This window comes from Vipera berus (assembly GCF_964194415.1).
Source record: "Vipera berus genome assembly, chromosome: 1".
NCBI classification, from domain to species: Eukaryota; Metazoa; Chordata; class Lepidosauria; order Squamata; family Viperidae; genus Vipera; species Vipera berus.
The window spans coordinates 23,720,687-23,934,816 of record NC_138202.1 but is presented as its reverse complement, the minus strand read 5'-3'; the positions used below and the strand labels follow the sequence as shown (position 1 = coordinate 23,934,816).

Here is a 214,130-nt window from a genome sequence, read left to right as displayed (position 1 = left end):
AATCACGCAAATCTTTATTACCACCTGGGACAGCCAATGGCTCCTAACAGAGGCGATTAAAACCATCCTAGGGCCGCGTTGGCAGGACAGGTTGAGTAAAGCTGCATTAAATGAGTTGTACAAAACTGTCGCGAGAGAGCGATGGCAGCTTCCCGCATCCGCGCACGAGGCAGCGGCAGACAGCCGCCCTCCTTCCATCACGCAGGCGCGTCACCAGGAGCAAAAGGAAGACAAGCGCGTTCCCTCGAGTACTCCGACACGCCCCTTCCTCTCGTCAACACACCCCCCCCTTCGGGACCTGGGGGTTCGGCCACGCCCCCTCCGCCCGTGACCCGAGCAGGGGCGGATCCTTCGTTACACCACACCCAGGGGTCGGCAACCTCGGCTCTTTTATGACTCGTGGACTTCAACTCCCAGAATTCCTGAGCCAGCTATGCTGGCTCAGGAATTCTGTGAGTTGAAGTCCACGAGTCATAAAAGAGCCGAGGTTGCCGACCCCTGCACCACACCCATTCCTATTACGCCCCGTTCCGGCGCCACGCCCTCGGCTTCCCCACCCATTCCGACTGCCCTCGGCAGCAAGCGGCGGTTGGAGAAAGCCCAGGAGGATAGCTGGTGGGGGGGTGGAGAGGAGAAGGGAAAGGGAAAGGAAGGCGTCGAGCGGTGCGCGCGTGCGACGGCGTCCGCGAGAGGAGCCCGGAGTGACCGCCCGACCGCCTGCCTGCCTTTTGAGTGGGGGGGGGGGAGGGGTAGCCTACGAACAGCATGGCGGCTGGGCGCGAGCCCCCGCCGCCGCCTCCTCCTCCTCCTCCTCGTCGTCATCTCCCTCGGTTCCCTGCCAGCCCCTCGGCCGCCGCCGCTCGAGCGTCGAGGCCCACCGACCTCCTTCTCCCTCTGCCCCACTGACTGTCAGAAGAGGGGGGGAAAAAAAAGAAGGTACAGGGAAGGAAGGAAGGAAGCAAAGAAGCCTCGCCCTACCCGGCCCATCCCGGCCATGGAGCTCGCCAAGCCGGTTTTCCCCGCGCTGCCGCAGCCCAAAGAGGACTCCGAGGTGAGCCAGCCGTTCGCCGAGCCGGCGGCACCTTTGGAGCGCAGCCGTCGCCCCTCGGGGAACCTCGCTGCGATCCCACCCACCCCGCCACCAGCCGGACTGGAAACTGGGCAAGGCGCTCTCCCGTTTTTGCTCGCCCGCCCGCCCCATTTAAAGCCAAACGCGCACAGGTGTTCCACTTGCCAAGCAGGTGGTGGTGGTGGTGGTGGGAAGCGGACTCACGTTGTAATCGCTGTGCCGCGTTAAATAAACATTTGCCTCGCGGGTTACAAGGTTTGTTTGGGGAGCCCGCCCTCCTTCCTTTTTGCTGTCCTGTGTCAGGGACAACAAGGAGGAGTGACAGGAAGGGAGCGCTCGGTCCAAGGTCTGTTATTCCTGCCTGGCTTCGTGTGTTTTTCCGTTGCATGTTTCTCAACGTAACAGACTAGACTAGAGGTGGAGTGTCTTATTTTAGCCTTTCCGCGTGCATGAATAGAAGAATCACATCGATGCCCTGTAGTATCTTCTAGGAACTCAACACACCCATTTTACTAGACACTACCATCTAGAGTTGTTCTGTGAGAAAACCCATATTATTAGGGAATTTGCTCAAAGCATTTGGGGGGTGGGTGGGTGTTTGTCATTATGCAGGTATCCTCCAGGCATCTCTTTTAATATCTTCTGACACTATAGAATGATCCAGTTGTGCCCCCAAATCTATTTTAATTAATCTGTTGAAAATTGACACGACAGTTTCTTGCCTCTTTGAGATGGGAAACATGCCAGAATTGTATTATAAAAAATCAGAAATGGAACTTAGCAGAAAGAACAACTTCTTGACACCATTAATACCTGTGACATAGCTCATTTTATTTTATATTCTTGCACTGCATTCTACTGTCCTTGCTCTTCCTAAAATATGAAGTATGTCTGCTAGTCATTCTTGGGACATGCTTGAGTATCTTACATTGCTCCTGCTTATATTTCTGTGCTTCCCTTTATATCCCTGTATATATTGAATGCTATCACAGCAGGGGGTAGCACAGCAGTCTGACTAATCTTGAAGAAGCTGTGAACTTTAATCACTTTATATATTGTTAACTACTTAACTTTCAGACTCAGGGAGCTGGAATAGCATAAGCTGTATTTGTCTTGCAGATAAGATCGGTGCACCTATTCATTTCCTTTAAGATTGTTTTTGAAAAGCATAATTTTGTAACCTTTGTACAAAAAAAATAAAAAAGACTATAATTGTATAGATGATTACACAAACTTTAATTAATAGAGCTGTGGGGACTAAATCTTCATAAATTTACATTTTAAAAAATATAGAATATTGCAATCGCTGATCAGAATTATAGTGAAAAAGCTGTATTGGTCCATAGGAAGGGAGGAAAAAACATCCAAATATAGATTGTTAATCCTTTATTATTGGGACCAGTCAGAATTGTTTTACAGACCATTTAAAGGTGAAGAACTTGGAACTTGTGTGCTCTTTTCTGCTATTTTGAGTGGTTCTAATTATGATATTGTCCAACTGTGTATTTTGGGTAAATGTTATAATAGCCAAGAGGCTTAGTTTTCAATTAAGTCAAATTTAACAAGCAAGGAGGAAATGCAGTTGAACTCAGTGAAATTGGCAGAAATAGGCCTGACTGCTTTATCCCTCTACCTTTAATTTTAATTTTTAATTTAGAAGCAGCCTGCTAAAAAAAATGATGATGCATATGGTTCTGGAAGAGGAGGTCCAAAATGGCAGTTGGTTAGAACAGGGCTTTTCAACCAGTGGTACGGGTACCACCTGTGGTACATTGGCACCTGGCAGGTGGTATGCGACCATACTAGAAAAGTGGTAGCGGGGGAGGGGTATGAGCTGAACCGGTGGCAGCACTGCACAAGCCTGAGCGAGAGATGGCTGGAGCTACAGGGCTGTCAGGGCTCAAGGGAAGCGCCAGGATCAGCGCCAGGCTCCAGCTGAAGCTCAGCACTGATCCTGGTGCTTCTGCTGAGCCCTGAAGAAGCACCAATCAGCTGGAAAGCAGCACTGATCCTGGCACTTCACTGAGCCTAGAAGAAGCACCAATCAGCTGGAATGTTGCAGCATCTCCAGGGTCTTGTGATTTACATTCAGATGCTTGGCAACTGATTCATATTTATGACGGTCACAGTGTCCCAGGGTGATGTGAAGTGACCAAAACCTTCTGCAACCACCCAGCAGAGGGGGGGGAATAAAAACCAAACACTACCCCACCCTACCCCTGTCTCTGATCCTCAACAGAAATGCTCACAACAATGAAAACCTCGGACAGGAGGAAGAGCGCTGCCGGGCAGGCAGGCAGGTGTCTTGCTCGGCTGTGGCTTGGGGGACACTTTTTTCAGTGCCATTGTAACTTTGAAGTGAGTGACTAAGAGAACTGTTGTAAGTCGAGGACTACCTGTACTTCATCACTTTTTTCCTTTTTTTTTATGGTCATCAAGTTTTTGACACCTTGCTAGGCGACTGGTGGTACTCGGATGTTGCCATATCCTAAAAGTGGTACAATGAGTGAAAAGGTTGAAAAGCCCTGGGTTAGAAGATTGAATATGCATGGCAGTTTTACTTTTTTTTTAAATGGAGCCAGTTTTCTATATGTTGGTATGATTGTTCATCTGATAGCTCCAATAGACTATATCTAGTCCAAATATTGGACTAGATATTTATGAACCAGGTCAGCAAGGGATTTTGGAACAGTAGAAGGAAAACAGTTAGAAGGTACTAACTTACCAATATTGGCAGTTCATACACTATATCTAATGTAAATCCATAATTAACATTTTCTCTATATTAGATGAAAGCCTAATGTATATTTGCAATGGGAAATATGATTTTTCAACACCCCCCCATTGAAACCTATATGAGAAAGCTTATTTTTACTACTTTAGTGAATAATAACTTTTGAGAAGAAGCAACAAACATTGGACTTGCCACAAAGTCCATTATTGTCTGAAATTAAGGCATTAACTTAGATCTAATTTCCTCTGTTAAATGGTGTTCTCACAAGAAGCCCATATTTGTTATTAAAGGCAGATTTCTGTTCCTATTTTTATCAGTGATACCGTTTAATCAATATAATGCCACTTATACTCCAGTCTAGCTTCTTTCAACACCGTGGTACAGCTGAGTTCCAGATATTGAAAACACTATGGATAAGGTTTATTATTTCTGTTTCAAGCTCAAAATACTGTACTTGCAGAATGGTCAGCATTGGAACACTATGAGTAAGGTCAGAATTGTTGCAAACTAAAAATGGCCTTTTAAGTTTAGAGCATTTCAGATTTGAAACATTTTGTACTAGGGAAAATGTCAGTGATTTGTTGTTTTCAAATAGATGTATGTTTCTACCGAATTGTGGAAATCTGTTTTAGAGACGATTAGTATCCAATAAGAGTGAGGCAAATTAGAGTGTGCATCTCAAACCAATTGTCAGGATAAAAATATCTTATTATAAATTGGTTGTGTTTTTGCAAGAAACAAGTAATATTGAGGGATCCAAATTAAGGCTTTTGTCTATGTTGCTTCTGATTAATCTGATTCTCTTCTTGATACTCTAGGATATTTAGCTTGTCTGGAAGACATTTGATTTCCCATTTCTTTGTCTGAATTTCTCACTCTAGGAGGAAGGACATATGTCATTTTCTTCATAATTCATATTCCAGCCAGCTCTGGCAAAGTAATTGTTATAGTGGATATGACAGTCTGCATTCTCTGCTGCTGCTTTTTAATGATTGTATTTTATCAGCTTAGCTGTGTATTTAAATGCATTCTGCTTGTGTATGAAATAAATGCTCAGCAAGATTATGTTTTACATGTTCATCTCTGTTATTAGTAAAGCATATAATTTGCTGTTTGCTATCTTATATTAAGCATTTCAAAATATTTATATTTCAATACTGCTCTCCACTGTAATGACAGATAATCTTAAGATTTATTTACTTATTAATTTTTTGTGCAGTTTTGTTCACTAAAAGTAATAGATGAACTATTATAGAGTGTTGTGTGCTTTTTATTAGCACATATATTCCAGGTAATCTGTTTTTGTTTTTGTTTTATTATATATTGGCCAGACATTTGCGGTTTTGGGGGAATCAATGCTCTTTTTCAATTGCTACCTGCTTTATAGTATTTAATTCAATGCTTACATGCTGTTCTAGTGTAGAATCACTATATTAGCCTTCATTGAGCACGTATATGGGCAGCAAATTGATGTACAAGGTGAACTAATTCAAAATGAGGAAAAAGTTCCTATACGTCAGAAACTTTTGTTAGTTTTGTTTTAACATTATTTAATTGATGACTTAAGAAATTGATTATTTAAGCTAGGGAGACAGTAACTGGATTTAAACATTGCACTAAAATGGGTGGCTTATTTCTAGCTTGTATTACATGTTGATGTTGAGACTTATAAAATGAAGTTTACTTAATTTGTTAATATGGTTTTAGCTAATTATGATAAAGTGGTGCTTAATAATCATGTGCCGTCAGCCTATTATTAGTAATATCTCACTCTTGGTCCTGACTTTCAGAGAAAGTCATTAGATAGTGGGAGATGTGACTGATTATATTAGAAATTAAAATTCTGGAAATCTTTCAATTAACATAGACTTAACATTGCATTTCCTCCTTAAAACATTTTCCATGGTTATTTACACATTTCTTTTCTTCCCATAATAGTTCTGAACCACTAATATTTCTCCAGGTTTTTTACAAATTGGTAATTGTACATAACCATGTTGAAGTTCAGCTGGCATTCAGTGTCCAGGTTGTATTTTGCTTCATGGACAAATGAAAAATCTCACTTTGGGTGAGCTTAGGAATTCATATGCCATTATAGTCCTCATAAATGTATAAAAATATTTTCCAGGATAACTTTAGTAAACGTATTTTCTAGGATAACTTTAGTAATGAAAAATTACAAGATCAAACCTATAGCTTTGTTAGCTTGTTTAACCTGTCATTTTCATCTTGCATTTTTTCCAGAACCTCACTATTTTGACTGGTCTTATATTCAAATGAGAAAATGTGTTTTATTTCTTCCACTTAGGATTGGACATATCCAATGAGAAGAGAGATGCAGGTATGGAAGTTTTATTTACTATGTATTTGGGTTGCTGCAGGGCTTTAGCAGCTTCCTGAAAACGTATGCTGACATCTGACATTAGGCGCTGAAAAAAATTGATGCAGAAAATTCATTTCACGTTTTTTATATATTTGTTATAGATTGCAAACCATAAATAAATTAGGGGGAACAGCCCAGCAACACTAAGGAAGGATGGTTGCTAAAAAGGGTCTGGGAAATTGTCCTAAAAAGTAGCCTTTTTATTATCTACTTATTAGATTTGTAACCAAGGAGGTTGGGGCAGCAAGGGATTGCAATATATTATTATGCTTTTGAAAGATTCTCATTTGAAAGAGAATCTATAGACCCTAGACCCAGACCTGGCCTTTTCTTCTGACCTCTTCAGATAGTTGCTACTGTCCGCTATTCCAATAATCACTACCTCCGCCAGTCCTGAGTATTATACATTCTGTACACATTTCTGTCATTCTGTTCTCTGAATTCAGAGGAGGGGAATATATCTAGATATTCAAGCCTTGTGGAGCAACAAAATATTAAGAATGAATTCTCATTACTACAGCTATTTCTCAGAAGTGAAGCTATCATAATTTTAAAAAACCTGTTCAAGAATTCTAGTCAAGTGATAGGTGAGGTTTTAGTTAAAATCTTAAGACTATTCCTTTGAACCCATAGTTTTTTATTTCCATGCCCATTTCATAATAGGCAAGTTGAATAAGATACCTAACTGCTACCAGAAACTAAATGAAAAGCAAAGATAAAGTCTAAAGTCTAATTGGTACACACATCCCCAATTTCCCATCATAGGCAAAATATCCATGTGTAATGTGTACCATACATTCATGCTGGCAAATAACCAAACAGATATACACAAATAAGCACAAAAGTTGTATCACACCCAAAAAGAATATATTCTGCTCATGCACATTTTTTAAAAAATGGGCAAATGTATTTAACTTTGGCATTTAATTTTCATTAAATTAGCCTTTCAGAAAATCTGTAATCCCTGGGATGCTTTGTGCCCACCCTCTAAATTGGTATTTTTTAACCTTAGCAACTTGGAAGATGTGTAAACTTCAACCCCCAGAATTTCTCAGCCAGCATAGCTGGGAGTTGAGGTCCATACATCTTCAAACTGTCAAGTTTGAGAAATGCTGCTCTTTTGGTTAGTTGGACACAATTCTGGATAAAGCTCAGGGTACTCTTAACTTTTTTTTTAATGAAATATAGTTTTCCAGACCACACTCCACTCTTAGCATGAAAGTTTCACTGTTAATATTTTTGTACCTTAAAAAAAAGCTAAAGAGCCTAGTTGGCACTTAAGGAGACATAGGAATCATAACACAGCAATATGCATTGTCTAGAATTGTTTTGCCTTTAACCATTGCATGGCAGGCAGAAATTCATTTTCTTACTAAAAGATGCCATGAAGAAAAGCTTGGCCTATTGAATTACCACCCATCAGGTAGGCAGGAGCATCACCAGAAAACATGTTTTAAGAAATGGTTCTACAAAACAGTATAGAAGAAGTGTATTCATCTTGGTTATAAATTACCAAGTTCAGAGGAAAATAAGGTGATATTGATAAGAACAGGGAAAATAAAAGTGAAAATTGGGTTGGCTTAAACACGTAATGAAAATTGGGACTGAAAAATTCAGTTTTATTATATATATATATATATATATATATATATATATATATATATATATATATATATATATATATATATATATATATATATATATATATATATATATATATATATATATATATATATATATATATATATATATATATATATATATATATATATATATATATACATACACATACACACACACACACACACACACAGTCTGGAATAACTTGAGAGAGGTGTATATTTTTCTCCCTTCAAATCTTTGAAGGTTTTGAATTTCTTCTGTAGATTACAGGATTAGTACAGAATGAGTTTGAAGAGGAAAAGAAGCACAATGTATTACTGTATAGCACAGAGGCAAACAGTTCTTGGCATTTTAGTTGGGGTTGCAATCATACTTATTCATGTTCGTTTTTCTTTTTCCAAGAAAAAGCACCAAGTAACTTCCTAGCAAAAATGGCAAATTCATAAAATTTATAAAACAATTATTGTACTCTACCTGAGTACATTAAGATTTTAGATTTAGATTTTATTAGATTTATATACCGCCCTTTCCCGAAGGACTCAGGGCGGTTTACAGGGCATATTAAAATCACATCAATATAAAATACAAAGTTAAAAGAGAATTAAAAGATTAAATTATCCCTGAAAATAAAACCCCAGTTAAAATTCTCAGCCTGGGTCAGAGAGCTCAAAGAGCCAAGTCTTCAGGTCCCGGCGGAATGAGCGCAGGTCAGGGGCAGTCCTGATCCATGGGCAGCTGGTTCCAGAGGGCAGGCGCACCCACAGAGAAGGCCCTCTCCCTGGGTGTTATCCGGCGGCAATCTTTTACCGGCGGCACCCTGAGAAGACCCTCCCTCTGCGAGCGCACTGGACGAAGGGAACTTGATGCTGGCAGCAGGTGTTCCCTCAAATATCCCGGACCCTCGCCATTTAGGGCTTTATAGGTCATCACCAGCACTTTGAATCTCACCCGGAGAGCAACCGGAAGCCAATGAAGCTCACGGAGTAGAGATGTTACAAGCTTGATCAAACATGAGATTGTTATTTGAATTCTGGCATGGCCTTTGGCCACGGAGATCAAGAAGTTTCTCCTGTGATTTAACATGTACTTAGGATATGCAGTATTCTCTTGTAGCCCTGTGCTGATTTACAAGAAAATAAACCTGGCCTACTGGCTTGTGTTTTTCTCAAGTGTATTTTAATAGGGCCAGAAGTAATTTAAGATTAATCTTCATATTGCAATAATATAATTCTTATTATACATTAGTGTTGTGCCTTGTAATTTTTGTATGCGTGTTTGTTTTCTTCCCATCCTCTTACCCACTGTTCTTTATTTTATTTTATTTTATTTTTTTAGGAAATTTTACCTGGCTTATTCTTAGGCCCATACTCTTCAGCTATGAAAAGTAAGGTAGGTTGTCTGCAACCTTTTTACACGGAGCAATTTATGTGTAAATTATCTAGATCACGGGAGTCAAACTCGCCGCATCACGTGACATGTCACGACGTATCTCAACTTTTTTCACATTGCTGGAGCTGGGGTGGGCGCAGCCTCCACATGATGCAAACAGCCCACCGGCCAGCAGTTTGACACCCGTGATCTAGATGCTTTCTTTAGGACATGTTCCTTTCCCCGCTTCATTGTGAATTTTTGTCATGCATTGAATTAAGGCTTTTTTGACCTTGTATGTACCTTAATTGTTAGAAAATATATTTACCATGCTGTTCCTTATACCTTTTAAATATTGTTGTAGCATTTTAATTTTTTGCTAGGTATCTCTGATTTCTGCCTGGGGAAAGGGGTATAGGAAACATTTCAATAAAAATAAAAACATTACTGCAGCATTGATTGACCTTTGAGATATTTATACTTTCTGCAGATGCACTATTTCATTATAGAACAGTCAGAAGACTGAAAATCCTTCTAATGTTCATGTATGTTATAGGCTGTTCATGGTTTTTTTAAGATAAGATAATTTTTATTGTCATTTTTTACTGTGGGGACAATGGCACACATCAAAATGAAATTTAGTTGCCCGCTCTCAAAGTGAAACACATACATGACATACACCTAAAACATACTACATACAACATATGTATAGACCCACACCCCTACATATACATAACAATAAAATATTAAATACTGTCCATCTTGAATATATAACAGAAGGAGGAAGCCCGAGCTTATTAAATTTATTTTAGGCAAAGCGTCTAATCAGTTGGGCTGTTATAGAGATGCTGAATATTTTCAGCCAGGACATATATTTTTTGGGGGAGGGAGAAATATTCTATATTGCTATTTTAGTGTAATCATTTTATTTATTTTTATTTATTTTTTTAAATTTTTTGGTCATCTCATATATAACTATTAATTACTTAACTATTAGCTACTAAAATGCAGTTCTATTGTTTTAAAGTTTCTTTCTGGGTTGGTATCAACCATACGTTGAATTTTTTTATTTGTTCATAATTTCATTTTGTAGCTACCTACACTTCAGAAACATGGGATCACTCATGTAATATGCATAAGACAAAACATTGAAGCGAACTTTATTAAACCAAACTTCCAGCAGTTATTTAGGTAAGAAAATCTTAAATAAATTATGCTTTGAAGACAGTGATCTTTTGTACAAAATATACTTTTTAGGATAGTATATATACCATATCATTTATATACTCTTGTAAGTGTCTTCATAGTTCACAGTAACTGACAAGCATGTTATATGCCAGTAGATAAAAGTACTGGAAAGAGATGTGTAAGTATCTCTGTTTTCTTCCTTCCCTAAGATGAGAATAATACAGAGAGGAAAAATGAAATAAAATCTTGAAATGTAGTAAATGTTGTGGTAATGTACTTCAAGTTCTATCAAATATGTCAAAAATTTTGATTTTTTTACAGTATAAATTTCTAGTTCTCATAATTCCAAAAAGGTATCCAGGTGACTTATTAGTCTATATTCCAAATGTTCAGATGTTTCATATGAAGTGAGTAGGCCAGTTGTATTTCCAGTATCATTTTGTATCTCTAGGGCAGTGCCCCCCCCCAATCTTTTGGGCACCAGGGACCGGTTTTGTGGAGAGAGGTTTTTTTTTGTGGATTGAAGGGGATGGTTTCGCATGTTGCCTGCATCCTGTGGATGGGGCTTTAATTGTTTGTGTGGCCTGGTTTCTGGCATACCGCAGCCCAGTGCCGGTCCGCAGACTGGGGGTTGGGGACCCCTGCTCTAGGGCTTTTGATTTCAGATACAGTCATTGGAACACAGCTGTCAAACTTACAAAACTACTTTTGGTTACAGCCATCTTTCTTCGTTTTTCGGTTTGCCACAGCTATGTGGGGAGGGAAGATACATTCTTCTAGTTCACTCGTAACAATAACTTTCTTGTGGGAACCAAGGTCAAATCGCTCAAGTGTTTGGTGACTAGAATTACCATTAGAGAGCCTGCCAAAGGTGTTAATTGGAGAATGTGATTTATTACATATTTAGTGGGTGGGGAGTTCAACTTACTTTGTAACCTTTGGGGGGGGGACTTCCAGTCTTGTTTTCATCTTTGTTCGTGCTGATATTATGTAGCCATTAGAATTGTTCTTTGAGGAAAGCAATTGCCTCAGTGTTCTTATTTCTACTGGTCTCATCTATCGGAACCATGACAACAGCTTTATAAGTGAACGTGAGACACCTGTCCTTTCTTTAGTACTTGATACACAGAATTTTGCTAACTTCCTAAATCAGTTGGGCTTCAGTTACTATTCAGTTGCTTAACTCAAATATTAACTACAGATTTGTGTTAGTAGTTTAATAAGAAATTTCATTTAGTAATATATAAATATCATTACACATGATAGAATTAATGATAACTCTTTTACTTCATAAATAACATTCTATAATGCTTTCTGCATTTTTTGCAAACTTGAAGCAGGAAACTCCATCATCATCATCATCATCATCATCAAGTTGGAAGGGACCTTGGAGGTCATCTAGTCCAACCGCATGCTCAGTTAGGAAACCCTATATCATTTCAGACAAATAGGATTTCTAATAACTTTTTCTTTTGCTAGAGGCTTTGAACAATTTAAACTACTAGTTTTATTGCTGGACCAAATGTGCTATGTTGCATTTGTATGTGGCAAATAGTTCAACATAAATACCTGATTTATAATAATTCAGACTACAGGTCATCCTCAACTTACAGCAGTTCATTTAATGAGTATTCGAAGTTACCACAACACTGGAAAAAGTGTCTTATTACCCTTGTTCACACTTACAACCACTACAGCATCCTCATGATCACATGATCAAAATTCAATTGCTTGGCAACTGACTCATATTTACGACAGTTGCTGTGTCCTGGGTCATGTGATCACTTTTTGAAACCTGACAAGCAAAGTTGATGGAGGAAGCCAGATTCACTTAATAAATGTATTACTAATTTAACAACTGCAGTGATTCACTTAACAACTGTGGCAAGAAAGTTCATAAAATGGGCCAAAACTCATTTAACAACTGTCTCACTTTACAACAGAAATTTTGGGCTCAATTGTGATCGTAGGTTGAGGACTTCCTATATTTATCTTTCTGCTTCCATGTTATCTATTGGCTGACACTAATTCCTCAAGATTTCAGGGAAAATTTTACCAAAGACTATTTGGGAGTGGTAGGAATAAAACGTGGAGAGTTGTTTTGAAAAAATATAGAATCAAAGAAACATTATTAATCCTTGTTGCACCGTGACTTTTCTTCTGAAATTATCATTTAATTTTATTTCGCCCTCTAGAATACTTAGGTGTGTTTCAGCAGTGGCAGTCTAAAGAGTGTAATCTCTGAGAATAAACCAGTCTCTCAATGAGCTCCATGATTTAATGTTTTATGGCCATTCAACACTCTAGAAAATGAATGGTCCTGCCTATGTATTTAACACACTTATTTTAATTGTAGGTATTTGGTCTTGGATATTGCTGATAATCCCATTGAAAATATAATAAGATTTTTCCCAATGGTAAGTGTCCATCATTATGAGTTAAATTATTTCATAAGCATATATTTTAGAACTGAATGGGGGTAATGCTAAAGGAGTGAAGAAGTAACTAATTGAAATAATTCAGGTAAATAAACTTTATCTTTGATTAGAGTAGCAATGACCAACCATATTACATGAAACACTGTAATGCATTGATAAGCATGGCATATTGTGACTCATAATACATCCTCTTCTTGGTAAACATGGGTTTTGTTCTCCATTCTGCAATTTACATTACAGAGCAAATGGAGAAAACATTACCTTTTCTTTTTTAAAATAAATATGTTATTGATTTTCTAATTTTACAATCATGAGTACTTAATAAACAACATATTGTCTGGGTCCATTGGTAATTCAGTGGTACATATTTTCTCAGTCTAGTTCCAATACTACATCATCCAGTGCTTCCTTGGTCTTCTCTTCTTCTGGTGGTATGCATTTTCCACACTGGGCAAATACAATTCTTGCTACTATTAATACACATACAATTAAATATAGACATCTTCATCACATTTTTCTGGTATTATAGATAATATAGTTAGTGTCGGTTTATAATATCTTTTCTAACCAGAACATATCTCAATTTTATTTGCACTTAAAATCCATTTGTTTAATCAATATCCTGTTTTTCCCGCTTTTTTAAAATTTTAATTTCCATCAATGTTCAAAATATCTCTTATCACTTATAATTTTCTCATAATAAATTATATTTGGGTAACCAAAAGCTTTCCTTGTTCAAAACCTTTTAAAATTTTCATATTTCCCATCTCATAACAAAGTATAATATTCTAGTTACAAATCCTATCCTTCTAATTATAATAATACTTTTATTTCTAACAGTTACCTATTTTTTTAATCATATTCAAACATCTAATAGTATAATATGCCATATAATAGGTCAAAACCTCTATTTTCTTCAGTCTTACTCTAGCTTTCTTCCTTTGCCAAATAACTTTCCATGTCAGTATATTTGAATCATCAAGTAATTCTTCCTCTGTTTTTGTATATATTATTTGGAATGAGGAAGAGAATTTGATTAAAGTATTTTTTGGAAGAACGCTCAACCCCATTTATATTCATTAAACAGCCTCCATCCTTCTTCAGTTTTTCTTTTCATTTCTTGTTTGTCAATATTCAGCACTTCTCCTAACAACTCTATCATCCACTCGATCAGTTCTTCTTCCTTATCCTCAAATGTGTTCTGAGATCTTGACAAGTAAGATATCTTCCATTTCCAGTGTTGTCATTGCATCTTCTAATTTTTCATTTGTCTGAATCTGTTAATTCCTTCCTTTAGGTCCTCCATCTTTGGATCTGTTTGTTCTAATTTTCCTTCTGTTTTCTGGGTTACTATTTCCTTCTTTGTAGTCATTGTCTGGATTTGTAAGTTTAGGTTAGAAAATTGTTCTTTTATCTCATTTGTCTTATTTTGAGTTTCATAAAATAAAACAATTGCCTCTTGGATTGATTTCAACATAGAATTTCTTTCTAAGATTCATTGACATTTTCTTGCTGGTATATCAAGCTGGGGGCTTTGGAGACAACTTAAAGATGGGTTTTTTTACCATTCCAGTGTGGAATCCCCATTTTGTTTTTGTATATAGTCTTTATAGTCCATTAGAGTCCCCAACACAGATAAGCAGCCCAAGAGGTGTTTTTTTTTTCCTTTTCCCAGCTGCAGTCTGTAAAAGTGAAAGTTTCCAGGAACAAAAAAAAGTACCTTATCTAAGTCTGGGATTCAAGCCAAGTTTCCTTTAAGCATAATAAATTGTAGTACCGTGATTTTCCACTAGATGTCGTTGACACCATCTTCCAGCTTTCCAAATCCAAGCCTATTTTACAGATTTTCAAATATCTTTTCTAAAAAAAAAGTCTCAAAGGTACTTTTAGCCCCCAAATTTCAAAACTACATATCTGTATTAATTTCAAACTGATCTTGTAGTTTTCTCTATTTTCCCCCAAAGCAATTAATTTGCCGCTTTTCTTTTTCTGAGGGAGAGGGGCAAAAACTTCTTTCCCTCTCTCATCATGAAGGATTCTTAGCTTTGGGCATTCTTTTTTCCAGGAAAGTAGTATTAAGGCCATCCACGTTGCTCAAAAATTGCTAGTTAGTGCTTATCTTCGGTTGTCAGCAGCTTCTGACTGGCCGTACGAATGTAGCCAGTTTTTCCCCTGCTGGTTTAGAGGGCTTCCTCCTTCATCGCCTCTCCGGGGCGATTTTTGACCCTTTTTAGGGTCCCCAGCAGGGTGAAACCTAACGTGGAAGAGGGAGCCACGTCTTCCTGTGTCCGTTCAGTGATATAATGGATGTTTATTGTGCACTTTTTATTTCCATTTTGGCTTCTCCCTAATGGACGGACATTGTTCTGGAGCAAGCAGATCAGAAATTTTTAAAATGGAAGCAGGGGATTTTAATATGCATTAAGCATATTAGAAAGTTAATCTACCTATTTTCCCTTAAATTCATGCTGAAAACTGGTAGAGAGTCATTACCAACGTTATTGAGCAGTTGTCCTCTGAATTTTGCTATTGGCATGATCCAGTAGAGGATGATTCCAGAGGCTGTAAAAATTTCAAAATGCTGCCCTCTATTGCAGTAATTGTAGTTCTCTATAAATTTTAAAACCTGAGAAGTTTTTATGATTTACTGTGAATCGGATTATGATTGAAAGTAATCATTTTAAAGCATTTTGATAAATCATAATATAAACATTTTTATATTATATGCCCTGTCAAGAATCATCTTAAATATAATATAAAGAAGATAGGCAATTGCTAACATTACATTATTTTTGTAAATAATGCATTATGGTTTGTAAATAATGTGAACTTTTTGTGCAGAAATTACTTAAATTATATAATATAGTCAAACTGATTGGTTCTATCAATGTAAGCATATTTAATAAACTGGAAAGGAATGGTATTTTTTTTCTTTAGACTAAGGAGTTTATTGATGGGAGTTTACAAACTGGAGGTATGTATCTTAAATTGTTTGCCTGAAAATTGGACAAATTGTAGCTTCTTTTCAAATTAATTATATTGAGATACAAACTATGAGATAAAAATACTTTGTCATAGAATGGCCATTATTATTTATAGGCTTGTATCAAGTTTTTCTTGATACAACTTTCAACTTTGATAACTTTCTGATACCTAGGTTTTTTTTACAAATCAAAAACTTTAGGGAACAAATTGTTTCTTGCCATTATGTAAGGGCGCATAAACTTTTACTGTCAAGAGGCCTTAGAGCAAAGAGGCGCAGTACATGAACTACACACACACACACACACACACACACACACACACACACACACACACACACCCTGTCCATTTGTAACCCCATGGTATTGTTGAATGTTAGTGACACAATGGATGCTTTGTGGTAACACAGTCTGTTCCCCTCTCCCCCTGCCCTTTATGTTTGTGCATGGATGTTTTCTTGGGTGGCATGTCTCCAATTTCTATCTTGATGTTAGGTTAGATGGCACAATATTACAGTCTTTCAAAGATGATATGTTTCTGTAAAGATAGGAATATGACCTAATGTTCTTATTTCCATTTTTAACCTGCCCTTCCCACACTAAAATTGACAGCCTTGCCCTTTTCAATGGTGTCACGGGATGCTCTCTTCCAGTTCTCTAGAAAGACTGAGTTGCTTTCTCTGGTGATTTAATATTTGCCAATCTTTGCCTTAGAGGCTAATTTGAACAGATGACTACATGACAGAATTCTATAGCCTTCCTTTACCAAAGAAAATGAAGCTTCTTATCCTAGAAGTCTGCATCTAGCTTAAATTTTATATATTATTACTGATATTTAGTCAATCTTGGTTTGTGATTTAGATCAGGGTTTTTCAAATTGTGTCCGTGGTATCCTTTAAGAATGTGATGGGGGTTTCCTGGAAGACTAAGGGTGGAGCAAGATCATTGGAATGTAGCCGGGATGTCCATAGCAATTTTTCAAAACATGGTGAAATGAACTGAGCTTGTTTTCCCATGAAAAAAACATGCAATTTTGCAGATCAGATTTCTGGTTTTTTTAATGAACAGATTCTGTCTCTGAAAATGTTCATTGATCCCTGATTTAATTTATATAGTATGTTTTATCGCCTGATCCACAAGATAGCTTATAATATTGTGTTTATGTATGTTCGCACAATCAGAATATAGAGCAACAGTTGGAAGGGACTTTGGAGGTCTTCTAGTGGTCCAAACCCAGTTCAAGCAGGAGAGACTATACCATTTCAGACAAGTGGCTGTCCAGTTTCTTCTTAAAACCTTCCAGTGTTAGTTTTCTGTATCCAAGCAGAGGCCATGTTTATGCTTCCCTTCTACTCTGCAGCTCCAGGGCAAGTGGCAGTTGGAAGCAAGTGTTCATTTTGTCACAAAAAGGGCAAATAAATACCTTGCTACTATTTCACAAATAGATGGGCCAAGATTTCCCATTTGCCATGCTAATCTTACTGAGGGATGGGGGTTGCATTTTCCAAGAATTCTTCAATATTATGTTTAACCTTAATAAACCCCCTTGTGAATCTTGCAGATAAGTGATAGTATGTGCTGTAATGTAAATAATATAATACAAGAGGAGGAAATGCTATATAGCCAGTATAAAGTAACTCTCTTCATTCTCAGGAAAAGTTCTTGTGCATGGGAACGCAGGGATTTCTAGAAGGTAACAAAAATTCACATTTAAAAAAATCATTGATGAGGCATGACCAACATATCTTACCTTGTTTATTTGTCTGCTTTCAGTGCTGCCTTAGTTATTGCATATATTATGGAAACATTTGGTGTGAAGTACAGGTAAGAACATTTACTAAATAGCCTATTGTATTTTGGGATAGGGGAATTTTAAAAGAATTAGATGTCTTTAAAGCAAATTCCTGGATTCTTCACAGAAATTATTCCCTTGTTTTGAATTCATCTTTTGTGAATTTGTTTAAACCATGTTTGTTTAATACCACCAATATTGACCCAGATTGTTGGGGGCAATAAGCTGACTTTGTAATAATGCCGCTTGGGGTGTGTGTGAAAGCCCTAATAAGCAGGCATATACATAGAATGAAGGCTACTGCTAAGCTTGTAAGCCGCCCTGAGTCTTCGGAGAAGGGCGGGATATAAATGGAATTAAAATAAAATAAATAAAAAATAAATATTGCTTTTAAATGTCACATACCACATATAAACAAATAATATTAAGCACAGAACAACATGCTATTTACTTATATCTGGCATGTTACATTTAAAAACAGCATACTTGCCTATGTCATTATATTAGGTATTATTAAGAATTTCACATGCAACTTCTTTCTAAAAATATTTTGGAAGTATGAGTTTGATACATTTTGAACACATTCCTTATTGCATATCTAGGCTTGGCTAACACTAGCACAGAGATTCTAATAAATTATTATAAGGTACAACAATGGAGATAAGAACAAACAGCAAATAAAACAAATAAAAATAAAGGAAAATATTAAGAAAGTAAATCAGAAACCAAAACAAATGGACATGAATGGATAATCTTTTTTCTAGGGATGCATTTACGTATGTGCAAGAAAGAAGGTTTTGTATTAATCCCAATGCTGGATTTGTTCATCAACTTCAGGTAAATTCTTTTTCTGTCCATTGATAATGAAGATTTTATTACTAATTCTCTAGGTAGTGATACCTTATTGTCTGAAATGCATTGATGTTCTGATTTGAAAAATACTCAACTTTTCTGGATGTTGGTTATATTTTCCAGTATAGTGGGTTATTTTTTTTAAAAAAATATTTACTTGGACATTGAAATTTTGGGTTTTTTAATGTGAATTTGAAATTTAATATACTGAAATGTTTGAAAATGTGAGTGGATAAGCTTAGCCAAATATGTAAACTAGAAACTTAAATATTAAAAGGAGTTTTATGATTGTTAATAGAATTTCTAAAATATATGGCAGAGGTAGTTCAGATTCTGGAATAACCACCTATGAGCTGTCATCTTCCATGGCCACAGGAGATCTTTAAACTACAACTTTCATTCTTTCACATCCCGTGTTCAAATACTGATTCAGATTCAGATAGCATACAGTTGCAAGAAAAAAGTATGTGAACCCTTTGGGATTACGTGGAGTTTTGCATGAATTGGCCATAAAATGCGCTCTAAACGTCATGTAAGTCACAACAATAGAAAAACACAGTCTGCTTAAAATAATACTACACAAACATTAGCTGTTGTCATGTTTTAGTTGAACATAAGATGGAAACATTCACAGTGCAGGGTGGAAAAAGTATTTGAACCTTTGGACTTAATAACTGTTTGACCCTCCTTTGACAGCAATAACCTCAACCAAACGTTCCCTGTAGTTGCAGATCAGACCTGCACAACGATATCGAGTAATTTTGGACCACTCCTCTTCACAAAACTGTTTCAGTGTAGCAATATTCTTGGGATGTCTGGTGTGAATCGCTCTCTTAAGGTCATGCCACAGCATTTCAATCGGGTTGAGGTCAAGACTCTGACTGGGCCACTCCAGAAGGCGTATTCTGTTTTGTTGAAGCCATTGTTTTGTTGAATTACTTGTATGCTTTGGGTCATTGTCCTGTTGCATCACCCATCCTCTGGAGCTTCAGTTGGTGGACAGATGGTCGTACATTTTCCTACAAAATGTCCTAATAAACTCTGGAATTCATTTTCCCATCAATGACAACAATCCGTCCAGGCCCTGAGGCAGCAAAGCAGCCCCAAACCATGATGCTCCCTCCACCATGTTTTACAGTGGGGATGAGGTTTTGATGTTGGTGTGCTGTGTCTTTTTTTCTCCACACATAGTGTTGTGTGTTTTTCCCAAACAACTCAATTTTGGTTTCATCTGTCCACAGTATATTTTGCCAGTAGTGCTGTGGAACATCCAGGTGCTCTTTTGCAAACTTCAAACGTGCTGCAATATTGTTTTTGGACAGCAATAGCTTCCTCCATGGTGTCCTCCCATGTACTCCATTCTTGTTTAATGTTTTCCTTATTGTAGATGTGTCAACAAAAATGTTAGCATGTGCCAGAGATTTCTGTAGGTCTTTAGCTGACACTCTAGGATTCTTCTTTACCTCATTAAGCATTATGCGCTGTGCTCTTGCAGTCATTTTTACAGGACGACCACGCCTAGGGAGAGTAGCAACAGTGCTAAACTTTCTCCATTTGTAGACAGTCTGTCTTACCGTGGACACATGAACATCAAGGCTTTTGGAGATACTTTTGTAACCCTTTCCAGCTTCATGCAAGTCAACAATTCTTGATCGTAGGTCTTCTGAGAGCTCTTTTCTGCAAGGCATGGTTCACATCAGACAGTGCTTCTTGAGACCAGTAAACCCAAAACAGGTGTGTATTTTAAAGGGCAGGACAGCTGTCAGCAACACATCCAATATCATCACACTGATTGGAGTCAAGGTTGGCTCACTCCTGGCTCCAATTAGCTCTTGGAGAAGTCATTAGGCTAGGGGTTCGCATACTTTTTCCACCCTGCACTGTGAATGTTTACGTTATGTTCAATTAAAACATGACAACAGCTAATGTTTGTGTAGTATTATTTTAAGCAGACTGTGTTTTTCTATTGTTGTGACTTACATGACGTTTAGAGTGCATTTTATGGCCAATTCATGCAAAACTCCACGTAATCCCAAAGGGTTCACATACTTTTTTTTGCAACTGTATTGTGTTTGCTTGAGCTGTGTGTTATTTATGTATGTGCAATCAGCTTCTACTTGCCTGCTTGTTCTCCTTTCATTGAAATATTCCAGTAGAGATACAGGAGGTCAAGTCTTCCTCCAGAGAAGAAGCTACAGTGATTTTTTCCCCTAAATCTAGATTTAATTTAATCAAGTGGAAATAAATTGCTTCTTATCTCCCTTCTCTCATCCAAATCTGTTTATTTAAGTTTCCCTGACTTGTAATATTTATATGCTCTTGTTGGTTTTTCCATTGGTTGCGTTTTGTCTTAGGATCTTGACACAGAGGGATTTCTGCAAGTTTTATATAATTCTTCAGGTCTTCTTGTTTTAGGAATATGAAGCCATCTATCTAGCAAAGTTAACTATCCAGATGATGTCACCTCGGCAGCTGGAGCGATCACTCTCAGTTACTACAGGTGTGATCTTAATACAGGTGTATAACTATACCTATAACTTTTTTCATGTAGGCTGTATGTATGAGGGAAGAGGTGGTGCCTCCTTCCTTGATCAAGACAGTAGTCTGTTCCCTCAATAAAACAATTCTTAATCTTGCTAACTGTTAACTTTAACTGTCAACACATTGCATTGTAAGCTGCCAAGAGTCACTTTAGATATTGAGATGGGTAGCATACAATAAAATTAAGAAATTAAAATAAACATTCCCTTTCTAGGGAGAATGGTTGGACTACACTTATCATTAGATGAATTAGTTTATCTGGACCTTTCTTTCCTTGGCTTTGGAACTGAGGGTGGACTGAAACTACGTTGTTCGCTCTTGTTGGTGACAATTGGCAGGATTAGGATGACTATGATTCCTCTGATTGTGCTGGACTTTTCAGCGTCCTGTGATACCAATGGCCCATGGTATTTGGGGTTGGGAGTGAGAGAATGCTGTCTTTCTGAGTGGTCATCTCCAATAAGCAGTGATGAGTGGGGCTTCACTGAGTCCCCGAAGGGCTCTGTTATGCCTCCTATTTAACATTTACATGAAGCATCTAGGAGAGGTCATATGCTGGCATAAGGTGAGGTATCATTGATATACTGATGATACTTCATTATAGAGAGATCCAGTTTGGTGTAGATGATTGCCAAGAAACCAGGAAACAATGAGTTCCAGTCCCAGCTTAGGCATGAATGCCAGCTGGCTGATTTTGGGCCAGTCACTGTTTCTCAGCCCAACTCATCTCAAGAGTTGTTGTGAAAATGAGGAGGAAGGAGTATTACGTTTGCTGCCTTATTTATAAAGTAATAAAGGTTGGATAAAAAAAATCTAATAAATGAAAATGAAGTGGTAAATGAAGCTTATCTTCACTCTAAGCCAGATGATGACCAAATGCCTAAAGACTGTTATATACGGATGAGAAGAAAAAAGCTTAGACTGAATTCTACTAAAACACATGGCAGCAGACTTTGAAGCAAATGGAGTCCACATACCAACCTCTAGATAGGCTTGCATTTTCCCAGACAAAGCTGGCCTGCAAGTTGAAGGTCTTTGCACGATGCTGGTTGCTACAAAGGAAAAATGGAAGCCACAGCAAAGGTTGGCTTTGCAGTTACATATTATCTGCCAGTTTTAGTGTTTCCTGGATCAGGAGGCACTTGTCACCACACGCTGGATTATTGCAATGCATTTTACATGGGGCTGTCCTTGGAAGACCATCCAAAAGCTTTAACACATGTAACAAGCACAATCTGGGTAGTTACGGACATGTGGAGATTCAGCTCTGTAATATTACTATGGGCAGTCCTTGCTTACCAATCCTCACTCAGCATATAAAGTTTAATGGTGCTAAAGAAATACGTATGACCAGTTTGTATTATGTGATTCATAATACACATATTACGCAGTGACAACTGCTCACCCATACAGTGATATGATTGCCATTGTGACCTTCTCCACTGGTTTGTCATAAGGCAAGTAAATGGAGAAGCTGGCAAGTCCCATAATTTGCAAGTCCCATAAGTCTTTTCTGCCAATTTTCCTCCCAAGGAGTACCTGGGCAGCAGAGTGAGTGCAGGTCCCTGACAGGCAGACAACTGCCTACCTGGCTGTACTCATGCCAGGATATACTTTCCAGCCTTCCTGCATTCACGCCATCCAGCCTCCAGCCTTCCTGTATGTACTCAAGCCATGCCATCTATTCTTGGCCTTCCTATACTTGCACTGCACTGTCCACCTCAGCCTTCCTGTGCTTGCGTCATAGCCTTCCCCACTCTTATGCCAGCTTGCTTGTGAGCCACCTAAGGAAAGGTTTGTCGTGACTGGGACTTGCAGTTTCCAGCTGGCTTCCCCGTTGATTTTGTTTGTTGGAGGCCAGTCAGAAGTTGCAAGTCTGGTTACGTGAGCTCTTACTTGAAGATCTGTGGTAGTCATTTAACAATGGCAACAGGGACTATTGGGACTGCCATTGCTAAGCAATGTGGTCATATATTAATAACCTATATGGTATAGATTCTCCTGCTCGAGCAGGTGGCTGGATTAGAAGACCTCTAAGGTCCCTTCCAGCTCCTATCCTATCCTATCCTATCCTATCCTATCCAGTGCATTGCGATGGAAATTCTGGTCCCAATTACAGTGGCTGCCAGTTAACTCCTGGATGCATGTCACCTTTATAAATCTTCATGCTTGGATATCACCATGATTATCTTCTTGAGATTGACTCTGCCCGTCCCATTATATATATATATATTAATATTGTAGACCATTCAGTTTCTTCAGAAATGGGGCAGCATGTGAGTTTATAACTTCCACCACAAACAGATTTTGTTTTAAAGTAAATAAGTAAAACAGCAAAGGAAAAAAAGGAAAATAAAGAAAAAAGTGGTTATGATATGAATTAAGGTAACACTTCACTAGGGAGACTTTATGATTGAGGTTCAGAGAAGTCGGGAGGGAAATGACTTTCAAAGGAGAGGTGTGTGTTAGATGTAAAATGAATTTTGCAATGTAGAATATCTGTTTTTAAACTATTTCAACTACTATGTATGCTTAATATATTATATAAAATTGCTTCACATTTTAAGAATGAATTCTGAAGGAATTTTTAGTCTGCCAGATAAAATACTTAAAATTTCTGATTCTTATCAAGCTATTTTTTTCCCCCTAGAATACATTTTTCTTGCTGCCTAATCTTGAATTTTATTGCCTGCTTCATAGGAAGTCTGAAACGAACACATGAGGAGGAGGAAGAAAGCAGCATACAGGCAGCAGCTCCAAATGGTTGACAGCTGAAGATACCTGGACTTGATTGTTGGGAATTTTATAGTGGCTTCTAATCCTGGAAAGATGAACAACCAGATACAAATTTAAAAATGGAAGATTCTAACTTCCTTATGCAAACCTGTTCCTTCAGTAGCATACAAGGCAACATTTTTAAGGTATTAGATTCCTCAATTGACTGTAAGGCACTGATTTTTCTTTTTTTTTACACTTTATAGTTTTATCCTTACCCCAAAGTTTTGGACTTGCAAAGAGGTATTATTGCAATAATGCACTTTTCATACTTGAAATTTATTTGTATTGATAAAATTATTACTTAAGCAAATCGTGTTGGGAGATTATTATTTATATCATTTTGTGTAATTTATAAGAAGAGTAAAAAGAAAAAAAATAACCGTGAGTTGTATTTTCCATTTTCCAAGTTTAAGCTACAGGAAGAAAATAGATTAAACTACTGTGATTATCTTGAAATAATAATGGTAGGGATCATTATCACTGATACATTAAAATAGAAAATTAATATTTTCTTTCAAATAAAAAGGTTTTTTGTCTTTTAAGTTTTTAAGAAGAGACTAGACAATCATTTGCCTGAAATGGTATAGGGTTTCCTGCCTGCCTGAGCAGGGGGTTGGACTAGAAGACCTCCAAGGTCCCTTCCAACTCTATTACTACTACTACTGCTACTGCTGCTACTACTACTACATTTGGCTTCCAGGCAAGGGTCCATTGTAAGACCATTTTTCTAGTAGGAATCGACAAAATAGATTCAAGCAGGCAAATAACGATATATGATAATTGACCCTTCAGTTATCAATATCTTGTTTTCCAGTATGTCGTTCTGTTTTTCATCCCTAATATCATCTCAGGGTCATTATCTTGCTGCCAATGAAGTATCCTTCAAACTCTCTTGATAAATGCCAAACTGCATTTGAAAGCAGTGGGCTTTTAGAAAAAATGTCCAGTGTCTGTAATTTACACTTTAATCCCATACAACCTTCAAGGAGATCAGTGGGGCATATATCTATATTCATTCAGTCCAAACTGAAATCTTCAGATGGTTTGTTTGAAGTTTAAAAAAGGCTAGTATTGTTTTCCCTTTTAGTAAATGTTTAGTAAATGAGTTGCAGAAGTTTGTAATTCATTTACTAAATTTACATTTTCTTTCATTACCCAAAACCACTTATCAGAAAGTCTTATTTAAACAATGATTATTCTGCTTAGGATGGAGATGGCAAAAGAATTGATGGACTTGCATCATTGATGGAATATGTACTTATTCATCCAGTACTAGCAGAATTTAGAAAAACATGGAAGAGCTGTAAAAATAATCTTTGCAGAAAATCCTTACATCTAATTAAACAGCACTTATAGACTCTCCCAAATAAATTGATATTTTTGGCAGGTGGGAATATATAGATTCACGTGTATCCTCTTCTCCTTTGATATGTGAAACTGAATCAGCAATTTTCAAAGGGAATGATTCAGCAAGACAATGAACTTATGTTTAAGTGTACAATTCAATAATGCTTCTTTTAGTTTGAGAAGTAATCTAATATTCAGTATCCAATGATACTTGTTTAAAACAGATGCACTTTAATAACATTTCCCAAATTATAAGGTATAAAATATCTGGCAACAAGAAGAAAACCAATACATCAAAACAATCACAAACCCCATTTATTTAGGTTTTACAATAATTTTTTAAAATATTGAATAAATATTCAAATATCTTCAAAGAGTACCTTAAAATATGAGATGGAATGACTATCCCTACTTTCTGTAGCCATCTGTGATTCAATTTTTGAAGCTAATCATTGTAGAACACTTGTACCACATAATTTCATTTATAATGCCCATTATAGTTATTTCCTTCAAAATTACAGGGAAATGGGGAGTTATTTTTGTTACCATCCAATAATATACAGGGGGTGCTAAAAGTGCTACTTTTCTGGCCTTTCCTTCAGAAGTGCTCATTGTTCAAATAGAATTTTGCATTTTTAGAAGACTTTTAGGGGCATATGGATGCTTTGTACTTTAGGAATTGTCTTTAAAAACTGCACAAATGGGCCCCACTTTTGACATAGCCCTGATTACTTTTAGAGCAGCGGTTCCCAACCTGTGGGCTGTGGCCCAGTGGCCAATAGGCCACAGACCAGTACCAGGAATGGCTGGCGAGTGCATGCACGTGTGCTAGTGGGCCCGTTTGCACATGTGCGTGGGCGCTAGCTCTGCTGCCATGACTGTTTTGCACATGTGTATGTGCACATTTCCTTGCTCCTCCCTTTCCTTCTGGGCCGCCAACCCGGAAAGTTTGGGGAAGTCTGTTTTAGAGGGTGGATGAGCGAACATGGTATGTGTATAATGAAACAAAGTGCTAAATTATTTCTTCTGAAAACAAATGAAAGCATGATGAAAAGTCAGACTTTTGTAGGATCTACTGAGTACATTAACAGACACCAATTACACTTAATGGCAAATAAGATTTTAAGCACAAAACACCTCTGAAACATATTTTACAGAAACTATATATTTAAAAATTGATAGATTTTGCATATCCCAAATTTTGCTTCAATTTGTGAAATGGTTCTATACAGGCTTTTCGGAAACAGTACTGACTGGGGAATGGTAAAACCTTTGGTTTAACATATCTAAAGGGCACCAAATTGTAAAAGGTGAAGATGAGGTATTTCAGTATATCAGCCCAAGCATAGAATGCCACTTGTAATAATTTCTCTTCACTGTGAGTGCAATAGAACCAATAAAACCAAGCTACACATCTATATTAGGAATTATCCATTTTGAAGTGCATTAAAGGTCAACATAAAAAGGAAAACCTGTTTTTTCTTTGTGACAAAAAATTACAAAAACATTCTCAACTACTCGCTGTTTAGCTGCCAACAAAAAGCAGCACATTACAGGAAAATGCAGGGCAAGGAAACAAAACCCATCAAATTAAAATTTATTTTGGGCTAGAAACCATCCTTACCTTGCAAAGATGGCTCATGTCCTAGCTATCAAAAACAATGTACAAGCTGAATAGGAAACTTCTTAGGTTACCTTGGTAACAAGGAAACCTAAAATCAAAGTCTGTAGCATAGTCTCATATCCATTATTTATTTGCAGGGAATTTGCTTTCTGTAAAGAGAAGTCAGTAGTACAAGCTCCTCCACCAATAGTTGATTAAGAGATGACAGCAGGAAATTCTTTAATTGAAGAACCTTTGGCACATATAGTTTTCTTCAGATACTGAGTATCCAAACTTTGTATAGAAAGCTACATTTTTTGGCATGCACTCTAGAGTAATTTTGTAGCAATTTAGTCTCTTGCTTAGCAATGTAAGAGTTGACATCAATCTTTAAAAGAGAAAACAAAAATAAGATTAAGTTTGCAGGATGTGAGGACAACTATTTAAGACTGCACTATAATGGGGCATACCTGTATTTATATCCACTACTACTATCAAATTATAGCCCCAATGACACTGCTGGGGCCAAACTGGCTATCACCCTTAAAATATTAAAAGATTTTTTTAAAAAAACAACCACTGGAAATCTATGCATTAGCTGCCAATGCATTGGAAATAATACTTTTTGGGCCCTACATGCTTCCTTTCAAAAATATATTAGGAAAATGCGGCTTATTTTTAGCCATCAGAATAGCGTGTAGCAAACTTCAGATGACAGGAAACTTGGTTCCCCAAAGGGAAGCAACTGGATAGAATGAAACTAGTTTTGAATTATCTGCGAAGTGCTACCTATGTGCCAGGTGACCACCAGCAGTGTTAATGAAAGAGAAGTTTGGCATACAGAATGTTTGCTCACAGAATTTTGTTAGCATTTAGACATCCTTTAATAGTTCCTCAATTATAAGTGATCACAATTATGAATAATTACTTACAGTTTTCCAAGCTGTTTTCCTCTGCAATCTCCACTTACAACAACATCTTCTATTCTGCCCCTCTGGAAATAAGTTAATACTATTTAAAAAGGTCAAGTTCCAGAATGTATTCAGAATGTGTACTTTTTCTTCTTTGTACATACCTTTGCGCATGAGTGAGTGAACTTATGTTCTATGATTAAGGTTGCGGTAGCTACAATCTCTCCTAGTTTAGTGTCTTCCACAACTGTAACATAGTAGTCCCCAGAACTCCGCATGTGTTCGAAATTCTCTGTGGAAATGTGGGCAGGAATACGAATACTATTGATAATGGATTCAACAGTTCCTCAGTATCAGGCTTTCTTGCAGCTCTGTCATGTTTGCTAGCTCAGGATGCACTGCACCTGAACTGGGACAAGCAGATGAATAGGACTGTGAGAGGATTCTATGGGAAAGGCAAGCATGTGCATTGACAGTGTGGTCAAACTGGCAGACTGCCTACAAACTATGTAATTACTTCAGTTGCTATCTAGGTTAGAGCTATGGAGCTATGAGCCAATTGATCCCTCACTTTCACAATCCACCTGCAACACAGAGAATAAAAAATGGGTCATTTTTTTAGGGGTGGGTTCTGGGCAAAATAGGTGTTTTATCCTCTTCCAACCCATGACCAAAGTACAGGAAGCTTTTAAGTGGTAATGTAAATTATTTTCCCAAACTTTTAAAACTGGAATCTTATCATGAAGAGATTCTGCCACTGAACCTGACTTTCCTTTTCCATTTTTCCAAACAACAAAAAAATTAGAGATACTCACCAAGAAATTGCTGGGAGCTAACAATTCCAGTTTCAGTCAGTTGACCTAGAACTTTCAAAAAGCCTATAAAAATGTTTTCATATTTTAGAATGTTCTTAGACAAAGCCATCAATACAGCAGAGTGAAAATAAAACTCTACAAATAATATAATAGAGCCAACACCATGACATAAAATAAACAATAAATCTCATGAAAATAAAGATGCTGAGAGTACACTTAAAAACTTCAGTTCAAAAATGCATCCAAATTCTACAACAGTAGTGTTTGTGGCCTCTACGCTTCATGGTTCTTATTATTATTGGAAGGGACCTTGGAGGTCTTCTAGTCCAACCCCCTGCTTAGGCAGGAAACCCTATACCATTTCAGACAAATGGTTGTCCAGTCTCTTCTTAAAAACTTCCAGTGTTGGAGCATTCACAACTTCTGGAGATAAGGTTGTTCCAGTAATTAATGGTTCTAACTGTCAGGAAATTTCTCCTTACTTCTAGGTTGCTTCTCTCTTTGATTAGTTTCCATCTGTTGCTTCTTGTCCTGCCTTCAGGTGCTTTGGAGAATAGCTTGACTCCCTTTTCTTTGTGGCAGCCCCTCAGATATTGGAACACTGCTATCATGTCACCCCTCGTCCTTCTCTTTATTAAAGTAAAAGGTAAAGGTTCCCCCGCACATGCGTGCTAGTCGTTTCCAACTCTAGGGGCCGGTGCTCATCTCCGTTTCAAAGCCGAAGAGCCAGCACTTGTCCGAGGACATCTCCGTGGTCATGTGACCGGCATGACTAGACGCCAAAGGCGCACGGAAGGCTGTTACCTTCCCACCGTAGTGGTCCCTATTTTTCTACTTGCATTTTTACGTGCTTTCGAACTGCTAGGTTGGCAGAAGCTGGCACGAGTAACAGGCGCTCACTCTGTTACGCGGCACTTGGGATTCGATCCGCCAAACTGCCGACCTTCTGATCGACAAGCTCAGCATCCTAACCCACTGAGCCACCGTGTCCCTTACATACCCAATTCCAACAACCATTCTTTATATGTTTTAGCCTCCAGTTCCCTAATCATCTTTGTTGCTCATCTCTGTTCTCTTTCTAGAGTCTCAACATCTTTTTTACATCATGGTGACCAAACCTGGATGCAGTATTCCAAGTGTGGCCTTACCAAGGCATTATAAAGTGATATTAATACTTCACATTATCTTGATTCTTTCCCTCTGTTAATGCAACCTAGCACTGTGTTTGCTTTTGTGGCAGCTGTAGCACACTGCTGGCTCATATTTAAATGATTGTCCACTAGGAGTCCAAGATCCCTCCCTTAAGAATGATATCAACATATTATAGAAGGAATTAGGAATATGCAATTGTAAGAAAACCAGAATATTCAGATTCTGTTATATCTTTTAAGCTGAATGGGGACCACAGGTTCGTAAAAAGTGTTTTTTTTATGCTACATATTCTCATCTTCAAAAGGTTATTGTTCTCCACTCAAAAGTCATTATCATCTGAATTGTTTTTGAATTTTCTCTGGATGAAGAGAACAAGTGCCTTGAAGCATATTCTCTACTATGCTAATGGAACCTAAAAATTATAAGTTTTATGTTAGTAAACATGCAATTTGACCCAATCGTTCCCATTTAATTCAATTATGAAACATAGTTCAAAATAAATAAATACCTCTGTTGATATCAGTACTGCAAAGAGGTCTTAAAACGAGACCATCCCCTGGATCCTCAGGAGAAATAGAAGGAGAAAATGTCACAGTATTTAGGGTCCAATCAAGTTCTTCAAGGAGGTGAGGATCATACATTGGTGTGCTCTCGAGTTTTTTTATTGCAGCAGGCATCATGGCAACTGAAATTGAAGCAAGAACCATGGAAAGTGAATTACATCTTAACTCACATATTTGCCAATATTATAAAATTGAATGGGAAAAGGGATTCCTATCATTTAATTTATACATTCTTTTTAAAATTAAAATATTAAACTATGATGCATTCCACCTGATACAATAAAAATCAGATTACAGTAATTTAAGGTTGGACGAGGATGGCTATGATGCAAAAGAAAGTAAATAGTGCAATATTTACTTTGTCATTAGATGTATTTGTTCAACTAAAAATATATCAGATTCTCGGGTTTAAACATTCCAAACATAGTATAATTTATATATATTTCTCCCTGAACCAAAATATTTTATACAGAAGGGACATACTGTAATATATGAAATATTTTTTGAACAGCAAGGACTTTGCACAATACAAATTATATTTAATATCTACTATCTAGTCAGACACAGGTAATATTAAACTGAGAGCCATTTTGGTGTAGCAATTTAAGACACCAAGCTAGATTCTCAAGAGACTTGGGTTCTGATTTCTACTCCTAGCATTGGCACAAAACCAGCTGAGTGATGTTGGGCCAGTCACTCATTCAGCTCTGGTAAGAAGGCAAGGGCAAACAACTTCCAAAGATCTTGCCAAGAAAGTTGCACTTACCAAGAGTCAAGAATGATTTGCAAGCATTTAAAGAGTGGGGGAATGCACTTTTTTTCTTCACCTATTTGGGAATAAACCTCTCTGAACCAATCAGGATTTACTTCTACCCAAGAATACATGGTCAGTCTTTCCAATCCAACAGGATGTTGAAAAGAGAAATTAGGACTATCCACCTCTGTAAACAGTCTAGGTAGGACAACATTTGCCTTGGTAAGAAAGACTGAATTGAAAAAGAGGTCCATGGGAGAAAAAGAAATAAAAATAATAACACCCCAATGTAGCCCTATGGGACGCAATAGCTCAGTGCAGTGCCACCACCTCCATTCTAAAGTATTCATCACGTGAAATAATATCTCGGGAGAAAATTCACGTTCATGCAAACATGTTCAACAATATCTTCATGTAAATGTTAGAAAATGATGCAAATTGCAACAATTATTTTTAATGGCCACAGGATTGGATATTTTTGTTAAAATAATGAAAATGTCATGCCATAAGGCATACCCTTTTTGTAAGCGTGCATGATGTCAAGGATACAAAAGCAAAGTGTTTATGTCATGAGGCTCCTTTCATCATTTACTATGATTGCCACCAGAAGTATCTCCAATTGTCCAGGCTTTTTCAAAAACTACCGATTTTGACTGTTGCCTGGGGATGAAATCTGAAATAAAAGTTATCCTTTGCATTTGAAGATCACCGATTGGAAGGACTTTTTATGGTTGAGAGGATGGTGAAGTAGATAAGATGACCGACAGTCCTCCTTTAATCACCACAGGTGAAACACAAAAGGCTTGATATTCAGACTTCAAACTGAACTTGAATCTAAGAACCAAGAACTGCTCATTCTTAGCAACTCTTTAATCTTATGTACAATAAGGCAGAGGGATTGAGAGAGGGTCTGCTACAATCCACAGGCATCTAGCCAACTACAGAATGGAGAACACAAATGTAGTTCCAGAAGACTACAAGCAAGACCAGATGGTCCATGAATGAACAGCTTCTCTTAATTACAGAATGCCACATGCAAAGACCAGGATTGAAAAACCACAAAAGCAGTTTCTTTGCCAGTTAGTTACTCCATTTCCATGCAGCCTTTGAAACCAAGTACTCTTTTATTGTGTCATGGAAGAAATACATATATGTAGGAATTTTATTTTTAAATCTCTAATCTGAAAGAAATTTTGAGGATATTGGCCATTTTCTTTCAATGTTTATTTATTAAATTGATATGCCACCCATCTCATTCTGAGAAGCCAGAGAAGATAAAAAATGATCCTATTAACACTTTTATTGCAGGACATGGAAGCATCTCTGGGGTCTTTGGTGCTCTGAGCTTGGTTCCACCAAGGAACCACTAAGACCACTCCCTCCAATACTGACAGGGCAATCCACTAGGACAGGGGTGTCAAACTCAATTTCACTGAGGGCCGCATCAGCATTGCGGTTGCCCTCAGGGGGCTGGGTGGGTATGGCCAGGGTGGGCGTGGCCTACTGGGTGGGCATGGCTACAGTGCATATGGCCTACTGGGTGGGCGTGGCCAGCTCTATATCATTTGCATCAAGGGTGCCTATGGGGGCCCAGGCAGGAGTGGGACAGATCTGGGGGTCTCTGGCAGAAGGAGGGTCTCTGGGCCAGGGCCAAGGCAGTGGGGGCCGTTCCCTCACTGTTTCCAGGATGCCTTCGCGGGCCACATGAAACCACTTCGTGGGCCGGATCCGGCCCCCAGGCCTTGTGTTTGACATGTCTGCACTAGGAGATATAAAAAAGAGCAAAATCCACTCTTATTAGCACCGATGAGGTTACCTAATTTGGTAATGAAACGTCTGCAAGAAAACAACCAAGCTCAGCGAGCACCAAAGTCCCCCCAGTTCAATCCTGAGCTACAAAATATAATCTGTGCATCTGGTGTGCACAAGCAAGGGAAAAAGGTGGAGAAAGTAAACAAGGAAATGGACTGCTACAATTCTGCATTCTTATCTGCCAATTACTTGAGAGTTAACCGGTGATGTAAAAACTAATTATAAACGATAGAGAAAACTTGCTTTTCCTAGGCTCACATTATGTACCCTCTAGCACAGGGGTCTTCAAACTTGGCCCTTTTATGACTTGTGGACTTCAACTCCCAGAATTCCTCAGCCAGCTTTGCTGGCTGAGGAATTCTGGGAGTTGAAGTCCACAAGTCATAAAAGGGCCAAGTTTGAAGACCCCTGCTCTAGCATTACAGATAGACAGATAGAGGTGAACATTTAAAAGTCCGGCTGCCCTTAGATTCTTAAACCTCTGTGAAAAGAGAGGGAGAAAGCAACTAGCGACGCAGGCCATTATAGCTTTTAAGGATACTTTAAATATTAGCCTGCCAGGCTCCACTAGGATGGCTCCCAGGAATGCGGGGGAGGGGGCGGAGGTCGGGGATCCCAGGCAACCGAGAGCGGCCTCTCGGCTCCAAGGACCACCCGGGAGGCTAGAGACCCTTTTGGGACTCCCCCTCGCCGAAGCTCCGCTCCGACCGCGGAGGAGTTCCGGAGGAGCCGGGGGTTCTTGTGACTTAAACCGCGGCGCTCGCCTGGCCGTTCAGCGGAAACTTTCTCCCTCACCCAATCAGGAGGAACGACGCGAGGCGCCAGTGAGGACAAGGGCAGACCCGAGGAAAGGGAGACGCTCTGCACGTGGGCAGAGGCGCTCTTGTTACCCGGCGAGCGCAGCTTCCGTCGGGGAAGCAGACGACGGGGCTAAGGAGGGTCGCCCGCGAGAGCTTCCCTCTTTTTTCCCGCGTCACCATCTCCTCCAAATCACCGCCCGCGCGCGCGCGCGCCCGCCCGTCAATCACTCACCCCCCTAACGGACTCCTTCGCTCGCGCTTCTCCTCCGTCGCGCGCACTCCACGCTACCGGCTTCTAGGTTAAGCTCCGGCTAACCCTGGCAGCGCGCAGGCGCAATTCAACCGACGTGGCAAATCCGGGAGGGCGGTGCGAGGGTCCTCCTCCTTTCAGACCCAAAAGTGATGAGAGTGGCCAATCGGAAACTTCCATCGTTGCGCCGCCTCATCTCGTACCCTCGCGAGGTGGGGAAGGGCTGATATGCCCGTCCGCCCGGAGGCGCGCATGCGTAACATTGTTTTGACGCTTGGCACGGTGCTTCTCCGTTGGTTGGCTTTCTCCCGTTCGTGAAGGTGAATTTTTCTAAACCTCCCTCCGCTCCCTCCGCCGTCCTAATCACTGTTTTGGAGAGTTTCGGGGCTTATTTTGCCTTCATGTAAAGCAGGGGTCTTCAAACTTGGCCCTTTTATGACTTGTGGACTTCAATTCCCAGAATTCCTCAGCCAGCTTTGCTGGCTGAGGAATTCTGGGAGTTGAAGTCCACAAGTCATAAAAGGGCCAAGTTTGAAGACCCCTGATGTAAAGTGATCTCAGGAAATACCGTTTGCCATAGTGGTGCGGACTCTTGAGGGTGCAGCATTTCTCCCCCCCCATTCAGTCGTTTCCGATCCTCTGGGACTTCCTGCAGTTTTCTTAGCAAAGTTTTCCTTAGCCTCTTTACATTATATCATTAAATGGTTTGAGCGGGCTAATTTACGCCGAAGTTAAGGTTATAATATTATTGGACTTCAATTCCCATAATTCCTGTTTAGCGTTGTCGTGGTTCACTCAGGCAAGGAATTCTGGGCGTTGTAGGCCTGGTCAGGGGGAGGAGGAAATAAAAAATATCAATGGCCACTAGATGGCACCACGGAGCCAGAGTTCGCTGTATTCCTTGCTTTGCATTTGTAGTGGTTACCCGGATATTTGCACCCCAGATTTGTTATACTATGGTATGATGAATGCAGTTGTGTATCTGCACAGTTTGTGCTACTAGATTCATGGGATGTGCGCAATTTAGGAGAACTTTTCCCCCTCCAACTAGGTGGCATTCTGTTATTCTCATCCCAGATGACTGTTTTCCACTGGATCGTGATGGCAAGCAACATAAGAAATTGGCCTGTATAATTTACCATAACTGTCAGGCAACAGATCTCTTTTATAACCAGGTGCCAGATTGCTTTATTGGATTATTAAGCAAAGCCATCGTTGCTTTAATATTTAGATGGAGGATGATCTAGAAATCCCAGGTTGGAAATCCAGAGGCTGAAAGGAAAGCAATAGCAAATCACTTCTGTAAGGCTGCCAAGACAGATACAGAGTTGCAGTCATAGCATTTATGTTTCTTTTTTACTCAGATCTCAAGGCCATCGTAATGTAAACTACTGATCATTATTATTGTTATTTATCTTCATGATTGTTGATATGTTAACTTGCCACAGTCCAGAGTTACATGTGAGATGGGTGTCCATATAAAATGTTCAAATAAATAAAATGTATAAATCAAGCTGAAGCTGAGTACCACAGCATCTTTACCTTCTTATTATTTTAATCTGAAATAAGCATATAACCTACCTGTGAGCTACAGTTCCTTATCCCAGCTGGCATACAGAGGCGTGAATAAATGTAGGCAACAGCTTAGTAGTTCCACGATGGATTTCTTCTTTAGATCCTTTCTGTGTCTTTCGTCTTGTACTATTCCTCCAGTCTCATGAGTCACCTATTACTATGGAAATATCCAAAATGATTCAGCTTTTGATGCAGACAATCCATCAGTGTAATCCAAATATTTTTGGACTAGGCACACCCAAAAGATCCCTGCTCTTTCTTCCACAGTGTTCAAATATAATTTGTAAACTCTATGGAAACAGTAAACTGTTGTTATGTTGTTAGCTGCAAAGTCGTGTCCAACCCATCGCGACCCTATGGACAACGTTCCTCCAGGCCTTCCTGTCCTCTACCATCTTCTGGAGTCCATTTAAGCTCACGCCTACTGCTTCAGTGACTCCATCCAGCCACCTCATTCTCTGTCGTCCCCTTCTTCTCTTTCCCTCAATCTTTCCCAGCATTAGGCTCTTCTCCAGTGAGTCCTTCCTTCTCATTAGGTGGCCAAAGTATTTGAGTTTTAGCTTCAGGATCTGGCCTTCTAAAGAGCAGTCAGGGTTGATCTCCTCTAGGACTGACCGGTTTGATCGCCTTGCAGTCCAAGGGACTCGCAGGAGTCGTTCTCCAGCACCATAGTTCAAAGGCCTCAATTCTTTGGCGCTCAGCCTTTCTTATGGTCCAACTTTCACTGCCATACATTGCAACTGGAAAGACCATAGCCTTGGCTATACGCACTTTGATTGACAGGGTGATGTCTCTGCTTTTTAGTGTGCTGTCTAGATTTGCCATGGCTTTCCTCCCCAGGAGTAAGGGTCTTTTAATTTCTTGGCTGCAGTCCCCATCTGCAGTGATCTTGGAGCCCAGGAAAATAAAATCTGTCACTACCTCCATTTCTTCCCCATCTATTTGCCAGGAATTGAGAGGGCCGGATGCCATGATCTTGGTTTTCTTAATGTTAAGAACAGTAAACTAGCCTTCCTATATTTGATACTTTCCAGTTACATTGGACTACATTTCCTATCATTTTCAGTCTCCATGAGCTTTTATTCCATGCATTATCAAACAGGACCCTGTAAAGGATGAAACTCATTAGTGGAAGGCAAGGATTGAAGGATACAATATATTCCAAAGGGAAACACACCAGAGGCCAGCAGAGCAGAAGTGACCTTAATTTCCTGGCAATCGGGAATGGCTTGCCTCCAGAAGTTCTGGGGGTTCCATCAGGTCTGTTCTGTTCTGTTCTGTTCTGTTCTGTTTTATTTTCTATATTATTCTGTCCTGTCCTGTCCTACCCTACCCTATCCTATTTTCTTGATGGAAATCCATTAATTTGAGCATGAGGGCACAGTTGAGATTATTTGGATAAGAATATAAGAAAGAAAAGGGAAAATATTGTGAATAGAGTGAGCCTTGGTGGAGCAGTGGGCTAATGCCTCCTTAAGTAACACCAGCTGCCTGCAATTAGTGCAGGTTCGAGTCCCACCAGGCTCAAGGTTGACTCAGCCTTCCATCCTTCCGAGGTAGGTAAAATGAGGACCCAGATTGTTGGGGGCAATAAGCTGACTTTGTAATAATGCCGCTTGGGGTGTGTGTGTGAAAGCCCTAATAAGCAGGCATATACATAGAATGAAGGCTACTGCTAAGCTTGTAAGCCGCCCTGAGTCTTCGGAGAAGGGCGGGATATAAATGGAATAAAAATAAAAAATAAATAAATATGGGGAAAGGGGTTGCTATAGATTACCAAATTAGACAGAAGGTCTCCTGGGCCATATTACAGAACATTTGTGGAGGACAAACAAAAGTGATAATGGGAGATTCAGACGTTGTTAGGAAAAGTCAAGATGGCAAGGTTTCCAAAATCTCTTGCTGATCATGCTGATAGTTTCATTTTCTAGAAAGCTGAAAAGCAATGGATTCAATTCAAACCAATAGGGAAGAGTTGATTGAAGAAATAAAGACAGTTGCAATCTTGGGGGAAGTGATTGTATTATTATGGAGTTTAGAATACTGAAAGAGAAATTAGAGCATAGTCATATACACAATCTAGGTTTCAGGACATCCAATTTCAAACTTAAAAGAAATCCTAAGAGGATCCCATGGACCAAAATCTATATTGTGACATCAGATTTTTTATGAAACTCGCCCCATTTTGTAAGAGGGAAAAAGTGACACTCATACAATATATTTATCTTTTGCTATGGATACTGATTTCCGGAGTGCAGATTCTGTGTGACATTTTCCCACAACTTAATGTTTTGCAGATTTTTGGAATTAAAATTTCCATCAGCCTCATTAAGTATGACCGCCCCATTGTGGGGATTAATAATAATTATGATTTCAAAAGCTAGGGTAAAGAAAGCCTACATCTTTGTATCATGTTTTAATTTTCAAATGTACATTCCCTCCAGAGGGAAATATTTGTAAGTGCCTTTGAAAATTCTCCATAGAAATCACATGTGCTGGTTGGTTTGTTTCAGATGGAATTTTCATCCATTTTTTGGAATAGCTGACATTTTAAAACATACGCCTGTTTTGAAGAATGTCTTAATAGGAAGATCTCCACCCCTAATTCATCCCGGTTAAATTTCTCTTAAGTTTAAGGATAGATGTTTTGTAATAGGGGCTTTGTAAAAGGACCTTATCGAAAGAAATGCAGGGTGGAGTCACAGAAACATACATTTCTAAAGTTCCTTAGTTAGTAGGTATTTAGTACAATGTTTCCCAATCTTGGCAATTTCCAACTGTGTGGACTTCAAATCCCAGAATTCCACAGCCAATATGGCCCTCATTGAGAATTCTTGAAATTGATTGACATACTTGGAAGTTGCCATACCAGTAGGTTTGGTCCAAGCCAGAAAAGCCATCACTGAAACACCTTTGTTATTTCTATCGAAAGCCTAATAGCTGGAAGAATGATGAGCATTTAGTTCTTAATTTTTACACAATTATATTGTAAATGTCAAATATTGATCAAGTTCAAATATCGTGCTGGACCTGGCATTTTTACATGATACGGTAAATCATATGGTTTCTTTGGTGGTGATGTGCAGTCCTGTGTGAAGTTGGCCACTATGCTTTGTAAATACAGTAATTCAAAATGGAATTTGACTTGCCTAACTTTTTCTCAAGACAAAATCCCCTTAGGAATGAATAAACTTTCTGACCCTACTAGAGTGGGATTGGGGAAGCAAAGGGGTGAGGGGAAGCAGGAAATACCATGAGATTCCATAAGGGAAGAATTTGAGATAAGCTTAAACTACACTGCCTTTATGGTCCAGGCATCCGTTGCTACATTTATCATTCCTTGAATATCAAATATAAATGAAAAGGCAAAAACTATTTTTTTTCTTGTTTTATATCTTGCATCACTTGAAGCAGCTAAAGGAAAACTTTCCACTACAGATGAATCTTAGTTTAACAGGAAAATCAGTGGGGAGATAAAGGAAAAGGTCGTTTTGAAAGAAAGCATATTTAATTGACAAGTTATCTGTCTATAACTCTGGGACAAGAAATATTATTAACTAACCACTGCTATTTATGATCATGAATCCTTGTTGTTAGCTGCGAAGTCGTGTCCGACCCATTGCGACCCTATGGACAACGTTCCTCCAGGCCTTCCTGTCCTCTACCATCTTCTGGAGTCCATTTAAGCTCACGCCTACTGCTTCAGTGACTCCATCCAGCCACCTCATTCTCTGTCGTCCCCTTCTTCTCTTTCCCTCAATCTTTCCCAGCATTAGGCTCTTCTCCAGTGAGTCCTTCCTTCTCATTAGGTGGCCAAAGTATTTGAGTTTTAGCTTCAGGATCTGGCCTTCTAAAGAGCAGTCAGGGTTGATCAGGACTGACCAGTTTGATCGCCTTGCAGTCCAAGGGACTCGCAGGAGTCTTCTCCAGCACCACAGTTCAAAGGCCTCAATTCTTTGACGCTCAGCCTTTTTTATGGTCCAACTTTCACTGCCATACATTGCAACGGGGAAGACCATGGCCTTGACTATACGCATGAATCCTGGGAACTAGCTAATTACTGCATCAAAGGATTATCCCTGGAAGGCTGCATTGTTCCTCTGAGGGGAAAAGCCTTAGGTATCCCTATGATATATCCAGGATATGAGGTGCCTATGATAGTGACACAAGCAGAAACATCCCAGAGTACAAAATCCTGTTTAGATGGAGAAAGAATTTTATGTTCTCAAAAAAACAATTACAGTATGGTTTTGAATGCTGGGGGGAAATTTACATTTCCAATTAGAAGTTTCCCAATTCCACACAATAAGTAACAACTGTTCAATTGCTCCATTATAAACAGATACCCAGAATGAAACACGAATGGAAGACCTCAAAAATAGCTCACTGGGATAATAACTCGTTACTCACTGCAGACTTGCTTCATTGCGGTTTGTTCAATATGTTACAAGTAGATGGATTCATAGAAGGGATTATAATAAAATAAAGCAAATTGTGTTAAAGTTTAGTGTGTTGAATGAACTTCCCATTTCAAAGCATTTAGGGACCAAAATTCATAAATGAATTTTCTTTTATCCCAATTTGATTTTTTTCATCTCCTCTACTCCAGTATTTCTCAATTAGAAAAATTGTATTTATGCAACTAAATGAGATGGTGCCGTTAATATTATGGTGATAATAGCCATCTGACATTCTGCAGCACTCTACGAGTGCTGGGATTATTGTTTCCAAAATTTGGTAATTCTGAAAGTTGTAGTCCTCACTACAACTAGAGGGATTGAGAGAGGGATGTTTCATTGATCACTTCTGACAAGAAACACACAGTATGCTCAGAGTAGCCGAATTGTCAATAAATGCACAGCTAGCTTAAAAAGCAATTCTTTGAGGCTCCATCTAAATTTTTTTAACAACACTAAGTGAAGTTAATATAGTGGGATTTACTTTTAAGTAGACCCATTTAAAATAGCATGCTGCATCAGGAATAACTAAATAGGTTAATTGTGCCAGTACACTGCTTGTATCTCCCAAGGCAGCAGCAACAAGGCTTGCGAGGGAATCTCCAGATTATAGATCCTGCCTCGCATAGAACATGACAAGCATTTTGGGAGAGTAACATTGGTATTTGGCTTTGACATGCAGGCCAAAATGTTCCAGATTTGATCATCCTTGTCTTTATCGTTAGTAAAGAAAGCTATACGTGATGTGAATACATTTAAAGTGGTAACCTAGCTTACTTAAAGAAAAAGTAACAGTCATGTGTGATGTGCAAGATATGATAACCAGCCTTGCGACTCTGCTAGAAAGAGGTCAACCACTGGGGAACACAATTTATGCTGCTGTACTTTTCAGCCAGCATAAAGATTGAAGGAATACAATCATAAAAAACACTGAATATCTTCTGTCCATATCAGTCTTGAGTTTTGTCAGCAGAAGTTCTTTCTGACTTTTTCATGCTCTACAATCCAGACAGATGTCTGCTTTCAAGAAAAGAGAGGACAACACAATCTCATCCTCTCTTGTCCATTCTCGGTACCCAGAAGTTGCCTCATGAACCAGTCTCAAATCTTCTTTGACCCCCAAAGTGGTTCTATCAAAGGAACTTACTTGGTCAGAATGTTTCCATTTTTAATCCTAAAGGATATTCTACAGGAAGCATACATATGTGAACAACAGTCCCACTCCCATTTATTATCAACATCTCACATTCCAAGATATGGTATCTCTGGACAAGAATGGAATGTTGACATTATTTCTGGTGCAATTCTTGTAAATTACAGTCATGCCTTCCAATTAAGAACAGGGATGGGGAAGGTCTACCAATACAGCTAAATGCTGAAGAATGATGGCCTGGAATCCAGCAACATCTGGAGGGCCACTGCTTCTCTTCCCCTGATTTAGAAAGTGGCATGTTTCCTGTAGTTATGCTATCTCATGCCAAAGGAAAGGAAGTAACTTAATTCTTGTTGAGATAAAAGAAGTCTGCCATCTTCCCTTCCATTTGCTTAATAATTCTTGATCAATTAATAGAGACACATTCAGTGAGCACTTGAAATATGTGCCTGGTATTAATTTAAAGCTATACTTTCTGGAACCATATTCCAGAAAGTTTAGTTGTGGTACAGTATTGCTTTACATGCTTACGTGCTTAACATTTAGTTACCAAAGAAAGGGGAGATCAGGAAATCATTATGTGAAAACAACTTTTACATATCTAAGAAAAAAAGTATATTTGTATGGAGAATTGTTAAAGAATACCAAATACTGACTAAATTAATTTCTGTTTTAGGTGATAAGATGTTTCTTAGTGCAATTTTGCTGCAATTTTCCTAGTGCCAATTTTACTGCAACAAAGTAGCAATATGGTAGCAATATAATGTGTGTGTGTGTGTGTGTGTGTGTGTGTGTGTGTGTGTGTGTGTGTGTGTGTGTGTAAGTTTTTTTGGTCAGACCGGTTTGATCGATGCACCTTTAGGTTTTTGAACTTGCTATATTGCAGTTCTATTATTTCGAGCTTCTTTGCTCTCATCAGCTAGCCATATATTTCTTAGTTCTAGATTGCTTCTCTGCTTCATTACTTTCCATCTATTGCTTCTTGTCCTGCCTTCTGGGGCTTTGCACAATAGGCTGACACCCTCTTCTTTGTGTGATAGCCCTTTAAATATTCGAACACTGCTATCATGTCACCCACAATTCTCCTTTTCATTAAACTAGACATAACCAATTCTTGCAACCATTCTTTATATGTTTTAGCCACCAGTCCCCTAATTGTCTTTGTTGCTTTTCTCTACATTCTTTCCAGAGTCTCAACATCTTTTTTGTATCGTGTTGACCAAAACTGGACGCAATATTCCAAGTGTGGTTTTACCAAGGCTTTATAAAGTGATACTAACACTTCATGTGATCTTGATTCTATCCTTCTGTTAATGCAGCCTAGGACTGCATTGGCTTTTCTGGCAGCTGCAGTACACTGCTGACTCATATTTAAGTGATTGTCCACTAGGACAGAGGTCCCCAACCTTTCCAGGTTGCGGAAACAAACAGGGTTGCTAACGCATGCGGTGACACTAGCGCCAGTGTGACTGTTCACACACTGGCCAGCCATTCCTGCAGCCCAGTGGCCAATAGGCCACAGACTGGTAGTGGGCTGCAGCCCAAAGTTTGGGGACCCCTGCATTAGGACTCCAAGGTTCCATTGAAAAGAATTAATTTAGACGCATACCAGACAAAGAGAAAGTATCTTTTGGAACACCCATTCTTATTCTGAAATTTCTCTTAGGGGCAATTAGTCTTCCGGCACTTACTTTGTGATGAGTGGCCGAGGGACACAGGTGTGAAGATCCTGCCGTTCCAGGCAAAGTCCCTCTCTGGCTCTCCCTCACACACACACAAACACACACACACAGAGTCCACCCACCCCTTTCATTCCCCAGGGAAATCTCAGGTACACAGTTCTTGGATCAGGGTGATGGTGGTGGGAATCATTGGTACAACTTCTGACACTATGGAGGACCTCTTGAGAAACAGCTGGATGATCCCTACCCTGGAAACATTCAGAGAATCTGTCCACATCTGGTGGAGAAAGTTCAGGAAGCCTTTGTGCTCAGCTGTAGTGAGGAAGAAGAGGAAGAAGCAAGGAAGAGAAGAGAAGGACGCACCCTACACTTAGACTTGACATTTTGCATGGAAAAAAATGAGCTTCACTCTGAAGGCCCTCCCGCTAAGGATCTGGTGACTTCATTTCTGATACTTCTTTGAAACTTTGCCTGCGTGCACCAGGGTTCTCCAAACTTGGCAACTTTAAGACTTGAGGAATTCTGGAAATTGAAGTTCACGAGTCTTAAGTCGGGAGAAGGGCGGTATAGAAATTAAATTATTATTATTATTATTATTATTATTATTATTATTATTATTATTATTATTATTATTATTATTATTATTATTATTATTATTAAAATTGCAAACCTTTGGAAACCCCTGGTCTACATCATTTTCATGACAAAAAAACCCCAGTAGTGATGTTTTATATTTTTTTCTTCTATATCTTTTAACTCAGGTGCTTTATACATGTTTGCAGAATGCATTTCTTTGGATTTCTGAGAGGAATGGATATATTTGACACACAACATCACACTTCTTCCCTTTGTATTTATTCCGTTGTTTTTGAACAAGTAGTATCATTTAGTTGCTAAATTCCAATCCCGGGTGTGATCCCACCAAGTCTCTGTTGATGTTAAATTATATTTGCTCTTCTGAATGTAGAGATCAAGCTCATCTTTTCATGATTTCATTCAGTTTTGCATTAGAATGGCAGTCAGAACAGAGAAGCAAGCATTTCCACAATCAGAGAATGAAGCAGCTTTCTATATTCTGCCCTCTTGTGGTCATCTGGATTTTGGCAGCTCAGTTCGGTTGCACTACCATTAATTAGAACAGGGCTTTTCAACCAGTGGTACGGGTACCACCTGTGGTACATTGGCACCTGGGAGGTAGTACGTGACCATCCTAGAAAAGTGGTAGCGGGGGATGGGAATGAGCTGAACCGGTGGTAGCACCGCACAAGCCTAAGCGAGAGACAGTTGGAGCTGCAGGGCTGTCAGGGCTCAGCGGAAGCGTCAGGATCAGTGCCAGGCTCCAGCTGGAGCTCAGCACTGATCCTGGTGCTTCTGAGCCCAGAAGAAGCACCAATCAGCTGGAATGTTGCAGCATCTCCAGGGTCTTGTGATTTACATTCAGATGCTTGGCAACTGATTTATATTTATGATGGTCACAGTGTCCCAGAGTCATGTGAAGTGACCAAAACCTGCTGTAACCACCCAGCAAGGGGGGGGGGAAATAAAAACCAAACACCCACCCCACCCCACCCACACTGCCAATCCTCCACAGAAATGCTCACAACAATGAAAACCTCGGATAGGACGAAGAGCGCTGCCGGGCGGGCAGGCAGTTGTCTTGCTCAGCTGTGGCTTGGGCCCTTTTTTCAGTGTAACTTCAAACAGTCACTAGGTGAAGTGTTGTAAGTCAAGGACTACCCATACATCATCACTTTTTTCCTTTTTTTTTTTTTGGTCATCAAGTTTTTGACGCCTTGCTAGGCGACTGGTGGTACTCAGATGTTGCCATATCCTAAAAGTGGTACAATGGGTGAAAAGGTTGAAAAGCCCTGAATTAGAATATACATAGATAATGAAGGCCATGAAATACACAAGTCATCTGTCTGTGAATACATTGAACTCAGGGCTTCTTTTGTCATAGAACGCCCAGAATGGAGTCCCGGCACCTTTTTTGGATGGAACCTTGTAGGGTACGCAATGCGGATTGTATGATGTGTGTGAGTTGTGGCACCTTTTTTATCATTAAAAAAAAAAGCACTGAACTTACTTGGAAATAAACTCTTTTGCTCAGCAAAATTCATTTCTGAGCAGACATTCAGGGAATTGCTTTGTGTGGCTAGGTCTCTGGCAACCCCCAGCAGTTTTCTTGTGTCCATTTTGGGTTCAAAACCCCATCTGTATTTTTGGTTCACAAGCATATGGATAATATTTGAAACAACTGCAAGAAAAAAAAATTACAGCACTTCTGCCCGGTAACTTCTCATTTCTGAGCCATCAACTTACACTAGAAATTGAAACAACCATGGGCATTTTCCCTTGTTCCTCTTGCTATACAAATGCTTCCTTAAAGAGGGGCATATGGAATGAGTACATAAACATCTCGGACTGGTGAGTTGGAGGAGCATCTGTCTGGAAATACTTTTCTTTTTTTTCCTTTTTTTTTTAAAAAAAAAAGTCCAATTAAGACTATGTATCATTTTTAGGAAACTGACCTCCAATTTATTCGGTCTTTCAAGGCAAGGAAGCTTTTGCCATTTCTCCACTGAGGTTTCCATAAACACACAACATATTCATTTTTGCAGTTTTCAAAGTAACAATTTTCTAGTAAGCTTCAATCAGATGCTAACTATATATATAAAAAAACAGGAAACAACCCTCCCCCATCCAGTTGTCTTCTGACAAAGATGAGCTGATCAAGATGTTTATTCTTGAGTTGAGGGTTACGAGGGCTTTGCCTTTCTCATTATCCAGGATCTTTAATTAGAGTCCCTCTCCCAGCAAACGGTCAAATCTGCTTCCTCTGCGATGAAAACAGCCAATGAAAAGGAGAATTAGCAGAATACTCTGCATTGGCTAAATTTGGAAAAGGCAAATTCTGGGCTATGCTCCATTTTCTTTCAAAGAGTTATTTGGGCTATCCACAATTTTAAAAATGCTGGGATGTTGCAATATCACCTTCATTCAGGACAGAGAAGAACGATTTATTTCCAATTGTGGCATATCTTATTGTTTTTCGGTTCCCGATGTGGTTAAATAAAAGTAGATGCTGCCATCGTTTAGGGGATGAGATGACCAACAGGACAGGCTCCACCTGGCTGCTTCCCATATTCTTTGCCAAAGAAGGAAAAACCTTTGAAATGCAGCACAGTCCATTCTAGACTAAGAGGTTCTGAGCAGGGTTTCTGCCTCTTCCAAAAAACCCGGACTACAACCGCAGGTATACACACACACACACACACACACACACACACACACACACACACAGACACACACAGACAGACACACACACACACACATATATATGTTAAGTGTTTGTTAAGTATTTAGAATACCTTGCTAGGCCCCAAACACGGGGCAAATCTTATTTCCTGTTTCAGCCTAACCCAAGGCCATCATTCTAAATACTTAACAAACACTTAACACATATCTCCCTTGCTTCTCAGCTAACAAAGCGAGAAAGAGCCTGTGGCCTAAGGATTAGAACAATTGTCCAAGGACGTCTCTGTGATCATGTGGCTGGCATGACTAGATGCCAAAGGCGCATGGAACGCTGTTACCTTCCCACCGTAGTGGTCCCTATTTTTCTACTTGCATTTTTATGTGCTTTCGAACTGCTAGGTTGGCAGAAGCTGGGACGAGTAACAGGCGCTCAACTCTGTTACGTGGCACTCGGGATTCGACCCGCCAAACTGCCGACATTCTGATCGACAAGCTCAGCATCCTAACCCACTGAGCCACGGCATCCCTATTCGAGTATTAACATCATCTTAGTTTTTGGGGGACCAGCCCCATTGTTTAGCACAACCGTAAAACATGGGGGGAAAAACAGCAGTAGAGAAACACAGTAACTAACAGAAGAGAATATTTGTAGCTCAGGGTTGAACTGTGGGGTCCTTAGTGCTCTCTGAGCTTTGCAGTTTTCTTGCAGAGATTTCATTAGCAAACTAGGTAGCAACATCAGTGCACAGATGATGCAGAGGTGTATTGATGATGTTATTAGTTTGTTAATGAAACATCTGCAAAAAACCCACCAAGCTCAGAGAGCATGAAGGACTCCAACAAAAGCACAGTGTTAACAATAACACTAGTTAAAATAGTTGATAGCTAACAGCAAGGCAGTTTCTGTATGTACTAGATTTTTTTGTATAGAACACCTGATCCTAAAAGGGACACCGGCATGTAACTCCCTGGAGTCTCAGAGTGTTGAAGTTGCAGTTTCTGGAGGATAGCAGATTGGGGAAAGGAGTTATTTCACCCTCAACACAACTGGAGAGAATTGAGTTAAGAAAGAGAAAAAAAAATTTAAGTGAAAGGGTTGCTTTGCCAGCACTGAATAGAGATTAGTTTTGCCTGGTCTCTTAAAATATGCCAATCTATGCATTATTTGCTTGGTAAATTTAACACACATGGGGAGTATAGGAAAAACAACATCAAAAATAGCTATTTCCCCATCACCCCACCCACCTTTATGCAGGACCAATGAGTCAGTCTCATGAAGCTACTGGTCAGTCTGCCATAAAAGTCCAATGAGTCATGCCACCAAAAAAATAAAAATAAAACAGTTGGCGCTCATATGGTTTTCATATGTGCTGTTTGAACTTTTTCTAGTTTTAGATCAGACATCTTCAGCTGTTGCTCAGAATAACAGTTTTGGTCTGTTTTTGTTTTTTTTCTTTTAAAAAACGTAAAACATAAGCTGTTCCATTTCCACAAGAAGAGGTTAATCATAGCAGATGTCAGATTCAGGTAAATATCCATCATTTAAACTTGTGTCAGTCTCACCTCCTGTTCAGAAAAAAAAATGCTGAGAACTGGATTAAGGGAGAGCAGTTTTGAACCTTCTTCACCAAATAATGGTCTGGCTGGCCAGAGGTTATGCTAACTATGATCCAGTATATACCTAGTGGGCACTAGACTAGAGAAATCTCTGGGAAAGTTGTTTCCACATCTGCATCACAGCCTCTGAACTTTAAAGCAACGGTTCTATGTTTCTGTTCTTAGTTAAGCTTAGAGGCACACTTTGTTCTTCTGTTGAAAGAAAAAGAAAGCAATTGTAACAACAACTAAAATATATCTGAATGCAAGAGTCTTTTTGGCAGAGGTTAATAAGCTTTTTCAGCATGATGGTGCAATACTGATGCAAATTTACACATCCCTCTCACCAACACCCTCCCCCGCTCACAACCACCCTGCCATTGTTTCCATTTTAATAGGGTATAAACCCCATCTCCCCACTTCCCACAAGCCACATAAAAGTGAGGAACATACATGACAAACCTAAGTGGCCAAGCATTTATCCCTCCTGAAAAAAGGGGGAGAGATAGATAGAACTGTGTTAATTTCATGCCTAAATCAAGTCTGGGCTTTAAAGAACCAGGATAGGAAATGTATGGTTTTGAACTTTGATGTTTGAGACGATTCCTGAGAATATCTTGGATAGCCATGAAAACAAATAAATGGATCACTGAACAAATCAACCCAGATGTCTATGGAGATTCTCAGTCAACCAGGTCATGGCTGTCCCAAAGATGCTTTTTCACTTGACCAGCTGCCTGCAAGGAATATAAATCCTTTCATTCCCCACCATCCATTCAGAGCTGAAGAAGCTTCATGGATGAGAAGTGAAAGAAAAACAAGAAAGTTCAGTTGCCTCCTGAAAAAGCACCTCTGGGAAAATCAACCCAGAGTTCCAATTCAAAGCAGAAATGACCAAGCAGAGATTATTATATTTTGGGCAAATCACGTGAAGATCTAGCTGTGAAAGACGGTAGGAAAGAGAAGGGTGACCAAGAAGCAAGATGAATCCTGGAGTATCAGTAGATCCACCCCAATCTGGAAAATTTCCTTAATACTGATGGTGAGGGCACTGCTGGAAAGACAACCCTTAATGTGTGTTTATGTTGTGTGGCATCATTTCAAAATCAGAATGTTTTCAAACTGCCACTTTATGAAACTTCAGTGCAGTCTCTTGCTTCAAAGGAGACTCCCAAAAGCATCACCCATAAGCTATCTGAACGTCACAATGTCCTCAGCTTCCTCAAAACTCAAGTTCTTGCAAGACCTACTTATTACAGCTTTGCATCCCAGCTGGAGTTTCTGAAAAGTCCCTGCTGGAGTGCAAATGCTCAAACTCTGCTTCAGGGATAGGCAGTGGAGTAAAAGGAAGGAGGACCAAGCAGTGAATTTTCTCTGAATCTTCCCACAGCCGATCTTCCTGCTCTTTTCAGCAGATGGAAACAGATGATTTTCTCTTGGGGGGTCCATAGATGGCAGTAAAGAGTTACCGCCAACCCTTCTAAGGTAAATCTCAGCACAATGGGAAAAAGATGATTTATGGTATCTTATTACCATCTATGCCAGGGTTAGGCAACCTTGGCTCTTTTATGACTCATGGACTTCAACTTCCAGAATTCCTGAGCCAGCCATGCTGGCTCAGGAATTCTGGGAGTTGAAGTCCATGAGTCATAAAAGAGCCGAGGTTGTCTACCCCTGATCTAGGCCAATTGGTTGTTCCTAGTCCACTGATGGTGAACCTAAGACTAGTGTGTCAAAGGTGACACACTATGATGTTTTGGGGAACATGCCAGTGTTCACCTACACCAGACAACTATTCTCAAAAGCATACTTTGTTGTCGGATGATTTTCAGAGGTTGCGCAAGAATGGGGTGTACTGTCATGCCACCTCTGAAAGTTGTGAGAGGCCTGTGCTCTCATGCAGGCCCCCACCCCCCCAGAGCCTTTTCAAATCGCATGAGAATGGAACACACTTTTGCGCAGTTTTCATAGGCTGCAGAAGCCGTGGAAGAGCATTCTCCAAAGTTGCTCTGAGAACAAAGGCCTCGTGGAACCTGGAGCAGCCTTGGGTAGGCCGCAGGGCTGTCAGCAGAAAGTGCACACCCTGTGAAGACAAGCAGAACATGGCAGATCCTGGGGAGCGTCAGCTCCAGGGGCAATTGCACTATTCCCCAGGCCTCCTGCTCCTTGGGAATTGGCGTGAAACAGCCTTTTTCAGTAGCAATGGTGGCACTAGGGCTGAAGTCTAGGCCTGGGGCTTTATTTCAGGCCCAGCCTTAGAGCCTCCTCTGGGGAGCCACTGTTCAGGGTGGCCTAGATGAGGGGGGTGGTGGTGAGGGGAAGATAATCGTTTCTCTTTTGTTCAAGGTGTGTGTATGAGACACACGTACAACAGCAGAATCAAGTTAAGCATTTTCCAAATCTTCGACGTGCCAAGCCAAAAAGGGTTGCCATCACTGCCCCAGTCAGAAGACCTGCTTCCGAGTGCATCCAGGTGGAGTGTGCAATGAAATTCTCATTCTTGCAAAGTTGTTGCAGTATGTTTCTCTACTAGCCTCCTTCACGTCCCTCCCATTAGCCAGATCCTTGTTTTGATTCCATTCAATGAGTATCTGTGCTTCAGCACCTCTTCCCACTGCGACCAAGAGCCCCCTTCTCAATATTATCAAAGTATTCACCTTGTTCGAACATGGCCACTGCAGGTGGTAGACGTGGTATGCTTCCCAGGAATCCCATCTATCACAGACACTGTAAAATTGTAACCTTGAACTGATAAAGCCAATAGAAGGGTTGTGGAGGGTCAGGGCCAAGATCTGGCTAGTGTAGCATTCTGTTTCCACAATGTCCAATAAACTGCCCATTATAACAGATTTAAATTGCAACTGAAGGATTTGTATTTAAGTGAAATCTAGGTAGTTGTACTGATTTTTAACTGTAAGATATTTAAGAAGAGGCATGACAGCCACCTCTCATGGGTGGCTAAACTGGTTTTTCTAAACATCGCAGAAGGCTGGACCAGATGGTCCTTATGGTCCCTTTCCATTTCTATGAACCCAAAATGTAAAGTTCCTTCTCATAATCCCTCCCTAGTAATCGTCATTGATACATAGGCTGCCTCAGATTGTAACAGAACTACTGTAGTAGCCATTGATATTCTGAAGCAAGTAGAATCCACCTGTATATTAGAAGCCATAACTACCATCTATGTTTGCAGATGCCATAATTTATTTGTTCTATATCTCTCACTATTTGTTTTTAGCAGTTGATGCCAGATTCTTCTTTTAAGAGAAGGAGAAAAAAATTGTTGTCCCATTCCAATTACTTGACACTTTTGGATGCTTCTTTATGGCTTCATCTGACTACTTACACCTTTAGAGCTGCAGGAGGCTCTTTCAAGAGGCACCGGTCCCATACACAAAAGCCAGAAACATTTTGTGCATTATTTTTCATAAAAACATTTCACAAATGAGTGTGGTCAGGAAGCCTGGAGCATCAGTAGATCCACTCCACTGCAACGTTCATTGATAGAGCCTTGGTGGAGCAGTGGGCTAATGCCTCCTTAAGTAACACCAGCTGCCTGCAATTAGTGCAGGTTCGCATCCCACCAGGCTCAAGGTTGACTCAGCCTTCCATCCTTCCGAGGTAGGTAAAATGAGGACCCAGATTGTTGGGGGCAATAAGCTGACTTTGTAATAATGCCGCTTGGGGTGTGTGTGAAAGCCCTAATAAGCAGGCATATACATAGAATGAAGGCTACTGCTAAGCTTGTAAGCCGCCCTGAGTCTTCAGAGAAGGGCGGGATATAAATGGAATTAAAATAAATAAAAATAAAATAAATTAGGTTACCAATACACCTTTTATTTTCCTGATGGAAAGGTAGTGGTTAAATTGAATCAGTACAAACCTGAACTGGAGATGGAGGCCTATGGAGATTCTCAGTCTTTCAGGTCATGGTTGTCCCAAAGGTGTTTTTTTTCCCCAAAAGGCAGCTGGACTGTCTTGTTTTTGCTTGAAGATGTTCCGCTTCTCATTCAAGAAGCTTCTTCAGTGAACTGAAGAAGCTTCTTGTATGAGAAGCAAAACATCTTCAAGGAAAAACAAAGAAGTCCAGTTGCCTTTTGAAAAAGCATATTTGGGTCTAGATGAAAGCCTTCACACAGGTATTGTGCCACATCAGTTGTAACAAAATGGAAGAGACACACACTTTCTAAACTAAGGAGCCCAGGTTACATGACACATTTACTCACGTTTAACAACTATAATTTATTTTACTCAACTATTTTCTGGATTCAAATGACATACCGAGCCACAAATTAACTCCATCAGCTGGGTTAATACATACCAAGCTAAATGAATTTGGCTAATTAATGTTCATTGCATGGGGCAAAATCAGCCACTTTTACTAACAAGGCAGACAAATAATTTTTCACCTGATAATCAGTATAGAGACAGCCAATTCTGTTATTGTTTATCTGAACTATGGTTTATGGTGAGAATAATGAAATTTCTTTGGTTTGCATGTATCCTGAGCCAAAAAAGTAGTCAACCACATTTTGGCCTGGTGTATTATGTGAATCTGCATGTCCTTAACATCTGGCTCTATGTGTATTTGATCCTATTAGAGTTATTGTCTCTTCAACCTCTGCCTGCAGTTTCTTATGTAGTGAACACAGCGAGGAACTATCCTGTTTTGGTTAGCAGCATTGTTTAATTCAGGGATGTCAAACTCGCTGTGTCACGTGATGTGTCGTGACGTATCGTGACTCTTTTCCCCTTGCCAGAGCTGGGCTGGGCATGGCTTCCATGTGACGGATCCGGCCCGTGGGCTGGCAGTTTGACACCCCTGGCTTAATTACTCAGCTAGTCATTTCATTGGAAACTGCTGATCTGATGGCCTATACAAAGATCAAGGTAATACACCAGCACAGTAAAAGGAAGGCTGTTGAAACAGCTGAAGTCAATGCTGGGAATTAGATACAAGAAGGAAAACAGGTCAGCCAAAGGCCATGGGAAGGAGGACAAGGCTTTTAAGAAACAATAATCTTGGTTCCAGCGGACAGCAAAGAATGCATGAAAAGGATTACCTCATCTCCCACTCCAAACACACATATATTTGCTTTTAGAAAACTAAGATTGTTTATTCTACCAAGCATTCAAGGTGTGCTCCACGGCTCCCTTACCCTAAACCTAAATGTGTCCACCCACAGGGAACAAGGGACACAACATTTAGAAAGCTGCTGGACATCCTTGACTTTGGTGATAATTCTGGGGATTAGAGGAACAGAAAGAAAGTTTTGTTTAATCAGATCAAATGCTTATTTGGTTGCACATCCTGTTTCTCACAGTGGTCAACTAGATGCTTCTGGAAGTTAACAAGCAGGATGGGAATGCAGCTCTACATCCTCCTGCTTCTGTCCTCCAGTGACTGGAATTCAGATAAATACTGGCCATATTCATGGTCAGCTTAATCATGATTTATTACTAACTAGATTTCAGCTTTTAAAGGAAGCCGATTTCATGCTGCACAGAAAGCAAGAAAGCATAACTGGTGCCCTTTGTATCAATGCAGTTCCTCATAGGACTGGTTGACTTAATTTAGCTTTCCTTTGTTATACAGGAATTTCCATGAAAATAATTGTTGGAGATGGGTACCATTTTCATGCAATAGCTTCAAAAGAAGAACGAGTGGATATGCTTTCATGAAACTTTACCTCAAACATGATGCTTTCACGTAGAGAATTCTAGAACATCTGAACGCAACCTTTGTTTTTAATGTCAATCCCCCTCTTACTGGTTATCTTGTCACATCCTTTTAGAACAGTGCTTCTCAAGCTCAGCAACATTAAACATTAACAGTATTCCCCAGCCAATTCCAATTCTGGGAGTTGAAGATCACACAACCTAAAATTGCTGAGACTGAGAAACACTGTTTTAGAATTATTTTAATCATACTTAAAAACTGAACGTGAAATTGATTTTTGTGTGTTGTGTCATTCACAGTCATCTGAGCAATGCTAAGAGTAAAAAAAATAAAATAAAGTACTGACAGCAGCTTCCAGTGATCCATTATTCACCCAATTCTGTATGGAGGAGATATACCTTACTCTTTTCAACAATCTCCCCATAAATAAATTCTGGCATTTAGTAATTTTAAAAACAACCAATTAGGCTGAAATTGGTAATTCATTTCTCCTAACAGATCTTTTGCAAGATTATAATGGAGTATGATGCAAAAAAAACCCCAAGATAAAAGTTTCACATAATTTTTCAGTTATTGTTATACTACACTTTTACTCAGGACTTCCAGATTAATAAGAGACAGACCTTGTTTGTTTGGTAAACTACATACCATGTCACACAGGAAAAAAATCCTTTAGTAGAACTGATTTCTATTAAATAGCTCTTTGATTTCATTACTCTTGCAAATCAAGGCTGCAGAGACAATGTTTAGCCCTAAACATTTATAGTCTGGTTTGCAGAACAGGTCAACTTATCTCCCAAATATAATTACCATTGACTTTGGACCATTTATGACTGACTAAAGCAAGCAAATCTTATTATGGCTAAAAGATTATGATTTTATTAAGGAAATGCAGCAGAAACTATTTTTTTGTGAAATGAATGAATGAAAGTGTGTGTCTCTCTGTGTATAGTAACTTATTTATTCCTGGATTTTTTTTGGAATGCAAAACCTACTAAAATGCTGATCTGCTGGAAAGAAGTTGTGGTTTTCAGAACTTGTTTTTCCCTTCCCAGAATTACATCCAAGGAAAAGAAGGCCCTTGAATCTATTTGGATTTGGCTTGGGATGAATGGGAAGGAGAACAAGTTTGCATTTTGTCAAGGTCTATGTGACTTTCCTGTGATAGAATATATTTTATATTAAATAAATTAAAGAATGGGCTTCCTCACAGCAGATTTTTATCAAGGTAAGCATTTCTTTTCTGAATCCAGACTGTTGCTGAATATTCATAATGGACAAATGGTAATCCTGATTATCATTGCCTGGTTAAATTATTCCACAGTGGAGCAAGATTAATGTCTTCCCCATTAATGTCTCCCCAGTTCACCTGTCTGAATGTGTGCGTCTGTGTCTCACAGTCTAACCCTCCACTACTTATGAAATTCCTGAGGCTCCTAGATCTTTCTACAGAGAACATGTGACCCTCCAACCTTAGCCTCTAATTCCTACCCTTCCCTGCCTTAGTGTATGAATGCTATGCCAAGCACGAGTTAATATCTTAATAATGCCACATTCAATTCTAGCATTCCACATATACCAGCTGAATTCATATGAACAATACGTTGGTGAATTTTTATTGACTGCAACAAAAAAACTGAAACAAAGACTAAGTGTTAAATAAAAGATCCAACCTTTATTTAAAATACAATGCATTTGTACATACGGTATGTCTTGGAGTACTGAAGACAACACTGGGGGATCCCTGGGGGGTATCGTTAATCTTAAAGTGAGACACACACCCTTCCCCAGACTTAGGCAACAAAGTAAATTGTTGTTAAGGGCTTTGTGGCACAGCTGTAACAAAATCAGGAACTTAACTTACATTAAAAATATATTGTAAGGCCAATATAGTTGATACTATTGCGATTCCTCCTACTTTGGCTTGTGAGGCTAGCTTTAAAAGAAAAACCTGTACACATTTATAAAATTTGTGTTTTTCTTTTTACATTAGTTACATAAAACAAAACAAAAAAATCTTATACTTCATAGACCTTTACTTCATATCATCATGAAAAGTTTTTGCATATCATCTTAGGTAAAGAGTGGCTATGCTGGTGAATACTAAAGGTGTTTTTAATACAATATAGTGTTAAAAAATACAGAGGACAAGAAAGAGCACAGAAATGATTATCAAAGGGAAAAACAGATCCATTTTAGAACCACATTTGCCAGTATTTATCAAGGCCACTCAGGCTAGTTTTCACAAAAACCTTCAGGCTCCTGTAACAGACCCAATTATGTCTTAAGAACTCAAGTTGGTGCTTCCAGATGTCTTGGACATCAACTCCCAATACCCAAATCAGAATGCTTGGATTTCTGGTACAGAACATCTGAGGAACAGCAACATGAGAAAGGCTAATGTAGTGTTAAAAAAATACGGGATAAAGGACACAGTCCACCAAGCACCATGATGCGCAGGAGAGCTCAGGCACAAACCCCACTAAAATGTATGGGGAAGAAGGGAAGGAAGAGGGAGAGAAAAAGAGAGAGGGGGGAAAGAAAGAAAGAAAGAAAGAAAGAAAGAAAGAAAGAAAGAAAGAAAGAAAGAAAGAAAGAAAGAAAGAGAAAGAAAGAAGAAAGAAAACCTTCCTGAATTGCACTCCAAAAATTCTGCCTTAAAACATAGGAAGGAAGAACACATAATGTCAATTTTACAATATATATATAAAACCTCATAAAACATGCATTAAACATGATAAATACACTTCATATAGATTAGGCCCTGGTATCTAAATAGTTAAATGGCTTTAGAGTTTTAATTTTGTTTTAAAAACGATTTGGTTAGCTTACATTTGTCAGAAATTAACCTGATCAGCCCCTCATTTTGCTGAGAGAGGGGAAAGAGGCACAAACTTAGGTATGGCATGAGCTGTGTTTTGGTTTTGCGTAGCAGATTAACGGAAGCGCTATTTAGCGCAGGTAAAAAATTATCTGCTAATGCAAGTTTCCATATTAAAAAAGAAAAGATACACTTCAAGCTTAATTTGATTAAGCAGCGTATTTCCAAGAACAGCTTTTGAGTTAAATATTAATATCACCATTTAGTTTATGTCAGTAGAACAGGCAGTCTCATCCAACTCACACCCAGCCGCTGGTCAGCTTGTAGAACATCTCTTCATCTAAGCTTTCGTTCTGATCTTTTGCACGTGTTGACAGGAAAATGTAGCCACCGATAAACTCATGCACCACTTTGCAATCCACTTCGGTGCAGATGAAAGATACTCGGACATCATCTGCAAATTCTACAGTCACCTAGAAGTGCAAGAAATCCAGCAAATGTTTTATAAAGCTTCATACTTTCGCTAAGCTCAGATTGAGATAAGAATAAATGTACAATAAATATAAACTCAAAGCAAATTTTGTGGCTGTTATTCCATTCTGTTCTTGCCTAACTTGAGGAAGCAGAGTAGGGTTGGTGTGTGGAACTATCAACATCTGCCAAGACATTTGAACTATGAAATTACAGTTAATATTAATTCACGTCCATTGTATATAAATCAGATCAGGGCCCTGAACGATGAATGAAAGTGGGTGCTAACAAAGCTTGCTCAGTTTGAATGCCTTGGCAAATTGGGGTGTGAGGGTGCTGCTGTATAAAAAGAGGCATGTCCACAGAAGATTGAGATGTAAAACCTGAAAGGGGACCTTATTGTCTTCTGATGACCAGAGCAAGAATAAAAGTTAAGAAAGTTTAACAGCAGGGGAAACTGCAGCCAGTGAAATCTAGCAGTCAAAAAGAAAATCCCTGCTTTGAAACCGACTTTTAAGTCCAGCCACTTCTTTGAGTCTCCTGTTTTAATACATTAGTGAGATACGTTAAATGGTATGTTCAACATTTGAAATGCTAAATGCTGTTATGTTATATAGCTGAACTTAGTCCCCTGCATTCCACAAGCTACTGTAAATTATAGGATCGGACCGATTTCGCTGAGAGGCAGAGAAATGCCTGACTATATCTCTTCTTATGATTTTGAGGAGCTTTATATTTCATTATCCAGCTTCCTTATCAAGGGAACACCACATCCTTCGACAAGACACAAACTGATTAAATGATCAGATCATCAGCTACTAACTTCTCTTTTCAGCGAGTCACATGAATTCTTCCATCTACCCAGTTCTGGATTTCCAAAATGTTACATAAGAGTGTGATATAAGGTCTTCCTCTACTTAGAACAACACTGCTTTTTTGTGAGTTGAGAAAGATTGGGATGTTATGCTTTTCTTCCCATTTCTTAATCATGAAACAAAGGCCCACAGTCAGCTTCATAATTAAGAGGGGTTACTAACAGATAAGAGGTTGTTTTGGCTTTTCCCCCCCCAAAAACAAAAATCAAAAACAATTAAAAAAACAAAAACCAAATACCCAAGAAATAAAAGTAAAGACACCACCAAAGCCTGAAAGAAGAAATACAATCTCATACCTTAAAACAACCTCAACCAAAAATTTCAGTTAACTGAAACTGAGAATAACTCAGATTTCAGCATGCCTAGAAAACCTGGTGGGAATGGTCTTGCTTACCATTTTGATTTCCCAATTCACATTCCACTGCTTCATGTTGCTGAACCGCCATGTCTTGATGGCATCACTGGTGCCAGCATCCATCCTTATTAGCCGGTTGTAGGCAATTCCAATAAGTTCTTCCTTCTTACCCCCTTGGAACCTGCATTTTTTTGCATGTTAGAAGGAACATTTTCAGCAATGTTTTACTCAGGGTCCCCAAACGATAAGGCCATTCAAGAATAATTGACCTTCTGAGACATTATTTCCTTGGGTGTGCGTTCACATGACCTTGCATGATTGTAACAGGGATAAGCCTTAAGCAAACTTCCTACTTGCCTTTTATTATTCAGTTTTCATACAACTAGTTCTACCTTGCTTCTGCGTTAATGTTAACAGGACTTATCAATCAGCCTCATACAGAGGTATTAAGGAATCCTCGCTTTATAGTATGTCAAACCAAGATGTTTGTTTTTTTTTTAAAGTATTTTCTGTCAGGCCCAGATATAAGAAGTAAGCTCCTGTGTGCTTAGACACTTGGGGAATTTTTAAACCTTTGAATTTAGATCTTGCATATACTAGCTATCTCAGAAAGCCATGTTTGCATTTGAAAACTAGCTCTCTATAAGATTATTCAGATCATGTACTATATTGCTTTTTATTTTAGTAATTCTTGTAATAAGCCATTTATGAATTATTTTTAGTTTTTTTAAGAAGATAAAAATGTAATGTTTTCCCCCTGTATTCAAATTCGAGTAGGAAGGTACCCTTTATTTGCTGTGCAAAATTCAATACCTATGCACTCAGTTCAATTCTTGGGTTAGCCGTCATAACTCAAGGAGTCTCAGCCTTTAGCAATTCCCCCCACACACAAAAAATGATAGCACAGACATTGACACATGGAATTTTGGCTGGACATTTATGTAACCACAGACCTTGCAATAAAGTGTGTAATGCCGAATTCTGGTAAGGACTGCCAAGCTTGAATAAACCTCATTTTGGCTTCAATGAGGCTCATCTGAGCGACATTCTGATGGGCCTCTAAGATCCGGGCAGTGATCTGTAAGGGTGACACAGAAACGCTTGAGGCAACTGATCTGAAGTTCAGATACAATTTATAAAGAATGGGAAGGGAGGCAGAATGAAGGGAAAGTAGTACCAAGAGGAAGACAAAAGAAATGAGGAAGAAGAGGTGATTCAATTACTAATCAGTCTCCCTCCCCCACCTAACTGTAATCTGTGAAACACCTTTTCTATATTCTGTTAACTGTTATTTTAATACTAACTGGAGAACATTTTCTTCTACATGTGCAATTCCTAAAGCTGGGGCTTATCTCATGTTTCTTAAAAACGGGGTGTTCAGAGGAATAGAAAGTACATCGATCTATCATGTGAAATGGGAGGAAGAGGCTTCATGGGATAGATGGAGAACTATCCAGGATTAGGCAAGTTCAGCTTCTCTTCCTTCTAGTGAAGAATTGGCCTTAACGTACAAAGATACTAGAGTAGACTACAAAGATCAGGTATTTGTAGGGTTAGAACTACAAAAAGGGCACGGTAGTTAAAAAATAAATAATGCATTCCCTATAGCAAGGAAAACAACACATCTTTTTACAACAAAAGTGGCAAGAATTTGGCTCTCTGAATGTTATTTAAAATATCAGGAAAACAAATTATTTTGTCCCCACTTGAATTCAGAAGAAATAACTGTGTGCATGCACATATGTGTTTCGGGTTTCAAACAGAAACCTTGGGCAAATGTACTCATATGCTGTTCCCTTCCCTTTTCCCTATAACTGTGTTTGCATCATACTCTGAATCACAAATAGCCAGATACTGTAATCTAGCATGTGGTTAATCATGCAAACCAAGAAAATTAGACATTGGGCAACTCATGATTATGAGTTCATTGAAAATGTAGCATGTGCCAAAACAGTCTTTGATTCTTCCTCCTGTCCATTCCTTTTTATCCTTTCTGTCCTGATCCATAAAAAGCCAACCATGTCAACATCAGCCCCCAGACAAATGCAAAACGCATTGGAAGAACATGTTTGTTCTGATAGATAGATAAATGGGTCAGTGGGTATGCACAGAAAGAAGAAAAAATCTCATTTTCATCCTGACTCTACTCTTCGTTTGTTCAAAAGGGTATTAATGTACTGAATAAGTTTTCACTCACCTACAAAAAATAGCAAAAAATGTTCTAAAAATTATGACCTGGCAAAGAACCTTCCTTTCCAGCAATAATTATTACAGAAGTTGGGTCTGGATGCTTTGCTCAAAACTGGGCTTTCAGTCCTGAGGAATCTGGAATTTGTTCATTGTCTGCCTCCTGCCTTCTTGGATCCAAGTAGGAAAAGGCTGATTTCATCTTCTCTAATTAGAACTCTTCTTACTCTAACTCTCTCCTGCCATCTGCATCTCTGGTTACCATAAAGCGAGATACAGATGGGCACCCATTTACCACATGATGTTCTACTATGGCTGCACATGTTTGATTCCTAACCTCAAATGTGTTAATTTTTCTCTCTGTGATGATTTTACTCTTTTTTTTTTAAAAAAGAAAAGTCTATAAATGGATAATTTATTTATTTCTCATTGAGTCCATCACCTAGGTTGAGGTTTTAAAATTTAATGTAGATTAAAAATGGTAAAAGCACAGAAGAAACCACGGGAGATATATATGCAATGTATTGCAGAAATAGAAATGGCTGCAAATTAAAGTTAGCTCCTTTTAGGTCTTCTGAACTTAAAACAGTTGCAGCACGAAAACTGTCTGCTTTTCATTGAACTGCTCAGCTAGAATATAAAAATACAGCGGCCCCTTTCCATCTGTCTAAAGTTCTGTCTAGTTGACTACCTGTTCTCAACCAACCAGATTAGTGTAAATGATTCACATAAGGAGGATATGATAGCCATAAATCTGTTCTTCACCTGGGATTACTTAGAACTATGCTACCGCTGACTTGAACAGAATTTGTTTGTCAGATAGCACTTATTTACGGTTAATAATTTTATGCCCATTATCACATCTTTCACTAGGATTTCTTAAAGTTAATAATGTAATTTGTGAAGAAATTTATGCCAGGGTGCAGAAAGAAGTTGAGTCAAGAAGGCAACAAAACAAAAGGGGCATCACATAAAAAACGTAGCTCGCTTCTGTCCCAGAAGAGAAGATTAGTAGAATTGTTCAAGGAAACCAGATAATTCCATTAAGTCTTATTTATAACATTATGCCCAATATTACTCCAAAATACTTAGAGCTTAATACATATTTTGTCTCTTGATATGCATCTCTACAAGGTTATATTAATAAAACAGCAAAGTCTTCATGCTTGTTTATTTTAGGTTTACTGTCACTTACCAAGTCTCTTATATAGCCTGGCTGCAGAGGACAAATGCGAAGAAAAGAAAAGAAAGCAGAGAAAAAAAAAAGCAATCAGAAAAATGGCATTAAAGCAAAGGAAGGAAAATGTGCAAATTATCAACAGTGAAACCATTTTTTTAAAAAAATCCCCAAACTTTCATGGGGAGAAAAAGTAGCAAGAAATGAATATGAAAATGGAAAAACATGTGGGGGAGGGGGAAGCAAAAAGAAGCATAGCAAGATGCTAATTCCAGGTATGCTTCCCTAACTCAATTTTCTCCGGGACCAGTGTTTCTCAACCTTGGCTACTTGAAGATGGGTGGACTCTAACTCCCAGAATTCCCCAGCTAGCTGGGCTGGCTGGGGAATTCTGGGAATTGAAGTCCACCCAATCTTCAAGTGGCCAAGGTTGAGAAATGGCGCTCCAGACAATTTGAACTACATTTCTCATAATTTCCAGACAGCGTGATTATGATGGTTCTTGAAGGTAAGAAATGTTGCCTAAAACATCTACTGTAGATGCCACAAAATTGGGGAAGCTGCCCTAGAGCAGTGATGGCGAACCTTTTAGAGACTGAGTGCCCAAACCACAACCCAAAACCCACTTATTTATCACAAAGTGCCAGAGCCGCCTCAGCATTGTGGTGCCTTCGGGGAGGGGCACGGGGGTGTGGCCCACTGGGTGGGCATGGCTGCAGTTGTCACGGCAGACTGGGTGGCGTGGCTGGAGTGGGCATGGCCACCTCGATGTTGCTCATGGGGGGGGATGCCTGTAGGGGCCGGGCAGGGTTGGGGGAGATCCAGGGGGTCTCTGGCGGGTGGGGTGGTGGGCAGGAGGCCCAGCATAGATGGGGGGGAGGCACACAATCCTAGCTGGGCCTGGGGGGTGGGCATGGCGCCGATGGGGATCTGGCTTTCCTTGCTTGGGGTGGCCTTTGGCTTGTTGGACGTGGGCATGCTCTACCACCTCTACTCGAGCTTGCTAGCTGGCTGCTTCGCCTCCTTTGTGTTGGGTAGGGCTGCTGCTCCGGGTGGCGGCCTAATGGACCTGCGCAAGCTGCTGGCAGTGGTGGCGCGCGTGCCCACAGAGAGGGCTCTGAGTGCTGCCCCTGGCACGCGTGCCATAGGTTCACCACCACTGCCCTAGAGCATGTGAAACAATCTGAGTCTCTCTCCATGTAAAACTGACAGCCTCTTAGTGCTTATCCTGGTTAACTTTACTGTTCAAATTGAAGTACAAAAATAAGCTAGCATGCATGGACTGCCCTCAAATCAGAAGAAAATAAATTTGAATTGTATTTCCTATCGGTTATTTCCTGATTTAATATAACATATGTTTCTGGATGAACCAAAATTCAGACCAAAAAAAAAATCATAATCAAAGCACAACCTCTAAGCATTTCCAGATAGTAGCCATGCAGGTCTGTTGCAGGAAGAGACGCTGAACGTTTTGTAGCACTGGGCTACAGAGCCTGTTAACATTTATATAAAGCGCCATGTACAATATATTGGTGGTATTATGCCCAAAAAAGAGGGAGGGTGAATAACAAAAGTTGTGAAGAGACGTACTTTCTTTATGGACAGTAACCTCCCAAATGGATTGAAATTGGGACATCAGAGTGAAATTGAATGCAAACAATTATGTTAAAGTTTAAATTTATGTAAGAATCACTACATTTATTACAGGTAGTCCTTGACTTATAATCATTCGCTTAAGCACTGAAAAAAATTACTTATGACTGTTTTTTACACTTACAACTGTTGTAGCATAACTGTAGTCATGTGATCAAAATTCGGGTGCTTAGCAACAGGCATGTATTTAAGATTGTTGCGCTGTCCCAGAGTCATGCGATCACCATTTGTAACCTTCCCAGCCGGCTTCCGACAAGCCAAGCCAATGGGGGGGAAAGTAGAGTGCTTAATGACCTTGTAATTCACTTAAAAACCCCAGGGATTCAGTTAACAACTGTGGCAAGAAAGGTCATAAAACAGGGCAAAACTCACTTAACAAATGTCTCGCTTAGCAACAGAAATTTGGGGCTCGGTTGTGATCATGGGTTGAGGATTACCTGTATTCAGATTGCAATAGACACAGTAGAGTGGTTTCTTGGCTCAGAATAGGCCAGAGCACATAAAAAGGGGGCTCATCTTTTATTGGTCCCTCTGTTTTTACATCAATGGACTGATAGTCTGGGAGCAGCGACATTGTCTCCTGCTTCTGAATGTTCCCTGCATTCTACAAATTCCACAAAAGCAAATTTCCTTCATACCATCACACCGCCCCCATGCCACGTGCCTGTGCAGGAATAATGCTGCCTTGGCACAACCTCCCGGTTTTTCTTAAAAAAGGTAAATAAACACTTCATATTAAATACCCACGCACATGCACATACGCAAAAAGTGCCTGCGTAATTGCCGTGGTAATGAACACATATCTTAGTATGTGAATCAGATTGATCCTTATAAGGGAACAAACACACCATAACAATCAGTAAAATCATTTTGACCACACAGTTAACGTAAGAAATGAAATGTATTGTAGTCAAGACAATATTGTTGGCAATATTGTATTCAAGAAAACAACATGGTGATTTTTCAGAAGATTATTACAAACTCAGCTGAATTAAACCCAACCCACTTATTCCCCTAGGTTTTTTGTTTTAATGCCTAGATCTATTGGTGTAACATTTAATTACATTTTTACTTTTGGCCAGATGGTTCCATTTCTTTTTTTAAAATGCAAGCACTGCATTGCATACTGATATGAGAATTTCATGTCATAAATAAAACACGTAACTGTTCTTAAAATAACTTCAGTCAGCAAGTTAGCAATCAGGTCATAAAGAAGTCTGGGAGAAAAAGAATCCTAAGGAGAACTATTCACTTTATTCTTCAAATAATTGATCCAAGATCAAAGTTCACATTTGACACAACCTTTTCAGGCCTCAGAAGTCCTGCCTGCTCTCCAAATCTCTTACAAGATTGACAAATCTTGTAGCTGAAGATACTTGTATAATCTCAGGATGAGACTGTGCGGCCTCACGTGATGTTGTCATTTAATGGTGCTTAATGTCCCTCTCTGAGGCAAATGGGCATTCAAAAATGTGAAAAATAAAGTAACTGGATACTCCACTACTGAACCGTGATACAAACAAAGCTGCTCACAATGAGTTATTCCACAAGTAGGAAAGTGCTGGAGAAGAAAGATTCCTTGAAATTTCATCAACAAATTTGTATTTGGAAGAGCAAAGGGAAAAAACCCTGTAGTCAAATATATTTGCTGATTTTTCATTTCAACTACCTTTCATTGATTCCCCCGCCCCCAAAACACTGATATTTACCAATTGTGTAAAGTATAATTCTCACACCTGGAACATATGTGGAGTTTCAAATATAGCAGGAAAGTCACCTAACAAATGACAATTTTGTGTTTCATGTTAAAGAACCCTGAAGGACTGTTTTGTACTGTATATGGAATTGTTTGGTGAATCAGCTTGAACCAAAAAAGGAGGACTGTTGTGAGGATCAGAGCAGAATTGTTCAGAATTTTTTCAGACCGGATGAAAAATAAATTACAAGTAAGTAGGTTTTGGTTGAACATCAGGTAGCATTTCCTAACAGTAGGAAGCATTCAACAATGGACAGACTGTATAAGGAGATGATGGGTTCTCCTTTGTTGGGGGCCTTTAAACAGAGGCTGGATGGGGGTCTTGTCAGGGATGCTGTGAATTCCTCTGCTCCAAAGGGACTGGAACAGGTTATCTCCAAGATAGCTTGTAGCCCAGTGTTTCTCAGACTCAGCAACTTTAAGATATATGGGCTTCAACTCCCCAGAATGCTGGCTGGGGAATTCTGGGAATTGAAGTCCATACATCTTAAAAGTTGCTGAGGTTTAGAAACACTCTTCTAACCCATTCTATGTTTCTGTTAAGATTGAAAATTCAGCCAAATTAATGAGCTTGAATTTAATATATGACTAAGAGTTACTAGGAAATGCAAAGCATACTAGCAAAGCAATATTTTTCAAATATACAGTGTTAAATAAAACTCTCCAGGCCTCCAGACAAACTTCCAAGCCCATCCTCCCATCCCAACATTACTCATCAGTTAAAGAATCTGTATTCTGTATTCAAGGGAGCAGGCCCTCTCCGCTTCCTATGGCTTGCAAATAACAGGTCACTCTCAGGAGAAAAATGAAGCAGTGGCAGCTTGGGACAATCACTTAGTGATAGAGCAGTAACAGCAAGTCATTTCAGTTTTAGGAACAACAGATTTGGATTGTAAAACTCCAGGTGATTACTAGATGTCAGGAAAGAGTTGAAATTGCTTGCATCTTCTTGCTACAAAATTGGCTGCTCTGCTCCCCGAAGCCTTTTTTTTTTGCCTAATGCTCCATCCTGTTTCATCATAACTAATATGGGTGCAATGAGCAATGGGTCCATGACTAGATGATACCGTGTTTCCCTGAAAATAAGACCCGGTCTTATATTTTTTTGGCACCAAAAAAATGCATTAGGGTTTATTTTCGGGGAATGTCTTATTTTTTTTTAGGGTGGAGCTGCCCCATGCACCCTGCACCCGCTTACTTCAGGGTGTTCTGTTCCAGCCTACGACTGGCCCTGTTTGTGTGTCAGGGACAACCCCTTTTTCCTTTTTACAGTCAATAGGCTGGAAAAACCCAACCCAAATTTATTTACAGTTCAAACAAAAAAGCAACAGAATATTTCCTTCAATAAATGAATCAAAATATCAAACAAGAGTCAACAAACAAGTGTTAAACAAAAGTAGCAAGAACAAACCAGGATTCTCTTAGAATGTCTGCAAAATCAGGCTAGGGCTTATTTTCAGGCTAGGGCTTATTTTCGGGAAAACCTGGTAGTTAAAAACCAACAAATACCAGACCGAGGGTGCAACCAGGGTCCCGAGGTGCCCTCTACCTGACTCGATCCTATTCAATACCACAGTAGAAAAATCAATGTAAATAGTGCCTGAACTTACAGTAGCCCATCAAGGATTCTTACCCCGATAGGATTATAAAAATTCTAAAACAGCAAGGAAATAATCGATAATCATTGCATAATGGTTGTAACATGAATTCATAGCTCAAAACTCTGAGCTATGATGTCATTTTGACAGCATTCATTTCATTCTTTTAATATATTTACTAGCTATTTATTAAGGCCATGCTCTTTTAAAAGGACTTACCATATGAAAACAATACATAGTTTCAGAAATTAAAATGCATCTTTTTAAAAATCAACCATAATTAAAGTTTTAAGGATACAAAAGGAAAGGCCAGAATTGTGTTTCTACCAAAACGAAGAGCTAACAAATTTGGTTTTTTTTTTAAAGTCTTCTCAGAAGTGTCCTGAAATGGAGAAATCCCCTTAGATATGGTTCAGTTCTGGAATTTGTCAATAAGAGAATATCTTCAGAATGTGATCTTAAAGCACTAATGATTCACAAATTCTTAACATAATTTGGGGCAAAATTTAAAGACCAAAACCAATACTTTCAATTGAATTCCAAAATGTACTGACAGCCAATTAGTATAATTATGTTCCAGCAAAAATGTAAGACATTCCATAACAAATGAAGATTTCAAGCCATATCCAAAGGTATCCCAAACCAGATCACATTATAATAGTCAGAAGATAACTAGGGTGGATGGATCAGTAGTTCCCAGCTGTAATACAAACCAAACCTTGGACCCTTGATTACTGCTGTCATCTTGCATTTCCAGACAATGGTAAAACTAGAAAGATTCACAGGTGAAGGATCTGAATCTTCAAAGTGAGTGCAAATTCTTTTCAATACCTAGACCTTGCTTTATCTGCATAAGACTTTTTCTCCCCCATTTATCCACAAGGCCTCTGTATCCCTGCACATTCAAGTTTCAAATAAAAGGTTCAGTAAAAGATAATCCCAAATGAGTACCTGCTTGTTCTTATACTTCTTCAGGTATCTTGGAGAAACCAAACACTCTGGATTAATGTCTGTTGTGATCTGCTCAGTAATTATTTGTGGATCTGGGTTCAGATGCTGCATTTTCAGAAAAGACAAGATGTTCTGGACTTCCAAATTATATGAACTGTCTGCCATGGTTTTCCCCTTGGAGGCTAGCCGACATGCTGCCATCCAGTGTGCATACTGTTTTTCCTGCAGTGTAAAAGAAAAAGTAGCACTTGTTATGATGGACTGTTGTCATGTTATTGTCTTCAAGGATACTGGGAAACTCCAGTCCCAAACATGTTAGAAGATGCACAGCCCAATCTTAGACACAGAGTACATGTGTCATATAAGTGACTATAAGATAAAGCATTCATTTGTTTATATAGGTATTTTCAGATCATGTTTCAAAACTGTTGCACTTAAATATTGATTCTAGTTAATGTAAACACCAAATTTATGCATCTTTTCAACCTTGATTTTAATTAGTACCGCAAATTTGGTATGCATATGAGCTTAGACTCATACGATAAAATTCATGGTTCATAGGCATCATGGGCACAAATTACAGTTCAATGTGAACATTTTGTATTCTTTGCACAATATTCTTTCAAAAAGTGAAAACTACTAGAGCATTACAAAACTGAAACAATATGTTGCACCATATAATCATAAAAACATTCAAACCCCACCAGTCCGCTCTGTAATCCCAGTCCTCTACTTCTGCTTTCCGCTGTGGACTTTTGTTGGGGACAACATGGGGATACACGGAGTATTACTGTAGATCACAGGGTCTTTCATGGCATACAATGCTGGTTGTCACCTTTCAATTTTATATGCTTTGAGTCCAGGATTACGTATTTTCCAACACGACCTTCTGGAGGAGGCTGATCTAAATTCTTCTTTACTCTCACCTTCAGTGGGTGTGTATGTATATCAGGGCCACTGGGGTCAAAGAATGACATGCAAATGTTCATTTAATGATAATTGCCTTTTGGAATGAAAGCAAGGGGTATCCTTTCTTTTTGCAGGCAAGCTGCTTTTGAGCAGATGACCATGACCAAAAAGGCCACACTTCTCCTTTCCTCCTGGGAGATCAGGACTTGTCTGAGCCTGCATGTATTAGGCAGGTAGATTCCACCTGGAACTGATGGCTTTGAAGGTAACAATGGCCTAAACCCAGGGTAGGCAACCTTGGCTCTTTTATGACTCGTGGACTTCAACTCCCAGAATTCCTGAGCCAGCATGGCTCAGCTTGGAAACCTCTCCCTTTTCCCTCAGCGTGGCTGGCTCAGGAATTCTGGGAGTTGAAGTCCACGAGTCATAAAAGAGCCGAGGTTGCCTACCCTTAACCTAAACCATGAAGAACTTTGTAGATGATGATCAACACCTTGAATTTTGCCAGGAAGCAAAGTGGCAACCAGTGCAGCCTTCTGCAATGTAGAGGTCACTCTGCTGTACCAGTTAGTCCTGGTAAGCCGGGCAAAATTAAAAAGGAAACAATATATCTGTGAGTCACTACAGTGTCCAGGAAAGGTCATAGTTGGCAGATCAGACAACAGTGACTAGAGCCTTCACCTGCTGATAGAAAAAAATATGGTGAGTCCAGAAGGACATCCAGACTGCATACTTGCTCCTTTAAGAAGGTGCCATCTTACCTCAAGCTGAAATCTGAACTGCCTGGAAAAGATTGCAGAAACTGTGGCTCCATCTATCTGGGGTTCAGTTGGAGCCTGTTCCATCCAATCTCTCATAGCCTCCAGCCCTAGGACAAGATGGCTACTGCATCTCTTTGCAGGGATATAGTAAACAATTGGATATCATCATCTTACCGATGATACTTCGCCCTAAATTGCTTCATATTAAGATTAAGAAGAATTAAGGTGAGTTTGCTATTAAGGAAAGCAACCTATTTTATTACTGGCCCTGCTTATATTCTTCTTAACCATAATATTCCATACAAGGCTAGTTTCAGATATCTTTGGATCCCAGGAAATAATTGATGCACACTTCAGTTCTTGCTGTACAATCAGCGACAACCAATTGACTTGGTTGGCATTTCATATAAGCTTACATTATCACAACGGAGCCAAATTTCATTCATGCCTTCAGCAACAGGAATCAGAAGCTTTATGTTAAATTTCTGGCCAGATATGTTGACATCAGGAGTCACCTCACATCCTATAAGAAAAGATGATGTTATATATTTCATAAATATGAGGATGGGACAAAGGCACATATGGTTAGATTTGAGGCTATTTCTCTTTTTAGACTTGGATATTTTCCCACCATTTCATTTTAACTAAGAAAAAAAATATAGCTATTAATTTAGTGCTTTATTTTAATTTAAAAAAACCATTATCAAATCTCCATTGCCTGAATACACAATTTTGTGTTTATCTGTTCAATCAAATTTACAGTATGTAGCTGCCCATTTGACAAGCGACTCTTAATGTTTAGTGAATGAATTGCTCCAAATTGATCATTTGAAAACTTTTTATAATCCAAATCTATATTTACCCATTACAGTATCAATTTTTTTCCTTGATCAGCACAGACATTCACCAAAATCTAAGCACTCAGAAATTCGTTAAGATATTTGTTCTCTTCTCCTGTGAAGCAACACAGTATGGAAGATTTTCTATAATCTCACCGTAACATGGGAATTACATAAAAATCTCTCGATTGGAAACATTAGCTTTGTAACAGACTGAAGAGCCCCCAAAGAGGTTCCTGATACCAAATATGCTATAGGACTGGGTGTTTATCAGTCTGATCTGTATTCATTTGACTGCTGTCTTAAGTGTTACATAAATGTTATATTGATCATAAATTCTTTATATGCGTGGATGTGTGCCACTGAAATCCAAAGCACCTGCAAAGAAATTTGAATTCTTTGTGCAAGAGTTTCATATAAGCAAAATCCCTGGGTAGGGATATTATCTAGCTGATTAGTCCTGTTCACAAGAACCAGTTATTAAACTGTCACCTTCATTACCATTAAGCTAGAAATTCATATTTTTCCTGCTCAAGAGAAGCTGGCTTATCTGGCCAGAGAGGTCTAAGCTTGGCATAGCAGGACCATGCTTGCATTTTTGAAGCAGCCAGCTTGTCTAGGCAGAGGAGGCCTCTCTTATTTTGGTCTCTACCACTTTTTGGGTAAAGCATCTTTGGGACAACCCTGCCCTGCCTGGATGATTGGGAATCTCCATAGACTTTATGCCCTGATTATTAATTATTTAACATGTTAATATACCAATAATAAATTGTTGTTGGAACCAGGAGCTGCCAAATCTAAACAGTACCCCATCACAGATAACTATATATGGGAAGATAAAATTATTGTTTCACTTGAGGTATTTGTCTACTAAATTTGGGAAATTAAACCAAATGTAAGACAGCACTTTTGAGGGCTACTTAATGGTCATCAGTCAAAGGAAATTAATGGATAATGGAGACACAATGTTCAGAACAGTGATGTAAGATTTTTTTTTATGCAACCTTCCATAAAGGACAATGATATTTTTTAAAAAATAACTCATTTTCTTGGAAACAATTTCAGCTTTATTTCAGCTCTCCCAGCAGAATTCTTTTCAAATTCCATCATCAACAGTTTTGTTAAAAAGCTCCGAAAAAGGTATTCCATGCTTCTTTTTCTCCAGTTCATAGTTATAGTCTGAAGTCATCTGGCAGTCTTTCTGTTTCTGCCTTGAAGGCTTTAAAAGCGAATGTCAGTAGTGCCTATTGCACAATCCATTAAACTGGAATAGCTTATTGTGGAATACAAACAGAGCTGGTAGCCAGAGGAATGTCCTATGCAGCATAAATTCCTTGTCCCCATCAGAATAAAGTTGTGTTGGCACGTGTGTGTGTGCTCAGCACACTAATGCAGAGGGAGGAAAATATATTTTAAAAGGATGTTCTATTGGGTGATAAAACATTCCTAATTTTTGAGCTAAAGTCGTTTATTTGGTTCTCACTTTTTTATTTGTACTTTATACAGTATGTTACATTGAACAAATATAGACATTATGCAATTTGGCAACATTTTGCTGAATCAAAGAATTCTGCAACTAGTTTTGCCATTAAACCATCAGCAGACCTCTTTGGGGGGGGGCGTTTATGCTTGTGGAAGAAACTACAGCAAGGGAGTGATTGATGCAAAGTCATCCTGGGGTATTGCCATGTAAGAAAATATTTACATCTTATCGTAAGGTCAAAGGAATGTCAAAATAAGCAAATTTAAACTACAGCTCAATCGTGGAGAGATGAAAAGATCACCAAAACTGCATTTGTTCTGTTACCTCTCAAATTCATCTGATGAGCTGGGGTCCCGTTAGATTCTTCTTTACTTTTGAAACAGGAGATGGATGTGTCTTTGAAGGTACACCAATACTGCTTATAACCCTTCAGCGTTAGCTTCTTTGGCCTGTAAAGTAGCAGACTATTACTACCACTGATAACATAACTGAATGAAATGGGGGTACATTCGCAGCAGCCTCTCATCTCCTGCTCTCACACAAACTTGTGGGTCTTCTGAATGCTGCTGAATCACAACTCTTAGTTGCCCAGTTAATATGGTCAAAGATGGGGGATGCTGCTGGGAACTTAGTCTTTAGCAAAATCAGAAGGCTCACAGGTTCTCTATTTAGCTCAAAGTGATTTATACAAGCTGGTTCCTTCAACCCCACGTAGAGCAAATTACAGTTCAGTCTCAAGGTGAAAAGTGCACCAGAGATTATTGCTAGTATATCTTATTACGGAAATTGGCCACAAGTGGTATACCAGCCCAAAGTGGTAAAGGTTCCCAGGGTCACTGCTTCTGCTCCATTTAAAAGATTTCACTCTATCAAAAACGGTGTGATTTTGTTAAACAAGAGATCAAGTTAGGAGGCTGTCTGTATAAAGAAGGAGACGACATTCTTCATGGGAATAACAATAATATCATACAAGACTCTGCAAAGTGCAGGTTGCTTACAATTATTGATTCTCTATGCAACACACAGCTACAGCAAAATTGACTTGCATATTACAGGCTGATTTTTCTTCACCTTGTATGAGTTAATATCTGAGCTTTCAAACCCCAACAGCAGCATTTTAGCAAAATAACAGTGTCCCCAATGCATTCTAGAATGCTATTGCAGATGTACAGGAAATCCTTGACAGATAAAAGCAGTATGAAAATATTTTCTGGAGGACAGGAAGTTTGCAAAATGTAATTGTTTGTAAGAAAAATAGACTTATTTTGTGCCTCGATATGTGATTTATACAGGGATTTTCCTCTGAACCAGAATTTTAGGCTGCTTTCTCTTTCACAACTAACACAAGTTCTTTGGTACAGAGGAATCATCTCTACAAAAGTCCACTGAGATAAGTACAGAGGACAATTTGCCACAACATTAAGCAATTAGAAATCAAATCATTACTCAAGCCCAACATTCAAAGTGCCTTAAAATAAGATCTATCTTAAAACTGCAGCTCTAAGAAGTGATAGATTATGTAATGGAGTTATCAAAAGGAAGTACCACCTACTAACACATGGGAGAGCAAGTCTATCTTCCCCACTTAAAGAAAACGGAAGGGAGAAAGAATTGCCTATATAGTAGCAAATACAAGACTGACAAAGCTCTTTTGGAGTTCTTCTCAAAAGTACCTATATTTTCTATGCTATTTCCTTTCAACTGTTCTTCCTGTCCATTTTGCAAAATTCAACATGTCTTTGTGCCAGTTCCAAAATTCATCTCATATCCTTAGTATGGTGGGGGTATTCATTTGTAACAGACAGCTAAGCCTGCCAAAATATTAACCCAAATCCAGACACAACTGTTTCTAGTTTCCGCATGTCCAGATCCAAGATAATATTCTTATTTTTTTTCCTCATGAAAAGTCTTATTTAAAAGGAAAAACAAACCTGACAAAAGAGCAGCACAGCTACTGTAAAAGGTGTCTTTTCTGCCAGTGTAAACAGAATAGATTAACTGTAATCTTATTTATTATCTATCTACATGCTCATGAAGTAAAAGAAAGATGCTTGAATAATACTTCAAACTATGCAGCAACATCCCTGTTTCTCAGACAGGGGTGTCCAACGTTGGCAAGTTGAGTTGGACTTCAACTGATAGAATTCTAGTCAGCATGTTCTCCAGCACAGAGAAAATGTCAGCCCCAACCACTGACTTTAGGAATTGGAAAAAAAAAACATTCACTCCTTATTGACCAAAGGATCAGGAGATGACATGCAGGAATCAGGTAAATCACAAATGATTGCATTTTTATATTTTCCAGTTATTTGATTACCTGAAGTAAAATTCCTAACAATATAAATTAAATCAACATGCAGAGGTTAAGTCTAGACATTATAGAGAAGCAGCACAGTTTCTGCAGCACAGTTACTCTTCGGACTTCATATATTTTCAGATTAAGCCCTGCAATTTAAGAAAAACTCTAGAAAGGACTGGTAAAATTTTAAAGTGTCTAAAAAAATTCTAAGAAAGCATGCTCCAAGTTTCAAAATGAAAGTGATTATTTATTTATTTATTTATTTTATTTTAATTCCATTTATATCCCGCCCTTCTCCGAAGACTCAGGGCGGCTTACAAGCTTAGCAGTAGCCTTCATTCTATGTATATGCCTGCTTATGAACCTAAATCAGTGTTTTTCAACTTGGGAATTTTAGGATGTGTGGACTTCAATTCCCAGAACTCTCTAGCCACACATTTTAAAGTTGTCAAGATTGAGGAACCTTGTTCTAGAGCAGGGGTAGGCAACCTTGGCTCTTTTATGACTCGTGGACTTCAACTCCCAGAATTCCTGAGTATAGCTGGCTCAGGAATTCTGGGAGTTGAAGTCCACGAGTCATAAAAGAGCCAAGGTTGCCTACCCCTGCTCTAAACACTAAGAGAGATGCATTTATTATAACCTGTTTATTTGTTATAAAGCTTATTGATTTGTGCTGTTTCTTCCAGATTTTTAGATTTTTAGTACTTACTTGAACACTTTAATGTAGTCTGCTAGCTCCGGGATGGAAGTGATGTCACCCTGCAAATAAGACAGCTGCTGTTATATTTTATCTGCCAGGTTCTGAAATTGCTTCTTGAAAGAGAATGCTGAGAAACAAACAATTTGGAAGCACTGATTTAGCTGATTAAATGGATACACAGTTCCGTCACAAAAAAAGCAATGTTCTTGGTTGAGGAGGAAGAAGACTTAATTAAAAAGAATTATAGGAATAAATCTAGATTTTTAGAAAATCATATTATCTGGAAAAGATAAAGCATTTGTTTTTCTAAACCAGTTTAAAGATGGAAGAAAGATTCCTCAACTTTCTTCTATGGCTGACCTTCATTTTTACTATCTAGGTTTTGATTATCATTTCTGCACAGAGAATCTGTGTTCAAGATTCTGAGGTGCATTTTAAGACACTGCTCACTTAAAAGATATGTGGATAAAGAATCACAGCCACCATCATTACTTCAAGAGATGAAACAGCAACATTATCATGCTGTTGTGAGCTACATGTAAGATTGTTTATAATGTGGAATCAGTCATTAAAAGAATCTGGCCTATCATTCACAATTTATTCACTGAAAAATAAATCATTTTTTCTCCCAGTTAATTATATATAAATCTGCAACTAATTCTTAATGTATCCTAATTACACGTGCTCTAAAGTAGGAATGCAGTAACTTTACTCTAGCCTGGCCTCTGATCTTGAGTTTTGTTTTGTACTACATTTTTCAAGATCTAGAAATATGGATTTATACTTTGGAACAATTTTAACGTAGGTCAGATGTTCCAAATCTGGAGTCACGAGTGCAGCACTTATTGCAAAACTGCAGCCCTGGACACCTGTCAAAATTATCAGCCCTTCCTCCTGGATAATTAAGCTTTTATCTCACATGGATACCAAGCATCCTTTAACAGAAACAGCCACTTTGCTCTCCTTGCCTTGAAGGCTCTTGGGATTTATGTGAGCCCATTAACATTCTTCAGAGGAAAAAGAGAGTGAAAATGAAAGCAGCTTCGATCTGTCTCTCTCTTTTTTTCTGGACAGGTGAGCATGTTTCCAAACTGGGCTTTATTTTCTATGAAAAATGATGGATGAACGCTTAATTTCCTATGAAAAATGAGGCCCGTTTAGATGATCTCATGAGACGAACAGTTAGGACCTATGGAAGATCTACATGACCATCCTTAAGATCCTAGGCAATAGGATGACAACCTGAAACTTATATTCTTATATTTACATTTATAATTGTTCTTCTTAAAAGAACTGAACTGGTTTATCTAAATACATCACTAGATAAAAGGAGCAGGATGTCAAATTCCCTCATGTCATCTAGGTATAATCTAGATCACAGGTCTGCAACCCGCGGCTCCGGAGCCGCATGCGCCTCTTTCAGCCGTCTCCTGCGGCTCCCAGTCCTCTGCCATGTGCAGTTCAAAAAAAAAAGTGGGACTAAAAAAGTTCAACCAATCAATTCAAATATGTAGGGTAAGTGCATATCTCGCCTTAGCTCCACTCTTCAGTCAAACCCTGTTCTGCGCATGTGCGCATGTACGCGCATGTGCACACATTTTTTGTGGCTCCCAGTTTTTCCTTTTGTGAGGGAACCGGTTCCGAGTGGCTCTTTCACTGTTTCAGGTTGCTGACCCCTGATCTAGATGATGACTATAATTTACTCATTTTATTTTTTTATTTTTCTTTCTTGGAGTCTCTTTAAAAGAACCTTCAGTATCTTCCACTGATTCTCTCTCTACCTTCCCTTCCAACCTCGGACAAGCACAAATTCTGCTATAGTCTCCTCAGCAAAAGGTTTTAAATTGCTAAAAATAAATGTGGAAAAGGAAAGGAGCCTGCATTAGAATAGGAAAATACAGCAGGTTAACAAAATCAAAACCTGTTTTAATCTGAAGCTTCATGGACATAATTTTCTCAGCACAATTTAGACAGATGGCATCTTTTACCAGAACTTGTGTGCAGACTCCACTGCCCATTTACAGATGTCCTGGAAGGTTGTTTACAGATTTTAGAAAACACATCAACGGTATCCCCCTTTCATCTTAGATTAGCAGTTGTGCATAAAAAAGTTCAAGAGAATGGGGTTCTCATGGGGGGTGGGGGTGGAAGCTGCAGCTCCAAAGGAAAAAAGAAACAAATGACCTGTGAACAGTCCAAGAGAGTCCACAAGGACGTGCCTGGCAAAAATACCCTAAAATTCTTTGGCAGAGCTGATTTAGCATAAGTGTCCTTAAAAGACAAATTCTGAAACTGAACTATATAAACGAACTCCAAAAGATGTACGTTTTGGCACCAAATCTCCATTTCATCCTAAATGTTTACTAAACAACATAATCCTCAATTAGAAAAGCCTTCTCACAAATCCTATTGAAATTAATGGACCTATGCAAATCAAGGCTAGTACACAGTTCTCAGTGACTACAGCAATACTTGGACAGGGCAGATTCTAAGGGGGCACATCTCAGCTTACCTGCTTTGCCAGAAAATATCTTCCAAGAAAGAGAAGGGGTTAAGTGAGAATCAATCCAGTGCTTTAGCCAAGAAATCCCACAGCATTAATATTCCGCACTAATATTTCAGGTAGGCATGCAAAGTGGAGCATTCTATAGCATCTCTAGGCCAGAGGCTCACTCTCTGAATTACTATGAGAACTTTCTAGTGGAACATGACCATCTGCTTTCTGTCAGTTCACTTACTCTATTGAAGATTCCCAATGATTTTGTGCCGTACAGTTAGTCCTCGACTTACAATCGCAATTCAGCCCAGAATAATGGTCATAAGCTGTTGAGGTTTTAAGTTGAGGCAACACGTGACCAGATTTGAAATTACAACTGTTTTTTCCCAACGGTTGTAAACACAGCAGTCATTAAGCAAAACCATTTTCCCCAATGGCTGTTTTTTCACTAGAAATTTTTTGCAAATCGTAGCAATGTGACAAAGGGATGCTTCAAATGGCTGTAAAGATGAGCTGTTTGCCAAACACCCAAAATGTGATCATGTGACCAGGTATATGTGATGAGGAGGTATGTATGTATGGCCATCTAACTCCAAAAACGAGTCATAAGCATCTCTGGGGAGGTTAATCGTAACTTTGACTAGTCATAAGTTGAGGACTACCTATAGCTTACCAACTCAGTATGGAATAGGCAATGAAAAGGACTAGCAGGATATTACCTAATCCAGTTAAAGTTGCTCCAGACCTTGCTCTGGATTCTGTGAAACCTATTTTTTAGATTATGAACCGAGTTCTTCTCAAACTGCCTGTGTATGACCAGCAGCTTGACTGCTTCTCTTGTGTCCAGACTATTAGTCTCACACTCTTGAGAAAGAAAACATTAAGCTCTTACTTCTCAGTTCTTACCAGAATTGTGGAGGTCTTCCCACCTTCCAGAGTAATCTCCAAATCAGAAAGGGCAGCATCAACTTCATCAACTTCTTTGTCACTGTTATTCAAGTGATTTTCAGATGACATGATCGACAACTTATTAATGTGGTACTGAAATAAAGCAATTGAAAATTAACAGTGCTGTATGTATGTATGCATGTATGAATGTACAGTATCTATAATCCTCTTATCTGCTCAAAGGCTGATGATAATACAATATAGGCTTCATAGCACTTGGTATCATATCTAATCAAAACTGAATGACAGCCACAAGACACATGTGGGACATGTTTTGTGAATTAACTCAACTAATTCTTAATGTAGAATTCATTTTACAAATAAAGGTCAATGTTTCTCATTCAGTAGTAATCATGATTAGGTTCATATACCTTAGTTATCCCTTTTCACTTGTATAAGAAGCATTTAGGACAGCACTCCCCAACCTTTCCAGCTTGGCAGAATGGCGGGGTGGGTGGGTGGGAGAGGGGATGGCTCTGTGCAAGCGGCTAGTGTGTGCACACAGTCGCACACCGCTTGCACAACCCGGTTTGTACAATATAGTGGGCCACAGCCCAGGGGTTTACAACAAAAATGGACCTCATAATTTTCTTTATGTGAAAGGATTGATTCCATGGTGAATAGTTTCTTCACTTAGCACACTACAACAAGTATAAAATTTTGTAGAAGAATATTCCCAACGTGTATCTCCCTTTACTTCTATTTTTTTCAAATGACAATTTTAAATGTTTCTATACCTATATTAACCGGGAAAGAACGTTACATGATATAAAGCCCTCCCATTTCTCATACTAGGTTAATTCTGTTTTCACTGATGCTTCAGTATCAATTAATGAAATTGGATATAACAAGCAGTTGCTTAACTGTTAACTATGATTTGTTTAAGTGGCTGCTAAGCATTTCTACACATGGTAAAATATTAGGAGACTGAAAGTGGCTTTGACATCAAAACTTAATTTAGTTCTAGATTATAGTTAACTATAGTTATAGTTAATGTTCTGGCCTCAAAAGATTATGTCGTACCTAGAGAGTTCTAATAATACATTGAGATTTTGAGTTCCTAGGCCCTATGTATAATACACCATAAATGAGTTTCAATGTGAGACACTTTAAACTGCTAGTATAGAAAGGGATTTCTTTAGAAGAGAAAAAGAAAGTACAGAGAAAAGTACATTAAATGGGTTTATAAATTTGTTTGCCAAATGAGCTGCAGACTGAGAACATAAAGGAAGGGGCAAAGATATTTTTGGGAAACCCAGGAATTATCACCAGCTGTCTGAGAGGCTCAGTGCCAGAATCCTGTGGTTCAGTAACCTAATGTACTTGTCGTTTGCTTAAAAGCTAATAAAAAGATACAAACATGTTTGTGAAAAAAGAACCCAAATTCCTTTGCATGAGACATTAAAAGGAGGCAAATCTATTTTAGATTCCCAAAAAAGGTTCAAGCAAACCTTACAGAAAACAGAGCAATATTTGTTGGGACAAAATGTTCTAACTCAAAAAAAGAATACATGCAATATATGAAATTTAGTACATCAAGGATTTCCGCGTTTGCTTAAGGATTGTTTGAAAGGCAAAATCCAAGTGTTTTAAAGAGCTCTGGGTCTTCAGGGCCCACACTTACCTGCAGTGCTGCAAACATCATCATTTCCTCTTCTGTGCACTCGATTTCTTCCAAAAGAATAGCCCATTTTGATTGTTCATATAGCTGATTTATTCTGATTGCATCATACTATGGAGGCATAACCAAATCATCGATTCAAAACCCAGCTTATGGACAGTATGCAGTTTTTATAACCAGAAATCCCCCCCCAAAAAATCAATAAACCTTTTACAAAATTTTCATTTTTGCTTGCTGATCAAATGCTGTGCCATTCTGAAACACAACAGACCGTTTAAGGTCAGAAGATGCGTGCTCCAACAGAAGATTTCCTTCCCTCTGCTATAATTTAAATAAGCTATCTATTCCTAATATGCTGAAATTATCTCTCTCCCAATCTTCTTTTACCTAGTTGATGCAAAATTAATCTTTCCTTAATGCTGCCTTTCAAATGGTACTCCCAACTTTTAGGATGGGGTAGTCTCTCATCCAAATAAGGGTTGCACTCGGTGGGATTCAAATATGTGAACAACCGGTTCTCTGTGTGGATGCCGTTTCCGGAAGTCCATTCTGGGCCTGGGCAACAAAAAATTAGCTACCGGTTCTGCCGAACTGGTGTGAACCAGCTGAATCCCACCACTTGTTGCACTCTCCCTGAAGGAGCACACTGTGGAGCTTTGCCACACACACTCTTAAATGTGTGTTTGTCATTCAAGGCCTCAGTGAAATGCATTAATGCATGCCCAGTCTGAGACTTATAACCCTTCAAGGCACAGAAACACCTAATCACAATAATCCATAACAGATGTCATCTTCTTTAGATTACCACAACACATTCTGCACAAAATTGCCCTTGGAAGATCTTAGGAGTACAATTAGTACAGAATACATCAGCAAAACACATTCAGAATAGACTTTTTAAAAAAAACCCACAAATTTAGTTTTGAAATAATTGTTCTTGCTGCCTGCCTACAGGTCAATTCAAGGTTTTACTAATAACATTTAAAGCTCTTACCAGTTTGGTATCCCATTACTTGAAGATTATTCCCAAGCATGTACCTACCCATGACACATGCCTTATTAATAGAAATTCTGGTCTCAGCTATGGTCATAAATTGAGGACTACCTGTGTTACATGGAGATGTGGAAGAGGGCCTTGCTGTGGCTTTGGAATATCCTAATCCTGGAAGCCACAATATTATTAAAAATATGGATCTTTGATATCAAATAAAATCATAGCTTTTAAAATACGATTTGGAAATTAGCGTTAGCATACTGATCATGATTTTGTCCCTTAAATACTCTGCTACGTTATTCTGTTATTATTAAAATATTTGCTTCACTGGCCTTTATCTTGCTTTTTATGGGTTATAAGCCAACAACTTCCTAGCAGTTTGGTAAAAAATTCTATACTGATCACCGTATGCGGCCAGGTCACTAACCCATGTACATGCACTGAAAATCCTGACTATATGATAGTTAACATAACTGTATACCTTAGGATTCAAATCAAAGAAGCTGTAATATTTGAACCGCAGTAGTAAAGCTTCATTTTCTTTCACATCTTGTTCCATAAGTGATCTTGAAGAATCTAGCCATCTTCCAAAAGAGGGGAAAAAAACAACTAGCTCAGTCATTACAAAGCTATGTTTTCACACAAACAAGCTCCAAAACTAATATTTTTAAACCTACCCCTGGTTGATCTTGGCTTTATCCAGAAGTGATTGTGGCTTATACATTTTGGCTAAGATTTCTGGGGAGGTGATTGGCTGGCTGACGGCAAGTATACCTGGATTTCCTTCTGATAAAGCACTGTCTCCAAACCAAGCTGAAGTTGGTGATAAAGGACTTCCATCATGAGAATCATAAGTTGGTGTCATGGTTTTGCTATAAAGCCCTGGACTTGAATATACATTCCCTAAATTGGAGAAAGACAGGAAGAATCAAATTAGTATTCCATACTTAAGTCCACTGAATTCAGAAAAAAACAACAATGCCAGTAACTCCAGAACTTTTTTTTTTACTGAATGATGCAGAAATAAGCAGGGATTTCTATGCTGCATGTCAGTTATACATGAACATGTGAGCATGAGGTCCATATGGTGTCCAGGAGGTTGAATTAAAACGGTGACCACATGATGTTTTGGAAGGTGTTACAGAAAGATGGAATAGTCAGCTATGTGATTAAGATATTAAAAAATTATGTATGTGATAGACAAAATCCCACCCATTCTGGGGTTGGTTTTTTTTTGTAATAAGAGAACCTAGGTCAGGGGTAGGCAACCTTGGCTCTTTTATGACTCATGGACTTCAACTCCCAGAATTCCTAAGTCAGCATAGCTGACTCAGGAATTCTGGGAGTTGAAGTCTATGAGTCATAAAAGAGCCAAGGTTGCCTACCCCGACCTAGGTCATTTAGTGAAGCTGAATGGTAGGATATTCAGGACAACAAAGAAGTTCTCCAAAATTTAATTTAGAAAGCTACAATTAGAAGATGCTTTTTAGATGGCTTTAAAACAAGGCTGTACTTTGATTCTTATTAGTGGCTGTGGGCCCTCAAAATTCAGGACAGATGATAAATGTTGTAAATTCAGTGACTGCTCTGGAAAGGTACCCTTGTCTCAAATATAGAGTAGTCAGGCTCCAACTCTTCTCGCCTTTAGGAAAGCCATTAAGACTTGGCTCTTCCCTCCGGCACTCGTGGCCAATTGAGTGAGGATCCCCTTTTGGTTGTTTTGTTATGTACTTGGCTCTCCATTTTATATTTATATATTGCATTTATTTATTGCTATATATGCTGTTTTTCTTTTTTTTGAATTGGGCAGCTTATAAATCTAAACAAAACAAATGGATTATAGAGCTGTTCGTGGTTATTATTTCTCAGACACTTGCATTATATAAAATGTCAAAAACCAATGCGATCCTCAGTACTTATCATTGAGAAACACGGAAGGAGATAATGTTATTGCTACCTGCTGTAGATTTAGGTGTTGTGGAAAAAGAACGTGGGGGTTAACATCAGAGCTTTCCTTATAAAATGATGGAAGTCTCTAGGCTCTATTTTCAGTTAAGCAGCATTTTTCCAGTCCAAATAGGCAGATCCGTAACTTTACTTCCTAGCTGCACAATATATATGAATAGTTTGTATTTCTAATACTGTTTCTGATGGAATGTTGAAATACTATGTTATTTCAATAGCACTCGATATATATTGTTTTCCCAATCAGAAAAAAATCCATAACCTAAATCAACTATTTTATAACGAGTACCTAGAGACATTGTGGGACACCATACGGTCAAAATATAACCAAGAAGTTCTTTGGTTTTCAGATTCATATAGTTCAGAGGAACAGGAAGCAGAAAAGACAGGAGAGAAAAGTCCTATCCATACGAGGCTCACCTTTTACTGGGCCAATGTAAAGAACATCAGAGCCTATAAGAAGGAAAGAAAGGAAAATAGAAGACAGTAAGGTGAAGGCAGTGAAAGGAAAAGAATAAGAACAATAAGGATGAAAAATAGGCAAAGTAGAGTAGTAAGACATTCAAGGATGCAATCAAGAAAACTATGACTTCAAGTTGAGATATTTTACATTTTTTAAATTTTCAGGTGGCAAGAAATAAATTTAATAGAGAGAAGAAAATTAATTTCTATGTTTTTGTGCGAGATTTGGACATGATAAAAACTAAGCACATGAAAAGACAAAAACAAAAGCCACTACATAACACGAAAAGGAAATATTACAGTTGGAGCATGAACATTCTACTAGTTCAGGAAAGGTATTTGAAAAAGTCCTGAAAGTAGTAATTTTCCTTTTCTGTATTCCTGAAATACACAGAAACAGGCTGCTTGCTTTTAGCATAGGTGTGTGGTTTCAAAACTAACACTTCTTAAAATAGTTCAGAACAACTGTACATTTCAATACAGCAGGAATTAAGCTAACATGAATTGCTATTTGCTGTCTCTACATCAGCTTGAACAGAGAACCTATTTAAACCGTATGGTAAATAAAGCCATTATTTTTAACAAAAAGTCCAGATAGGTAGGTGGCTGGGTCGGTGGATAGGGGATGGATGGATGGATGGATAGACAGACAGACAGACAGAGAGGAGGGAATGAAGGAGGGTGGGAGAGAATACCATAGGATATGATAATGAATGGGCTGCCAAATCCAATTAAAATCCATCTAAATTCTGAGCATCCATATTTGTTTTAGACAATATTCTGACCACATCATCATACTGTTATTTTAAGGTAAACTTATGATAAATGTTCAAACAAAAAGAAATGAATCTAGAGAAAGGCCAATTTTGCCTTACACTTACTGGTTAATTAAGGTTGTAGTTGGAAAGAAAAGGCAATATAAATGTTCTATTCCACATGAAATACTACATAGCATCATTTCTATAAAGACCTTCACTCTATAATATCAACACTGGATTAATCTAACATTAAACTTATGACTATCAGAAAACATCCTCATAAAATAATTATCTTATGAAACAATTATATCTGAGGATTCATTCACAATTTAGTTTTAGATGACCTATAACAAATAACAGGGAGAATTATTTAGAAACAAATGTTGAAATTGACTTTAAGAATCAACAGCTGAACTATTTTGGGAAAATATACTTTTGATGCTTAAACAGGCTGCCACATAAATTTGTTGAATAAGCAAACAAAATTTCATCCAAATATGCAAAATATTTTATAATTAGTCACTTATCGCTAAAATGTAAATAATAAATTCAAGATAGGGAATATGAGCGAAAAAAGGGAAAGATACAGATTGATTTATCTAGGTAATTATGTATACACAAATTGTATTATCAGTAAATGAAACTATATTCTGAACATAAGGAACATTTTTCTTGATTTTAGTTATCAAAGCAGTGTAAACAGACACAGAATATACCCACAGGCGTAAATGACATTACTGGTTAATTCTGGTTAACAAATTAAGAAACCCCAACTATTTATTATTCTGCAAAAGTTTATTTTTATAAAATATTATCTTCATTGTATCAAATCTTGCAGGAAAAAGGAATGAGCAGGCAGATGCTAACTTCAATGTTTAGTTGCATCCTTCTTGCAAACTATTCAACTTAATACATTCTACTTCATTTACCGAAAATGAATCACACAATTCATTTGCATAGGTAATGTTAAGATGCTATAGGCTCCTGTGCCTTTCTGTTTATAAATGTTAGCTGAACAGTTCCTCTCCCTTTATCTGGCTCAAGTCCAAAGGTTTTATACCAGGGAAATCTTTTTCTACTATGTTGCACAGCAGTTGATGCAATAGGTCTGATTACAGACAAGAGGGGAAAAAATCATTTTGTCCATTGTTTTCATCTGCTGCATATTTTCTCTTAATAGCTTGTGGGACAGTCAAATTACGCTTTTCTTCCAACTCCTAGTTACCTGTAAATAGATGCTTACTTAAACATTCCCAACTTAAGAGTTACTCATTAGACCAGACAGATAATATGACAGTAAAGAAAGCAAGGGGCTTATTAATATCTTTCTGCATGCCCAATAATCTTCCTGGACTGCTGAACTTAAGTTTATCTTTCACTATATGACTGTGTTAAGACCGGCCATTGTCACTAGGCTAGCTATTCCATGAGAAAGGAAGACTCTACGATAGCCATTTGCATCACATTGTCTATATTTGTTGTTCAACAGAGTATTAGGTTTCCCTGGCTTTGTAATAAATAGAAAATCTTTTATCTTGCTAATGAAGAATTTTTAATAATCCAGATTCTTAAACCAACTAGTGAAACAAGACAGACTATATATATATATATATTACAAAACCTCAGTAAAAGCTCTAGAGCAGACATGTCAAACCCACGATGTTATGTGACATTGTGCAACGTATCGGGACGGTTTTGCCATTGCCAGCAATGGGGTGGGCAGCGGGCTGGTAGTTTGACACCCGTGCTCTAGAAAGTTAACAGAAATAACCATGTCACCATGGATTTCTTTTTCTCCCATTTTTAAGCTAAAGAAAAATAAATGCTCTTCCAGCCACCTCAGGAAAATTATAGATATTCATATGTTCTTCTGCTCTGGGTGCAGAAAAGATGGAAAGAGGTATGCAATTTTGGATAGCAAAACAACCTTTTCTCCTCCTTTAAGATTTATATCAGTTATTCAAGCAAAACCACACAGAATTCCTCTTTAGCCCTCCTTGCTCAACATGTGAGGTCTGAGAATGAAGAGATGGGTATGCACAAAGGTCATTGTGGTTGGGGGTCACATTTAATCCTACTCTCTTCCCCACCACATCTTTGGAACCTCTTGCTTTCTCTTAAATATCCAAGGAGGGATCTAGTCTGGTTCTTTGCTGAAACAAAATAATTTTATTCCTATTTAGCACACCCAGGTTAACTCATAATGAAACCATACAAGTATTAAACACATCAAATGTAAGCATATTTCAAAATAATATAACTGACTTGGAAAAAATAAGCCTCAATTTGCTTCACGCTTTTTAACAGCAAAAGCAAAAAGCCCTGTTACAAAACAACAGGTTAACTTATTTACTGTCCAGTTCTTTGAAAGAATGCCAAGAGTAAGAAAAAGTGGAATTCAAAGAGGATCTGCAGATTTGCTCTCTTGTTGAGAGCTGAATGAGTGCTGAATCAGTCACTGAACAACAGCCATATATAAAAACCCGCATGTTGAAATAAAGGGGAGGAAAGGGTAGAGCCTTGAGCAGCTAGATCCTTGCAAGGACTGTAGATATGAGGTTGAGCAACCCTGGTCCACTCTTTATCTGTGTACTTAAAACGCTTTTTATCATTAAGAAGGTCAAAGAATCTCAAGCATTAGCATGCAATCTAGTGGAACCAGGCAAGCACATAAGAGAACCTATTAGTTGGCATTCAAAACATTTGATGTCTATATTCTAAAGCAGAATAGACAAAATGCTTTAGAATTCTTGTGTGGGCAGCAAGGATATGGTCAGAATCCATGACTACTTAACTAATTTGTAATGGAGTGAATAATTCAAAATCTAATTCCCACTGCTATCATTTTTCAACTCAAAACAAACAAACAAACAAACAAATTGTCTACACATGGCTTTTCTCCGTCTAGATTGAGGGCTATTTTTTTTCTCCACTAACCTCCCAAAGCTAAATAAATAAATACAGAAATTGTGCATACAGTATAACTAGGAAAGAGATTAGTCACAAATTAATGTTTAATAATTTGCATTGACTAAAAATAGCTGAGAAATATCCTTGTGGATCTGTGGAATATTAAAGACAACCCAAACCACTGACCATAAGCTCTAAAGAAATCTCTCCCACACACAGAGACAGATCGGCCTCTTAATTCACTAGCAATAAGGACTGAAAGCAATAATGCGGACTGGGTGATAGCTGAAGTACATGAGTGGAAACTCTTGCAATGATCAAAACAAGCATTGATTGTGGCTTCCTTGATGAAAAGAAGCAACAAACAGTATATAATATACCTTTTTGCCTTCGCTACCTTCGTACCAAAGGTTTGCGTTGCTTTTTTGTTCTGTGTAGAATCTCCAAGATATCAGAAGGGACAAGCAACTGAAAGTCAAATAGATTCACCTTGGACTTACAGGTTAATAACACAGCTTGCTTATTTATTTATTTGTTTGTTTGCTTGTTTGTTTGTTCATTCATTTCCCTTTATTATTTTTACAAATAACTCAAGATGGTGAACATCTACAACACACCTTCCTCCTCCTATTGCCTTCATAATTACCCTGTGAGATGAGTTAGGCTGAGAGAGACAGCATATAGGGAGAAAGGCAGCCTTCCTCTCTCCCGTGTGTCTCTCTCAGCCCAATTCATGTTTCATTACCCAACTGGATAGCATCCTCAATGCAGGGAGTGTGGGTCCTGCGTTAGCTTGCCCTGCCAGTTTTGGTGCAGATACAGTTTCCTCCTTGGTGGTTCCTTGATTATTGTTTTTTGCTTGATTGTTTATCTGGTGCTGATTCCTGCTTATCTGATTATAGGCTGCTGGAATACTTCCTAGGTCCGTGGTGGCACCTATGGGACGGGTGCCACAGGTGGCATGCAGAGCCCTCTCTGTGGACACGTGCGCCATCCCCCAGTCCTAGGCCTTCAAGCTGGGTTTTATAAAACCTTTTTGCTTTAGGCTTCCTCCGCCTTGTGCAAAAAAAGAAGAAAGGTTCAATCAATCAATCAATTTCAACTTCTCGCGGGGAAAAAAAGATCTCGCAAAGTTGGAATTGATTGATTGAACTTTTTAGTCCCACCCAGTCTGCCGTTACCGCTGCAGCCATGCCCACCCAATGGGCCACGCCCACCCGGCACCCGACAATACCTAAGTGGGTTTTGGGTTGCAGTTTGGGCACTCGGTCTCTAAAAGGTTTGCCATCACTGTCCTAGGTATTTTATTGTCTGTTTTGGATGTTGTGTGAATATAGTTTATCTCTGTGACTGTATTGAGGGCTTCCAGGAATTCCTGTCCTTTCATGAGTAAACTACTTCATGATTAGGAGAGCAGATCAAATGCTTCTTCATAGGTGGGAAGGGTTATCCCTAGCATAACAAAGATTTATATTGAAGAAACTCTTTTCTGATCCAGGAGATCTATACTATACACCAGACACTATAAGATAAATCTAAAACATTTTATTTCTGGGAAAGATGAAGGCCTCAGATGCATCTGGGTGACATTAATTCATTAATTTCAATTATGTCTTCGGCCTGGATTTTGTTAAGATTATTTGGTTGCCTTAACAGATAACTTATGTCAAATTGGATGGAAAGAGCATGGCCTACTAATCTTCTTGAAATTCTTAATGATTTTTGATAATATTGAGCATTCAGCATTTTTCTGGATTCTTTGGTGACACTAGTCCTTGGGACACAATTTTGCAGGATTCTGGCCCTTCCTGGCTATGTCCAGAAGGTAGTACCGGCAGACTATTTTTTCACACTTAGGTGACTGACCAATGGAAACCCACAGGGTTAAATCTGTTCAACATCTACATGAGACTGAGGAATAATATAATTTGGAACTTTTGAATCTGATGACCCTCCCTCTCACTGCATATAAATGTGGTTTTGCAGTTACCTGGCTATAATGCCATCTCTGATTCTATATTTAATACAAAACAGAAAGAGGTTAAGGAACAGAGGTAGTCCCCGAGTTACGAATTTAATGCAGCCTGCCCATTCCATTCATAACTCGAAAACCCGTAGGACTGAATCTTGTACCTTGAGCGAGATTACTCCCTTGCTCGTTAAGTGAACATAAGATATCTCAGGGTGGGGAAGGCCATGGAGGGCCTAGTGATGGAACAGGCCCCCAAGGCTTCCCTGACCCACTAAGATACTTCATGCTTCCCCCTTCCTTAATGCCGCACTGGACTCACCTTGAAAAGATCCATCTCCTCTCTGTTGCGGTTCCTGCTGCTGCCTGGATCTGAGGCTTTTGCATGCCCCCAGAGGCTGGATCTGGGCATCAGAGGCCTTTTCCAGGCTGCTGCCACCCGGATCTGAGGCCAGGGGATGCTTCCGCAGCCCGCCGGATGCCCACTTCCGGGCGACAGCAGCCTGGAGAAGACCTCTGATGCCCAGATTGGGCTTCCGGAGGGCCGCAGAAGCATCCCCCGGCTTTGGTTCCATTCTCTGTTGCACAGAACAGAGTACCATGAGATCACGCAAGATCAGTAGTGTGAGGTCTCGCCCCACTGATCTTGCGTGCTCTTGCATTACTTTAGGCCTCCATTCTATGCGAACGCACCAAAGGCCTGGAGCAGCCAAAGAAAGAAAAGGATCTCGATCTTCACAGGGTGAGTATTGAAGTCCTAGTGCCTAGGGCAGGGGTAGGCAACCTTGGCTCTTTTATGACTCGTGAACTTCAACTCCCAGAATTGGAGTTGGCTGGCTCAGGAATTCTGGGAGTTGAAGTCCACGAGTCATAAAAGAGCCAAGGTTGCCTACCCCTGCCCTAGGGAGACCTGGGGCGGAGGTGGGGAGGGACGGAATAACCTGGGTGAATGTTGCAGTGCCACTGCGGTTGCTCATAAAGGTGGACGACTGCTGCGGTGTCGCAATATTCGTAATTTTGGGATTTGTTCAGAAGCACTAGGGGACGCTTATTGTGTAACTTTGAATGTTTGCTAAGGGAACACTTGCAACTCAGGGATTACCTGTAACTGCAAAGAAATTCCTTTATACAAGTAACTGCAGTATTTCCCGGTTTGGACATTCACACTGGAGGAAAAGGGAATCTTGCCCACAATTTTAACATATCTGGGAGAGGATAGAGAAAAAAGACTCAAACAAGACTAAGCTTATAATTACTGACTCTTTTCACTTTACAGCAAAACAGCTGTGTTGGGAAAACAGAAACGGTCTTCAACTTTTATTTTTTTTGGTGGCTTAGATAAATACGGACTTGAGGTAAATTAACTGGGCAAAGCACCCACTCATCTATTAATCTTAAATCACTGATAGAGAAGTAAAAGAACTCAACCAAAACATGACTCCCTTCAATTCATGTTAACATCATTACAGTCCCCTCTCAAACTGTTATTTCATTTTTCTTGAAATCCTTTCTTGCATAAATTGGGAACTTCAATTACATATCCACAGATAGAAATCTGAAAACACCGAGTGACTGATGGTAATTATACAAATCTCTTCCAACGATTTCAATGGACTGATGTTCTAGAAAGCAGATTTAGAATTCTAGTCTCAAGCATCTGATTATCCAGTAAAGCAGCAAGAAAAGTTACATTTGACATGAAGTCATTTGCTGGCACATAACATCTCCGGTTGCCATTTAAAAAGAGGAGGCTGGCATTTTAAGTAGGAGACAGGAAAGATGTTTGGGCATTAAATTTCCACTCAGGTTTGCTTTAGTAAAATGATCTGTTACATTTCTCCGCAGGGGTTCCTGGGACTGGCATTGCCAGACTTCAGAAAAATATCAGTAGTTCCTGCTGACAACAGAAATACAAAGAGCTGTTTCTTCAAACCAGTATCATACAGTAAACTATATTAGATGGAATTTTTTGCAGGCCCAGTGTATATGTAGAGGTTTTCAAAGAACTCTAAATCAATATCTGGTGGAATTGCTTAAAGCAGATGGCTATAGTTTTAATGATTGTTATCTGATGATTTAAAAGATACAATTGTTGTACCAATGCACAACAGACAACATTGTCTTGTCCACAGAGCAGTATATTACAACTGATATAGTGTTGATGGCACTCAAGGCTCTGAATAGCATGTACACTGGGTATGTTTGTGACCTACTCCAATAGTCTGAAGTTGGTAACTTAGTGCTTATCATGCCCTCCCTCCATAAAGAATTTCAACCCTGCATCTTAAAAAGCATTTTCTATGTAGGTTCCTCCAAGTATGGAATTTGTTCCCTTCATATTTCAATCTATTTTACTCCATATATGAAAATCTCCGACAATTTTCTCTATTTTCCAGGGGTTCATTTATGCAAGCTTAAATTCCTTCTCAGTCTGTTTTGGAAACATATTCAGTGCAGCAGCATCTCAGTGCAAGGTTCAGTCGCAACTGTTCTTAAAATATTTGGAAATCCTACAACTGCCCAACTTTGCTTAAATTCAACATTCTATTTAATTTCTTTTTTATAAGCAGGTCACAGAGCAAATAACACAGCGTCATTCCATAATTAAAGAAGCAAAGAACAACAGTATTTCTGAAATGTGAAAAACAAGTGTATACTTTGTTGTTAAGTAACAAACAAGGATAAAACTGAAAATTTTGAAACTTTCTGTGATCTACCTGGGAGTAAAAGAGAATAGAGTATAAGCTAGCAGTAGAGAAGTAGTAGACGTATAAGCTAGCACTTCAGCAAACTCAAGTACTACCCACTCAGTACAAAATAATAAACAAACTGGCAAGGAACAAGCTAAAATATATGCACAAAAGTGCCTCAAATTCATCATAAAGCTCAAGACAATTGTGGTAGTACATGCTAAATTACTACACAGGTTAGGCTCAATACTGAAAACACTATCTGAACAGGGCTACTGCCTTTGCAGAACTGAGTAAGTGGATATTAAACACTGTAATTACTAAATATTAAGCTCTCCAATGCATACTAAGGTTGAAATGTCATTTCTCTCAAAGCCATCAAGGAAACATATGTGACTAAACAAAATTACCACTAGTAAATGGGAAATCCTCTAAGGCTTTTCCATGATATTCTGCTATTTGGGGGGGGGGGTTCCTACCTGATCCAGGTGTGATTAGTGGTCCTTCCAGCTCAAGTGTTTCATCCTCATACTGGTCATCCAGCTTTTTCTTTTTCTTTTTGGTTGAATCACGGGACTTTCTTAAAAGAGAGAGTTCTTCTGGATGTCTGATGTCTGTGGAGGTGGAATAAAAAATTACATTATAAAAAAGAAAACGTTTTTAACCTTTTTGATATTTTAACAAATATAAAAATGGTATGAATCCCATAATACTGCAACACAATGGTACCCCAATGCTTTGTTTATAAAGCTCAAATAATAATAATTAAATAGTATACATCACACCATTTGTAGAAAAGAATAAAATATAATTTGAATGGTGCAATGACCTCGAAAGATCTTTTTAGCTGAGTGAATTCTTATTTCCCCATATAGCTGGCTTAGATCTGCTTCTGCAGATTAGAATATCCTCCGAAACAGATTTTATAACAAGTAATGGACAGAATAGATCAGGGAAGCTCTACTAGGAAACAGATGAACTATTTTGGACATGGGTCAAAAAACAATGGGGGACAATCTTCTGACACAATACTACTTCATCAGAAACGATCCACAATACAGTAACAATAGCTATACCATGCTCACTGCACAATTAGGCTCTGGTCTCAGAGAAAGATACCAGGATTTATAAGTTTCCCTATTTGTGATTAGTATTTTAAAACCTCCTCTGAATATCAGTGGTTACATAAACAAAAGGACAGACCAGCAATATTTTTCTCCAGTAATTAACATTATTTTGCTATTTCAAATTTAGTGAATAAACCTTTCTATCTAAAAATACTCTGAAACAATTCATAATGACAAACTATTACTGATAGACTTCTTAAACTTTTGAAGAGAGGCCAAGATACATTATTATGGAATCAGGACAACTGTAAATATTGCGAAAACTGTTTTTCAACTGTATTAGTATCTGACTGAAAGATAACTTTTCATCAAGTCAAAATACGTTATCAATGCTTCATTAACATTTAAAACCCAGCAACCTTATGGAATTATATATGAAGCATTCAAATATTCATTATTGTGGAAATAATTTAAAAGAGAAAATGTATCAGCAGGATGGATATATATATATTTGTGTAAATTACTAACAAAGAATTAAAGGAGACTGAGATGCATTTCTGACTCTTTAGTCTTCATCAGTCAGCCATACCCTTCTGAGATTCGAACCTGGGCTGATTGCACATTAGGCAGTGTATTTACCTTTTGAGCCACAGGATCTCTCTCGCTCTGTTAGCTTTCTGCAAGGGGAGATCTATGTCAAATGTTAACTATTTAGATTACCTTGCTAGGCCCCAAACATGGGGCAAATCTTTATTTCCTGTTTTCAGCCTATCTTGAAGGCCATCAAACAGGCTGTAGTCACACCGGACAGTTCATATATTTGTGTAAATTACTAACAAAGAATTAAAGGAGACTGAGATGCATTTCTGACTCTTTAGTCTTCATCAGTCAGCCATACCCTTCTGAGATTCGAACCTGGGCTGATTGCACATTAGGCAGTGTATTTACCTTTTGAGCCACAGGATCTCTCTCGCTCTGTTAGCTTTCTGCAAGGGGAGATATATGTCAAATGTTAACTATTCTGAGGCTGCAGACATAAACTAACCTTGGTTGAACTCATAAACTAAGCAGAGTCTCTCCAGTAAATACTTTGATGTGAAATATCCGGGAATTTAATGCCTATTAGTAGTTAGACTGGGAAGTCCCAAAAACTCTCTGGAATCTTACTATGGCAAACCATTCCTGTAATGCTATAAAGAATATGGCATGAATGCAGTTACCGGATCTCAATCTGTAAGCGTTATCATCATCTTTTTTATTTAGATTTCACTAACATTTAATAGCGAATGTTAATTTCTAGGGCAAGAAAGTAAGTAAATATTACAGTTACAGGCTGAAGTTTTAAAGAAGTGACAAAACCCAAACAGAGGTTTTGTAAGGACACCATTATGATTTGGAGCTAAGGGGTGGGAATTATCCTTTCTGTACAAAGTTAGAGATTGGACTTTCAAAAATTGCTTCCATGTTTGTTCAAAGATTCTTCGGATATATCCAATTAAAAACTGTTTCTTGAAGAACCCATGCTATGGAAATGGTTGGGCCACTTAATTACTAGTTATTTAAGCTAACTATGTAATTTAGATGTCAAATGCTGGGTATGATTCATTGCTTTCATAGTTGGCTTTAAGTGGATACATTTGAATGAACGCTATTGGAGGTGGACAATTTTATTTTAATCCAGAAGAATCTGTTTTTATTCAAGATGCGGAAGTGTTTTCCTCTTATAGTGAAAATATAATACATGCTACTTGGCATACTTTCAATTCTGAGAGGCAGAAGATAGCAACATGCTGTGGTGGCAATACTAAAACTAAATGCAAAATAATCTAGAATGCAAAATCTAAGTTCTGTTTGTAAACCATGTAAGTTCCACACCTCTGATCCTATGTCAATGTGATTCCAATGTGTTTCATCCTTTAAAACTAGTTCTTTATCCTTTAAAGCCACCTGGGAAACACCCCAAAAGTGAAGGCAGAGCATTTGCAATACTTTCTTTTTTGTTAACAAAGTATCTTGGGAACGATTATGCTGCAGCCACCCCTCTGTTAGGAGCATAACATAGGAAGTAGCAATTTTCTCTGTTCTAGCATTCTACAATTTCCCCCGTATTTACCTCATAGGACTAATAGGTTCATGGAGAAGAATCTCGTGTTTTTTTGTACTGTACACCATATATCTATTAATAAGCAGCTATTTCACTGTAATTTTAATAGAACTGCCATTCTGAATATGAAGCATCAGAATACATTAACTACTTATAGGTCTCTGAGATCCAGCACAATGAGACGGAGCTCAATAATATTAATGTTTCTGACAATCTGAAGTCTTATCTATTGTGTCATACCCATTTTTCCTGCTAGCCTCACCTAGTATCAATTTCAACTTCACCTAGCTTCAACTACAACATATTTTATATAAGACTCGGTCTTATATTTTTTTTTTGCCTCCAAAAGAGGCACCAGGTGTTATTTTGGGGGATGTCTTACCAGAGGACCACCACAGCCAGGTCTCCCAGGCCCCGACACTGTTGTACCGCTGCTTGACTTCTTCTTCTGTGGCTGCTTGCAACCAGACGCCACGTGGCGCATTGTGCTGGTGCTGCCGCTTGTGGCCGGATGCCACGTGGCGCATCGTGACAGTGCCGCCGCTCACGGCAGGAGGTTACCTGGTGCATTGTGCCAGTGCTGCTGCTTGTGGCAGGACACCACGTGGTGTACCACACTTGTGCCGCCACTCACAGCACCAGCACGATGCACCATGTGGCATCCAGCTGCAAAAGAAGTCAGGCATCAGCGTGACAGGCGTCAGGGTGTGGGAGGCCTGACTACGGTGGTCCTAAGGTAAATGTGTGCAGGGCATGTGGGGCAGCTCTACCCCCCACCCAGTTTGATTTTTACACGTGTGCCTCACCCATTCTACAACCACAGTGGGCCAAGGTGGCCGGGGTCTTAACTAGGGCTTATTTTGGGGGTAGGGCTTATATTAGGCGCATCTGTAAAAAATCAAGGTACAGCATATTTGGGGGGGAAACACGGTATAACATATTACTCCTGACCCAAACGAACAATCCACAGATTAATGTCCTCAAGAAGCTTAAATAAAGCACTGAAGTTATATCTTTCACCTTCCCTCTTTTACAAAGAAGAATTAGTTAACCATGATCCACTCTCGGTTTGATAATTCCTTGCTTGAATGCTACATATGAAACAGAAATCACGACTGGCTGTATTTCTCAAATGTGGTTAGTATAGTTTTTATTTATGTATTAAACTTACATGCCAACCCTCTTGCTTAGAGGCACCTCTAGGAAGCTTACAATCGATAAAAGCAACAAGATAAAACAATAAAACTTTCAAAACAGTAAATACTGACACTAAAATTCACTTAAAATTAACAAAGATGGCAAGGAAGGGAATAGGATGCATGCAGGAAGGAAGTAGGGTCTAATCCTAATTACCTCCAGTCGGACACCCCCCACCAAGATCAAATAAAATAAAATAAAATTTTAAACATTCATATAGCTAGCCATCTTATAACCAATTCTGGGCAGCTCCCAATCAAAAGCATATTTTGACAGATATAGAACATTGCATAAAAGAGAGTTCTCTGTAACTCAGGAAATCCCAATTAGAAAAAAGAAAAGGGGCATTTACTTAGTTTTATGCCAATGCGCTGTTTTCCTACACTGAAGTGCACAGATCTCTTACAGTACACTTCTGTTAAGCATGATCGTCTTTGGTACTATTTATGCCAAATAATTTATCTTAGAAACGAACAGTAGGAACTCATTACAGTTCATAATTCGATCACATAGGCATACTACATTTTGCATTAAGAGGCAGTAGGAAAAAGGCTGCCTCTGTTAAATATTGGTGGGAGTTTGTAACGTTGAATTTTCTCAGCAGACTGTTCTCCTATGTGTATGAATACCATTTATTGTTTCTTGCCCTTTTAGTTAGGGTGGAAGAGCTTTTATGTTGAAGCCAAGCTCCTGAAGGGAGTCTTCTGCTGCCTGGATGCTGCCAAGACCCACCCGATTGACCATGTCAAGAATGGCACCATTACAATGGTCCTATTTGTCTGGTACAAAACATCTGTAAGATGCCAATGTAAAACTCTAAAATATAAAGGCAGGCTATATAGGAATATGTTAAAGAAAAACATCGTCAATACAGTGTACTTTTCATTTTAACCGTCATGCACCAATGTATAAATGTTCTGCCAGAGAGAGAGGGCATTCAATTCCTAAAAAATTCCTGATTTGAAATAATATGATTTAAGGCAAAAGGTGTAATGCAAACATCATGTAGAATTGGATTCAAAAGGCAATTCTGACTCGGACAAGTAAGAAGAAAAACACCAGACAATAATTATTCCATGTAATCTATTTGAATAAAAAGGCACAAACAAGCTGATATTCAATATAAAGTGGTCACCCAAAATCCATTTATCTTTGTATGTATTTTTTAATTCATTTTATAGATACTACAGCAAATTATGTTGATTGATACTAACTGCCATTATAACCAAATCGAAGAATAAAGATATTTAGAACTGGAAGCAAAGAAATAAAAGTCAGTAAGAGAACTCTCTCTTTCTCTCTCTCTCTCTCTCTCTCTCTCTCTCTCTCTCTCTCTGTGTGAGAGAGAGAGAGAGAGGGGGGGAAAAAAATAATTAGGACAGCTTTTTCCACCAATGTGCTAGTTATCATTAACTTGCATTCTAAAAAGTAAACTAAATCCATTCTACTTAACTGTTCTTTTAAGAACAAAATACATTTGCAAACCACAAAGCCTTACAGATTAACCAGGATTCTTTGCTTGATCCTTTCAAGCAGAAGTGGGCAAACTTTTTTTTTCTCTCCAGATTGGCATTCTCTCAGTTAGACTTTAGGTCAACCTAAAGTGACATGGATGAAATAAGTGGCAAATGGGAACAGAATGTAACTGTACACCTTTAAAATAAAAATAAATGCAATCAATCAATAGCTAAAACTTGGCAAACAGAAGCTTTATATGCCATTTTCTAGGGCAAAGCAGAAAAATATTTTATTTCTTTTTCTTGTAAGGAAAGTCAGCTGGCTATTATTGCAAATTGGAGTTGCACAGGAATTGTGAAAGGGTTACATGTGTTACATTCCAGGTTTAAGGCGAGTAAACATATGTCGTAAAGCTTTTAAGGAGGTATTGGCATGCTCTTTTGCAGAGGTCTTCCCTGGACCTCAGCCCTAGAAGCCCTACAAGCAACTTAATCTCTAGGTCTCATTCAGTCGGGATTCAGACTGGGACAGAAATGGAATGGATTTGGTTGTCCTGGTAGATGACCTCTACTAGAACCTGGAGTGTGTCTTTTCTGGTATTTCTTGACTCACAGTAATATTAGACACTCTTGAACAAGGTATCCTTTGGGATCAACGCCAAAAAGGCAGTGATTCTGTTTCTATTTGATCAAGCAATTCCACTTGGGAAGAGGAGTAATCAACATGGCAGGCATTCCTATGAGAAATTTGGCAGGTCTTGACTTTCTGAATATTTACATGAATCCACTAGAAGATGTCATCCATCTGTTTGGGCCAAGATACCATCAATTATGCAAATGCTTGTAAACGGCTGGGCTAATCTAGAGCTGCTGCTGAAATTTAAGCTATGGAAATTGGTTAGGATAAAACAAGCCGAAATGAAAATATTTTTCCTAAATCTATCTGATTCTATTGGTACACAGATTATTAATAGATGAGGCACTATTCCCTTGGAAGAGCATTCAGCAACTTGAGTATCCTCCAAGATTCATAGTGATTGTCGTCTAAGCATGTGGAGACTGTCAACAGGGGCCTACACTTCGTTTTAGCTAATATGCCTATTATGACCATAACTGAGATCAGAGAATCTGGCAATGGCAATTCACACCCTTATTATCAAGGGCACTCCTCTGAGTAGGAAAGGTAATCTATTTCCAACATCAGAAAGATGAGATCAGTGGGGTCCTGAAGGCAGTGTTTGTCATCTATGATAACATTTTATGGAACAGCCTCTCTCTGTCCAGCCTGGACTAACAAATTTTAGTATAATACTGCAAAGCAGCAAAAATTTAGCTATCCATGTGGCCTTTAGTACTTAACAAGTCCTTATACTAATGGTGGCTACACTTGGTATATTTGTGTGTTGCATTTTTCCTGCAAACAAACGAATAAAGTAAATATAAGAGGTTTTAATTTGAGGCCTTAGGGACAGGATGACTATAGATCCCCTTTTGTTATGGCTGATTTATAGTTGTTTTGCTCTTATGAATGGCTATGTTCTTTTTTACATATTTTATCCATATTTTAAACCAACCGGACTCATGAAAGTGTTAAGGCTTGTGTATAAATATATAAAGCAATGATGTTACAATGATAATTTGAACCATTGATACCATAAATATATTTAAAGAAGTTAACATGCTTGCTTGTGTCAGGGTTCCAAAAGAGATTCTGTGTACCCTGAGCATCTTCATTTCATTGCCTGTAACATCCCTCCCTCCCTATGAAATTCACTTGTAGTAATTGCCTCAAACTTCAATGTTCTTTGGAAGGAGAGATACTGAAACTGAAGCTCAAATACCTTGGCCACCAAATGATAAGACAGGACTCATGGGGAGTGGGGGGGGGGCTTGGTCTGATAAACATTCTTCAGTCTTTTTTATGGCAATGTCATCAATGAAGTTATTGCTTTACCCAAGAAACTATTGTCAAGATCAACTCTTAAATGAGATAGGTGTGCATTCTGAGCAAGGTCTGGAATGTTTATGTTGGACATCTCAGCTCTTTCCCATTTGATAGTTTTGAGAATCTTCTATTGATAATAATTCTGCTGATTTGCTTATATTTTAGTTTGTTTAAAAACACTGCAATAACAGCAATTCTATTCTAAATATCTTCTGATAATCATAAACCCACCCACCCCCGCAAATTGCATTCTTCACAGCTGTTATCCTGCATCAACATTTTGAAGGTCCACAGTACTCTGTTTTTTACCCTAATCAACTACCAGCTCAGATCCTATTATTTTTTTTCTTGCAATATACAAAAAAAGTGAATATCATGGAACTGCATTTGCCATCTGAACAAATGGAAACTGTCACTTATAATGCAGCCACATTACAAAATATTGTTTGTATTAGAACTGGAAAGAATTTTATATTTTAGTATTATATATAAGTCACAGGAAGCAAGTACTTAGAGATTTATGAATTTAGCCCTATGTTTAAAAAATTTATTTGACTAAGGGAAGCTTTTTCATTCAAGCTGAAACAGCACACTAGTTTTTCCTCCCTCTCCAGGGGAGGGTCTGTTACACTGCCAGTAAATTTTCAGGAAGCAGAGCTAACTGGATTTGTCCCAACATACTGAAAATATCAAACTGTAAGGAAAAGAGGAGAGATATTTTCCAATGAAATTGCTTCTTTGCCAAAACAGTCTTCCAAATGGTCCATATAAGAAAGCTATCTGCATAGTATAGGAATTTTAAAACAGCATTTATTTAAAAATAACTGAAAGTCACATGGAAAATATTCAGGTTGAGAGATTAGTTACTGAAAAATAGAAAGGTCAGAGCAATTTTCTAACACAGAATTGGTATGTGCTGTTTTAAATATATTAATTTATTGCTTGTACATTCAAGTTTTTCATTATGACAATATGGTTATTATTAATGTATGACCTCAAAAAAATACAAAATAAAGAATTTCATGCAAAATGTTTCCTGGAACTACATTATTTCATAAAATTGTTACCGTATTAATACTTAAAGTATGTCAAAGTGGAATGGTTATAATAAGTCAGACCTATTTTTTCCCCCAGTTGACTGTCCTTCTGGCCCCACAAGAACCTTTTATAAACAGGGCTTTTCAACCTTTCACTCACTGTACCACTTTTAGGATATGGCAACATCCGAGTACCACCAGTCGCCTAGCAAGGTGTCAAAAACTTGATGACCAAAAAAAGGAAAAAAGTGATGAAGTACAGGTAGTCCTCAACTTACAACAGTTCGCTTAGTGACTGTTTGAAGTTACAAAGGCATTGAAAAAAGTGCCCCCCAAGCCAAAGCCGAGCAAGACACCTGCCTGCCCCCCCCCCCCCGGCGGCGCTCTTCCTCCTGTCTGAGGTTTTCATTGTTGTGAGCATATCTGTTGAGGACTGGCAGCCGGGGTGGGATGGGGGGGTGGTGTTTGGTTTTTATTCACCCCCCCCCTGCTGGGTGGTTGCAGCAGGTTTTGGTCACTTCACATGACCCTGGGACACTGTGACCGTACATTCCAGCTGATCGGCGCTTCTTCTGGGCTCAGCAGAAGCACCAGGATCGGTGCAAAGCTCCAGCTGAAGCCTGGTGCTGATCCTGGTGCTTCCACTGAGCCTTGACAGCCCCGAAGAAGCGCCGATCAGCTGGAAAGCGGCACTGATCCTGGCGCTTCCACTGAACTCTGACAGCCCTGCAGCTCCAGCCGTCTCTTGCTCAGGCTTTTGTGGTGCTGCCACCTGTTCAGCTCATTCCCCTCCCCCGCTACCACTTTTCTAGGATGGTCGCGTACCACCTGCCAGGTGCCAATGTACCACAGGTGGTACCCGTACCACTGGTTGAAAAGCCCTGTTTTATAAGTAGAAGACTCCTTTGTTAAAGGGAAAAGAAAGATTATGCAGCTATATCTGAGGTACAAGTGATAATTTCTGAATTCATATCTTTGGGTTTATTGTATACACAGAGCCTTATTTGGAACTTTCCTGAGAGTATAGATTTTGAGCAAAGTCTCTCACTTCCTAGATATCCCAGAAGTGGTTTCTAATAATCTCAGTTTCAGCTTTGTGTCAGTTTCTGACACAATGAGTTGGTATGACTGATAGAACTGATGTCACCTGATACCAAATAAAGATGGAAAGGCAGGCGGTGTAAATTCATAGAGCAGCACTATGAATTTTTCACTCTAGTCTCTCATTGTCACATGTGGGAAAGACATCAATGGGCTGACTGAAGAAGGACAGTGTTTATAAAATGACAGAAAAGGGAACCTCACTACTAAATGCTTCAAACTTCTGGAATGGAGATCCATGTTTAGCAATAAATAAATGTTAGAAGACTGAGCCTAGACAGCTGTTTAAAAAACTTTGGTAGTGCAACGTTATGAAGAAAAACTGCTCAGGTCAGTACTGCCCTCATAGAATTACCTCCCATATGCAGTAGACACAGTTATTTGGCCCTTAGACCTTATAGTGACCAGAATACATTTTGAAAAAACATTTGAGGTGACAGCCCTGAAATTTTAGCTGGACCTTTTTAGAATAACTACAGGCAATCCTTGAATTACGACCAAATTCCCGTTGTTAAGTGAAACATTTGTTAAGTGAGTTTTGCTCCATTTTACAACCTTTCTTGCCAGTTGCTAAGTGAATCACTGCAGCTGATAAGTTAGTAACCTGGTTGTTAACTGAATCTGGCTTCCCCGTTGACTTTGCTTATCAGAAGTTGTAAAAGGTGATCACATGACCTTGGGACACAGCAACGGTCATTAATATGAACCAGCTGCCAAGCATCTGCAAGTTTGATCATACGATCATGGGAATGAAGCAAAGGTCATAAATATGAACCAGCTGCCAAGCATCTGCAAGTTTGATCATACGATCATGGGAATGCAGCAAAGGTCATAACAGTGGAAAACGGTCTTAAGTCACATTTTTTCAGTGCCATTGTCACTTGGAACAGTCACTTAAAGGAACTGTTGTAAGTTGAAGACTTACCGGTATGTCTTTTGAGCTGTACAGAACAACAGAAAATATATTGGTAACTATTAGATAGTATAAGATTAAGTACAAAGTAGCTTTAAAACACCATGAACCAAGTAAGAATCAGTTTCACTTGGCAGAAAAGCCGATGTTTTTACTGAAGAATGACTTTATCACAATTTTATAGCCAAGCAAGACGGAACTATACACCGGGCACACAGATCACTAGGACAACATGCCAATATGGTGGCTACCAATATTATAGTTTTTTTGACAAATGAAGAGAAGCAATGATCATGATTCTGAATAGACTAGCCCAGGGGTCGGCAACCTCGGCTCTTTTATGACTCGTGGACTTCAACTCCCAGAATTCCTGAGCCAGCATAGCTGGCTCAGGAATTCTGGGAGTTGAAGTCCACGAGTCATAAAAGAGCCGAGGTTGCCAACCCCTGGACTAGCCGTTAACATGGACAAATGTTGACACTGGCTGGGAAACCTAATAGATCAGAAAACAAATCAGCAATTGACAGAATCATGAAATAGCTACGAACTTGATAATGCCAAGGGAAGTGAAACTAAACCATATTGCCCTGAATTCAACAAAAAACTCCCAAACCTCAACATGTTTAATAGTGCTGTACTTTACTGCTTAAATTCTTTTTTATATTTTTCTAGATGCTATTACAATCTAAACTGTGACTGCAGAGAAGATGGATTTGATTCCTTTATTGTCTGAGACACAATGATTTGAAGTCTTACTATGTGCATTATTAGTAAGATTGCATGCTCAGCAGTCTAATGCCATAGATGCAAAATGAAACACAAAGCAGGTTGCATTTTATATTCTCCACTTACAGGCAACCATAGTATTAATAAAACCTAAACTGCTGTGTTTCGGAATAGTTTTTTGGATAGCTGTTACGGAGAAAGATGTCAAGCATCCGTTTCTCTTCTGCTTTTCTTAAGGGTTGTGATGCTGCAGTGTTTTGGCCCTTCTGAAGAGGGTCTGGGCACATCTTCTTTTGTGTGCAGTAGCATAGTTGCTTGCAAAGCTGAGGATCTGGTCCATGTGTGTTCCTTTGTGGTAGATGCTGGTTTCCAGTTCTCTGGTTTCCAGTTGTCTGGTTTCCTTATGTTAATGTCAAGAAATGGGAGTCTGTTGTCTGTTTCGTGTGAATTTGATCCCAGGGAATATGTTATTGAGTAGATAGTGTGTTTCTTCAATTTGGGAGCATTTGATGATGACGAAGGTGTCATTGACGTAGCGTGTCAAGAATTATGGTTGGATGGTGGGTAGAGTTATGGATTCGAGTCACTGCATGTCTGCTTCTGTTATTAGGCCTGATATGGGTGATCCCCTTGGGTCTTTTGTATTTGCTTGTAGATTTTCCCATTTAATGTAGGAAAAAAATGTAGAGTTGTGACAAATATTTTACCCATTGCCAACCATTATGTTTGATGGATTTGATAGAAAGAAAAATCCTTACTAAATTAACTACTTTTGAATGGAAAAAGTTGATTTCTTATTGCTTTATTTATTGTCATTTTTTGCATCACACATAAAAGGAGGTCCAACATATTCTCAATTTTCTTTTTAAATTTCAGGCCTCTATGTCCTCACTTAAAAATTGGCAAATAATAGTGTGGCCCCAGTCTGCTATTTTTCCACTGAATTTTAGTGGCACAAACTTTGGAGATTGAGAATTGTGAAACAATGGGGTTCAAGAAGATGACAACTTGTCTACTATCAACAGAGGCATGCCCTACATTTTAGGAGACACAATATGGAAATTAGGTCTGACAGTGATATATTAGAGGTCAAAGATCTCCTATAAAAGGACTTAATAGTATTTGAAGTAAAAGCTTTCCAAAGAAACCCTTTTCTCCAGTAATGTTTTACTGTTATTTTAAATAGAGTAATCTTCCAATCAAAACACCGTTTATAAAAACCCCTCACCTAAAGCACTTTAAAATATAATCAGACAATTTAGGCAATGTACAAAGCACTGTTACTTTATTTTTGCATACAAAGACATAAAGAGTTGTGCTGTTATTTGAAAACAAAAGACTGGGTAGAGTTTCAATTGCTCAGGTTTTCTGACAGTATTTCACTTTGGACATGCAAACAAATATTAGTTAGTTAATCCAAAACTGTAATCTTGAGATTCCAATCTAAGGGGGAAAATCCCAAGGTAAACTATTCCTGCCCAGAAGTTTCCATTTAAAGTTAATTCCCCAGTTTTACATGGTTGAGCCTGAGCCTCCTCCTCCTCCAGATCCTATCCTTCCCCAGGCCTTGGGCTATCCCCTTGTGGGATGTTTGTTTTTGTGGTGTTAAGTGATTTTTCCCTCCGGATATTTGTTTGGTGGGAGCTTTGTATTATTCATTTTTTTATTGTCCTATGTTCTACACCACCCAGAATTGGGATGGAACCAAGTGGCCTGTAAATTAAATCATGTGTAATTAAATAAATAAAAACAGCTATATCTACAGGACTACTAGCAGCTTCTGACAAATCATTATACAGTAACTGTATCTTATCTGCAACAAGCAGTCATTGCTTTTGTATCTGAAAGTTTCTGAAATGAAGTGAGGGGATATTGAAACAGTTTTAGTTCTGACCTCACCATTAATTAAAACCTAGTGGAATGTGATAGATTTTGAAATGTTAAGTCTCCAGCTCCTTACTTGTAAACTGATGAAGTACTACGTACATGGTAGACTATGAGCATGTGTGTGTGTGTTTAGATATTTTCAGTGGAAAAATAGCAGACTGGGGCCACACTATTATTTGCCAATTTTTAAGTGAGGACATAGAGGCCTGAAATGTGTTTAGCAGGGCTTTCAATGTTTATTCCTTAACAAAGCAACTATTACGCTGTAATTTATAGGATCTGTGTAGTTACCCATCTTAATACAATTCTGGGTAGTTTACAATAATAAAATTATAAAAGTCAAAAAACCATAAACAAAAACTAAAAACCTGACAACCTCCCAGGGTACCTCAACAACCCTCCACAGGCTCTACCACTGTACCCCAATGGTACCCCTGGGTAAAGAGCTGGATCTTAATGGACTTCTGGGTGGCTAAGAGAGTCGGGTCTGGTGGAATGGGGGGGGAAGGGGAGAAGGGTCCATAAAGTAGAGGCAGCCATGGAAAAGGCAAGCTTCCTAGGTCACAGTAGATGGGAAAGGACCACTTATTTGATCTAGTGGGACAGGCAGATACCCTTGGGGAGAGGAAGTCCTGCAAATGGTATATGGCTCTTCTGTACTGCATGGGAAATCCAATTTATCAGCTAATTTGAAACCATCATACTTTATTTTTTATAATCATTGACCGAAAAGAAAGCTGCAGCCAAATAGCTTTAGAGGAGGTTTATGTAATAACAAAAAATGGAGTGGGTAGAGTATGGAAATCCTTTTGATAGTTTTGGGATTTGCTGGCAGTTTATATATTGATAAACGTGTGTGTGTGTGTGTGTGTGTGTGTGTGTGTGTGTGTGTACACACGCGCACACACATTAAAAAAACATCCATCCATCCACCCACCTACTTACCTTCCTTACATCTAGCTCTATCTATCTACCAACCTACCTACCTACCTATCAATCGATCAATCAATCCATCAATCACATACCTACCACTATGCAAGTGCATGCATACACTTTCATGACTGCATTATTTCACATTTATTTTCTTAAAAAGAGATTTCAGATTTCTACATAGAAATAAACATTAGGGTACTACACCCCCACCAAGACTGGCAGGGCAAGCTACTGTAGCTAAACAGGGAGCAAACCCCACACTCACTTGCACTGATCTCACCTGGTCAAGCAACGAAACACCTGCAAGCAAACAACCAAGTTCAGACAGCACCAAGGATTCCACAAGGAGAACTGTCTTCAGAGATTCAAGTACTTTTATCACTGACACATTACCTTTCATGCCCTGAATATAAAGCTGTATAATTATGAAATTATTTTAAAATTTGGTTAAATATTTCCTACATTTTAAAATCTGCCAAGAATTGTATCCACCTAACAAATCTGAAAGGTACATCTCTCACAAATTTAAAAAGTGTGCCCCTCTCATTTGACCCCAAAACTTACTTGCCATAAGCCTGTCTTGGTAATAACAGAAAGCCATTCTCTATTCATGTGCTTAACTGGTCAGAACCGAAACGTTTGGTAATTCACTAAATTGCAAGTACTTCTTAATTTACTACTTAACTGACAGATTCTATTTTATTTAAGGTACATGCTAGATTGAAAAATGTTCCATTTTTCTCCTATGTGGATAGAGAATAGAAGGTGGACAAGGCCAATACTATTTTTTTCCAGTGTATTGGAAAAGGCTGATAAACTGCTGAAAGCTTTACCCCCAGTAGTGAACTGCTAGCTAGAATTTTAAAGGTTCTATTTCTAAATTACAGCAGAAAGCACAGAGGCAATAAGAATGCCAAGTTGGGGATGGGAAAAATCGCAGCTGGAAAAACCATTGCAAACACACTACCTTATAAGAGAATTATTATAACATACTAGAAAAAGTAAAGATATCAGCAATATTCCAGGAGGAAAAACACAAAATCCACAAGCAGACAGTATGTTTATTAGGATCATCCAAAATGCCACAAGAAAAGAATGAACACAATAATAGCCAAAAGCTGAACTGAAAGTCCTAGCTGACAGCCTAGAACTCGCCTCTGGCAACACTTTCCTGGGTTTCATCTAATCCCTTACATCACAGCACACCTTTCTCTTACTTTCATTCCAGCAATTAACATGAAATGTATGAAGTATAACATGCCAGATTAAATAAAATTTGTGAGTGGCTTTCTGGTATCTGTATCACACTCTCAAAAACTATTACTGTGGCATGTTCACTAACATTTTTATACCATTTGTTCTTCACTGAAGACAAAAAAAAACAACCTCTGGGTCCCAAATCTTTATGAGCACATATATATTTACAATAGATTTGAAAGTTAAGGGAATGAAGGAGCTCCCTAGAATTGTATTTATTCAGAAAAGGTCTTATATAGGTAACAAATCCAGTTTATTTTCACCAAGCTAGCACAGAAATGGATGATGACATATCTCACAAGTCAGAATAATCAGTGAAACATCTACAGTTTTCTCACCCAATCATAAGACCTCCTTTATATATTTTCATGTGTTATATTTACTAGCAATATTCATGGCTTTTGCTGTTAAGTTTCATTCATTATAAAAAAACTATCACTGACAGATTAAATTCATTAATCCTTGTATTAATTCTATATATTTTTGTCCACTGTGGCAGAGTGGCAGTGGCCAAAGATGGGGGGTAGGGGATAGAGATAAGCATGCATCATCAAGGCCAGTGCGTGACTCCTCAGCAGCAGCAGGAAGCTGATGAAAGTTAGCTGGGGGTAGCAGAGTAGATGGAGGAGTGAAGGGCAGCCAAAAGGGCAGAACAAAAGGGGGCAGATAGGTGGATGGGAGGAGTTGAAACGCACACTGCAGTTGTAAACATGGGTGGGCTGCCAAGTACCTGAATTCTGACCATATGACCGTGGGGCTGCTGCAACGGTCATAACTTTGAGGACAGGTCATAACTATCGTTTGTTCAGCACTGTCATAACTTGGAATAGTCACTGACTGAATGGGTCATTAAGTGAAGGCTATTGGAGAACAATCTAAACCTAAACACAGATTATTAAAAGGCAAACTTTTCTGGGAAAAATGAATTCTTCAGATATGTCACTATTATTAAAAGTTCCTTTCCGCCACTGTTTGCAAAGAAGAGCTGCAGAGGATCATTTCAATATCTGAGCAGTTTTGACTGTTCATGTTTCATTATATACTTTCAAATTACATATGCAATATGATGGTGCTCTCCAGAATCAGCATTATTTAATGAAATATCCCTGCCGCTCAGAATGAGAATGAGCAATAATTTTAAAGGAGGACTGTAGGTATTACTTTTAATACTATAGAGTTCAGTGTTTCTCAGCCTTATCAACTTTAAGATATGTAGAGGTCAACTCCTAGACCGCTGACTGGGGCATTCTGGAAATTGAAGTCCACAGATTTTAAAGTTGCTGAGAAACACGGCTAAAGTCATTCACTTAACATTTCATTTGCCTCTTGACACAAAAACATTAGGAAATTTTAAAGAACAATTAAACTGATTTTTTCAGTTTTAACAAGAATCAATGGACTACAACTAAAAGGCTTCTGATACCATCTCTGTATTTCTTTTGCAGTTTTGAGCAGGTTAATTAAGTAGATTCCTTCGTCACATATTTTAAAAAACCTGTTTGATAAACACAGATTAGTTAACAGGTTTTAATATTTTTAATTTCTAAGCACTAAAGATAGAAGAATATATTAGTTAGTGTCTTGATTCACTGGCACTATGGGGAAAAAAACTAAACCCTTTTGAGCCAAAGTAGGTCTTGTTGAAAGAAAACTTCTATAGTTTGTTTTATTTAATTGGTACGTGTTCTGCGTTGACAACAAGGGCTAAACTAAAACAAAAGGAAAACAGAAAACATTGAAGCATGTCCAAATGTGATTTAAAAAACCTTAAATAACAGCTGCACAAAAAGACGCTATTTTAACCCCCTTCTCCAAATGCAATCCCCCATTCTATATTACTATGAAAAAGGGGTTTTTTAACCATAAAAAAGTAAACACAGTATTTAATAAAACAAAACAAATGAGCAAATTGAATACAAAAGTATCCAAAAACTTGGATTCAAAATGTTTGTATTTTAACTTAAATAAACCAGTCAATTCTGATCAGCTTGAAAATAAAAACCCTTTTCAGGATCTTTTTAGAGTAACAGCTTAAATGCTGGTACAGCTAATGCTCAACTTTTCTAGAATGTAAATAAGGACATTTCTGTATTCTAAAAAATATACCTGAACAGAAATCAAGAAGATTAAGAAATCAGTATATCTTCTATAATTCAAATACCCTATTAACTTAAAAGTCTGATTCCGTAAAATGAAAAGAAATAGGAAAAAGCTGGATTCACGGTATTTAAAAAGTCACTATTTAATTAAGATTTATTGAACAAGTCACAATGTCTGCTTCCATACATAACATAAATACAACCTCTGATTTTAAGAACACAGTAACGAATTCACACAACAAAACAAACAAAACAAACTCATTACAGCTTAACTTGAAGAGTGAATCCAGCAAGACAGTGATGTCAGGATGAGCACCCAAAGTTGGCATACTATACATTCCCATCATTAGGCAAGTACTTTGCATACCAAAACCTATTTTTCATTCTTTTAAGAGATCACCAGAAATGTGAGAGAAGAAGAAGAAGAAGGCTACAGGTCGTCCTCAAATTTACAACCACAATCCAGCCAAATTTTATTACTTGTTGTGATTGTTAAGCGGGTCACCAAGAGACCTAATTTTACAATCATTTTTACTTTGGCCATAAAGCAAGTTACCATGATCATTTAGTGGACCAAACGGTTACTAAGGGAGTTCAGTATATCTAATGGCCATATTTTGCTGGAAAAGACAAAAGAGTTGCAAATCATGGCCACGTGACTGCAGGGTGCTGCAACTGGTTGTAAACGTGAACCAGTTGCTCAACACCTGAAATGTGATGATGTGACTGCAATCATAGCATTTTAAAGTCCATCATAGCATTTTAAAGTCCATCATAAATTCATAAAGTCCATCGTAGCATTTTAAAGTCCATCATAAATTTGAATGGTTATTAAATGGCCAGTCATAAGTCAAGGGCTACCTGTAATGTATACTTACAAGACAAAAAAATAAGTAATACAAAGCCACTCAAGCTGGCTGCTTGTCACTTAAAAAGGGTAATAATTGGCTCTATAAATCATAGATACTTACTGAAAGTTTTGCAGATGTCAGATACTGCTTTAAAGACTCTGTCAGAAAAGTTCACTTTCACTTTTACATACTTCATGTTGGGAAGCTGGAGTCGGAGCAGTTTGTGTTGAGGAGTGAACTCTAACTTTGCATCAGCCTGTATTCCATACTTATCTAGTGTCCAGTGTGTTTTAAGGAGCCAGGTTTTCTTCTTTTCCCACCATAAGGCATGGTCGGACCAATCTTTCTTGACATCTAGGAGCACAAAGATACACAGTTAGGAAATTAAAGAGAAATGGTGAGCAACTTATTCACAGTGCTTAGACAAAATTTTATGTTTTATGTAAAATACCAATGATTTTTATTTCATGTATTTCTTCACCCAGCCAGTTATTCTTGCAAAAGACAAGAGTGAAATAAGGATCATTCAACGTCTGAAAATTTAGTTAACATCAAATTTATTTTTCACACGACAGCTGATGGCAGAAAATGGCCAATCTTGACAAGACTCAGAAACCAAGCAGGATCAAATCTGTGGTATCTGACACACCACCAGTAATGGTCAAGAGGTAAAGATAAAAATCCCCTCAAAGTCAAGCTAAATTTCTCATTCCACGCTACTTGATCATATTTTCAGCCACAGTGGGGAAAAAGTACTTTTGGTATTTTGATAATTCCATATGCTAGGGATATAGCCAAAGAGGATATGTGCATTAATATGCATAAGAAATTATTAACAATTTGGATAACTTTAGACAAAATAAGCTGAGTCCAAATTGTGTAAGTTAATGTTCCAACATCTGCATTGCATCTCCAGCTACTATTAATAATTCCCTGATGTGTCCCAAGAGCAATTGTTCCTCCAACTGGAGAATATTTCAGAATTGAGGCATTGCTGCAGAAATGGTTCTTTTCTTTCCCACCAGATATAAATGTTCCAGTAAATAAAGCTTAAAGCCCAATTACATAAAATGCTTTCTGGAAAAGAAAGGTCCACTAGAAATCCTGAAGAAAATTAGTATAATTCAGATACAATAGGATTTCATAAATACAGGACCAGAGAATTCAATGCCTTTCCTACCTCCCAGATAACTGATCTTATGTGATGAGGTAAGTGGGATATTTGAAATTAATCTTTGTGCAAGTAAAGGCAGCATTTTGGATAAGCTTTATATGACTTCTGATTTATGATTAAGTTTAGCTGTTCAAAGCATAATGGTAATGGTAATTGCACAAAATGCTTGCAATTAATAATGTATGCCACTGTCAGGACCTTATAAATCTCAGGTAAACTACCGTATACAAAGAATATCAGAAAATTGATTATAAAGAATTTTTTATTTGCTTCCTCTCCCTCAAAGTATAGGACATTTCTTTAGATATCATGTAGACTTAGGCAACCCAGAAAACATACAGAAGTACTATATTGTTATCTCATAATCTCTAAATTTTTGAAAAGCTCAAGTGGACAGAGAGATGAAAGGTACAGTTGAATTCAGAGTCATCCTACATACAGTAGGGTCATAAATATCCACATCATTCTTTAAAAACGAAAAAAGGGAATAATCTTGGCTTAGGTAACATGGCTAGAAAAGAGCAGCAGCAGCCATAATTCTCAACAGCATGGCATTTTATCGTCAAATTAAACAAAGCCAAATATAGAAAAGCATGCAGCATGCAGTAAGACTTGGCTGCTCTCAAAGAAATCTGTCAAGTGATTATGGTGAACTCTGTTCCAAACGTTTGCTTCTCTAAAACATGTCAAGAGTAAGGGAATGATTTCGGCACTGAAAGATGTTGTTTATGAGCTCTCAAGAAGTAGAAGTTTAGGTTTAAATGTGGGTTATAAATTGAAAAGTCACTGGCTTTCTGATCAGCCTACTGGGCTACAATTAATATTAAAAGATTTATCTTTATTTTTTATACCGGCTTTTGACAATTTAGGCATACAATAACCTATCAGAGATAAAAGGACAGATCTTCTTTCATCCAGGTTTAAGAAACTGAGAGCATCCTGCGTGATATTCGTCCTACCTATAGTATGCAGTGTTTGAATTCTTCACTTGGGAAGGGGTGGGGAGGAGGTCTTAATATGGATTATTTATTTTATAGCTATCCAATGCTCTGAAGACATGAAACCAAGAAAGAAATTGGAAACTGAACCTGGGGACTTTCTCACTGTCTTGCAAGAACATTTTTTTTAAACTGAAAAATATTGAAAGACCAAGAAACAGTAAAAAAAAATCCTCCTCTTATTAATATAATTTATTTTTGAAAGAGAGAATGCTCTAGGAGCAAGACTTTGCTCACAGAAAATGTCACACATGTAAATGACAAACAAAAAGAACTTATAGTACTGGACTATTTAGTACTTCTTGTAAGGGGTAGAATTCAACTTTGTAAAGTTGATTTGTTAATGCCAGTTCTGCCTAAACCAGCTTTAAGTGGACTTTTATGTGAAATTTCATGGAAGACAAGGCTACATGTGCACTTCTTAACACAACTGAGGAACAAAAACATTCCTCTGCATTTTCATACCCTTTGGATTTCCCAGAGATATTGGGACAGCCACTGTAGAAACCAACTAAACTGGCCTTGGTCTGGCCAAGCACTGCTCTTTTGATGTCCTGATTATAGGTTTAGTTTAATACTGTAAATCAGTTAAGTCTGAAGTCTGCTCTAAAAATATATCTCCTCTTCGCTGCAAAATTTATAGCTTCTCTTTTAAATTTTTATGTTTCCAGCTAAATAAGGTAGGGTTTGCTTTCTCTACGGTATTTAATTTTGTTTGGACAAGCATTTATATCCTGAAGCTGCAGGTTATAGGCACATCATTTGGGAAACTAGCACTATATCAGTGAAATAGCATTGATTCATTGGGAGTAAATGCTAAAGTGAAAGACTATTTACCTTAACAGATGATCTGAAAATATTTAAGCAAAAATTGGTCTGAGAATAGGAAACTTCACATCCTTCTGTCCCTTCAAATGTATGCCACTGACTCTCTTGACCGGGTCACTACAACTGGGGAACAGAGGGAGTTTTAAGGAAGCGTAATTTCCTCCTGCCCTCTTCACCAGAGAGATAGGACTTTTGCCAATAAAGCAGCAGTTGAATTTCAGTTTTCTTTCTGAAAACAACCTTTTTCTCACAGCTTTCATGGAGAATATCTATAGCGTCTTCCAGATTACCAGTTTACTGCACATCATCAGAATGCCCAACTTACACAAAATTTATTGCTCGTCTGCCACTGATATCAAGTGTGGATACATTAGTGTCTTTCCACAATACCTTCTCGCTCCTACACAGCCAAATTTTGAATGTTTTTGATTATAATCCATATATACTAGACTATCTTGCCAGCTTAAAACAGATTTATACTGTGTTTGCAGCAAAGAGCTAGATCATGGGAGAAAGACAAGGAAAGCAAATCTTGATCCAATTCTTCCTGTGAAACTCACATATTCAGATGCAGCGTGAGACCTGTGGACCATTCACTAGGAAAACCACTGATAGCTCTGACACCTAACACTCCGGCATTCGAATAATAATAGACTGCCAATCCTTATACAAAGAGCTATGAATGATTAAAACAGCACAAAAGTATTGACATCCAATGTTTTATTTATGTATTTGTGCAATAAATCCCAGAAGTCTAGGCAGTTTACAAATATTAAAGTAACAATGATACATTACATGCAATCATTAAAATGGAAACAATTGAAAACATAGGCATTTATGGTGCAGTCAATCCTCAAAAGACTTCAAAAAAGGCAGGGTTTTCAGCCTCAGAAATGCTATCAATAAGAAGGGAGCTGCTAAGAAAGAATGCCACTGTCGGGCTTTTTCCTACCACCTGACCTTAGTTAGCATTCCCTGTCAAAATCTGCGTGAAAAGCAATCTTTACACAAGCAGACTCTAAGCCCTATAGGACCATGAAGACAACAGCCAGCATCTTGAATTTAATTTATACTGGCAATCAGCATAGCTCCTCTGCAACAGTGGTTTATCAGGACAGTACAGTAGCTATTGTATTCTAGGCTAGCTGAAATTTTTGGGTGGTCCTCCAAAGCAGACCTAAGTAGCATACATTACAACAATCAAAATGGAAGATGATAAGAGTATGAATGACTGTCCTCAGGGCATCCCATTCCAGTTGTGCTCTCAAAGGAGAGCCACGGTATTTGCATACTTGTTGAGTAGACGTGAGAGTGAAGAATAATATAATCCTGCAGTCAGGAGATTTCTGAATTAATAGCCACTCCATTTTGCTTGGATAGAATCTGACCCTACCTTTTCCCACCGAGATATTGACAATCACTGGGCATTGAGGTAGGATTTCTACAACATCTCTTATTGGGTCCATGGTGGCAATGTAAATATGGATGTATTTTGGTGATATGTTACATGAACTGATATAACCTCTCACAACAGTTTTATGTTTGTTAAAACAGGATAACAAAGACCAAACCCTAACCCTATAACACAGCATCCTAGACTGTGTCTGACTTCTCATCCACTGTGCCACAGACTGAAATAGTCTACTCAGAGAGGGGTGGAACCATTGTAACATTGTGCCCTTAACTCTTAATGCCCACAGCCACTTTAGAAAATACAGTGGTAAACACTACTGAAGGTTAATGTATGTAGTCATGCAGATACTTCAGCAAGGTTCACAGGAACAGAATACTTGACTGCAATGAGTCCCAATCATTGGGACTCATAGACAGATAACATGGTTAGGTCACAGCTCAAGGCACGCACGGGAAGGTTGTGACAGAATTTCTGGATTCACAAGATGTTCTCAAAGGCAGAGTCCTGTTTGAAGTGGTTGTTCCATATGAAGAAGTCCCAATCATTTAGTTATAAGGCCACTGCCAGGTGAGAATCAATTAAGGCACATGCCGTTCTTCCCTGGTAAGGAAGCATGTCAAGCATCTCTGTTCTGTTATCAAGATTGTATGGTATGTTTGTGGCAGTTGCATAGGAACAGGACGTTTGTCATCTGACTGCTGGCAGAGTCAGATCCCTGGGCCTGATATTAGTCCAGCATATCCAGAGCCAACACATTGTATTACAATCATCCTGGTCTCTTTTGGGCATGACATCATCGTCATCTCAATAAATTCCATCCGGCTTCCAATCTGAAGCAATTGTGAGGGATTCTGTCCTCAAAATACTCAGCCAGATTCTTACAACTTACACTAATTGGTTCTTCTAGATCAGGGATGTCAAACTGCCGGCCAGCGGGTCGGATGCATCACGCTAAAACCGCACCCACCCCATTGCTGGGAATGGGGAAAAAAGTCGCAATATGTCGCGACACGTCACATGACGTCGCGAGTTTGACACCTGTGTTCTAGACTGTCCTTTCTTAACAGGTTCTAAGACACGTTGTTATAGTTCGTCATACAGTCAGTTAGATGTTTCGATTGGATTTTGCATTTTTATCCATCTACTGAATCCTTCCCAATGTCCTGGGTCTGGATAAGCAGGTATTGATATTTGATGGTGTTAGAGGTATCATCATAGGATGTAAGCTGTGTTACTATTATGTTACAAATTTATTGACCACCCAACTCCATAATAAATAGCAAGGGCAAATAATAATAAATCTAAATTATCATTGACGTTTTATTCCCTTGATTATGTGCCATCAAGTCATTATCAAATCACATACATAGATGTTCTCTTAAAAATATCATATATTTTAATATATCATTAAATGCTTATAACACATTTTATATCCACCTCCTAATCAAAGTATAGCTGTGATGCAATTCAACTCATGAAAAACGAAGATAAAAACTATACAATAGATGATAAAGGATACAGTAAGAGAATGTAAATCATATGCAAATTATAATTACACATGAAATTAAAATATAATTTCTAAAACTTGAATTTCGAATGTGGCACAATTCTGTGTATAAAACTGGAGTCTAAATAAAAAAAATGCATGGGATCAGAGAAAAGAAGCCATCCAGGGCAAATCTGCCCCTGTACTCCAGAATTTAACATGGTATTCAATATCTGTGTTCCCTGAATTATTGGGAAAATGCCCACATGTTGATGGAAACCCTCCAAATCCCTCAGATGCCTGGAGCAAACCACCTTAATCTGTCCTTCCTCTTAAAAAAAAAGGCTGGCAGCTCTGGTTAACCCTATTGTTACAAGAAAATAATAATCAGAAAATGTTAATCTGCATGCATATTAGACAATATTAGGATGATGACATGACCTATTTATATGATCACATATAGAACCACTAATAGTAGTTTGTAACTACTACTGTATCTTTTATTTATTATAAAATTCCCAAACTTTGGGGTCAGTGGGCAGATTCTGAACGCTGAGAGCACATTTTGGTTGATGGGTACCACACCTGTCTTGGGGAAGGGGGCTGCTCATTCACAGAACATGGTTACATGGTCAGTCATACAAAACAATCCAGGAACACAAAGCCTAGAAGGCACCAAGGATGAAATCTCCCACGGAAGACACCAGATCTGTCATATTTGGCATACAAACCTTCTTTTCCCTTGTTATTGTTGTAAAGGCCATTATTTGGCATATTTAGCATAAAAGCTATGATTTCCTTTTATGCCACTGTAAATAGATCTTTACAATGTCTATTTGGGAAGGGTGTTATGCAGGCCAGACACAGTATTTCAGACTGTCCTTCCAGTTATTACTCTTTCTTATGTTCCTATAGTTAACACGCCCTGCCCTTCCAACCAGAAGGGATTTAAAAATATTTCTGTACTGCCAAGAAAACTACATGGATGTCAGTATAATCACACTTCATTCAAGGGAAGTTTTTAAATCCAAACATCAAATCATGATCTACAATCAGTATAGCTGAGATACATGCTATTCATATGCCTTATAACCTAGATAGTTAATTATTAAAACCAAACTTAAGGTTTTCCCAGTATTTATTCTTCTTTGTTTTTGTAATCTATTCTAACAGACTTTTATGAGTCTTCTAATCTAATCTAATTTTGACTGTGCCTTCAATCCAGACGTGACCTACTTCTGTTCAGTAGTTTTAGTACTAATATTTCTACAGTAGTACTATTTAGTTGTATTGGGCTTTAAAACCCATGACACCTAGATTGATATTCTTTAACCAATTAATGGATTTTTGTTTTCTCAGGAAGTCTGTAGTATTCCATATGTAATGTAATGGTCTTAATAGCAGATGATTCAGGGATATATTCCATATACACGTAGTCCTTGACCTGTGACAGCAATTGGGACCAGAATTTCAGTCATAAATTATGATGGTTATAAATTGGGACACACACACGACCCAACCCAATTTTAAAACCATTTTTACGGCAGTCACTAAGCAAATCACATGGTCGTATTTGTGAACTGATTCTCCCAAACAGGTTTTTTGTTTTTGCTGGAAATTGGCAAAAAATGTCCCAAATCACAGGATGCTGCAACAAGTTGTAGTTGTGAGCTAGCACAAAATGCAACCATGTCATGGTGGGGGAGGATGTTTGCAACATTTTATAACAGCTGGAAGTGCTTTATAGGCTATAAAGGACCCTTCCCGAGGCAATCTGTAATTAACATATGGCCATTATGACTGCCAATTGGAACAATGGAGCTTCCAGAGATTTCACTTTTTTAGCTAGCAGATACAGGCAGTCCTCGACTTATGACCACAATTGGGACCAGAAAATTCATCTTTAAGCAGTGTGACTGTTAACTAAGGCATCACATGACCACACCCAATTCTATGATCATTTTGTGTGGCCATTAAGTAAATTGCTAGCCATTTAATAAAGCTGTGACCATGATTTGTGACCTTCCCTGCTGGCTTCCCCATTGACCGTGCTTGTCAGTAGCTGGCTGGAAAGGCTGCAAGAGGTGATCATGTTTCCAGAGGATGCTACATTTGTTGTCAATGTCAACGGGTTACTAAGCTCCCAGAATTTGATCATATGATCATCGGGATGCTGTTATAATCTTAAATGTGAGGAAAAGTCGTAAATTGAGGAATACCTATGGTGTTCTGATATGTGTTTAAGAATTTTATAATTGGGCAAGTTCTTGATATGAACTATCTATTGATCAGACTCATTATTTCCAATTAGGCAGAGGGAAATAACTAACAAGTTTACTTAATACTTCTGTACTCGATCCAAGGCAGTAAATAATAATAATAATAATAATAATAATAATAATAATAATAATAATAATAATAATAATAATAATAATAATAATAATGATGATGATGATGATGATGATGATGATGATGATGATGATGATGATGATGATGTTGGAAGGGACCTTGGAGGTCTTCTAGTCCAATCCCCTGCTCAGGTAGGAAACCCTATACCACTTCAGACAAATGGCTGTCAGTCTCTTCTTAAAAACTTCCAGTTTTGGAGCTTTCACAGCTTCTGGAGGCAGGTTGTTCCACTGGTTAATTGTTTTAACTGTCAGGAAAATTCTACTTCGTTCTAGGTGGCTTCTCTCCTTGGTTAGTTTCCATCCATTGCTTCTTGTCCTGCCCTCAGGTGCTTTGGAGAATAGCTTGACTCCCCACCTCTTTGCGGTAGCCCCTGAGATACTGGAACACTGCAATTCATGTCCCCCCTCGTCCTTCTCTTCATTAAACTAGACATACCCAATTCCAGCAGCCGTTCCTTATATGTTTTAGCCTCCAGTCCCCTAATCATCTTTGTTGCTCTTCTCTGTACTCTTTCCAGAGTCTCAACATCTTTTTTACATTGTGGTGACCAAAACTGGATGCAGTATTCCAAGTGTGGCTTTACCACACTTGGTAAGGCCACACTTGGAATACTGCATCCAGTTTTTGAACATAACACCATTACTTCAACACTATCTATTTAGCTTTTATTTTTCAAAATGTAGGGCTTCTTACTAGTTATGCATAAAACTACACAGTCCAGTCCTAGGGGAAAAAAATCCATGAAGGTACAGGTAGTCCTCAACTTACAACAGCTCATTTAGTGACCATTCAAAGTTACAATGGCATTGTAAAAAGTGACTTATGACCCTTTTTCATTTATAACCTTTGCACCCTGCTCATGATCATGTGATTCAAATTCAGATGCTTGGCAACTGATTCATATTTATGACCGTTGCCGTGTCCCACGGTCATCACCTTTTGTGACCTTCTCACAAGCAGTCAATGGGGGGAACCCAGATTCACTTAACAAGCGGGTTACTAACTTATCAACTGCAGTGATTCACTTAACAACTGTCGCAAGAAAGGACGTAAAATGGGACAAAACTCAATAAATGTCTCACTTTACAAAAGAACTTTTCAGCTCAATTGTGGACACAAGTTGAGGACTACCTGTACTTCCGAATGTGTCCTGCAATGCTATAGTTGGAGCAACTGTCTTCCTCTACATAGGACTCTTTCTCACATTTTCTTTCTGCTTAACTGAGAAGGACCCAAGTAAGCGTCAACGCAAGACCCTCGCATTCTCAACTGGCACACTTCTGTGCCTGAACCATTAGAGCAGGGCTTTTCAACCTTTTCACCCATTGTACCACTTTTAGGATAAGGCAATATCTGAGTACCACCAGTCACCCAGCAAGGTGTCAAAAACTTGACCAAAAAAAAAATAAGAAAAAAATTTGATAAAGTACAAGTAGTCCTCGACTTACAACAATTCACTTAAGTGACTGTTTGAAGTTACAGTGGCACTGAAAAGTGAATTATGACCATTTTTCACACTTATGACTGTTGCTGCATCCCCAGGGTCATGTGATTTACATTCGGATGCTTGGCAACTGATTCATACTTATAACATTCAATGTCCCAGGGTCATGTGATCAATGGCCAGGTCATCACTCAGATTGTGGGGTTCCTGTGGGGGGGATCCGTGGGTCTCTGGTAGAGGGGAGTGGGACTGGGATGGGTGCCTTTCCTCTCTCCCATTATCCCTGCCTTCCTTCTTTCTTTCCTTTCCTTCTCTCCCTCTTTGTTCCTTCCTTCCTTCCTTCCTTCCCTCCCTCCGTCCTGTGCTACGCCACCCAGATCTCAGCCTGGTTTTGGCAGGTAGCGGCGCATTCTCATCCACACAGAGCGGCTGGGCAAAGTAAAACCACTGACACTGCGGCCCTGCCTCTTCACGCACAAAGGCAGAAGAGAGAGCCTGCGCCCCAGCCTCTGCGCACGCACACAGGCAGGGTGGGGATGTCACTGGTTCACCTCCTGTTTTCAGGCACGTACATTACAAACTGGCTACTTCTCCCAGTCATTTTTCCCCTCCCGGAGCCCAGCGTTTGAGCCAGGTTCCCCAATCCTCTCCGCGTACATCGTTCTTCCCATAGCTCTCCCCAGCGCTGTCAAGAGATACCCATTTCTGGCCGCATTGCTACCGTTCTTAAGTTACATTTGCACCCGCCTGAAGGAAGAGAGTGATGCTTTTCTCCCTCCTCCAAAGGAAACAAACCCGCATCACCACCAAGTCACCCTTCAGGCCAAGAAATCTCTGGGCCCAACGTTGAGACTGTTTTAGCCTGAAGCAGAGAGTCGGAGAGTTCCATCACTCTCACCGTTTGGATTCTACTTTTACGCCCTGGGAGCAGCTTGCCTTTCAAACCTCCAATATATAACAGAAGGGGAACCCGCTGCAAAGGCACGTCTCACAGAGTCTTTCCCAAGCGACGCCTGCGCTCCACTGCTGCAGAAAAAGAAGCGCTGCGTTTCCCACCAGTGCAGGCAGCCCGGGTCCTGTGAGAGGCCGAGTGGGAACGAAGCAGCCCTAGGGTCTGTGCTGTGGAAAAGCCGCAAGCGCCTTTGTCGCCTGGGCTCCTGCCCAGCTCGCTTGCGGAAAAGAGGCTGCTTGCTAAGTGATCTGGGCAGCAGCCCGGCAGCAGCGTTTCTGAGTGCGATTTCTGAGCGTGACTCAGCTGATCCCAGGCTCCTGCCCGGCTCACTTGCTTGCGGAAAAGAGGCTGCTTGCTAAATGAGCCCAGGATCAGCTGAGTTGCGCTTAGAAATCGCGCTCAGAAACAGCCAGGAGCATCGGCAACCTTCTCTCGTGGCCGCCAGACAGCTGGGAGCACAGGTGCTTTTGAGCAGGAGCGGCTGTCAAGCTCCGGCGTCGGATCCGGAGTCCCAGCCTGCCAGCTGATCAGCGGTGTTCTCCTCTGGTCCGTGGCTCAAATCCAGAGTCTCAGCCTCCCAGCTGATCGGCAGAGCAACCAGCGGCTGGCAGGCCAGGTAGCTGGGTTGCTGCATGGATCCGCCCCCTCGGTTGATTGTCGAGCCTGGGGCTTGATAGTTGCTCCTGCTCGAAAGGCAGGGTTTGGCGGCCGGCGAGTCGCTTGCGCAGGGCTCTCCCGGGGCTGGCGGGCGATGGGGGAGGAGAAGGCCAATCGCCTTACAGGTACCTGGGACTCAGACGCGCCTTCCCGGCCATGTGTGCCCTGAAGAAGCGACGATCAGAAGTCAATCCGGTTGCTGCACAATAATTCCCTGGGGAGGGCCGGGCCTCGCTCTGCGCCTGCACGCGCCCTCCATAGGGTTCCTGCAGGCCGCTGCGAAGCAGCATGCTTTCCAGCAGCAAGTGAGCTGGGAAGGAGAGGAGCGGGGGGGAGGAAGTGGGGGGGAGGAGGAGGCGGGGGGAGGAAGGCGACGCCGCGTACCACCAGCCAGGTGCTCGCGTACCACTAGTGGTATGCGTACCACCAGTTGAAAAGCCCTACATTAGAGGGGCTTTTAGCTCAAGAGAAATCTTCTCTGTCTTGTGGAAAGACCTCTATGTACTTTTAAAATACAAAAAAAGGACTGCTAACTGCCCTGATGAAAGACTGCAGTCTTTCAGACCAAATAAGCTCAAATGCTATTTCTCAGTATTCTTGTTACAATGAGTCAAAAATATTTTATTCTTTTCAAGCAGTTAATTTTTAAGCCAGAAGATAATTACTACTGCCTTACCTAGCTAATAAATAAGTGTAAATTAACTGATACCAAGGCTCAGAGATAACTGGTATCTGTGGGAATCTTTTCTGATAACATTTATCATACTCATTAGTTTAATTTGGGCTATTTTTTGAATACAGTACTTTGAAATTAGATAATAACTGTGGGCAGGTTTCTAGAAACATAAGAAAAACATGAAGCTAAAATGTACACATAAAATGTAGACCTTTGCCAAAACGTGCATACTTGTATGGTTCATATTACTCCTGATAAGCTATGACTAGGAGATAGGAAGAAAGCACATTGTCATAAAATTTCAACAGCATAAGCTATTTTATTAAATTCCATTTGTGTGACTAATCCAAAGCAGTTGTTTAATTCTTCAAGTTGTGCTAAAGGAATCCATAATTCAAAAGGCATGAAGATTATTTTGGAGCAAGATGGAAAAACATTTTGAATCAGTTTATAACATTTTTAAGTAGTATTATTTAATAGTAATTTTAGGAGGGGAAAATTCAAATTTGTAGTGAGCAAAGAAACATTTTTTGTTGAAGGGCAAATCAATTAATTACCAGATCTACTTTGCAGCAAATTCTGCCAACTGAATGAGAATGCCAAATGTTTGATGTCACTTCCTGTTCAGAAAGGACATCCATAGTTGCTTAGCAGATAAAGTCATTTACTTTACTTAAAGCTTGTTTATGAACAAGTCCCATTTGAACATGTCCCATGTCTTCCACTTTGTTTCCTACTTTCCCAAGGGAAAGTTTCTTGCAAGATAATACTTGTAGAAAATATAGGAGAATGTAGGTGCAGTCAATCACAAGTTTTGAGAACCTTGCATAAAGCCCTAATGTAATCAAGCATCTGAATTCAATTTTACTCAGGACTTATAGAATACATTTTGTGTCCTGTAATTATAAACCGTTTAATAGCAATTGACTAAAATATAAAAGAATTCTGCAAGCTTAGAAAAAAGACTTTAATGCTATATAGCAAAAGGAGCTGGGTTGTCACTTAATTATTGTACCATGTTTATATAAATTTAGTACATAAATTTATCTTAATTAGTATATAAATTACATTATGTTTATATAAACTGTTATTTTCTATGCCACCCATCCTATCTAAGCAATTCTAAATATTGATGACATGTACTCATCTTAACTATCAAAACCTCCGAGTTATTAAGACAGTTACATTGAATCCTAGTTCATTCCTATGCTAGTACCTGGAACCTGTGGACTGAAAAACTCAACAGTGCATCTGATACAGATCTTTCCCATCATTCATGACTGTCACAAAGAAAAGAAATGGTTCATCAAAGCAGCAATTATCTTGGCTTGGTTATGATCCCCAATTCTGTTTGGACAGGAAGCCTTCAGCCTTGGATGGAATGCAAGCAAGATTACACTAAAGGAGCTTGTTTAGTTTGGTATGGTGGTGGAGACTGAGGATATTATATTCCTAAATACTGGCTCTGAGGCACAAAACTGACTTCCCCGTTAATGTGAGACAGTGATGGTAGGTACGTTTATCCTAGTTATTTGAAGGGGAAATGATTTTGGTGGAAAGGAGAAACACTTGCAATTTCTATAAATTACAGCATGTAATGTCTGACTTCAGCAGCTGTTCAGATTTATATGCAATTGGGCATTCTTTGGCATACACAATTTAGAATGCCTGTCCCTTGCTCCATTTTCAGCATATCCCCACTCCATTTTTTCTTTGCTCCTAGTTGAGCCTTTATTGGCATACTTAATAAAAGATGCAGAATTACTTCAAATAATAATCCTGTTTAATGTTCCCAGCAAACAATTAATTGAAGGCACTCAGTTATGTGCAATTCCCAATAGCACTACTTTTTTCACTTTCTCAAATTGCAGTATCTGATTGAACAGTGCAACTTAAATCTAAGCTCATGATAGTTTTAAAAATGTCTTGAAATTGAGTAGGAAATGGAGGAAAAATGGAAATCTTCAATCAGCCTGCATATCTTTCTATATAAAACTTTGAATGTGAGCCAGAAACTAATTAAAAATAAAACAGAAAAAGAGTGGAAAAAATATTTGGAGAGTAAAAACAAAGAATTAGTTATTTAAAGTTAACATTTAAAGAAAAGAGTAACAGCAATAATTTGAATGGCATTGTTTTTATTTATCATAATGGCTTAAGGGAAGACATTACGAATTCAGCTCAATGAATTTGCAAATCATGCCTTAATTACTGTAAAATCTGTAGTGCAATACAGGGCTTTTCAACCAGTGGTACGGGTACCACCTGTGGTACATTGGCACCTGGCAGGTGGTACACAACCATCCTAGAAGTGGTAGCGGGGTAGGGGAATGAGCTGAACCAGTAGCAGCACTGCACAAGCCTGAACGAGAGATGGCTGGAGCTGCAGGGTTGTCAGGGCTCAGCGAAAGCGCCAGGATCAACGCTTCTTCAGGGCTGTCAGGGCTCAGCGGAAGCGCCAGGATCAGTGCAAGGCTCCACCTGGAGTTCAGCACTGATCCCAGCACGTCTGCTGAGCCCAGAAGAAGCACCAATCAGCTGCAATGTTGCAGCATCTCCAGGGTCTTGTGATTTACATTCAGATGCTTGACAACTGATTCATATTTATGACGGTCACAGTGTTCCAGGGTCATATGAAGTGACCAAAACCTGCTGCAATCACCCAGCAGATGGGGGGAATAAAAACCAAACATCCCCATCTCACCCCGCTGCCAATCCTCAACAGAAATGCTCACAACAATGAAAACCTCAGACAGGAGGAAGAGAGCCGCCGGGCAGGCAGGCAGGTGTCTTGCTCGACACTTTTTCCAGTGCTGTTGGAACTTCAAACAGTCACTAAGCGCATTGTTGTAAGTCGAGGACTACCTGTACTTCATCACTTTTTTCCTTTTTTTTGGTCATCAAGTGTTTGACACCTTGCTAGGCGACTGGTGGAACTTGGATGTTGCCATATCCTAAAAGTGGTACAATGGGTGAAAAGGTTGAAAAGCCCTGGTGCAATACAATTGGTAAATCAGTAAGGGTGCATTTCTTGATGTTTTATTCATAATACAGCATAAATCTTCCTTAAAGCTAAGGGATGGAGAGATAGCAGTCATCTAAAAAAGTTCATTTCCTGAATTTTCTTCTTAAAAGGAAAATTAGAACGTATTTTTATTTTCCAGAGTTTGAAAGATAGTCAAGGAAAAGATTTTATTATATTTCCAGGGATTAAATTCAATTAAAAAATATCTAGGAAGTTAAAGGTCATGTATCATGTTTGAAGTAGCACAGGAACTGAATTGTGCCTGATGGACAGAACCCTCAATAATTTTTAATAGACTTGGTATAATTTAGAAGTTGATATATATCCAGATTATCACTGTAGAAGCCTGTCTTATTCATCTGTTTTACTATATATTGCTAAAGCAAATGCATAATCAATCAAAAGCAAAAAATAAACTAAGTGTATATAAAAGCTACAAATATCCCTAGAATAGATTTTTCAGTTATGTCTAATACAGAGTAGTGTACAAATATTAAACCTTAAATCCAAGTGAAACATCAAAGATCACTGATTTTACAGTTTGGGTAATGAAACGTCTGCAAGAAAACAACCAAGCTCAAAGAGCACCAAGGACCCCTCAGTATAGGCTGTGTCTTTAGCACCAACAAATTAACAGATATATTTGCAAATTAAGGGCTGTATTTTTTTTTAAAAAGCTAGCCCTTTTAGCATTAAAGCAACAACAGATTTTTGAAGAATTGCTTTGCTTTTTTTCATTTTGTGTTTCATGCACTTTTATCTGTAGTTTCTCTGGTTGAGATCTCTCTCTCTCTCTCTGTGTGTGTGTGTGTGTGTGTGTGTTTGTGTGTATCTTTTTATTATCTGAAATCAGAAATTAGACTGTGTGAGGGGAAAAAACTAAAAGAACTATTGAATAGCTATTGAGCATCAATGCCTTAAGCTATCATGTAAAATAGGCTAGATTATCTTGTTTCTGGATTGTTATTAACCCAACTGCAAAATAGTTTCACAAATACTGCTTATTTTGTTTACTACACTGTATTGTATATGTCAATCAATTCAACAAGGCTCCAAATGACTTACCCCCCCCCCAAAAGTAACATTAAAATAAAAACCTTTACAAACAATAACAAAATGAAATAATGCTATAAGGCACCGGTGTCAAACTCACTGCGTCACATGACATGTCGCGATTTATCACGCCTTTTTTTTTGCATTGCCAGAGCTGGGGTAGGCGCGGCCTCCATATGATGCAACCGGCCTGTGGGCTGGGAGTTTGACACCCCTGCTATAAGGAATAGTCTCAACATTCAAATCTAGAACAGTCTGAATGAAGCTGCTATAAAAATACATTTCAGTTTAAACGAAACTTAACAGCTACTTCCACACCCTACACTTAAGAAAATTATATACCAAAATCATCAGCAACATTGAGATTTAATATTATTTACTGGCCTATATGAAAAATGCAGTATTTTTAAATGGGTAGAAACTGAAGAATGTTGACCCCACAATTAGTTCAAGAAATTTTTAACTTTCCAGTTCTGAAATCAAATCAAATCTAAATAAGACTCTTTCATACAAACATAAGCTTCCCCTTGAAGCAAGTATTTATATCTGCTTTTCCTTCCTTATTACATCAGTGTAAAATGTTAATACAGTACCGGATGGGGGTGGTTTAACAATACCAAAATTATTTAAGTGGGCAACTAATCAACAAATAACTTCTTTATAGAGAAGCAAAAATGTGCTAGAGACCAGATAGGGATTACTTGTTTTCAGCAGTCCAAACAACTTCATATGTATTCTAACAGAAGGAATATTTTAATTGCTAACTGAATATATCTCAACATTTGGCACCAAGAAAGAACTTTAACACTTTAATACAGTATTCTGCTCAAGATTGAAAACATAGTGCAAAGTAACTGAGTAATATACATGTACTTCAGTGAGATTTTAACCTCCAAGACATGGCCTATGTCATGGGTCTTCAAACTTGGCCTTTTTATGACTTGTGGACTTCAACTCCCAGAATTCCTCAGCCAGCGAAGTCCACAAGTCATGAAAGGGCCAAGTTTGAAGACCCCTGGCCTATGTCATGTTGAACAAATATGATACGTGCTGTATAACTAATACTGGACTAAACCTCAAAAGTCTACATAAGATGTAGCAGCCTTAGCAATAAAAGCAAAATGTTAAGGCAATGTCTATCAAAGAATGACAGTGATTTGCACCAATTTGATTAGAACTTTTGAACAGTTAAACATTTGCTGTTAAAATGGGAGAAACTGTTAATTGGGGAGGTATAATTAATTATCTCTGAGACTCCAATACAAGCCATAACACCATCAGATTCAAGGTCACTTGACTAAGGAAATTGGTCACCTTCATGCACTTCAGAAAACCAAAAAAATAAAAACTTTGCTATGGCAACAAACATTCTTACAAAGGAGAAATATTTTTTGCAACAATAGATAAAAACTCTTCTCACCAGTTAGTCTAAAAAAATTAACTATTTTATGAGCCAAACAATAAAAGAATAACTACAATAATGCATTGTGTTAAAATTTTTCCAACATAACAATCTTTGGAGAACTTTTTCTAATATTCTTTGCAATCAGAAAAGAAATAAAATTGCTTTTTACTTATGACATCTTGCTACTGGGTTAGTTCAGAACCCTTCTCAGGGAACATTTGATGGTAGAGGCAAACTAAACCAGCCACAATTCTTTGCCATGGCAACCCAAAGACACAAAAATATTTAAAACACAGGTTAAGATGTGCTAATTACTCTTTCTCACTTTGCCTAGCAGAGGACCCCTTGTCAATGACAACACACAGAACAACAGAGGATCAAGCAGGATAAGTTCTATATGAAGCTTCTGTCCAGAACAAATCATTCAGTATTTGAGAAGGTATATTAACGGCTAGTATATACTGTATAGCCAGCAGAGCAATAAAAGCATTCATTTAATTATTCTCCTTGTGACCGCACATTCAACTAATATCTCTCAATAAACAAGCAGCATATTAAAATATGTCAGGAAGAGCTTTAGGTTTCCCTACAATATGCATTTTCAGCAAACCAATATAGTACTTTTGCTATATATCACATTGAATTTTGGCTTCTAAAGTTCATCAACATATTCATCATAGTATAGGGTGTGGTTCCTGCTCTATGGAACAGCCTGTCCCTGAGATCTGAAGGACCCGGTAACCCTCTCAGCCTTCCAGAAGCTTGTTATGATCCAGTTGTCAGGATGTTAGGAGAGACCAATGTACACATTTGTTTTTTAAAATTGCTACATGGTACCTCAGGTGATTCTCTTTTTTTGCATTGGATTATTTTTAATTCTGTTTTCTTTTTTTCTGTAAATTGTTTGCCACCTGCAGTTGTGCATTTAAGTTGGTAGGTGATATAAATATTCTAAAAAAATTAAATACATTCTCTGGATAGGTTTAAGTGTATATTCAGATTTAAGGACATATATTACAGCATATATTACATATCAATTTAACTATTCTAGTGTTAAACAACTGAAATATAGTCCTAATAATGACAAAATTTTAAAAATATCTTATAGATTGGCTCATCTAAGAACCAGTTTGCTATATCTTAAGCTAGGATAATACTCTATCAGTAGTCACTGCATTTCTCTATGAAATTTAGACTTGCTACCACTTAAGTAGAATATTGTAAAGAAGCTTACGGCCATCTGATAAAGCAAGGAAATAGACAGCAGTGATTGTAATATGCCACTATAGAAAGTTGTAGATTTAGCAGTCCTGCTGCATGCTGTAGGCTGCTTGATGATCTCTTTCAACAATTTGTCTAGTCAAAAAAATGACCATTCATTTCCCTATACAGCATTCAGAGAAGCACCAATACTGTAATCCCTACTTTCTATTTCAACTTACCAAGTTTTTCCACGAGTTTCAGCATGACGCCACCAATATGTATTTCCCCTGTGACCCTCAGTGTTACATCTCTGTTCAAGTCTGTGATATGCACATTCAACTCCCACGTTCCATCAGCATAGCAGCCATCTGGCATCCGTATACCGTCCAGAGCCGTCATCGCTCCTTCCTACTGAAGCAGAGGAAATGGCATTTATTTCATTAGTTAAGCTGAAGTCTCACACTCACAATTCATGAGCAGCTCCCCTGCTTCCCCATTCAAGCAAAGAAAATAAAAAAAAAACACCGCAGTGAAGAAAGTAAAGAAAGAGCAAGAAAAAAAGAAATAGCCAAGGAAGGGAAACAAACTCCCTAAAATCAGCTGTAAAGTAGTAACAAAACTGAGGAAGTTCCCAACTCAGTTCAATTTACTTAGGAGGGCAGTAAGGGGAGGGTGGACCCAAACTGCAGATTTCTAGCTGCCCAGCAAGGGCTTTGTAAAGCTAAAGGGAATAAAAACTGAAGCTTAGCTTCAATTTGCAGGTATGTTTAAACCAGGTTTCCCTTATTCAGGATCTTATTTGTCCCTACAATATTAATTTGACAAGTCCCTTTGACCCCAAAGTTCAGGATTCATATTCCCTTTAAGATCCAACTACTCAAGAACATTTGAATAATTCACCGGAGCAAACACATCCTTTCGGCCATAATAACCTCCATGATCTCCTAGGACTCATCCTACAAAACATAGATATATTCATTGTGGTAGACAGATTGCATAAACATCTTGAAGCACCACACGAGCACAAATAAGGGACTCCACACAGGGAAGAAAATTTTGCAAGCTCCTTTTTCCAGGGCACAAGAGATAGCATTATTCAGATCATACAGGGCTGAAGTAGGCAAAAAAGGAGAAAAAGAGCAATGGATGTCCCAATCCAAAATAATGCTCACAGAGGAGCTTGTGCCCGTTGGATCTAGATCAGCGTTTCCCAACCTTAGGAACTTGAAGATGCGTGGACTTCAACTCCCAGAATTCCCCAGCCAGCATAGCTGGCTGGGGAATTCTGGGAGTTGAAGTCCACGCATCTTCAAGTTCCTAAGGTTGGGAAACGCTGATCTAGAATCCCGTGAAATAATCTGGGGGGAAAAAGGCTAACTTCTCAGGTAAGCAAAAGAAAAGGGAGGCCTGGAAAAAAAAAAGAGGTGGGAAGAACGGAGAGGAAGAAGAGCCCGAAAAGAGCAAGGCTGAAAGCGCGGCGAGCGTTATTTGCAGTGGGGAGAAAGGCAAGCGAAGTCACCTCAAAAGGGACTAGGACCCTGAAGAGGGCACAAAATCCTCCAAACTACATCCCTTTCCCCCCCCCCCACCACCCATCACCCTCGCCACCCGCACACGGCTCCCCTGAGGACCCCACTGGGGCGCAGATGTCCCAGCGTCCACCGACCGAGCAAGGATGACGTGGAAGCAGAGGCGAAACGAAGGAGCCCCGCTCTCCTTTGCCGCGCGAGGGGAAAAGCCCCCCCCCCCACACACCGCGTCCTCACCTCCCTTCAAGGGGCTCCCCGGCCTCGCTGCTGCCTGCGCGCGCGCGCGTGTGTGTGCGTTACGCTCTCCCCCGGCGGCGCTGCGACTGCGAGCCTGACAAGAGAAACCCCCGCCGCCGCCGCCGCCGCCGCCTTCTGCCTGCCTCGCCCGATGCTTGGCTTCTCTTCCCCCGCCCTGCGGACGTAGCCAGGACGGGAGCCGCCGCCCCCCTAAGCCTCCTCCGCCCGCCGGGGGCGCCGCCTGAGGGGATGGCGACGGAGGGAGGGAGGGGGGAAAGAGGAGGGAGAGGGAGGCCTGAGGGGGACGGAGGAGAGGGAGGCGCTGCCCTTTTATGGAAGCCAGGACGGAGGAGCAGCGGGGCAAGGGGCCAACATCCGGGACTCCCCCGCCAGCGGACGCGCGGGAAAGCGAAGAGGGGGGGAGGAGGGGTGGCTGGGAAGGGGGAGGAAGGGGAGGCTGAGGGGGGGAGGAGGAGCGCGGAAAGCGCGGGAAGGGGCCGCGGAGGCATCTCCCCTTCAGGGAGGGGCGGTGGGGGGGCTGCCCTCCACCAAGGAGAGGGGAGTCTGGTGGGGGGGGTCTATCTCCTTGGAAATGGGAGAAGAATGGACGTGGCGCGCTCCGTCGCTTAGCCCAGCGTTTCCCAACCTTAGGAACTTGAAGATGCGTGGACTTCAACTCCCAGAATTCCCCAGCCAGCTATGCTGGCTGGGGAATTCTGGGAGTTGAAGTCCACGCATCTTCAAGTTCCTAAGGTTGGGAAACGCTGGCTTAGCCGTCCAAACTCGCAGCCTCCCCAACGGTGCGCTCGCTCTCTCTCTTTCTCTGCTGCGGGTTTCCTTTCCCAACCGCTTGGCCTCTGGCGTTGGGCCACAACTCCGCGTCTGCCCAGAACGCTCTCCACCCCCTCCCCCGCCACCGCCGCCGCATTGTGGGGAGTGGGATCCGGCATAAGACGGTGGAAGTTTGCCGGACTCCATTGGGCAGCGGAGCTCCGGACTCGGAAGATGGGCCAGGAAGTGCCGGGATTGTCACCCGCGATTGCCGCTTCTGAAAAATCGTCCTTGGGGAAAGACAAGGATTGGGGGGTGGGGGAGGACTGGAAAGAGCCAGGAGGTTATTCTTAATCCCCAGAGCTGGTTTTACGATGCTTTTGGCTATATACCTACTCGAGAGGCAACAGATGTTTGTTTTAATTAAGACTTGCTTTCAGTTGGTTTGGTAACGTATATAAATCGCTCGTTTTATTGTATAATGCAAAGTCACCTTGTGCGGGATGGGCATATTAACTTTACAAACTTAACCAAGTGATCAGAGAACAAACAACTAGTCAAGCCAGGGGTTCTCATACATTGCTCTGCAAAGTAAAATGATACAGGAATTTGTCTAGCTCTTCTTCCAACCAGCCTGTCTTCCATAGAAGACCTGTATATTGGGTGGGTTAGGAGGAGGGCTGAGAAAATATCTACAGAGCCCCTCACATCCTGGACATAAACTTCTCCCCCTGGGACACTGCTATAGGCTACATGGAGAGCTTCTGCACCAGAGATAAATTGCTTCTGTATCTAATCACACTCAAGCCAAATAAAATATTCTATTCCTGCATAATATTAGTAATTTTTCTGGGTGTATGGATAGGCTTCATAGACTTATTTTTGATCACCACGTTAATGTAAGAGTTTTGCAAAGGTAGTCTTGGGTAGGCAAAACTGGGATTGAAACCCAGAGTGAGTACGGTAGATTTTTTTTTTTTAAAAAAAGTGATCTTCCTCAGTTGCTCTCCACCTCGAGATAGCATGATCCACAATTTGAGAACCCTGCACTGAGCTATTTAAAAAAGGTTAACATTAACTAAGTTTAGCATTGTTGCTGACTATGTTGGCAACAGATCTTGGGATAGATTTTTTAACTGGCCTGCTTAAGCATGTTTTGCCAACACTATTAGGCTTGGCACAGTCACGAAGTGTCTGAAAATCCAGTGGGGGCACAGAGAGCAAAAGATCCCAAATGAACAGCAGGGGCAATTACTCTTTGGACCCAGAGGCTTTTCTGAGGGGTCTGAAGTAGGAGTGGAATTGTCTCTACCAGTAAAAGAAGTGCACAGAGGCCACAGTAGCTGTGAAGTTACAACTTGGTGTTTGCCATAAAATGTGTTAGCAAGGGAATAACAACTTCCACTTGACTGTGATCGTGCAAGTCAGGATCAGTGACTGGAATGAGGGTCACCCTCCATGGCAAGATGTGATACTGGTTTTAGTTAAGGCACGTATCAGAAACAGAACAGTGTAAAGAAACAATATAAGAGACAGTTGTAGCAGTTAGATTTTATAGTGTGCTGACTCTGCTTATCTGAGTGGGCTGCCCAGTCCTGCTTGCCTCAGTTGTGCAAGTAAAGAGTGCTGTTGATTTTGTAGGAAGAGGGTTAACAATGTGTGTAATTGAGATAGGTGGTTTTGAGCAAAACTATTTTCCCTTCATGAGATTTCTTCTTGTATGTTTTCAAGGCGTTTATACACTTGTCCTAATGTAGTTTGTTCTGTTTTGGCTTGGCATGTTTTTTGAGCCCAGCCATTTATATGTGTAAACCATGGTTTAACACTGTTGAAGATAATACAGGTTAGCGGAAGGCACATACAAAGGTTTTATATTAAAGACTTTGTAAAGTGGTATTAACACTTCACGTGATCTTGATTCTATCCCTCGTTAATGCAGCCTAGCAGTGTGTTGGCTTTTTTGGTAGCTGCAGCACACTGCTGGCTCATGATATTTAAGTGATTGTCCACTAGGACTCCAAGATCCCTTTCAGAGTTACTACTATTGAGCAAGGTACCCCCTACACCAGTGGTGTAAATTGCCTGCCTGTGGGCCAGATGCGTCATGCCGAAACCGCGCCCACCCCATTGCCGGCAATGGGGAAAAAGTTGCAACATATCACGTGACATTACGAGTTTGACACCCCTGACCTATACTATATCTGTGTGTTTGGTTTTTCTTGCCTAAATGCAGAACCTTACTTTTTTGCCATTGAATTTCATTTTGTTAGCACCCAATGTTCAAGTCTGTCAAGATCCTTCTGTATCTTAAGCCTATCTTCTGGAGTGTTGGCTATTCCTGCCAGCTTGGTGTCGTCTGCAAATTTGAGATACCTCCCAAGGAAAACTTGTATTTACTAATTTAACCTCATGCTCTAATTAACCAAAATGTCTCAGATTCTTCCCCATTGAATAGCTTGAATCTGTCCCCAATCAGGAAGATGACCTACTCAAGATTAAACTCCTTAAAATCACAATGGATCCCAACGCACTTAGCTCTTCCTTGGACAGTAGCCTAGCTGGCAGTTTTCTAACAAAATATTTTAAAAATGCTAAAATGAACTTCTAAAAATGCTGAGGAAGAAATACCTTGTGGGCCAAAAGGGAGGGAGATTTCTGGGTGAAAGAAATATGAAACTTTATATGAACCTTGATCTAATGGAGGAAAATATTCGGCATCTGGAACAACTGAAGGTGATCTGAGATAAGCATTTTGCATACTTAATTTTAGTTTTCCCCAAATTTATAGGCAGCTTATAGCATTTGCATGTTCTTAAGCCAATCATTGGTAGACTGAGGAACTATGTAGGGAACTGAAGGCTTCTCTGCAACTAGATCAGTGGTGGTGAACCTATGGCACGTGTGCCAGAGGCGGCACTCAGATCCCTCTCTGTTGGCACGCGCACCTCTGCCGCGATCAGCAGTTCCATCAGGCCACCACCACTGCCTGGAGCAGGAGCCCCGCCCAGCACAAAGGAGGCAAAGTGGCCAACTAGCAAGCTCGAGCAAAGGGAGGGGGAAGCATTTTACATGCATGCATGCACGCACGGGGCTGCGAGCACGCACACACTGCAAATGGGGTAGGGTTAGTGCCTGCGTGATACTCACTAGCCCTGCCCTGTTCTTGCATGGTGCAGCGTCTTGTATCTGTATCTCACAGTGCTGCGGCAGCCATTTTTGCGCCTTGCAGTATGGTGGCCCATTTTTGTGCCTCCGGGTTCTGCGTGCCACAGATGGCACTCAGAGGTCCTGGCACTTTGCGATAAATAAATGGGTTTTGGGTTGCGGTTTGGGCACTTGGTCTGTAAAAGGTTTGCCATCACTGAACTAGATCATTTTGGAAGTTTTACACTGATTCTGAACAATTTTTCTGTTATTTTACATGTGCCCAGAAGGGGACTCCATTTAAGTTTTGAATGGACATACATAGGATAGTGATTTGAGTTGCCAAATTTTGTAGTTCTGCTAGGGTTCTAGTACTTGCCTACATTTTTCTCTTGCTACATATCACTGCAGATACATGAGAAATTACCTAAGATCTACCATACTTTTATCCAGCTGAGTCTAATTAACATAAATGCTAGCAGGAAAGAACCTGATCTTTTTAGCCAGTTAGATTATAAATAAAATGTGCTCTGTCCCTGTGCTATGTATGATCCTTTCCTAGTTCCTTGCTTTTAAATAAAAACTGATGGTTGGCTGTGTATTTTGTACTTCTTTAACCAAAGTTTATTGATCGAACCACAAACGGTCAAACTCACGCAACTCTCAAGCCTGGAATGTGCTTGTTATTAGTCAAGATCCCTTTTGATCACACACACACACACCCAGCATCTTAGTTTCGAAGCCATTAAAGCAGTGGCTGTCATATGATGCCTGCAAATAATTTTAATTATGTGTTGCAATTAAGTGCAGTGGACATTCCAAGTTCCAACATCATGAGGAGAAAAAAAAGGCAAACTATTGATAGTTTTTACATTATATTTGTACATATCCTTACCTATTATCATTTACCATAATCATTTTTAATCTAAAATAAATAGCCGCCAATGCTGAGGTGTCTAGTTTGAGCATGCTTCAGTTATAGTCCATCCCAAATACAAATTCTAACTTCTCTTAAGTTCTCAAAATGTGAATTGTTTTCTGTAGTATAAAATTCACTGTAGTATTCAGAGAAATACCTCAGGTCTTTAATTCCTCTTGAAGTAACATCATCCAATCACTCCTGACTATTATCAAGCAATCAGCTTAATAAAGAGGGGTCACCCAGCAGCTGTAACAATATAGTGGCTGGAAGGTAACCAAAAATAGAGCTATGTTACGAATAGAGAGCTCATTATTTCAGCAAGGGGTGGGGAGGAGATCAAGAACCCTATGGAAAAATTTTCCCTGGCAGGCAGTCTATCCCAAAATAACCTCTTTCAAGATTCACATAGCATTGATATCTGGGGATTTTAATTCTACACACATTTTTCTGTTTCTTATTCTAGTCTTTCATATTTTTCTTCTTGTACTTAAGAAGAACCACATGCTATTTGTAATATCTATCAGAATAGTATATTCAGTCTACTTTCCTTTAAGCTCTTAGGGAGAGAAGAGTATGCAGATGTTACATCATGCCCCTGTGTACAAGGTTTCGCATAATGGGGAATGGGGAAACTGTTTTTACATAGTATCTATCCCAATGCTAAGCCCTACAGCACCTTATAGAACTAACACCAAAAAATAATGTCCTTATCATCATGAGAGATTGGAATGCTAAAGTAGGAAGCCAAAAGATAACCGGAATAACAGGCAAGTTTGGCCTTGGAGTACAAAATGAAGCAGGGCACAGGCTGATAGAAGTTTGTCAAGAGAATACGATGGTCATAACAAACACTTTTCCAACAATCCAAGAGACGGCTCTACACATGGCCATCACCAGACGGTCAACACAGAAATCAGATTGACTATGTACTCTGCAGCCAAAGATGGAGAAGCTTGTGGCTCAGACCATGAGCTTCTCATTGCAAAATTTAGGCTTAAACTGAAGAAAGTAGGGAAAAGCACTAGGCCACTCAGGCATGAACTAAATCATATCCCTTTTGAATATACAGTAGAGGTGACAAATAGATTTAAGGAATTAGATCTGATAGACAGAGTGCCTGAAGAACTATGGATGGAGGTTCGCAACGCTGTACAAGAGGTAGCAACTAAAACCATCCCAAAGAAAAAGAAATGCAAGAAAGCAAAATGGCTGTCTGAGGAAGCTTTACAAATAGCTGAGGAAAGGAGGGAAGCAAAAGGCAAGGGAGAAAAAGAAAGACACCCAACTGAATGCAGAATTCCAGAGAACAGCTAGAAGAGATATGAATGCCTTCTTAAATGAACAGTGCAAAGAAATAGAAGAAAATAATAGAATAGGGAGGACCAGAGTTCTCTTCAAGAAAATTGGAGAGATGAAGGGAACATTTCATGCAAAAATGGGCATGATAAAGGACCAAAATGGCAGGGACCTAACAGAGGCAGAAGAGATTAAGAAGAGGTGGCAAAATTACACAGAAGAACTATACAAGAATGAGCTTAACGTCCCTGATAACCACGATGAGGTGGTCACTGACCTCGAGCCAGACATCCTAGAATGTGAAGTGAAGTGGGCCTTAGAAAAGCTGAGCAACAACAAAGCTAGTGGAGGTGACAGTATTCCAGCTGAGCTATTCAAAATCTTAAACGATGCAGTAAAAGTGCTACACTCAATTTGCCAGCAAATTTGGAAAACTCAACAGTGGCCACAGGATTGGAAAAGATCAGTTTACATTCCAATTCCAAAGAAAGGCAGTGCCAAAGAATGTTCAAACTATCACACCATTGCACTCATTTCTCATGCTAGTAAAGTTATGCTTAAAATCCTACAAGCTAGACTCCAGCAGTATGTGGATCGAGAACTACCAGAAGTACAGGCAGGATTTCGAAGAGGCAGAGGAACTAGAGATCAAATTGCTAACATACGCTGGATCATGGAGAAAGCTAGAGAGTTCCAGAAAAACATCTACCGGTACTTCTGCTTCATTGACTATGCTAAAGCCTTTGATTGTGTGGATCATAACAAACTGTGGCAAGTTCTTAAAGAGATGGGCGTACCAGACCATCTTATTTGTCTCTTGAGAAACCTATATGCAGGTCAAGAAGCAACAATGAGAACTGGACACGGAACTACTGATTGGTTCAAAATTGGGAAAGGAGCCCGGCAAGGCTGTATACCAGGGGTGTCAAACTCAATTTCATTGAGGGCCACATCAGCATTGCGGTTGCCCTCAGGGGGCCAGGTGGGTGTGGTCTGGGTGGGTGTGGCCTACTGGGGGTGTGTGGCTAAAGTGCATATGGCCTACTGGGTGGGCATGGCCAGCTCTACATCATTCGCATCAAGGGTGCCTATGGGGGCCTGGGCAGGAGTGGGACAGATCTGAGGGTCTCTGGCAGAAGGAGGGTCTCTGGGCCAGGGCCAAGGCAGCGGGGGCCGTTCCCTCACTGTTTCCAGGATGGCTTCGCGGGCCGCATGAAACCACTTCACAGGCCGGATCTGGCCCCCGGGCCTTGTGTTTGACATGTCTGCTGTATACTGTCACCCTGCCTGTTTAACTTATATGCAGAGCACATCATGAGAAAGACAGGGCTAGATGAATCAAAAGTTGGAATTAAGATTGCTGGGAGAAATATCAACAACCTAAGATATGCAGATGATACCACTCTAATGGCAGAAAGTGAGGAGGAACTAAAGAGCCTCTTGTTGCAAGTGAAGAAGGAGAGTGCAAAAGTTGGGTTGAAACTTAACATTAAGAAAACCAGGATCATGGCATCTGGCCCTCTCAGTTCCTGACAAATAGATGGGGAAGAAATGGAGGTAGTGACAGATTTTATTTTCCTGGGCTCCAAGATCACCGCAGATGGGGACTGCAGCCAAGAAATTAAAAGACGTTCCTGTGGAGGAAAGCCATGGCAAATCTAGACAGCACACTAAAAAGCAGAGACATCACCCTGCCAACAAAAGTGCGTATAGTCAAGGTCTTCCCAGTTGCAATGTATGGCTGTGAAAGTTGGACCATAAGAAAGGCTGAGCGTTAAAGAATTGAGGCCTTTGAACTCTGGTGCTGGAGAAGACTCCTGCGAGTCCCTTGGACTGCAAGGCGATCAAACCGGTCAGTCCTAGAGGAGATCAACCCTGACTGCTCTTTAGAAGGCCAGATGCTGAAGCTAAAACTCAAATACTTTGGCCACCTAATGAGGAGGAAGGACTCACTGGAGAAGAGCCTAATGCTGGGAAAGATTGAGGGCAATAGAAGAAGGGGACGACAGAGAATGAGGTGGCTGGATGGAGTTACTGAAGCAGTAGGCGTGAGCTTAAATGGACTCCAGAAGATTGTAGAGGACAGGAAGGCCTGGAGCAACGTTGTCCATGGGGTCGCGATGGGTCAGACACGACTTCGCAACTAACAACAACAACAACAAATCCCAATGCTTCCCAACCTTGGCACTTTAAGAAATGTAGATTTCAACTTTCAGAATTCCGTAAGCCATCATGACTGGCTGAGGAATTCTGGGAGTCAAAGTCCATATATCTTAAAGTTGCTAAGGCTGGAAAACACTGGCCTATCTTCTATGGTCCTTTTAGTAATATTAACCACTAGGGGGCAGTATGTGACTCATTTCATCCTTACAAGAAATCATCAGATGTTGGTAGCCTGAGTTAATTCTATGGGATTCAAATCCTCTAGGAAATTGAACTCACAAGAGTATAGCTATATACAGTATAGCTATATAAAGATATTAACTTTAAAAGCTATCTAATACTATTGCTCTTCCTGCAACATTTTCCTTCCTGGAGGTCTGCTGAGCATGATAGTTACAGTCAAAGTAAGTTTATTTATATATTCATTTTAGGCAGCCTCTAAAAGCTAAATCAGGATTAGATTTGCTTAGCACTAGGATGAAAGACCCTGGGAAATTCCAAGACTGTAGATCAGGATAGAGTTTTTAAAAGCCATCCTGGAAGAAGACAATGGCTATAACATTTTCAAGAAAATCCATGAAATCACCAAACTGAACACAATTTGAAGGGGGGGGTTACATTTATTTTTCAGTAATTACTTTAGTGAAGGAGTGTCCCTAAAGTAATTTGAAGGGGGCAACTTTAAGACTAATGGACTTCAACTCCCAGAATTCCTGACCAACATGGCTGGCTGAGGAATTCTGGGAATTGAAGTCCACAGGTCTTAAAGTTGTTAAGGTTGGAGACTCCTGCTTTAGTGGATTCACAGCAAATGTGTAGTGGCATTTGCAGGGGGAGGGTCAGAAAAGTCAAAATGGTGGCCACTATTATTCCATTGAACTCACACCTCTTTTTATAAGCTCTTCACATGCAATGCCCATACAAATGGACAATTTTGTGTTCATGGCCACAATCTTAACTTCTTTTAACATATCCCTTCCTTTGTAGAAGTCTTATATAGATCCTGAGGTCAACCATTATTATAGAAATGAATCCCTCAGTAAGATTCATCTGACATATAAGGCAAGAATGGAAGGAAATGGCAGCGAGGGGAAAGAAATCAGGGGGAGGGAAATTAATTCTCGCAATGGTGCCATCAGAATCTACTCCAGAAACAAGTTTTCCTGAGCTGATAATGAGGGGTTTAAAAAAAGAAAGGTATGATTATTTCTCAACTCATAGAATTGAGACTGTAAATCTGTTCTCCTGCATGGATTCATGCAACCAATTTGATAGCATGCTGCTGCTAGCTTTGCAAATCCTGTGAAGATCCTAATGTGTATCACACTAACAGGTGAGTTTATTTTAGAAAGGCCCGTGCTTTTCTAGATGTGATGATCTAACATACCATATAGTTACGAATCCAAAATGATCATTCAGCTCCTTAGGTTTAAAATTTGGGAAGAAGGGCGGCAGCACAGTGGAATGCGTAAGTTGCATGAATCCAAAAATTTTGTTTGCTCCTAACATTCATGCTTTCAGGGGGACATCAAAGCAGATCCTTAGCCTTCTGAGCTTGCTTGGCAGATATGAAATTTTTAATGAGTGTTGTCATGGAGATAAGTTCATTTACAAAATGTAGACCTACCTTGAAGGTTTTTACAACTCAGTTTTGATAGTTCAAAAACAATTACTCTTGGATGTGTAACCAAGCACAGCATAGCAGCATTACAGAAAGGTAAATTTGGAATATTAAAGGATAAGCAACTAATAGCATCCTCTTAAAACCCAGTACTTGTCTGCATTGGATCTCTTTCCTTTAACAAACTCTGAACAGACTCTCTTGTTCAGATTCATTGCTTTCTGTTTCTCCAAAGTCCATCTTGCTCTTCCCTGATTCTCAGGACAAGGTGTATTTAGCACAAGGGCCACTATATCTGGGTTGCAGAAACCTAGATAATAAGACAGAGAAACTGAGATATAGACAATGTTTTCTGCCACCATTTAGTTGTTGTCAGGTAGCCCTACTTAACCTTATATCTTAATTTCTTGAACAAGCTTGCTTTTCTTCATGGGCTCCATATCTGCTCAACCATAATGCAAAAAAGGGCTTCTGTATAATGCATACATTTTTTAAAGGTTTAACAGTTTTATTTTATTTATTTTATGGGTTTTACAGGTGAGAAATTAAATTAAAACAACTCAAGCTTGTGAATGGGTAATTTTTCTCAGCTTAGCATATGAAAATAAAGAAGGACAGCATAATTTGTGGGTTTTTTTTAAAAAAACAAACCTTATGGTTTGCATACCTTCCCTAGACAGATGAAGGTTTTCCAAAAATATTAGAAGGAATAATATAATTAGAAGACTGACTAGAATCCCTCTGTTTATGTCAGTGTCCCTCTGTGAGGGAATAGATGGTTTAAAAATTTGATAAATGAGTTAAAATAAATAAAATAAAAACCAAAATGACTTTTTAAGCTTGCAGACGCAGTAACATACAATATATAATTCAAAGCTGTTCAAACAGTTCTGTTTGCAATCATTTCCTAAAATCACAATTTCTGTAGGTCAAGTCATTTTAATGTAAAACAATTAAATCACATCAAAAGCCCTGTTCCCACAACACAATTGACTAAGCCAGAGGGTGTGTACGTGTGTTGTGAGAACATCAAAAGGGTTCAGTTGATCCACTTAAGTAACTAGGAGCTAAATTTAGATCCAAGCAGACTTAATAATGCTGACAGTAAGCTAGATTTGGGGATTTTCTAAACAGTGTCAATTTTGTACCACTTCTCCAAGAAAAAGAGCAGCTGAAAAAGCAAACTTCTTGATGACAAACACCATTTGGGGCTGGGGGCCAAATCTGCTGCCTGCCTCTTCAGAAGGGGCTAGTGACAAAATGAAGACTGGTCAGGACTTCTGAGGTATCAAGTATATTCTGAGGATACTGAGGGTATTTTCAAGAGGATGACTTCTGATGCAGTGAGTGCTGACAGAATTGCTTCTGAGATTTGATTCAGAGCCATTCCTTGTGCTGAACCCACCCATGCCCAGCATCACAAACACCCCGTCCACCCAGACATTACTGGTTGCCAGAACAAGGCTCAGCTGTGGTAAGCTGCAAGTGGTAAACGGCCCTCAGTGACTGACTGATGTCCTTTTTTTAAACAAGCAAATAAGTTAATCCCTGGATCACACATTGGGAAGCAAAGAAGGCGTATTTTGGCAAACTATGATAAATGAACCAAGCCTAAATGTAATTTGGCCCTCTGTTATCTAATCTAATTTCATACTTCTAGCTGGGAGTCAGTGTGGGGTTTATGGTAGAACAAAAAAGATACCCGCACATTCTTTGGGGTAAACTATTTTGGAAAGGAATTTGCCTCTACTGATCCCAGCACAGTCCAATTCAAAAACATTACAAGATTCTTTTTAATAAGGGAGGAAAGCACCTTCTTTAAATCCCAGTTTATATTAGCATTGGGTTAAACTTTGGACTTCTGGGGAAGCTAAAGTTTAGGTGGCTGTATGAATCCTAGCCAATGACAGAAGCAACTTACCGTAGAACTAAGGAGAAATTTCCTGATAGTGAGAACAATCAACCAGTGGAACGGCTTGCCACCGGAAGTTGTGGGTGCTCCATCACTGGAGGCTTTCAAGAAAAAACTAGACAGCCATTTGTCTGAAATGGTATAGTGCACAGGTCTGCAACCCGCGGCTCTGGAGCCGCATGCGGCTCTTTCAGCCATCTCCTGCGGCTCCCAGTCCTCTGCCATGTGCAGTCCAAAAAAAAAAAGTGGGACTAAAAAAATTCAACCAATCAATTCAAATATGCAGGGTAGGTGCATATCTCGCCTTGGCTCCACTCTTCAGTCAAACCCTGTTCTGCGCATGCACGCATATACGCACATGCGCACACATTTTTTGCGGCTCCCAGTTTTTCCTTTTGTGAGGGAACTGGTTCCGAGTGGCTCTTTCACTGTTTCAGGTTGCTGACCCCTGGTATAGTGTCTCATGCTAAAGCAGGGGGTAGGACTAGATGACCTCCCTTTGATGACATTGCTTGTTTATGTTCTATACTACTTCTATATATTTTGCAAATTCATTTTTGCAGTAGATGTTATATCCCAAATTTGTTTTTTTCTGAATGTCTCTGCACTAATTATTTTGAAATCTTATTCCTTTCTTCTTCACCTTTTATTTCCATCTGAATAAATTCTTAGGGTGAATTTCTGGCTGTTTTGGTCCTGTTTTCACTTGTTTCTTAAATTTTAGAAAGAATGCAAGATAGGAGAGAATACCCCACACAGATGTGGAATTTGGCAAGGACCAGACATGTAATTTCTATCCCTTCAATTGTTATACCAATACATTTGCAAATCTTTCACTCATTTTCCTTGCTCTTCTTGGCTGTTTCCATGGCAGGCGGATCCCTCCACCCTGGGAATTTGTGGAGAAACTTAATACGTGAATGATCCCTGCTGAATATGTTCTGCTCCAATTTCTGCAATCAAAAGGAGCAACTCTATCCAATTTATAGGAAATTTCATCTCGAAATTTGAAGGCAAGGTTGAAAATCCAAGCAACATGCGTCATACATTGCAAAGTAGCTGTCAGCCCTTCCCATTTGTTTGTAAGAACTGCTTGGATTTTATAGGCAGCCATGTCCAAATAAGGTACCAAAATGAAGGGGTTCAGATGTTGACATAAATTACATCAGCCAGACCTGGCTTTGCTTTAGCTACTGGTTCTGACAGTCTTATGGCTTTCTGCCTGTTCTTCAAACCAACAGAGCAAGAAGCCTGCTCTCTGTGCTTCTCAGCACCTTGATGCCACACATATCTGATTTTTTTCCCCAGTAGCACCCAGTTTTAATCCATATTTATTTTTTTACTTCTGTCAATCTTATATACACAGCATTAGCGTCCTTAGTAACTACTTGGCTGCCTTTCCGAATTAACTTTTGAGGATAAGACACCATTCTTATGGGCTTCCTGGCACAGCAGCTCATATCTTCTTTCCAGCATAGTTAGAAAGAATGCCTAAGGCTGAAGTGGAGAATTGGCAGTCCTCTGGTGCTACGAATCTTATACATTTCCGCTGTAATCAAAAGTGATGGGGCTAGAAATTATACCTCAGTAATATGCAACGGGCCTCAGATTCCCAAACTCCAACCTGGTAAAATCATAAATTTAGGCTTCCTAGTTTTAGATCTGAATCTGTGATTTCCTTACTCACTGCCTTAATCTCTGGACACTATTAACTTTTCAAAATATTTTGGATTCTATGTTTGTAAATCATGGCATTGAAATCAAATATCATCTTGTTCTATCTTTGCCAAACACAGAGAGGTCTGCAGGGTAGGGTAAAAAAACCTCAACATGGCAGCTGCAACAGTATGACTGAAGTCCTACCTGATTTTTATGCCCATCACATGATGGAATTTTAATGACTCTTATTTTGTGAACCATCATAAATCCCTGGCAGACTGTGAAATTTTAGAAATTATTTGTGGGACCTCTTATGTCCATTTTTTTTCCTGCTCCTCTCAAGAGATCTGGCAAGAGGACCATGTTCTAAATCCCTTTTATTAAGCAGAAGCATCTAATAGGATCCAGAAAATATGCCTTCTCTGTTCCAGAACCTGCCCTTTGAAATAACACCCCCACCCCAAATTGGATGGCCCCAACCTTGCTGGACTTTCATAAAGTGCTACAGAATTGGCTGTTCCCCTGACCATAAAGTAAACCCCTTTTAAAATGGCATTTGTTTGCTCTTCCCTATGTATTGTTCTGTGTATGAAATGTTCTTTTAATTGTTATTGATTGTTGGCTGCCCAAAGTTAATTGGGCAGCCACTTATATCCACATAAGCAAATAACAAATGAAAGATAAGATAAAACATGTTTCACTGGATCACATCCTGTATCAGGATTTTCAAATTTAATAGTTCAATTTTTGTAAGATAAACTTTCCTTCAAATTAAACCTACACATCCTCTTTGCCCAGTTTCTTTGTTTTGTTTGTATGTGTGTGTGTGTGTTTTAAAATTTTAAAGTTTTCAATATTAACAATATTAATTGGTATATTTGCTTTTTGATTTTGTTGAACGCTGCGCAAAGTGACTAAACTAATAGACCAGTGAAATACTGTGGACGTAGTACACTTAAACTTCAGTAAGGCATTTGATAAAGTAGACTGCTCCTTGGTAAGCTACAAAAAGGTGGAATAGACAACATCACCACCAGAGGGATCTGTACCTGGCTGGCAAACCATACTAAATGAGTAGTCCTCAATGGCACTACATCCACATGGAGAGAAGTAAGCAGTGTGGTACCACAAGATTCCGTCTTAGGCCCAGTACTCTTCAATATTTTCATCAATGACTTAGATGAGAGAATTGAAGGGGAACTCATCAAATTTGCAGATGACACCATACTGGCAGGAGTAACCAACACCCAGAAGACAAACTCAGGATCCATAAAGATCTTGACAAACTTGAACAATGGGCCCTATCCAACAAAATGAGTTTCAATGTGGAGAAAAGCAAAGTTTTATATTTAGGCAAGAAAAACCAAAGGTACAAGTACAGATTGGGCAAGACCTGGCTTAAAAACAGTAACTGTGAGAGGGACCTTGGAGTCCTACTGGAAGATCACTGAACCATGAGCCAGGAAAGTACAGCAGCAGCCAAAAAAGCCAACACAATCCTGGGTTGTACAAACAGAGGCATAGAATCAAGATCACATGAGGTATTAGTACCGCTTTATAAAACCCTAGTAAGACCACACCTGGAATACTGCAACTGATTTTGGTCACCATAATCACAAAAAAGATGTTGAGAGTTTGGAAAAAAATCAGAGAAGAGCGACTAAGATAATCAAAGGCTTGGAGACTAAAACATACGAAGAACGGCTGCAGGACTTGGGTTTGTAGTATTCCAGTATTTGAGGGGCTGCCACAAAGAAGAGGGGGGTCACGTTATTCACCAATGCACCAGAGGGCAGGACAAGAAACAATGGTTGGAAACTGATCAAAGAGAGAAGCAACCTAGAATTAAGGAGAAACTTCCTGACAGTAAGGACAATTAACCAGTGGAAAAGCGTGCCTCCAGAAATCGTGGGCGCTCCATCACTGGAGATTTTTAAGAAGAAGCTAGACAGTCACTTGTCTGAGATGGTATAAATTCTCCTGCTTGAGTAGGGAGCTGGACTAGAAGACCTCCAAGGTCCCTTGCTTCTATTCTATTCTATTCTATTCTATTCTATTCTATTCTATTCTATTCTATTCTATTCTATTCTATTCTATTCTATTCTATTCTATTCTATTCTATTCTATTCTATTCTATTCTATTCTATTCTATTCTATTCATCAGGTGAAGTTGAGATGTGGGGCTATATAAATATGATAAATAATCAGCCCTGCTACTGTAATCATGGTGCAGCCTGTGAAATTGACATGAATAGGAAAGTAAGACAAACAGTAACTTGTTCAAGAAGCAGCACCACTGAGCTTCAAAGGGAACAAAAGCCTTGTGGTTAGACCACAGACCTCAGAAACTGTAAATTTGGCTTTGTCTGTCAGTACCTAGTTTGCCACAGATTTCTCACTGCAGTGTAGAATCAAGAAGCCTCAATGAAAGCACAAGGGGAGATGTTACACCTCCCAATGGGATGGGCTATAATTGGCCAGTCTTAAGTCTGCCATCTCTTGGGAGGAAATGACAGATTTGATGGGTTTCATCTTTAGGCAAAGTGACTTTAGCATACCACTGCACACCATTGCTTGCACTAATGCTTATGACCTTGCCCTCTTCTGAGTTCATTTCATATTATCTTTGCCCTAAGAAAAGGCTGTGATAAGGGCTGTTCATTTGTGAAATAAATGATAGAAAGATGTGGGGAGCACAAATCCAGGTGCTTTGAGTGGTGTTCTTGGTCCCATTGTTTCTCAGAATTAGTCCTGACGACAGCATAACTGCTTCTGAAGGGCATCTACTAGGAAACTAGTGGGTTTCCTTGTGCAGTTCATTGGCCACTGTGAGAACACTGCTAGATGGGTCAGGGACCCAACCCAGCTGGGCATTGCCAATGTTCTCCTTATAAAGTTGTGTTCTGAAACATTTGAGAGCTTCTTAGAAGATCAGTTGGTCAAGCTATATGATTAGTTGCAAATACTCATCTATATTTTAAATCATTCTGTGATCTGGTGCAGTCCGAAGGAGCCTAATGTCCAAGACAGGGCAGCTGGAGCAGGAAAAACGGTATCACTGGCCTTCTTCATTAATTATAGCCTTATGAACCTGGTGTGCCCCAGGTATGTTGGACTTTAATGCTCCCCATCCCCAACTAACTTGTTTACCAAGTAACTGGAGCAAATGGCTGTTTGACTCCTAGAGAAATAGGCACCAAGGCAACCATTATTTCCAGAGTGTTAGAACTCCCGTGGCTCTAAAAGTCATTTACAGGAGGTAGGAAAGCTTTCATACAGCCAATATTTTAATGACTTGGACACAAGCAGCTGGATATGTTTGCAGATCAAATATGCCCTGGGAGCTGCCTGCTTTGTTGTTTGTTGGCCCTAAGCCATTGAAGCCGCTTACTTGTTCGATTACAGTACATGGACTGCAGCAGGGTGACCTGATATGCTTTCAAGCTGCTGTTGCTGCTTGTGAAAATAAGACACTCGGTGGCTTTCTGTTCCTTAGAAGATCAGTGTCTTCCAGCTATAAAGACCTATAGGGATGGCCTTATTAGTCTCCTACAGCGGAGTCCCTTGTGGCTTTCCTAAAGCAAATGCATTGTGTCCTATTTTTGTGGATTTTGTCAGATAAATGAAGTTGGCAGAATAGATATAACTGGTGAAAGGGGCACGATTAGGAAAAACATGGCTACACAGTGGAAGAAAGACAAATAGAAGGCTGTTCATTTTTGGAGTCTGGCTCATACAAAGAAGCTGCCAGACATGGCTTTCACCAGGCAAACACATATAAGGACATCCCTATCACTTTTGTCTTTTTTTTTAAAAAAAAATGTACAGAATCTACCTTCAAGAAAAAAAATTGAAAAAAAGATTAAATTCACAAGAGAAAGGCAGGGCTAGATGAATCAAAAGTTGGAATGAAGAATTCCGGGAGAAATATTAACAACCTAAGATATGCAGACACCACTCTAATGGCAGAAAGTGAAGAGGAACTAAAGAGCCTCTTGTTGCGGGTGAAGGAGGAGAGTGCAAAAGTTGGGTTGAAACTTAACATTAAGAAAACCAGGATCATGGCATCTGGCCCTCTCAATTCCTGACAAATAGATGGGGAAGAAATGGAGGTAGTGACAGATTTTATTTTCCTGGGCTCCAAGATCACTGCAGATGGGGACTGTAGCCAAGAAATTAAAAGATGCTTGCTCCTCGGGAGGAAAGCAATGGCAAATCTAGACAGCACACTAAAAAGCAGAGACATGACCCTGTCAACAAAAGTGCGTATAGTCAAGGCGATGGTCTTCCCAGTTGCAATGTATGGCAGTGAAAGTTGGACCATAAAAAAGGCTGAGCACCAAAGAATTGAGGCCTTTGAACTCTGGTGCTGGAGAAGACTCCTGCGAGTCCCTTGGACTGCAAGGCGATCAAACCGGTCAGTCCTAGAGGAGATCAACCCTGACTACTCTTTAGAAGGCCAGATCCTGAAGCTGAAACTCAAATACTTTGGCCACCTAATGAGAAGGAAGGACTCACTGGAGAAGAGCCTAATGCTGGGAAAGATTGAGGGCAAGAGAAGAAGGGGATGACAGAGAATGAGGTGGCTGGATGGAGTCACTGAAGCAGTAAGCAGTAGACTCCAGAAGATGGTAGAGGACAGGAAGGCCTGGAGGAACATTGTCCATGGGGTCACGATGGGTCGGACACAACTTCGCAGCTAACAACAACAACAACAACAACAACAACAACAACATACTGCTAACCTGGGATAAGATTTAAACAAGGGCTCTGTTTATACTTAATACGCTATGGAATCCTTGATGCCTTCTGATCTCAGTTTAAGTTGCAGACATTTCATTACTTATAAACAGAGTAAAACCCACATTCACTTGTACCAATGATATTACTTAGCTGGATAATGAATGTCTGCAAGCAATAATCAAGCTCAGAGAACACCAAGGATTTCACTGGGAAGGATGCCAGTTGAAGGTATCCCCTTGAAAGATACAGTAGATGGAAGCAGTTGAAACTACCAAGCTTCTATTTATTCCAAGGCAGGAGGCCGGGGTAAACACCCTGATGGTTTATAAGAGAGCAGTTGTCAAGGTGACCTCTAACCTATCGCCTTATGGGTCCAGCCCTGCTTGCTAGAGCCCTGAAGTTTCCAGCGGATGCATTCCAGGCGATGAACAGTGATCCATTCATAGCCACTCCCTAAAATTCATCTTTATATTTAGTCTTCTATTTCTAACTGCTATTTTGTACTAATAACAACAGCAGAAATGTAAACCTATAGTTCCAATTACATCCAAGTTAACTAGATAAAAAAAAGGTCATAGGGAGAGGTGATACTCTTATTTCAGTCTCTTAACTGCAAAACAGTTGAAGGCAGGAACCTAAAAGTGAGCTAAAGGGTCCTCTGTGTTAAAGTTATATGTTTTATAAAAATGCAAATAACATCAGCATAGCAGGGGGAATTGATCATTAAAAACACACAAGCGGAGGGGAGTTTAATCACCCCATTCTATTGTCTTGATGGAAATCACATATTTGAAGCTGATATTGCAGATAATGCAGTGATACTTATTCCAGTTTTTCTTCAAAATAAAGAGCTATTTATTGTTGTAACAACTGTCTGAGAGAGTTGCCTTCCCACTGCAATCTTAATAATCATCTCTCAGCTTCTGTTTACATTTCAAAGTTAATATTAAAGAATGACTTTCTTTTGGATGTAAGCTCATGCCCAACTTTACCTGCTCATTCAAGTCCTTAAGCTTAAAGAAATTAGGTGGGAGAGGACTATTTATGGGCGACTATCCCTTCTTGGCCACCCTTCCTGTCTTTTGCCAACTAAATACCCTCTATGATCACAAGTCCCATGACCCCCAGCCTATACATACATTGCAGATGCTGGATCACATCAAACGGTGGTGAATAATAATATAGGCTAGGCTTAGGAAAACCCACAATAACACTCTTAACATTATTTCCAGAACCACACATGACCAGAAAAAGAAGGAACATCTATTCTCAATATGGAGTTTCTCTTTTAAGCAGCATTCTTTTTTGGTATCATGTTTCATTCTGCTCCAAAAACTGAAACCCCCAGTTTCCCATACTGTAAAACAATCAAAAGCTAGAGAGCAACAGAATGCCAAGATACAATTTAAAAACAAGGTTATGGCACTATTTTCCAGGCTGTTTTGATGCCTAATCCATGATTCTGGAAGGCATTTCTGATGACTCCCTCAGGCCCAAAAGGTAATGTTATTTTATCACTTCCCATCATTTATTAACATACCCAAGGACAAAAAAAGAAATTACTCCCACTTTTGGATGCATTCATTTCATTGATTCGAGGCCCAGGGTAGTAATAGAATATAAGTTTAACAATTTTTCCTAGATGTGAGGAGCACCAATTGTAAAATTGGGAGGCAGCACAACTGGGAAGAGCAGTGAGTGAGGTTGCTTTTGTGGCATTCTCATTGGCCTCAGGTTGGCTTTTATGGAGAAATGGACTACTAAGCAATCTGCATTCTTATTCTGTTACCATGTTTAGTCTTTATCCTGCCTCATTCTGTTGACTTAAGATGGGTCTTAGAATTGCTACGAAGCAAAATCATCAGCTTGCATAATAAAAAATGAACAGGTAAAGAAACCAGATTTATATTTATTTGTTTGTTTCTTTGTTTGTTTGAGCTGGTGTTGTGGGACAAGACATTGGACTGGAAACTGGGTAACCTTTAGTTCTAGTCGTGCTTTAGGCATGAGGCCAGTTGGGTGACTTCGGGCCAGTCACTCTCCAAACCCCCAAAAAGAAAGCAGTGGCAAACAGCTTCTCACAATGTTGCCAAGAAAATTGCATGGATTATCCAGGCAGTTGCTCGTAGTTAAGATTGCTTTGAAGACACACACACACACACACACACACACACACACACACACGTGCACACGTGCACACACACACACACAAAACCATTATGTAAATATATTTATAAATATTGTGCACAAATATTAATGGTTAAGCTGCTTGCTAGACGTCAGCTGAAACACAAAATTATTTTAAATAATATTCAGCAATTTTCAAGAATAAGAATTTATTCTTAATAGAGAAGCCGCTTTCTTTCTCATTTTATAGAAGGAACTTTTAGGAGTGTGTGTTTGGGGGGGGATTTATATACTTTATGAGCCAAAAAATAGATGGTTTCTCTAGTATTTTAGAAACATTGGCTGGATTCACTTTAACATGTTCACCTATAATTAACTGAAACATTGTTTACTAAATTAAGTCATAAAATGGAGTAGTAATGTAAATTTAAGGAATTATAATAATTTTAATTGATGCAGTGTAACTGTATTGAGATAATGGCTAGATATATTTTATTTTTTATTTTTATTTATTTAGATTTATATACCGCCCTTTCCCGAAGGACTCAGGGCGGTTTACAGGGCATTTAAAAGAAAGTCAATACAAACATTAAAACAAATTAAAAAAGATTAAATAGAACCCTGAGAAAATTAAAACCCAGTTAAAATTAAAATTAAAAAATTCTCAGCCTGGGCCAGAGAGCTTGAAGAGCCAGGTCTTCAGGTCCCGGCGGAATGAACGGAGGTCGGGGGCAGTCCTCAGCTCCGCAGGCAGCTGGTTCCACAGGGCAGGCGCACCCACTGAGAAGGCCCTGTCCCTGGGTGTTACCCACCGGCAGTCTTTAACCGGCGGCACCCTGAGGAGACCCTCCCTGTGGGAGCGCACTGGACGAAGAGAACTTGATGCTGGATAGATATGTTATTTCTATCCCAATGATCCTGTTTCGTGAAATCCAGGAGCCAGCTTTAATAGTATTAAGAAACTGTAGGACCTTTAGAAGTCTTACTGTGGGGAATCTCAAGATAACATCTTTTCAAAACTGTGTAATACTGTATTTACAGTATATTGTAAGCCGCCCTGAGTCTTCGGAGAAGGGCGGGATATAAATGGAATAAAAATAAATAAATAAATAAATATTAGCAATTTGTCCCAAATGAAATTGAACAATTGAACAATTGAAAACACTGCAATCTTGGAAGAGTTTATTGACTTCAGCATGTGTTCACGTGGATATATACTGTACAAAAAACCTGTATTTAAATGATGAGGTTACAGACTGCACATTGGGATAGATGATTAGCATAGCCTACTAATGAGCCCAATTCAGGATGTAGGTTTTTGTATATAAAGTCTTAAACAAACAATTTGAGATTGGGTAACAGCAAGGAACAAATTACAGCCTCCTAGGTTTCTAACCTCTTCAAAGAAGTCCTGGTCTCTGGGTCACTGGTTACAGATTATTGTTTGGTGGCAATATAGAAGAAGCTATCCTCTCCATGGGGGTAGCCATCCTGTGAGATGATCTCCTGTATGCAATATACCAGGCCTCAACTCTGACATGTTCTAAAAAGTGAGATGTATTTTTAAACTTGTCTCCTCCAACCACTTACTGCCCCTAAGATTAGCTTTTTAAAAAGTCTTCATTGATTTTTTTTAATTAATTGAATGTATCGTCTGCTTCTGGATTCTTTGTATTAGGATAATTTATAAACAATAATAAAGGCTGAATCAAATCAAATAAATAAATAATCACTGTTTTTAAAAATAACTGCTTTTCTCCTTTTGCCGCTACTGGGGCTGTTGGTAGATTACATTGTGGTTTGCTAGAAATCACACTCAAAATGCTGGCATTTCTGGAAATGAAATATTTATCCACCTGAGGTGGATATTTCTTGTCTTTAATATACATGCATGTAAATAAGTACAGATAATCCCTGCTTGACAACTCCACTTGGGGCTGGCAACTCTGTTGCTAAGCAAAGAAGTACTTAAGTGAAATTTCATGTGATCGTGCCACTAAGCGATGGCTATCCTGGAAGTCCTGGTGTGATTGTTATGTCGATGTAATGTTATGAATCATGTCTGATTGTTAAGTGAGGACCCTCTGACAAGGACTTCCTGCTGGCTTCCCTATTGACTTTGCACATCCTGCTGTTATAAATAGTACTGTAGACTCATTCCGAACTGTTAACAATCATGCTGGTTGAACATGGATGTGGATGAATGTGGAACTGTGGATAGCTTCTATTCTAGGAAAGATTTATCCCAGGATGGAAAAGACTTCCACATATTGCTGAACTATTATCTCCTATTTGCCCCAGCCCAGTCCAGTCAATGGGGGTGGGGGTGGGGGAAAGAGTTTGGAACAGCAGCTAAGCAACATCTGTATGGGTCACCAGATATTTAGCTGGAAGCAGACCCCCCCCACACACACACAAGCATTCTTGCCTTGCAAGAAGCACAGGAAATGCACATTCAGGTAGGTTAATACAACTGAAAGAGTCTTAATCCTGCAATGTGGTAAGCCTTAGGCAGGAAAAATCCCTAGCATGAGAATGGCAGTGGGGGTAGACTAATATCTTTTGGAAAAGAAGAATATAACTGGTTGACTATTGGCTAACCAATCCCTCTTAGCCAACTCTGATCATAAGAAGGAAGGTTTAAATGGAATGCAAGTCATAAAGAAGGCTCACAACCTCCACCCATCCCTGTGAGCTACACATACTGGCCATCCTACCACAAGCAGCATGGGGTCCCACCCAACCCTACATTTTTCCACTCACATTTATAGCCTCCTTTAACTTCCCCCTCCAAAGCACTGCTATTTGTTTTATCACTTTTCAATGAATGCTCCATTTCTTTTTTACCCAGAGGAACGAGTAGCTGGCTGCTTGCACCGTCCATCATGAGGCTGTACTAAATTCCACATTCTGTGCATGGGTTTGTTTGTTTATTTTCTGAAGCTGAATCTTGCAGCTCTGCCCAGTGGAAGAATGGATTCCATATGGCTGACACAGACACTTGATGGGACATTGTTATCGTTGCGGATATGCCACTACTTCTGTGAGCCACAAGGTCACAGCCATGGCAGAAAGCTAGGCCTTAGCTTCCCTTATCTCAGCCCACATCTAAGGGCAAGCTGAGTGGCAATAAAGCAGAAAATGCTGCAAAGGGCATTGATGTTGTCTTATGCAGGGCTCTGTGCTTTAAAAAGAAACAAATTCCTCTTGGAAGGCAATACACATTCCATGCTTTTTTTTAAAAAAAGTAGCAGAATTCATCTTTAACATATGCTGTAGCTCAGCAAACCTTGCATACCTTATTTAGTCTAGTTTTGACTAATTCACAGTACTTAATGCTGTCATCCAGTGATAGTGACTAGGAGCTGGTCCAATACTACTGCAGAATGGCAAAAAGTAGCCATCTGCATCTGGAAGATTGTCAGTGCCTCTTTGCAGGAGGGGGAATTACCAGCAGTCTTGAAGGAGGCCGTGGTGTGCCCAGTTCTATTTGGATTCTGGGGTTTTGGATAACTAATGCCAGGTCTCTAACTTCCTTTTTTATGGAAGGCTGTCAAGACAGTGGTGGAAGAGTAACTTTACAGTGCCCTAGGTAAAAGATACCCTTAGTTGGAGTCTTTTTTATAGGGTTTCAGGCCTGTGTATAAGACAGAGAGAGTATCGATTGCACCTTTGGTGACTTGTGTCAAGACATGGATTGGGCTGGTGCACCCTGTCTGGTCTGTAAGATTCTTGGTGGCACCTGATATAATCAATCATAGTATCTTATGGAGGTGGGTAGGAATTGAGGCACTGATTGGCGACAATTCTGCTCTTTCCTCAGTGGATGGTTTCAGTAAGAAGTGGAGAGGCATATCTCTGATATGTAGGGTGCCACAGGAGCCAGTTCTTTCTCCCTTGCAGTTGAAGCTGTTGGATGAGGCAATCTGTCAGCTTGGGGGAAGTATTGTCAATGTGATGGTGATACCCAACTTTATATCACCATGTTGGAAGATGCTATTGATGACCTATAAAGGTGTTTGGAAGCTGTGAAAATGTGGATGGCAGATTGAAATTGAATGCAACTGAGACAGAGTGACAATTTGTGCATTGGGATTCTTTATACCAACATCAGTATGATTTCTAAATGGGTAGGTAAAGGAGGTTTGAAACTGGAATAGGTTCTTCTGAACTTGAGATACTTGCTGATAGAACCTAGAGGAGTTTTTCCCCAGCTCCAGCTGGTTACCTAATACAGAAAGACCTATCTACAATCATTCATATCCTCTCTACCATCCAGTTGTACTACTGCAATGTACTTTACATAAGATTGCTCTTAAAGATTAGTCAGAAACTCAGTTGATCCAACAAATGTAATAGTCTATGTATTTACTAGCTCCTAGTGATGGGAGCAAATAATCAAGTGTACTGAATTTGTATGCTTTGTGCTAATTGCTGATTGGTTTACAGATACAATTTAAAGTGCTGATATTGATCTATGAAGCTCTTTGTGGCTTGGCACCTGGCTACTTGAAAGGATAGCCTGCTCCAGCCAGAATCAGTCCAGCTTCCAGATCTTATAGAGATCAGCTACTTATACTTCTGGAAGATGAGGGTGCATGAAATGAGAAGGTGCTGTTTTCCTGTGTTGCCGTTGATGTTCTGCACCAGGGAGATCAGATTTGTCCTCCCTGGCAAAACTTAAGAAACTATTGAAAGCAAAACTATTCTGAAAGTCATTCTCTTAATATAAGCATTGCACCACTTTTTTTTTGTTCCTGTTTATTTTATGGTCTTTGTTGGGGTTTTATGATGTTTGTTTTAAATTGTATCATAGATATTTTAATTATTATATTGTGTACAGTACTCTAAGCCAGGGGTCCCCAACCCCTGGTCCATGGACCAGTATCGGGCCTCAGCATGCCAGCAACTGGTCCACACAAACAAGCAAAGACCCAGGCAGCATACAAAACCACACCCTCTCCGGCCTCTGGAAAAAGTCTCTCCACGGAATTGGTCATGCAGAGTCTTTAGACTAGAGCAGGGTAGGTTCAATCAATCAGTTTATAAGTTGTGTATGAATGTGTATATCATGCTCAGGCATGATTTATTGAGTGACCATAAAGACCAAGTTTATAATGGAGTGGGCAAACTCTGCCATGTTACTTTCCATAATGTTAAGTCTTCCTAATTAGTCTGAACTTCAAATAGCCATGACTTGATGTTTCTAGAAACTACCACTCTATAGTAAAGACGAAAGCATTGAGGCTTCAGATAGGACAGTAATCTTATGTTTTTGGTTACATAATAAACAGCCAGATGCCCAGGGGGGAGCATGATTGCGGGGAAGTATTCATTAACCAGATCTTTTGGCTAAGCATGAACCCTGTTGGAGTTGGCTATCTAGTTGACAGAGGAGGCAGCTTTCCAGACAGTGAAGCTCAGATCCTTCTGTTTTGGCTCAAAATGCTGAAATCTATCCACTTTTGAGACTTCAGCAGATATTCACATCCTATAGGAATTGGGGGGGGGGACACAAAATAATTACTACCAGATTTTTGTTAAACTACATCTTCCACAAAACTGTCACAATTCAATGGTTCTGTTATTTTTGAGAACGGCCTTTTTTGCCAAACAGAAAAGTGTGTGCTTCGAGAGCATAATGACCTGGATTGCAGGCAAGTACATGCCAGAGTATTTTATGAGGATGATTTGCTTCAGCAACTTTGCAGGTCGAGTTCTCTTGCATTAGTTTATCATGTGCCTAACATTAACAAGGAAGGCAACAAAAGAGCCACCCTTTCCTAGAACAGCACCCTTTTGATGCCATGTCGAGTTGCAGAGCCACATACCACAAGGATGGAGAATGGAAAATGTCATCCTTCAAGTTCTATAATGTACAGGAAGTTTAGATAAATGGCAGGCACCGAAAGAAAGCAGCCCCAAAGTCTTTATGGCAGTATTTCTCAACCTCAGCAACTTTAAGATGTATGGACAAAGTCAGATGACTAGAAGTAATCATAGTTGTATTCTGAGAATACTTTATGGATAAACTCTCTCCCCTCTGGCCACTTGCCAGCCTCTACCATAGTCCTTTCTCTCCCAGCCTTTGTTCTTTTCGTTAGTATACTTCATTTTCAGAGTCCCTTTTTGACGTATCACCCCTTCCCTTTCTGCTTTTGACACCAGCTTTTCCCCAGCTTCCAACAGGGTATAGGAGGGAACAGACCTCCACTATTTCTTTTGAAGAGCAAGAAGGGTCATGTCTCTGCTTCTGTGCCACTTTCTCTTTATTTGGTAGGTTCAACCCCACTGCTGCTCGAGTAAAAATATTGCCCAGCAATTAGTGAATTTCAGTTTTCCTGTTCTGCAGGACCTATTTGTATTTTTTTAAAAAAATCCCATTTATATCCCGTCCTTCTCTGAAGACTCAGGGCGGCTTACAGTCTAAAGCACAAATCAATGTGCTTAGCAGTAGCCTTCATTCTATGTATATGCCTGCTTATTAGGGCTTTCGCCCCCCCCCAGCGGCATTATTACAAAGTCAGCTTAATTGCCCCCAACAATCTGGGTCCTCATTTTACCTACCTCGAAAGGATGGAAGGCTGAGTCAACCTTGAGCCCGGTGGGACTCGAACCTGCACTAATTGCAGGCAGCTGGTGTTACTTAAGGAGGCATTAGCCCACTGCTCCACCAAGGCTGATTTTTACAATCATCCCAGGGGAATGTCTGTTGCTCTTCTTTCTGGGACTATTTCTATCTTTTTTTTAACTTGGAAAATTAAAGAGGCAGAGCAGGCAACTGCATCTAGAGAAGAGAGGCAGAACCCTAATTTATTCAGACCCTTCCCACTCTTGTCATGGTCTGATTGGTGGCACTTTTCCTGCAGGCTATGATATGCTGGAGAGAGATGGCAGCAAAGTTAGAGGAGAAACTAATACCCTTGCCTAATGAGTGGCACACTTGCTAATAAGGACACCACCATCTGGCAGCATCTCAGAATAGACAATAGAACCAGGGTAGGGGTTGGCAACAAAAATAGCCATGTTTGTGTCAACATTTTCTTCTGACTCAAGGGTGGATGGATAGCCCTTCAACTCAATAGTGGGGAAAAGTTCAAAATCCTCTCTCAACAAACCTTATTTCCCAACCACAGCGAGAATAACAAATATTCACCCTGTATAAGAACGATCACATAGGCTAGTCTTTTATGTCAACACATTTGGCTTAGAGAAAAGGATTGGATTTATTTCTGTTAGCAGAGGTAACACTTTCATAACTGCCAATAAACAAGTTGCACAACCAGGAATGCAATTTATATTTAAAAGTATCTCTGTAGTTGGAGTTGGCTGTACTTTGCTGTCATCTTGCATCCTTTGCTCTGTGAAAAAATACATCCATTTATGGGGGGGGGGGAAAGAAGCAATTAACAAGGGGTGGGTACTTTAAGGGACAAATGATAGATGAAACAAGTCCTTTGCTCCTGGTTTTAGCCTCTGGGAGGGAAGGTATTCCTGGGTGCAGGGGTTTTTTCAGGAAAATCAGATTGAATCTTGCATTAAGGCATAAGGGAAAAAATGCGGTTTGCCAACACCCAAATTAAAAAATTCATCGATAGCAGCAGTACTAGGACTCACAGTGGCCTATCCTTTTGATTATATACAGTCACTACTTTCTTTTTCTATATGATCAATGCCAATCAAACAACATTTTCTTTCACACAGGCAAGGTTAAAAAAAACACTATTAGGGACCTGCTGAATTCCACACCTGTAATCTTTTGTTTTTAATGTTCCTCTTTCTTGCATATACTTTTTCTGTTCTCTTCAAGAATGCAGACAGCCTTCATTTTATATCCTTTTTTTTGTTACCTGTTACTGGGCACAGAAAAAGGCAGGAAGTGATTGGGCATTTGGAGAGAAAATGGGGCCCATGAAGAAGAGTTCAGTGGAAAATGCTTTGTCCAATGGGCCCTCAAACCTTAGTATTTCTTCCAGCATTTTTCTTATATGAAACCAGTTTCAGGAGAAAGCTATAATTGTTTAAAACAAACAGGGCAAGTAAGCTTACTTTGCAAAACAAGCCTGGAAAGCATATTGCTGGATCTCCAGCCCCAGCATCAGCATCCAGTTGATTTAGTCTTATCTTTCTTGCTTGTCTCTTGTTCTTTTCTGCACAGAAGAGAGATTTTGCAAAAGAGAAGTTGTCAAGGGCTCATAGATGATATGAAGCTTAATGAACAAGCCAATTTTACCCATGAGTTTCAGTCCAATATGTGAACTTTCACTAACATACTACCGTATCTTTTTGTTCAGGTTTGAAGGGCCAAGAAGCAACCATGAACCATAAAGAAAACAAGTTGCTAGGCATAGGTTAAACAGAATGGAAATAGTAAAATACAGTATAGAAAGAAAGCAAAATAATAACCAAGAGCATAATTTATGCATTCAGATGAGCAAGCTTGCAGGGTAGTAATGTAACTACAATAATGGAAAATGTCAGTAAGGAGCTGATGACATTTGTTTATTCACTGCTACAAGTTCTAAATATGGCACATGTAAACAAAACATTTTTGGTTCAGAGAGAGAGGGAGAAAGGGAGATAGAAAATACACTATTCTAAAAGTTTTCAAACTGCACAATAGTAGTAACCTGTTTTGTATACACCACAAATTAGAATCAATTTGCATCTTTCACCAAACAGCAATAAGATTCCCAGAGCAGGGAAAACTTAAATCAGTTTCAATATTAAATGGATTTCATGAAATATGTATATATTTAGTATATGGGAACTGTTACATCAAAATCTTCAATTCCTTGTCTAACAGATAACAGCTTCCCATAATTCAGTTTATTCCGGTGACAAAACTGATTCTGAGACCCACTCTAATCTTGATTTCCCTCCGTTTTGAATTACTTTACAATCTTAGTCTACAATCACTTGGCGTGCTCCATACACACATATCCATTTAAATAAGGTGTACTGCATTGGTTATGGTATTAAACTTGGACTGTGTCCAAAAGAAGTGTGAAATTGTTGTGAGGATAAAATTAGGAGATACTGTCATGTAAACTGCCTTTAAAAAAGCAGAATATAAATATAATTTTTTAAAAAGCAATGCTACAATTTTTCTCAAGTTTTTTTTCTTGGCCCAGACTTAAGGTCCTCATACCTAATAATTGACTTGGTAGATAGATGGCTCTTCCTTTAAGGCCAATGCTCTTGACAGACATTCTGGTATTCCTGACATATACTGTGCCACATTGGATGATCCTGGGAACAGCTCAAAGAGATCCTATGGGATCTAGCTCACAGTTACTTCTCCGTTTTAGTGACTGACTTTTAAGAAATGTTTTAATATCACATTTATCTAATTTTGTGTAATTTAAATAAATTCCAGGAGGCTATGATTTCAAATATCAAGTACTTTTAAGTGTCTCCCTAGCAGAAAAACTAGGACCGAAATCTAAATGCAATCAAAAAATCCTTTTTAAAAAAATATTTGAACATATTGCAAGTGAGCGCTTTTATAACTTCAGCTTCTTGGCAGCACTTCTTGCAGTTCTTCAGGGAGGGGCAGAGGGGAAACACTCAGGATGTAGCCATTATGAGGAACTACTTCATATTTCAAGTGGCAACCCTGTCAGGTGAGTTGGACTGAGTGAAGTGGTTGATTTGAAGTCACCCAACCAGCTTTCATGCTTAAGGAAGGACTAGAATTAAATAATTTCTCAGTTTCTAGTCCAACCATTACTATATATAAAACTTTCTCTTTATTTAAGATGCTGGTATTCCTCTGCTTGCAGCTGCTCAAAGGGGAAATGGCTAATATACCATGCTTTATATTGATTCGAAAAACTGCTCTTTGAATGTATGGTTTCCTAGCCAATTAATTTGCTGCCAGTTTAAGAATGTTTTACCAAAAAAGTATATTCATTCTTTTGAATGTAAGTCCTCGACTTACAACCTTAATTGAGCCCAAAATTTCTGTTGCTAAGTGAGACGTTTGTTAAGTGAATTTTGAACCATTTTACAACCTTTCTTGCCACCGTTTTAAGTGAATCACTGCAGTAGTTAAGGTTAGTAACACAATTGTTAAGTGAATTTGGCTTCTCCATTGACTTTGCTTGTTAGGTTGCAAAAGGTGATCACGTGAGCCCGAGACACTGCAACCATCATTAGTCAGTTGCCAAGTCACATGACCATGGGGATGATGCAATGGTCATAAGTGTGAAAAATGGTCATGAGTCAGTGCCGTTGTAACTTTGAACAGTCACTAAATGAACTAAGTCAAGGACTACCTGAATTCAGATTAAAATAAATAATCATAATATAGCCTTCTAATTTCCTGTTCCTCAAAATGCAATGGTTCGTATTTGCATACACCAGTTGCAACTCGGTTAATTAGGACAGCTGATTTTTTTCATCAGAGACTTGGAAATTCTGACCATGGATCACAACTGTGTGTTGATATGCCATTGGTGGGTTGAGGAAAGAAGTTCTATTTATTTCTAAATGTAAGAGGTACAAATTAAATGTTCCTTGAAATCTGCCCACGTCTTAATCCAAATTGTTTGTGCTTGGTTCTAATAACTAAAGAAATGTTTAATTGTTGGCATACTTTTAGCAAGCACTACTTGTAGGGAGAGTGTAACTCAAACAGTAATTTTTTCTGCAGCTGTATTTCATGAATTTATTTACTTTTGGAGTACCTGAGAATGTGACATGCAACATCACCAGATGAGATAAATCCTTTGACTTTTCTCCTCTGATGCCGGAGGTGGGGTGGGGCAGAGACATTTCTTCTCATAAATTGGTGTTTTATCACTGAATTTTAGAAAACTAAGCTTTGGGGTTCAGACCACTGTACACCCTATGGGCTACATGTTCTCCCGATTTAATGCTGCATCTCTTATATTAAAGTAGAACCCACAAAAATAGAATATTTAAGATCCCTTACAATTTTCAATGGATTAGGTTTATTATATTTATAGCACAATTATTTTTATGCTACTTCTGTCCTCCAAATGGCTAATAACATGAAAACCAGGATTATAGTTCACCCAGACTAGCATTACAGAAGACACAAACCTTTGAAACAATAAGAGTTTCCAGTGAAAAGGGGAAAGTTCATTATTAACTACAGAATCCTGGAAAACATAAAAATACATTCTGGACAGAAACCATTTCTGAAAACAAATCAGCAAGACAGGGACAAAGGGGATGCAGGAGAAACTGAAAGTTGCACCCTTTACTTAATGAAGAGCCAAAAGGCACTAATAAATGTCTCTACCCCCCCCAGCCCCTCCCCCCCACAAAACCAAAATTGGAGGAAAGTCTCCTATGACTCATGGGTGTTCTATTAAGGGGCAGAGATAAAAGAGGCAGCTTTCCTACCCATATAAATACAAAACTGGATCAGAGAAAAACAGCTGACCAGGCCTAGTCATCTAGCAGAGAATGACATACTGCTTAGTAGAGGGATTTGGAGACAAGTCAAGATATAGCTGGAGTCGCTGTAAAACATTCTGTATATTGTACTCGACTTTTCAAACAAAGTCAAAATGGCCAGATGTGCCTTCTCTCTCTCTCTCTCTCTCTCTCACACACACACACACACACACACAGCTATTTTGTTGACTAAAATATTCTTGGGCAGACTATCAAAACTTTGAAAGCACAGAAAGCTACCATCAGGCTGTGAAGAACCTAACTACATATGATATCTAATAGATATAAATAATTTCCCAAGCACAGCTGACTGCTCGGGGCTGCCAGCAGAGTCAAGACATAGGACAGAGGTGAACTACTTGACATGTAAGGTCTGATCTTTAATGATGAGGACCACACCCAAGGAAAATAAGTTCATATACATATTTTATTCCTCTGATTAATTACACTAAAATATTTAGGACAGAATCCATTCTAGCTAGGTTTATGTACCAAAGACTAGAATTTTAAGTTTACTGAGGGTCTATGTAAGTAAAAAACACCAGCCAGTTCGTCTTTCATGAAAGGGTCCTTGGTGCTCTCTGAGTTTGCTTGTTTTCTTGCACACGTTTCATTACCCAAACTAGGTAACATCAGCAGTGCTAGTACGGACTGCTGTTTGCTGACAGTTTATATTCTAGTGCAGTGGTGGCGAACCTATGGCACGCGTGCCAGAGGTGGCACTCAGAGCCCTCTCTGTTGGCACGTACGCCACTGCCGCCAGCAGTAGGTCCATCAGGCCATCACCGCTGCCCGGAGCAGGAGCCCCACCCAGCCTTGTATCTGCACCCCGCGGCACGATAGCAGCTGTTTTTGTGCCTTGCAGCACGGTGGCCTATTTTTGTGCCCCCGGTTTTTGCGTGCCAGAGGTGGCACTCAGAAGCGTCTCCCTGCCCCCCCCGAGGGCACCACAATGCTGATGTGGCCCTGGCACTCTGCGATAAATAAGTGGGTTTTGGGTTGCAGTTTGGGCACTCGGTCTCTAAAAGGTTCGCCATCATTGTTCTAGCGGCTTGTCTGTCAGTGTTGGTGGGCTGTTTGCTTCTACCTCAAAGACCAACCACCCCCACCAACACTGTCAGGGAAAGGCACTAGAATATAAAATGACAGCAAACAGCACTCCTACTAGCACTGATGACGTTACCTAGTTTGGGTAATGAAATATCTGCAAGAAAACAAGCATGCTCAGAGAGCACCAAGGACCCTTCATGTCAACCCTGAGCTACAAATATTCTCCTTTATTGTTATTCTTTCACCCTGGCCAAATTTATGACTTTCTTGGGGAGGGGCGGAGGCACTTTCTTTAAATTCCTGCTTTTTGTCCAACAGTCATAGTCTTCTTTCCCTAACACTTACAGTTAAAGCCATCAAGTTATTACAAGGCACCTGACCACAGTTCTGTGCCTAATGACTTTATCTGCAAGAATTATAGATGTATATATAGTATTGCTACAAATGGATACTACCATCTTTGTTGCAGTTAAGATATATCACACTTAAGCCCTAGTTGTCAGCCAGAGTGCTGCATCCCTAAATACAGAAAGTACATGCTAATACTAATGTCTGGTGGGAACTATCAGATCCCAAAACCTGGACACATTATTCTAAGTTGAAAGTCATATTCAGACTCGTTAGATGTGTCTGGAACTGTATGAAAAGCTTACTATTACGAATGCTAAGTGGTATCGCATTCTCTAGCTTTTTTTAGCAAGCCAATCATTATTTTATTTTGCATGGGGCTCCATTAGACCAAAAAAATTGCAGAGATAAAACTACAACTTCCTCACCCTCTTTTCCTTGTTTCTCATAAATACATTTCATTCTTTTGCCACTTTCTGTCTTTACTTTTATTTTAAACCAATTTTAAATAAATTTATGTTCAACGGTTCCAGAAATTTTGTTAAAAAAATTTGAAATGCTGTCTGCACCCCCTAAAAACAAAAATTAAAAAAAAAAAAACAGAAACCCTGCAACCAGTGGTGAGATTCAAATATGTGAATAACCGGTTCTCTGTGTGGATGCTGCTTCCGGAAGTCCATTCGGGGCCTGGGTAACAAAAAATTAGCTACCGGTTCTGCCGAAGTGGTGCGAACCAGCTGAATCCCACCACTGCCTGCAACTTGTCTAGCTGGCTCCAAGATCATAGAGTACTTTGTGCAGGTGGACACCAGGATAGTCAGAGATCAGGAAGAAGATACAACAGAGGAAAGTTGGCAATAGCAGGAATTATGAAAACAGGAGTGGGGACAAAGACAAGAGGTGAATGGTGAGGTTAAAGTGCCTGGCAGCTCATTGTAGAAAATTCAGTGCTTCCCTACTACCATTTTTATGTGTCGCCAAAACCTGGTTACACACCCAAGTTATACAGTCCTGGCTCTAGTTCCTGAGGACTGTAAATTCTAACAAAGGAGAATATTTGTAGCTCAGCGTTGAAAAGAGGGATCCTTGTTGCTCTCTGAGCTTGGATGTTCTCTTGCAGAGCACTGATGACGTTACCTAATTTGGGTAATGAAATGCCTGCAAGGAAACAACCAAGCTCAGAGAGCATCAAGGACCACGCACTGTAGATTTTGTTTAATTAGTGGTAAGTTTAAATGGATTTTGAACCAACTCAATAGGGCTTTCATTTACTGTTTTTCCCTCTCCCTTATGTATTATTATGACCGATAATGGCACAGAAAACTTATGGGGCATCTCAGTCCTCCATAAGCCACTCCTCTTATCATTTTGAAGCATCTTCATCTTGTGAAATGACTCCAGGAAAAAGCTTATCTTAGGAATCTGAGATAAACAAAGATCCCAGAAGGACTCAGTGGAATCTAAGCCCTTTCATGACTAAGATTACTACTATAATGGACTCTACTAATGTAGATTCCAGAGTGATGTCAAATGAAGCCAACTTAACATTCCAGCACATAAGAAGCATTTAACTCTTGAAGGAAGTAACTGTGCTACTTGAATGTCTGCCCTTTACTGTGGCAGAAAAGGAGGAATGCTGGTGTCCTCACATAAACTACCCCAAGTACCATTAATTGCCAGTTCACACAATGTAACCAAATGATCCGATTCCTCTGAAGAGTCAAGTATGACTCTGAGGAGGCCACTACTTAGGGAAGCTTTGTAATTCTCAGTAATGGCTTTTAAGTCTATGATTTAGAACAGAAGTGTCATTCATACCTTGGCAACTTTAAGACTTGTGGACTTCAACTCCCAGAATTCCCCAGTCAGTTTGAGTTGCAGTCCACGAGTCTTAAAAGTCTCCAAAGTTGGACACCCCTGATTTAGAATCTTCTGTCCATGTACTGGTGGTAATTATATCAATTATCATGTTTTTATGTTTTCCTAAATTTTAATCAATGTTTTTTTCCAAGTTCCCTGAATATCCAAGAATAAAGACTAAATTCATATATAAATCAAGTAAATTCGGTGTCACATTTACAGATTTAGGAATAACTGCATGCAAAATGAAGGAGCACGCATGTGAGAGAACGATCTGAGAGTCTTGTTGAAGAAGGAATTAAGAAATACTTTTAGTGTTTTGGGCTGCCCTTGTGAAGAAGCAAACACCCTGCAGTTTGAAAAGCAGATGGCTTCATTTACAGCCTGAATAGCTGAAAGAAAAATATGTTGAGTAGTTGAGTACGAATGCCTCTTCTTTGGATACTCGCCAGCATCATTTTATCAAAAGACCTTAACAATGGTCTAATTGTTCAAAGTCAAACACGCATCTTAAGAATCTGCTTGATACTGAGGAACCACAAATTAAGACTTACTTTCCACCACTTAGTCTCCAAGAAGTTGAGTGCAGGTATTTTACAAATTGAGAAGTTGAGTGCAGGTATTTTACAAATTGAGAAGTTGAGTGCAGGTATTTTACAAATTGAGAAGACAGCAAAATGAACACATGCCAAAATCAAAGAGAAAACATATCTTGTCTTGGAGAAACAGGATTTAACAAATAATGCTTGTGTGATATCACAAAAGTTTATTTTTAATGAAAAAAATACTGAAAAGTGTGCCAGAGTGTCCATAGCTCCATTGAAATAGTACAAAGGTATGACATACGTCATCTGAGGAATAAAGTCTTAACACTGTAGAAAATAAATGTGGTTGTTTTTTTTAAATGTTCCTCTGCTTCAAAGAAAACAAAAGGGAAAAAAACTGTAGAAAACTAACATTTTTAATACATTGGAGAAAACAAAGAGCAAGAGGTAATAATAAATTATTGTTAACAATATTTCCAAAGGACTGCTTGCCAGTTTAGTACATGGAATGAGTTGTGTTATACCCTTTGTATCTGCCACTTACATGATGGAGTTTCAATGCAATCGAGGGCAACGGTACCCATTTGCTTCTTAATTTAATTCATACAAAGGACACAGAACATGGCTCTTTCAGATCTGCAGGCATTTCTCTTAAATGAAAACAAATTCCATTGTAACAGATTAACCTCGGTATTGAAAAAAAAGCAGCTACTCTTAAACAGATATGTTAATCTGCAAAGATGTTATTCTACAGGGATGCTAAAACAACTACTGCTGGCTTGTTTGAAAGCTGGAAGGGTGGGAGCTGAGAATGATCTTTCAAGAAGGCCTCAGTTAGCACAGAAATGGATATGTGCATCGAAGGACAAACAACCTTGGAAAGAAGGAAATCAGGCATGCATTGAAACTGAAACCACCATGCCTTAAAAACAGATGTTGTCTGACTGTTTCTGTGTCAATTGTCAGGTTTCATCCTTTCTCCCCTTCCCACTCCTCCCTAATTCCTGCCCTATCCCTAATCAAACGGGATCTAAGCGGGGCTTGATGTTATCCTCCCCTTGGTCCTGCTTGTACATGAAGGTAAGAAGGAAGAGAGCGACGTCCATTGATGACCAGTAAGCTGTATGCGATGTAACGGCAGACCAGTACCTGCTTTCCACCAGGCCTTCCCTGAGCTCAAAGTCGATCCTGTGGTCCAGCTCAACTAGGCAGGAAACAAAACCATTACTGCAGAAGAACTGTCCTCTTGTCCTTTGCTGCATTTTTTATTCTTCACATCTACCTAACATTTGAGGGGGTGGGGGTGGCAATAAGACTGGAAGCAGCACTATTAAGTGGCCCCCTTCATCTCCTAAAGTTGCTAAATAAGATACAGAATCAGATACAAAATGCCCCCCAACCACGTAACAGAATGGAAATTGTGAGGCTCGGCAGCAGTGCCACTAGAAAGTAGTTTCCAGCCAAAACATTAGAAGCTACGTATCAGCCAAAGAAGCTATGCTAGTTGTCTCTGGATTGAAGAAAAAAAACACAATGGTCTGTATAATAAGAGCAACTGAAGAATAGGGAAATATCAGTAAAACTGAAAACTGAAGCGGCAAGGATTGTCTCATAAGAGCAAGAGCTAAAAACTGGAGAGTGAGATATTTAGGGCTTAGATATTACTTTCCTTTCTAACGTGTAGGGCCAGAACCTCTAGAACTAAATGAACTGGAGTTCAATTCTGCACTGAAGCTTGTCATGATTCCTTCTCTTGTCAACTCATAAAGCTTGCTCACTGCTAATCGAGTTCTTAGATCAGTGGCCCCCAACTTTTAGGGAGGGAGGGAGGGAGGGTGCTACCTAGGTCCTGCGCATGCACAGACGAAGCATCGCTCACTTGCGTGGTTCCTAGTGGGCCAATACAGACCAGGGGTTGGTGATCCCTGCCCTAGATAGAAAGGTGAAAACATAATTAGCAAAGTAAAGAACCAAATCTACTTACTTGTTGGATCTAGGAAGCCAGAACTGCTGTGTGGAAAAGTCTGAGTCCCGACTGATGTTTGACTCAGAACTGGCTTCTTGTCCTCCGCTTCTGTTCCTTCTTTTCCTGGCTCAGGCACTTGTGAGGTGGAACGTCCAAATCTCGAGAACAGCATCCCTCCGAGGCCTTTCCCAATGCTAGCTGCCCCTATTCAATTAGCACAGTAAAACAAGTCCATGTTATTCTGCAGTCACCAGCACTCCAGGATTAGTGATAAGACCGCAACTCCTCCCTGTAGCAGAAATCACAGGTTTTCTCTACATGCCACTTCAAGTATAACCGACTAGTGTCCGTATCTCATGACTATTTTTTCACAGTCTGATTGTAACATTCAGTGGCTGTGTAACTGCTTTTTTTGTGCATTGCCAACCCAGAGCTTTCCTTCATCATGTGTATAGAAGTATTTGACTAAAACTGTGTTACTGAAACTGCAGTTATTCACCCTTAAGGACTATAACACTGAGGTTTTTTTTCTTTTGCGTCTGCTGCCCCCATGCGGATAGTTTTACCCTGAAACTATTAGTGTCGTTCTCAGATACTGTATTCCAGGGTCAGTATTTCATTAAAAATGCATCAATTGGAGCTGTCTGCTACACCTATTAATGCCCATGTATTAGCAAGTAATCAGTGGAACAACCTGCCTCCAGAAGCAAGCAATGATCCTTGGTGGAGCAGTGGGCTAATGCCTCCTTAAGTAACACCGGCTGCCTGCAATTATTGCAGGTTCGCATCCCACCAGGCTCAAGGTTGACTCAGCCTTCCATCCTTCCGAGGTAGGTAAAATGAGGACCCAGATTGTTGGGGGCAATAAGCTGACTTTGTAAAAATGCCGCTGGGGGGGCGAAAGCCCTAATAAGCAGGCATATACATAGAATGAAGGCTACTGCTAAGCACATTGATTTGTGCTTCTTAGATTGTAAGCCGCCCTGAGTCTTCGGAGAAGGGCGGGATATAAATGGGATTTTAAAAAAAAAAAAGATCCAACACTGGAAGTTTTTAAGAAGAGACTGGACAGCCATTTGTCTGAAATGGTATAGGGTTTCCTGCCTAAGCAAGGGGTTGGACTAGATGACCTCCAAGGTCCCTTCCAACTTTATTATTATTATTATTATTATTATTATTATTATTATTATTATTATTATTATTATTATTATTATTATTATTATTATTAAACCCATTCACAACCAAGTTGTTACTTGTTTATTTGGGGTGGGATCCAGGCTTTATGACAGAGTTGTGCTAATACGGAAAAGAGTCTCATCCTCAATCCAAGGGTTCTTTCCTTGATTAGTTTCCACCCATTGCTTCTTGCTCTGTCTTCAGGTGTTTTGGAGACTAGGTTGACCCCCTTTTCTCTTCTCAAATATTGGAAGACTGCTATCATGTCACCCTCAGTCCTTCTCTTTGTTAGACTAGACATACCCAATTCCTGCAACCGTTCTTTCATGTGTTTTAGCCTCTAGTCCCCCAATCATCTTTGTGGCTCTTCTCTGCACTCCTAGAGTCTCAACATTTTTTTTATACCATGGTGACCAAAACTGGATGCATATAAAAAAATCCTTTCCTCCACTTAGTGGAATCATGAAATGATGTGGAACTGAGTTGCATAAGAGTCATTTATGGGACAGTGCTTTTAGCCCAAGTGATTAAAAAGTGCTATCCACTAGCCCACACAGCAATGTTTCAAATTTCAATATTCTATATAGGATTATGAGCTCTCGAAGAAAGAGTGTGTCTGAAATGTAATACAGGTAGTCTTTATTTAGCAACCACTATTGGGACCAGAACTTGGTCATTATGCAAAGTGGTTGCTAAGTGAAACTGCGCTTATCATCTTACTACAGCTTTCCTTTGCTTTACAGATGTGAAAAGGTCATAAGGTTGACTCAGCCTTCCATCCTTCCGAGGTAGGTAAAATGAGGACCCAGATTGTTGGGGGCAATAAGCTGACTTTGTAATAATGCCGCTTGGGGTGTGTGTGAAAGCCCTAATAAGCAGGCATATACATAGAATGAAGGCTACTGCTAAGCTTGTAAGCCGCCCTGAGTCTTCGGAGAAGGGCGGGATATAAATGGAATTAAAATAAAAATAAATAAAAATAAATAAATGTGAGGACTGTTTGCAAAGTTACTTTATCATTGCTGTCAGAACTGTGAACGGTTGCTGTACAAGGCAGTCACTAAATGAGGATTAACAACATTATCATTAAACATTTATGCTTCCTTGCAGCACCATATATAAGAGCACATTTCTTCATCTTATTTTCATTTTTTATTTAATATATATCTTTTTTAAACCGCAAAAATATCAAAGAAAACCATACCAGGAAATTTAAATTATCAGTATCTTGTGCTTATGCTGCCTCTATTATTTCTGTGTAGATTAATCTGAGATACAGTGATTGGTCCAATGTCACTATAAGCCTCACGACTCCAGGAATTCTATTTTTTAGAGTGGAGGGTTTTAAAACTATTTTACTCAATTACCCCTTTTCCTGATCTCAGGAAAATGTCATTACTTCATAAAAACAAACAACAAAAAAAACCCCAAAGATCCTGCTCTTCACAGCAGCAGTCTCAAACTGGATTTTGAGTCATAAATAAGCAATTACATATTGCTCCATTACCTCCAGGATAATGCCTAAATTCTCCTCAATGCAAGAACCACTGCTTTAGAGGAAGATAAACACATCAACAAAGAAAGGTTTAGTTTAGCATATAGTTACCCAATATGCTTGCTTTGCCTATATTTGTTATGGACTCCCCATAATGCCGCCGAGACATGACAGGGGATGTTGTTGGACTGGGTAATGTTGTGAGAGATTCAGGGTCAGAAACAGAGGTAGATTCTTTTGCTAGATTGAGAAAACTTGGCTTCATGTGTTCGTAAGGTAGTGGATTTGTGGTGTTATACCAATGTATCTGCACAGGAGAAATATTACTGTAGTGCTTCAGAATTAAAGGTTCTAGTCTATAGGCCTGCAAATAAGAAGACAAAGAAAGAGACTGTGAACAAGGAACATTTTAGATATATACATTCTTCATCTGGTCAAAATATCTACCCATTTATCACTTAACTACTTAAGTAATGTGCCTTCTCTTTTCACCTCCATTTAAAAGTTTTAAACAATATGACTGATGCAGAATCCAATCTGGGTCTTCTGAGTTTTCGGACTTGTGCCAGAGCCCGTCCACAGGGAACTTCTCTATTCCATTCGAGGGATTATTCTATGCATAGTATTTACGTGGTGCCACACACAACCAGGCATCACATAAATAGCATGCATAGAATAGTCCAAAGCAAATATTCCGTTAGAGAGAAGTTCCCTGATGGGCTCCAGCATGAGTCCAAAAAATCAGAAGATTAAACCTCTGGTCCTGAATGGATTCTGCAACATTATCCTGGGACACATATACAATATTTGCCTTCATTCGCAATATGACTGATCTAAAGATCCTGCTGCCTAGAAGGGAAAAAAAAGAATTACTGTCTTGCAGCTTCATGTGAACTTTACACAAACAATCATTTTTGCTTTTGTTAGAATTGACAATAGTTTATAATTTGTACTACACCTTTGTTTTAAAATAAGCAACATATGTTGATTTGGCACATTTGCACAAGGGCAAGAAACATCAGCAATATACATGAAAATAATGAGCAATTTGCTTTGCTAGGTCTTGCTAAGGATACTAGTGCATTAAAGATCAAGTAAGTTTTTGAATAAATTGTTTCCTTTTAACATTTCTCAAACAACCACCCCCCAATTATGAAAAGAAAAATGCAAGAATTGATGCTTTGATTTTCTACTAGTATAATACATTTAGTTCATGCAGTTGTCGTTGTTGATGTTTAGACATTTCTTCGTATTTTCTTTCATATTTGAGTTATTGGGAGTGAGGCAGCTATAAATTTAATAAATAAATAAATAACCACATGACCAAGAAAAAAAAAAGATAGTGAGACCCTGAAGAAAGACTGAAGGCCAAGACACACATTATGTATTAGAACAAGTCCCTTTGCAGAACTTAATTTTAAAAAGCTATTCTTTTGTGTGACTGAATTCATTAAGGAAAATGTTTCTGCCAAGTTCAACTAGAAGTGACAATTGCTTGGTAGCCTGTGATATCCAACTTCAAAAAAAAACCCGCCTATAAATGTGTGACTTATCCTTGTACATTATCAATCAATCTGAATTCATCTGTAATGGGGCCATCAAAAATGGTCATCGTCCAGTTTACCAAATGCTTTACTACAGCCTAAGTAAGCATACTTCATCCATAACATTCTCTTGGCCTACTAATCTAGTTATTTTGTAATGTAAAAATGTAATAAAATTTGTTCGGCACAACCTATTTTTAACAAATAATACTGGGTTCTAGTAATCACTCTGTTTCTTTCTAAATGCTTTCAAACTCACTATTTGAACAAACCTTTCTTAAATTTTCCCAGACATTAAGGTGTCAAGCTCATTGGGCTGTGTTCTGGGCCACTTTTTTCACTTTTCATAAAACTGCAACAACCTTATCTCTTCTCCAGTCTCCTGGAACTTTTGTTGCTCTGAAATGGGGCAGAAGAGACAGCAGTTTCTTTAGCATCCTGGGATGTAATCCATCCAGGCAATTAGACTTGAATTTATTCAAAGCAGCTAAGTGTTCTGTCACAAATTCCTGGCCTATTTTGACCTGCATGGCTCTACTGCCCCATTTCTGAAGCTGAACCATTTTTCTTTTTGTGAAAAGACAGATGCAAAATAAGAATTAAGCAGTTCAGACTTCTCCAAGCAGCAGACTGACCATTTACTTCACATTCTTCCTGTGCTGCATATACCCCAAAGAGCATTTTTTTAAAAAAAGGGTTTAATTGTAACATTCAGTTCATTCTAAGCCTTAGCCTTTCTAAAAATTGTAAAATAGGTTTTAAGGGTTTGAACTATTTTCCCATTTTCTGTTTTTTTTATGATCCCCTCTTTCCATTTTTAAATCCCATGTTTTGTTTCTCTATTTCTCAGAAAGCTCTTTATGCCACCATACTGGTCTCATTAGCTGTTTCCTATTTTTCTTCCTCTTTGATATTGTGTTTGATCCTTAAACTACCTCATCTTTCAGAATTTCCCAACCATCTTGAATTGTTTTTCCCTCCAGGACTTCCGTCCATTGAATCCTTCAATTTATTTCCCTTAGAAAAAAATCCTGACGTACTATGGCCTAATAAACTTCACTGCCATTTTGATCAAAATTTTGCTATCTGAGCGGCTACCTCAACTGGCTCCATGACAGCTGCCTCTGTTCTGTGAAAGCTTGCTACTATACTAACACTCACCACTGGATCTGTTGGATGAAAAATGTTTAGCAATCGGTTACACATTTTTCTGGGTAGAATGTGATCTTGAGTTCCACTGTTTCCTGGACGGATGCCACGCAAGGCCAAAAACACTGCTAATGGAGATCCCATACAGAAGAAATTGTCCACCTATGGAAACATTTCATTTGATATTAACAGGCAGAGTAATAGGCAGCTGGTCTAGCACATAGCAGGAAACTTTGAGGTAAGGAAGAAGAGCTGTGATCTCATTGCCTTGAGAAACAATACAAATTGAAGAAAGCCACAGTTTAATAATGAATTGATAATACTTTTGCACTGTATGATAACCAAAGAAAGCTATGTTAGAAAAATGCTATAGCATGTTTTTGGTTTCCTGAGAACATTTCAACTAAAAGAAATATTTCATGAAAGGTTGGGGGAACCTGGGTGCTTAAAAACAACTCTTCAGAATATTTCCAAAGCAGAACAGAAATCTGCTTTGCTGTGTCCATATTAAGAAGGATATAGCGATTACTTAACTGCATCTTAGGAAAGCTGGGTTTTTTTTTCTCTAACAAAAAGTTCAAGGAAGATATAGAGATAATGAGGGAAGGGCCATGGGAAACTGGGAGTAGAGCCACAGCTAGGGGACAATCAGATATGTTATATGCCTGCCTGTGGGGTCCCAAACGTTTAAGGACCGTTTCCTGGTTATATTGGTAGTTATAATTTTTTGCAGCTGATAGACAGAAACATACATTTATTTATGTGTTGTGTTTGCACTTGGTTCTAACTGATCTTATAATTGTTACAGTCCTGAGTCACTTGTCTGAGATTGGTGGCTATAGAAACTGAATAAATAAACAAATAAGAGGCAGCTTAATCAGCAGCAGGAATGTGGGTGTGGCAAACATCCCAGAAGGGACCCTCCCTAATTTCTTGGGTTTTAAAGGCAATTGGGGAGCAATTACTTTCAAACTTGCAAGATTCTGTTGTTGTAGCCTTAAAGTAGAATTCTGGCTCATCTGGGTGTGCTTTCTGCCTGGGTTACCATGCAAGACTGCCAGAAGATGAACAACAAATCTGTCTTAACATTTTTAATATTTCAGATCCTAGCGAATCCTACATGCCAGGATATAACAATTGAAGATCTTTTAAAAAGTCCAATACCAAATATAATTATTGTAATTTCTCATAAAATTAAACTACAGTAATTAAGCTGTGTTCAATATCAGAGATGTGACTTCTTCAAAACAATCTGATCACAACTTGCAGATATTCTGATTAGTTGATGGTAATAGATGCCAGCTTCCTATTATGCTCATATTTCTTTGTATAAACTGCTTTTAAAAATGATTCTTTAAAAAAAACCATACGAACTGCTAGTTGGATTGAGGTGACAAGGGAGAACAAAACTGGGGAGAAAAAGGTAAATTCACACAATTTTTGGTGGTGTATCTTTTAATGTTGCAGGGACAAAAAGGCTTGAGGCAAAAACACTATCCAAATTTGTACAGCTTCTCTTCACTGGGAGTGCATATATTGAAAACAATTCATGATGTACAGCCAAGACCAGCTAAATGATGTTTGATAGCCTGACTCAGATCAACGTGCCACGGACGTCACTCCTTGGTTATTTCCTCCCATCCTGTGTTATTATATACAATAGTGCCTTTTCTGTTTGAAAATAATCCAGTTCCTAGTAATATTTGAATTAAGAAATTTTGTGTATGGAAAATGTATTTGTAGATTTATCTAAATTGAAAGTAGAATTGGTAAAAAAAATGTTAACCAGCTTATTAAGTCACTTATCAGAAAGAAAAAAAAAACATTCCTTATCTATTCATACCTTGAATTTTAAGGCAGGTGTTTTGGCTACAGTTGATTTCTTTAGTCCATGCAATCTATCTTCTATCTCCTTCAACCTAGGAGAAAATTAACACTGGCATGAACGCTTTTAATTAGAACACCCAGTCCATTTTATTTATATCTGTTGTTTTCCATACACACACACGGCAACAGCAGAAGTGAAGAGATTTTATTTAGAACAGTGGAGAGAGAAAAAAATCACCCGTCTCCCCATGGCCCACCCCCTAGTGAAGAACTGAATGATTATTAAGAAATGTCCTTCCTAAAAGGCCTTTATGTAGACTGAAGCCCTCGAAGTGCTGCGTGCATCATTATATTACTTCTGCCAGTGAAGCCTAAAAATAAAAAACCATGGATAGAAATGGCCTTCAATAGTTATTTTACCGAGGCACAGCTGAACTACGATCTGCCTAAGTATCAAACCTCTCCTGTTTTCTCAAAATGGTGCTGAATCTACTCATGCATTTTCTTCATGCCACAGATCTCTTTAGGAATTCAAGGATATTTTCTTACTGTTTCTTGGTTAAGTAAAACTCTTCTAGCAAACGCTGCTCCTCATAGGTCATCCAAGAGTGCTCCAAAACATCATATTCCTTCTCAAGTAACTGTTCATAGAGCCTGACTGGATTCCATCCTGTCATGATATCATACGTAATCACACAACCTAAGGAATGTGATACAATAGACACTTTTCCTTCTTTTTCTGTAAATTCTGGATTCCGGGAACAGAAAAGTGTGTACAAACGATTCATCTCTTGCTGAAGGCCTTTTACCAGCTGTGTTAAAAGTGTCAGGAAAAGAAACAGAGAGAGAGAGAGAGGGGGGGAAATCATTTAAAACTATTCTGCATATTGTTAGTTCTGCATTCCTGCAAATTTTATGGCCAATCAGATGGTCAGAAAAACCTATGTAGAGCAACCAGTTATAGCCTCCACATTTAACGGAATAGTAGCTTTTAAATGTATCATTTAAGTCAAGGGTAGGCAACCATGGCTCTTTTATGACTCGTGGACTTCAACTCCCAGAATTCATGAGCCAGCCATGCTGGCTCAGGAATTCTGGGAGTTGAAGTCCGCGAGTCATAAAAGAGCCAAGGTTGCCTACCCCTGGTTTAAGTGAACAAAGAGCAAAGTCTTCTAAAAAGCTAAAACATAAAGATTCCTACTTAAAATTATCACGCTTGCATCTTAACCCCTTAAAATGCCAACTATTTAACAATATGTATTAATCACAAGCAACCTGTTTCCAGGTAGAAGATACCGAGGCTGTTTAGATGATTAACAAATTAGAACAGATTGAGGCAAAGTAATTTGCAACAGGGGATTAAAATAAACTTTGTGGAACATCTGCTTGGAGGCTCCAAGTATCATCATGTTTTCTACTTTGATGTAATCAGATCAAGCGGCACAAAAATGTAAAGAAATATCTCAGGTAGTAGATAAAAGGGTTGGGCTAGAAATTTGCATGCCATTTTAGTCCCTTTAGGAATGAAAGCTAGCTAAGTGACTCTGGGCCAGACACTCACTCTTAGCCCAACACATCTCACAGGATTGTTGTTGGGAACATAGGAGGTAGCAACATTGAATTGTCCCAACATAAAAGATGGGATAAACATTTAATAAATAAGTAAATAAGCCCCATCTCAGAAGGTCAGAACAATCATCTCTTTGGCAAGCATATTTATGATCTGTTTCTGTTGAGCGGTGCAGTCCATTTGAAAAGATATAGTTTTTTAATGCATAAGTTACAAGTGTAGGGGAGGGGGACCTGAAATATGATTTGTGATATGAGATAAAATAAATGGCCTGGCTATGAAAAAAGAGAAAAATTGCAAAATAAGAAAAAGATAGTAGTGACTTTTTGTAATATACAGTAGTATACTTAATTTGTTAGAAGTCGATACTGAAATATTTATTTGTTGTATCAGAAGAATCTGACCTGCTTTCGACCTTCTTCCTACTATGGAAATTTCTTATTACAATTTTAGCCTGACCCTTTCTAACTAAGTAAACTTCAGATGTGTGGGCGACCCTGCTTAGTTTTTGCTTTCTGACTCTATCGTACCTTTTAAAGATCTTTCTCCTTTTTCACAGCATGACCACCAAAGGTTGTACACCTCTTCGCTATATAAATATTTATTCTATTTATCATTCCAAGAATATCCTGGATGCTAGAATCCATCTTTTGTTTATTGTTTTATTATTCTTCAAAAATAGTTTCCTTTTTAAATTTTAAAATGTCTGACACTATACTATCTGACTGATTATTTTTTTTAATGTAGCTTACAAAGCACATTTCTCTCTCACTCCTACAATTAAATTTATCATCCCAGTTGCTGGATTACCTTCTTAAACCATTGAACATTTTTGAATTCTTTAGGAAAATCTCTTAAAGCGATTGTTATCCTCTCATCCAATGCATAGTTAATTTCATTTGGAACCGAAGGAAATAGCGTATTCTCATGCAAAAATACTGAAGGGGAATTTGTCTCCTCATACCGTAGAACTATTTCCTACTTCTACATTGCAGCTTTTTGCTGCAGCTAACAACTGATTCTTTGTAGGATAAACACTGTGATCTCATTATTTGCAAACTGCTCCTTGGTCCACTTCCTAGTCCATGCCTACTAATTAAATAAGCAATCCAACACACTCAAACAGCAATGGAACTACTACTGTGCTTATATTGTGTGACAAAATTATCAGTGAGAATTCCATTAGAAAAATCATGGAATTATTTTTGTAAAGGATAATTAAAGTTGCATTTTTACATAAAGTTGGATTATTACAGAAGTGGTAGAGGATAATTAAAGTTGGGTTTAATTCCATATTCAGTCATCGAAGCATACAAAACATCCTGCCGAATCTGGCTATACAGCCCAACATATTTGGCTTTTTGTTCAGCCAACCACATTTAAAGTAGAGTGTGAAGGCAAGAAACGTTCCCACTGATGTCTTTTGTTGAAACAATATTTCATGCCACTTCTAATCTTGGAATAAGGTAGCTACTGATAGATTTATTTGTTATAGATGTATCTAAATCCCTTCCAAGTCAAACTAGTTATCATTACTGCATCTGTGATACTTACTGTAATTCCATAATTTCATGGCATATTGGGTATCTATAACTACATCTGCAATAACACAACAGCCTAAGGCAAACAATTTTCAGTCTCATCTACCTCACAAGTCACTGCAAATCAAACATGTTGACTTAGACATGGACAGTTATATATTTGATAACCTGTGTAGCCATCACGTTATAAGAATGGACTATAAAAATTTACCAACAATAACCATGATTAATTGCACATTCCCCCAATGCTGACAAAAAAGTGAGGAGATTTATTTAATGGACCTACTCCACAAATTACATGTGCTCTAAATCAAGTCTGTATTGGGCTACTCAATTGCTTCACTGTGCAGCTGGACTATAGATACTCAAAGAGGATGACATATTTAATTATTATTACATCCCACTATCACAGCATCACTTACCATACTTCTCCCTTGCCTCTTGATTGGTAAATGGGGGACTATGAGCTGATACTTGTAAGGTCAGGTTTAGCAATCATGGGCATCAAATTATTTCCAACATCCCAACTGAAGTTATCGTTGTTTCTCTTGGCACACACTGTCTGAAAAAGTTACTGACCCTACGCAATCACACAGTTTGTGATTTGATTGTAGGACTTCCAACCGCAGTGTCAACGCTGCTATCATTGGATGTCCTTGCTTTGACAACAGATGAAAAAGCAGCCATTTTCTCTTTTCCTTTTTTCTTGCTTTTACAGTTAGTTGGTGCAGAGAGGGGGGATTGGGATGCGAGCTCAGTTAGCCATAATGATAACTCTGCCGTGGGAAATCAAGGACAAACTGGGTCCGGAGCTGATAACGTTTTGGTGGGCTGGAGAGCTGGGGAGAAAGCCCACGCTATAAGCTTATTGGGGAATGTGCTTTATGACAGGTTGTTGAGGGTGGAAATTGTACTTTGAAACTTTGTATCTGGGGGAGGGGAATTTAGTTTTGGGGTCAACTATGTAGTGCCGATACTCTGTTTCCCAAATAAAAGACTCTTTAAGGAAAACAATGTCTCAAAGTTCTTTTGAAGGGTTTCATCAGTTGGAACCATGACACGCAGAGCCCTAGCGTGCAGGAAATATGTGGTCTCAAATAAAGAAGCAATGAGTGTGGAGGTGCTCTATGCAATAGCTTCTTTTCTAAACAACCTCTCTTCTCTTTCTTGTTTGACACTAAGGACTCCCCCTTTTAGAGTCCTTCTATTAACCTGAACCCTGGTTATCATGAGGCTAAGAACCAAATTAGAGAAATTAGGAGGTCAGTTCTAAACCTTCACTTTTCCTTCTTGATTAGAGAATTCCATTGAATGGTTTGACCCAAGACATCATTTTTATTTATTTATTTCATCTAATTTATACATTTATATATGTGCAATTATTTCCTGGAGGATGCCCTATCATCTGTACACTCTTTAATATTTTAAATGATATAATCATGCCAACCTGACTGAAAGACAATCTTTTTTGACATTCTATTTGAATTTCTCTCACTACTGCTTTTGCCACCCAATTCTCAGTTGTCATTTAATTCACCCATAGTCAAAATAAAAATTTGAAAACTGTGACATACAAAACATATGTCCTTTCATTAACTGAAGAATATGGTAAGAGGATTGTACCTGGTTTTTAAATAAAACAGAGGACTAGCAGTTATTTTGTTCCTATGCAATGGAACTTCACACTTTAAGGTAGTAGAGAACCTGAAGTATGTTTAATTAAAAAAGTTTTTGCTAGCCAATTATTTGTTCACACTTAAAAAAAAAACAGTTAACAACACACATACCTCATCTCTATAGAGGGGACTTGTGTAATACATTATGTCCATTGCACTACTGTTAAGCAAATCCCTTAGTCCACGAACTTTATCTGGAGTAATAGAGTCAACAGTGTCTAAAATGAAAAAAAAAAGGAGAATGAGATTAAGGTGTAATAAAATCTTAAATACGGTAGTTCAAAATCAACAATTTAAAACATCTAAATCCATAACTATGGAAAATAATAATAATAATAATAATAATAATAATAATAATAATAATAATAATAATAATAATAATAATAAACCATAATAATCATAATAGAGTTGGAAGGGACCTTGGAGGTCTTCTAGTTCAACTTCCTATTCAGGTAGGGAACCCTATACCATTTTAGAGAAACGGCTGTCCAGTCTCTTCTTAGAAACTTCCAGTGTTGGAGCATTCACCACTTCTGGAGGCAGGTTGTTCCGCTGGTTAATTGTTCTAACTGTCAGGAAGTTTCTCCTTAATTTTAGGTTGCTTCTCTCTTTGATTAGTTTCCATCCATTGCTTCTTGTCCTACCTTCATGTGTTTTGGAGACTAGCTTGACTCCCTCTTCTTTGTGGCAGCCCCTGAGATACTGGAACACTGCTATCATGTCACCCCTCACCCTTCTCTTCATTAAACTAGACATATCCAATTCCAGCAACCGTTCTTTATGTTTTAGCCTCCAGTCCCCTAATCATCTTAGTTGCTCTTTTCTGTACTCTTTCTAGTCTCTCAACATCTTTTTTACATTGTGGTGACCAAAACTGGATGCAGTATTCCAAGTGTGGCCTTACTAAGGCATTGTAAAGTGGTATTAACACTTCACGTCATCTTGATTCTATCCCTCTCTTGATGCAGCCTAGCACTGTGTTGGCTTTTTTGGCAGCTGCAGCACACTGCTGGCTCATATTTAAGTGATTGTCCACTAGGACTCTGAGATTCCTCTCATGGTTACAAATATTGAGCAAGGTACCACCTATACTGTACCTGTGCATTTGGTTTTTCCTGCCTAAATGTAGAGCCTTACTTTTTTCACCACTGAATTTCATTTTGTTAGATAGCGCCCAGTGTGCCAGTTTGTTCACATCCTCCTGTATCTTAAGCATATCTTCTGGAGTGTTGGCTATTCCTGCCAGCTTGGTGTCATCTGCAAATTTGATGAGTTCCCCATCTATCCCCTCGTCCAAATTGTTGATGAAGATTTTGAAGAGCACTGGGCCTAGAACCCCACTACACACTTCCTTCCATGTAGATGCGGTTCCATTGAGGACCACACGCTGAGTATGGCCTGTCAGCCAGCTACGAATCCATCTGGTGGTGATGCTGTCTAACCCACATTTTTCTATCTTATCAAGTAGTAGGTTGTGGTCTACTTTATCAAATGCCTTACTGAAATCCAAGTAAATTATATCCACAGCATTCTTCTGGTTCACTAATTTTGTCACCTGATCAAAGAATGCAATAAGATTTGTCTGGCATGATTTGTTTTTGACAAACTCATGTTGGCTTTTGGTAATGACTTTGTTTGCCTCGTGTTCGCTGATTCGTTGCTTGATTATCTTTTCCAGAATCTTCCCAAGTATTGAGGTCAGGCTGATAGGTCTGTAGTTTCCTGGATCTATTTTTTTTCCTTTTTTGAAGATGGGAACTAACTACATCAGCTCTTTTTCAGTCCTCTGGAAATTGCTCAAGTGCTGTGATAATTTGCTAGTTCATCACTATTAATGTTTTCCTTTTATATCAGTTTAGGGAGCTGAAGGATGTTTGGGATTAAGTTTAGAGCCAACTGACCTAAAAACAACCCTATATTAAAGTGAGCAGATAGTATCCAGAAACATTTACGATATGGATAAATGAACAAGTAAAATTCAATGCTAGAAAAAATATAAAAATGCTACTTTCCAAGTATCACCACTGTCATCAGGTTTAAAAAAAGAGAAAAAAATACCTCCATCAAGTGTAAGTTTAGATCGCCATTCCACTGGCAAGAATTCAACATGTGTTGCAAGGTTACTAAAATATTTGTCTTCAATTTTTCTTGCAGTTTCCCGCATCCTAGTACATTAAAAGAAAACAAACAAATGTTAGATTGAAAAATGAATACTTCCCATGAATAACAATAATATGCAACACAGACATTTATAGGAAATGATCTTGCCCAAAGCTACCCAACAAAGGATATTCTTGGGATCTGGTTATCTTAAGAACCACCTATTTCCTATTGTTTCTGCTTGACCAGAAAGTTCTGGTAAAGGCAACATGCTCCAGGTCCCAGCTGTAAAGCTCCATCATCTTGCAGGACCCAGGAGGTACCGTACACCTTCTTAATAGCTGTATCTCTCCTGTGGAATAGGAATCTTCCTGTGATCTGCATAGCCCTAAGCCTGTTGTGCTTTCACAAATCTGTAAAAATCTGGCCTTTTCAGCAGCTCCTGGGAGAAAGTGAGGTGATTCTATGATAGTACATTTTGGTGTTCAATTATGATTTTGTTTAAATGCCTGGTGACTTGTATTTATTATTGTTTGCTTTTTCTTATTTTTATTCCATTATTTTTAACCCTCATATTGTGCAACCTGTGCCTAAACAGGGAAACAGAATGACTATGGGTGGGCAAAAAAAGTAGTGGAAGTGAGAGCTCCTTCCTTCCTTCCTTCCTTCCTTCCTTCCTTCATCCCTCCCTCCCTCTCTTTTTTCCTCTCTCTCTCTCCCCCACCCTCCTTCTCCTCCCCCCAACCTCTTATCAAAGTCTGATTTAATTTCACTTCTGAGAAGCAAAGTTTTTTGCAGTATTCAAAGGTGTAGATCAGAGCAAAACACTGCTCAACTGTCTAAATATCAGGTAAAAACTCTATGTTTATCTGATAAATTAAAAAAAAAATCAGTACTGTAAATCATCTAACATAAACTGTAAGACATTGCAATTTAAAATCAGTACAAAAAGATATTTTGTAGTCTAATTAAATAGCACACACAATTCCTTAAACAGCTCTTATGTATACTTAACACAAAATTAACGTATTTATATGTTGCAGCATTCTTCCCATTTACTGATATACATTAAAAATACAGGTTGCAAAAAACAAATGAAGAACTTACATGGCAGTATTCCTTATAATCCTTCCTTGCTCTATTTTCTGTCCAATGCCATGCACAACAAATACAATGTGAGTTGTTGGAGAAGGCTTGTCTTCTAATGTAGCTTCTTCAACATAACCTCTATGAAGTCTGGTCCCACTACTTGAAGCTGCAGAATGCAATTGGCATCATTTAATTCTGTCTTGAAAAGCCAATTACTTTGTGCAAACCATCTTCCAAGTGCCCAAGTAGAAAAGTTTCTTTAAATATTTTTTCCTCATTTGCTTTAAATACATTATATTGCATACTGAAAAATATACATACACAAGATATATACGTGTACTGCAGGAAGAAGGGTTCATAATTTGAGTAGATTTATTAGCATATTAACTTTAACCCTGCAATGTTACTACTTCAATAGCAGATATTTGTATGTAATGAAATACTAAGGTTACTAAGACTGAGGAAATCCAAGTTTAAACCATAAGCTCACTAGATATCTTTATGCCAGTTGTTACGTTTCTGCCTATTCTACTTAAAGAGTTTGTGAAGATAAAATGAAAGGAAAACTCAAACAAGATTTTGGATTACAAAAGAAAAGAAATATAGTTGCTATGAATAAATAATATTATATATATAAAATACTGTATGTTTTTTTATCTTGGGCTGGTCAACTATATTACAGTTGAAAAACATCCCTTTATCACAAACATTTAGTAAGTTTGGCAGAAACAAAAAAACCCCATACTTTATCATTTTAGGTTAGAAGGATAATTTTATAGTTGCCTTTCTGAGTAGCATATGTTCATTATTAAGTACAGTTTAGAGAAATAACCAGTCCAGTTTTTCACATTTTTCTCAGAACATACAATATATTCAGCAGAGATATTTTGACAATACACAGAAAACTCTAGTTTTACCTTTAGAAAAACCTAGCTTCTGAGAAACTGTTCTTGCAATTTTTGAAGTTGTTGCATCGCTATACAGATATACCTCTTCGACACTGTGCCAATCCACATGATTGCGACTCAGCTTTAAACTATGAACAGCTGTAGCAAAAAAAAAGGCTTTTAATTAAAAAAAACAACAGAACAGGAACTGCACCTCTTCCGGAACTAGGCATAGCAAAAAAAAAAAAAAACAGGGAGAAGGAAACACAAAAACAAGAGTATCAACACTACCTATTAGCATGTTACTCAAATATCAAATTGTGAATAATGGAAAACACATTTGTAGCCAGTAATTTCCAAAATGATCCATTTTTTTCTAAAAGCTCAAAAACGTGGGATTTTTTTTGTTGATCATAGTTAAAGAACCCTTTCATCACTTATTTCATTGCTTCTGTTTAAGTATTGTAATTTTAACTATGCTTATTTTGATTTTAATAACTTGTTATGAGTTAGCATAGCACTTCCAGCTATGTAATTTTCCTCTGGACAGATAAATGAAGAGTGTGTAGAGTATACATCTCCTGGATATAACTGAAGATGAGACTATTCAGTTCACATAAAAATATTCCGCACTTAACTTCTGTGTAGCATGCATTTATTATTTAAAATAGGGAATGTTTGGTTAAATGTTTGGTCCCTCTGCTGTTCCTTAAATAAATGTTAGCTGCCTGCAGTTCTCAAAAGTCTAATGCCAACATCTAGGAGTTTAAAATATTTATGTACTACTAAAGATTCCCATGATAGAACAAAGACAAACAAGATGACACATCTGTTGAAAAGACAAGATGTTCACATGAATAGTTTTTGGAGCAAAAGAAAATTGTGCTTTAAAAAGTACACACTTTTTAGCCATTCTCACATAAATGCTACTAGATGATAAACATAAGATAATACATTATGATGTGGTAAATTAGACGTTATATAAAAAAGGAGTCTGAATCCCACCTGTTTCATTTTTATTCTTTCTAAGGAGTAGAAGATTTGGGAGGAGAATATATGAAGTGGCAGAGTATTTCGCTGTTAGTAGTTTCTAACTTCTATATCCAATCTCATTGGATTTTTTTTAAAATGCACTTCTTCCTTAAGTACATTTAGCCTACAGAGTAAAAATCTTTGACCGTAAAGACTGAATGTTATGAGTTAAATATTCTAATTTCACTAAGAACAACCAAGGGTTTCCTAAGAGGTGTAGAATTATCCTATAAATCTTTAACTCATCAACTCTTACCCTGAGTTGTATAAATAATTGCAGGATATATACATATAAATGCATGCATATATAAACGTTGCTGATCAACAATAAGATGATTAAGTCCAAACTTTGAAAATGGATTTTTCAGAAATTATTTCTGAGGCCAAATATGCACACTGAGCACAACTCTGATTTTTTTTTATGGTTAAAATAGGTGTAAAGAACAGAAAACTGCCAAGGAAAGTATGCAAGGATGTCCCTTGTTAAAACAAGCCCAAACAGTGATGACTCTTCCCAATGTTATTTTACTGGACCTGTGATAAGCACAAAGCCTGACAAAACTTATGGTTGTTTAAACAGTAATTATTTTCTTATGAGCCCATGGTAAAAAGATAGGAAAAGTATTTACTACTTATGCTTTGATAATTTTGTTCCTTTCTGAGAATGAGAGTGCTGTTTCTATTCAGTTTTTATTCAAAATTCTTACGACAAGTCTAACAAAAAATGCAAATGAGCAAAGAACTTATTTCTATGATACATAGGGGCAAAACATCTGGCCCAATACCCATTTCTCTTCCTCTTCATTTTTTTTAAAATCTCCTACATTAATCCACTTCAACATTTTATATATTATTGTCAGTTTAATCAAAGCAATTTTATTAAAGTATCCAATTAGCTGAACAGTCATTTAATTATGATCTATATCAATCTTTCAGTAAACAACCGTTAAACAAATCATTATCTAGACAGGATTTGTTAAAAAAAAACCCTTGCCCTTTTGTTGAAATTGGAGGGCATTCCATGGCCAATGTTTATGTTAGTAACATACAAAATATTTTGGAATTTTAATTGTTAATATACTTTGTCAGAGCACCGCCAGCTTCTAATTTTCTTTGTTAAGAAATAAAGCAGGAGTGGTTTTGTTAAGATCCACAATGTCTCCTTTTTGTTTTGTTTTGGAATCAGGAACTATCAAAATGGTGCAGAGGGGAAAGCATTTGGTTATCTAAATGCTCTACAGTGCTAGCTACAGTGTAAAGTTTCCTATACAAGGAGAAGATAAGAACACAAATCTGTGATTACTGTACCTTCAGACCACTTGCGTTTAACCCCTGTTGCCTCTGCATTCTCCTTAAATCCTCTCCATTTGAACAGAGAATGGAGGGAGAAGATAGGTAGATAGTTGACAACTAAAAGTAAAGAGACCGAGCTTCAAAGTGAACTTTTGAGAAGGTTCATAATTGGGAATGATAGGGAATTATCCTAAAAGTTAACGAGCACACAAAACAAAATAAAAATATCATGGGTAAATGCTAGCAAAACAGAAAACCAATGATTTTATGGGGAACCAGTTAAATATGTAAGTAAATAAATAAATAAATAATTTCCCTTACTTGTTCATTGATACAAGTAAGATTATGTTTAAAGAGCAGAAAAACAACCGATAACCAATGTAAAAATAAATGGGTTCATCCATCACCTGTGAATTCATAGATATATCACTCAGCAATTTTACTGGGATTATAAAGCGCAACTCTGTAACGTAGGCTCAGGATATTAGGCAGCCTAAAGAGATGGCTAGAAACAAGGGAACAAAGTAAAAGGCCGCTGGTCGCTTTCCAGCTCTTGAAAGAAAGACAGGAAATTCCCCACATGCATTATCTACAACAAGACTTCCATTCCTGAACAGCACTGGAGTTTCCCTGTGGTGGTAAATGCACATCCACTGTGACGCTTTCAATACTCATTTTAAGCTTCCAAGCTATTCAATGAGAATATTGAAAAAAGTGAAACCCCTGAAGATTACTGTGCTGTAGTTTGATGGACTTACCTTACCCCCACAGGTAGATGCCAGTGCTGTTCAGTGTAGGAAGGGACATCCCAAGGTGAATGAATGCTGAGGTATCTCACAAGTGGCAAGTTAGGAATGAAGAGGAAGCTGCTGTGCCCCACCTAAGAAACAGGAGAACAATAAGCACCACCAAGGTCAGTTGGCATTCAAACAGGGAGTCAAGCTCACTTGAAAGACAAAACGTGACCATTTAAAAAACAGCTGAGCATAGGTTTGGAAGTCTCTGTTTGAACCCAAAACAAAAACAAAACCTTAAGTAGGTTCCTGAGAATTAGATGCGGTGGTGCATTTACTGGACCCAACTGATCTAATCAAGAAAAACATAAATTAAGATACTGAATAATGTTGTCCAAACCTCTGAATGGTCAGAGAAGTTGGCAGCTGCAACTAATTAGTAGCACCAAAAGAAAGATGTCCATATATACAAGTGACTCCCTCCTATCAAGATTGCTCAGTAGTCATTCTCGTAATTTCCAAATGGCAATTATACATTATCATGAAAACTTTTAACCACTAATGCTGATCCATTGCTCTCCTTAGACAGAAAAATGCTCATTGTACGGCATTTATTCTATCTCATCTCCTTCCAATCAACGACTGCTGATGATATATTATTGTGTATATTTTTCCATTTGCTGTGGTTGGCATGATATAGAAAATTTTGTGTAAAATATTATCCTTTAAACAGGGAAGATGGCATACAAAATCGTTGCAGAAATTTCTGTTCCAGGCCCAGAATACTAATTAATGCAGAAACAAAAGGGAAGTATTAGAGTGATGAATCTCAGAAGTTCTAAGATGAAATGTTATTGTTAACTTTGAATTCTGATTTCCTGCCTATTTAACTGTACAATCATTCTGTAAAATTTCTGGTAATTTACCAACTTCCCATTGTCCAAAGTCTGAAAAGACAGCCAAGAAATTAACGAAGCAATTGGAAACTGGAGGGTGAATTGCGCCAAAACATACAACATGATAAGGGTGTGTGAAAGACTACTTTTCATCTCATTATGGACTCTAGGAGCAAATACAGATGAAACATGTTTTTCTTTGAAATATTTTTTCTCTTCTCTTTTCCCAGAGTCTAACCAGCAAGTAAAGAGGAAAAAAGTATCTTTGTGTATTTGTGTGTGCTTGACCTAGGTCACAGGGGTAGGCAACCTTGGCTCTTTTATGACTCGTGGACTTCCACGCTGGCTCAGGAATTCTGGGAGTTGAAGTCCACGAGTCATAAAAGAGCCAAGGTTGCCTACCCCTGACCTAGGACAATGGGAGCAGCTGGCAGTGGCGGATAAGTGGATGGCCAAAAGGCCAGAGATAGCGGAGGGGGAGATAGGTAGGTGGGGGTAGTACAAGAGAAGATTTTATTTATGCAGCCCTTTATGCAGCCCTTTACATAACCACGGTTTGGGGTTGGGAGAGACTAAGCTGGGAATCACTTGGATTGGGCTGGGTCCTTGCTAATGAGAGATAGGATTTAGTTAATGACATCAACACGTACTGCCAGGATTGCCATCACTAAGGAATGCAATTATGTGAAAGTGCATATTATGTTTGCATCACTTAGTAATAGACATTCTGATCCTAATTGCCGTATTACCTCTATTATCAATATGCATACTAATATTTATTTTTAAGCTCCTTTCTCCTATGTTATAGTGCTACTGTGAGCCTTTAACCTATCCCAGCTGCTATTTAACATAGAAGATAAGCTTGGGCTAGCTTCAGTTCCATGCAAACAGTTTATGAAAGAACCTCAATACAGTTATTCTAAAATTGAAATAAAGTGATAAGAAAAATACTATATACAGTTATACCAAACTATACTATTTATATACTGTAATATGTAGCTTTGCCCTAGATTACACAATAAGCCAAACTAATGCCAAATAATATACCTAGGGCTACAAATGCAGTAGCAAAGAGCAGGAAATGGTGTTGGCAGCATTCCCAGCACTGATTAGCCATTAACTCTGGGCAAAGAGCATTAAAGCTTACCAGTATCCTTTATGCTGACTGGATTCAATCAGAAAAGGAGGGATAAGATCAAGTGCTTTTCCTATCTTACAATGTAAAAGGTCCCTTGTGATTTTAATAACCAGCAAAAGAAGATTCTTAGGCTGCACCGAAAGAAACGTGGTATCTTCTATTCCTAATTTAAGTGCAATTTGTACAATAGGTAAAATAATAGATCTACAGTAGCTGGTAAAACTGAGAGCAGTCAGCCACAAGAACCACTTCAACTTTTGTAGAAAAAAACAGAACCTATCTCTAGTGTTTCTATTTCTATGAATTAAACCACCTTAAAAACTGCCCATCAGTGACTCTAGAAATTGCTTGCAACTGAGGCTCAAAGCTGTGATACAGTAAATTGATTGCAGCCAGACTGCAACAGATTTCATGAAGTCTCAAATAGCTTTGCTATCCTGGTGATGGATAAAAAGATCACCCAATACAAAAAGGAGTTATTTTAAAAATGTTGCAGTTTCATTATATTTTATTCTTCCCAACATCAAGAAATCAAACTAAACAAATATTATTATATAAATCTGCTGGTCAACTCGGGATTTATCCAGCAAGCTTTATGGCTGCAAAATCCAACTCTGTGTTGCATTGCTAGTTACATCCACCTGACCCACTACATTAGGGAAGCAAAAAAATGTTGCAGGTCCCATTCCATAAGGAAATGGGACCCAAAAGAAGGGCCTTCTCCATGGTGGTTCCCTCCCGCTGGAACATCCCTGCAGAAATTAGACTGGCCCCCTACTTTGTCACTCTTTTGCAAAGCCCTGAGCTGTTTTTGCCAGTGGACATGGGGAACCCAGAGTGGATTGGAACCCATCAAGTGGCTCATTGACGTGTTGTTGCCGGGGTGATGATAGTGGTGTTACTGGTTTTTTAATATATATACTGTGTTTTTACTGCTTGTAAGCCTGCCAAGTCACTGTGAAAGATGGGTGTCCACATAAATATATAAATAAATAGTCACCATATAGTTATGGAAGTTTTATGTGCATTTCTTTATTTGTATCCTTAGATTCATTTAAAGAAAATATTAAAATATGTGAGATAGCCTCAGGCTTTGTGACTTGTATGAGTTAGACCCAATCAGGAAACTGATTCTTCATTATTATACTTTACTGAGAAAGGTTACATTAACAATCACTGGATCATAAAACAAATGAATCCACAGTTCTCATTCAAAGCACAAATGACGAGGCTCAATTTATCCTGCTGTACTTTGGACGTGTTTTGTGAAGATGTAGCTCTCTGGAGAATTCTGTAACGCTGGGAAAAATGCAAAGAAAGATAACAGGAAAGGAAAATAAGCAGCAAGATGGATGGGCCCCCAATTGCAGTTGCGATGGGTGTACCATTGGAAGATCTACTGTAAAGAATCAGAATAGGGACAGAGCCTCCTGGAGAAAATTTATGTGGCTATTAAGGGTCAACATTGACTTGATGGCACATAATCAATACAATAAAAGTATACAACTATAAGATTATTATAAAAAAGGCAATAGTAAACCACTTCTGAAAATCTTGCAAGGAAACCGCAAGGACTAGTCCAAGTGATGCCCTTCAACTGGAGACATTATAGCATGGAACACTTTTTTATTCATACCTCCAGCTGGACAGAGACAAACTGTACTAAAAGGTTCTCCTCCTTCTCCCAGGTCAACCATTGGGGTTACACAAGTTGCAGTTTCAAAACTGCTAAAATTAACATTTCAGAAGTGGGAGTACAACTTGGTCTCTTCTTTCTTCAATTCTCCTAGTAGTTGATTAGCAATATGTATTTTGTTAATTATTTCATTTTGCTTTAAGGCAGGAGTTCTTAAATTGTGGGTTATGATCAATTTAGGTGGAGGTCACAACATTTTTTTTGACAGCTGCTCAGGTTAGTGCAGACAAAGCAGTAATTTAAAACAGCTTTTGGTAGGTTTATGCAAGAACAGTGAAAAGCAAAACCTGAAGGAAGCTTTTAGAAATATCTGAATACAGATATCTTTGACTTACATCAGTTCTCTTAGTTACAGCTCAAAGTTACAAGAGCAAAGAAAAAGTAACTTATGATCATTTTTCACACTTATAACTGTTGTAGCGTCCCCATGGTTATGTGATCGAAATACAGATGCTTGGCAACTGGCTCCCATTTATGACCACTGCAATGTCCTAGGGTCGTGTGATCACCTTTTGTGACCTCCTGACGAGCAAAATCAATGGGGAAGCCAGACTCATTTAAGAACAGTATAACTAACAACTGCAGAGATTTACTTAACAACTATAGCAAGAAAGGTCATAACATGGAGCAAAACTCACGTAACTAATGTCTTGCTTAGCAACCAAAATTTTGGGCTCAACTGTGGTCATGGGTTGCAGACTACTCTATGTGGATCAAAAAGAATCCAACAATCACAGCAGCCCACCAATTTATGACTTCCAGTGTGGCACTGTAGGAAGTCATGAAGATGAGTTGGAGAAAACCACTCGGAAATGGTTAAGACATTTATCAGTTGCAGCAGCCCATTAAGCTCAGGGAGATGGGAAACTATTCAAAAGAGACTTAGACTTGTTCCCTGGGGTTTAAGAGGGAGGGAAGGGAAAACACAGGCAGACTTGCAAGATTCTGTTATTATAGCCTATCTCTATAAAGTATAGTTCTTGCCTTTCTATCGAGTAGATTTCCTCATCTGATTTACCTTTGTAGGGTTACAATCAATCTTTTAAGTCTGCCTGGGTTTTCCTTTCCCTCAGCATATACCCCAAGGAGTTAGGGAGGAGCCTCTGAATCTCTTCCCAATATTTTCCTCTCTCCCTGAACTTCTTACCATGTTACCGATTTTCTTTTATGCACTAAGATAAAACCTAAGATGACCGAACTGCTTATGCATCTGCTAAAAGTAAACTTAAATCAAGAAAATACAATCAAAGGGACATTAATTTCTAATGGTATATTTATTTCTTGCCCTAAACCCAATGAATTCATCCATTTTATTCACTGAAGGCAGGGTCATGTCCCACAAACTTAGTTATCATTTTAAGAGACACAGCATGGCTAAGTTTGAAACACTACTTTAACTGTAATGTATTGGATCTGTATGATAAACCATTGATTGTGCAGTCAAATGGCAAACCTTAATAAATTTACATTTCCGTGTAAATTTCCACATGTAGAAACCATGTTGCAATTCAGCTATCTTGGGTTCATTTTTGTGCTGTGGACTCTATTAATTACATGATTTCTGTGAGGGAAATTTAACTAAGATGATTCAAAAATAGTAGTTCAAAAACAATAACTACCCTGAAGTTATCTTAACTCTGACAGTAAGATATAATCTATAAACCAAAAAATCTATCATATTTCACATAAATTATTTATATAACTTTACATTTTTAAAGTTATAATGAATGTTGCATTCTCTATAACAGTAAAAAATTGCACAGAGGTATTAAGTTTTTCAGACTGGGACAGCTCTATGGATAAGCTTACCCATAACTACTGACTTTGCTGAAGGAGCTTCATGATTCAAATGCAGCTATTTTATGAGGTTTATCAAACAGATTTATCATACAATCCTTTAAGATTAAGAATGTGACTAGTGAAGAGAGATATGACCAAATTGTTCTTTAATTTTTCAAATTCTGCCTTAATAATAATTTAATCATGAACCAGATTTGTGTAAACTACATAAACAGATCACCTAAACAATGATCTCTTTAAAAGATTGCAAATAATTGCAATATAACAATTAAGCAAGTTTTCTGTTAACATGCACTGAGCTTTTATGTGCAGGGTAATTAGTAGAATCAATTTGTTCTGACTCACTTCAGATCAGTGTCTCTTAATCTCCCCAAATTTAAGATGCAAGGATTTCAACTCCCAAAATTTTGGTTGGCTAGGGAATTCGAGGGGGAATTATGGAAGGTGAAATCCATGCATCTTAAATTTACTAAGGTTGAAGATCACTGCTCCAAACACACTGAAATTAAAGGTAGGGTTCTGCCTTTGTTAAGTCATGATATTATCATGAATTTAACCAGTAAAACAGAATTTTAGCTTTACTGAATAGTTGACCAGCCAAATAAGTATTTGATTAACATTATTCTACCACTAAACTAGTACAAACTATTATTATTCTGAACAGACCAAATGGTTTGTGAAGATTCAGTCGAATCACTTAAAATTTTACTCTAACAAAAAGGAAAATAAACCAAATAAATGCAAACAAGTCTGCTTAACACAGATGGATGCAGTTTTAATAAATCATTTTTTCTATACCGTAACTAGAATCAATAAATGGATCCTTTAAAGATTATTCAAGTTACTACATTTTTCAGATATTAAAAGCAAGCAACTAAGCAGATTTATAGAAATGCCATATTTTAATATATATTTATTGCATTATATTGTTGATTTTAAAATGTTGAATGTATATTTTGAGAAAATATATTCATGGAAGAACAGTTCCTGGCAATTCTGTGTACGCTGAGGAAGACCTCTGACATTCTGGGAGATGTTCTGTCCATTAATGTGGAAATATAAGTGTAATTATCTAATTAAGTATCAGATGTCCTGCAAAAGCTATGACCATCATAACAAAGAGATATCAGGAAATTTTCTGTAGCAAATCTTACCCTCTTTTCTATCTATAGGTTTTGACACATTTGTGTCAGAGTTCTGCATCTGCTGCCCCTTGAAACAGCGGAGATGTTCCTGTTCTATCAGATTACTTTCTTCTTCTTCTAGTGGTTGCCATGTGCCATCAATAAACCATTGTCCACGCATCACAGGAATCTTTTCAGATTCTAAAATGGAAAGAAACAGAATATTAAGATCCAATGTAGACTAGAGCAATGTGGTTGAATATTTAAACAACAGACACCACATGAATGTATTTATTTTCCTAAGATTATACAGCACAAAATAATAAACTCTGCTATATTATAAAAATAAATAATAAGAAAATAATTTTATTAGTAGGCTATCTGTGTCTGATGATTGCTAATAAGTAAAAGGTGAAAGATTTATACGATCTGAAGAGAAACCAGAGTAATAAGGATGAAACTAATGAGTGATCAATGTCGCTGAAAAATCTCACATAGAATACTGGTAGTCCTCAATCTGTGATCACAAATGAGCCCAAAATTTCCATTGCTAAGCAAGACAGTTGTTATGTGAATTTTGTCCCATTGTAATACCGTTTTTGTGACAGTTAAGTGAATCATGGCAGTTGTTAAGTTAGTACCAGAGTTGTTAAGTGAATCTGGCTTCCCCTTTGATTTTGCTTGTTAGAAAGTCATAAAAGGTGACCACATGACCCCGGGACATTGCAACTGTCATAAATAAATACATGTCAGTTGCCAAGCATCCAAATTTTGATTTCATGACCATGGAGATGCTGCAACATTGTAAATGTGAAAAACGGACATAAATATTTTTTTCCAGTGCTGTTGTAACTTTGAACAGTCACTAAACGAATGATTATAAGTAAAGGACCACCTGTATTCATTTCATCCTCTTTGTTGCTGCTTGAGCTGCTGGAATTTACTATAGGATTGGAGTTCTTGAGACACATTGGTTTTAGGAATTTCAACTCATCTTCCCCGGGAAAAAAGTCGACTCTGAAGTTCATGATACCATGATAGCCATGAACCTGTCTCAAAAACCTTAGTTTTTGCTAAGTGTCCTAAGACACATCTGGTAGCTAAATAACATTTCAGCAAAGCAGGTTAAGACCTTTAACTATCTGGGGATTTTTTCCCATGCTATGGGCAACAATACATCTCATGTCAATTATGTTATCTCAAACATAGAAAAAAAAACAGTGCTGTTTTTACAATCCTATGTCTCGAAAGGAACCCAGCACATACCTGCAGTGATTGAAGATCTGAGCCTAGCTCCTTTGTGGAGTTCAGTTGGGCCCCTACAGGTGATTCCTTCCTCTTAGTTCAATCCAACTTTTTGAGATCAATTTTTCCAGTACTTCGCTGCATTCAGAACAGTGAACCTGGCCAACCTAAATTAGAAATTTCTGCCTGGATTTTTATTTTCTCCAATTCGCTTAAGCTCTCCTTTTTTTTTTCCAGCTGGCTTGTTCCCTTTAATTGTGACTGACAGCTTTCAGTCTTCCTGGCATCAGCCAATATATGACAAACTGCAACTTTATGGCTTTTCATGACTTGACATCACCCTGATGGGCTATGCACTCGCAGCAGCTGATCTTAAGCAGTGGCCGACTTAGAGCTTCAAGCAGATTTACCAGTTCAACCTAGAAACATTTTTCTGAGCCACTCTGCACAATCAGCTGGATATCTTAGTCACATAGCAGTTCCAAAATATAGAAGGGCTTTATCCTTGGCCAGATTCAATGTACTCTTAACAGCGATTACTGAAGGGAGATACCAAAAGATCCTCTTCAAACAGAGACTATGTCCATGCGGTGGAGGAATATGAAACAATGGAATGCAGATGCTTGTCCAGAATTATTATTTAATTTTTAATTAATTAAATTATTAATTATTATTTAATAATTATCACTTCATTATTTTTGAAGGCATTTTCAATGGAACACTGTTCTCATTCTACAGTGCTACAATTCACATGGTAAAAAGATAAAAGTAATGGTTTCCCCAGCCCAGTTGTGTCTGACTCATCTCCATTTCTTAGCTAAGGGAGCCAGCATTGTCCAAGGACGCTTCTGTGATCATGTGGCTGGCATGATTATATGCCAAGGCACATGGAACACAGATATTTTCCCACTGAAGTGGTACCTATTTATCTACTTGCATTTGCATGCTTTGAAACTGCTAGGTTGGCACAGCTATATTAGAAAGAACTAAGAAGCAGCAATGAAAATTTACTAGGGAAATAAGAATAGATAATGTGAGAACAGAACAGAAACAGATAATCAATAATGCATATACAGTATGATCATTCAAAGGCCTACACAAAGCAAGCATTCTTTTTTAAACTGCACATTTAAGGAAAAACAGCAAGTTCTCTCAAAGAATATTAGATATGTGATCCACCAAGAATACTCCTCTACTTGGAGTCTTGGGAGACTATGTGTAAAAAAGACTGAAAGTCTTTGCAAAAGAATGAAACAGATTCTGCCTAAAGATTTCAGCCTTGGCGATGAAAACCCAATAATCAGCCCAGCATCCATGAAATTAATAAAATGTCAAATGGGTAAGATGTTTAGGAAAAAAATACTAACAGAACTAATCATGGTTGAATAACTTTAGACAAGATGCCTGGGCTAACAGTGTGTTATCGCTATGTAAAGTCAGGCAGTTGTCTGACTATAGGTATTGCACCATCCCCATGGTTGCATGATCAAAATTCAGATGCTTGGCAACTGACTCATATTTATGATGGTTGCAATGTCCCAGGATCATGAGATCACCATTTGCAACCTTCTGACAAGCAAAATCAATGCGGAAGCCAGTTTCACTTAACAACTGTGTTACTAACTTAACAAGTGCAGTGATTCACTTACCAACTGTGGCAAGAAAAGTCATAAAATGAGGCAAAACTCACTCCACAATGTCTCACTTAGCAACAGAAATTTTGGGCTCAATTGTGGTTCTAAGTTGAGGACTCTCTGTAATTCAATAGGCATCAAGAAACAACAGGTGCAAGTCATAAGTAGTGAACGGTTCATATGGTTTGGATAAGGCTTGTAGAAAGACTGCAGAAAAATACTGTATGAGAGAATCCTATGGTGGAAATTGTTACTTGTTCTATAAAGTGTTCCTACTAAGTGAAAAAGAATGTTCACCACTTAGCAGTGAAAGGCATAAATTGTCACCAAATTTTTTTATTTTATTTATTTTAATTCCATTTATATCCCGCCCTTCTCCGAAGACTCAGGGCGGCTTACAAACTTAGCAGTAGCCTTCATTCTATGTATATGCCTGCTTGTCACAAATGAAACTCTAAACATATGAATCTTAAGAGACAGTAAATATGTCAGTGTGTGATATCTAGCAGCACAAATTCTATCATAAATTTCAGAAATTTTCTTGCATGAGAAGTTGATTCTCATGGCAAACAGTGTCAGACTTCAGAAAGAGGTGTATTAAATCTGTTCGTCAGAAACTCAAGTGCCTATTCAACTATAACAAAAGCTTCGCAACTTAGTCATAGCTAAATAAATTGCTTTAATGGAAATAAAAATCAAATTATGCATCTAAAGATTTGCATCTGCCCAAGCACATACAAAAGGGACGCGGTGGCTCAGTGGGTTAGGACGCTGAGCTTGTCGATCAGATGGTCGGCAGTCTGGCGGGTCGAATCCCGAGTGCCGCGTAACAGAGTGAGCGCCTGTTACTCGTCCCAGCTTCTGCCAACCTAGCAGTTCGAAAGCACGTAAAAATGCAAGTAGAAAAATAGGGACCACTACAGTGGGAAGGTAACAGCGTTCTGTGTGCCTTTGGCGTCAAGTCATGCCGGCCACATGACCACGGAGATGTCCTCGGACAAGCGCTGGCTCTTCGGCTTTGAAACAGAGATGAGCACCGGCCCCTAGAGTTGGAAATGACTAGCACGCATGTGCGGGGGAACCTTTACCTTTAAGCACATACATCAAGCCCTTTAAACTTTATTAGTCATAGATTTAAATCCCAAGCCTTTTATTTAGTCATTCCAAATTAATAGATTTTGAACCATTCTTTTCTCAGCTTCAAGATTATGTGGCACCTACAGTATTCAATGTTTATTCAGTGTTGGGTCTGGCTTGAGCACTGATTCCCACCTTGCCTGCTTCAGCTTTTAACATGCAGTATTTTGACATTCAATGGAGATTACATATTATTCAATGACTATTTGGTTAATAGAATCAATAGGGTCAAAATGTAATGATCTAGACCAGTATTTCTTAAAACATTTTTTCCCTCAGGACCCCTTTCTACTTTTAAAAATTATGCAAGACCCCCAAAGAGGTTTTGTTTATATAGGTTATATTCATCAATATTTACCATATTAAATATTAAAATAAAATAATTCGCTGCTGCTACTGGTTCTCATGATTGCTTGATGGCATTTTAGTATTATCTACATATCATTTTGATTCTGAGAAGCCCTGAAAGAGTCTTAGAGGGATCTCCAAGATCTAGGAGACACACTTTAGGAACACACTTTAAGAAACACATCTGGCTTAGACAAAATCTTTTTTTTCAAAAGAAAATAAAAAAGAATAAAAAAATACAATCCGAAAGATACAAGAAAAAAAAGGGGTGGTGAAAATAAAGAAAGAGGAAAGAGAAATAAATATTTTTCCCTCTTCATGTAAAAACAACTTTAGTAACTTATCACTATCTCTAAATTAAACCTAATTTCTGTTTTCCCCATCACTCACCTCTTAGATAAAGAAAACAAATTCCAAATGCTACATCAATCAATTGTTGTCAGCAAAAGTCCAGTAAGGATACCCAGATGTATTGTAACTATTTTCTTCTTTTAACTTAGTCAAACAAATCTATCTTATAAAACTTCTCTGAATTTTTAAATTTATTCATTAACCATTTCAAAGTCCCAGAGATAATTTGCTGATCATCTCTGTTTCCAAGTGAAAAATCTTCAGGAGTTTAAGAGATTGTTTTATATCAATAAATAAATTTTATCCTGTTGTTTGTCATTGCTAAAACCATCTTTCCAAATCTCAGCAGAGCATTCATTTAGGACCAGAAGAAACAAATTATCCAAATTAGTTTCTTGGTTTAATATCTGTTCTCTCCTCCAAGGAATAAGTCATCAATCACATCCTTTTGTATTACATTTAAATCATCTTTTAAATTAATTTTATAGATATCCACTGTTCTTATTTTGTAACTTCATTAGAACATGTTCTGTCAATTTTATCAAACATTTGATCGACCATCTGATCGACAAGCTCAGCGTCCTAACCCACTGAGCCACAGTGTCCCTTCAAGTGATTACATTAGAGTAATTTAGTAGATGTTCTCCTGTGCCTGACATTTTCTCCACCGCCCCCAGTGGATATTGCCTAAACAAGCTGTCTCTTTCTGACTTGCTTTTCTCTATAGCTCAGCCAACCCTTAAAACGTACTAACCACCAACCCTTAAAATGTACTAACCACAAGCTTGGTTCTGTGACATTAATTAGTTGATTAGAAGCTGGCAGAAGTCCCTGCAGTTTCTTTCACAAGATTTTGGAAGTGGTTTGCCATTGCCTTCTTCCTAGGGCTCAGAGAGAGTGACTGGCCCAAGATTATTGAGATGGCTTTGTGCCTAAGGCAGGACTAGAACTCCTAGTTCTCAGTAACTACTGCATCAAGTCATCATGGGTGATAAAATTAGTAAGCAAAGACATCTGAATAACGGACTCCCTCAGGGCTCTGTATTGGCCCCATCCTTATTCAACTTATATATTTCTGATATACCACCCACGCTATCAACAAAGTTCTCTTACACTGATGACTTGGCATTAGCATATAGCCACAAGGACATCGAAGTTACAGAAGGTGTACTTACAGCCGACCTTACAACTCTGAGCACATACTTCCACCAATGGAGGTTAATCCCAAGCGTAGGTAAGACAGTCACATCATGTTTCCACCTTAATAATAAACTGGCAAAAAGAGAACTCAATGTATACCTAAATAACAAATTGCTCCCATATGGCTGCCAAGGTTAACAGCAGAAACAACATTCTGCAAAAACTATGCGGAACAACTTGGGGAGCTTCAGCTCCAACTCTTCGATGTGCAGCCCTTGGGCTTTGCTACTCTGTAGCGGAGTACTGCGCACCTGTATGGATAAACAGCTCACATACAAGACTTGTTGATGTTCAACTCAACCATACGATGAGATTAATTACTGGGTGCATAAAATCTACACCTATTCGCTGGCTACCAGTTCTTAGCCACATACTTCCCCCACACTTACGACGACAAAAAGCTCTCATTCGGGAGTATAGTAAGATCCTGCTAAACTCCTCTCTACCCATTCATGCCTATACCTCTGATCTCTTAAGATGTCGATTAAAGCCAAGAAATCCACCACTCCTCACAGCGCTTAAGCTGCTGGCCGAACATCAGAGCACTATACAAAAGTGGATGGAAGCATGGAGTAGCTATATCTCCCAAGATATTTCTGAGCATATTAATCCTAATAGTATACCTCCAGGATTTAATCTACCCCGACACATATGGGTGACATACAATAGAATTAGAACGACTCATGGGGTGTGTGCCGATTCTCTGTATAAATGGGGAAAGACACCTTCAGCACAATGTGATTGCGTGGTTCCCCGACAGACTATCCAACATATAGTGAGGGAATGCACTAATAGAAGATAACCAGGAGATTTTAAGGACTTCCTCTGTGTAACAACGGCAGCTACTGACTGGATCTCCAAACTCGACATTAAACTCTGAAATGTTATTTCTGTTTTCCTCTTAGGTTTTATAATTGCTTCTTTTTAAAAAAAAATGTTTTAACTGTTCTAACCTGTAAATATGAAGTGCTTTTAATTCTGTGCGTGACCAGCCATACGCTAAATAAATACTGCATCACTAAAACCTTGAAATTCAGTTTCACACCGAAGGCTTTCTTTTGCCTCCTAAGCAGTTTGCAGAGTCTCTAGTGCAGGCAAGTCAAACTCACAACGTCATGTGACGTAGTGCGACGTATCACAACTTTTTCCCCATTGCCAGCAATGGGGTGGGTGCAGTTTCATTGGGCCAGCAGTTTGACATGCCTGCTCTAGTGCATTCCTTTCGATGTGTAGTCCCAATGTGTGCCTGCTTGTTTTCTTGTAATCGTTTCCTTCCCGATACATGTAAATATGAACATTAATTCTCTCCTTGATAATTATCCCAGCATTGGGTTGGTCATTCCAAAAAGCATGGGAATGGATGAAAGGGACTATTGGATTTGTCCTTTTCTCCAACTTCTTTATGAATCAAATTCTGGAGACCTTCCCTGATATTTGGGCCCACCTGGCTATTTGGCACCATATTTTGATTTTGTAAAAAAGAAAAGAAAAGAAAGCTGAAGTAAAACGATATGCACAATTGTGATCACATCATTTTTAATTTAGCAAAGGCTTTGCTTAACCATTCAGTTGCTAGCCCCAATTGGTTAAACTACGACTACAGGTACTATATATTCCTGTGCCACACAAGCTCCTTATAGCCTGCCACCACTTCAAAACATTACCACTAAAATTCCCTCCCACTTACCCATTTTTATCTAAAAAACCCAGGATAACATAGGAAAAAAAACTGTCAATCCCTCCTGTTTTGTGATATAACCACATCCCCGAATACCAGGAGAATCAGAAGGCTATACTGCAGCTCACATCTTTTAGACACAGCTCCTTGTGCTGCCAGAGGTGTAGCATATGTACAAATCATTTGGTGCTCTGTGTCTCAGTGATAAAATATTGATAATGTTAACACGAATCATGTGTGCCTTTCTAAAACATTAAAAAAATGTTCTCACTGCCATTTTGCTGTAACTTCACTATCACAAGACTTCCAAAGTGAGGTACACCTGACTAAAATAACAGAAAATAAAAGTAACCAACTGAAAGCAATAGAATAAGTAAACAACAGACATACAGGTAGACCTTGACTTATGACCAGTTGCTTACCAATTGCTCGAGGTTCTGACAGACCCATAAAGGTACTTACGATGCAAATTTGAACTTCTGATGGCAGGGCCCCTCTGCAGTCACATGATAACATTTTGACTGCTCAGCAAAAACCCACATTTGTGGCTGTTTGCAGTGTCCTAGTCACAGGATTACAATTTATGAGAATTTTACTGGGAATTGGTGTTTATTTCCTGTTTCCAGCAAAAAACATCCCACAGCAAACAATGGATTTAATGACCATTGTGTTCACTTTACAATTGCCACAAAAAAAATCTCTCTTAATGACTGTCACCACTTATGATCATAATTTTTTTTATTTATTTTTTATTTTAATTCCATTTATATCCCGCCCTTCTCCGAAGACTCAGGGCGGCTTACAAGTCATAAGTCATAAGTCATAAGTTGAGTACTACCTGTAACAATAGACCAGGGGTCTCCAACTTTCTGGTTTGGTGGCCCAGTGGGAGAGGGAGAGGCAGGAGCCTTGTGCACGCATGTCCAAACGTGAATGTGGCCATATGTGCATGCGCATGCACAAACAGGCCATGAACATGCAGACCACGCAAATGGGGCTTGAGCATGCGCGGAAGGCTCTCAGTGACACCGGTGCCTGTGTGAGGTTTCTGCCAGGCTCGCAGAAATGCTACCACCAGCGCAAGCATCACGTCCCCCCCCATGAGGCTCACACCAGAGTCTGCAGCAATGCCACCACTGGCACGAGGTTCGCGCTGCTGCCCCTGCATGTGGCTTGTGCCACAGCCTGCCTACTTGCAGCATTGCCACCACCTGCACAAGGTTCATGGCAATGTCGCCACCTGGGTGTGGTGTGCCACTGCCCATCTTCTGCTCGCAGAGCTGCTGCCACCCATGCAAAGTTTGTGGCAATGCCGCCGCCCGCACGATACTAGGAGCACTGCCGTCACACTTGCAGCAACGGTGGCACAAGGGCAGGTGAGCACACGCACAGCAGCACATGCACTGTCCAGCTACTCATGTGGCCCAGTGGCCTTGGCCCGGTAGTGGGCTGTGGCCCATAGGTTGGAGACCTCTGCAATAGACTATTGAATCTATTGGGAGAACAGAGAGTATTTGTTCCAGCTGTTTAATGGTTTATCTACTAGTGTGGAATCTATCTATATATATCCCTGAGTCCTCAGGGAAAGGGCGGTATATAAATGTAATAAAATAAATAAATAAATAAATAAATATTGTTGTACTAAAACTCTGGTTCTAATCTTTAATTAGGCAAAATGGTGCATTATTAGGCAAAACATTTGAACCAAGGTACTTCAAATGGGCTAACTTAAAGAATGCCTTCAAAATCCAGGGCCCATGACTGCTGTGGAACTGAAATTCGGCAAATTTGATTGAGCCTTTTATAACATAAACATTATCATAAAGCAGTTTATGATATAATGGAAAATGTCATAAACATTTACATGTTTTGATGATTGTCTGTGCTATACAGTTCAACATGGGTGGTTTTCAAGGCAAATCCATTTCTGAATGTATCCCAACGTTTCCAGTGAAGGTTGTACATTAGAAGCTCTACCATTGTTGAAGGCGTTAAAGAATCTGATAAGGAAATATCGCTAAAATCATGACCCAACAATCCATGGGTTATATGGTAACTTTAAGAATAATTATTTAAAAGATTTAGTATTCATGATGCACATTGTTAACTTGTGTCACTAGCTTCCTGTTTTTAAATACATAGCAAATTATTTTTTTCTTCTTATCAGCAGTCCAACTAAAACATACAATATACTACTATAAAACCTTTGCTAGCATTTTTCTTGGTCTTGAAATTATGTAAATTAATGAACAGCCTTTATGTACTTTTGTAAAAGCAAGTAGTATAATGGTAACATTTCATCAGACTCATTGGAAAACTATTTTGTTATGCTAGCTCCCACTTACAGTAATCTACACTGTCAATAAAAGAGAGCTTATATCAAATTAGAGAAACTAACAGCTTTCATCTGTCCTCTGAAAGACTATAAACGATATAATAAAACAAATACATAATATCTCAGGATAAGTGGAAATGAAACTATCCTATACTTCCTTTTCCTATCAAAGGAAAAGGCTAAAATTCTCTGGATAGCAGAAGGATAATAAAACAGTAAGAGAACTGACGGAAGCAAAGATATTGATTTGAAGCATGCAAATATAAAAAGCTTATAAGCAACAATTAAGAATATGCAACTTACTGTGGCAAGTATTCAACAGCACCTTTCATCAAGTTCTTTCAAAATTATCACATTACAACACACACAATTTAGTATGAGGGAAATACCTTCCTTTCTCTGAGTCATGAAGGAAACGTTATTAAAGGCAATCTCCATGGACATTTCATGACTGCATGGAATCAGTGAGCACACACACACACACACACACACACACACACACACACACACTCCCGCACTCCTATGTAGTTGGAAATTTGCTGTATCAGGATTTTGTGGAAACTTTCATGAATATACAAAAATTCCTCATTGTAGATAATCATGCTGTATATACCATGATTTAGAGAGGTGAAGAACTGCACATAATATTTTCACACTGAATTATTATGTCAATATATCACTGGAACAAAAATCCATTAGACCAGGGGTGTCAAACTGCCAGCCCATAGCCGGATGCATCACACGGAAACTGCGCCCACCCCATTGCTGGCAATGGGAAAAAAGTTCCGATGCGTTGCACGACGTCATGTGACGTCACGAGTTTGACATCTCTGCATTAGACTGCCAAGTCCAAACTCTTGCTCAGTATAAGAATCCATATTAAAATATCCCCTGCCCAGCCTTTACTTGAGCAAAAAGGAGCAAACTATAAACTGGCATTAGAGCTCAGCACTAATTTCAATCCAGACATATATTATGAGATTATTGATGGTAAATGTAACAATGGTAGATAGCACTATAGAGATGAGGTCTTACAGATTGGTCAAATACTGTAATTTTCTCGGGATCACATTACTTTTTTTAATAGAACACTATTTTAGGAGGCACTCAGGTCGTGATATCAGGCCACTCCACAGCCACTTCCACAAACAAATACCCTGTCACAGGGCAAGAGAACACCATTGAAGCCTGTTGGGCCTCATGAATCAAATAAGGATCTCCATGCCAAACCATGTAGAACTGCAAAGATTTAAACCAGCACTTTTAATTGCATTCAGAAACATATGGGAAGCCACTGCAGGGGCCCAGAGCAGAGATCTCATGTGCTTATGTCATTCTGCACCAGTCAAAACCCAACATAATGTACTGTATCAATCAAATGGGTGACCTTTCATGGCAAACCATGTAGAGTAGCATTGCAATAGTGCAAAGAAGAAGTAATGGTATGTGAGTTATTCTTGGGAGATGCTAGTACTCCAATAGAGCTACAACTGGTATAACAGCTGGAGAGTTCATTTCCTGGTTCAGTAGGTCCTAGAAATTACATATCTTTTCTTTTGGGACTAATGCTAATACTACAAAACGTAGCACTGGCAACATTAAAGAATCTGCTGGGCAGCGGATGTCCAACCTATGCAGATAACAGAAAAGGTTTAAGAAATAGCAAGCCAAAGAAATTAAAACCCAAGATGATGAAAAATATATAGGTAAAACTAACTTGCAGCAATAATGTTCAGTATACCTCTCTATACCTTTCTAACTGGCAAATGTTCACTTCCACAAAGTCCATAAACTGTTCCTACAATGCCTCTCTCATCTTTTTCAGGATATTATCAATTGCACAACCCAAAAATGACCCTAGATTCCTTATTGCTAGATGCTTAATTTAACAATTAGCCAACAGGTACTAACTAATGATACTTGAGAAGACGAAAAGAGCACATTCATAAAGAGATAAACCAACTTTATTTTATTTAGTTTTTTCTTTTCTTAGATTTTGAGATCACTCAACTACAAAAGGCCTCAGGTTATCCAATAGGATATGCAATCACTTGCATATGGAAGTGTGTCTGTGTGTGATCATTGTCACTTAGTGAAAAACAATAAAGAGATATATACATATATAAAAGAAACAAAAAATATTAACAATATTAACAAATTAACAAATTATTAACAAACAGGGTCGCCACCTGCCTCCGTTGCTCACAACTCGGCAGATGCCTTAGTGGAAGCCTGGGAAAGGGCAGCCACGGAGGCACTTGACCGAGTTGTACCCTTGCGGCCCCTGACTCGGTGCAGATCCCAGCGAGCTCCATGGTTTTCCGTGGAGCTTCGGGAGATGAAGCGTCGGAGATGGGGCCTAGAGAGCTGTTGGAGATCCAGCCGATCCAAATCCGACCGATTGTGACTAAGAACCTATATGAGGTCTTATCTCGCAGCGATAAGGGCGGCGAGGTCTAATCACTTCGCTACCCTTATCGCGTCCGCAGATAGCCGCCCGGCCGCCCTGTTTAGGGTGACCCGCTCCCTCCTTAATCAGGAGGTGAGGGAGGAATCCTTGCAGGGTCGTGCCGAGGAGTTTAGTCAACATCTGTCGGACAAAATCGCTTGGATTCGGACCGGTCTGGACTCTGACTGGGCAGAGTCTGACGATCAGGACACAAGAATTGAGACGACGTGATATCAGGTTTAGATGGGAGATACCAGTGGGCATGGTGGTGACCTATGAAGGGACGAGGCATCGACTTACTATGGTGATTCAGGCACGTGATTTTTACAGTAATGTTTTAAAAGCAGCCCCCATACCACTTTTGGAATCTACAAAGAAGAAAGGTGAGAGAGAGTCTCAACGATACAGAGAGAAGCTACAAGGTGCTGAAGGAATAATACAGTCAGATGAGAAAGTTACAGGAGTGGATCAAATTTCAGTATCATTGGAGGAGGCCAGAAATTGGAAGATGCGTGCTGCTTCTAGACGAATGAGCCAAGCCTGAAGATTGTTGCTGGGGATATATTTTTCACCCTTATAAAATAACTATGTGTTGTAATATTTTATGTTGTTTTAATTTTAAGATAATTAGGAAAACTTAATTGGAAAGAATTGTAGTAGTGCTTACTGAAATTTTGTAGGTTATGATTTGCTATTTGGTTGGTATATATGTTTATTGTGTGATAAGAAGGTGGATAATGTGTTCAAGGTATATACTTTGTGATATGTTTTGGTGCAAGTTTGGGAAAAATTATAGATGAAAGCCAACTTGTAATATTTTTATGGGCAATAATAAAACATGTAATAGAAAGCATAAGAAAAAATTTTAAGTTTGGAAAGTAATGTATGGTACTTGAAGCTGTATAATATATTAGGAGAAGGAAAGAGTGCATAAACCTGGTTTTAGTATGGAAATTTAAAGCCCAGCTGGAAAGAATAGTTTTTAATGATTGATGTAAAATTGTTTTGCCTGTAATTGTTTTTATTGGGTATTTTTATTGACACTATTGTGGCGGATATTAAGTGGATGTTGAATTTAACTATGGCAGTAAGATATTTAGTAAAGAGGTAGAACTACTGATTATAGAAGAATGGACTGTAAAGTTTTTAATATCGAGGATATGCTAAAGACTTTAGTGCACCTGAAAGACTATTTGCAACAGAGAGATACTATGGAGTAAATATGGGACTAAAAAGTATTATTCAGCATTTGAATAATTATTGATGTGATATTTATACGTTTGGAGTTTATCTATATGAGTTAAAGTGCGATAGTTTTAATAGTCTAGAATTGTTTGCATAAGATAGATTATGATTGTTTGTATTTTTATACCCTGTATTTAGCTCTGGGAAGTCGGGGGGGAGGGGAAAGGGAGGGAGGGGCTGGGGAGGGTTGGGGAGGGGGTTGGGAGGGGTTTTGTTTTGATAAAATGTATTGTAAAACTTTTCAATTAAAAAAAAAGACACGGGCGGTCTTGTCGATATTATCTGGGAGGAGTTTGATTCTGTGACTCCGGAGGAAGTGGACAGGATTATGGGGAGGTTGAGCTCCACCACATGTTTATTGGACCCGTGCCCTTCCTGGCTGGTTTATGCGGCTCGGGAGGGGAGACGAGGCTGGTTCCAGGCGGTTATATCTGCCTCTTTGAGTGAGGGCAGTTTCCCTGCCGTCTTGAAGGAGGCGGTGGTGAGACCTCTCCTCAAGAAGCCTGCCTTGGACCCAGCTGTGTTAAATAACTTTCGTCCGGTCTCCAACCTTTGCTTTCTTGCGAAGGTTGTTGAGAGTGTGGTGGCGCATCAGCTCCCTCTGGTCCTGGATGAAGCGGATTATCTAGACCCGTACCAATTGGGTTTCAGGCCCGGGTACAGCACGGAGACGGCATTGGTCGCTCTGGTGAATGATCTCTGGAGGGCCCAAGACAGGGGACATTCCTCTGTCCTAGTCCTATTAGACCTCTCAGCGGCGTTCGATACCATCGACCATGGTATCCTGCTGCGGCGTCTCAGGGGATTGGGAGTGGGAGGCACAGTTTTTCAGTGGTTCTCCTCCTATCTCCTGGGACGTTCGCAGTCGGTGTTGGCAGGGGGGCAGAGGTCGACCTCGAGGCCTCTCGCTTGTGGAGTTCCTCAGGGGTCGGTCCTCTCGCCTCTCCTGTTCAACATCTACATGAAACTGCTGGGTGAGATCATTCGTGGTTTTGGAGTTGGGTATCATCAGTACGCTGATGATACCCAGCTTTTTATTTCGACCCCAAACCACCCCAGTGATGCCCTTGACATGATGTCCCATTGCCTGGAAGCGGTTCGGGTCTGGATGGGGAGGAACAGACTTCAATTCAACCCCGACAAGACTGAGTGGCTGTGCATACCGGCATATTCAGAATATTCCATCTCTTTCTATGGGGGGTGAGCTATTACCCCCCGTAGATAGGGCTCGCAACTTGGGAGTCCTCCTAGATTCACGGCTTACTTTGGAAGATCACATAGTGGCTGTGACTAGGGGGGCCTTCGCCCAGGTTCGCCTGGTGCGCCAGTTGTGGCCCTATCTAGACCGGGATGCCCTGCGTACGGTCACTCATGCGCTCGTGACCTCTCGTTTAGACTACTGCAATGCTCTCTACATGGGGCTGCCCTTGAAAACCACTCGGAGGCTCCAACTGGTACAGAATGCAGCCGCGAGAGTTGTGTTGGGAGTCTCCCGATACTCCCATGTTATACCTCTGCTCCGTGAGCTGCATTGGCTCCCAGTTGTCTTCCGGGTGAGGTTCAAGGTGCTGGTATTGACCTACAAAGCCCTACATGGCATGGGTCCGGAATACCTTGGGGAGCACCTGCGGCCGGCATCAACTTCCCTCTGCCCAGTACACTCCCACAGAGGGCCTCCTCAGGGTGCCACCGGTCAAAGAATGCCGACTGGTGGCCCCCAGGGGGAGGGCGTTCTCTGTGGGCGCGCCGGATTTATGGAACCGTCTTCCGGTTGAGCTCCGGATGGCGCCCGACCTGCGCTCCTTCTGGCGCGATCTAAAGACGTATCTCTTTGAACAAGCTGGCCTGGCCTGGTGGGATGGGGTTGGGTTTTTATTACTTTTAAATGTGTTTTAACCTATTGTAAGAGTTGTGGGCATTTTGTTTAATCTTTTTTAATTTTTGTATTTTGTCTTTTAACATGTATTGCCCTGTTCACCGCCCTGAGTCCTTCGGGAGAAGGGTGGTAAAAAAATAAAATTAATAATAATAAAAATAATTAAATTTGGGAAGGTGCTGCATAGCAGAAGAAAATAATACAATATAAAGAGAAGATGCTGACATGTATTTAAGACATGAGCCTTCTTCTTGACAGAACAGGAGTCTATAAGATGAAGCAAGTGCTCAGTGATTGTGCATATTTGAAGAATGGCCAATGCAAGCAGAGGGGAAAAAAGGGACACTCAATTAAGGGCAAAGATGCTGGATATCCATTCTTCTGCATCCTTCACCTGCTCCTATTCCTATGGTGTTTATGTTATATGCTTACAAGCAGGATTTTAGCATTTTATTTTTTAAGGAACAAACACATTTATAAAAAGGTAAAGGTTCCCCCGCACATGCGTGCTAGTCGTTTCCAACTCCAGGGGCCGGTGCTCATATAGAATCCTAAACCTACAAATACAATGCATTGTTTGGTTAAGTAATGACTACCGAATACAGGGGAGCTGATTTTTTTCTCGTGCAAGGTTTACAGGATGAACATTTCATTAGCCTTCTAGCCCCAGCCAACTCGGCCACGAGCCAACCATCACCCTACTGGATTCACTCTTCACCAGGCAGGCAAAGGATTTCAGCACCTTAGCAAGCGAGGGCAAGGCATTCCTTCTCCGGAGAGAATAGCAGTGAGTCCCCTAAAGGATGATAAAATGGAAGAGGAGGAAGCCACTTACGGTTCCAATAAACCGGATAGCACTCGGAGTGGACCACGTCCACCTCGTAGAGACCTCCACGGACACAAACCGGCTCAGGGGTCAGGATGCTGGAAGGCGGCGCGAGTTTCTCAGGCCCACCTGTGGGGCTGGACGAACCCTGGTCAAGAAGCAGAAGGGCGCGATAGGCCAGTTCGATGCGCAGCGAGTCATAGCCGATAAACGGCTTCCAGCCCTTGCGGTCCTCCCGGTAGAACCAGCGCACCTCCTCGGCCCCCAGCTCGCGGACGACCTCGTAATTGCGGCTGATACAGGAGGAAGCCGAGATGCCCCCGCCGCTCAGCCCGCTGCCCGATCCGCGGGCTCGCTTGCGGCGCTCGGCCACGGCGCAGCCTTGGGTAGAAAAACCGCTGCCGGCGCTCTCGCTGCTGGCTAAGTCGCCGGCGGCTTCCTCGTCGCCCGCTCCGTCGAGCTCGTCGTCGTCGTCGTCGTCATCGTCCTCCTTCTCGTCGTCGTTGTCCTCCTCCTCCCCGTCTTCCTCACGGCCCAACGGCGGGTAGAGCAGCCCGGCAGCGCCGCCCGCGTCCATCAGCGCGGCGCCGCCGGGGTCGAGGAGCAGGAGGCGGTTGCTGCGGCGCCGGCGCCGCCTCTGTGGGAGAGAAGCGTTAAGCGGGGAATGGTGGCGGCGGTGGTGGTGGTAGTGATGCGGCGGCGGCGGCCGCCGGTGGGGGGGCGGCGGGGGTAAGCGCTGGGGACCTTCCGGGTGGTCCGGCGCCGCTTCCTCGGAGCCCGAAGACGACAACCGCGCCGGCGGCTGAGGAGAGCGCGGGCGTTCGGCTGCCGCCTTAGAATCTGCCAGCGGTTTCCCTTCAGAATCACACATTCTCCTCGCGCCTTTGCGGAAACCGCCCAGGCAGGCGGCGTTCGGGTTCGAAGCGGAGGATGCCTCAGGGTTCTCCATGCCGCCGCGGAAGGGCAGGGAAGTCGGGAGGAGGGGAGAGGGGGGGGACGAAGGAAGCACAGGCCGGGCGAGGAGGTCTCCGGCTCGGACTCTTGATCCGGCTCCGCCTTAGCTCCGCCTCCCCGCGCCGCCCAGGTTTGCAGCCACCGGCAAGGGGGGGTAGAAACGCATGCGCGCCCGAGGGAAGTTGTACACTCCTCGCGGCGGAAAAATGGGGTCGTAGGAACGCCATGTTTACGGTGGGTAAGGAGGAGAGGCTTATTCGCCATGACTTCCGGAGCCATCCCCTCTTTTCCACCCTCTAGACCAGGGGTAGGCAACCTCGGCTCTTTTATGACTCATGGACTTCAATTCCCAGAATTCCTGAGTCAGAGACTCAGGAATTCTGGGAGTTGAAGTCCATGAGTCATAAAAGAGCCGAGGTTGCCTACCCCTGGTCTAGAGACTCAGGAATTCTGGGAGTTGAAGTCCATGAGTCATAAAAGAGCCGAGGTTGCCTACCCCTGGTCTAGAGACTCAGGAATTCTGGGAGTTGAAGTCCATGAGTCATAAAAGAGCCGAGGTTGCCTACCCCTGGTCTAGACTGTATTTAAGCAATGGATTGTAAGAGCCCCCGGGTGTTAAGGAAGCCAAACATTTCCCATCTAAGATGAACTCAAACGAATCCCATGCCCCATTGAGTCAGCGTTTCAGAGAGATTTCCTTATCAAGATTCCTCAATGCTTTCAACAAGGATGGAGCTTCCAGTGTTCACTGGAAAAGAGGTGTATCTGCTTTGAAAAGCCAATGTTTGACTGTAGCGCAATCAAACAGCCCAGGAAATGTTTTAATTTATGACATTCTGTATTATGTCATAAATTCTGCAGCCCATGTTGAAGTGTAAAACGCAATCAAACATCAGCACAGGAAATGTTTTGTGACATTTTGCATTAGGCCACAAACTGCTTTATAATGATGTTTGTGTTATAAAATGTTTTAATGAAATTTGCCAGATTTCAGTACCACCTGGAATTTGGACACATTGTGTAAGTTAGACCACTTTAGATAACTTGATTCAAAAAATATTTTTGTTGTTAGTTGCGAAGTCATGTCCAACCCATCGCGACCCCGTGGACAACGTTCCTCCAGGCCTTCCTGTCCTCTACCATCTTCTGGAGTCCATTTAAGCTCATGTCTACTGCTTCAGTGACTCCATCCAGCCACCTCATTCTCTGTAGTCCCCTTCTTCTCTTGCCTTCAACCCAGCATTAGGCTCTTCTCCAGTGAGTCCTTCCTTCTCATTAGGTGGCCAAAGTATTTGAGTTTCAGCTCCAGGATCTGGCTTTCTAAAGAGCAGTCAGGGTTGATCTCCTCTAGGACTGACCGGTTTGATCGCCTTGCAGTCCAAGGGACTCGCAGGAGTCTTATCCAGCACCATAGTTCAAAGGCCTCAATTCTTTGGCGCTCAGCCTTTCTTATGGTCCAACTTTCACAGCCATACATTGCAACTGGGAAGACCATAGCCTTGACGATACGCACTTTTGTGGGCAGGGTGATGTCTCTGCTTTTTAGTGTGCTGTCTAGATTTGCCATAGCTTTCCTCCCCAGGAGCAAGCATCTTTTAATTTCTTGGCTGAAGTCCCCGTCTGTGGTGATCTTGGAGCCCAGGAAAATACTACCTCCATTTCTTCCCCATTTATTTGCCAGGAATTGAGAGGGCCGGATGCCATGATCTTGGTTTTCTTAATGTTGAGTTTCAAGCCCACTTTTGCACTCTCTTTCTTCACCCGCAACAAGAGGCTCTTTAGTTCCTCTTCACTTTCTGCCATTAGAGTGGTATCATCTGCATATCTTAGGTTGTTGATATTTCTCCCGGCAATCTTAATTCCAATTTTTGGATTCATCTAGCCCTGCCTTTCTCATGATGTGCTCTGCATATAAGATAAACAGGCAGAGTGACAGTATACAGACTTGCTGGACTCTTTTCCCAATTTTGAACCAGTCAGTGGTTCCATGTCTAGTTCTCACTGTAGCTTCTTGACCCGTATATAGGTTTCTCAAGAGACAAATAAGATGCTCTGGTACTCCCATCTCTTTAAGAACTTGCCACAATTTGTTGTGATCCACACAATTGAATGCTTTAGCATAGTCAATGAAGCAGAAGTAGAGGTTTTTCTGGAACTCCCTAGCTTTCTCCATGATCCAGCGTATATTAGCAATTTGATTTCTAGTTTCTCTGTCTCTTCGAAATCCTGCCTGTACTTCTGGTCGTTCTCGATCCACATACTGGTGGAGTCTAGCTTGTAGGATTTTAAGCATAACTTTACTAGCATGTGAAATGAGTGCAATGGTGCGATAGTTTGAACATTCTTTGGCACTGCCTTTCTTTGGAATTGGAATGCGAACTGATCTTTTCCAATCCTGTGGTTGCTTTTGAGTTTTCCAAATTTGCTGGCAAATTGAGTGTAGCACTTTTAACATTTTGAACAGCTCAGCTGGAATACTGTCACCTCCACTAGCTTTGTTGTTGCTCAGCTTTCCTAAGGCCCCCTTCATTTCACATTCTAGGATGTCTGGCTCGAGGTCAGTGACCACCTCATCGTGGTTATCAGGGACGTTAAGCTCGTTCTTGTATAGTTCTTCTGTGTAATTTTGCCACCTCTTCTTAATTTCTTCTGCCTCTGTTAGGTCCCTGCCATTTTGGTCCTTTATCATGTCCATTTTTGCATGAAACGTTCCCTTCATCTCTCCAATTTTCTTGAAGAGATCTCTGGTCCTCCCTATTCTATTGTTTTCTTCTATTTCTTTGCACTGTTCATTTAAAAAGGCATTCTTATGCCTTCTAGCTATTCTCTGGAATTCTGCATTCAATTGGGCATATCTTTCTTTTTCTCCCTTGCCTTTCGCTTCCCTCCTTTCCTCAGCTATTTGCAAAGCTTCCTCAGACAGCCATTTTGCTTTCTTGCATTTTTTTTCTTTGGGATGGTTTTAGTTGCTACCTCTTGTACAATGTTGAAAACCTCTGTCCATAGTTCTTCAGGCACTCTGTCTATCAGATTTAATTCCTTAAATCTATTTGACACCTCTACTGTATATTCGACAGGGATGTGATTTAGTTCATACCTGAGTGGGCTAGTGCTTTTCCCTACTTTCTTCAGTTTAAGCCTAAATTTTGCCATGAGAAGCTCATGGTCTGAGCCACAGTCAGCTCCTGGTCTTGTTTTTACTGACTGTATAGAGCTTCTCCATCTTTGGCTGCAGAGCACATAGTCAATCTGATTTCTGTGTTGACCGTCTGGTGAATATCCATGTGTAGAGCCGTCTCGGGTTGTTGAAAAAGAGTGTTTGCTATGACCATCGTATTCTCTTGACAAAATTCTGTCAGCCTGTGCCCTGCTTCATTTTGTACTCCAAGGCCAAACTTGCCTGCTATTCCGGTTATCTTTTGGCTTCCTACTTTAGCATTCCAATCCCCCATGATGATAAGGACATCATTTTTTGGTGTTAGTTCTATAAGGTGCTGTAGGGCTTCATAGAACTGGTCAATTTCATCCTCTTCAGCACCGGTGGTTGGGGCATAGACTTGGACTACTGTGATATTGAATGGTTTGCCTTGGATTCGAACTGAGGTCATTCTGTCATTTTGGGGATTGTATCCCAGTATTGCTTTTCCTACACTTTTA

General features: G+C 39.3%; 4 protein-coding genes and 3 long non-coding RNA genes across 18 annotated transcripts; 3 read left to right on the top strand and 4 right to left on the bottom strand.

The window, feature by feature from the left end:
* The first annotated feature begins 465 nt into the window (after window positions 1-465).
* Window positions 466-24,283, top strand: STYX (serine/threonine/tyrosine interacting protein). Of its 6 annotated transcripts, none has more exons than XM_081324018.1 (11): window positions 466-1,051; window positions 6,112-6,144; window positions 9,145-9,198; window positions 10,271-10,368; window positions 12,722-12,782; window positions 15,741-15,777; window positions 17,438-17,477; window positions 17,558-17,608; window positions 18,341-18,413; window positions 20,844-20,945; window positions 23,670-24,283. In XM_081324018.1, the coding sequence occupies exons 1-11, from the start codon at window positions 995-997 to the stop codon at window positions 23,676-23,678; spliced, it is 615 nt and encodes a 204-aa protein (XP_081180144.1). In that variant the 5' UTR covers window positions 466-994; the 3' UTR covers window positions 23,679-24,283. The 6 variants fall into 6 exon arrangements, with proteins under 6 accessions (XP_081180144.1, XP_081180142.1, XP_081180145.1 ...); XM_081324016.1 differs by lacking the exon at window positions 23,670-24,283 and adding an exon at window positions 21,835-22,037 and having other exon boundaries at window positions 20,844-20,928; XM_081324019.1 differs by lacking the exon at window positions 23,670-24,283 and adding an exon at window positions 21,835-22,037 and having other exon boundaries at window positions 6,048-6,144; window positions 20,844-20,928.
* A 1,027-nt stretch (window positions 24,284-25,310) lies between these two features.
* GNPNAT1 (glucosamine-phosphate N-acetyltransferase 1) lies at window positions 25,311-33,820 on the bottom strand. The gene is made up of 6 exons (XM_081314448.1): window positions 33,739-33,820; window positions 30,084-30,261; window positions 28,424-28,486; window positions 27,773-27,900; window positions 27,630-27,691; window positions 25,311-27,085 (listed from the first exon to the last, which is right to left on the bottom strand). Exons 2-6 carry the CDS (start codon window positions 30,253-30,255, stop codon window positions 26,938-26,940), a joined length of 573 nt encoding a protein of 190 aa, XP_081170574.1. The 5' UTR covers window positions 30,256-30,261; window positions 33,739-33,820; the 3' UTR covers window positions 25,311-26,937.
* A 181-nt stretch (window positions 33,821-34,001) lies between these two features.
* Window positions 34,002-67,123, top strand: LOC308678978. Of its 2 annotated transcripts, none has more exons than XR_014028687.1 (4): window positions 34,002-34,074; window positions 61,044-61,316; window positions 64,506-64,640; window positions 67,024-67,123. It is a non-coding gene; the product is annotated as an uncharacterized lncRNA (long non-coding RNA). The 2 variants fall into 2 exon arrangements; XR_014028688.1 differs by lacking the exon at window positions 67,024-67,123 and adding an exon at window positions 66,806-66,915.
* On the bottom strand, window positions 54,824-130,107 carry FERMT2 (FERM domain containing kindlin 2). Of its 4 annotated transcripts, none has more exons than XM_081346177.1 (16): window positions 129,872-130,107; window positions 128,345-128,513; window positions 109,499-109,732; window positions 91,284-91,418; window positions 82,436-82,468; window positions 80,728-80,953; window positions 80,532-80,634; window positions 79,060-79,167; window positions 77,394-77,528; window positions 74,000-74,049; window positions 71,316-71,440; window positions 69,086-69,192; window positions 67,000-67,221; window positions 58,631-58,755; window positions 57,717-57,858; window positions 54,824-56,449 (listed from the first exon to the last, which is right to left on the bottom strand). In XM_081346177.1, the coding sequence occupies exons 2-16, from the start codon at window positions 128,502-128,504 to the stop codon at window positions 56,276-56,278; spliced, it is 2,079 nt and encodes a 692-aa protein (XP_081202303.1). In that variant the 5' UTR covers window positions 128,505-128,513; window positions 129,872-130,107; the 3' UTR covers window positions 54,824-56,275. The 4 variants fall into 4 exon arrangements, with proteins under 4 accessions (XP_081202303.1, XP_081202302.1, XP_081202301.1 ...); XM_081346176.1 differs by having other exon boundaries at window positions 128,345-128,516; window positions 129,872-130,055; XM_081346175.1 differs by lacking the exon at window positions 129,872-130,107 and having other exon boundaries at window positions 128,345-129,060.
* LOC308678988 lies at window positions 84,172-90,022 on the top strand. Its single transcript, XR_014028689.1, has 3 exons — window positions 84,172-84,195; window positions 86,584-86,647; window positions 89,960-90,022. It is a non-coding gene; the product is annotated as an uncharacterized lncRNA (long non-coding RNA).
* Window positions 130,108-157,521: 27,414 nt separating the features above from the next.
* On the bottom strand, window positions 157,522-158,371 carry LOC308660612. Its single transcript, XR_014024760.1, has 3 exons — window positions 158,279-158,371; window positions 157,979-158,085; window positions 157,522-157,590 (listed from the first exon to the last, which is right to left on the bottom strand). It is a non-coding gene; the product is annotated as an uncharacterized lncRNA (long non-coding RNA).
* A 6,943-nt stretch (window positions 158,372-165,314) lies between these two features.
* On the bottom strand, window positions 165,315-210,441 carry DDHD1 (DDHD domain containing 1). 3 transcript variants are annotated; one of them, XM_081346156.1, is made up of 13 exons: window positions 209,529-210,441; window positions 193,226-193,396; window positions 185,823-185,924; window positions 183,513-183,641; window positions 182,614-182,761; window positions 181,465-181,571; window positions 179,518-179,624; window positions 175,169-175,431; window positions 174,636-174,711; window positions 172,805-172,954; window positions 170,211-170,463; window positions 167,447-167,632; window positions 165,315-166,666 (listed from the first exon to the last, which is right to left on the bottom strand). In XM_081346156.1, the coding sequence occupies exons 1-13, from the start codon at window positions 210,388-210,390 to the stop codon at window positions 166,482-166,484; spliced, it is 2,739 nt and encodes a 912-aa protein (XP_081202282.1). In that variant the 5' UTR covers window positions 210,391-210,441; the 3' UTR covers window positions 165,315-166,481. The 3 variants fall into 3 exon arrangements, 2 of the variants coding, with proteins under 2 accessions (XP_081202282.1, XP_081202283.1); XR_014028686.1 differs by having other exon boundaries at window positions 166,553-166,666; window positions 167,305-167,632; XM_081346157.1 differs by lacking the exon at window positions 185,823-185,924.
* Between the last annotated feature and the right edge of the window lie 3,689 nt (window positions 210,442-214,130).

Bases quoted from the DNA above. Each gene is read 5' to 3' on its own strand.
- GNPNAT1 (XM_081314448.1), bottom strand. From the start codon at position 30,255: ATGATGCCTGCTGCAATAAAAAAACTCGAGAGCACACCAATGTATGAT. The intron at 27,692-27,772 runs GTATGTACAAAG...ACTTATTTCCAG, and splicing joins TCACTCACTCATGCGCAAAG to AGGGGCAGAATAGAAGATGT. The intron at 27,086-27,629 runs GTAAGTAATTAT...TCTCTTTTAAAG, and splicing joins GGAAAACAGCTTGGAAAACT to ATTGATGTCAACTCTTACAT.
- DDHD1 (XM_081346156.1), bottom strand. From the start codon at position 210,390: ATGTGTGATTCTGAAGGGAAACCGCTGGCAGATTCTAAGGCGGCAGCC. The intron at 183,642-185,822 runs GTACAGTAATCA...TTTTTGCTACAG, and splicing joins TAAACGCAAGTGGTCTGAAG to CTGTTCATAGTTTAAAGCTG. The intron at 167,633-170,210 runs GTAACTATATGC...CTAATTGAATAG, and splicing joins AGGCAAAGCAAGCATATTGG to GGGCAGCTAGCATTGGGAAA.
- STYX (XM_081324016.1), top strand. From the start codon at position 995: ATGGAGCTCGCCAAGCCGGTTTTCCCCGCGCTGCCGCAGCCCAAAGAG. The intron at 1,052-6,111 runs GTGAGCCAGCCG...TCTTCCACTTAG, and splicing joins AGCCCAAAGAGGACTCCGAG to GATTGGACATATCCAATGAG. The intron at 15,778-17,437 runs GTATGTATCTTA...CTTCATTCTCAG, and splicing joins TGGGAGTTTACAAACTGGAG to GAAAAGTTCTTGTGCATGGG.
- FERMT2 (XM_081346177.1), bottom strand. From the start codon at position 128,504: ATGACGGCTCTGGACGGTATACGGATGCCAGATGGCTGCTATGCTGAT. The intron at 109,733-128,344 runs GTAAGTTGAAAT...TTGTGCTCCTAG, and splicing joins GAAACTCGTGGAAAAACTTG to ATGTCAAGAAAGATTGGTCC. The intron at 91,419-109,498 runs GTAAGTATCTAT...CCACCTCCACAG, and splicing joins TGACATCTGCAAAACTTTCA to ACATCAGACATCCAGAAGAA.